This window comes from Enoplosus armatus, chromosome 4 (genome assembly GCF_043641665.1).
Source record: "Enoplosus armatus isolate fEnoArm2 chromosome 4, fEnoArm2.hap1, whole genome shotgun sequence".
Classification (NCBI taxonomy): Eukaryota; Metazoa; Chordata; class Actinopteri; order Centrarchiformes; family Enoplosidae; genus Enoplosus; species Enoplosus armatus.
Window position 1 is genome coordinate 12,090,106 of NC_092183.1, and position 227,626 is coordinate 12,317,731.

Below are 227,626 nucleotides of genomic sequence, written 5' to 3' on the forward strand. Positions count from 1 at the left end.
TCAGTATCCAAAACAAACACACCTCGCATCATTTAATTTACTCAGTCAGCCTTTTTTTTACTGAGGAACAAGAAACCTCTTTCACAGGTTTGCAGAGTTTACACCATAAACACGAGACATAAAGAGACATAAAGAGACATAAACCCATTTCAAAACAAACCGTTTGCGTAAATCTTGTTTCATCTGAGAAAATCCACAATTCACTGCTCTGTTACAGCAGCACAATCGTGTCACCATTACAAATTGAGAGCATATTTGTCCATTTCACTGACATGCTTTCATACAGTGTTTCATGCCAATGGTAACCTCAGAGTTTCTTCCTGTCTTTAGAATCAAGCACTGTGAATGTGACCAGATGTGGTTTGTGCTAATCGCTGCATAATGGCTACAGAGTTGCATGATGTCTTCATTAGGATTAATTTTTCAGCATTTAAAGTGATTTGTTATGTTTTATCTGCTGTGATATATACCATAAGCTGTGTTCTACCCACACAACTCTTTGAACTTGTGTGTGTGTGTGTGTGTGTGTGTGTGTGTGTGTGTGTGTGTGTGTGTGTGTTTGGGTCTTGATTAGCCAGCCTTTTGCTCAACCATCTGCTGTAGATCATGGCTTTGACTGCCACTACACATGTTAGGACACACTGAGTAACCGCCAAAACCTTTTACAAAAAACATCCACTCTTTATTCTCTCATGACAATATCAAGTCCTGGTTCGGCTTGTTGTCTTTGTGATCTGAAACACAGACGGACGTCCTGGTGGCTCGGAGCCAAGGTACACAACACACACGCATATCGTGGGTTTGCAACCGACTCATCTCCTTTGTTGCTCGTCACCTCTGTCGTTCCTATTTGACTTCACTAAAACAGGAAAGCCATAGAATAAAACAAAGGGACTGGGCAAGAGAGAAACCATCAGTGTAGAGGCTAGAGCAATATTTAACGAAACAAAGCAAGATAAAACAGAGCGGAGGCGAGCAGGTCTGTCCGACAGACTGGAACCCATCTGGACCTGATCTTCTCTGCGGCACCACAGCTCTGCTCCACATGCTGCCTTTGATATGACTCCGCTCACAGCTGGACTTGATAAAACTGGAGGTTTTGTGGTACGTAGGCTCATGTGTGTGTGTGCTTGTCTGTATGTGTGCGTTTATATGTGTTTGCAAGTTTTTATGTGTGGGTTTTCGCCTCACACTGTGTCACTTCCACATCGTCTACACATCGTCCCCCCCCCCCCCCCCCCACACACACACCTACCCAAACACACACACACAGTCGCACATGTTTTCCATTTAGGTTTTAATTTCCCCCCTTCTCCCCTTTTCCTTTCGTCTGTTTAAACAGCCGGCAAGCTGCCTGTAAAAGCCCTGATCTGTTTACATGATGGGCTGCCTGGTGCTAGGCTGTTTAATGCACAGTCATAAATTATACAAGAACTCGGCAAACTGGGAATGAACACCATACTGCGGTTTCAACAAATGCCAAAAACCTGTTTCACATAGCTTGGATCCGAGACACCCTCGGACTATAGAATAAGTGGATTCTTTGCAATTTTTTTCCCACAGATAACAGGAAAGTCCTTTCAGTCGCAATGAAGTAAAAATCCCCCACATTTAATATACAGATTTAGCAATAAATTAACCATATATAATTGATTTTTCCTCTATAATGTAATTAAAATCTAAAGCACATTCCTTTTACTTCCTGGAAAACAAGCTCTTGTCTGTGCACACTTCACAGCGCTCTAGTCACTACATGAAATACTACCATTGCAGATTATACGTTAATCAATTAATCACTTTCTATGTTTGTTATCAGCCCAGCACACAAACTATTAAACAGTCTTTCAAAGCATTAGAGGCTGTTTTACATGGAAATACTATGAATTATTCATATAATTATATGATACACAATCAAAATGCTGATTCCTTCACACCTTATCTTGACCTTTTAGCAGAGTTGTCCCTTCAGGGATCAAGAGAGGAAACTGGGACTAAATTAGCCAGGGGTCAAACCAGAACCTGCAGTGCAAAGAAAAAGCATGGCTGATAATGAGGGAAAAGCACTGACTGTGAATAAAGTAAAGCGTTATAAAAGCACAACAGATATCGTTAACAATAGCTGAGGATTTGTACATATTTTGACCTACATGAATGTGAAACAAACACCTAAAACATGTCATTACAATGTCTCCATGACAGTCAGCAGAACCAGTTTCTATCTGCTTTCGATATAATTTGCATTCCACATTTACATACAGAAGGTGTTTCCTCTTTTGGTAGCATGAATAAACTGATGACCGTGTCCAGCCTTTCACATATGTTATCTGCATCATCTGTGATGCTTCAGTTTTAGTCAGCGATCACAACATCACTCTCTTAAGGCTTGAAATCAGAGGCTGTGGGGATGATGTCATCTGAAGACCAACGCCGAGCATGGGAGACTCTGTGCTGTGATTTACTGAAGGTATGGGAGGAGATTTAGTGCAAAAGGTTCATACCTGTAGGCAGTACAATAAAATCCAGCAAGGTTGCAGTGAGTTCACGGCCACTGAAGTTGCACTGTGTAATGCCAAAATGGTTAAATGTCTAAATGGCTAGATAGTATATGACAATACTCAAGGAGGACTAGAAAAAGGTTGGCTGATATGCACATGAGCTTAGAGAACATTAGCACTGACACGATCTGATCACACAAAGATCCCCTCCAGACATGCTACAAAATATTTAATAATACTTTAATAAATGTATTGAATATATATTTAGAGGTTATATTTGAGCTTTAGGACACGTCAACTGAAATGGCCACAAGAGCAAAGTGAAGCAAGGAAAGCAAATACACTTGGTCTTTTCGCATCATCAGTCCTCACTGGCAACAGTTTGTGTTGACACTACAGATTAGTGCCTTTGTCCCCCTGCATGGTTCTGATCTTTGGGTGGTTGCCGATCCTGCCAAATATTGAAATGTGAAGTGGGTCCTTCATGAATAGGTAACAGATTCAGACCTACAGGACAGCACCCTCCTTCCAATGTTGAAATATATATTACATCCTTTGCTCCTCTTCCCCTCCTCTCACGAAGAATCTCAGTCCAAATGGGGCTCAAGAAGACTGGATTTGAACACAAAGGGACTCAAATTCTTCCAAAGAGGAAACAAACCAGCGCCCCCAACTCCCTCAACCAAAATACAGAGAAAGTGGCAGACAGGCAATGTTGATGGTATTCAAATTATGTCCTTGGTTGTCCATTAAAAACAGAAGAGTCAAAACAAAACAAAAAGGCTCCATGGGACAGCTCGGCCAGAACCCTCGCTCAAATCATCTGCTGTTGACACACACACACACACACACACACACACACACACACCATCTCATGACCGTGAATACACTCTTTAACATCCTCTCTTGACACACATGCACAACCACACATACATACACACTCATTCAGACTAACCAAACTAACCAAATGCGCATATACACACATTCAAATAGCGCACGGCCCAACAAAACACATATGTTTGCATATAAGCTCACACACACAAAGACAGACACACATCACACCAACGCTCTTCTTGTGGTAAGTGGGACGAGAGTGGGATCACTCCATTTGTCGTCCCACACAAAGCTGCTTGTTCAGTCATTATCTGGGAGAGCCTCTTCTCTCCTCTACAGGAAAGATGACCGGGTCACAGCTAAAATAGCCTCTTCTCCCTCATGTCACTCCTCTCTCGCTCTCTCTCTACCACTCTCTCGCTCCCTCCTCTTTTATAAACAAAGCTCAATCATTTGTTTTAGCCACTAAAATCAGAAAGAAATGGGACATTTGCAAACCAAATGAGGCCTATATGGCAGGTTCTTGTACCCCATCCAAAGCAGAGGCTAATTGTGTGCTTCTCCACTCTAAACAAATGACTGGGAGAGAGAGAGGGAGGGAGTGAGAGACTTCTGAAGTGAATGAAGGGATGGGCTATTTGTTAAGGAAATCAGGAGGCCAGTGAGCTCATGTGCAATTATCTATTTGCCTGGTGACTGTTGCTGTCTGATCACCAAAGCAGAACACTAAAGTGTCACTGAGAACGTTTCAGAAACACACAGCGTGGAAACACACACTTTATATACCAGGACCTCCTGGAATACTTTCCCTTAGTGGACCTATATACTCTAACTATGTAAGCCATTAATGGTTACCTTGAAGTCTTAATCCTATAATCGTGTCGTACTCACTGCACAGGCCATAGTCTGAGTCAATAAAATGTGCTGCCAGCCTGACCTCAGGTAGACTTTCACTGCACTTTGAGCTACGTAACGTCACTATTCATTGAAGGTCCTCTGTACAGGATGCTGTGTTGATGTAAGAAATAATTAAAATGTTTGCCTTACTGAATCGAAATTTTGAATATTATGTTAAAAATTCTCTGTATTATTATTTGTATTGTATTTTTTTTATTCTCAGCTCCCAGGAAATACATAAGTTGGTACTCAGTTTAAAACATCAACCTTTCCATTGACTGCACTGATCAAAGTATAAATGAGAGTAGTAATAACACTGACATAAGACTGAACCTTTTCACCGTAAGTAAAACATATGAACATTTTATATTGTTTCTGTATCTGTGCAGTGACTATTTGTTTTACAAGTAAAATGTGTGAATATTATCCTCTAGTCATGGTCCTTTCATGACTGTTCGCTATATCTTATTACTGTTAGCCTCTTAAAACTCTACTTAAAAACTCTACTTTAAGTAAATTGCTAAATAAATAATTAAAGCGCAGAGAAAGCACCAACAGGAAACCCTGATCTTTTGCTTTGCTCATAAAAAGTAGTTTAAATAGCTTTCACTCTCTTATTTACATATCTTGCTATTTTGGGGGGCAAGGAAATGTGATGTTACACTGTGTTGCATTCTTGGGCAAGTAGCCATATTTGAAAGGCTTATTCATGAGTGATGTGCGATCGGTCCACAGCTAACTGACTTATCTTGATGTGTGACAAACTGCTGCCTGGTGATGTAGTATCAGAAGATCTTTGTTTGGAGAGAAAGTTCTGAGGTGAGTTGAGGACTAATGTGTGCTGAGGTGAAGAAGAGGCTCTACATGGTGGATGCAGATGATGTGTAAATAGTAAATGTAGTAAATACGACAAACTGAACAGCTGATATCCAAATGTGACAGCGCCCAGCAGATGCTTCCCTGTGTGGGTAAGGAGGTGACAGTCTTTTTGTTGTTGCTTGCTGTGCCAAAGTGTTGGTTAGAGAACTGAGAATGCATTGAACCAAAAATGTTAACGATTACCTCTTTTTGTAGGAACTTGTGGAAATGTAACTTGACACCCGCCATTGTCTCAGGTTCTGCTTTTAATTCCATTTCCACACTCGGGGGAGAAGTTCTATGACTTAATTATGTCCGAGCTCACTAGGGCTTCTGGTGCATACAGGTGGTGCTAGAAGTGCACTGAATGCGGAGCAAATTACCATTTTAAAACACCATTCTACTTCTGAATCTGAAATGACTAAACAAAAAAACAAAAAAACAAGAACTTTGTTCAGGTTGTGGAAAGTCTCAAGCTATGGGTTCTTCCTCGGGAATCCACTATATATTCACACATCTGTGCTTATGTGGGTGTTACCTGTATCTAATTACCATCATATGAGCATCATTTAAATAACAGGTGGACATACAATGACATACTGCCCAAATAATCAAAAGAGCATGTCTGTTATTCTTTTTAACTCAAAAAGAAAAGGTACACATTCAGGTACTAAGTCAGACCAAAATACTCTGGAAGACACAGTACAGGATTTCTGTTTTTGTCCAGTTTTGGCTGTGAATGCAGCAAATAGCTGAACATTATGATTATATTACAGGACAATCTGATTGGTTGAGCTCAGGGAGGTAACGGAGGGGGAAGGTCAAGACAAGTGTTAACAAAAACAGAAGAACGACAAAATGGGATCAAACATGCACGCACACACACAAATGTGTAGTTGCACATGCACACCACTGTGATTAACAGTACCACCCACTGAATAACACCTGTGTGTGTGTGTGTGTGTGAGTGTGTGAGTGTTCGTGAGAGCTGGGAAAAAGGTCACGGCTGGTCACAGTCAGGAGTCTCTCATATGGACTGGATCAGCCGCTGCAGAGGTCAGAGGTCACAGGGTCAGGGGTTGAGCTCTCTGAGCCAATCACAGGTCAGCGTGGAGCTGAGGGGCTTTCCATGTGAAGTGAGCAGTGCTTAAATGGGATAAGTGGAGCACAGAAAACCCTGAGCCTGCTTTACAACCCATTTTCAACCACCTCACCAATCTTGACGTGGTCACTTTTACCACAGCTTCAATTTCAATTCAATTTTATTTATATAGTGCCAAATCACAAGAAAAGTCATCTCATGACACTTTACAAAATAGAGCAGGTCTAGACCGACTCTTTATAATGTTAATGACAGCTGCTGTTTGTCAGTCACTTAGTATTTCATCAGGTAATTAGCTGGTCGGGTTTTTTGGGATCTTTATACTTCTAGTTACACAAAAATACATGACTACAAGTCCAGGACGAGTGGTGTAAGTCACTCATTTGTCATTATTCTGGCTGTAACTGTGACTTGCACATGCTCGCCAGTTAAAGTTGTGGTTCATGGTGGTTCATGATTGTTATGTGGGAGGTATTTAGTCCTGATTTTAAAGGAAGTTTGGGGTTCCCTCACTGACCTACTGACAGTGCCCACTGAAACAAACAACATACAGTCTGCTTGGATTGTATTACAGTGAAATATGGAAGTTACAGTCAAAGAATCCCATCAATAAAGGCAAAGGCTAGAAATTACACCGATAGCGGAGGTTTTGAATCATTACCTCTTAACTGAATCTCTCTGCCATACTGAACTGTAACCAAAGCTGAAACAGATAGATTGTGTCAGTCATTGTGTTTTCTTAGCAGCTACGGGCCTCCACAAATACATATACAATTTTGTAATAACTGTAAAAAAATGCATTTCAATACATACAAACAATTTTCTTGTGAAAGAAGTCACTTTAAATATTATCTAAATAAAAGCCATTGAATTACAGTAAATAGCATATGCTACCTCTGGATGTTTATGTGTTGTGTCTATCTTTAGCTGTAGTATAATCACCAGTATTGTTTTGTTTTTACGTCTGTTTGGCTTTGCTGTAATTGTGATTGCACTTCCTTCTTATTTCGTCTTTCTAGAGATACATCAGCAAAAGCATCTTGATGCTGCCATGAGACCTTGAAACGTATTGCAATTCAAAGTAGTTGCTAGTCCAAGCCTTTCTGTGTTCTCTTTGCCTCTTAGTGTCTGTATCTGTGCACAAACTGAGCATATTCAAATATTTTTCCACTTTTCTGTACAACGGTTTCTCTTTCTATGTGCACTGCTGACCTTTTTGGGAACCCTTACTTTCAACTGTTTCTGTCTGGATTTGTGTGCTTGGGTGATAACATACTATTCTTTATTACTACAAATCAGGATTTCCCCTGGCAAGTTTCCCTTCTTTGCATGGAAATACTATTCACACTAAGACCAATATCATCTTTTGAAGTGACGTAACTGGTTCCATTGAAGTTGGGGCTTTGGGTTTTTTCCCTGGACTCCCATCTGTATGAGTTATCTCTGTGGCGCATCTTATAGTCTGAATGTAGATGAAAACAACAACAAACTGCTTGAACATGTAGTGAGCAACAGATGAGTACCAGAAATAGATTTTTCAATTTTTTTCTTTTAAGAGAAGTGGAACACAAAGTGAGTTCAAGTCCTACTAAATAAATGTGCACACTGTATTATATTACATAGACAGAGCAAAGAGGAAGAGAGAGAGATTTGAGTTGATTTGCCATGACACTTGTTAGGAAGGTTCAAGGCAGCTACTAAGAAAGACTGTACTTGTGTTTCTGTGTGTGTGTTCGTTCGTTTTTGCATCTGCGTACATGTGCGTGCCCGTGTGTGTGTGTGTGTGTGTGTGCACGCGCAGATCTTCAACCCTGCTCCTGCTGAGCCCACGTTACTTTGATTGACAGGTGAGACTTGCCTTCACTCACCGCACTGCCCGCCCAGCGCGCCTCCACAATAGCAGCTCCTTGCTACACCGTGATTGGCCAGAATCCGCGTAGCTCAACCAGGTCAACAGACTCGAGGCAGTTTCCAGCACGGCTATTGGTCAGTTGTATAATCTACATTAGTATCCCCACGTGGAGCGGCGGCTCTGATTGGTTCGCGGCCGTCTTGTGGGCCGGGCTACAGTTTCGGTTAGTTGGGGAGCGTGAAACCGCGTGAGAAAGTTGCCATTGAGGTAAAACGGAGCTAGACAGTGGACAGTCGCCGCCGCTGCTGGGAGTTGTTGCTATCAAAACTAACAACGTATTTCCTCGTTTTTTTTGTCGTGAAATCTATTTTGGACGCAGGTTTGCATCCAAACTGAGCGGGGAAGTAAATATTTCAGTTTTTGTTGACCGTTCAACCGCCAACTAGCGACCGCGGCGAGTCAAGTGGGAACTCTTCAATGCAATTAACTTGTGTGGATTTGTTTCTGATGCTCTGACTGAGAGACGACAGTTTGCGGCTGCCTGTTGGGGGTCTACTGGCTTGAATGTGTTCTTGTTTGTTTGTTTGGCCGTCTATCTGTACTCGGAATACATCGGATCCTACACAAAACAAACGCTGGAGTGATTGAGGTGGCTCCAGCCTTTTGATTTCTCACCTGGTTCTTACCCTCCTCCTCCCCCCTTAGCCCTCCTCGCTGCCTCCAGCTAATGAGCAGTTTCCCGTGTTTTTCCGGTTGATTTACGGCCGCGCTGCCGGTGGAGCGGAGGAGAGGCAACCGCCGAAAGACAGCGAGAGACACAGAGGAGCAGGGATTCACATTAAACGGTCGGTGAACTCGGAGGGAACGGCGGAGCGGTCGGTTTTGTTTGAAATTAACGACAGTTGGTCCTAATAACAACGGCGGATGGATCCGTCTCCGTGATCTGGAGCGCCCCACATCCTTGCTGTGCCCTCGTTTGATCCCTCGAAACGGTTGCATCCTCCCGGAGATAACAATGTTTCCCCAGGGGCGACACCCGGTAAGACTCTTCCCTTCCTGCTTTAACAGTTGTTCACCTGGTTGGAACCGGGTGTCCACAGCCAGGGAGATAACATTACCTCTTTGTCTGACCCGCGCCTCTTGTCTTAGTTTTAACTGCCTCAGGCTAAGCACGTGTAAATCAAGCTCTTTCTTCTTGTTAATTGGGCTCTGCATCTGCCCCGAGAAGCAGAGTGAGATTGATAATATTGTTTGTTTAATAACGGCTGATAATTAAAAGATGTTGACATTATATGTGAGCCTGGAGAGGAATCATATGCGTATTGTAGATCACATAAAGAGGCACTATGATCTTAATAATCCTCTGTGTGTGTGTGTGTGTGTGTGTGTGTGTGTGTGTCAGACGCCCCACCAGGCTCCAGGCCAACCCTTCAAGTTCACCATCCCAGAGTCACTGGACCGCATCAAGGAGGAGTTCCAGTTTCTTCAGGCACAGTACCACAGGTGGATAATACAAACACACACATTCACATGGACGGTCTCCTCCGTCTTTATGGGCTGCACGGTGGCCAATTTTCTCATTGTCATCTGCCCTCTAACACTAAACCTCACCCTAACCACAGTCATCCCCCTTACCATAATGAACAAAACCCCAGCCCTGGCCTCATACTAACCCATAAACCTGGATTAGGTTCACATACACACACACACACACACACACATGCAGCAGACCCAAGCATCAGTGTTAGTGCTTACACTGCGGTAGGTCTAAGTCTTGGTGATGGGTGAGAGCCAGAGGGTGGCGTGTGGGCTCAGGGTTTCATAAATCACTCCTTATTTTCCCTCTGTGTGTGTAGTGTGTGTTGGGGATAGACTGCCTGAGTATGTGTGCAGTTGTGTTTTTCTTTGCTTTGTGTGTATGTACATTTACTTACGTGTGTTGTCTGGGAGGGTTGGCCTCAACAGGTGAAAGCTACTGACCTACAAACTGGCTGCTTTGTAATACACATCCTGATTCATGCATACAAAGAGCAGGGTTAAACCAAACATCCTACAGCCAGCAGACACTGGTTCTCCATAGTTCGACAGGAAGTATCATCTCTTCCATTTCACTGTCTTTCTCTTGAAAACCAGCTCTGTGCCCTGCACTGTTTGTCTCTGCATTTGTCAGTGCTTTAATCAGTGAGCAAAGGGAAAGAGGGATCAGAGGAGACTTGAACCTGTCTACTAAGTTGTATGCTTTACCATGGTTAATTATCTATTATAGGAAAACAGCTGGAGGACTGTTTATTTTTAGTTTGAGTTGACATTTTTAGACAAAAGAGAGACAGTCACATCTGTTTATGTCCAACATACTTGCTTATATTCATTGACCAGCAATGACAGTTGTTTATAGAGGAAAACTAAGGTTAAAACATCTAAATAATGTGTGGGAAACTGAGGTGTTAGGTTACACCAACAGGCTTGGGTTGATACAATTTTAACTTGATACGTTCTAAGTTTCTCTTTAAGTAAATGGTGTATTGTTGTGTTTTTCAGTCTTAAGCTGGAGTGTGAGAAGCTGGCCAGTGAAAAGACCGAGATGCAGAGACACTATGTCATGGTGAGATCCGTGTGATACTCAATTCATTTGCCCCACAACATTACACATCACACGGTGAGACTTTTGCCTTGCTCAAGTGTCCTTGAGGAAGTCCCTACCAGCTCCATGTGTTTCTGGAGCTGAACTTTCCAAATCTTTCCAAAGGCTGAGAAGTGAAAAATCTTATTTGAAGATTAAGTAAATGCTGTCTGAATGAAGGGAAGAGGCACAGTAATAAAAATTTTAAAAAGCACAGCAACATGAAATAACACCTGTTTTTATTGTGCACAGAGTGTCAGGTTAGACTGTGTTATGACGGCAATTTGTGAGTAGGCAGATTTTTCATTTTGATTTAACTGAGCTCCAGTATTACAGCCAACCCAACATTTTACTAGGTTGAATGGACAAGGTTCTGCATTGATCTCTTCTTCTTTAACAGCCACGTGAATTAATGTGCAACAAAGTGAGGTCAAAGGAGGCTTAGTATGTGTCTAATGCCTTCAGTCTGACACAGAAACAAACACAAAGTAGAAAGGAATGCTATTCTGAATTGTTTGCGAACATACTTGTAGTGACACTCCTGCATAGGTAAAAAAAAAACAGCATTTGATTTGGATGCTCTGTCTTTTTTAAAAGTAGTTTGATTGCTCTGTGAGAATGTTACTCTGTTCTCAAAAGATCTGCATGCCTGGTTGTTCCAATAAAATGCCCTCATCTTTAAGATCGCACAAATTATTTTATCTGTTTATTTCAAATATTCAGAATTGTTTCCACTAATCTAATCATGTGACTCTGTCCTCTTTAGTACTATGAGATGTCTTATGGTCTCAACATCGAAATGCACAAACAGGTATGGATGCTAATCTGTCTACGCTGCGTCTTCCTGTTTGTCTCTCTTTCCCTCCCTCTCTCTCATGGCAGGGTTTTGATGTATTTGGTGTGCGTGCCTGTTGACGTGTCCTTGTGTGTGCGCAAATGCATTTGTGCGTTCATTCATTTGTGTGTGTGTGTGTGTGTTTTTTTTTTTTACTGTATATGTGTGTGTGTGTGGATGTGTGTTTATTCGTGATCGATGGGGCTCTGTCTCCATTTCCCCAGTTAGGGCCGGCCGCCTGAGCCCAGAGGCAGGATGAATGGCTCTGTAGATTGATTGGTGCTGTCTAGGGGAGCGGCCTGCTTTATTACATTAGAGGGGCAGGGCTGGGGAGGGCAGAGGAATCGATCACGGTGAGGCCGGCAGAGGAGAAGACAGTTGGAGCTCTCCCTTTTTAGAAGCAGGGAGGCAAAAACACACCAACACGCTTTAGTATGGCAGACGCCCAAGTATGCAAACACGAAATACAGAAAGGACACTTACCTCCTGTAATGTAAGGTGAGGACATTCATGTACAGCCATAAGTAATGGATGTCAAATATGTTTATGCATGAGTACACACACAGACTCATTGAAAGGCAAACATACTGTGTAGACACATGGAAGAGGAGGGGAAACTCTCACTCTCTTTCTCATGCACACAAACACACATTTCCCCACAGGAGCGGTGCATGGCTCGGAGCGTTTACCAGTAATTACCACAGCTATCGACCAGTCAGACCAGAGGAAATTGGAGGTGGATTGGCTTGGCTGCTTCACTGAGGAGTGGGGATGCTTCTCTGACTCTCTCACACTCCTTCCCATTAGTTTTTTTTTCCTCATGTTCTCCTTCTCCTGTGTTATTCTCCCCATTTTATACCCCAAGTTCTCTCCCTTTCTTTCTGCCTTCCTCAGTCTCCATTTGAAAGTGTGGGATCTCTTCTTCCTTGTGCTACACCCCCACCCTCGTTTCTTTTTTTCCTCGGCTCCTCTTTCGTTTTATGTCCATGTGAAGCTGCTGTTCTTTCATTGTGAGGGAGATGCATCTCTTCCTATTGTCCACACACACACATAAACACACACACACACACACACACACACACTAAAGCTCCAGGGGAGGTCATTAGCTTGGGGCTGCAGTTGTCAGAGCAACAAGCTTCTGTGAGCGGGGGATATGGGGGATACAGAAACAACCCACCTCCTGCTGGGGAGGTGTGTGTGTGTGTGTGTGTGTGTGTGTGTGTGTGTGTGTGTGTGTGTGTGTGTGTGTGTGTGTGTGTGTGTGTGTGTGTGTGTGTGTGTGTGTGTGTGTGTGTGTGTGTGTGTGTGTGTGTGTGTGTGTGTGTGTGTGGCAATAATGCTCCAATTATATGTGTAATGGGAAGCATGTTCTCTGTTAGCACATTGTGTGTGTACACTTGCATGTTCTCTCTGTATCCTCAACTTGTTTACCCGCTCTCTGTTACATGAATATCAACGTGGATGATGTAATTCTTTGGAGCTGATGTGAAAAATTACCTTTTATTTCCTCCAATGTTCTCGAGCCACGATTTGTAATGATGCCTCACTTAGGGATTGCAGCTTCAGATATTTGTGACCTCGTCTGCTTGATCCTCGTTAGTTTTGTCAGTTAGCTTAGTTAGATTAGCTGACCTGATACTAGTTGGTCAGACTATTCTCAAACGACCTAGTCAGTGAGCCTTTATACAAGGCTAATTATAGGCTTACAACTCAAGATTCTGAGAATGGATGTGCAGGTATAGTCTAGCCTGACATAGCTCTTTATTTAGAGCTTTCTAGGCAGTCGATAAGTTGGACATTATGAGATTGAGTTACAGCAGGCGGAAGTCAGCAACTCACAAGCCAGCCAGGGTGCAAGTGTCTACAGGGCTGAAAGTATGTTTAGGTCCCTCATTCTAATTCATTGTAGAAATGCTGTAGTAATGGTGCATCAGGATCAAAGCAGTTAATTACAAACATCAGACTAACCAACAGCCTGTTGTGTGGCTCAATATAGAAATGTAGCTCTCCATAATAAGCACTGTAAATCAGATCTGCAATTGTCCATTGATAGCTCTTCACATTGTGCAGATGGTATAGTCCCAAATGTACCCAGATGTGTAAATGAGAATTTTAAGCTTTTCACATGATCAAATTCTTATTATACATGTTGTGTTGCACATCATGTGCACTCACACATGCACTTATAAATGACAAATAGAACTACGAGCGCTCTGAAGGCTGGTAACTCCTTTTGATTCCATATTCTCTTTGATTCTGGATAAAGAGTCAATTATTTATAGTGTTTAGTGTTCGTAGGGTTAAACTGTTCCATGTTTACTTGCATGTATTCGGTACTTCTATCTTTACTTACTTTTACTTAGCATATTTACTTAACCACCTTATTTACATTCTTGTGGGTAGTGTCATTTGTAATGTGAATCTTGGGGAAATATTTTTAGTTTCAGTCATACTCCAAGTTACATTATAGGTGAAGCAGTTCTTGTTTATTTCAAGACTCATTCTGAATAGGGTATTACTTTATTTAGCTCAGCCAAGTACATAATTGGCTGAACTGTGTCAGGGTCAGTTATTTGGCGAGCTGAGCTGTGTGACAGACAGGTCCGGTGAGAGCAAGTATGCTACAGCTAAAGAGGGCGTCTCCAGGAATTATCAAACCCATTGAATAATACATAATGCTAGCAGCATGGCTTAGGGATGGCAATGTCTGTTGGCCCGCCACGAGGTTGACATTTTTAGTTAAATATCTCAACAACTATGGGATGACTTGTCATGAAATTTGGTACACACATTCATATCCCCCTCAGGATGAATGATAATAACTTTGATCTGACCCTGACTTTTCATCTACCATCATCATCAGGTCAAACATGTAATACCTGCATTCTCACCATCCTCGGCTGTAAGTCATGTTTACTGCTAATTCGCAAATGTTAGCATGCTAACACGCTAAACTAAGATGTGTTAGCATTTATCTCACAGTACCATTGTGCCTATGTCCAGCATCAGGGAGCTGCTAGCATGGCTGTAGACTCTTAGTCTTCTTGACCTTTTAATGGAAAAGGAATGTATGCCTCGAAAGTCTCTTGGAAAGAGGAAGTACTTTGTGTTCTGGCCTTGTTCACTGAGTTTCCATAAGCCCAATTGTCGTTCATTTTCAACACATAATAATGAAAATCCTCTGTTTCCTAAGTTTTCACATGACAACAACAACAACAACAACAACAACAACACATAGGCCTTTGAAGCTTTCACATCCAGTGTGTGTGTCTATGTATCTATTTATGTGGGATGTGTGTGTCTGGTTTGGCCATTACTACGTTTCATGGCTCCTCCAGTTCCCTCTTCACCCTGGCCTTCTTCGTATCAATTTGATTGGATGATATGTAATATGAGTCCCCTTATCTGATTTGGTGCCACTGTGGGGGTATCTGGTTTCAGCCAATTGTTGCCACCTCCGGGGGTTTGGGGGGCAGGCGGATGTGTTGGCATGGATACTGGGGGAGAGCAAATGAAGTTAGTAGCTGATGAGATTATGTTGAAGTGCTGATGGGAAGAGGGACAAGAGGATGGAGAGAGAGAGCAAAAGAAATACAATGGGCGAAGAGAGAAACTTGAGCTCAAGCTGATGATTAGACAGGAATATCTCATTGTACAGTGTGTGTGTGTTAGTGATGCTGAAAATGGCACACACTGGAATTGTGTGTAGAGGGAAGTGGGTGTATATCATAGAGTAGGGGTTTCAGTGTGTTTGTGTGTGTGTGCTTGTATTACTTTATTGGTGTTCCTGAACAGCTGTCTTTTCTAAATGAATGTAATTATGTTATTAACAATTAAGTCTCGTTCTGTCGCTTCCTCCATCAGACTGAGATTGCCAAGAGACTAAACACCATCTGTGCACAAGTCATTCCGTTCCTCTCACAGGAGGTAAGCATGTGTGACTTTGCGCTACAGACTGTTTTTTTTATGCCATTTATACACTCTGGTTGTCTCTGCTAGCTTTACTGATAAATTAGCCTTTTACTCTTGGTCTGTAGCAACATTGTGTTTGTCTGTGTCTTTTGCAGCATCAGCAGCAGGTGGTCCAAGCTGTGGAGCGAGCCAAACAGGTGACCATGGCAGAGCTCAATGCGGTCATCGGGGTACGTGGACTGCCAGGGCTTCCACCTACAGTGTGTATTCCTCTACTTACTCTTTACTTAAATCAAGTGTATCTGCATGTCTGTGTGTACTCTAGTTCCGTCTTTTCATAAATCAAATTTCTTCTTTAAGAAAGAACAGTAGGGCTGGTGTTGCTGAATGTGAAAGAGCACATGTCATAGTAGTTACACTAGCATAGCAGTATAACTATGATAGTTTAAATGTGAGAGTCACCCAAGTAACTCAAAGTAATTCTTTAAGCAAACAGATTTTGCCAGATTTCAATCTTCTTCTTCACCTGCACAAATAAGTTTACATTGATTTTACACTGTAGGCATATAGCTGACATTGTGTTTTAAAGGAAATGCAATTATTGTAATTCCTTGATCACCAGGTAATCTCAAAGTCACAGGGATATATGTAGAGTATATGAAAGAGTTGGTAGGAAAATGAAAAGAATAAAAAATAAATTAAATAAAATTAAACCCAAGGACACAGAGTTTGTCTTTTTTATGGACAATGGGTCTATAAATAAAATGGATTAATTGATTGATTTTTAGAACTGAACTTTTTCTTGGTGAACGAGAAGAGAATAGAGGATACGAATCAGTTGGGAGAAGTGTGATGAGAGGTGCTGTTTATTGAAAAGATGTCGTCAGCCTATGATGAATGATGGGGCATGACCAGCTATTCAGACTTGAGCTGAAAAGGGATTGGCATGGTGACTGTGAAAGGAAGTTACAGAAACATAAACTTTTTGCCTGCGGATTTGCTGTGATGTTTAGGAAAAAAAGAGACAGAGTCGAGCTGTTGGTGGTGACTTTTTGGGTGGGATAGGAGGTAGTTGAGAATACTTTTCTTTATAGGAGCCATAGGGGCTTGACTGGCGGGTGGAGAGGCCAGGGGGTTGAGTCGAAGGGGAATGTGCGAAGGGGGGGGGGTTCTTCATAGCTTTAGCTTAGCAAAGAGTGGACAGTGGGTTTGGAGAGATATATGTGAGGTGGGCTTGTTAGTTGGCGTGGACTGATGGGGGTCTGTGTGTATGTGATGGGGGGGAGAGGTGGATTTGGCAGTTGCTGTTTGAGTCTTAATTGCAGGATTTCAGTGTTTGTAAAAGGGGGGTCACGGCTTTGCCCTTACACTCCCCTCTTCCCCTCTCCTCCCGTCTCCCACGCCAGCCTGTCATTCACCCCGTTTGTGAGTTAAATGAGTGTAATGAAGCATGTTGCCCCAACCTCCACACACACACACACACACACACACACACACACACACACACACACACACACACACACACACACACACAGAGAGGACATAGACATACATGCACACACACCAGCTCACACTAACGTCCCACGACAAACCGGGCTCCCCTTGCCTCTACCAATACTTCCCCTCCATTTACTCCCATCAGGGGTCCTGTTTGTGTATCCATGTGTATGTGTTTTTGCATCTGTTTGTGTGTGCGTCTGGGTGTAGCAGAGCGTGCATTTCTGTTATCCCCAGAAAACAACAGGCAGGGGTAGGATGGTTGAGTGAGGGGTGTGTGCGCCTGCCTTGTTTATCTAGACTCTGTGTATGCATGTTAGTGTGATCAAGTGTGACGTGTGGGTGTGTTTATGTTTGATTGTTTGGCAGGCGAGCCAACTTGGGAAATTGTGTGTGTGTGTGTGTGTGTGTGTACAGGCATGCATGGGGGTTGAGGCTAAAAGACTGTTTCGTTGTTTTGCTTTCATTCATCGGGGCACGATGCAGAGAGTGAAGGATTGATAGAGAGGAAAGGAGAAGGCGGGGGCTCAGGAGAGGGGGAGTGGGTTAGTCAATTAGGTGAGATAAAAGTCGGTTTGACCTTCAGCACTCCTTCCACCCCTGCCGAGTCGCCTCCTGTGCCCCCCTTCTCCTCTCCTCTCTCTCCTTCCTCCTCCCCTCCCGGTGGCGAATCAGTGAGCTTGGATTCCCGCGGCTACTGTCTGAGGAGGCAATAATGATGTTTTGGAACACAAAGGCATTTCACGCTCAGACGAGCGCCTGATTTGGTGTGAAAGAGAGAGCAGGGCTGCCAGCCAAACTCTCTCTCCCTCTCTCTCTGACCCTCCTCTCTCCTTCTCTCCTCCCCTCTCTCCTCAGCCGCCTCACTCCCTCACAAGACCTGACAGTGCAGGCAGCAGCTGGGGCTCTCTGCTCCCCCCCTCCACTTCTCCGTCATTCCTCCTTTTCCTCCCTGCCCCCCCCCCCCCCCCCCCCCCCTCTTCAACCACCACATCCTCAGGCTCTGGGCTGTGATCCCAGCTGTCAGTATTGTTCAGTGTTTGACCCCAGAGGGAGGAGGGTGTGTGTGAGGCGGTGTGTAGGGGGAGAGGATGTATTCACCGCCTTGTCGACTGCAGCAGCTTGTTGAGGTGGTGTAAACCCAGACACTGAAGAAACTGTCCCATCTGTTGAAAACTTCAATAGGGTCCGAAATCTCTATTGATTAGGTCACAGAGTGGTATTGATTTTTACCTATAGATTGCTCAGACACTTGACTTTTTGATGTCAGGCTTCAATGTTTTGCACATTTAATAATTCAGCATTTTTTCCATCATCCGTGAATGTGCCTTGTCTCTTCTCTCAACTCAACTTACCACCTCTTTCTCTTTCTGTCTTATCTCTCTGTCTAAGCAGCAGCATCTATCCCATAACCACAGTGGTGCCCCTGTGCCGCTCACCCCTCACCCTGCTGGCCTCCACCCCTCTCAGCTGGGTGGTTCTGCTGGTCTCCTGGCTCTGTCAGGAGCACTTGGAGCAATTCCTCCCCATCTGATGGGAAAAGAGGTTGGTGATAAAAAGCCCCACCTATCTGGACCAGACTCGCACCCTGCAGGACCCGAGCATCTGAGAGGTGAACAAACACACCCTCCAACACAGAAACTTGAAATGGAAAGAGGAATTGTTATCTATCAGTCAGCTGGTCCCAAAGTTTGTAACAGAATTACAACATTTTCAAATACAAGCCAATATCCATATCATTCAATGTGCAGGCTTTTTTTCTGAAAGATACTGATATTTATTGTCTCTGTGTTCATTATTTTTACCCCCTTTTTATTAAAATGTTGACCAAAATAATTTGGGCTGCTTCTGAGTCAGTTTTCGGTTGTTATTTATAAATACAATTAAACGTTGACTAACTAATTTTCCTTCCTTTCTTATTCTTTTTTGTTTTTCTCTGCTAAACACCCAACCCTATGACCTCAACCACATGTACGCATTTCCAATGGAAATAGAGCGAGAGCCCGGCACAGTAAGTACTTCCTCTTTCTGCAGCAATGTTTACTGTTCTGACAAACCACTGAAGTTTATTTTCTTGTCTCTCTTAAAGGGATAGTTTGGTTTTGGGGATTTTGACTTTGTTCTTAGATGCAGTTTGACTTTAGCTCAGCAGTGAGATTAGTCCATCTCGGCTCAGTCGATAGACGTCTTTGGGATCAGTAAACTCTACTCAATCTGAAGGAAAAACACATTTAAACTGTCTGCTCGAAGTAATCTCCATTTAGTTTACATATAGCAGTGATCTAATTGTTTGGATTTGCACAGTAAATTATCTACTGCTGGTTATGTAGGATAAACCGTTAAACAAGACGTAAAAAAGCAAAATATCCTAAGGTCATCTTGGACCAACCATTCAATTATCTCACGTGACAATACAGTGTGAGTAACAGTTACATCACATTATTCCTAAATCACATGAAAACCAAGACTTGGTACTTAAAGTTCCAGGTAAACTGCAGCTGCTGCTGAGACAGGCCACTTTTTTCATTTTAATAGTTTTACTTTTGTTATCCCACTTTGTGCTGCTGCTGTGACCCAATATCCCCTCAGGAATAAATGAAGTTCCCTTCACCATGTCATTATGCATAAAAGCACCTAGCTGTTTTTTTTAAACCTCTGTTTCACACCCAAATATCTTTCATCCTTAAGTTGTATATTTTTGACTGTCAGTTTCAAAGTGTGTGTGTGTGTGTTTATGTGTGTTTGGGGATCTCTTGGGTAGAGCTTTGGCCTGGCTGTTTAGTTCTGCTCTAGATCTGCTCTGAACTGTTGGGTTTCTTTTCTGCTCCAAATGAGCTTTTTAGCATGGTCACACGCACACACACTCGCGCGCACTCACACACACACCCTCCTCGAGCCTAGCCTGCATTGTTGTGCCTATTTAACACCTCAGTGAGCAGATTACCCCCCCCCCCCCGCCCCTGATCCCGCGCTTAAAGACTCTCATTGTGTTTAATATCACCACCACTGAGAGGGGAGGGCTTGGGAAAGGGAGGGGAGGGGGGCAGCAGTCATATGACACTGAGCTTGTGTGTGTGTGTGTGTGTGTGAGAGAGAGAGAGAGAGAGAGAGAGAGAGAGAGACCATGCTAAAAGCGAACAGGGGAGAGACGGAGGGGGGAAATTGCTTATGTTTTGCGGGTCAGTGCTCCTGTGCTCAGCTCACTAAAACCTTTCAATAAAGGGGGAGGAGGTGGGTGGAAGGGAGGGTGGAAGAGGGGAAGGCGTGAAGGAAGGGGCCTTTGGCAGAATACAGATTTTCACCCCTCTCCTTCCCTCCCTCGTCTCTTGTCACCCTTTCTTCTCCTCCACACTCTCACACCCTCCCTCCATCCTCTCTGTCCTCTAATCTCCTCCCCTCCCTTTTCCCCTTTTTCTCACCCTCCTTCCCCCTCCTCCTCTCTTAGCTATTCCTCCTTCATTTACCCTTTCCCCCCTCAAAGCCCAAGCGCTGGCTCGCTAGATGTGTGCGCGCGCATGTGTGTTTGTGTATGTTGGATGCACATTTCATTGACAGACTGAGACTATAATGGACTCAACATGAAGCTTTAATCCATTAACAATAGGATCCGTTGGTCAGGAGGCCAGAGGGGGGCAGCTGTGTGTGTGCGTGCATGCAACTGCCTGTGTGTGTGTTTAGTCTTGGGACACAGAGGGACACACAAGTGTTATTCTAGTAACACACACACACACACACACACACACACAGTCTGTTACACACTTGATAATACACACAGGCTTTTACAGTCAATTACACATTGCGCACACACACACACATACTACAGCCAGTGCAGCTTGTCAGAGCCAGGAGAGGGAGCACTGATAGATTTTGAGAGCCACTTAATGTAATCATCAACTTCAGAGGCGTGTGTTTGTGTGCGTGGCTTTGGTCAAGTGAGAAAAGAGGTTGCTGTTTAAGTGTTACTGCTGCTTAATTCATGCTTCTGTGAACTATTAACCTATTTGCAAGTAAGAGTCTGTTTTTCTAACCTGCTCTACACATAGCTGAATAGCTGTTGTAATTAGTGGTAGATGGATCAGACGGTTTAGAGAGCTCATGCAGAATGTACAAACCTGAACTGTAAATGGCAAAACTGTCTGACCTCTGCAAATCCTTTTTCTTGTATTTTTTTTCTCCTTCTTCTTTGTCCTCTAAACTCTCCTTTCTCCTCTTTTCTATTTTCTTTCTACGCTATCTCTCTTCCCTCTGCTCTCCTTATCCCACTGTGTTCTATCCTTCTACTCCTCCCCTCTGCTTTCATCTGCAGAGTAACTCATTGCTGCCAGAAAGTCTTAGGAACTCCGATAAGAGACGCAACGGACCAGAGTTTTCAAATGACACTAAGAAACGCAAGGTGGATGACAAGGACTCCAGCCACTATGTAAGAAATGGTTCTCCTGACTGTGTGTTTGTTTGTGCATGCTTAAGATAGAAAAAATTATTTACAATTTGCACATGCATTTTTTTTTTTATGTCTGTATAGATGTATCATAGTCGCACATCGAATGCTAAGAGTGATGTTTCACTTTGATATTTATTTCCACTTTAATATTACATATTCACTTGTAACAGCCTGTTTTTCAGCTAATCAAAGGACTAGGACATTTGTGACACTCTTCTGTTGAAGAAAATTGCCAGAGGGAAGTGCAGAATATTTACTGGTGTGCTCACTGATTGTCTTTCTTTGCAGGATAGCGATGGGGAGAAAAGTGATGATAATTTAGTGGTGGATGTCTCGAATGAGGTCAGTATGTTTTTATATTTTTTATTGTTTGTTAATAGTTGTGATGATTGTGGTTGTTTCCTGTGGGATGAATGCACTTCCTTTTTAAAATGAACTACAATAAACTCACAGTTGTGAATCTTCTATCCAGGAAAATGTTAACTTTTGTGCAGTAGTTTAGCTCTCAGGTAGTTAATTGAATCCTTGTCCTTCCACCAGGATCCTGCCTCCCCTCGTGGCACGCCTCTCCCCTCCCCTAGAGAAAATGGCCTGGATAAAGCACGTCTTCTCAAGAAAGACCCCTGCAGTCCAGCCTCTACTGCATCATCAGCCAGCTCCTCCTCCCTCAAGTCCAAAGAGATGTCAATGGTAGGGATGGACAAGACAAAATTGTTTCAGTTTTATTGTCGGATGGTAGGTGAATACATACGTCAGCAGTTACGTATTTCTAAAGTGTCTCTCTCTCTCTGGAGCAGCGAGACAAGGCAGGTACACCGGGGCTAAAGTCAAGCACACCCACACCAAGAGGTGACTCCACCCCTGGTCCGAGCTCGACTCCTGGAATCCGGCCCAGTCTATCAAAACCCCCCTCCATGGAGATACCGCATCCACCCAGTAAGTCCAGTATAAACATTTGTAAATAAATTATATGATGGCTTGTGTTTTTGGATGCTATGTTTTGCTAGAGGGCAATGAGTGTGCTTTCTAAATTGCCTCCAGCAAATTTCATCCTCACAATTAAGGGTGAAATGGTAAATGGATAAATGATGTAGGACTTTTTGCTTGTTGCTGTAAGTCTTCATCACTAATATTTCGTGACACACCTTCACTTTGGAATCAACTCATAAATGTGCAGAGTCTGCTTCATATGAAAGATACATCAGATTGCCAGCAGTCTCAGTTTGCTTATACTAAACTTAACTTTGCATCACAGCAAAAAAAATAATTCTAATCAAGGGTTACTTGTAATGTCAGATGATTGTGTGGTAATGATACGTCCGTAGGATCAAGGCTTGCATTCTTGGATATTTTTGGTATTTTGAACTTGAATGCTCTCTTAGTTACCAGCTTTTCATGTGTCGTACTCTCTACCTCTCTTCCTCAGCTGCAGGTTTGCGGACCCCCCTGGCTGTACCAGGCCCATACCCTGGTGCGTTTGGTATGTTGCCCCACGCTGCGGGGATGAACGGAGAGCTGGCTGGTGCTGCTGGGGCTGCAGCCTATGCTGCCGGACTGCACAACATGTCACCTCAGATGAGTGTTGCTGCTGCGGCCGCTGTGGCTGCGTATGGCCGTTCACCCATGGTGAGTGGAAAAGGTTGACTTATGTGACATTTCATATCCATGTGTGTCCATCTGTTGTTTTGTTGTTTGATTTTTTCACATTTTATTTGATGCAATATCGAATCACAGTGCATGTAATTAGACGTTTTTGACCCTGATCAACAGAAATCTCGAAGTGGAAAGTGAAAAAAATCTCTACAAAAGTATCAAAACTGAGTGTAAATATGAAACACAAAATTATTCATTACACAAGTGTTCACCTCCTTCAAGACGATAATTATGAGATTCTCATTCCAGCCTCGACTCTGTGTAGATTAAATCAGATTTGTACATCTGGACGCTTCAGTTTTTATCCCATTCTTCTTTGTAAAACCTCTCAAGCTCTGTGAAGTTGCACAGTGTATGTTAGTGAACAGAATACAGTGAATTTTCAAGTCATGCCTCCTTCTGCTGCCAACAGTGGCTTCTTCTTTGCCGTTCTCCCTGAAGCACACGGGCAACTGTGCAACTGCGCACAACTCAGCCATGACACCCTGTAACCTGCTCCAGGCAGATTTGCAGCTGTACTATAGTATATTCTTTCCATTGTTTATGTTTGACCTTGCGCTACTCCGAGGAAATATTCAGCGAGTTGGAGATTTTCTTCCCCTGATTTGTAATTTTCAGTAACAGTAGATTGATTACTCTTTTGTCTTCATAATGAAGCTTTTGCCAGGAAAGTGACAGTAACGGTTGCACCAGTTGCACCTTCCAGAAATCAAAATTAAAATCACTTGTCAGGTCTTGATTAGACATGTGATCTCCTTACAACTTATTAAGGAACTTCTGAAAACAGTTGGCTGCAACAGTTAGTTCTTACATCAATCGTAAGTCATTTATTTTACATTTTATTTATTTTAGATCTATTTGTAGAATTTTTACTTCTTTTTTTCTGTTGATCAGTGTTGGAAGAGTCATAATTACATCCACCGTATCATCAGTGTTTTTAAAAGATCAGGAAGTGAAGTGGTGTGAATACTTTTCATAAGCACTGTATATCTTATATTGCAAAGTGTCAGTAGTTGCACAGCTGTATTTCTCTTGTCTGTCTGATAGTATTTATACAGTGGGTATGTTGGTGTGCGTCACGTTCAATCACCTCACCACTCTTGTCTGTATTTGCATAGGGTTCATTACACTGTTTAAATAGGTTTAGTAGACTCACAGCTGTGTCTGGGCAACACTTGATAGAAACTCAGGTTGTGTACTCACCAGCTCCGTGTGTGTATGTGTGTATGTGTTGGACTGGGGATAGCACAAGTACTGACAGCTCTGCCTCTGTGTGTTTGCTGACTCTTAAACTTGTCATTCAGATGCAGAGGGTGGGTGTGTGTGTGTGCTCGAGAGCGTCTTGTTTGCTTTGTGCTCATGAATGTTTGTTTTCTGTTCCACAGGTTAGTATTGACCTGTATGCATTTTGCCAATGCCCATGGGTGTGTGTTTGCACTGTGCTCATGAAATGTCTGTGTTCTCTCCTCAAGGTTGGTTTTGACCCTCATCCTCACATGCGAGTTCCTGGAATGCCTCCCAGTCTGACAGGAATCCCTGGCGGCAAACCGTAAGTGTGTTTGCAGCTGCGTATATGTGAATTGCCCTGTGGAACATCTGAACTCCTGGTCCTGAACTCCCCTAGAAATAATGACACTTTTCTCCTCTAATGTTTACCTCTTTAATGTTTAATCTCCCCTCGTCCTCCTTTCTATCTTCAGTGCGTATTCTTTTCACGTGGCGGCCGACGGACAGATGCAGCCGGTGCCGTTCCCCCCGGATGCTTTGGTGGGCCCAGGGATTCCTCGCCACGCCCGTCAGATCAACACATTGAACCATGGAGAGGTGGTGTGCGCCGTTACCATCAGTAACCCCACCCGACACGTTTACACAGGAGGGAAGGGTTGCGTCAAAGTCTGGGACATTAGTCACCCAGGAAACAAAAGCCCAGTGTCGCAGCTTGACTGTCTGGTGAGTGAGGTGGTGGGGTGGGTAACAACAGTGACTGAGAGAGGTGTGTGTTGTTATTTAGGTGTTTATAGAAACTATTAAAACTAGAATTTCTGCAGTCATGAGTTTAGAAAAATATTTGTGTGCTATTAGGCACATAGAAATCGATGTTTCCATGTATACAAAATATACTACTGTATGTATTGAAAACTTTAATTATATTTTTTTGTGCCTGCCACATCAGAACAGAGACAACTACATCCGCTCCTGTCGTCTCCTCCCTGACGGTCGGACACTGATTGTGGGAGGTGAGGCGAGCACGCTGTCAATCTGGGATTTGGCCACGCCCACTCCCAGGATTAAGGCGGAGTTAACATCTTCAGCACCAGCATGTTACGCTCTGGCCATCAGCCCGGACTCCAAAGTCTGCTTCTCTTGCTGCAGCGATGGAAACATCGCAGTCTGGGATTTACACAACCAGACGCTCGTTAGGTAAGAGACACCTTGTTGTTTGTTAGAACATGGAGAGTTTGCTTATTTTCAGAGTCATTCTTTGCAGAAGATTAGTACAAATAAATGTATGGTTCAGGTGAATTTTAAGGGCATCTACAATTACTGCCTGGCTTCTCTAACCACCTGTCAAGCACAGTATTGGTCTTCCTTAATGAGCAGGCTCTCAGCCCTGCCTGATTTAACTTTTTTATGATTACAAGTTGTAGCACCAAGAGGCAGAATATTTGACAATAGTACAACAAGAGTGGCTGCTGATGAGAAATACTGTAAGCCCTTCACATTTGGTAGTCTGATGCATACCAACTGCCTGGGCAACCTGATGCCTGGTGTGTCTTTGTTTAAACATTTCTGTCTTTATTTAACTCAGAATGTATGTGTGTATCCTGCAGGCAGTTCCAGGGCCACACAGATGGAGCCAGCTGTATTGACATCTCAAACGATGGCACCAAGCTGTGGACCGGAGGCCTCGATAACACTGTCCGCTCCTGGGATCTGAGAGAGGGACGGCAGCTGCAGCAGCATGACTTTACATCACAGGTACACACTCGTATCAACAAACAGTGTTTCATCGTCTGACCTTGAAAAACGTTTTTTTTAAATAATTTTTTCAAAACGTTTGTATTAAATGTAGTATCCCCAGTTAGACTGAATTCAATTTTAACACCTGGTCAAATGCTAATACAACCCAAGTAATATTTCCTGTCTCTTCTGTGCAGATCTTCTCTCTCGGATACTGTCCGACAGGAGAGTGGCTCGCTGTGGGAATGGAGAGCAGCAACGTTGAGGTCCTTCATGTCACCAAGCCTGACAAATACCAGCTTCATCTACACGAGAGCTGTGTACTCTCCCTGCAGTTTGCCTACTGTGGTAAGCAACTGTGGCTGTCTTGATCTGTCTATTTAGTCCTCTTTTCACTCATTTTTCTCAGCTTATTTTGTAGTCTGTCTTGTTCATTTAGTGATTTGTTTTGAGGGACAGATAGAACTGTATAGAGGCAGACAGGGAACAAGGGAAGAGAGAGGGGTATGACATGCAACACAGGTCCTTGGTCCTTAAATTTTACCTTTTTTAAATTGGTTTTGTCTGTCAATGATGTAATTGTCTACCTTTTTGTTTTACCCTGAGATTGCTCATTGTATGTGTGTGTTTCTCTACCCAGGTAAATGGTTTGTGAGCACAGGGAAGGATAACTTACTGAATGCATGGAGGACACCATATGGAGCCAGCATATTCCAGGTTGGGACAACATATCACTGCAATCTTTATATAATATATTAACAGATAATATATAAAACAGCTCCCTCTGAAGTTGCTGCTTCAGCTTTAACAGGGCAAACTACATTTCCACCAACACTGCATTGCATCCATGACTCAATGCCATGAAATTGCCATGATGTTGTCCTCAAAAAGAGAATTATCTACTGTCCATTTACAATTACAGAGTTAAGACTTGAAAGTTCCAAACATGCCTGCTGTTGCAGTGAAATATTGCTTGTAATGTGGTAACACATCCTGTCTCATGTGCTGCATCAGCATGTTTCTCTGTTATGATAGCATCTGCATCTTATTAACCATTCAGCAATATTGATTGGATTGAGAGCACCAGACGGAACTGTATTTTCTAAGAACTTTCAAGTACTGTATCCCACACACAGAAGCTAGGTTTCATTGTTTCATTGGAAATTGTTGTGACTGATTTCATATTCTAAATCTCTGTCTTTCGCTTCAGTCTAAAGAATCATCCTCGGTGCTAAGCTGTGACATATCTGTGGACGACAAGTACATCGTCACCGGTTCAGGGGACAAGAAGGCCACCGTTTACGAGGTCATCTACTAAAAATATGGAAAGAAGGCAAGAACATTTGTTCCTTCCCACACACCTGATATGTTTCTACAAATGTTCACGTAGAGCCAGAAATCGCAGACGAGAGTGACCTTGACGGCACCTTCTTTTTTTCTGTTACATCTGCTGAGGAGACACAGGAAGGAGACAGACATTTTACATGCACACATCTATTGTGTCTGTGTACATGATGGGAATTAACTGGAGCAGCTTGATGTTAATGGAATGAGAGGAACTGTTTGGATCTTGTCTCTACTGTTTTCTGCTACGGACTGCACTGGGATCAGCTACAGGGACCAGATATTGACTGAACCAAAGGGGGGTACTGCATTGTTTTGACTGGCACCAGCTCTTCTGAAGAACACTGTACTGAAGATCAGATTTTAAAACACACTTGATTCAGTGTCACGACCAGGGGCAGAGACCCTAGAAGGAACGCTCAACCCAGATGGTTGAATATATAAACAAGCAGCAAATGGAAAATGTGGACATAAAGTGACAAAATAATGGAGAGACGAAGGAGGAGAAGCAACATTTTGCAGACGGTGAATGCTGAACATAGTGCTTTGTATTTTGTTCCAGACATACATTGCTCACAGCGTGTTGGTCTCTCAGCTGTGACTCTCTGACCTTAGAACCTCAGCTTGCTGTTCTGATACGCCTACACTGTCTGAAAAGTACCTTTTCTGTCTTAACAGTAAGTCCTATCCTCACTAACTGCACTGTAGTGGTAGCTGTCCACCTCCACGCTTAGTACACACTCACAATGACAGTTTTAAACATACTGAAGGCCACGTTGACTTGTCTAGCATCACACTGTTGATTTCTGGGATGGGTCAGGTGGATCCTCAAAGCATTTCTGTACTTTGGAGAAAAATTAGCTTACCAAACCAAATAAGCGTCCAGAACAGGAGAATATACTTTAAATGTTGTTACAGAAGGCTTAACTCTGGTTGTTTTTTGCCTGCTTGAAAGACCAATTAGTGGAAACCTGAAGGGAAAAAAGTTTCAGAGATTGAATTAATCCTCAAATTCCATTGATCTTCCCTCTCTAGTGTACCTGTTTCAACAGATTATTTCCCTACTTATATTTTTTCACATAGCTGTACTCCACAAGCAACATAAGCCTTCATACTGGAATTTCTTTTAACTTTTTAGCCCTTACGCTCTATACTTGAGCCGCAGTGTACATGCACATGTTGATGGGGTTTCTATTAGCAGGATGAGCCCCACGTTTACTCACACTGTCGCTGAATTGTCCTGAAAACATTTCAGAGACTCAGTATTGATAATTGGTCAGCTGGATAGAGCTTCAGATTTACAAATAGCCTTCTCGATATGGTCTTGTTGAAATTAAGACATCATCCCTGCTGTCAATTTTAATGCAATTAATTTGCTAGTGATCTCTTTTACAATAAATTCATTGGTGGAGGTCATAATGATTTAAAATGGTCTCAAATTTGAAATAAAAAAAACAACCCTTTGGTTACCATCTTTACTGTTGTAAATGCACCCGACCCTGCCTTTATCACTCTTTGAAACACATAATGTCTTACTGTATGGAAGATTAATCACGCCTCATAAACAGGGACTGACTATACTTCTAAAAAGATCACCTTGACAAGTAAATTAACTTTGTGTTCAAACACGTGAAAAGTCCCTCCTACCATATTCACGAAACAAACGCCATCTTTAAAAACAGAATTGCCTTTTATTTTTTTAAAACAAAACAAAAAAACACTGTTGCTTGTTTCTGCTAATATTCTTGAATGTGGGACATTTGGGAAATTGCCTCGAAAAGAACAACTGTGTAAAGTTGTCTTTTCACTTGACAAAGAAGATTCAAAGACTAAGACTACAAGCAAGATTAAATTATTTGTCAAGATAGTCTTATAGAGAAGGTAGAGAAGGCGCTGTTGTATTTCAGCTTCAGGAAGGAATCCGTCAGTTTCAGCCATTTTAAACTCATTATTTTCATGACCTTGTGCTTAGTTTTTTTTTTTTTTTTTAAATCTATTTTTGTTTGTTGAATGTTTGTAAAAATGTATATATCTGTTTTCGTTTTTTTCTTACAGGACATGCTTTAGAAATAACAAACTGTTTTTGTACGTCTTTTACATGAAAAAGAAACGTCTAATCAGGAGAAATACTAAATGGTCTTAATGCTAGCTAATCTAAAATGATTGAAATATCTAGACAATAAATGTTTTTTTTGTAACTGGAGTGGTCTTTGACTTTCTGGAACACATTAGGACCTCACTGATGAAGTGTTTTGGATCCATTATAGATAATTGCAATGGAAGCTCAGAGTTTAGAGAATTACCCTTTTAAACAGACGGCAGTTTAGATTCCAGATTTGTAAATAAAACTTTAAACGTGAAAGTTAACCATCACCTAATCCATCCTTATGGTTTAGTATATTTTACTGAAACTCTGAACTGCTTAGTGACCAGCAGAGGATAATGGTTGCCCTCATCTAGCTTGGTGTGGATAAAGCATTGAAATATAAACTACTTATTACAGTGTAAAATCATCATACATCACAGTGTCAATGTTTTTGCACTGACATCTTTGGTACATTATTGATATTTTCAATTAAACCCCAAATCAGAAAAATGTTAAGTCAACTGGGGTTCATTACTTATTTATGTGTGTTGATGGAGTAAAGATTAGTGAAACAACTTGCAATATAATGGAAACATCAGTGCTTTTTTTTTTTTAATTTTTATCAAGCAACATTAATTTCTGGCTTGCTTGTATTTGTTTGGGTTTCCGTTTGCTTCTTCACACAGCTCTTCTCCAGTACACCATGCTTTATTTACTGCTGGAAAAGAGTTTTAGAGTTGCACTGAAGCTGACACAGGTCTGCAACTCACTGTGTGTGCAGAAATTCCTTTGGTTTCTTTCCAAAGATGTATATAGACATGTCCCTGACTCATGTTTGCTTTTTAAAATGTCAACAGCCTCCATCATTGTGAAGGTGATTTTGGTGTGAGTATGGGGTGCTGGCACAAACTGAAGTGAGTCAGACTAAAAATGTTCCCACAACATTATGTAAGTCATTTAGTCACATCCTGCAAGTTCAAACGTCAAAAGATGAAACAAAATAGAGTCTGCTTTAGTTGGGTTAACAGCATCCAGTAAAGATTCAGTAAGGCCTGAAAATTGACCTGAATGTGATCAAGTCTTTGTAGGTTTTAAAGCGAGTGTGACTCCACTTGACACAGCAAGCAACATGACTGAATGATTTCAGCTTGAAAGGCTCCAGCTGCACGTGCTGCTATAATATTGTCTTAATGAATTAACTTAGCCAGACAGCAAGTCTGCCTGTATATTATCAAGCATAATGTTTTTATTCTTGCAGTTTTTCAAATAAAATAGTGTCTGTAATCAACTTTTTGCAACTGACATGAAAAAAGAAATCTCATTAGTTGGTCAGATGAGGACGAGATAGATGGTCGTGTTTTCTCAGCATACGAGCCTGATTACCTTCCACGAATTGGTTGTTTCCTGGTACCTGATTACATACATGATTGTTAGTAACTACATGTTGCATGTATTGTAAATTAATCAGGTTTAACTCGGAAATTGGATATAACACTTTAATATGTGACAACTTGTTTCACCTGCAAATGCCAATCTTAACAACTGCTGGTGTTGCAGTTGATAATTGCCAAAGGGAGACAGTATAACACATTAATCCAGCGATGTTCTTCTCAATTACTTTCCCTACTGCGGTGTCATCAATACACATGTGCACGCTCAAGCACGGAAGAACCCGGCTGAAGGTATACGTGGCAATCCGGTTCCTCCAGCAGAACTTTCGCTATGTCAGTTGGGTTTTTAAACTAAAAAAGGAAACCTGGTTTTGCATTGACGCTGACTTCTCTACACTGCATCTTTGCTTATCCTGTGGAAACACATGGCCTTGTCTACATTGTTTTCCTGCTTTCTCTTCACTGCTTTTAGGTTCAGCTCCAGCCTCTTGTGGTCCTGAATAGCATTAAGTGGGTAAAGGCGAAGAATGAAGAAGCTGGGTGGCCCACTCAACCAACCGAGGACGCTTCAGTCTGCTGAAAAGAGAAGTTACCAGTGTGCAGTGTTTGTGTGGATTTTCTTTAGCCTATGTAGTATTGATATGGAGGTATAGATAGTTGCAGAACAGAGCAGCTGTTCAAATCAACTGTGTGTTAAATAACCAAGTCCAATCCCCTGCTTAATACTAACACCCACAACAAACAGACTAGCTCTCTCTCTCTCTCCCCTGATGTAAACTGTAAATCTGATTAATTACTGTGAATATATAATTCTCTGTCTATCCCCGGCTCTCATACACAGACACTCATACTCACACATACACACACACACACACACACACACACACACACACACACCGTTGTACAGTATGAGGTGATTATGTGGCAATTACAACAGTCACAGTGACAAAATGAAAGCTGATCCTTGGAGAAAAAATGGAGAAAATGTCACTCCAAGTTTCCAGTCTATCCAGAGATTTCTGAGCTCTGAATCACAGCGTTCTCTTTTGATCATCACCGCTGCTGCCTCTCTCCGATACACAGACGGATTATTCCCCCTAAATCTCCCAAATCCCTAATCCTATTTATCTCAACGCCACACAAAAAAGGTGCTCTCTTCCCACTGCTCAGCTTATGTGTACAGTACGGATGTGAGTATACTTGTATTTCAACATTTATGAGGGCCAGTTCAGGACATGAGATGGTGACATTTCAGGCAGTGCTCACTTTGAAAATGCTCTGTTTTAGGTTTCAAGGCTAAATTTCAATGTAGAGGTAGTTGGGGATCCAGACACATACAGAAATACGAATGACTGTGTGTGTAAATGTCTGTTTCATCAAATTTTCATTCATTGTTATTAGTTTAATTTGTTCCAAATGTTCTTCCTCAAGGCTGCCTGAGTCTGGGACAACCTAAATATTAAAGACGGACATAAATAAAATACTGTGAAACAGCCATAAGTGGAAATTAATAATGCATGTTCAGGTGAAGTATCTTATCTTTATGTTGTTTTCAAGCTGAATTACTCGATTTTTTGGGCACTTGGGGCAGCAGAACAAACTGTAAACACATAATATACAATATAAAGTAATGGCAGACATCCAGCAGACATTATCATTCATTTGGAGTTGTGTTTCTGGCCACCTGGTCCAATATCCACTCTCTTTTAGCTCTGTTTTTGGTCTCTACCAACTCCTGAGTGAAATATTTGGCTGCTAAATGCTCCACTTCAGCAGCTAGTTGCTAACTGCGTCTGTGTCGTTTGATGCTGGGCCGATAGTGTGCAGTCTTTTTTGCTGAAAACAGCCGCCTGCTGAGGAGGAAAACAACCATAATAAGAGCAGAGTGAACCAAAACCGTAAAGTTATGGACTGGAAACTCGAAACAACCAAAAAGCTGCTAAAAAAATCCATAGAGATGAGAAGAACTGCGCCGGGTTACAATTCTCTGTGCGACACATTGTACATTACATGATCCTCGTTGATGAATGACAGTATACCATCTATAACATGTTGTGATACTAATACTTGTTGATTGCATTTTGCTTGTTTATTCAACCGTGAGAGGTGTCATACAGTTTTTCATCAATCAGAATGAAAATCAGGCTTGACCATCACTGTAATGCTGTTTAATTTTTCTTCACTGAGTTTGTGGACATAGACAGTAGGAACAGTAGAAGGAAGACAAGCTACAATACACCCAGATTAAATTGAATTCACACAAATACGAGCAGGGGATAATGAGAGTGCAGCTGCTGCCAGCATGAATAAAACCAGGCCTTTAAAACCATTACATCCTGTTATGCTGTCATCAACATCCTCCTCCTCCTCCGTCTCTACCTTTCTCTTCTCCTTCCCCGCAATCTCATTTGTGTTTCCCTCCTCCCTCTCTTCTACCTTCTTCCATAGCCTTCCTCTACCAAGATGTTTCTTCTTTTTCTTATTTCTTTTCTCTTTTTGTCCCTCCAGGCCCCGCACTCCCTCCTTCCCTCATCTTTCTCTTTGTTTTCCACAAGTACCTGGTTATCTCTTATTTGGTAAACCAATTTTCTCTCTTCTCCTCTCAGGAAATATACTCCCTTTTCCTCTCCTCCATCTCCCTTGAGCTTATTTGCCTTTTTCCTCACGTTTTTTTTTTTTTTGCCCCAACCTCCCCAGGTAGCCCACTGTGCTTTGCACCTGTGTGTGTGTGTGTGTGTGTGTGTGTGTGTGTGTGTGTGTGTGTGTGTGTGTGCTAATGAGCTTAGAGCTGTCTCCCTCCCAAGGTGAGGTGCCATGCTGAGGTGATCAGCACTGCTGGAGCTGCAGGTATCAACCACAAACACCTGCCAGGTTGAGCACTACCACACACACACACACACACACACACACACACACACACACACACAGTAATTTCCTCTCCCTCTCACTCACATGCACACACACATACAAAAGAAGAAAATCATTTCCTCTCTCCGTCCTTACACATATAAATGCAGAATAAATCTTTACTTTCCTCTCTCACATACAAACAGTATAAAAACACACACACACATTAAATACACTATGTTTTTTCTCTCTTTCTCTCATACACACACGCAGCTGACTGCTGCACAAGGGCGATAGCACAACTCCTGTCCTGTCAACACGCAGGATAATCAGCTGCTGGGGATTGTGGGTAAGCTGTAATAATCCCTTGCATGGAATATGGAAAGCATCAGAGAGTTATTCAATAGGACAGAGATAAAGGTGTGTGTGCGTGTGTGTGTGTCTCTGTGTGAGTGACGCTTTTCCATCTTTAATATGCATCTTCACCTGAAGCTGACTGCCAGTTGGAAAAACACACATCAGTCCACACCAGCAGCTAAACATCAGCCCAGCCCCCTTCTAGAGAACCTGCAGCTGTTTGAAATGCTCCCTGCCAGAGCTGCTAAGTCTTAATTAAGAACTACATCCTGAACAAGCTTCATTTAGTCAGAGAAACACCAGAGAGTACTGCATCATATTTACCTGTCAAGAGGCAAACTCTTTCCAGAACAGAGCCTCCAACTCACGTCTTCATCAACGTGGTGTCATGGCGTTACAGTCAAATTAGGATGTAGTTAATGGGAAATCTGCGCGCTGTCATGTTCTGTACGTGACTGCAGCAGTTTGTCCCCTTTTGATCTGTCAAAGGTTCAAAGAGTTATTTTGTCGAAACGTATTCTTTATAGTGAAGAAGTTTTTCTATTATAGTCATTGCTGATAATGGCTTTCCACAGGCTTGTGGGTTTCTCAGTGTTCAATGATTCTAGGTAGAGCTTCGTCTCTCTGTCAAGCAGCCTTTTGGAACCATCGTTTCTGAAAAATGATCCCATTTTTCCGTGGAGTATCATACAGCTAGTTCTTCGTGAGTACAATAACAATCCAAGAGGATTCAGGTGAAACTGTACTGGAGTATTTGTCATTTTAGCAACCATCTGCAACTCTCTAACTCACATTTGGTATATATACTGTATACATGAGATGTACTCCTATCCAAAGGTTCCCTGCATTGTAAATAAACCTGGTCGGTATGAATGTGCTCACCTTTCGCACCAGTATCCCAGTATTGTACAGTGAAGTCTTAGTTTTAACACCTAAACTATTAATATGAACTTGTATTCCTGTTAGATTAAAAACAGAGCGGTGTGTCTGAAAACTGCTCTGCAATTTTCTGATCAATTCCACCACAACTGGGCGAGAGAGTGTTTGAAGTCGTGCTGACTCACAAAGACAAGCTCAGTTTACAATATACTGACATTCATATTTACTGTGGTTTTCAGTGCCTGATTAAGGTTAAATAATCAGAATATCTCTTCCATTCAAACTAACATTATAACTAACATGAGTCATGGCTTGGAGGTGAGGTGTGTGTTTACATAAACAGCTTTTTGAAGAAGTTCTCATCTAGGATATCTGCTGATATTCACAGCATGTAAACACACTTCTTCTTCAGTCTGTACTTTCAATATTTTTCTAATTTATATGTGTATACTGAAATCCCATTTTGTCCTAGTACATTAACTTTATCCACTGTTTATTTTGTGTTTATCTTACAGCATCTACCATCACAAATTCCTTCAATAATCGTGATTTATGAGTCCAAACTGAGCTTGTTTTTTTTTTTGTGAGTCAGCACGACTTCAAACACTTTCTCGCCCAGTTGCGGTGGAATTGATCAGAAAATTGGCGAGCAGTTTTCAGACTGTTTTACAAAAGGACTGAAAACTCATCATCCTATTGATCCCCGAATAGATAGCCATAAACTAGGGTCTGCTGATCAGAGACATTGATTACCTATACCATGAATCACTCCAACTGATGCCGACCGCAAACGATTGAACACAAGCTTTTCTTTCTTTGACTGTCTCACTTTTGATCCCTAATGCTACATTTATCGTCCTCAATTAGATTGAAAAAAAGAGGAATTAGAAACTTTCTCATCAATCATCAGGATGCAAAGGAAATTAAAACTCCTATGTTACCCTCTGGGTCATGCTAATCCCCGCTCTTTATTCTTTTAGCCTTGGCTCTGCGACTACGCACACACACAGAGGGCAACACACAAAATGTTCCATAATTACGCCGGAGGAAATAGCTAACAGCGGATACAGATCCTAAACGGTGTGGGTCCTCCCCAGGGTCCGGATTTTCAAGGGTTTTAATCAGTTAAATATGTGCGTGGCTACGTGGCTAATCTGCTGGTTAATCTCACTAACACTTTTTATGGGATTGCTCGCTGCGGCAAGGATTACCGCACCACAGATCACAACCTGATTTCCATAATCCTCTTCTTCTGATAAAACTCTGTTTGTCCCCCATCCCATCCTTTTGTCAGACTGTGAAACATCACCCATTTATTTCATTGATTTTTGGGTGTAGTTACTCTGAAGGCATTATTCTTCAGACTAACTCAGTGTCTCACTCTCACAATCAAATGGAAATCAAACACAAGCACTGTAGACGAAATGCTCATCACCTTATCTTAATTATTATATATATATATAAGAATGGAAGCTCAACCCCATACTGTAATTACTTTCTGTCATTTTTGGATTTCTTCTCTGTCAGCATAAATGTGCATAAAAGAATTTGCATCATGAAGTGAAGAAAATGTGTTTTAAGTTATTGAACAAATACAGTCACTGACTAATATCTGCCTTTTTTGATGAAATCACCTTGTATGTTTTTCATTTCTCAACTGATTTCTGACTTTGTTAATACTTTAGCTCACCTCTGTCACCCTGCTGTGTGATGTTAATTGAAACGTGAGTGATTCTTAGATCCCTCTGAGTCGATCTAACAGGAAGTCTGTACTGACATGACCAAACCGAATCCTCCTCACCGTGATGATAAACTAATGTACACTTGATTTAACCAAGGTTTAACGAAAAAATGTATTTATGTGAAAAATATCTGACCCAAAGTTATCTGAAGTTAAAAATAGGTGTGACACCAATTTTACATTTATTGACCAACATATAAATTCATCCATCACTTTTTAACCCCACTAGCGTGATGGAACGTCGGCCAGTCGGTCCACCACTTTGGTCCAAAGTGAAATACGTCAACAACTATTGATTGGATTGCCCGGAACTTTGATACAGATACAGGTCAAAGTTTTCACTTACTTTGTGCAGTGAAATACCTCCACATCTACAAGATGGATAGCCACAAAACTTTGCAGTTATTCACGGTTTCTATACAATGAATCCGACAAAGCCTGATCTGGTCTGATCAGCCTCAGCTATAGTTTGTGTCAAATGCGAATTAGCAAATGTTCGCATGCAAACACGCTAATCTAAAATTGCCATCATGAACAACATACCTGCTAAATGTCAGCATAGCATTGTCAGTGTGAGCATGTTAGCACGCTGACATTAATGTGTTAGTGTGACATTAGTGTTAACATTTCATCAGCTTAAGTACAGCCTCGCAGAGCCATTAGCACGGCTGTAGACTCTCAATCTTGTTTGGACATAACTGGTTTTACTTAAGTCGTTTTTATAGTGAGGGATGCACAAAAGCATTCATCTAATCTTGCCGAAGGTGACACAGTTTTCCAAACCGATGTCTGTGTGAAACCCAAATGAAACTTGTGTTGAGCTGGATGTGTTGGAGAGCGGTTTAGACCTGAAATGGTGGTTTTCTTTACACTCAACATTCAGTGTTGAACAGCTGATTTAAGGGGGATTTATTATGTTTTAAGCTGTATGTTGTAAACTGTGTTTAGTATCACATCTGGTCATCATGATGCTGACTATAAGGATGGTACTGAATGTGAGAATAATCACGATAAACACATGTAAACTTCCAGTTAGTCTCCTTGAAAACAGCATTTAGTATGTTTGTCTGTGTGTACATGTGTGTCTGTGCAACATATTTGTCAGTGTGATTTTTTTTTATTTATCTCTTGCTGTCTCTCTCCACTAGCCTCCATTTTCTGCTCCGAGGGTCCGGAGAATCCCCTCATGCGGAGAGAAGCTATGATAAAGTAAGCAGAAGAGAAGTGGGGGAGGGAGGGAGAGGAAGAGAGGGAAAAGGAGGAGGAGGGGGGGGGGGGGGATAAGGACGTTGCAGACAGAGGAAGACTGAGAATTAGGCTGGGAGTTGAATATGATCAGGGGAGGAGAGACAGAAGAAAGGCTATCAGGGGGAGGAGAACGAGAGGAGTGGGGAGGAAAGAGGGGAGGGAGCGCAGACGTTCAGCGGTGATGGCGGTGGAAATGGGGCTTTAACTGTATTACACTCTGGCAGCTCCATCTCCATCACTTTGTGGGTAAGCGTGTAAGCTCATGTGTTTACTTGAAGACCCTGTGTGTGTGTGTGTGTGTGTGTAAATGTGTGTGTTAGTATCACACCCAGGGGGCCTTTACTCTGTCAGTGCTCAGCAATAATCAGCCTCTATCTCTCTCCTGATCCATCTCCACCTCTACGTCTCCCCTGCCACCATCACTCCCCTCGCTCCCCTCCTCCCTGTGCTCTCTCCTCTGTTTTTCACTCTCCCTCACACCCACTCCTCCCACTTCACACACACACACACATACACAGATAGTGTAGATTAATGTGTGTGTCTGTGTGTGTGTGAATCGATTCAGCCTCTGCCCTTTCTAAGCACTCTACAAGCACCATTGGCCTCTCACTCTCCACTGAGCAGCATCTGTTTCACACTCCACTACTGCTGTATGCCATATCACTCCATCTCTCCCTCTCTCTGGACTTGTATGTCTCTCTGTCCTTGTCCGTCCTCTCTCTTTTGTCTTTTAGTGTTTCCTTTATTCTCACAGATTCTCACACTCTGTTTTGCAAATTCAGTTTCTTTCAAGCCCTCTCCCTCGCTCTGTTTTCTCCAACCCCCCATGCTCCGTATTGATTAATGCTCAGTCGGACTGAGTGAAAAATATTAAGGGTTTACAGTATATCGATAATAGGGGCTTAACTGTACTGTAGGTTTTGATGGCTTCCTGGTGGGATCCTGGATTTAAAAAGCCTAATTGGTCAATGGCTTATGGTCCTACGACTGACTAATCTAGTCTATATCGCCAGATGGGAAAGGTTTCCGTTAGATGTCAACACAGTAAACATGTCATGTCACCTGCAACACTGTTGATTTTTTCAGGATTAAAACAGATCTTTCCCTCACTTTAACCAAATGCTGAGTGCCTAAACATTACCACAAAAAAGTTTAACCTTGCTTTAGTTGCTTTGAGCGTATTTTGTTGTTGAGTGGATGTTGTAGGGAAAGCAAATGAATTACGTCTTCAATATATATTTAGAAGATCCACTCACAAAGGAACTTTATTGTCTTCGGTGGCTTCTCCACATAATGTTAAAACAACACAGGACAATGATGAGGACAAACAGCAGGGACACAATATCAACAAACAACATGATTTAAAAAACATAAATATAGACAAAAAAACATAACATAATCCCAGTTGCATCAAACGTACTTTCTAGGACACAGAGTTCGAAAATACATGTTCATCAGCAGTTCAAATTCATGACAAATAACATATTTAACTGTGTAAAACACAATACTTTGCCAAATTCATGCCACTTTCCTAGCTGTTAAAGTAATATATATGCATCTCTCCATCTGTCTGTTTTTCTGGATCATGGTGGCAGCAGGATAAGGCTGAATTCACACCGCGCTGATTAGTCACTACGTGAGTATAAATACTGACCAGAGATCCCAACTTGAAGATCGATACAACGCTGAGCAACTGCATGGCAGTTAACGTCTTTGTCATCACGCGGCGATCAGTCTCTCTTCCGTCTCGTCAGTAAATAGCTACTTTTGCGCTTTATGCTACAATGCTACATGGTAAACAAGGTTCTTCTTCCTGTGGGCGTCTTCTGGTCTGATTGCCAGCTTACGTGATTGGCCACCACAGCGTGACGATGTGCTTCTCCAAAAATTGGATCTGTTTAAACTTTTTGCCGCTGTTTTTTTTTCGGGCATTCCCTGTGGTCCCCACAGCTGCAGCTTAAATACACTACCCATATTCAAATGAATGGGAGGACTGGCATTTTCACAGCAATACCTGATTTGGTGTGAATTCAGCCAAGCAAGGAAGTCATAAAGTTGGTATTATACTTGTGTGTATAATAGTATATACATACATATAACAGTCTGGCCATTAATTCCTCCAATTGTCTAACAGCGTCGTAATTTACCAATTGATATCGGCATCTTAACACTAGATGGATGTGTTGAACATTATTAGGCCATTTTGTGCTTTAATTATGCACCCCATTTTAAAGAGTGATGATGGTAGGCCACTAGCTTATTATGGGCTACTATGGGTTTATGGGCCCAATCTAGCATTTATGACAGAAATAAATTCACTTCAGTAGATTTGCTGCGATCAATGGATTTGCTCGCAGAGCCAAAATACATTTGTTCAGTGCTTTCATGTGGAATTCGATTTGGTAAACTTGGTAAAGACGACATGCAGATGTGCACTGAGCAGTTGCAAACTGTCTTGATCGTGCCGACCTTTGAGAGGTCAAAATGGAGGAAGCACAGAACAGTGTGTCCATTTTTCCATGAAGAAAACCAGCCACAACCATCAGTAGCTACTGCATGGCCTGCAAGTGGCCTCCAAACCTTCAGCACCACTTCTTTCACACTAACACGTGAATACATCTTGCTGAACCAGTTTTGGTGTTACCTCTTCCTGGGGGATCTTGAGGTATTCCCAGTGAAGCCAGCACAATCACGTCATTGGCAAAAAGTCATGCAGTCGTAACCAGAATGGACACCCTTCACTCCTCAACTGCTCAACGAAATTTAAATATCCATGTTTGCAGTTATGTTAAAGGAAATATTTCTACACAGTAAGGAGGATTAGCCTCTGTTAGGCCACTGCAAGCACTGAATGTAAATGAATGCAGATAACGGTGGCTGCAGTGTTTGTTCTTTTGGTAACATATATATCGTGAAAACCGAAAGGCCTCTGTTTTGTTATCATGGTGCTGTCAGGTAGCACTGACTCTGAATAAAGGCAGTTAGTGTGCATCTCTAATTTCCCAGGGAGAGACCGCAAGACGGGCTGTGACTCACAGCTCAGAGAGGAGATAATTACTGTTTCCTCCTCACCTCTCTTCCTCTCTCCTCTCCACCCCATCCATCCCTCCCTCGACTTTCTCTTGTTTTTTTGGGGTTTTTTTCTATCTCGCTGCTCTTCCTCTCCAGCTGAGTGATTACCCCTCATTAAAAATCAGAATAAAACATTGTTAGCACAGATCGTTAGGGCGCTCTCTCCCGCCTCTCTCTCACCCGCTACTCCGTCGTTAGCACTCAGCGCCGGCACTAAACGAGCGGCCTTTGAGGAATGTTATTCTAATTCCAATTAGCTCTTCAGGCTTGGAGGGAAGCCAAGTCGCAGAGAAAAAACACTAAAGCTACGGGCACGCGCGCACCAATGAGAAGCAAATAAGGGCATACACACAGAAGAACAAGCACACACACACACAAGGGTTACATGCATAAGTACACTGAAGTGACGTGCACGCTCATTTTCAAGAGACCAAACACACACACACACACACACACACTCAAGCGACACACACTGAATACTCTGAGAATAGCAGCAGCTAATGGCTTTGGCAGCACTCTCACAGGGACCTGAAGAGCAATTAGGCTCCAAACTACACATTGTAAATCCCCTCTGATTACTGTGTGTGTGTGTGTCTGTGTGTGTATGTGTGTGTTAAGCGCTGTTTATCTGCCACCAATTACCTCGCCCTGCCACAAGAGACGCACACTGGATAAATGGAATCTAAAAACACACACGCACACACACACACACACGCACGCACACACACACGCTTGTTCAGTGCATGCACTCAGGTAAATGTGCACAGTCATACAGTGAACAGGACACACACACACACACACACACACACGCACACGAATACACACTCATAGCTGTCTTATCAGTTTATGTTGGTGTGACTGGGGGATTTAGTCACATGACCTGCAAGACAGGAGCAGCCAGGCGCCAAAACTAATTTCCACCTTCAAAGACTCCCTTATCTCCTCAGACGCCGTGTGTATATGTGTGTGTGTGTCTGCATATTTGTGTGTGTGAGGGAGTGTGTGTGTGTGTGTGTGTGTGTGTGGTTGATGATCTGATGTCCTCTGACAGAAAGACTCGCAGCAAATCATGTATCACTGTCTCATCTGCATCAACCAGGGACACACACACACACACGCACACACACACACACACACACATACACTCACACACGCACAGAAAGCAAGCAAGATAGAGAGAGACAGACAGATAGATGGACAGATCAAGAGAAAAGACACATACACACAGCAGTGCAGGGGGACGTGGAGACAGTAAGAGCGAGGGAATAGCAGATAGGCCAAGTGAAGGATGTGAAGCATGGAAAGAGATGAATTTAAAGAGGGAGGGAGACACAAAGAAGAGCCGCGTCTGATTCAGTGTCATATTTCTTTTAAACAACAGATAAAAACCTTCGGCCCCCACAAAGCCAAAGTTCAGGGAGATACAGAGACGAAAAGACAACAATCTGTATTCCAACAGCTCGCGTTTCACGGGAGGCTTCTGGGGAAGCAACTCTCATCCGACCTGTGAGGCAAAATATCAAAGGTGAGCCCGGGCAGAAAACAACCAGCTGGAAAAACACCACACCTGGAGGTGCAAGGTTTCCAAGCGACAGCAGCAGTGGTGGTGTGTTGTATATTTCATGGTGCTCTTTTGAAGTTACTACATTTTTCCACCAGCTCTTCAAAGGTCGAGACTGCAACTGCGTTTCATCATCCCACCCCACACCCTCCCCGCACACCATGACTTTCTCCATCTCCTCACCACTCTCACTGATGTTTCACTCATGTTGTATTCTCTCTGTTCGCCCACACCCCCCTTCTCTTTTTCTGGCTCTTTCTCTGTCAGCTGTGGTTTCTCTCAAATCAAATGAAAATCTGAATGAAATCAATTGAAATCAAATCATATTTAAGGCTCGGTGACGGATCTGCGATGGCACAAAGAGAGCAGAGACAGAGAGGCGAGAGAAGAAGGGTACTCGCCTTCCTGACCTACATGATAAACCACAAATCAAGACAGAGATCAGAGGGGGATGTAGTGTCAGTGTGTGTGGGTTTAAAGGCGAGAAGAAGACTATGTGCTATGTGCTTTACACGTGTGTATTATATATATATAAAACACAAGTGTTCACTTAAATCTGGGGATTTACATACCTGTATGTAAATCCTCAGGTTTAAGTGAACACTTGTGTTTCCTGGATTCATTATTTCCACTCTAATTGTCTACAAGGAATGAAAATATCTGTATAATGTAAAATAATTGCAAATGAGCTCACTGATTATCAGGTGAGTCAGAGTGACGACTGTATCATTAGCTGTAATTGCCCTGCTAATGATACACACAAATTCAGACAGGGGGTGAGTGTGTGTCCATATACTGTATGAGTGCAGGATATTCTTCATATGTGTGTGTGACCCATTTGTCCATGTGTGTCCTTGTGTGTGTGTGTGTGTGTGTGTGTCTACATTGCTGTGTGCGATTTGTTGTCCACATCATATCCATTAGCATCCTCCTGACCTGGAGCCGTTCCAGCCAATCAGATTTTAGTGTGCTGTCAGCAGGTGTCGTCAGCTCGCTGTGAGATTTATCAAAGTGACGGAGCGCACCGCACAGCACGACAACAGCATTTATCTCTCTCTCTCGCTCGCTCTCTATTCTCTCTCCCTCTGCGCCACACACACACACACACACAAACACACACACACACATACACACACACATGCACACACACACACACACACACACACACACACACACACACCAGAGCACCACATGAGAATCACATCAGCATCACTTTATTTACTGCAGAAGCAGAGGATGCTCATGCTGAAGAAGAGAAATACTGACAAGTCCTGTGCTGCAGTGATCTTCGAACATACAGACTCACAATATGAGGCCAACAACATAATAAGAAGAAGAAGAGGAGGAGGAAAAAATATGAGAAAGAAATAAACGACAACAAGAAGAAAGAATATAGCTCAAAAAATTATGAAAAACAAGAAACACAGAAACAAGAAAATGGTTGAGCAAAATAAGTAACTAATATTAGCAGTACTAGTAATATTTTAAGACAAATGAAGACATACAGAATATCATCAGTAATGGTGATAACATAAAGAAGGGAAAACACTGCAAGTTAAAAGACTAGTTGAAAGCTAACTGATTTAAAGGATACTTCAGTTAATTACAACTCGTATCTTTCATAGTTTTGCTCATCGTTCTTGTCTATAATAATAATAATAATAATAATAATAATAATAATACGACAAGTCAGACTATCGGAACTGTGGTAGGTAAACCCCAAGATTAGCCACATTTATTTGTAAAAGAAAATAAAGGCAAACAATAAAAATGTACTGATTCAACCACAAACCACCATACGTGTCTCAAAATAAGCTCATTCGACCAAAACACTGGCAACAAACTCACTCATCCATTGTGACTTATAACACACTGACCTAAAACACACTAACTACCGGGAGCATTACATAAATGAAGAACTTTTATCTTTGAAGTTTGAATGTTTTTTCACATCAGTATTTCATTATAGAATAAGAATACTACATTTTCACTTTATTGACTGTTCTAAAGTATATGTAACAAGAATTAATCAGAATTTTTTTTATATATTTGCATATAGTAATTTACTTTTGAAAAAAAAAAAGTTAAAATTCCTGAAATTCCAGGGCTACAATACTGTAATACATACAAAAAACCCATCAACATGTAAAGTAGGAGAAGTGTCTCCACACCCTGCATGTATGGCATCCAATAAGAACACCTGGTCATGTGGATGGGGGTCATAAACTTTCCACCTCCACGCAGAGAAAAATTTTAGGAAGGGGGACTATGGAGGCAGGAACAATACTGACATCCAGTTTTGATCAATGTATGTTAACAATCGAAAAAGACTGTAATGCTCTGATTACATTAAACCTCATAATTCCAATATATTCAATTAAATACAATATAATTTTACGATATAAATGCATAGATGCTTCCTGCTATTGTGCTCAATCTAATACATCACATTCACTAAATACAACCTCTGACTGTATCTTTGACATTTAAATGGCTTCAAACTGCTTTTTTTTAGGTTGATTGCTTACAAAACGCTCTCACATTGTAAGATTTTCCCCTCAGGACAGTCCTCACACACCACACACCATGCCACCCATGACCTTTGACCTTTCACTGTGCAACGACCCCTTCATGATGATGTACAGCAAGCTCATCATCTCCATGGTAACATGAACTAGTTGCACAGAGCAGCGCCATGGGGGAGTGTGTGCACGTGAGTGTGTGCATGTTTCTGTGTGTGTGTGGGGTCAATCAGTGAAGGAGGAGGGGACTTGATACACACACACACACACACACACACACACACACACACACACACACACACACACACACACACTCTAATAGGGCTCTCCATCTGTCTATGTAAATCAATCCTGACCTTTGCTGAACTCTGGCTGTGCAGTTTGACAGTTAATCACTTGATAAGTGTGTGTGTGTGTCTCTGTGTGTGTGTAAGCTATTGTTTCTTGTTTGGTGTAATTGAGTACAGAAAAACAGCAGGCCACCAAACCATCAGACAAAGTGGAAGTAGCGCAATGTGTGTGTGTGTGTGTGAGATGACGGTCAGATGTTGATATTTTCTGACCTTGGTGGTGAATCAGACGAGTGATGTCTGTCTGTCTGTGTGAAAAGCTGAGAGGAGAATGATGGACAGATTATGTTTGTTTGTGAAAGCATCTTCATGTATGAATAATACATACACAGTATTGTTACATGGGTTACAGCGTACAGCTCATTTCATGCAGAGTTGTTGTCTGCGTGTCTGTCTGTCTATCAGGAACCATGTTTGTGTTGTTTAGATTAATTCTGGTTTTGCATAAACCAAAGAGAGTATAAGGTCATATTGAGTTTCACCCTAAAGAATGAACAAATGACCAGAGACTAATTTAGCACAGTGACTATCTTTATGTGCCGTGATTCACATGTTTGTAAAATGTGTTTCTTGTACACTGGAAAAGGAGAAAAAATAAAAACAAATCAGTAACTTATATTAACAGTTTTAGGTGAGGAAGTGGATAGAAGAAGCACTAAAGGATAGGCTGGTAATGTTCTGTGTATTTGTAATTGTCAATAAGTCCCATAAAAACACCACAACCGACAGTAAATTCTGATAACAAGTATTGCCTGTGTATCCAAAGCCTGATGTAGCTCATTCCTCCGTGACTAGACCTCCTTTGGTGTCCAAAAACTATGAAAACCCATCAATGAGCACATCATTGCCCTGGGTGACATGTTACCGAGTAGTCCATCAAATGTGTATTAATACACAGCTGGAAATAGTCCCAAACAGACACTTAATTGTGTTTTACTAACGTTTGCTAAAAACTACAGTGCCCAGCTGTTTGAGGAAATGAAAGGGCCATTTTTTAAAAACGAAAGTATATATTTGTAAAGACTAAAGTGTGAGCTCGAGTCTGAGTGCCAGATACAGTGAAGAGAAGCCGGAAAGCATTGAGATAGAGGACTAAGGCATTGTTGGTTTTGTAAGCAATAAGAAAAAATATAGGATAAAGCTACAGTGTCACCTCTACTTCTGTTTACCTTCAGCAAAGTAAAAGTATTTGTGATCAACTAGACGGCAGTTGCTCTAAACATAATCTAGGTTACATTCCTGTGTGGACAACGTGTCGATATCGGCTTCTCTCGTGTGTGACGAGTCTGGTCAATATGTCGATACAGTTTCTAGACGAGATCTCTATATTGTTGTGTGGGCTCGGAGGGTCATTATGTCAGTGGGTGTGCAGACACACACACACATACACACACACACACACACACACATACGGATGTCAATGGACTGCCAGTGGATTTGATAGATTAATGTAAATACTCAGTGAAGACTCAGATAAACCACACAGAATCAGATTTTTAGAGGTTAAAATGTCATTCTTAAATTGCAGTGGGAATACAGCGTCAGACAGGAATAAGGATGTCTAGTCTCTGAAGGGGATTCAGTTTATAGAGAGGGACTCTGTGGACACCGACTGCAGCTGGAGCTTATTGACAAGACATCAACAAAACACTGTTTAGACACTGTAAGAATACAGCTGGGCAACCCCCGCCGTCAGCCCGTCAGACACTATCAAATCGACTTTGAATCTTACCAGCAAAGACATTCAAATATACTGCATGTGGTTTTGAATGAAACTACTAGTGGAGTCAAGTTGTAATACACAGAGATATACACTCACACACACACACACACACACACACACACACACACGCACACACACACACTCACACACACAAATGTTCCCAGATTAACCTAATCAAGCTAATCTGTCAGATTAACACACATTATAAAATGGCCACTAATCCCCGCCCGTCCTTCTACAGAGCCAACTGAGCGGTCATTGAGATAAACACAGCAGCAGCATCTCTGCTGTCGTTAGACTGAATCACACGTCACACGAAGAAAAACATTTGTCTGTTTGTCGGCCTCAGAGGTGTGAGCACAGGGACGAGTGTGGCCATCTGTCTCTTAGGTTAGATTTCTACAGAAACTATTGTATTTATTTGAATTAAATAAGAAAATAAAATAAAAATAATACTGAAATGCAGTGCAAGAAAAAAGTGGCCTTTTTTCTGATTCTGCAAACTTGTCCATTTAGACAGATTTCAGTCCCAACAGAGTCCAGTTGAGTCCACAGACTCTTTGGCAAGTTCAACATTATAAAATCAAGACATCTAAAAATTTTATAATAAGGTGTATATTTGGAGTTGTTTTCCCAGGAAATGTCATGCGCTTAAAATGCAGTAACTTTAAATTTTAACTTGCCGGCACAATGGCATTTGAACAATCAAACATATTTTACATAAATTATATATAAATTCTAATAATGAGAGACCATTAATGCATATGTGTGACATAACAGCATTAAATACTATTTATAAAGCAACAGGACGACATATCACACGCACAGTACAACAAGCCAGTCTTGTATTATAGGAGGCTGCTGCCATCTTGCCTGCAGAAGTGGAATAGCACACAGTGTTGTTAACAACCAACTGTATTAACATGAACTGTAAACATTTTTAAAATTAGAACTATTTACAGTAAAGCTGTGCACCTAGAGCACAAAATATGAAAAATAAAAAACATTTTTTCCAAGATCAAAATATTAAAATCAGTGCCACAAAAATGTGCTGTGACACTAAATCTATTTGTTTGGAAACCAAGACAGTAACATACAAGATCACACACACACACACACACACACACACACACACACACACACACACACACACACACAGTATGAGGCAGATTGATGAGATGGTTTATGTCTTTGATGACTTTGTCAAAACCAGACATGACAAACAATATGACAGATGTCAGTCAGGTGCACCAGATTCTGTGTGTGTGTGCGTGTTCGGGGTGGCTGTGTGTGTGCGCACTTGTGTGTGTCTGACGTGAAGGCGGATTTGGACAGACAGTGTGCCGTCCCAGATGTCATCAGAGTGACCAGTGGTCCCGTTTTCTGACCTCTGACCTTTCCAGATGGCTCTCTCCATCAGCGACCCCTCCCAGGAACACAGTGTGTGTGTGTGTGTGTGTGTGTGTGTGTGTGTGTGCGTGTGTGAGTTTGAAAGACTGACTGATGAGGTTTGAAGGATGTGCCACGAGGGTTTAAATTAATTTAAGCTGATCTGATTTCAAAGCGTCTGTGTTTTTAGCAAAGGTTTGGGAAAATGTAGGATGAAGGACTCCATCTGACACGTCCTCAGAATACTTCTTCCCTCCAATTGTTCAAATAATTTGAGTATAAAATATAAAAGCTTCAAAATGATGCCTGATGGAGCTGATGCCACTCCACTTTCAAATAAAAACATACAGTAATGGGACTGTGTGCATTAACTGCATTACTGTAATCAGGCTGCAGCGATCAAACTTGTATTTTACAGTAAATGAAGCGTAAAACTTTGCTTTTGTGATGCACAATTAACTTTATCCACTCACAACAGTGTGTGTGAGCAGACTAAAGGATGCTTCTTTGAAATATTTTTTATACCAAAACTAGTTTTGAACTGAAACTTAAACCCGAACAGAAAAAAATAACATTACTGATGAATCAGAGTTACCATGTGACCATGTTTATATTTCTTCCTGCTTGAAGCATCTTCAGATGACATATTTGCTTTTGGAAAGAATTGTTCATTTTCACAAAACTGCACAGAGTAATTTGTGGGAATCTTTAGGTTTTGTGGTTTTCTATGTTTTCTGAACCTGCAGATGCAAAACAGCAAAGAGAAGCTGCTCTCTCTCCTTGACACTAATATATTCATTACTGTCATTAACCTTTCTGCTACACAGTCCCCTTATCTAATTATCCCCCTGTTACCACAGAACATACACACACACACACACACACACACACTCAGCTGCTACTCCCTGCACACCCCATCCCCACCTCCGCTACCCCACATGTTGTTTGACAAATGAGTGGTCTCGCCTCATCAAGCACATGACAATGTAAACAGATGGGAGGTGGAGACAGGGACCCGTGCCAGTTCTAAACACACAAACACACACACACACACACACACACACAAACACAGACACACACACACACACACGCACGCTAAAATCCCTAACATATGTCGCAGTTATTCAAACAGCTATGCTCAGACGCTCTGGGAGTATGGCTCACAGGAGGGTCTTTTAGAGCAGCAACCAAGGAGAAATTATCTGATTTATTGATTCGCCTCCTCCTTTGTGCCTTTATAATGGGGGTGCAGATTGCTTGAGTATGAGCAACAGACAGACAGACAGACAGACAGACAGATAGATACCACCAGTGGTGGTAAGTTACCAAGTACATTTACTCAAGTACTGTACTTAAAGGGGAACTCCACTGATTCTGTGTGAAGCCTGATAAATCTCAGTTGGGGCTGAAGCCTACAAGTTTGAAAATGAAAACAGTCTGTGGGTGTTGCGGCTAGCGGCTCGAGGCTACATTAGCCGCTACTAACATAACACACCCAAATCCAACTGAACTGTGGGTGGTCGAGTTGCATTATGGGTAATGTAGGTTCCAGGTTTTGACACGGAAGAAGAATGCGGGAATAAAAAAGACAATATATCTGATTCTGCTGAATTGATTTTTATCCTCTTTTTTTAGTAGTACAATGCTAAAACGGAGGAGTACTCAATTTTGAGGTACTTTACTTGATTTTACTTTACTATTTTCATTTTTTGCTACTTTATACCTCTATTTGACTACATTTCAGAGTGTAATTTTGCACTTTTTGTTTGCACACTACACACTACACTCAGGTTTTGTCCACATCCAGATTTCATGTACTGCTTGAATGCTCATAGGTGCTGATGACAGACTGCTATACTGGAATGATCAAGAAAAATACAGCACAGCCTCGGCCAAGTTTGAGGTCATTATGGCCAAAAGAATCTATGACAGTTTATAAAGTAATATAGTTATTATTCAGCTCCTTGCGGCCCTTTAGCAAATATTCTGAGGCCTGTAACTGGTCCACAACCCGGGTGTTGGGAACCTCTGGCGTATACGATTGGTATACAACATTATGTACATTATATAAAGTAGGTAAAATGTTCTCTATCTTAACAGGCTTCAACATTAAAATGCTGCACTTGTGTTAATGTATCAGTAATAATAATCCCACAATATATTACAGTATTAGTGTATGCAGCATATAATAATCTAACACTTTGACAGGAGCAATTCAGCATAATGTGCGCTTTTACTTTTGATACTTTAAGTACATTTTGATGATAAGAAATGTAGATATCAAAGTATGTAAGTATCAAAGTAAGTATCAAAAATGACTGCACTATAGAAGTGTTACAAATGTTCGTATAAAATGTTCTGAATAAATCGTTAAATAAAGATCAAATATTTTATATGGATGAGCTGACAATCACACTGTATTTTTATTGATTTATAACACAGACACCTTAGTTGCAAAGACAGTGAAAAGAAATAAATAATTTCAATGCTACATGCACATTTAGATAACTGGTGGTTCTGGTGGAGCTTTTACTGTTTTATTATATCATTTGTTTGGAAATTCAACAAATGAAGTTTGGAAAAGTCACATCCTGTATCCTAGGGACAAAAATAAAGGCTTTGCTTCTCTTTTATGCTTACCTAATCTTCATTTATTATTTTCTCATACCAGATAATAAAATGACAGTAGTTGTTTAGAGCGTTCATGCAAATTGAAAATGATCTGCTGTATGTTCAGCTCCAAAAATATAAATTCAATAACACAAAGTCATCCTCAGTGGGAAGTACAACGAAAAGAAAAGTAACACTGTGGGGTAATATAATAAAGACGGTGGGTTGTGACATGAACATAAAGTCTCATATCATCACGTATTGCACCATCATATGAACAAAGACGAGGCGGAGTTCTCCCATAATTCTCAGTGTTTAGATGTCGGCAATCGATGCCGTTCACTTGCAGTAAAGTTTTACATTCTAGGTGGAGCAAACAACAAACATCTTTTTGCTTTCAGGCCAACAACGTGCTGCAGATGTCATTTCAAACCAGCACTTACACTGATCAGCTCAGAAGTAATGATATAACTGCCACAGTTAATTGCACAACCAGATAAGAATCTATTCTTATTTATCTTATTTTCTCACCATAACAAAAATAACTCTCTATCACATGCATTTGTCAGCGTCACATACTTAATGGCCTCTCCGTCGGTCAGGGTTGATTCATCCTATGGGTCTGCCCCTCTGGGACAGCGTCTCTTGTGACGTTCAAATCCTTTTCACACATTTTACTTCACTTTCACAGCTGTCTTTCTTCACAACATGGCAGTGTCAGTCTGGGCAAACTGTACAAATCATATCAAATATATGGAGGGAACTAATGCAAATATATATAATAGCATAACAAAAAATTGACATAACTTTCACATGGCAAGACGTTTACACAAACTTTCTCAAATTCATAAAATACAGAACAGAGAGACTTAAAGCTGTGGCTGAAATGCAGCTCAATACATAATGTTTAAATAACCTGGAATAACAAAAGACATCTGAGCTGATGTGAAGTTGTGGATATTCTGCTTGATCCAGTGTTTGCTCATTTAATATGATAAATTGTTTTGGTTATTCACGATCATCATTTGTTCCCGTTGCTGTACTTCTGCAGAAGTGAAGGTTTCTGCATGTGTAGTCCTTCTTCCACCTGTGTTGAGTTCACATTAAGTCAGTCCTCCAGATGTGGCGGTCCGGCTCTGGTGAATTTGATCAGGTGCAGCAGGAGAAGTTTGGTTTTCTCCTGGGAGCATCTAAGTCGGGCAGCGACTGATAGTGACTTTTTTCATCAAAAGCAGCCTGTTTTGTTACCTGCCTGTGGGGAGGAAAGAAAAGAGGAACAGGTGGAACAAGAAATTCAGGGAAGAAAAACTCACAATAAAACATTTTTACAGCGTTATCATATCTAAGAGTAGCTGCCAATCGCTTGTCCTCACGGATCAACCAGTTTCATTACAGCTAATAGTGTTCAGCAGTATACAGGCCTCAATCAGACTAATGAGTGCTTGAGGAGAACTTGTCATGAGACTGAAGGCATGTGTTTGTTCATGTCATGTCAGTCCAAATAGACAAGCTTCTTGCAATTTCCAATGAACAAACATTTGTATTTTGAGACCCATTTAAAGTTTCCCTGTGGAGTTTTCGACCTCTAGTAGCTCTATGCATTTTTTACATTATTACACTGATCAACGGGTGGCGGTAACACTTCATCAATGTTATGAGGAAAGAAATGCAATTTGTTAGACCTCAAGGATACATACAGTGCATTTTGAGTGAGTAACACTGAACGTAAACATAACTTTTGTTTATTGACAAGAGAACTCCACAGGGCACCTTTAACACCCGTGTTAGTTTTCCTTTGCAGCAACCTTTTTGGTCTTACTTTTACACACCAGAGGGTAGCAAAGGTCACAATTAAGAGCTTTTTCTTTACTTTTCTTTTACTTTTTACTTAGTATTTCCTGTTCAAACCGTATAAAAGTTGGTCCTGATTCTTTTTTCTAGAATTATTTAGCTTGTAAAACAAAAATTCAACCCTAGTGTTTGTCAAGTGAAATGTGTCATGCAAGGTTAAACTTATAACAGAATAATAGGCTCCTCAGTGTTTTCATTGTCTGACTTATAAAGATAATTTGTCTTGGAAATAGACTCAAACATACACAATTTTGTAAAGATTAAACCTTCGACTGCTGCTTTTGTGCTGCTCTTTCAGCTGAAAGAAACAGTCGTATCTCACCTGGCCAGGTGCAGCACAGCCTCCAGAGTGTTGGAGCCATCTTTGGCACTCGTTTCACAGAACAATGTGTTGTATGTCTGTTGGGTGAAGACAGGAAATCATTATTTTTTGTTGACTGCTAGTCAAAACCCTACACCAAGGGACAAGTTAAGGGTTATGACTTGGATTAATATTTGGATTAAACCAGGATGAGTTAGGTGTAGATATGTAGCAGTTGTGCCACATGTCCCCACAAGTATAGTAAGATGAGTAGGTGTTTATTTGTCGTTACCATGGCCAGTTTTTCTCCATAGCTGGTAGGAACACAGTTAACTCCATCTTGTCTAAGATCACTCTTATTACCCACGAGCATGATGGGAATATCCTCCTGGGACACATCCTGCCAAACAAAACAACAACAACAAAAAAGCTAAAAACACAAACAAATGAAATGGAAAAATAAATAATGTAGAGTACCTCAATATTGTAAACTGCTCTATTGTTGTAGATACAGTACAGTGGTGATTACAGAATTTATGTTCCATTAAATTTTGTTTTTTAAATAAAAAAACAAAACAACTATTCAAGACTGAAACAACTGGTTTGACACTAAGCACCACAGTGTGTGCATCGGTGGTTGAAGAAGTAAGAAGTAAGTTTTGTATTAATAATCTAAATCTGCAAAGTAAGTAAATTTATCAAATAAATGTAGTGGAGAAAAAGTACAATATAAAGATGTATAAAGTAGCATAAACAAGAAATACTCACGTAAAGTACAAGTACCTCAGAACTGTACTTAAGTACAGTACTTGAGTAAATGTACTTAGTTACATTCCACCACTGGTGTACATATTACATTATATCAGACAACACATGACAGGATGTTACGAGCCACATACGGCATGCATACATAAAAAGTCACAGAAATGTCAACATGCCCATAGTTTAACAGCAGGACACTTACAACACTTACATATCTGCCGCATGTAAAAAAGAGAGAAACAAGTACTTAGTTTGATAATCAAATGAACACGTGACAACACTTTTACTTACTTAATAATAACACAAGTGCTGCCAGTACACATTTCCATCACAGAAAAGCAGATGGATTTCATCTTTGCTATTTTCTGCTGAAGACTTTTTTGCTAACTACTGTAACACAAACAGTGTCAGGCAGAGACATTCTAGCAGAGGAGAGCAGCATGTTACCTCAATCATGTCCACCCACTCTCTAACATTAAGGAAGCTCTTCTCACAGGTGACGTCATACAACAGCAACACACCGTCCGCCCGGCGGAAATAAGACTTTGCAATGCTGCGAAACCTGAGATGAGAAAATGGTTCAAGACACACACACACATATATAACCTATCCTTTATTTACTAACAATGTGTTTGTTGTGATAGGATAAATACAGTATGTCAGCACTGTTGTATGTGAATATTCATTTTATTTTTTAGGAACCCCACACATGTAATAATATGCTTTATTTACATAAAAATATCTCAAAATGAATAGTTGAAAACAAACAAATAAAACAATAATATTTTTAGTTCATCTCACACCTACAAACACCAACACACACCTCTCTTGTCCTGCAGTGTCCCATAGTTGTAGTAAAACAGGCTCTCCATCCACGATTAGTGTCTTCATCTGGAAATCCACTCCTGAACACACAAAGGAGGCACAACCAACATGTCACATGTCTACTAAACTGGGGAAAAAAAAGAAACAGACACATTTTACTTGACATTATTAAGTAGCGGCAGCCTTGCACAGACTAACAGAATATCTACTGTAGCTATGACTTCATGACACCATGTGCAGAAATCAATCATTAATCACTCCGCTGACACTTCCTCTAAGCATTTAGCTTATCCCACTCACCCAGCGTAGCGCTGGAGTTTAATTTGAATTCATTCTTGCAGAGGCGAAGCAGGAAGCTGGACTTTCCCACAGCTGCATCTCCAGCCAACACGATCCTGTAGGCCTTCTCTGAGGTCATGTAGCCCAGGTCAGCGCTGTCCTTGTCCTCCTTCTGGAGAGGGGACAGAGGGGACAGAGTGAGAATAAGGGAGAGTGAGGCTCTCGTGCTGCACTTATAAGCTGACTGTATTTACATTCTGAACATTTACTTCATGTTAAATATATTTTGTCCCCAGCATCAACCAATTTGCAGTTGCTGCTTTTCTTATTTGTATTTCTGTCCATCATCAGCTCTGTTCAGCGATGGAGATGAGTCTATGTCCATGTCTCAGTGCAGGTCAGGAAATGTAATAAAATACATAAAACAAACTCTAAAGCCCCACTGGCAGAAGCTTGAGATTACAATGTACACAATATAAAACTGCTTCAATAAGCAAACCTTAATAAAGCCTCCGACAACCAGTCAAGTTGCAGTTTACATCCATGTCTGTCCAGACTCATATATGTAGTGGATACTTGGAAGGATTTGAATAAAAAGGTATAAAGTGTATCTTTAGATGATTCCAGTGTTGTACTTGATTATTATGTAAAGATGGAGTATAGCTACACAAATTGTGGTGCTTTTCCTGGCACTTTTATATGCAAAGCCCCTCTATGAGCTGTAAGCTCACTTAGCTCGGCACGCTCCAATATGTTGTTTGCAGTCACGTGATTCAGATGACGCTCGAAATTCCGAGGCGAGAAGTTATAATAGTATAGTATAGTAGTATAAAACGTAGTGCGTAACAGAGTCCCAAAATCCAAAAAACGTACTGTTGACTGGGATTAATCTTCATCCTCTTGAATATCTTAGCCATTCATTTTCAAAATACATGCTGGAAAGTTTGACATGATGGTAGCTCAAAACAACAGGTGTGAAAGTCACTCAAATCACTGGGAATAATCTTCTAATGACCATGAATATCAATACCAATCGAGATATTTAGCTCTGGAACAACATGTTGGAAACAACAATCCATGAGGGTTCTTCCTCCGCCTGTCTTTCTATCTCCCTTTCTCAGCCAGGTTGTGGTGGCAGAACACATGCCTCCTATCTTGCATTGGAAAACCTCTCTCTTATCTTCCGTCTCTCTCTTACCTTAACACTGATGGCACTGAGGGCTTTTCGTGTAGTTGGGGGTTTGGTCACACTAATGGATTCAGCTGGCTTCCAGTCCAAAACTGAGCTGCTGTCCGACCCGAATGCTGATTCACCGTCTTGTGTCTCTGCTGGCTGTGATGTAGACACACAGTAGCAGACATTATAACACTTGCTGATACAGTGTACCACTCAGACACAGAATTCACATGTTATCACTACCACGTCTTTGCAACATTACAACAACGATTAGCCAGTCAGCGCCACGGACGGGACTAAGGCCGTTGCCAAGCTGTTGTCAAGCGTTCAGGCGGATATGTTGGTCTCTCGTGATTGGTTAGGGAAAATAGAATCCCTCACCCCCACGGAAATCGGTTAGAGTGGCGGCGAAGTCCGATTGGAGATAAAAACGTAGTGGAACGAGTTGGCAAGTCTGTCTGATGTCAGGCAGAATGACATTCAGCCTCAGCTGTACTTTGTGTTTTGTGCTACTTGGCAAATGTTAGCATGCTAACATGCTAAACTAAGATGGTGAACATGGGAAACATTATACCCGATAAACATGAGTATGTTAGCATTATCTTTGTGTCATGTTGCCATGATGACATTACAGAGCCGTTGACGTGACTCTAGACTCGTGGTCTTAGTAAAACACAAACGGATAGACGGCCACGACGTGTCTATGTGCTTGACTTTCTTATCATCTCACCTCGGTATCAGAGTTTTCTCCCATCATGCTATCGTTGTTGTCATCTTGCCCTTTCTTCTCCTTCCTCTCTTCCTCTTCTTCTTGACCTTTGACCTCCTTGTCGGAGTCGTAACCTCCATGTGAGCCTCTGAGTGTCGACAGGCCGCTGTCCATGTAGATCTCAGGCAGGCTGTCCTCCTCGCACTCACTGCTGTCTCTGCGCCTCAGGCCTGGGTCACACATGGCCAAGGCCAGCGTGTCACAGCTGGGCCGGCGGCTGTACAGAGGGCACTCATCCATACGCTGGGAGAACCTGAGGAAGAGGTCAGGAAATAATCCATGACATAAAACACAACGGTCCTTTCAGAAAAATTACAAAGAACCCTACCCCCGGTGGTATTTAGCCACTCAAATAGTTTTGTTTTCATGTGCCTGGGTTTTGAGATATCTGTCTCTGAGAGCTCTGCCGAGGTCGTCATGGGTTCAAATGCAGCCGTGGACCTTTGCTGTATATCAACCCCACCTCTATACACACACTTCCTGTCTGACTCCTCCCTGTATGCTGTTGAATAAAGACTAAAATGTCCCAAAATAAATAAAACAAAACAAAAACATCTGAGTGGCTAGATACCACTAGGTAGTAAGAAAAAATATTTTCTCATAATTTGGGTGAACTGGCCCACATTTTTCTACATGCTTTCAAGGGAAAACAGTGTTATATTTCTAGTGCACCTGTACTCATAAATGTAGAAGATACAGCCTTGTGTAATATTTAGGCCAATGCTAAAATACTGTGGCCATAATAGGGAGAATTCACCATTAAAAGCTGTTATCCCTCACTTCAACTTCCACCTCTTATTAAGATGTCAGACTGTATATGCAATAAGTGGATTGCGAATCTTCCTTCTTCGTCACACTGAGACAAACCCTTTGTCCTTAGACACGACAGTATTATGTGGTTCAACTTCTCAGTGCGTCAGCTTCGACAGCACCTTGAATAAATATCTCACAGCACATTCAACATTGACTTTACTACTGTGTAAATACGCAGTTATGTGTTCTTAGAAAAAAAACAAACTTTAATTCCAAGCTAAAGCATCTTGATTTGATGTTTGTCAGTGTACTTAAGCAAAATCCCTTTTGCACTGTAGATGCAAACGACTCAAACCTGATAAACCTGGTCTGAAATAAAAAACCCTAAAGCTGCTAACCAGTTAATTATCCTAAAACGTCTGTTTAACCTTAAACTTCTGTCCTTGATGCAACAGAAAATAATAAAAGCTCAACAATCCAGACTCTGCTTTACCCTGGTGAGTTTCCCAAATGAAGAATTAAAATGCTTGAGGAATAAGAAGATAATATCATTTATAATTTATACTGACGCGCTCTTACACCAGTGGACCTTCTGTCTTACCTATCCATCAATGCATATGGCGATGTGTAGCAGATGCTTTTACTTCTGTTTCTGTTCTTTATGTCTCCTGGTGAGCCCCCGTTAGACTGTAACACACAACAATTAAAAATTAGTTTTCCATTGTTTGTAATTGTTTTGTAACACAACACACAGTTTCCAGCCAAGTAACTCTTAATGTTACTTCTTAACATCTGTTGTCCCAATGAATTTACATGACATAAACGGGTTTAGGCATCAGAATATCAAGTTTTTTCTGTCTTACTGTAGAAAAGTGAAAAATCCATCCCCAAATTTACAATCAGCAGAGAGAACTGCAAAAAAACTTAACAAATATGATACTGCGACGTATTAGATGAAATAAAAAAAGATTATAAAACTCAAACTGAATATTTATATAAAGACGCAGCAGAATTATATGAGTTTATATGGAGTCCAGCAACACAATGGATGAAATAACTTCAGCCTCTTGCATTTTGGAACGTGAACTTGGTTTGAATTTTATTATTTTTGATTAACTGTGCAGCTTTACCCTGGTGATCCTCTCCAGAGCGGCCCTCAGGCCATCGTTGCTGTCATGGAGCTTCCTGTTGGCTGTCCTATCCACACACACAGAAAAATAATTTTTATTATATTTTTTTATTTTCTAATATATTTCTTTATCCTTTTTAAATATAAGAGCTTTCTGAGAACAGTAAGATCTCTTTCCATCTCTGGTAGAAAACCTCTTACTGCAGAATCTCGATCTGGCTCTCCAGGACGTCTCGCTCATCAGAGAATTGTTTCATGAGCTCCTCATCTCTGCAGCAAAACACAATAATTAACAAAGTTATTGGTTATTAAGACTATTTTTTGGGCATTTGCCTTCAATGTATAGAAACAGATGAAAGAGACAGGACAGGGGGGAGAGAGAGAAGATCCACCGGGTGAGCTACAGGGCGCCCCATCAATATGAATATTAACCAAAAGAACAATCAAAGTAACCTGAATTAATGTGAAAATCTGTTTTTAGTGTCTCAAAGGACATCCTGCACCTAACATGAACTACACATCCACCATGAGGATGAAATTTACAATTATTAAATCATGCTGTCTTTGAAAACTGACAATAAATAGGATGAGAGATATTTCCGTGCCTCTGTGTCCCAGTTAATGTCAGTAAAACCAGAAAAATGTTCACCGCAGATTAACTGATTCACATAAAGACATTAGAGACACAGCAGTGTAAACACCATCACTGAGAGGCAGAGCGTTGTCCTGCCTGTGGCCCTGTTGCTTCTGTTGCCAAGCAACACTTCTGAAGAAGTTACTGTGTGTGTGAAGTCACTCCAGGATATCCTGTTTCAGCTGTGACAAAAGGAAAACACCCCCCGGGAACAAACGCATCATCAGTCAGAGTCTTTCTCTCTCTGTCCCTCAGCAAAATGTCTCAACAGTGAAATCTATGTAATATGTAATGGAGAGCAGGGTGCAAATATCATATCATTCTCAAGTTCACATTGTGATTCTACAAGTGAGGTGAGAAAAAGGTGAATAAAACCTGATCTGCAACTCAGTAATTCTAGGTTTATACTCTCAGAGTTTACACTGAAAGCGATGAGTGTGTGTGTGTGTGTGTGGAGAGAGGGAGATTATGTGTGTCTTATGTAACAATCCCTTTTCCTTCTCACTGTGAAAAAAACAAAAAAGACAGCAAAAACAGTTTGAAACTCAACTCAATGCACCATGAGTCAAGATAAATACAGTCAAATGACCCAAAACTGAACTGAATAATTATATAAAGACACAAAAGAGCAAACTATAATAAATTTACTGTTCAGAGCTGATGCTTTGATCCGTTAGTTCCGTCTTCAGCGAGTCCATCTCACTGCGCAGACAGGCCACTTTGGTCTGAGACTTCATCACCTCCTGTTTTAACCGCTGGTTCTCCTGCAGAAAGGAACAGGGAAGAATGTGTGTGTGTGTTATAAACAAGAAATGACAGAAACATTATGTTATAGGTGAGTGTATTCAGTCTCACCAGCGTTAGCTCGTTGATCTTCTTCCTCAAAGCCGGGCTCTCGTCTTTCACAGTGATGTTCTTGTACTTTTCTTCTATCTGATGGACATGTTCACATATTTAGGATTATTTGCCTTTCAGGTAGACCTCAATCAGATTGTACTCACACTGTAGTTTTAAAAGCTGCATAAACTGTTCACACACACACACACACACACACACACACACACACTCATGGTAACTTTGAAGTATTAATCAGTGGAGTCCAGCTGACATTTGTGTTTTCATGAGGTCAAAAGAATAAATTAGTCCTGGTTCAGCTTCTTGTGAATGCAGTCAGTGTTGTACGTGAAGTATTCAATTTTCCACTGTGAAGCAGAACCGTGTTTTTCCCAAACATGTACAGTACAGTTTCTAAAAAGGTCAAATGCGAGCTTCTCTCCGGCAGTGCACTCCTTGTTATTAAGCCCACTTCATTGAGATAACACAACTGTATTTTTTTGACATGTTTGGTCTTTAAGACTGACCGACAGGGTTGATGGTGTGTTATAGTGAAAATAGGGTGCAGTCAAAGAGGTGAAAAATGTACCATCTGCATCCTCTGGATCTTACACTGCAGCTCACACACTTCATTTTCATAACCTCCTCGTAACTCATTGAGTGCGGCCTCTGTTCGCTTCTTCTCCTGCACAAAGACACGCACAAACACAAAAACATACAATTAAAAAAATCTAATAATTACTTGCATCAAGAAAACAGTCCGTCTGTAATATTATTTTATGAGTGTGTGAGTGTGTTCGCTCTCCCTACAGTTATGTCATTTCGGTGACACATTAATCTGTGCTATTTTTAAACAGGTTTTGAGCCGTGGGTGGAGGCCGCTGGGGGATCGATAAGTGTATCAGACACTGATAGTAAAAACCTCTCTTAAAGGTGTCAGAACACGACTGTGTGCCGTGTGGGAGAATTCAGACGAGTGCCCTCTAAGACAAAACAAACAGTAGCTCTGGAGTGAGCTGAGTCAGTGAAGCACACTTACATAAGTTTATACACACACACACACACACACACACAGTGATAAGATAAGTTTATGTTCCCGTGCAAGTTTTAAAGAAACATCAGGACCAAAGATACAATTAAATAAATCATATGATCTTACGCCTGATCCAGCAAGTGACCTGTACCGTTCTGTCATCGTGTCAGTCGTTTTTACTTTTCATTTTATGTCATGGAAAGCTAAATATTGTTATCAAGTCTTATCATTTCAAGTAATGTTTAATGTGTTTCACCAGATTCCGGGAAATATCTTCAGCTTTCATAAACTCACAGTCCAGTAGTTTGTAATTCATGTAAAAGATTATAACTCATAGATCACTCAGTTAAAAAAAAACATGTCATCTTTCACTGCAAACAGGTTAAACAATAATTTAGAGTTCAGGTCAGCTACAAGTTGCTGGCACATTATCTGGAGCCACAGTGGAGGTATGTCAGCAAACTTGAATTCTTCATAGATCATAATTTTCATCCACACATCACCCACCCTTATCATCACAAAATATATACAGCCTTATCGTTTTAAACACCGGGGCTCCAGCACCTCTATCTATCTATCTATCTATCTATCTATCTATCTATCTATCTATCTATCTATCTATCTATCTATCTATCTATCTACTGTTTCATATCTGGGATCCACAGAGTTGTGAAATCCAGTGGATCAGCAGGCGTGTCTGAGTCTGGATCAGTAATCTGATATTCGGCCGCGTGCGTGTGTTTGACATGAGGGAGGGGCTGAACAAATGCTCCCTGCTTATCGCTTAGCCTACACAAACTCCAGGGAAACAAAAACCTGGAATATTAAAACAAGATCAAAAAGTCATGTTTCTGTGTTTTAGGGGGTCTGAGTTTGGCTCACCTGCTCTCGTGTCTTTCTCTCAGCAGCGTGAATGCGTTGGTCCATCTCCTCCTCCATTTCACTCAGCTGCATTGATGCTTGGTCCTGCGCTCTGCAAGACAATAACATGATCATTTCACTCCAGAAACCTCCATCCATCCATTATCTACTGTATACCTACAAATAATATAGCTGTGGAAAGCTGCAGTTTGGTTTTATAAATATCAGATCACTGTCTGCCAAAGCCTGACTGATACATTATTCTTCTGCATAAACTGGATATGACTGGTTTAAATTGGCTGTACCAATGCCCATGTTGCTCAGGCTACTAAATGAGGTGGTCTATTTTCAATGTAACCTTCAGTCTTGATATTAAATTCAACTTATTTGAAGCTCTTGTATTAAAACCACACTGGTTTTATATTATACCACACTGCAACACTACATACACTTACCTGTACTATGCTTTCATATACCCATACATATTCATACTGTTCATGCGTTTATATCTTAGTGTATTCATATCTAGCCCTTACTGTTCATTTTATTTTTTACCTCTACACATACGTACATTACTCAGCAAAATCTGAAACCTCCCTGTTGACATTAGACAGTGTGACTCTGTTGGGGCCTTTATATCCAAACTTCATCTTCATCGTCATCTTTTTGCCTTCAGGCCTTGTTCTTTTGGTCTCAGTCTCAATGAATCCATTAAGCCTGGTACATATCGTCCATGCTGAAGAGTGAACAGTGCTGAACACTGTAAACTGTCTGAAAACCACTGCATCTCTGTAATCCTCTGTTTGTTTGTGTCCCACAAGCAAAGCTGTGTGACTTCCTCTCTCTCTCTCTCTCTCTCTCTCTCTCTCTCTAGTTTCTCCTTCTTCTCTCTTTTCAGTCTTTAAAGACTCAGGAGTCTTTGACCATCTGCCATCCTGGGACCTCTCTCTCTCTCTCTCCCTTGGCTGCCTCTCTCCAGATGTTTCGGCTCTGGATCTTCGTCCTCCAGTAGATTCAGCCTCTCTTCTCTCTCTGTGTGTCTCTGTTTCCTTCTCCTACCTGTGTGAATGGTGTGCTTGAGTTTTGTCTCTTGTGTGTTTGTGTAGTCTGTCCTCTTCCAGTTGATCAACGTCCTCCTGGATCCATTTTTCATATCTGTTACAATCTATTTAACTTTGTCTTCATGATTTTCACTACTGTAATTTCAGGTCTATTACACACAACATCTATCACATGTCTGTCCGTCCGTCCTCTGTTGCTGTTCCTGAGATTTCCTCCATTTTTCGCCTGTTACAGTTTTTTGGGGGAGTTTTTCTTTATCAGAATTGAGGGTCTAAGGACAGAGGGTGCCTAATGTTGTACATACTGTAAAGCCCCCTGAGACGAATTGGTTATTTGTGATATTGGGCTAAATAAATAAATAAAACTGAATTATTTACAGTAGAAAATATTACTCCACAATCATGTTTCACATTAATATCAGATGAAAATATTAATTTAACTTAATTTGATGCAAGTAAGTGTCTATACGTGTGTGTGTGTGTGTGTGTGTGTGTGTGTGTGTGTTTCTCACCGTTTGATGGCGAGGGCCAGGTTCTCCATCTCTGAGTTCTGCTGTTTGATCTCTTTGGTGAAGTTCATGATTACTTTCTCAAGCTGAGGTATCAGTCTGGGCTCAGTCAGACTGATGTTCTGGTACAACGTAGCTGCTTGTTCATTCCTGGAAGATAATCAGGATTTGGCATCAGCTTTGTTCCCCAACAAGACTTTAGGACTTTAAGTTTAAGAATCCTGTTTCACACAGAACCTGAAATTATCATCAGTCAACTGTGAGTAAAAAATGCCTTTTTTGCTTTCTTTCTGAGATTTAGATGAGCAGATTGACATCACTCTCATGTCTGCCTATTCAATATGAAACTACAATCAGCAGCCGGCTAGCCTAGCTTAGCACAAAGACAGGAAACAGGAGGAAACAGCTAGCCTGGCTCTGTCCAAAGGTAACAGAATCCACCTACCAGCACCTCTAAAGCTCAGTAACTAACATTATATCTTGTTTGTTTAAAGTGACAATTTGACGTTGGGGTTATGTGCTGGACTACTTCTTGGCCGGGCACAGTTGCCAGGCAACCGTCAGATACTCAAAGAAGTTACTGGTCCCAGTCAACAAATAGTAAATATAGTAAAACTGAAAGAGAGACATGGCCAGCTGTTTCCCCCTGTATCCAGTCTTTATGCTAAGTTAAGCTAACCGACTGCTGGCTGTAGCTCTAACTAAACTAACTAAATTTCTCCCTTAAAACCAAGTGAAAATTAAAACCTTGCCCAAGAAGATTAATAAACAATGAAAGCGAAAAACAAAACAAAGAAAAAAGTAAATAGTGGTCTGATTAGCTGACATACACATTACATACACTTTGTCTCACTGTGTTTGCCAGTGACTCAGCATACCTACATTGCAGCATGCACAGCTCCCCGACAAAACTAAACAGAAACCAGATCAGAAGAATGTGTCTGCGTGTAATTTAACTCCAATATGTGCAGCCTAATCACACAGTTTATCCCGTGTATGTCGTTCTGAAGTCATTATAATTTATCAGTGACAAAGCGTCCTGCGTCACAGCACAACGAAGAAAGTGGGTCATGTACAGTAGGTCTACAGTGTGTGTGTGTGTGTGTGTGTGTTTGCCTTCTGACAGGGCGGACTGGCTGTAATGCTAAAGCATATTGACACTGCAGCCTGTCAGTCAATAACTCACAGTGACACACAGCTCGCTGCAGTGTCACACAATGTCACAGTCAAACTGATCATAACAGAAACACACAAACAAACGTCATACATGAAGACATAAAGTTGCACATAGAAACTGTTGTTAGGTTGTAATTGATCATTGATTGACCATGTGTTTGTAGAAAACATCTCTCCTCAAGAGAAAATACATTATGTAGATATTATGTAGACAGAAAAAGCTGCCAGATGCCAAATGCAAATGTCTTATTTGGGTTATTCATCACAGGATTAGAAAACTGAAGTCTCAAAGAAATTGCACAGAAACAACATTAAATGACCCAAACATTGCAAATAACCCTGTTTGTTTGTTTGTTTTTCTGTGTTTGTTATTTCTATTTACTTCACGTATCTCCCCTGTATGCACGTGCTCCTCATCAGTGCCTGTCTACTATCATAAAGCCAGGATAGAGAAATACATAAAATGGATAGGTAGCACTTATTCACCTTAACACACTCAAGCCCGAAGCATATGGAGATCAGAATTCAGACCTCTGAAACAGCTGCACGATGAGGGTGAATAAATTGTGCCAATATCAGTCATCCAGGTTACAGGATAGAATATCTGGAATTATTAAGTCAAAACCTACTGGACTTGGAATTAAGCTTTTCGGACAGGAAGCGAAACATCTTTAAGAAATCTATTGCAAGTCAAGGTGCTTTTGACTTGGCACTTTATCTTAATGCAGAGGAGCCGTCTTCTAGTGCACATCTCATTTTTTTTGTCACCGTCTCAGTCAGCTGAGAGATTCATAGACTCATTACATCATCCTCAGTCAGCAATACAATTATAAATAGGAATGTTATTGATTTGTATGGCTCTTGGTGTCTCTATCTCATATTTACACAGAATATTCTTTCATCCCCTGAAAAACAGACACAGTGTGAAGAAGTGAGCAGCGTGCTATATTTTCCAAATTGTTGTATCTCAGCTGACTGCTGTAACTGCTTGAGATAAGAGAGTATTTAGCAGATGGCACCACTGTGACAATCAATGTCTCAATGCCACCGCACAGCAGCATGAGGACGAGTCCCATGCCAAGCCTGGGGCCACACACACACACACACACACACACACACACACATACACACACACACACGTATACTATTAAAACACACACACACATAGCCTACAAAAAATATGTATAATTTGACCATTTTTGCACATTCTCACTTGACCAAATGTTAAGAAAATGCGAGCTGCCTGTCAAAAGTTAGGGCAGTTTTAAGAAATGTAATTTTAAGTTGAATAAAATTTAAAATCAGACAGGAATGACGCGATACTTTCTTATCATAAGTGAATAAAATGATAGATTAGATAGACATCAAAATGTATTGCACTGTATTCTACTTGTAATCTTGACAGTTAATATGTCCTTCCATATAAAGTTTCAGGAGGCATCAAAGGGGCCAAGCCTTAACTCTCAACAGAGAAAACTCCAAGTGACGAGAATCTTTATAGAGAAAATTCTGTCAGACTTATGTTTCATGTTAAAAACGTACAGTGCAAGACAAATATGTTTTGTGGTGCAGACAATAATATGCAAAATGTTTGTAGGCATGCATAGGTACCGATAAGCAATAATAGGCCTACGTTGTTCAAAGGTACAAGAAAGGAAGAGGGTTACATTTTCAAAATAGTGTCAGTTTAGAAAATGAATTCCCACTGAGTTTAAGACAAGTCATGACAAAAACAACCTCTGTGGTTGTTCAAAAAACCTATTTCTCGTTGGTTTTCAAATATCTTCTCTTTCACACAGCAAACAATTTAATACGGAAACAAAAACATCACATCCGGATTCACAAAGAAACCAATAGCTATAGTAATGGGTCAAGAAATAATGCACAATGATGCAGGATCAATTCCTTTCAGTCATACCCCAGTACATCAGTGGAGCAGACTGACGTGATACTGACCCCAGTGCTGCATAATTATCAACGTTATATGAGAGACGGGGCTGGACATTAACTGACAATGTTAACCGTTAATTTCCTTCAGCTTTAGTTCAATGTGGGTCCACTTCAGTCTCTGTAGAAACACGTGAGAAATGTCTTTTCTACTGACAAACATAATCATAATATATATAATATTTAAAGCTCAGAAGGAGAACATGGTGAGGTCTGCAAAATAAACATACACAGTACGTCTTCAGTCATCGAATCTCAGTGGAATCATGCTGTGATTAAATGATTATTTCTACTATTAAACTACAATTAAAAACTAATAAAAAGTGTTTCATTATTTTCATTAACATGGGTGCACTAGCTGTTACAGAGTTTGACCCCTCACTGTTTTTGGATTTCTCTTTTCCTGTTAGTAATGCCTCTTGTAATATATTATGTGTGAATTTCCCTGTGGGGATCTTTACGCACACTGCGCTCACTGTTGAACACACTCATATCATCTCAAACATTTCCATATTTTAAGGACATCTGTGCAGCACCACCTCCCTGGCTGCCGGGCCGACAGGTGTGCGCTCTCACCTGGGGATGAACTTGGCCTGCTCGCCCATTCTCCTCTCGAAGTTCTCCCAGGCGGCGGACAGCTCTCCTCCGTCCGACTCCATGACCTCTCCGTAGCGGTCGTGGAAGCCGCTGATGAACTCCTGCAGGGTGACGGTTCCGTCCTGGTCGACGTCCAGCCGGTTAAATATCCGGTCGGCCTCTTCCGCGGACACCTGCAGCTCCGCGCAGATGGTGAGGAACTCGTTTCTCTCGATCTGCCCGGAGTTGTCCACGTCGTAGGCGTGAAAGAGCGTGCGCAGCCGCTCCCGCTCCTCTGCGCTCATTCCCTTGATGGAGGGAAGTGGCTGGCTGGGAAAAAAAGAAGGCGTTTCAGTAAATTGAGGTGACCACCGAGACGAGCAAAACCAGAAACCCGACAGAAGTGCCAGTTTTATTCTCGGGCCACCAGAGTATAGCTCCAAACTTCCAGACCTGTCCGCTCTTATCCGAACATTTCGACAGCTGTTATGCGTTCACAAAAAAAAATCGAGTTAATCCATTTTAAACGATTTAAACGCTCAATAAATCAAACGCGGACACTTCTGCTCCTGTGCTGTCTTCATCAAATAACTCTCCGGTTTGTTGCAGCCGGTTGGACGGACAGAGAAGCCGCTGTGTCTGACTCCGGTAACGCGCCAGCCATCAGTACCTGTGTGCAGTGTGTGTATCTGTGTGTGTGTGTGTGTGTGTGTGCAGGTGTGTGTGTTCACTCCTCTCTCTCACCTCAACAATAGAGGTCTGGGCTTCAGGCCAAAAGAAAGTGCTTTCATTGTGGTGAAAGGCTAATAGCCTGTAATGTAGTTGAATAAACTTTATAAATGATAGAGGCAGAGATCATGAACATGTTTAATCACCCCAAAAAAATTAGGACTTAAGTTTTTGTTTTAATGGAGTATTTACTTGAGCTCAAAAATAACAAAAACAAAATGAAAACTTAAACTTATATAACTTACCTGCATAAACCTGCTCTCTGTTTAATCCTGGGATCCTGCATGAATTTGGCAATGAGCCATTAATGTTTTCCCACATTTCTTTTCTTACTGGCATATAAAGTCCTGATCCTGAGCGTGATCTCTCAGAGGGTCAAATCTGTCACTCCACTCTCTCACATACCTTTTGTTTTCAACAGGTGCTGGTATACCTCAACAATCTGTTAATTACATTAATGTACATATTATATTAACCTCCTAAGACCTGGCATCCACATGCGTGGGTTATACCATAATACTTAATTCTGCTTATATGGAAATTAAAAATTGTCCCTGTATGTGGAACCACATCATGTCAGCAGATGATGCTTAGTTTTTATACTTATCAGGTCCCAATAAGCCCAAATAGCAAAGAGAAATTAAGATAGAGCTTGGGTCTTAGGAGGTTAAGTAATAACATCAAGGAAAATGGCAGAGCTGGATTCACTGATTTAGAGGCCCCAGGGCAAAACTGGGCCCTCGTGCTGCCCACTTAGTTTGTGCTAAATATCAGCTGATAAATAAAGGTATCAAAATTAGGTTCTGACACAGGGCCTCAAGATTATACAAAGGTCACCTAAAGGCCCATTCCTTCTAAGTTTATATTAAATCAATTAATTAAACCACCACAAACTAATTGCCACACAAGGAACCTTGAGCCTGTCATACGCTACAATATGTGACAGCTGTATTATCTGTTAAAAAAAAGCGTGGCACCACACAAAGTTGAAACAGCTTTTGGAGAAACACAACCCGATGCTCTCACAACGCTGCGCTAATCGCCCCAACGCCTGATTTGGTCTCAATGCATGATGAAGGTAGGTTAGGGTTTGTAGTTTTGTACAGTGTTTAATTAAATCCTGGTAAAAGTTTGTTTTTCAGTATTTTGCTCAGGGTTTTCCTATATTTCCCCACACACTGTAAAAACTGTATTTTGATCTAATTCAAGAAAACTAAGAAAATTTCGGCAACATTTTCCAACCATGTTTGATAAGTTTAGTGGACGTCTTGGTACAGCAGAGACAATTTAAGGATTGTTTAAACATGTGAACACATTAAACCAACTTCTGAGACATATTATTTATGATTAGCACGTTAGCACACTAGGGTGCTAATCGTGAATAACGCATTGGCATTGTCATAGGAACTTTGGATTTAAGCGGATTTGTGGAGTTTTATGAACTCAACTCCATTTTAGTACAGAAAACTGAAATCTTGACACTTTTTCATTTGATGTGACTTAAATAAACAAACAATATGATAATTAAGTCATTTATTTATTTTAATTTAATGTAGGTAGTATGAACTGCACCAGTGAAGGGTCTTTTTACAATGTAAATATGTACAAATATGTACAAATTACAGTCTATTGTTAACAACAAGAGATGGAATAAATTCCACAGTTTCTGTCAGATCCAGGTCACTTTTTCATTTCACTCTGTAAGTTTGGTTTCAGCCTTTTTACATCTTAATTTCAGAGTTCAAATTTCACTTAAATCATAAGAACAGCAAAAGAAAACCCCTCCCTTCAGGCCAGTACAAGTCTGTGAAAGGTTACACATTATTCATTTCACCGTTCACAGTACATTTTCTATACCTGGATATGATATCTCACCTGGATGTGAGCTGTTCTTTTTTTGCTCTCTTGTCCTCTGATTCACTGTCATCCTCTTCCTCCTGGTGTTGTTCTTTGAAGCCACTGATGAACTCCTCTAAGGTCACCGTGCCGTCTTTGTCGATGTCCAGGCGGTTGAATATCCTGTCTATTTCTTGGGATGGGACATGGAGCTCCTGACAAATAGTCGAGAACTCATTCTTTTCAATCCGCCCTGAATTATCCACATCGTAGGCGTGAAAGAGTGAACTCAGGCGGTTTTGTTCTTCCTCACTCATGCCCCTTGTTGATGCCATAGCTTTGCTTTTGATGTTAATGTGGCCGTAGAGGAAAGAGTCTTACAGACAAACAACAAATACAAGTGCCATAAAAACAGCCAGAGTCTGCTGAAGTTTAACTGTACAGCAAAGTCAAATAGTTTAACATTTCCTTTTGGTGAGAATCAGGGATGGTTGGGGGCCAGCTGTTAGGTGGGAGCAAGTAAAACATTTAGCTCCATGTTGGAAATAATCCCATCGCTGAAAGAGGAAAGACTGCAGCTCCAGGATTAGTCTCAAACCTTCTGTACCTCACTTTTATACCCTCCCTCCTCCTCCTCTTTCATCTTTTGACCGTACGTGTGACAGTACGTGTACACTCCTGACAAAAACTTCTTTAGGAACCTTCAGAGACGGTGTTGCAAATGCTGTTAAAACCATGACTGGCATCAAAGTGGAAGAATCCCTCCAGGCAAGCCAAAAAGAGGGAACAGTGTGCAGAGTGGCCAGGATCATATTTGATACTTTTCCTCAATTGTATTTGCATAGTTTGCCATCCACTGTGTATGCTAATGTTTCTGTTTTATATCATTTAATGTTAGTGTTAGAGTTCACCATACTCAAAGGGGCATGTATGGGAAGGCATCTTGAAAGTATGTCTTGTTTTATTCTAGCAGTAAAAGATGATCTGTTGAGGAAGTGTGTCTTTTTCTCATAGAAATACGGGGATAACCAATCAGCCGAGGTAAAGATAGCAAGTTAATGAGCCTGATCAAAACTAGAGAAACTCAAATAACCCATTTCAAAGATTCCACCACAGCTGGATTATGTTGAGATTAAACACTTGATGCCCTGCAGGGAATAGAGCGTCAGGATGGTTATGGCACATCTGAAAACCATCTCCAAACACACACAGTCAAACCCATACAGGTTCTTTTAAAAGCATTTTATTCATCTCTGAACATAGTCCTCCTTGAGACCCAGCAGACCTCATATAGCCCATTACTGCAATATCACATAAATAAATGCAATGAAAGTAAAAATGCTACGATATGTGGATGATCTACTGTTACTCAGTGTTGCTCTTCGACACGTCGTGTATATCTGTCCAGTTGTGTGCAGATGTTTGCAGAGGGTGAACTTCCACAGCAGTGTTCGCTTCTCTGATCTCTCTCTCAGTGGGGAGGTGGGCACAGCCGTAGAGATGGAGCACCTTCAACCTAAAAAGAGAGAGAAACATGGAAACAAGTTATCACACAGTTAGATGTTCGATGTTGGTAGTAGGTGCTAGACTTTTTTTATTCTGGTGTATCATTCTCATAACTACACCACTAGCAGCTGATCTCATCCAAACAGTTGCTGATTGTATTCATGGTTGGCATCATAACATGGAGGTAGGGCCGGCTATATTATATCTTATGAAAGCCCCACGGAGTTTAATGGCAAAAATGTGAAATAAAGGCAGAGAAATACTGACTTTGTATTTTCTGGAAAGATAAACATTTATTTGTGCCCACGTGTGTGTGTTTACCTCTTGCAGCGTCTGCAGAGCTTCAGTATGTTCTCTAAGGGGATGTGGCAGAAACTGAGTTTGACAGTATGGAGGTGTCCGCTGCAGTAATTTGCCAGTAGAGTAACCCTGTGTCAAACACACATCATTTTTTCTGTAACTTACTATAACATGTTACTCATCATGTTACATAGCTGATATCTATATATATGGGGACAACACTACACACACAGCTTAAGTGTGTTGTTATAGTAGATGGGGTCCATTCAAAAGGAATGGTATATCTTGGACAGTATGACATATCACACACAGTCCCAAACACAGAGAAACATACAGCTCAAGTTGTTGTGTGACGTATTGTACCCTCTGCTTCCCGTGCCAGTGGAGCTGAGATCCAGCTGCTGAAGTCTTCTGCATCCCAAAGCCAGAAACCGAACCCCTGCATCTGTGACTGCCTTACAGCCACTCACATCCAGGGATCTGACACACAAACACATTTATAACTGTCAAGATGTCAAGACCACATTAGTCCAGACTACCAACCAGAACTGGACATACATGAGTCTAACCTTTTTTTGTGATTTCCTGCAGTACACACTACTTCTGTTGGTACAAACCCTAAAAGTTAACCATGAACTTTAGGGTTGAGACCTGCTCTTATAAGTCGGGATAAGGTTAGATTAAAGTTAGGGCACTTCTCAAGGGAATTAATGTAAGTCTATACAGTTGTGTGGTAGTGTGTGTGTGTGTGTGTACCTGATACAAGGTGTGTATTTGCTGATGCTGTGCAGGGTCAGGTCAGTGACTCCAGGACAGGAACTGAAGGTCAAACTCTGAAGTTTGACACAGTTCTGAAGCAAAGTGTCCACTGCGGCATCAGTGACCTGATGCAGTAAAAAAGGATGCAGAGAGGCTGTTTAAATCTCCAGGTTCATCAAGACTTTGAATCTTAAAATTCAGAGAGAGCATTTCTTGATCATACAAAACTTTGAATTTAACATTTCTGGAATTTTGAGTCACAAAATGAGAAACTCACCGCCTGTAGTCCAGTGAGATTTAGTGAAATGAGACATTTGAGCTGTGATGTCATCACCGTGAGACTGTGTGCGTTGACTTTCGGCACCTGTCCGATGTTGAGATGCTGGAGGCCAGGACACATCTAAAACACAGAAACTGAAAAACTGTACATACCGTAAAACATATTGTGTTTTATAGACATTGAAAAAATATAAAGACATGATGAAAAAGCATATTACAAAGCATATTCGCATGCTGAAGCATGTTTGAGACATATTTTCAACATTTCTTTTGAAATTTTAACAGTTAAATTTTAAGCAGTTAAACAAGATAAATTGTGTTTGGTTACTTTTCAAAATAAAGTACCTCATATACTCTCTGTAGACAAGATGCAGTGATGAACTGACAGCCAAAAACCTCCAATCTGCACAGACTAATGTGGGAACACGCTCACACAAACAGGAACAAACATTATATCTGGATGGATTATCCACTAAAAAGTGCAAAAGGTGAAAATGCAAATGTGACTGTCACATTCACTTCTGGAGGTGAACAAAGACACGTTCTAGCCTGAACGAATACAGCCTCACAACCAAACCTCCTCAGTATATTGAGCTACATCTTCTGCTGTACATCGACAGCTGAAGAGGACAACTTCCCCTAATGTTAAGACAGTTATGTACTAATTATGTACCAAGTACGGGGAAATTGCCATGTTGGAAGTGGGAATCATCATTGCCAAATGGAGCAAAAACACAAGTCGTCAGGTCACAAATTTGGATTTTAAAGGTATGAAATATGAATCAGATTTAATTCTGGCTGAACAAAGAGACACTTGACTAAATGTAGATGCAACATGATGAAATCATATCAGTCACATCAAACAACTTGGTGTTAAAGGGACAATAGTCACACAGAGGCATCCACATGTATAAATACATTATGAACAACAATTTATTCAAAGTCAAAGACAGGAAAACACACCCATACAGTATACACACATGCAACTGCTTCGCCTATATAAGCTGTGGTAACTTTATATTTTACAGTACATAAATAAATATAGACATACTGACCTTTCTTTGTGCCTCATGACGAGTTTCATCAGTGGGTCATCAGTGACATGACAGCCGTTCAGGACAACAGATTTTAGTTGCAACCTACAAGATAAATGAAAGATCAATACTGAATAACATCCGTCCATCCTGCCGTTATTTTATTACCTGTCCACCTGTTATTGTATTTCTGTGTGATCAAGTTTACCAGTGAAATGTGTGTGTGTGTGTGTGTGTGTGTGTGTGTGTGTGTGTGTGTGTGTGTGTGTGTGTGTGTGTGTGTGTGTGTGTGTGAAACTGACCCTGCGCAGCAGTCACTCAGAGCTTTCACTCCTGTGTCTGTTGCTCCACTCCAGCTCACATCCACGCTGGTCACATGATGACACAGCTGCCCAATCAGAGGCAGCATCTGGTCACCATGGAGACCAGGACCAGTACAACTTGTGACCTTGAGTTCCTGTAATTAACAAATGACAGGATAGATATGATGTGGGTTACAGAGTACAATTGTCCAGCCAGTACTAATATTACTTTTCTCAGAATAAAGGATGTAGCAGTGGTGAGTTACTGTTGGCTTCAGTAACACGTTGTGTACTGTACTTTCATATGTGTTGTTGACATGGACAGCAGGCAGATGGATTCAGGATGTGAGGTCAATAAATTCACAGTGTCAATAGAAAGAAGAATGACAGAAGTTTCACTTTAAACCTCTTTTGCTTTTTGCCTTCCAAGTGGAAGAATTTCTTTTTACATAACACACAGACAGCACAGTGGCTTATTGATCAGGAGGACGCTGTAACATCATGTGATGGCAAACATCCAAAAGCTTTCACCACACTTCTCTGAGCTCTCAATAAAGCACCCCACAATAAAGACATCTCTTGGCTCGACTCGATGAGTTCCGATTTACTGTTTTACCTCCAGAAAGTTTCTACACAGACTGAAAAACACCTCCAGCCACCAGGAGGTGAGAGACAGGCCACTGCAGCTGTACAGACACAGACTGCGAGGACGACGTCTGCCCACACAAAGCAACCACCGCTCCGTCAGGTTGGAGTTTTCAATCCTCAGATCTTTCCCTTCAGAAAGAGAAAGATTTAGTTTTCAGTATGTCAACTTGTTTTGGTGATTCAAAACTGACCTACAGTGTGTGTGTGTGTGTGCAGATATGAGAGCATGTGATGGTGCAGGTCTGGGTTATCTTACTGTATGTTTGTCCAGGGAGTGGTACAGTACACCACTTACATCATGAGAACACACCATGTGCCGTGACACACACACATACACACACACACACACACACACACACACACACACACACACTACTTGGAAACGTTCAGGACATCCCACTCACCCATGTCATTGACTCCAGTGTTTAACCTGAACCTTGATGCAAAAGGCTGCTTAACACTAACTATGACCAAAACATGCAATCTTTATTTTCAGGTGAGAAGTGTTTACAGTGACGCCGGCCGACTCACAGAGTGTGTGATCGGTGGCCAGTGTGTGGAGGCGGCTGCAGACCTGCACCACTCTGCACAGATCACTGTGAGGCAGCAGAGACAGGATGGACAGCCACACCTCATCAGGCAGACTCAACCAGCGGCCACAAACAGGGACACCTGCTGGCTGACAGGCATAACAACAACAACAACACATTATGACTCTCAAACCAAACAGATAGAAAGCCAAAGCATTCTCTTAATTACAAATGACGTGGGCTTTTAAAGCATTTGATAAATGTGTGTTAATAATAATATTAATAATATTATGAACAAAGAGCAGAAGTAAAGATTTCTTACGCTGTGTTTGCACTCAGATTGTTCACATTGACATCCACCTATAAAGGTAAACAAAGAGTTTTAAATTGATATTCTATTAGGGTAAAAAAGTTAGTTTTTTTGGGTTAAAATGGAAAGAAATTAAACATTGTTGGACGTTACTTATGTCTTACTAAACTTTTACTGTTGCATGACTTTACTAAATAAATAGTTACGTAATCAGTTTAATTTAAAAGCCCCTCCTCTATCAACCTTTTATTTTTGTCTACGGTGCTTTTCATTAATTAACCACTACAATCTGAAGCATAACTTCACCCTATAACCTCAACCTTTTTCTAACGTCAACTGAAAACAAAGTTTTAACTTTTAAAATAAATAGTCAACCTTGTGAGGCCTTGTGTCTCTGTACAGGAGATGAGTCCGTGTAATGAGACCGTCGGAACATATTTTTGTCTCAATATCATTGAGTAACACAAGTACGCACACAGAAACCTTTTTTAACTCCCATGAAAATCCCATTTATCTTATGACTTGCTGCTTGAATGATGCCCGATAAAGTGTGAAATTGATTTCAAACAAAGACTTCTCATAAGGAACAGAAGTAAATCTGTGTTATGGGGCACCACAAGTGTAAACCCATTAAAATGAAGCCATTCATATGACTTGTTGCCGACTTTGCTTTTTGTAGCGTTTCCTGTGTTTGTAGGTAATATTCTCAGCATGTCATTTTGGTGTTGAACTCACTCTGAGCTGGTGACGTTGGTCCGGGGTCATCATGAAGAGGTATGTGTGTCCCTGTAGGTGGCAGACATTTGTGTTTGTCTCTATAGGCTGAAGTAGGTTTCACTTTGTCCTCTGGTGTGTGTCTTTTTGTGTGTTTGATTACTCCTGATGACTGAGCTCTGCAGGAGACACAGGGGGAGGTTCAGCCTGACACAATAGTATAGTACGGTACATTAAGAAAACCTTTCATCAGACACCGGTTGTAGAGCTGATTTGAAAGAGCCATGCTTTCGATATTAGATATACTAGATGCACTAATTTTGTCCATCAGGAAGTACATTCACTCCCCTAAAAGTACATGTGTTGCTAAGTTATGTTGCTTTTTATCAAATTGTGGATCCATGTTTGCAAAGAAACTAAAGACTAAAAAGCAGAGCATTGCTGAATGGGTGATGATAAATGAGGAGTTTATCTGTTACCTTTGCAAAATTTCTTTATTGGTCGAAGAAGACCGGGAGACACTTGACTTTTCACAGAGTCTCACTGAAACTTTTTTCTTTGGACCTTTGACACGACTCCAACAACCCTTTACGCCCATATTACGTCCGGTTCTCTTTGGAAACAAACCTGAACACAGACAAAGACAGAGGCAAATCACACAAGGACACACATAGAGAGAAACACATGCAGTATATTCATGCACACACACATATACAAATCATCATCATCATTTATTTATTTATTTATTTATTGTATCACCTATTTGGCCACTGTGTGAAGAGTAAACTAAAATTAAATTGCTGAGAACAAAATAGTACGCAAACCTAAAACTTGCCCTGGACCAATTCCCAACCTTTTTACCTAAAGTCCCTCTGTCCTCGTCACATGCCGCATAAGTCAATGATTTGTCAATAATTTCACCCAAGAGGGATTTTCCCTCTAAGATGGTTTCATTTTACAAAAGAATGCAAAAGATTAGAGAAAACACTGAAAAAATATATAAATTTGTCGAGCAAAAGTATGTTTTGTCTTCATTTCTGTCCTTTTAATCAGATTTATTTTGTGATCCCTTGGAGGGCACCTGACACCCAGGTTGGGAACCACAACTCTAGACAGTAATGGCTGACGCTGGTACAACATTTAACTGCTGTCATATGTGATATTCAGTACCTGGGTTAGCGGTGAGTGCAGGACTCTCCACAGCGGGAACATTATCACCAGGTGCAGTCCTCAGGTGCTCCATAGGCGTGTTAATGACGTTATCGGTTGAAGTTAAGCTCCCTGCAGTTCCTTTAATCAATTCACCACATTTGTTTCTGTCAAGGTCCAAAGGTGTGCTGCTGGTAACCGTGTTTCTCTGACAAACAGGTCTACTCTCAGCACAAATGGCTGCAGATGTTTCCTTCACAGTCAAATTGTCACAACGTTTGGTCCGTACATGTTCAGTAAGTGTTTTATTTCTATTGTATTTAGATTTATTAATGACATCTGAACTCCTCTCCTTTATGATTTCTGCAGCTGTAACCCTTTTGCTTCCTACTTTATTAAGACGTTTTTTAATCTCAGGATTTGTGGTGGAAGAGTTAAACTCAAAGCAAGATGAAGGCAGGACAGGTGCTTCAATTTCTTCAGATGTCTTTCTCTCAGGTGACTCTGTGAAGCATCTCGGTTCGATATGTCGGCTTTGTCTTACTCTGAAGGGATGCAGTTGATCCACATAAAGCTGGTACTGCTCATACACAGTCAAAGTTGGTGGTATTTTCAAATGACAGCTAGTCTTCTCCATGTGTCCCTGTGTCCTCTCAGGCTCACTGTTGCTTGTCTTATTCTTTGAGAACACCGCAAACACTGAGCTAGATTCTTGTTCTTCATTTACCTTCCCCTTCCTTTTGCCCATCCTAGCATCCTCTGTTTTCTTCTTCACAACTTCCGTCTTTGTTCCCACCTTCCCCTCCTCAACCTTTCCTTTGCTCTGCACCATCTGATGTCCTGATTTGTCTCTTTCTGACTGAGCACCAGCTGTTTTATAACTCAGTTTCAACCCCATGCTCCTCTTGTGACGTATATCGCTCCAGCATGATGTGGATTCTTTGATCAAGCATATTGCGCCGTCTGATGCAAGCGCTTGATTTGTGTTTCTGTCTGATAAGTTGGTGCGTTGTCTTTGATTGGATACAAACAGCCTGCTTGTTCTGCAGTTGTTGTCTTGGCTATGAGTTTGTTTATCGGTGGCATCCTGTAGCTCCATACATTTCATATTTTCAGGAATTTCTCTGCACTCAGGCCGAGTTACCTCACCTCTCCCCGGGGTAAAGGAGAAGGGGATGCAGGGATCGTCTGGAAAAGGAGGTTTATATGCACAGGGGTGGTTATTTGATTCACTGTTCTCATAATTTAATGGTTCAAGTTGCCAAACCTTCTCTACACCAGACACCCCATTACGACCTGCAGTACAGGAGACAGGATGATGGTATTTATCTGCAGATGGATGCTTATTTGCAGGTGATTCTTCCTGTGTTTCCCTCGGCTCGTCATTAGCTGATATCAAGCTGTCAGCTCTGCAGAATTCCTGGTCTGACCCACTGCTGAGGAAAGTGTGAGCCCAGTCCAACACGTACCTCAACTTCTGCTGCTCACTGAAGAAAGAGTCACTGAGAAGACGAAGCTCCTGGTTGATGATCTGCCTACAATTCCCAGAGTCCTCTAGGAGTTCAGACGCAGCACCTCCTGCTCTTGTGATAGGATGTGTCTCCATAGTTGGATTTGCTGTTTGAAAAGTCATCTGTGGCTCATGTTTTTTAGATTCATCCATTGTCATACATTCATGGTATTTAGCCTGTCGGTATACACCTTTTATTTAAGGTCTGAATTGTGAAGCAGGGTTATTTTCTGTCTCCTCGCGACATCACACAGCCTTCATGCATTCTCTTGTTGAAGGAAAGTCATTTATTGTTACGTCAAATGTGTTGTTTTCCTTCCAGGACATTGATGATCAGACTGTACACACTTTAATGTCTTAAAGTGACAACACTGTCCTGTTGAAACAGAAGAAGCAAAACCAAAATCCATTTACATTTGATGCACTACACAAAAATAATCATCATGCAAAAAATATTAAACACCTGTTGTATCAAACATACCTCTTCCTGCTTATGTAAATGTTCTCTCTATGTTTGAGAAGTGATTTTGTCCACTGAAACCAGAAAACAGCAGCTACACTAGAGTCACTCTTACCACAAAGGTCCTCTCGTTTATTTATTGCAGCACAATCCTTCTTGTAGAGTTGGTATAGTAGAGCTTACTTGAGACCTTTGGATGAAGACGTTTTCTACTTGAATCTGGACTAGTCTTGTCTACTACATTCCACTTCTGATAGTAAAGGTTTGAACACTCGTCGTATCCCAGAAATCTTGTGTTGCTCACACAAACATCACCATAGTGACGCCAACACAAAGTGCAATCTGACTTTAACACCACATGAGGGAGACAAAGCTTTGAGAAAGTTCTGGGAAAATGTCTTGAATCTCAGGTTCATACTTCAATGTGTGCTGACAGGATGGTTCCTTAGAAATACAATTTCTATAAATTCAGGGATTGAGATTTCTTTTCTGTCTCAGAGATTAAAGCCAAACCTTTAACATGTTTAAAAATACACAATAAACAAACTGTCATAAAATAATCCACACATTAGGCGCCATATTTCAATATATATTCATTAGGGAGCTTTATTGTGGCAGTATTAACATATAAAACAATCCATGTTTTCTTTTATAACATACAAACATTCAAAATGTTCACTTCACAAAGTTCATAAGGCTTGGTTGTCCCAGAAGAGAGGGGGTCATTACTTAGGGATTTTTTTTTGTCTTTTTTCTGATTAATTGTTTAAATTAAATCTCCCAGAGTTTCTTATTAAAAGAGACTGAATGACAAAACAAACAAAAACAAAAAAAGAAACAATCTGACTAACCAATAAAACAACAAAACAATCAGTTTGACTAACAATCAAAAACAACAAAGTGACCGTGCAAGAGATTCTGCTACTGTACATGCCCACACAACACTGAAATAATATACAACAGCTTATTTTTTCTCTTATACCATGTGATGTCCAATAGTTTTGCATATAGTAGACCTGAGTTCAAATATTTAAAATCTTAAATTAATTAATTAAAAGCAGTATTTGTGTATTAGGTTTTGAATTCCATGTGTTGGTTGTCTGTGAAGCATTTTCTGTTATATTGTTGTTTTATTTTTACTGATACTTAAAAAGGCAGGAAATTAAATTTAAGGTTTGTAAATACTTGACTCATGTCAGGAACTTCTGAATTTGTATTAAGTAATACCTCAGATATGACATCAACTGGTGTGTGTGATCTCGATGATGTTTTTTTTAATCACAGTTTTATGTAAGTACAGGCAACAAAAGTTGTACTCTCGGTCCGTCTATATGCTGTTTGTAAAACACAGGAACTCAAGTTCAGTAGCTCAAAACAAGAGCTAAATGTCAAAGGGGTGAAATTCCCTTTTAAACTCATGAAGGCTGCTAAACTGATAAATGAGCTACACACTAATATAATGCTACAGTGTCATATGGGACCAAACATCTGTTTTATCACAGAACCGAAAGGCCTTTTGTTGTTTGCAATGAGTTGAGGTGTTTTATTCTCCATTTGCTCAGTTCAGTGTTTTTTTAAACATCTTAAAAACTGAACATCTAAACAATTAATGTTTCTGAATTCAATCGTTCAGTCAATAGCATGCTCTGTTAGCAATGAGGTTAGGTGTTAGCGTTAGCGCTTAGCGTCTGGGTTTAATGGCTTACACACACACACACACAGAAAAAGCACAACGAAGCTAACTAGTCAAATATTTTAGAGCAGCTCTTTAAGAGATTGTAAAATGATCTTTTCCGAGCAGCCATCAAGAACTTTAACTTTTTGTATTGAGTAAAAATTTAACTGAGACAAAAATCCTGTTTTGTTTTGGGATCAACAGAATTAGCAACCACATGTATTCAGTCTCGTCAAGTCAAGTCAATGATTAAAATTAAGCACACTGCGTGACGTGTTTTGGTTTTTAAATGTTTAAATGTGGTTTTTAAACTGCTCCGATAACCAATGTCTAATTTCAATTGAGTGAAAAAAAGCCTTTTAATGTCTCAAACTCTTTATCTTTTTCCTCCTCTTGGTAAAAACACAGAGAACATGCATTCATCTAAGATGGTCAAGACAGCCAAGCCTATATCTAGATTGCTTTACACAGACAAGACACGCAGAGGGAAGAAAGAAAGGAAATCTTTACCCAGATTGGGGTTTTTTGCCACAACTATAAACACAGTATTTACAGATGAGGTCATGCAATTTGCATTGAGAGGTCAGCAAAAAGGAGGCGAGTGAGAGACACCCCGGGTTAGTTAGAGGAGGATGAAGCACAGAAATAAAGGACAAACTACGTCTGTACAGCTGTGTACATGAAGCCTATACAATCTTTTTTTATTCTAAATCTACAGCGAATCATTTTGGTGCACGTTCACACTGGAGGAGCAACAGCTACACATGAAGACGGGATGATAATTCATGATGATATCCCCCCTCCTGTTAGTTCTCATGGGATGATGGTGATCATTTAGCAGTGCATACAGATTCAGCTTCATCCACTACAGTGAAGCTGTTTTTTTTTTTTATCTCAGAGTCTGTGATGTTAAATGCAAACGTTGTCATCATAGTGGTTTGGCCCTTCGCTTGGTTTCAGCATCGAAACTCAGTGCATGTGCTGTAGTAGGAAAATAAATGCTTTGTCCCGAATAAGCGTGTCTCTGTTCTGTTACTGCATATTTTCTATATGCATAAAGCTCGTCAATGCATAAAGTCTACAGAGTTACATGACAAAACAGCTGGTAATATGAGGCAGCGACATTTGATCGGTTATAATGAGAGGGCTTTGATGGTGGTGTGCACCGCAGGAGGCCTCTGTAGCAGCCAAAGAGTACGGAGAGTGATCTCTGAAAATAAACTTTAAAGCATTAGTTCAGTTCTTTATATGAGCCAAAATACTGTGTGAGAGCTTTGATAGAGAGACTGGCCAATCTAGACTCCATGTTGCTACTGCTTGTTGGATAGCAGTGGACCAAATATGGAGGTTCAGCTATGATGGCCAAACTGCGGTAACTAGCTCTCAACAGTAAAGACTTTTAGGGTAATATTTCTATTAAAATGACATGGATGCATATGTGGTAGAGTGAAATGAGGCTACAACATCACACACAGTCTGCAGCCATGTTTATGCCTAGCTACAGACTTGGTATAAATACATACAGTGTTTGAATATTCATAATAGCATAAGAGCAAGACATGTATGAATGTTATGGATAAACTATATGGTGGATGCTGTGATTAAATGCATTTTTTTTTGTATTTCTTTTTCGACACATAATTGTATTTTGAACATAAACTGCTAATGCCCTTTCCTGAGAAGTTGATCCAAACCATTTTTTAACTAAAACATCTGTTTTCATTTGATCTGAAGTCATTTCTCATCGCTGTCCCTCTCTATGACTGACAGGCAGCGTCTGTATGATGAACAATCACGTGGCGATGGATGTCAGCTTCCAAAAAGTGACTGATGTGTTTCTCATCAAGGCTACAGGAGTCTGATTCAGTCTTCTGATTTCTGATTTCTGATTTCTGATTTCTTTGGCCCAACCATGAGTCAGGTCATAAGGTTACGTCTCGGTTTCTTTTTATACTGTGATCTCAACTCTCAACTGTAACGTCTATCCTGTATTACAAAGACCGACACATTTTGACGCTCCTTTGAACTCCTAGCATAAAGTCACAATCTGCAATTAATTCCTTGTACCAAATTTGACAGATTTTTAAATCAGTTTTCAAGGTTTCAATCTTGATATTATTTCTTTTTGACTCCATGACTCCAGACTTTTTGGTAACTACCAGCCATATCAGCAGTGAGTGTCCATCATGAACACGGCTTTATATCTCCTCAAACCAGAATCACATTCTTCAGAGTTCACTTTTAAACATCTTCCCCATTTTCAGCTCCTGATAACGCTGTCTTGTTGGTCACTGAAATTAGAAAATAATACTGTCACATACTCTGTTTAAAGGTATAAACAGTTGCAGTCATTTAAGTGATAAACACAGGACGCTGAACATGATGTTATCACAGATTCTCTTAGAAATGGCTACAAATCATTTCTAATTTGATTTGGTGACTAAACTGCTGATCTGCTTCCTGTAAGTTAAATACCTGCAACTGTTCTCCTGCCATGTTCGTTCAGTCCGATCAACATCTTCTACACCAGAAAACCACCTGTATGAGAGATTTAAACGCAACACGTGTCCCATCACCTGCAGTATAGTTGGAGTATACACACCTGTTCCTCTGGGCTTTTTTGCGTGTACCGTCCTATCACTTCAAATCCCACTAAAACATATACAGAGCTCCCCCAAAACTAGCACACCATCGACTAACAAATGAACCACCTGTAAGTCCAAAGTCACCGTTTACAGCATTACACTACTATTCCCTATTCCTTTTTCTCATATGCCTACACCTTTTGTCCCTTTAGCCTTTCTTTATAGGTTTTATGTTAAAACTCTCTTTAAACACACTGACAGATGCACTGGTAGCCTCAATCAGTGAGCTACCAAAACAACAACAAAACACACATCGTCACAAACAGACTAAAGTTTCTCTCCTGCCGCCCTCCTGTTGTCCCAAAATGACATCACATAATCTGAAACAGCTGTAATCTGTGGTCTGTGTAAAAGATTTGTGCTATAGCCTCTGTAGGAAAAACCCAGGGTGCTACCGAGTCAACAAATGCTGACGGTAGTCTTAAAAAATATCTTCAATTTCTCAACACCCATCACCCCGATAAATTTGCTTTTTTTTTGTTATCTTTTGTAAACTCTTAATTTCAAAATAAGCTCAAAGTAGATCCTCTGACTGAAAAATTCCTGAAAGATCTGGATCACATAAAAATGTACAAAACGTTAAAAACAACTTATTTAAGATTGGTATTAATTATCAATATTTCTCTTGTTTTTTTAAATATATATAATGTACCTCTGACTGTGGCTATTGTTGCGTTCAGTGACAAATCAATCTCTTTCTATGCCCACCCACTCCGTCATGACTGACAGGCTCTGTGACCAATCAGGTGCTCTGCTCTGAGGGCGAGAACCAATCAGGGTGGTTGGTGATATTTACCAAAGAGTCATTGCTTCAGCTCGTCAGCATCAGGAGTGAACAGACCTTTACAACTTCTATTAAAACCAAACCAACCACTTCTTTTCTGAATCTTTATGTGACTTTTTCTCCCGCCCTCTTATTTTCATGAATCTCTCCCTTCCACAGGCTCTTCCTCGAGCACTTAACAGTACCTCTTGTCCTCTTTCTTTTCAGTTCATCACTGCCAAAGTGTCTATCTTAACAAGTGATTGAATCCTATTATTAAAATCGTATTTCTCTCTTTTACTTCAAGACAGTAAACTGTGCTGCCAAAGAGGTGAAACAAATCTACTTGTTTGGGTGTAATTCAGTCAGAAATAATGTTATAATGAGGCGACCTCCATCTGAGGCCCCTTTTTAATAAAACATCCTTCTACAGTTTTGTGATCCATTGCACCTGCTCATAAAATAAACTGGGGAAATTGTTTCATCCCATTGGCAGCCTGGTTCTTTTGTCTCAAGAGGCACCTGTTGTTAAGACTTACAAGATTTAATTACATGTTAAGACAGACATTTGGACATATTTGACTCCTCACTCTCTCCCTTTCCTTCTCCTTCTCCTCCTCTTCAGTCAGACCAGAGGTTCTCCATGGCCATGCTGATCCTACACAGGATCCAGCGCCGAAGCGGGCAGTAATACTCGTAGTGAAACTGCTCAAACTCCGGCGTCTGGCGGATCTCGTGGAGGAACGACACGTCGATGTCTGACTCCAGCAGTAGCAGCAGTGTGGGCACAGTGACGAGCAGGACGCCCATTACCACGGCAACGAAGCGGGCCACGCTCAACACACATGCGTTGACTCTCTCATTGGACGACAGCAGACGCAGGCTGCTGGTCAGGACTCCACCCATCCGACTTCTCGCAGCCAGTCGGGTGCGTTCGTAGGCCCGGTCTCGCTCCCTCTCGGCCTCCAGCTGGGCCTGGATGTCGGGGTCGGCGTGGAGCTCCCTCAGCAGCCTGGCGGGACTCTGGACCGGAGAGGAGAAGAGCAAGTCGACACCTCCCTGACTGTCGTCCACTGGGGTGGGTAGCATGCTGGCACAGGGGCTGGAAAGGAGAGGGAAGATATCCAAATACATTTAGAAAACACACATTATCATAATATATACAAAGTAGGAATGAAAAAGGGGAAGAAGGAACAGTCTGCTGCACTTCTGTTAGTGACTGTCAATGTTATCTACCAGCTACCACCATCTACAAATTTTGAGGAGTTGTAAGCTTTCCACTTTCCCTTTCAATCTACGTTGTGTATTGACAGCACTAGCTAGTGATTTGTAGTTATTATAGCATTATGTATATCATTATGTACATCCAGCAGATACAGAGCAACATTAGCAATTCATTAATTTATTCAGAGTCATGTTTCTGTTCACCTGACAAATGTAAATCCAATATTCACTTTCCTTTTAGCTCTGGTTTTGGTCTCCACAAACTGAGAGAAATAGCTGTCTCTTAGGCTGCTAAATGTTCACTAGCTAGTTGCTGAGTTTTGTCTTCGTCTGTCTGGGTTTTCACAGAAAACAGCTGTCTGCCGTGGCCAGAAAACGATGCTATGAGAGCTGTTGAACCAAAGCAGTAAAGTTGTGAAAAAAGTTGGAAAGTCAAAACAATGAGCTGAAAGAGGCCATGAAACAAAATTCTTTATCATAGCTGCTTTGAATAATTTGTTAGGAAACTCTGTGGACCTGTAGACAAGCTCAGAAATGGTGAGCGGGCCGCTGGCGTCGTCGTCTTCCTCCTCTTCATCTTCAGCTTTGGGCAACTGAGGTCGGACATTGGAGGTTTCCATGGAAACACGAGGAGGCTGCAGGTCGTTGCCCAAAGCAGAGTTTCCTCCCTCAGTACTCTGTTGGTCTGTGTCTGTAGGTGCGGCTGAAGGTTTGAGAGGAGACAAGGGGACAGAATCCTTCACGGCAACAACACCTGGTGAGGGAAAGAGACAGAAGAAACATGTTTTATATTACATTGTGTACTGGGTTTAAAGATAACTGCCATTAGCGTGAGAATATATAGATATGAGAAGGCAAAATACAGTGAAACAGCATCATGACAAGTCAGACTGAAGAGCAAAACATTTCACACAAATGGGATATTATGTCATATTTATACATGTTGTAAAGGTTAGAAAAATGTAATTTCTATTCAAGAAAAATAACATTTGGTTATGTGCCATTAGTAATAATCTTTCTACATATTCCATACTACATACTAATACTGTAGTATAATGTATACATTAGGCGCTAATGCTGATAAAAAATGACCAAACTGCCACATTGATTTTTTCTTTTTAAACAGGATGCTAAATTGTGCAGTTTGAGCTAAATCATGTCAATTTAACTGTGACTTTGTAATATATACAGCTATTTTCAAAATATAAAACCATACAAATATCAAGCAAATGTTATTTTCACAAGAAAAAAAGACTATATTTATTTTTTCTGAGCTGTTGACAGAGCTGCCGCACCTTTATCAACTATCACCTGACCTTTTCTGAGTAGTCTCTTAATGTCTGTTGTATGTTGTCACATACACAAAACACAGCTATTTAGTATGCAACTGGGACAAGGGGCCACTCTCAGCTGTAGCTTTTTATGCTGCAGTTGAACACATGAGCCACATGATGGCGTTCCTGTATTTCTTACGGACAAAGCGCTCTCTGATATCACCCATAATACAGACATGTGAAATAAAAAAAAGTCTAATATGAATAAAATATCAATAAATATCCAACTGTGCTTCAACCTTGAAAATGAGAGGGCAGTTACACTATTAGAGTGGCTATATATAAAAGTGTTCTCATCTGCTTGGCTCTAAGCGTGTCGCAGCTTTAAGTCATTGCATTTGGCCTACGGATGCTGGCAGGGGACATTAACCCTGTGAGTGTTGAGTAATATACTTCAGGCTGTGAGGAACTTCAGGATCCTGTTTGAACTGTCATAATGTTCAAGCATGCTGATTTCAATACATAGCTCAATTAAAATAAAATCATGAAAATACTGCTGCAGTGTAACAGACCTTCCTGCTGATGTGACGTAGCCTGAGTGGAGAGTGTGTGTGTGTGTGTGATGGACTTCACTCTGAGGTGTTGACATAGTGATGAGTTTCTCAGACATTACTGATGCCTCGGTTCACATGATGAATGTGTATGTGTGTGTATATGTATATATATATTTATGTATATGTGTACGTGTGAAAACAAGCCCAGCTGTCTTCCTGTGATGGATTAAGTAGGAGTTGGGAGGGAAATGTCCGATGACATATGACTCAGCTAGTCAACACTTCATCTCGTGATCACACACAAACGCACACACACAAACACACACACACACACTGCTAGACATAGAAATTGCAAATATTCAGTATGCAGTATGTTTCATTGCATAATACTAAATCAGCATGAGCTAAAAGAGTCGAACCACAACCACAGTTAATGGCCATCAAACATTAACAAGTAGTCTGTTAGTTCACTGTACATGGCTAACACAGAAACGTTGAAATATCAAAGAAAGCACAACACCACAAACCTCACAATGCCAGAGAAACTTGAGGCCAAACTGACTAATCAGTTACCATGCCAACGGATTCAAATACGAACTGAAAGAAATTAAAGAAGGACAGAGAAGGGGAGTGGAAAACCTGAGGAGCGAGTGGTGACAGGTACCATGGAAACAGAGTCAGCAAAAAGGCAACGAGTGGCTGAACTCAGAGAGGAGAGGGGCATTAAACTTGAAAACAGGGAAGCAGGAGAAAAATGAAAGGAGCCAAACAACACAGACGTGAAGAAGCTGGAAGCAAAGTGATGAAAATAGACATAAATATTCAACATTTGACCATTACTGGTTGCGGCTTGAGTAAAACATTGCATCAGACTCGGCCAGTAATAGCCTGAATTTATCATAATTCATCTTCTCACAGATGCACAGTTGCACACCACACATAGGGCAAGACCGAACTGTAATAGAATACAGATTTATTATACGGAAAAAATATGAATCAATGGGGATTTTCACAGTTGGGTCTCAGGTCCTCCTCAAAATGATGGACCCATGCTTAAAGTAGCTGTATTAAAAATCGCTCACGCTCATATTCACACCAATTTAGAGTCGCCAATTAACCTAAAAACATTACTTTAGAAGTAAACATTGGTGAATTTTATGGACATGAATGAAACCAATTTACGATGAAGCAAGCAACCATCGCGCTTGTAGTTTTTAAAATGTTGATTAACTTTGTTAAAATCACAAAGGTTTCAATTTCTTATAGGAACTGCTGTAGCCTAGTGGATGGAGATTTGTCTGAGAATATGGAAAGAAAACTCCAGAAACTCGCTTTTTTTTCAGAAAGACCAATGAAAGAAATACAAATGTAAAAAGAAACACCAATAAGAGAACGCATGGAGTTGCAGAAGCAAGTGGAACAGAGGCTAATCCGTACATGACACCACGACTTTGGCTCTCTGTAATCATAATGTAAAAAAGCAAAACATTTAAAGAAGTCCTCCTTCCCTTTCCACATTCACCTCACCAGATGATTATTCAGAAACTCCACTCTTGGAAAAGGTTTTATTCTATTTTTAAAAGAAGTAAGAAATCCTGAGCTCTGACTTTCAATTTAACACACAACACAGTTACTCTGCAGTTTTCCCATTTATAACACTGTCTGCTTTCTGTCCTGTTAGCTCAGATACAAGCTTCTCCTTAGATGTGGTGATTCACACTACAAGACGCTAGATTCCTGCGTGGCCAGCAAACACACACACACACACACACACACACACACACACACACACACACAAGCAAACACACACTCATGCTCACTCAACAGGGTTTTCCCTGTTATGTAAGTGTAGACAGACCTATTTATCTTTGTCATGCAACCTCATCATCGACAACCAAACACACAAAGTATATTTATCTGTACAACTGTACATGTGAGTGAGAACAGAGCCATCTTTTACAGTACTGTGTGTTTACGCAGCTCTTCTCAATTTGATTGATTTCTCAGCTCCTGCTACTGAAGCAACACACAAGAAGTTTTAAATCTTTTTAAGTACTTTTTAACAGCTGTTAGAAACAGTACTGTATTACATGTTAAGAATGTTTGTTAAATGCTAAAATGTAAAAGTTCACAGTAACTGCAGACTTTCTCCTCTCATGCACACTTACTCTGCACAGTTTCAAGTGAAAGAGAATGATGAGCTGTAAAGACTCCTAAACCTGATGAAGATTCAGTGTCAGTGTTCAGTATCAAGGACACTTCAGTAGGGTGGAGGTATGCCGACAGGGGTACCGTGAGGCCAGTAAGTGAGTGTCTTAATGTCTACATGTTCCTAATTTACACAGAATCCACAGAGTGTCATTACACATCTTCAAATTATAACTGATATTAAATAAAAACAAGGAGATAATTAAGAAAAATCATTATTAATACTTTTATAAAAACTTTTGTTAAATCTTGATAAAGAAATAAGGCTTTCTTTTTGCTAATTTACCTTTGCATTTATGAAGTTACTCAAAGTTGGTTTTGAATTCAAGAAACTTTTTCATCTCATAGTCTTATAAAACTTAAACAGAAATAAAATCATGAAAATAATATTCAAGCAGCTCTCTTCTGTGGCTCCATTCACAAATCTACCATCCAAATGTTCAAAATGTCTTCCTGAATCATTCAGCCTGCTGTTTTACAACAAATCTGTCTGCCAGAGTGGATTATATGTAGTTACTTCAACACACATTATGTTTGTGAATGCTGCATACTACTCTCTCTCTCTTTCACACACACACACACACACATACACACACATTAAAGAGATCTCTTGAGAGTCTCAGGATATTTGATAGATTACACTTACAGTTTGCACCACGCGGTTGCCACAACAAACCTGGCAACCCAACTACTGGGCTAAACTAGCTCATACATTTACAGCACGTTTCTTGATACTGATTTAAATGTAGAAATACATGTTTAAAGCTGCATCATACAGGGATGATTGAAAGGCCAATACTCCAGTTTTCAAAAGATGGGAAACTGAATGCAACTAAACTTTAAGAAACTGCAAAACAAAAGATGCACCACACTAAACTTGTATGTGTCTTGATGTCAATCTGACGCATGTTTCTGTTTCTGCCACCCAGTCTTACTCTGTTCCAGCGTATTTCTCGGAAGTCCAGTATTGATTTCGGCGATGCGTCCTCCATGTCCCACCAGCCGCACATAAACATCCCGGGCCGTGTGATTGGCTATACGTAGATGCAGGCTTCGTCGTGTTGTTATCTTCACCTGGCACCTCAAGGCCTCAGCCACTACTATCGAGGACGCCCGCTCATCTGCAGGCTCCCCTGGGTGGAATACTTCAAGAGGCCCGGCCTGTCCCTCCTCCATTCCCTCACCCTCCAGCCTCTCTGGGGTCATGTCCAGCCCGAGTCCCCCTGCCCTGCCCTGGCTCCCGCAGCTCAGGGTGTCGCCTACGTGGGTTCGGTCGCTCACCCCCAACTCCAAACTGCTCTGCATGAGGCCGCCTCCAACATCACTGCTGTTTCTGTGCTCGAGGACCTCCATTGTTCAGTCTGATGACAAACCTCAAACACAGCTGTCGACTGCCCGACTGACCAGGCTGCCAGCTGAGCTCTGAGGCTGGGATGGGCACGCACACACACACACACACACACACCTATACTGAGAGAGATGGTGAGAGACATGCACCAGACACATTCTCTCTCTCTGATACACAGACATGGCGGGTCCTCCTGTGAATGTCAGCGATGTTAACAAAGAGTGGAGGGGCATTAGAGGAGGATCAGGCCCAAAGCTGCAGTTTCTATATATAACCAGGTGGTCCTGGCTGCAGAGGGGCAGCTAATCTAACTCTGATTACACAGGGGCAGGCCTGACCCAGGGTGGGATGGGGATCACTTTCTTTTCCTCTCTGCAAGACTTCTTTATCTCTGTCTTTATATCCGACATTTTGTATTTCTGTTTCACTCCACAGTAAATATGTTACACTCCAACACTGACAGACAGAGAGAGACATTCGCTCAAACACACACAAACACACATCCCTCCAAGCTAATTTTTGATTACAGACAGGCAAGTGTGGACTGTGTGGGGACATTAATAAGCATTAATATGAAATGAACTGTACAGTGGTTGGCTTGAGGATAAAAGAAGACTTGTTGCATGACTCTCAGGATCCCATGTGTTGTGTTAAGTGATGACAGGAGCGTGGATGAAGCCTCAAATGTGAGACATGAATATGGAGTCTAATCCCTATGAAACATCCATGAGTGATAGCCCTAGCCAAAATATGACCAGTGTGTGTGTGTGTGTGTGTGTGAGAGTGGATTTTGGTAGATAAGAAGGGGGACAGGCTGTACAAACAGAACAAGGTCAGCACTGACCTTGGGTCAGCTTCCTGTTTCCCCTCTAATGGCTGAGATTAGTGCTCTGAATATAGACGGTGATCCTAGACCATCTCGAGGACACTTTATCCCAAAGTCCTTGCAGTAGCCTTCTTAAAAGAGTCAGCATTTGACTGTTTAAAGGTGGGGATATACTTAAAATTATAGTTTGGACGACGTCGTCATAGAAAAGGCACAATCATTCAAATGGGGAATCATTTTCTTGAAGGCATTCATGGTTTTGCACTCGGTAGTACACACAAAAAGTGACAGAAGCACTTGTGTGAGAAATGAAAAGAGAGAAGTTCAGACCCTGTTTACATTATCATCTCTACACCTGGAACAAGTGCTTCCCCCTTCCTCCTGGAATTTCTGTAACTTATCGGATGGTGGTTCCCGGCCTTAACCTCACTTCCCCTGAAGTCTTCTAAAATTGTACTCTTTGAGAAGTAATATGTTAGTATCTTTTCAGAGCAATATGTTGTTCTCTGTTTTAAATAACTTCAAGATTCAGTCTACTGATAAGTGTTAGACAGTGGCCTGAGACCAAATATGGTCATCTGCCTTGTCATCTTCTAAATCTGGGTAATTCTGGGTTGACATAGGGCCTTTGACTGTTCTGGGTGAAATCCAAAACATTTTCATCAATGGCTCATTATCAACCCCCCACTGTAGCATGGTTTATTAAATGATAAACAACCAAAATGTTTTCTATTATATTGAGTATCATACAGCACAGACTAGCAGGAACTGCAGCAGGAAACGAAGCATTCTCAAATCGAATTTCTTGTCATTGCTCAGCCTGTATCCTGTCAGTGGTGCGTGAGGTCCTTGATTTGATGACTACCTCCCTGCCCCTCCCAAACTAACCAAGTGAGACAGACGAGATGCTTACTGCTGCAGCTCTTTGACCCTGAGCCAAGAAGTATTGATTTTCCTCTAAATGGGATGAGGGGAGACGGGAGAAAGACAGAGAGAGAGGAGGAGAGAGAGGAGGAGAGAGGCAGGTGGCGTAAATTCTGTCAGAAGAGGCGTGAGAGAGAGAAGAAATCTATCAGCAGTTTGAAGAGAGTGATGGCACAACAGCGTGATTGTACTGTACATGTGTGAAGGCCTAAAGAGCATGGCTCGGGTCAATGTGTGAAAATGAAGGAAGTAAGGAGGGAGGGAGGAAGGAGGGAGGGTGGGGTGTAAAAGATGAAGGAAAGGAGTTAGGTAATATGAGAGGAAGGGCTCAATGTCTGTGAAAGACAAAGGGTCGTGTCCTGTAATATGTGGATAGATGGATGGATGAAAGAAAAGAAAAGATACATCACAACAACAATAACTCAGTAGTATGGACAGGCTCTTTGCAAGGTAATTAAGTCCAACACTTTTATACTTTCAGATGGTTTTACAGACTAAAATCTCTTCAAACTGTGTCTAGCTGCCAAAATCCAAATGATAGAAACTGGATTGAGTTGATAAAAACGTTTACACACTCATCTGCACTCACTGCAATAGGCTTTACAAGCAACATTGATTTGTGCTGGTTGGACATTGGTGTTTTGATTTTTTGGGTAAACATTAATTTAGTTATATTCTCCTTTAAAGAAACGCAGAACATCAGCCAAAGATAAGGCAGTAAACATCAGTGCTCTGTGCTCTGTGACGTCCCTCCCTCTCTTTCCCTGCAGCTGGTGTGGTTGGTTTAGGAAATGGTCTGCACCTGAGTAGCTTGGGCCTTAAGGTACGGTCACATTACATTTACATTCAACAAAGTTTCCCCCGCACTCTGCCCTTCTCAAGTTTCAAGTGTATCAGTGTTTCTGTTTAATGAAGGTGAACTCTGACCTGTGAGCAGCTGGAGATCACACCGAAACAGGAAGCACATGCTTAAATTTCAATAGAAGTGAATGAGAGACGGAGCAAATGTTCGTAGGATGGAAGTTTTTCTAATAACATCTGACTTCCCTCTTACCTCTGAAACCAAACCTACGCCCTTGTCATTCTCTCTACCAGACACACACACTCACATGTATTTACATAACTTTCTTGCCTTTTCCTCCACCTCTCTTATATCCCATTTCTTTATTTGGTTTAACATATCTTCTGCCATGTGACCTTCCATTTGTCTTACATTTACCCTCACTTTCTCCTGTTATGCTGTGGCACACACGGCATGACCGGAGCTGGTGGCGTTCATCCTTCCTAACCTTTGTTCATTCTCCTCAGCCCTGGAGTCCATTTTCTCCTCTCTCTTATTCTCTCCATCTCTTTTAACTCCTCTCTGTCCGCCCTGGCTCTCATATTGTCTTGTGTAACCTTAGCCTGTGCTCTTCCCTAACAACAAGATTTATGCTTTAATCAGATAATAGGTCGCAGTGGAGAGTGTCGGGAATAATAACGGAGAGAAAAGGCGACAGAGAAAAACGCTAATATGGAAAAAATGTCAAGAGGGAAACATTAAATCCCACAGCGTCCTGCGGAAAAGGCCTTAAAATACCAACTACTCTGTGCTGCTTCAGTGGATTTTCTCCTGAGCAATGCTGCTCTGCTCGGCACATCACCTCATAAGGGGAAAGAAAACAGACCCTACTCTTCTACCCTCTCATGGGGAGAGAACTGATCCCAGTTCAGCCTTGAGCCAGTGTCAACAGGCCAGCTGATAAAAGGCTTAGCTGAAAAATCCTTCAGCAACCACTATCATTATACACCTCACCACTATGGCTACATACTGCTACATCATTTCTAAATACTGTCCTAAAATATTTCCTAGAAAGTACTATAGTTCTAATAATAGGGTAAATAGACAGTGTTTCATTAATTGATTCTAATAAATTGCTTGCTTAACCTAGAGTCTTTTAGTCAGCTGCAAACAACATGAAAACGTGTAAAATGTGTCTCTTGGTAAGCATACACTTCAACATAAATAGGGAATAACGTTTCCAATAATACATTTATAATGAATTAATATTTATTTGGGTTTAAATTAAGCTTTTCTTTTACAGAAAATCTTATTTTCACTATAAATTGTACTAAATTACATACTTCATTAATGATAACACTAGCTGGGTCTATCGCTCTGTTTCTGTGAGGTCACAAAGTGTATCTTCCTCTGTAAAACACACACAAAGTCAGACACATGGACACACACAGGCATGGTGGTAAACTCCCGGAGGATCATGGGAAGGGTATTTTTAGCATGCTGTGATTGGTGTCTCCAGGGAGACAAGACTGATGGAGGGATGGGAGCATCAGCTGCTCAATTAACGCTTTCTGTCTGAGGGTTCTGCATGTGCTTCTTCCTACACAAGGGAGACCCCATGTGACTTTCCAGAGGTCTGTGGCAGGAGGTCATGTGTGTGTGTGTGTGTGTGTGTGTGTGTGTGTGTGTGTGTGTGTGTGTGTAAGTAACATCCTACCATTGTCTGTAGCCGTCTCTTCGTATTCGTTGGTGGAGGGCAGTGCAGGTACCAGCGGCTCCATGTTCATGATGAGGTTTTTATGGCTCAGAGAGTTAAAACTTCGACTCTGACCAAACTGGGCTCTGAAAAACACAATCATCAACTACACGGACTGCTTTGTGCGTTACGTTCAGATGTGTGTTGTCTTGCATAATGAAAGCATGTCTGCTCCAGATGTGGCTCTAATTTATCTTTTTTTGCACATTTTGAGCTCCATAAATGGATGATAATTTGATTTTTCCATGTGATATCCCTCGGTAGAAGGATATTGTATATATATTATGTAAATAAGCAAGCAATAACTTTTAATAACTGTTTTCTCACTGTGCGCAGGTGATTTGTCACTTACCTGCGCACCTCTGGAGGCTCTCTCTGAATCTTAGAGCTGGCTTCTATCACCTCCTTGGCCACTCTTCCGCTAACCAAAGAAAAAAGACAAAGAGGTGCAACTGCTGTAAAAATACTTTCATCTATCTCTATCTTTCTATGTTGCATTTTTGCTCTGAATTATAAATAGCTTTGCAAAATAAAACAATGATTTACAACAGCGGCAAAATTATTATTATAAGCATAGATTTAGACATGGGACTCGAAGAGCGGCAAGTAACATTTACAGGTCATCACTGTGCATAAAAGCAAGTCTATAAAAGGCTTAATCACTTCTCGTTTTAATTGAACACTCCTCAAACTCCTCAGGCTTCAGTCAGGCTCATATTGAGTTAAAAAGACCTTGATATCAGTTTTTAAATTGGAATCAAGAGTCTGACTGATAAGACGACATCTGAAGAGAAACATATGTCATGTTTTTATCTGTGTTTTTCAGTTATTCCTCATATTCAGTGCTGTTTCTGTGCTGCTGAGCAGTCAGTTTCCTGCCGGCAGGGTCAGCTGCTCCATTAGTCTGATTGTTGGGCGACTGGAGCTTCTGGACTCTGACCACTCTGTTTCCAGCCAGCAGGCTCCACCATCCCCCCCATCAGCCTATTGCTATAGAGATTGATGGTTAGGTCGTAAATTAGAGGGAGAAATTAAACATCTGGGGTGGTTCTCATCCACAAGGGATATCAGTACTGCGTGCTGGCAAAAGTGGGCATACAGTATACTGGAAAATGCTGTATAGATGAACAGTAGTCGGCTGGTCCAACACAAGTTTGATGAAGATCTGACCTGCTCTGCTTTATGAAAATTGCTTTCGTTTGTAGACCACAAATATCTTTTCTGTGTGCATTTGCAGAAATGACCAATTCCCACATTTCCCATATAACTCCACCATATGCTATTATTCATCGTTGAGCCCTTAAGCCAAACTGCTTTAGCTAGCTGATGAAATGGAGCGGACTGAAGTGTAAGCCTGGTAAAGAGCTTTGTCTGAGAGGAGAATCGGGGCTAACATGGCTTCAATAACAGACTTATGAAGAGGCTTTCCTGTGATATTAGAGTCAGTAAATCACAGAGACCAACGCCAAACTGGATGTAGGTGCTCATGTACAAAGAGGAGAGGCACCATGCTGATGGGCTGAAAGTAAATCAGCATGTGTGGTATGTCAGTTTCTCAGGTTAGTGCAAGTTCACTATCATTCACGAGTCACTGTAGTTAATTTTAGTCGTACTCACTCACTGGCTGAAACCAATGATTTTATCGACAGTAAAAGTATAATTGCAAAGTAGAGTGATGGAGTAGTAGAGTGATGACCTGCCAATGAACCGTGGGTGATTTTGCATTTTAAAATCTCTGAAGTGGTTGAATCGGACCGTCTTTCTGCATAACTTCTCTCCCATGTGGTTCCATTTTTTGTCTCTGTTTTCCAACTCTCTTCACACATATAGATCCCGCTCTCGTCCTTTACCACATATGACACATCTTTTACTGTCTGTCACTGTATTGTCTGTAAAAGAAAATACTCACTCTTAGGAAAACTAACTTGAAAACTGTCTCACCTGTATCTGAACCTGCTGCCTTTGAAGAAGATGTTACTGCTGGAAACTGTCTTTATCTGACTTGACTTTGCACACCTGTCAGAGGGAGGGAGGAAGAAAGACAAAGAACTTCATTATTACAAAGCCTCTGCGGCACAAACAACTCATTCTTCTAAAAACATTTTCATGGCTTTTTGTTTCGTGACTGTAACATTAACCCTTACCGCAACACATCTACCATATTCTTTCAGGTAATGTACCAACAGGGAGTGAGTTACTGTGTTACACAAACTAGCCTCTTAGTAAGCAGAAGAGGAAGGTGTTTCAAGGTGTATCAAGTTGCTGCTGTAGGTCAAACCTTCATGTTTCGTTCAGGATCATTTATCATGCAAAACCAAACTCCAGAGCAGCAGAGATGGTGCGAGAGTACAGACACACACCTCTGCTCTGCTTAGTGTGTGTGAGAGAGACAGACGGTCTCAAAGCTCCGCTTGGGTGCCATTTACAAACTCAATTCACTCTGATTTGATTAAGCTGCTCTGATGCTTGTCTGACATCCGAGATGACATCCACTCCCTCTCTGTCTGCCTCTCAGAGGCACATGAGCTGCTGTCATTAAGAAATCAGAATCCAGAGTTATACAGGCTTCGGCCAGAAAGCTTTCATAACTTTATAACCTTGTCTTCCTTTTGAAAGCTTTCTTACATGTAATTTAAACAAGATGGCACAAGACCTGTGGAAGAACTGGCACATTGTAGCAGCAAATAAAATAGTGTACAGTAAATATAGCAAAGACAAATCATATGGAAATATTTCAAAACTAAAACATGTTTTAAGTGAACAGTACTGCCTGCAGTAAAGAGGGAAAGGTGGACCTTCAGAGGAAGGTCACCATGAAGAAATCAAAAAGCAGCCTCTCAGCCCCGCTCCACATCTTCCTCACTCTTCCTCCGTTGCAGTTTGTTTTAACCTGGGTGGGTGTTCTCTCTCTTCATTATCTCAATCTTCCTTTGGACTCACATGAGCTCCTTTTTAAATGCATATATTTAAGGATTTAAAGTCCATTTGTACTCCAGAGTGTTCTGCTTGTCTGCGTGGGATCTGTTGCGTCCACAGATTTCCTGATCTGTCAGTTAACAAAACAATCTCACCACAACGTCCACTCAAGGTCCACGCTGTTCTAGAGCTTTTGTTTCTATCACACAATCTTCTTCAGCAGGTGGAGCTGCCCTGCTGTCTCTGGATTTTCACATGAACACTTTAGGGACCTCCTGTTGGTAAGGCTGCAGCTAAAGATTATTTTCATTATTGATTCATTGGTCTATAAAACTGTGTAGTAAACTGTGAAAAGCTTCCCAACGTCCAAGGTGACATCATCAAATGTCTTGTTTTGTCTGACCAACAATCAAAAGCCCAAAGATATTCAGTACAAATGAAATCTGCAAATTTTCACATTTATGAAGCTGGAACTAGGTCATGTTTAGCATTTTTGCTTGAAAATTTACTTAAACGATTAATTGATTATCAGAATTGTTGCAGATTGCGGATTGAGATCAAGTTCATTCTTGACAGCTTTGACAAAACAATATATCAGTGATCTGTCACGTTGTGATGTGATCTCTCAGGGTGTTTAAAGGAGAAAGAGGAATAGTTCAAGTCTTGTGAAACTGTTGAGATGTTTTGAGCAACTCAGAACACAAGGAGTACGATCACATCTCTGACAACTTCCTCTGCTGTCGTGTGACTATCAAGTGCAATAAATTGCTTTGCTGATATTCCCACTGAACCTTGACTGAGGCAGAGAGCTCATTCATTTTAGTTTGCTAGCAACCTTGCATTCACCATGACCACAGACAAAAGTGGAGTTTGGTTTCCATTCTCTCTCTTTTGCCTTCACCCCAAGCTTGTTTCCATTCCCGACACGCCGGCAGTGTCAATAGTCAGTCAATATTCAGAGCGACGACCTCGGAGCGATCAGCTGCTCCACAGTGAAGGACAACGGCATATTGTAGCAGAGAGAGAGGCAGGAAAATAAGCTGAAAATAGTGATAATGTGCTGAAAGACCTAAGTGGAACATAAAGGAAAGCTAATATTAGCCACTAAAAATAGATTTGATTTAAATATGTTTAAAAACTGCTGCAACAGTTACCAACTAGATCAGTGCCATCTCGGTTAAATATTTATTATACATGATAAATATACAGTATGTTCCTCATGTTAAGCTCAACACTCCTTTTGGGAATGGTAAGTATCTTATTAGCTTTTTTACCAACAAATATTAACTAATCATTTTGTGGTGGAAGGGACATTTTGGGATGAAATAACGTGGTACAGTCTCAAGTGTCTCTGAGTTCAAGAGCAGCTCAATACATTTCCTGGACGTGTGTGTGTGTGTCTGTGTATGTGTGTGACGCACTTGTAAAAGGCTTGGTTCTCCACCCCGCACTTCCATAAGTGCTTACACGCTGCAGGGGTCGAAGTGTGAAATGTCAACACCAGTTTCTTCTGCACAGAAAAGGACAAAGACAGAGAGAGAGATGAGGATCAGAAATGAGATTACCAAAAGACGTGTGAATGAGGGCAGAAGAAGTGCTGAACACGATGAGAGGGAGCTGTGCAAAATGCTGACCCACAGACACAAAGCTGTAAGCTTAGCAAGATGTAAGACAGATATAGTGATTTGCCCATAGCGTTCAGCAGTTAAAAGGGCTTGTAGCTTGCAGAACATGGGTCTTTATGGACTAGGAGGAGTGATCTATTCCTGTAAATGTCTAGTTTTCAGTCCTGTGTGTCTGGTAATATGAGATCCCAGATCAATGCTGCTCTACAACACAGGGAGAGGGTGAGCGAGAGACGCTGGGAAGAAACACTGAGATCAATAACATGGGAGTGAGTTACTGTAAAACAGTAACAACCATGGTTCGCCACACATTTTTTTTTTTTTTTAAAGGAAAAAATTGGGATGTGGAAACCTCCAGAAAACAGTTTACTGCCGTGCTCTGATCCAGTTTGCTTCCTTTCCTACAGTCAGCTATGTTGCTCAACACCCTCAGTGTCACACATCACTTATATTAGGTATGTCGTTGTGATTTACACACATGTGCTGCAGTGGCCATGTGTGTGTGAAAGCACCAGAACTGCATGTTAAAATATTACTAACAAATGGTCCCACTTTGGCTGACATGCAAAAGGGCTTTTAAAGCATGACATGACATTTTCTGATGCTGATTTAACTCTGAAAAGATACATTTACATAACTAAAGTATTACACATCTTATGTTTCCAATACCTCATTCAATGGGATACACTAATTTGCAAGCTACTTTTCAACTGCTATCCCCTCGTGTAATGTTAAGCCCATTTGAATTAACATACCATTAACATTTATGTCTAGGCTGGGGCACCAATAGGTAACTAAAGAATATGATAAAAGGACATTTTACATTACAGTGTTGCAGTAATAAAGCATGAAAAGTTGCCATCAGCTCAAAGTGGGACAGTTAAGTTAATGTGTTCCAGGTGAAATAACAGAGGTGAGGGCAAAGAGTGAAATCATGCTGTGACCTGTCACACACAACACAGACAACGATTCAAATCCTTATCCTTAGATATGATGTAAATATATACAGTATACACACACATACACACACACACACACACACACACACACACACACACACACATATAAGGACACAGTCAAAATGAAGACATAAACAACTTTCTGATGTTAAATACATGACATGGACAGAGTTATAGATTATGCATCATAATCTATAGTTACTACTGACATGAAGCTTATTCTGAGAATGAGGCTATGGGGAATAGTTGCACAGGACAGGGATACTGACTGAAATTTTAACCATAGAACTGATTCTTTTTATTGACACAGACTCAAAATAACTGCGTGAACACATGAGCTTAAAACAACTTTTGTGTGAAATGATGCAACACAAAACAACACTGAACAAATAATGAGCACAGTAAAAGATGAAAAAGGCTCCTCCAGTCATAACGTGAGGTGAGAGCAGGACCGTGGGGAGAGGCATCAAATTGAGGATTTAAGTACGACATGTGTTTTGTGCTGCTATTGTTACTTGCATTTACTCACCAGTGATGACTATGTTTACACACAGAGAGAAGAGACAGAAACACAAAGATAAAACTGCATCTTCAGCCGCACATGAGTTGCCAAACAGACAAACAGGCAGACAGACTGACAAGTTAAGCAGAGATGGGAGAGCTGGTCTGAGCTTCTGTAATGAAGAGAATACTTATGAGACTGATTGATTGGCTGATTGGTAGATTAAAGACCAACCTGGCTTTATTATTAAGTATTTCTAAGGCACCTCTGACTGAATCAATATGGGTTAATATGTGAGTGGTAGTGTGCTGTCTTTCTTGCGAAATAAAGGTGATATGCACAAATATATATGAGGCATAATGCACCAAAATTACTGCTCAGAATCTACCACAGCTCTGGACTGGATGACAAACATCGAGCGTACAGATGAAACATGTGTCCCAAATGCAAGAAACCTGCTCTAGTTGTAATTTAACACAACGTTTGAAGTCAGTAGATACCGTCTGTGTCAGTTTCAAGCAGAAACGTCATTTCATTTATATTTGTCAGAGATGCTTCTAACATGGGTGTAGTGGAGGAGTCTCATATTTGGGCCACAGTCGACACACAATGTGAGTGAGGAGGTTATTCGTAACACACCCACCATCCTGTTACAGTGAATCCTGCCTGTTAAGGAGATCTGAAACAGCGACACACACACATATACAGTGTGTGTGATGGTGGACAGGATTACATAGACAAACAATACAGTTTCATAGCACATTTATCTGATGTAACCATTACGCTGATGAAGAAAGGGGAAAAGGATTGGAAGGAGGAAAGAGAGGAAAGGATGAAGAGTACACTTGGAGATCAAAAACAGTCACTAACACAAAACTGTGCATCTATGTCAGAGTTATGGTCTTTTTTCCAGAAGCACTGAACTCCACAAATGTTAGAGGTTGGGATCTAACAGGTCAGCATGATGATGACGACTCTGGTTCTACACAATTCATCATCATGATGGAGGAAACTACGCAGCACGTTTTATTCTTCATTTTTACCTCTTTAGATAAGAGAAAGTGCGTGCAGGAGGACACTGCTCTCACCTCTTTCTGAATCCCGATGACGTAAAAGGTTTTCCCTTCGAACTTCAGCTTGCTAACATCAGTCCTGCAAAGAACCATGATGTTATAACTTGACATGACCAGGGTTAAAGATAAATGATAACAACAAAAGTGAGTGAGTTCAGTGTTGATGATACTGAGGGAAATTTCTATTCTAAGGTCACAAAAATAACCAAAATTCTTAAAAATACGATTTGGCAAAGCTGTGGTCATGTCCTTTCAGCCATAACATACACTACTGTAAACATTGAGTTTTACCATTTAAGTTTGCTTACATTTGCAATTATTAACAGTGGTGGAATATAACTAAGTACATCTACTCAAGTACTGTACTTAAGTACAATTTTGGGGTGCTTGTACATTACTTAACTTCCACTTTATGCTATTTATACTTCAGTGAGGTAAATATTGTTATTTTTACTCCTACTGTATTTGCTAGTTGAATTTCATCAAAGCATATAATCATCTTACAATAAAACATTATGCTTTGTTATAGATTAAACTACCCACGAGCACATAAAGTAGTTAGGAATAGTGCCACCTTGACCTGCTGCAATATTAAATGCCCACAAACATCAATGCATCAGTAACAAAACATTTACAACAGTACAACACTCTAAAAGAGGTCTCTCTGCATAATGAGTACTTTTACTTTTGATATGTAAAGTACATTTTGCTGTTAATTCTTATGTACTTTTACTGTGAATGCAGAGGTATTGCTTCTTTTACTTAAGTAAAGGATCTAAATACTTTTCCCACCACTGCCTATTAACAATAGATGCTAAAAACTGTATATTTTTAGTTTCTACTACATGGTGTACTAGTGTACTTTATCAGTTTACATCAACAGTTGCAACAACAGTTAAAACGTCACCAGAGGCGGCAACATGTTCACCAAAATCCTGCAGGACATTCATCAAATTATTGAAGCAAGATAATCTCATAATGAGGTTTCATTGAGTTTAACTTCGAATATATGTTAAAAGTAATATTTGAAGGTATTTTCTGATGAATCATATGTGGCTACACATTTAATTTCCATGCTCACAGGAAGGATTAGGAACAAATTTGTACCATTTGAGGAGGTGGATCCTCTTGTTTCCCTGGAAGACCACAAAACCTGTGGCTGTGAACCCGAGAAAGGCTGTGGAGCCTGTGAAGTCCTGCAAACACACACACATGCAGAGTGAGAGGCAGCACACAGCGTTATGGGATACAGGTGGATTAACAGCGGGGAGGCAAGTGGGCCATCAATAATCTCCATGGTAATGGCACCTACACAAAATCACTTGTTTGTTTCAAACTTCATCACCCCAATTTGCAGAAACTGGCATCAAGAACAAAGCACAGAAAACACAGAACAGGTAGACGCAGTTTGATATAGTGAAGCGAAATGAAACCAATATCAACTCCAGAGTAGGAGCACAATATGTTCCTGACACTCTCCCACATCGTTGTTTATCAGCTGTACACCTCCTTTCCTCTGCTGGTGAGCCCCTCAGTATCTCTCTGTAAATCACTCACTGTGTCTCCCCACATTTTCTTGCTTACTTTCTCTGATTCTGGATCTTCACAGATCTGCAAGAGCATGATTCTTCAGTCCCTGCAATAACAGCCATTTCCAGCAAACCAAATTAAAAACAGCCCCACTGACAAGAGTGGAGCAGATAAAGGAGATCCTCTCCAATAGACGGAATTTAAATATCTTGTTAATCTGAAGGGGAGGGTGTCCCTATTTCACACTCTGACTGGGCGGAGGATGAACGTAGAGGAGGAATGAAAAGCGAGTTGGAATATATTGCTTTTCTTTATCAGATTCAGTCTGTTCCATCTATCACGACAGTAGACGAGAGAAACACCAAGAAATAAGTACAAGCAGCACTTATATCACAGTAGAAACTCAAATGAACCACAATACTAACAGTAGATCTTCACTATGAAGATTTCCAGTGTTAACAGTATAAAGATGGAGTCTATGACAATCAATAAGAATATTGATTCCTGAAAGTGATGGTTTCTGTGCAGATCATAATGTTGCCAGAGGTGCAAATGTAAACTAGCGACCTCTCTGACCTAACTGACTGACCTGTCAAGTTATTCATGTGTATAGTCATCCGTTTAATATGCAAATGAAGGGTAAACAAGCGAAGAGGACGGGTGAGTGTATGTGAGTAATTGGCACAGTCACTCTTTCCACTGAAGCCAGAATTTGTACTTCCACACAACTGCATGAGCAATTTGGTGAATATTTACACTCGTAAATAAATGGTTGCAACTGAAATAAGCTAACATAAAGTTTACAGAAAAGGTAACTTCTTATTTAAGACATGACAGAGTTTCATACTGAACATTTACTGTAATAAACTGTAATAATAACTGTTAAGCCTGGCCATACCCAGAAGTTTCACTATCACATGATGAGAGCAACGGCCCCAATGACATTGTCCATTAATAAATGTGTTAAATGTTGGACCATCTGTGTGGAAATTATCTTATACAAGCCATTATGTTTAAAGGCATTATGTATGTATACTTTATAATACATGCTGTATATACAGAGAGAAGGACAGTGAACAATCTGTGACAAAGGTGCAGTGTATATATACACACTGCATGTATATATGTATGTGTGTGTGTGTGTGTATATATATATATATATCTAACACAGTGAGATATTTTTCTGTAAATTATGATCAACAAATTGCAACAATAATTTGGTTAAATTACTGAGGTGTCGATAAATGTGCCAACACTGTGAAAGAGATTTGCATGACTGATCGCAGGAACATTGCCAACATCAACAACACCAGGCCTCACAGCCCGACTTAATGAAAGTCTACATTCCCCATGTTACCTTGCATGGGTGAGGGTCAACTCCATACGTTTCGAGGCTGTGAGCCCTTTGGAGCATGCTCAACTCTGCTAATGCAGCACACTGGCCCCTGAAAGGGAAGAAAGCAGGAGAGGTGTTAGTGTATGTCACATTTCACACATTTTAGCTTCAAAAACGTCAGTTTTTCTGCAAGTTCCTCTTATCAAAAGTCATTGCATTTGGCCCAGTTTTTGATAATCTGTTAACATTTAGCAGAAACAGACAAATTACCAGAGGCCAAGTGTTGAGCGGGAGTGTTAAAGCTGTACTCGCTCATTAGTCTAAGTGCTGCAAAGTCAAGAAACTGAGTGATGTACGCTGCTACTCACCCTGATGCCAGACAAATAAATCAACATTAAAATTGCACACACATACATCTGTCTACATGCACATAGAGGAAAATGCAAAATCCATCAAAGAACTGCTTGACTATGAATATACAACTCAGAGAAACACACACACCCCACCCCATTTGTAAACCACCTGAAGTGTCTTTCTTCGGCTCAGTAGTAATCTACATGCTGTTAATCCTGTCTGTCGGACCCATCCGGGCAGACAGAGGGCACTTAGCATCATCTGCCTCTGCGCTGTGGGAAATGAGGGATTTGTCTTTGATGTTCTATAATCGCTGTAAGTGTGACGGTCACAAACCTAACAACATCATTCATGAGCTGCAGCGATGATAACACAAACAGCCCCAGGGAGGGGTTTATGTATACACTCACACGTTTATATATATATATATATATATATATATATATATCTCATGTGATCTTATGATTTAAGAACATATTCTGTGCAGAGTACAGAGTAAGATTAAGAATGGGACATCAATTTCAACCTTTTTTTAATCTTCTTCCCTTTCATCTTTATATGAAATATTGTATTTTATTCCACAGCCAATTGCCAGTGTTTATAAGTATTTATCGTGTCTGAGCAGTTTTCCTCCGATCACATGCAGAAGAATGAGGATACACAGCAGATAAACAAGAGGATCTCATTTATCAGGTTTAGCTCATATTTTTTGTAAAAATTGTAATTCTGAAAATCCTGTAACAAGCAAGGTGTCCAAAACAAGCTTGACATAAATAATTCATGCTCGCTCCTCTGCAAATTAATTTCAGTTTGTATTTACTTTCGACTGAATCTAAACTGACATATCCTCTGCAATGCAATAAACCACAAATCTATGGGTATCATCCAATTTTGTCTGTAGCCAGACCAACAGAAAGCACTTTATTGTCTGCAGAGTAGAAAATTGTCTCCACAGCATGTTTTGAAAACCACAGATCACAGGCGTGAGCATCCACGCCTGTCACCAAAATCAAACAGTAAACTGAGAAGATGCAGCTCCCGACAACAAACAACTCCACCACCACACACACACACACACACACACACACACACACACACACACACACACACACTCTTTTACCTGAGCTCATTCTTATGTATTTCTATAATCTTCCTCTCGAGTTTGAGGGATTGTTTAGGGAACAGCTTGAAGTCTCTGATGTAGTCTGATGGGTGCTCCTCTGGGTCGTAGTCCCCGAGCTCAGCTGGAGACAGATGATGACATCAGTGTGACAAGGTCTAAAGAACAGGTTAAACAGTATTGTATATGTGTTGTGTATATTTTCAAGCAATAGCAATTCAAAATACTATACTATATAATACTATATAATTGCAGTCCATTTACCATTTAACATTTTGGCAAATGCACTTATTTGCTTTGTGGTGATGCCACTCTGATGTCTGTACAGTAAATATGAAGCTGGAGCCAGCAGCCGGTTAGCTTAGCTTAGCATAAAGACTGGAAACAGAGGGAAACAGCTAGCATGGCTGTGTCCAGGTAACAAAACCAGACCACATACCAGACCCTCTAAAGCTCACTAACTATGTTATATTTCGTCTAATGCGTACAAAAACTGAAGTGTAAAAATTACAATTTCCTGTTTTACGTGGGGTCATATGACTATTTCTTGCTTGGGGGCAGTAACTTCCTGGAGTCTCTACTGGCTGCCTGGCAACTGCCTAGAGCCAGAAAATAGTGTAAAATGGTGGATTGTCATTTTTAATCTTTGTTTTTTGTACGGATTACACAAAGGAGATATATAATATTATATTAATTAGTGAGCTTTAGGGAGGATTTTGTTACCTTTGGATGGAGGCAGGCTAGTTCTACTAGACAATAATTTCTCTTTTAAATCTGTTCTTAATTAGCAGTCATAATAAAGGTTAAATCAAATACTTGCCTGGAGTTTAATTAAACAGTAATCCTCAACCCATTCTCCAGCTCTATAATCAACACCCTGACAAAGTGGGACAGGGACCTGCCCTCGTTAATCAGAGCAGCCAATGATACGCTGCAGACACACTCTGGGTCGAGATAACGCAGCCAGTCACACTCTGCTCTCTGGGGATATGAGCCAATCAGAGAGTTCAGCGATTTGTGTATCAGGGTTCCTTTATATGATACAGCTCGGCTAATTCCACTCTTAATCCTTATTAAAGAAAGTGGCTCCGCACTGTGATTCAACATTGAAATGTTACTGCTAATTAGTTGAAGAAAAAAAATCTTTCTTATTCCTTTTCCCAGCGGTCCATATACATCCTGCTGTGTTTTAAAATGTAGGATTGCCAGTCTGACGACTTGAAATGCAGCCAGTTAATGAGGCAGAGACCAGACAAATGGAGCGATTGCTTTGACTGCCAGAGTTGGTTTGATGCAGCCGCTTGCATTACACGTAGCTCTTCCTTCAGACTTAGCCTAGTCATGACATAGCTAGGAGTTAACTAAGTGGAGATTTGACTTTACAGTAACTGGCAGTTGTAACTGTTGTGAAGCTAACTGACCCAACAGACAAAGCTAACATTAGCTTGCTCAAACTGTTATTTTTGGCAGTTATGTTACAGCTTGTGATGCTACAGTGACTTCCTGTTTAGATAGTGTTAGTTGATTGCTTTTGACTGGATGGGACTACAGATGTTTCCAAAGCAAGTCTTTACTAGCTGAGACATTGCTTCAATTTCAGTGGTCCAACATAAATATACACGTACATACACATTTTTATATACAATCTACTTTTGCAATCCAATCCTGATCTGTAACTGATGTGACATCTGAAGTCAGCCATATTTCCCTGGTGTTGTTTATAAAAAAAAATGCCATGCTTAGATTGTCTGAGTAGCATCAAGAGGACAGAAATAGAGGAGGAAGTAGTATTTTTATCCGTTTCCATTCAGAATCAAAGACTACTGCAATCTACAAGTCTACTGCCTCTGAAAATGTCTCCATCTGCATCTTTGCTCTGTAAAAGCATTTGAAGAGACAATTTCAGCACTGAAATTAATCAGGCCATGTGCAGCAACTCTCCATAGTGGTGTAGAAATGTCTGTCATGACTCTTCTAATATGTTGGAAAAGAGATTTACAGTAAGAAAGCTTGTAATCATTATACAACACACAGAGCAATAAACCAGACTGAAACAGAAATAAGGAGCCATCACCCGTGTCATGTTTACATTAACACTGTAAACTGCACAATTTTGTTCAGGGTAGTGAAACTGCAGCAAAAAGTATAAATATATGATATGAAAACCTGCTCATATCCATGTGTAAATCTTACAAATAAAATATAATATTTGCCAGCTGTAACATGCTAAATCACCAGTAGGTTCACTTTCATTAGGTCTGTACCAAATCCACTGGTTGCCACCAGGCCTCACCCTGTACGATGCAGGCTCCCAGATATGCAGCTTCAGCAAAAGGACAGAGGAGACGACCATGGTAGATATCCCTCTTCAGCTGGAGGTACAGGAGATACCTGCACACACAGACACACAGAGTTAAGAAGACAGAAAAAATAAATTAAACATGCTATACATTTGTTGCTCAAGTTTATTTAGTCTACAGTAAGGTAGCGTACGGCTGCAATACTGCAGAAATACGTCGACAAATATCATGTGGATGTGCGTCATGGGTTATCCTTACTGCAAGAGTGCAGTTAGTCTTTATTTTTGTAAAATGAGCCTTAATTACGTGCCGTTAGATACAGTAAACTAACACATTATAAATGAGAATCAATACTCTCATCATCAGATGGTTAAAGGTAAAATGTATAAAACCAACACAGCCTCTTGATTTTCATAATGATGTAGCTGTGTTGCTATGGCAATTTAAGAGAGCATTGCTATAGAAGCAACTAGCATACAGCAGCGACTGGTACTGTAGTTACTATGGAAACGGCTTCAATGGAGGCAAGTTTAGCCATGCTGCTGACATGCTGATTTGTCTCGTGTTACCTGGGAGACGAGGAGTGACAGTGGTGCTGAATCTATAGGGACACGTGTTGCCATGGATACAGATGAGTTTTCCAGAGGAGACGAAAAACACCAGAGTCAACTGACTCATTAAACTTGTTTTCTAACTCAAGTGAAAGAAGCGGCAGAAGGAAAGCATGAAAGATTGAATGGAGCGAAAAGCCTGCTGCTGTAGCTAAATAGTTTTATTTATAGAGTCGGTCTGTAGCCGCATGGAGGTTCTTCAAATTGGCCTAAAAAACACATCTGTCTATATTTACATGACCTTCTCAGTTGTGTTTAATTTTGTCCATCTCCATTTTCTTCTTCTCGTCTTCTATTTCCTTCCCTGAACTCTTGTCTCGATGTTATAGTCACAGTATCTTTTACAGTCTTCTTGTTTTATGTAACAGGAAGTTCAGTCTGTCCTTCATCTTTAATTCCTCTGTGTTATAATCAATGAATACAGTATATATAGAATCAGCTACAAATTGCTGAGTCTCATAGAAATGTATTCCAACTACCTCTAATTTGACCCCTTTTCTGTCCCCACTCCTTACTTAGAAAAAACACTTTATTTTTCACTCTAATCTTCTTTTCTCCCCCTCTCTCCCTCTGTCTCTTCTTCTCCCACTGCATGAGGTTTAATTTGTGTAGGTCAGCAGTGCTTTGACTGTACAATATGGGATCACCGAGCAGTTCACATCCATGCAGAACACTTTTACAGCTGAGCTAATGGTTTACCAAAAGAGAAACTCTAATTTCGTTCTTTAATATCTGCTCATGGAAACTACAGTGGTGGTTAATGTTAGGGAAAGATTGTGGTTATGGTCACTAAAAAAGGTAAACATTATTTGTAAGTCAGTGATATAACTTGAACTACAACCTCCTGCATGAAAGTCAAACCGCCTCAACCTTCTACCATCTCTTTTTGATATTTGGAAAAAATGGCAGACTTCTAATACAATCCTGCAAACTGGAGCACATGCAGCATGCACACATTTGCATAATAGTTTTGGGATTTTGATGATGGGAAAAAAGATCCCTCCCAAAAAGACTCTCTCATTGGATTTCATCACTGACTGCAGTTCCTTCTGATCTTTCCAAACTCAGCTCGACTTTAACTTCTATGTCCCCTCCAAACTCATCAGCAGACTGACAGTGTAATGGTGCTCCTCGAGGACTCTGAGATGAGGTTGTTTTTTACTTTCAGACAAGCTAATATACAGAAATGGATACAAGGACTAAATACAAATACAGTTTCAAATTGTTCAAATGCAAGGGGGGGGGGGGGGGGGGGCGATAAGTAAAAAATCTAGAGAGACATAAAAGAGGAGAATTTATGAGTTTTTATGACATTGACGATGCGCAAAAACACCTTTAAGTAATAAAAGTTGGAGAGGACAGGGAGAGATGCCAATATGAGATGAGAGATGTGGAGAGACACCTGAGGGAGGAGAGCGAGCTGTGATTACGGGGAGGAAGAAGGACGACAGAGAGAGACCAACAGACGGGAGGGAGGAGACACCTGAGGGATGAAATTATGGAGCGATGGAGTGGAGAGATCTGAAAAGGATGGAAGAGAGAGAGAGGGAGCAAGATGGAGACGCAGCGATGGAGGAAGGGAAGAGAGAAATGGTGATGGTTAGAGAGAGAGGCAGAGGTGGTGAGACATTACAGCTCAGATGGGACGGAGAACACGAAAACAGAGTCCCTGCTGAGTGAGCATCTCTAATTATCACTGTGTGTGTGTGTGTGTGTGTGTGTGTGTGTGTGTGTGTGTGTGTGTGTGTGTGTGTTTTGGGGGGAGGAGGCAGAGGGGGTCATTATAAAGTTTGTATAAACTTCCAGATATTCCACAAGTTGAAGTATAGCAAAGTTATTAAAACAGAAATTATTTTTCTTAAAGGAATCTATCAAACAATGGTTGTTTTAATAAAGTGATCACAAAGTAGCCTATTACTGAAAAAACGTGTGCTGTAATACTCATTATACACTGGAAAACTAAATTGTTGGATGGATAAAAAATTGGTTAGATTTTTCTATAGCTTATTCACAAGTTGCCAAAGTCGTTACCATCTGAGTGTCAAACACAACAACATTTAGCACCTGCTGGGTACATTAATGTGGGAAAAATAAATAAAAACAATACTTAGAAAAGACAGCAGAAAAAGAGCTGCTGTCCAATCAATTGCACAAGCAGATTGAAAAATATTGTATTTCTGAATTTATTTAGAAACAATCTATTTGACAAAGGCTTAAGAAAGAGAAGCAACTAGATCCCGGCTAATTGGTGAAATTAGACAATCAGAAACGTGGAGGCAAAACTTGGATATTATGTGTCAGGGATATTATATTTTTTTAATGACAACAACACACTACTGTGTTTCAGATGACTACAGGAGTCTCTCCTGTGGCTGTCACCAACATACATATTATTTTTGTTCTTTCAACATACTGTAGGCATGGGATAGTGTTAGCAAACCAACCGCTATCAACCACTCTCTTAACCATTCCTTTTGAGCTACTATGAAGCTATTGAAGTTTGGTTAAGATACTAGTTTATATAAATGTAATAAAGCTGCTCTAAAACAAGGGACACTTTCTCTGTCGCTCCCTTCTTACTCGAGCATTCATAAACCATCCACCGTGTGCTTTTACCTGGTGAGCTCCTCCTTGATTTTCATCGGCTCGTTGGGATAAAACTTGACCCGGAAGCACATCGTGTACGGCTGCTGAGCTGCTGAAGACAAGAGAGACACGAGCGTGAGAAGAAAGTTTAGAAGAGAGAAGAAATTGGGGAGAGCGAGGAGACTTCAAGGAGAGAGCGGGAACAGAAATGCAGAAGTGAAACGAGAGAGGAAGATGAGAGAAAAATCAGAGAAAAAATATAAAAGAAAACTAGATGTTTTTAACGAGGAGAGGAAAAATGAGAAAGGGGATGAACGAGTGAGTCCAAGAGAGAAGGGGAGCAGAGCAATGAGGATTATGTAAAACTGTAGAGAAAAAGAAGTTAGAGACAAAAGAGAAATCTGATGATGGTATGTCTCTAATACCGATTAGTCATTTGATAATTAGTAATATCAGTAATTACTCATCACACACACACACACACACACACACACACACACAAAGTGCCTCACTTGAACTGTGATCTGTTTCTTTTCCTTTGATCTGAGTCCTAAAGCATTTCATTTATAACTGTGTGTGTGTGTGTGTGTGTGTGTGTGTGTGTGTGTGTGTAGTTGCTGTGAGAGAGAATTTGAGCTCAGATGGTACTTACGTATGCACAGTAACATACATACACACACTTATGTAGGTGCACATACACACACACACAGTCAATGATTGGCTGTGGGGCTCGGATCAAACGACAGCAACACTTAAACTCCCTCCTGGAGTCTCTCAGATCTCACAAAATATCATAAAAACACAGTCATGCACACACATGCTAACATTCAAAGTTTACTCATTGAAGTTACCAAATTTGCATGATGTACTGACATACACATCGACCCACATCAGTAGCAACTACTATAAACCAATTCATTATGGATTCTCAGATTAGGCGATAAGTAGAGAAATCATATGAATGTAAAAGTACTAAAATCAATACCCTTCATTCTGATTATGGTTTATATCATGATTTACATTATATAGAGATGTTCTTTCAAATGTCTACTATGACCTTTGTTTTACAGGAGACCGCTGTTTGCATGTGATCTCTCCCAACTTTAACCAAGTCATTTTTGTGACGAAAGTACTTTGTAACGGTCATTTCTTACAGTTTTAGAAGACACTGACAAACAACGTAGCGCTGCTGAAAGGGACGTCAGATTCATATTACAGGTGACAAACAGCGTAGTTTGTTGTTTAGTTTGGAGAGCTTGTTGGATTTTGTTGGATCTTAAGGTTAAAACATTTTCATGTTTTAATGTCATATTTTCATGTTTTAACCGCAAATGGTCATTTTCTATGTGGAATGAAATAGAAATTGGGACGAGACAGAAGTGCTGGTATTTTTTCATCTCTTCAGGAGCAACATCTTGGATTCAGATGACTGAATTTCAGATAGAGCAATTTGTGTCTAAATTTTTTAAGGTCATTGTTATTCACTTGGAGTGCATCCTTTTTAGTGGGAACAAGTATATTCAACTACACAATAAAAATATTGATAATACAAGAAGGAGATGCTAAAATATCATCTGATGAAGGCAATGACTCTGATGTGGGCATCAAGCACAAACGTAGCCAAAGAGACAGGGAAGAGAAAAAGGACGTGGCAGCAGAAGAAGAAGAGGAAGAAATCATCTAACATGGGACCATAAATCTTTACAGAGTGCCCTCGCCACTCTGTCTTTAATGGCAGGATCCTCTGCGGTATTATCCAGCTATGAAAAACAGCACACATCTACATAATACATGCTGAGCAATATGAAAGACGCAATCCTCCCACTCGCTTCCAAAGAATTTGAGCTGTTTTTTTGCTCAGGCTTAAGGGACCAAGATGCTTTTTTTTTTTTTTTTCTAAATAGGTTTTAGAGAAAGTGAATTGGCACAATAGCGTGCGCACGGACACACTCGTACAAATGTGACGCACATGTGCGTAAACTGAGACGCACATAGAGAAAATAAAACACAAGCCACACATCCTAATTTGAGAGTAAATCCTGCCACGGGGAGAACTGATGTGTCAGTACGACTCAGATCTATCCGACACTCGTCCTCCATCCCTCTCTCATCTCTTTTTCTTTCTCTCGCTCTCTGTCAGCCTCTCTCATCTCAAACTGTCTCTCCAATCTCTTCTTTTCTCCTTCTTTTCTCCCATAATCTGACTTCTTTCTTTAGCTACATTATCTATCACTGTCTCCTCTCCCTTCTGAATTAGCCCCCCACACATTTCCTCTTAATCACTCTTTTCCCCCTCCTGCTCTCTTCCTCCATCTCTCACTCTAATTTTCACTGATCCCCCCCCGTCCTCTCGCACATGTTCTGATGAAGCAGAATGCGCCGCTAATAGCTCCTTTATTAATTTAAAGCGGTACAGAAAGAACAGGACAGTCATTAAAAGGGGGGCGAACTTCAGACACGCTTTTTGCTGATCACACAGGTAATTGGCAAAATGTAGACGAACGTCACGCTGGGAAATTCTGCAGCATCAGTTTCATCAGAAGTTCGATAGAAGAATTTCTTTTCCAACTATCTAAAATCACGAGCAATAAACATCAGGATCTGGCATCAGCCCATTAGAATGAAAGACCAAGGGAACTTTTCTAGACTAGATAGAAATAACAATGTGAAAGAAGAGGTAGAGGAGGCGGACGCCAAGGTGCATTTGTTTGTCTCCTAAATCCCTGTGAAAGCAAATGTGTTTAAATTTTTTACGAAGCAAAAGCAGAATTATCTTCCCTTGTTCCTTCCGTTACTCCTTTCCAGGAAGGAAATAAAACATTTGCCTCTAGAATAAAGTCTCACTATTCACTGCAATGTGACTTTACATTGGCATTTTTAAAACTATAAAAGTATTATAATGTTGCATTTCTTGTGTCACAGTCAAATGTTGGTTGGTTTCTTATTGATTGACAGTGGAGGAACATAATTAAATACATTTACTCAAGTACTGTACTTAAGTACAGTTACTCTAGTTACTCTATACTTTTACTCCGCTACATTTTGGATGCCAATATTGTATTTTTTTACTCCACTAAATTTATTTGACAGTTACTACTTACTTTTCAGGTTCAGATAATCAACTAATAAATGATCATGTATTATTATAGATTAAGCCACTATAGTAGTAAAACTATAGTAAAAACTATATTAGTGATGCTGACACTTATATTATAATTCATTCTGCATGAGTGCTTTTACTTTAGGGTTTTTAAGTATTTTTTTATGATAATATTTTGAACTATGTACTTCTCCTTAAGTAAAAATTGTGAGTGGCATTGCTACTTTGTCTCAGGTAAAAGTTCCATGAAACTTGTTTCAGGTTAACCTGCACATCCACTGAAGGCAGCCTATTTACATGTTTGACAATTGAGTTCTGTTGTGCTCTCCTGCCGTGTCTGTGTATTTTACTTTGTGTGTTAGTTTATTTCCTTTCTGGGACCACTTGTCCCTCTAGCAGTTTGTTGTGCTCCTGAGAAACTCTGATCTTGTCACTTTGTCTGCCTTTATTTTGTCTCTGTTTGTCTCCCTGTGGTGTTTCTATGAAAAGACGCTGTCCGACATTGTCAGGCTCTGTCACTGCTCGTGGCAAATGGTAATGTGAGCCATGTGTCCAGGGGATACAAAGGGTAGTAAGGTCTTAAAACTTGTACATGAGTGAAGACAAGTTCCTAAATACTATTTGTCCATTATGAAAAATAAATGTATTTACAGTTTATTTTTTTTATTTTTTTACCACACATAATGAATTTTTCATGCAATAGGTTCCATGCTGATATCTGATCTTTTATTTTTTGAATATCCAGTGGCTTTACTGTTGCATGACCTTGTGTGTGTCAGAGTCCCTGTGGTGTTGTCTGTTTATTGTAAAGCTTGACCCCCTCACACTGAAACAGCTCTCGGGAGACAACTTCAGGCCTGCATGCAAGGCGCCAGTAAACACACACACACACACACACACACACATATACACACAAGAATGTGCACACACCCACATGCATTTCACCCTCTGCTCATTGCTGTGTACGTGCACACTGATGCTGAACACACAGAAAAACAGAAAGCGAGCAGAAGCGACACTTACACTTCATCTGCCTCACCACAGGCTTATTGGGCTCCAGCCAGTGCTGAGAGAGACAGAGACAGAGACAGAGAGAGAGAGAGACACCGAGAGAGAGACAGAGAGAGACAGAGAGAGAAAGAGAGAGGGAGAGAGAGAGAGAGAGAGAGAGAGAGACACACACACACACACACACACACACACACACACACAGAGAGAGACAGAGAGAGAGACAGAGAGAGAGACACACAGAGAGAGAGAGAGAGAGAGAGAGACACACACACACAGAGAGAGAAAGACAGAGAGAGAGAGAGAGAGAGACACACAGAGAGAGAGAGAGAGAGAGAGAGAGACACACACACAGAGAGAAAGACAGAGAGAGAGAGAGAGAGACACACACACACACACACACACACAGAGAGACAGAGAGAGAAACACAGAGAGAGAGAGAGACGGGGGGAGACGAATGTTACTCTTAAATAAGAAAACTGACTTTTAGAGCAGATCCAAAGAGCTTTTTCCAAATAAAAAATCTCTTAAAATCTTTAATGAATAATTGAATGACAACTTGATATAACTTCAGTGCATTAAAAACAAATTTAAAATCACATCAGAAAGTTACAAGTATCCAATGCATCATTGGATATATTTCAGTTTTCCATAGATTGTCATTAAAAGATCAATACACTGTATAAAGAGCTTATTATTCTGACCCTGCTGGATGGACTTGACATTTGTGCTTAAATGAGCAACACCTGAAAAAAGTTTTTTTTGTAACGCCCTACACACCTGGAAGCTTCCCAGTGCCACAGTCTGACCTGTTTGCCACTGAGCAGCTCTACTGCAACAGTTGGGGGTTAAGGGCCTCCATTAAGGGACCTTCCTGCACCCCCGAGTATACATGAATTTTGATCCCTCACACTGTTAAATGCATCCAGGACAGGTCATTATTTTTACTGAAAATTTGAAGGAAAGCAACTTATTTGCCCTCTCTTTGGCAGATTTGGACCAGATCTATTACAACATAAACTGGGTGTAACAACTGCACCCATCCAAAGAGTAATTAATTTGACTGACTTCAGGACTTTCATTGTATTGTCAGGTTTTCTTTACTGCACTCTATTGTTCCCAGCCTTTTGTGCTGTAACACCTCTTGCTGATATTTGTTCTTACTCCCTCCTCAGTTCGTATTTAAATGTAGCTAGATGCTTTTAAATACGAACGGAGCTTCTGTTGAGACAATGCATCTGGTCTCTTCTGTGTGTGGGCTGTCTGAAATATGGAGACTGATCTTGTTATTATTTGTCACTTGAACTTGTAGTATAATGTCCAACAATAACGTTTTGGCCATGCTGACTCAGAGGAGCCGTTTCCTGTTAGTAGGTGTGATCATCAGTTTCTTTATTTTTGTTCTTCTGCTGTGATGATGTGCAGCCATATAATACTTTTTGATGTGGTAAAATTTGCATGAACTATAAATATAAAAATGAGTAGATTCAGAAGCAAAACAGCACTGAGGGATAATACTTTTGATATTTCTTTTCACTGCAATATCTTATGAAAACATCAATGCAAACAAACCTCAAGTTACAATCATGAGACTTGAGACTCCAGTGCTGAAACAATTAGTATTATGATTGATTAGTCAATCAACAGAAAATGAATTGTCAACATTTTGGATAACCCGTTCATTAACTGTTAAATTAAGCCAACAATTGCTTCTTAAATGTGAGGATTTGCTCTTTTTCTCTATTTTATATCATTTTAAACTGCATATGTTTACGTTTTGGACTGTTAGATGGACGAAACAAGCAATTTTGCAGACATAAGTCTGCAAAATTGTAATAGGCATTTTCACTTTTTAGACACATTTTATAGACTAAACAACTAAACCATTAAAAAAAAAGATTGACAGATAATGAAAATAGTTAGCTGTAGCCCTACTGCTTTTGGTTGTTCTGCGCGTGTGTGTGATAGTTACCCTCTGTTTCTCGGGGTCCACATATCGAATACCAAAGTAGTCTTTCTCTAGTAGGTTGTAGTGGTTGCACACATGGTCCAACAGGAACTGGCCTTTGGTGTCTCTCTGTAAAGACATAAAACACATTAAATCCCGGAAGATATTTTATGATCAGTCAGCATCCGGTACTTTCATCTAAGCAATCTTTCCATCCATGCTGATAAATCCCATAAACCTCCCAGCTGCATCTGATACCAGCTGCACCACTGCGCCATAATCACAGCAAACAATCCTCTCTTGGGTAATATTTCAGGGATGCACACGTAGCTTTAAAAAAATGTTAATAGAAAGACATATGTCAGCAACTGCTAGGTCTCTTGGTGACGATATACTGTATCTGGTGTGGCCATATTCCAGCCTCCTAACATGCCAGTAAACACAGTCCATATGCAGTTCATAAACACAGTGCAGACACAGAGAGATCAATAATCCCCCTGCATTTATTACCTGCTCCTCAGTCAATATCTACTCATCACATACAGACACACACACACAGATTCTCATGCTACAGTGTATGTAGCTAAGCACAAAACAACACTTTCAGATGTATGTAAGGTGTAAACATACATGTACACACATACACAACATATATATTTTATATATATATATATATATATATATATTGACTAAGGCAATATTCTTAGATTGCCATTTTGTCATATTACATGCATCACAGATCCCCTCAAGTATTGTGATTATGTGTGTGTGCATGTGTGCATGTGTGTGTGTGTCCTATAACTGCTCTATAACCTGCTGACGGGGGTGGATTCTGTGCTCACTTAAGCAGGACTGATTGATTCAGAGGGAAATCGTCTGTTTGCCCTTGTTGTGATTTACTCGCCACTGGAGACACACATAAACATCACACACCAACGCACACACACACACGCACACACACTCACACACACATACACACAGAGAAAGCCACAGCCCTCTCTTTGGCCACGTCTTGTCAGTAAAACGTGTAAAACTGCCAATCAACACTAATCAGTCAGGATGCCATCAAATCACGAGACGTCTCCGGGGCAACTGATCACTTCTTTAATGTTTTCAGCTGCACTAACAAAGTCTTATCATAGCTGTTTCGTCCCATACACACTTTAAACAAGAGGCACCTGTCCTGATTGCCTTTACTGACTGTGAAGCATTTTACACATTTCTGTTGTACTCCTGGTGCGCCATGTTTTCTGCTAACAGCGTCTCACTTCCCTCTAGTTTGAATTGAAGACGATTGAGAATATAGAAGAAACAAGTCCCCCATCCCTGTTTTTTTCTCTTTTGTCAAATGGCTGCCACATCAGCAGTGGTTGGTATGTTTCGGTCTTCCTCAGCAAACATTAGCTTAAGTCATTAGCTTTGTTCGCTAATTCTGTGCAGACATTTGCAGCTGATACGCAGCATCGGGTAAGTGATTGACAGCAGCTGACTGTGCAGTTGAATGATCGTAGCAGAAGGACACTTCCAGCACTCACTCAGTCTGTGCAGGCAGTTTGTCAAACCAATGGCCTTGAAACTCAGTATGTTCAGGCCCAATACTCATCTCCAAGAAAGTTCAGCATTTACAGTAAAAGAGCACCTCGTTCAGTTAAAGCAAAACTCATCAGAAACATGTCTGCTATTTCTTTTCAGTCCAATTTTCCGTCACCTCTGCTTCACCATATTGTCAATGTTCCTTTCATTCACAAATTCCCACGTCAGCATATCTGGCCAATCATCTCTCTGCCAGCTTTCCTTGAGCCAATTGGTCCCTCATTGAAATCCTGTCATCATGTCTTTCTGACCTGCTACTGTGCAACACACATGTCCCCAATCACCACCATGATCTTCAGATCTGAGAGTTTCTATCTTCCACCAGCTGGCTTTCCTCCACCACCAGCAGCGTCTAGACTTCCTGTCCTCTCCATAGGCCCATTAAACATTGCTTTCGCCAATTAGGCTTCAAGTCAATGGAGCCTAATTGTCAAATTCTTTCTCAGTTGCCAACCTCAATAAATATTGTTATTTACTTCCTATTGATCTCTCCATATTGAAATTAGATCTGAGGTTGTGCCTTTATTTCTCCAGTCTCTCTCATCTGCAAACCAACCGTTTCTCCGTTGTGTTGAATATTACATGTGTCCTCTGATGGTAGAAAGGTAGAAAGATCTTAAAAATGACTTCCCTTTGAGGCAGTGGTGCAGTGATTTTGTACAAATAGTATATACCTATTCTGAAATCAGCACCTTCGATGACCCATTCAGTTGCTGACTGCAGCCTGTGTGTCAGAACACGTAATCTTGTGCATGTGTTGTGTTTGGTAAACATTGCAATCTCTCACCAAGAAAAGCTTTTAAATAAATTTCTTGGTGAGTCATGCTCCATTTCTCAGTAAACAATCTGTTATGTGCGGTAATTGCAGTATACAGTAGCTGTTGACAGAAAGGCCACAAAGCAAGATATTTGTCACAGCATCAACTCAAAAATAGTAAAAATAGAAACAGCACAGTGAGTAGAAATAGCAGTATGTTGCACACTGATCAAAGCAGAGCAAACATCATGTCAGTAAATGCATCATAAAGGACACACTTTTGTAAAGCAGCCAACAATTTCAGGTCAATGCAACAAACAATGAAGTAGAATTAAAAATAAATCAAGTACATTGTACACAATACACAGAAGGAGTTCATATATAGGCTAACCACACAAACACACTACACCGCACACATTATCATATCAATATTTAATTAATCCCCCCATTCCCAGTTGTTAGTTACCTTTTGGTAAAAATGCATTCAGCCACTGTGGAGTTATCAATGTCTAAAGTCAAGAAAACTCTCTAGCTCGCAAATTTGATTACTCATTTCAACTAACTTGCCCAACCCTTTACACAAAAACATCAACAGCACAGTTAGGTGGATGTCCCCTGTGACTTTTGTTGCATCACCACGGCAACAATCAGCTGTCAGTGATCTCTGAGACAGCAAGTCCCAATTGGCTGGTTCAGGTTTACTGTTACATCACTGTGACACTAGTGTAAGCTGTAAATCAAGTGTGTGTCCCTGTGGGTGTAGCTGTGATTGTCTGCGTCTCCATGCTGGCCTGCCTGTGGCGTGTGTGTGTGTGTGTGTGTGTGTGTGTGTGTGTGTGAGTAAGGTAAAAAGTCACTATCTGTCTGTGTAAGCTACATGTCTCCATCAGCATTTGTGTGTGTTTGTGTTTGTCTGTCTACATCTCTTTAGGATTTTCGGCTGATCCGTGACAACAGTGTTACTAAGCTATTAAATCTGTAGAGCAAACAGACACACACACACACACACACACACACACATACACACACACGCACACCAAGGGAGGAGAATAATAGAAGAAACAGAACGAAAACAGCCACGCTGCGAGCTGTTTCTAGCCTGATCATCAAACGACACCTATCTTCTGTCTGCTTCTCAGGGCAGACGCTCGTCAGGAGAAGAGAGGCGGACTGACGCCAAGAGAGAAGAGAGAGAAACACACCAGACAGAGACTGAACCAGGGCCAAACACGCCGAGAGGCTGAAGAGAGGGTAGGCAAAGACAGAGCTAAAAAAAGAGTGAATAAAAAGAGAGATTGACTAAGACGAGCAAGGAAGAGAGATATAAAGAGTCTATGTCATGTCCAACAAGGGCTGAATACATATTTTATATATCCAAAGGCTGGGCATTAAAAATTAACCCGGTCATCCTGTCTCTACATGATCTCACCTAATGACGGCAAAGTGCTCTTCTCTCTGCTTCGCTTGAACACACAGACACATACACACACTTTCAATACAGCCCCAGTGTGGAGCGCACTCAGTTTAGCAGAAGCAAAGTGCACTTTGACGTGTATGTTCAAGCGTGTCTATCCGTCCTCTACCATTTTTTTCTCGATAAAGCAACTTCCTTAGAGCCGGCCGAGATGTCCAGAAGCAGACCAAGCAAACAAAAACTGGAAGGAAAAAATAGAAAACCATCAGCATACTGAGTATAAAAACACACAAACAATCAATTATTTATTCCTACATGTATTGTAAATTCACGAAAACATCGGTTAGACTTGACTAGACTGAAATCAAGTTTTGACCTCCACAGTGAACAATGCCATAATAACTGTGGACTGATAAAACCCTGTTCAACCGAAAAGTCTTTAGACAGTTAGCTCTGTTTTTAAGGTATTTCCAGAATCCAAAACCTGCAATAACTGATTTTTTTTTTACCACTTGGGAGCAGCGCAAACACAACATGTACATATTATCATCTACTTTTTCATTCATTTGAAGTTGTGTTTTGATCGTATCCACCTGCCGAATACAAGTCCAATATTCATTCTCTTTTAGCTCTGTTTTTGGTCTCCTGAGGGAAACATCTGGCTCTTTAGCTGCTAAATGCTACACTATGTTCACCAGCTAGTCGCTAACTGTGTCTGTTTGGTGTTTTCACTGAAAACAGCTGCCTGCTGTGGCTGAAAACAAACGGTTGTTTGTTGCAAATTCGTTGTATATAAATGTTATTTCTAGGAGACAGGTTTGTGTGCACGTTTTCATGAGTTTGTGTCCAATCCCATCTTTACATTAACTTTTATACATTCACACTGCCTCCTCTGCATTGACATATCTCCTTGCTTGTTTTGTACGATACAAGAAAAATACAGATGGATTATTGTGTGTGAAAATATAAAATCGTGGGAAATGATGAAGGAAAATAAAGAATACATATAACTGATAATAAAACTTTAAATGTACATTATGTTATTTCCAATTTTCATCTTCATTTCAATATTTTTTTATCATGCAGCTGAAAAAAATTTTTTTTTGTCCAAATGAACTGAAGAGTCTTTTGCAAACACCTGCAAAACTGAGGTAGGTCTTGTTTAACAAGCGTCTGGGATTTATCTTTCAGAAAAACAGATGCCTGAATGCAATGATACGAGACGTGACACGAATGCAATGATACGGGACATGACACAAGAGGAACAACTGGGGCTGGATCAAACCGAAATACGGTAGTTGTCCACTGATATGAAAAATGCTAAAAGTTACCAGTAAAAATAAACAGTATATGTTACAGAGAGAAGGTGCTATTCTTTATTCTGAATTAGATGTTTAGATTAATAGATGAAATACATAGCCACATTAACACACCTATTAGTTGCAGTTTAAAGCAGGTGAATCATTTGCTCTAATCATGACTCTGTGACCACTACAAGTCAAGCACTAGGACCCTGGGTGCCCTGGCCCAGTTAAACACTGCTTGTTGTTTAATTAATATGCATGCCAGCTCAATTATGACTGGTCCTTATCGACTTGAGTGCGATTCATTTCATGACACGGCATACCTAATTGGCTGAGCTGAAATGCTGTGAGGAGAAAGAGCGTTAAATTCCTGCGATCCCTGTGTGGAAGAACCAACACACACTCCTTATCTGCACACACACATGGAGGGAGTGAAGGAGAGGAGACATAGAGAAAGAGTGGTGGGACTTTAAAGATGATGATATGCCCCTCGTTACCTCCATGCAAACCAATTTGAAAGCCTAGTGGCTGCCTTTAAGACAAATGCTACGCTAAGTCATGGCGTTTCTCTGTTGTCACGGCAGCTACTCTTCAGCGAAATAGAGAGTTAAGACACTAGTGGACCAATTTGCCAATTTATTTATCAATTAAGATGAGTGTGTAAACAGGCTTTTGTTTATGTGACAACAATATCCTAACAGTGCCAATATTTATAAAGCCAGTGTGTGTTTACCACCCAAAACTCAAGAGGCTTGACCAGGATACAACAGAGACAAATCAAGGTGCTGGACGTGGGGTGTGGGAAAAGCAATGCAGAGGATCAAAGTAGAAGATAAGACCTGAGTTAAAACCTCTTCTCTTTCTATTTCTCAGGAGAAACACATCTTTCTCCATTCGTTATCTTTCTATTGCCTCAAAATCCAGTCTTCCCTTCATGTTTAGAAAAATCATCCTTTTCCACGCTGTCTAAATCATAAACAAATATTGTGTATTGGCTTGTTCCAGCTTTTCATTGAAGTTTGTATGTTTACTCTGAGAGAAAATGAACTCTAAATTAAAGACTCTCCATCACTTTATGGCTGCACCATTCCAGCAAATGGAAATATTCTAGATGTATGTGTCTAGATGCATTTGGTAGCTTTGGAAACTTTGGGACTCTACTACAATGTTTGGCTGCACAGCATGACTTTGTAATGACTCACCAGTGGGTCAGTTGGATTTTATTTTTTGCTATTTTAATGATTAGACTGCTTGAAAAAAAAGTAGGGAAAGCCGATAGTAATATCTTAAAACAGATTTTATAAGTAAGCTACAGAGGAAGGACGCAAATGCAAATTATCCTCTGACACTACGCTGGCTACAAGATTGGAAGAGAGAAGCAGAGGATCAAACACTTGTAGTCGGGGAGCCGAATTATTGAACGCATCCAACTTGGAGGAGAGAAACCTTTGGGAAGAGATGCTTGACCTCACCACCAGCAGCCCTCTCTGTAACAGCCTCCCTTCATCACACCACTCATCAGTAAACGTTTGATTAGTAAATCCAGCTGTCTTTGTTTTATACCTGACAGGAAGAAATTGAGAGGAGCAGTGTGAAGAGACGAGGCATGAGGTGATATATCAGAATGAAACCCACACAGCTCCAGTGTAGTATTGATCTCATGAGAGGTTCAACCTCTTCAACCGCTGACCCACAACGGTAATGGACTCTTGCCTGGAGCTACAGACATGCCATATGGATGGTCTTACTTCCTGTATCATCGGTGTACCATAGCCAGAAAAACAGAGTAAATATTCCTTTATCTAATAATTGTTCATAACTTTGGTTTATGACCAAATACCTGCAAAACTAATGACATTCTCATCATCCTCAGCTGTGTTTTGTGTTTTTGTGATAATGTTAGCATGATAACATGCTAAACTAAGGTGATGAAAATTGTAAAAATTATACCTGCTAAACATCAGCATAGCATTGTCAACGTGAGCATGTTAGTGTGCTGAAGTTAGCATTTAGTTCAAAGCACCACTGAACCGCCTAAGTGTCGCCTCACAGAGCCGCCTCACAGAGCCGCCATCATGGCTGTAGATTCTTTGTCTTCTTTAACTTTAATATTCCCTCATTCTTCTTCACTGGTGATTTTTGTATTTTCTTATTCTTGTTTTAAGTCTATTTTGTTGTTCTTGTGCCTGTTACTGTCCTGCCTCTTTGATATTGTGTGCACATTGTTTTAAAATACGAAACACTTTTGTTTTAAAAAGTGCTCAAAGTGCTTCAAGTGATCAGTACTCATTGCCTCAGTAAATGTTGTCTATCATCAACATTTTGTGATTACATGGGTAAACAGATGAACACTAATCTACTACTTTAAATCATTTTATTTATAAGAATACTTAAATAATTTATATATCAGACCTATAATCCTTCCGGTCTCTGTGAGCTGCACTCATAACGGTGGCTCTGACCTTGTCCCGGTGTGGAAGGAGAATTACCTTATCATCACCTGCAATGCTGCAGAGAAGCTCACATGCACACATATAAAGGCATGCACACATGAACACACGATATAAAACATGTCATGTGCATTCAGGGCTGGCTACACAGCCTAATAAGCTCAGAGGTAGAGCCATAAATTATCAATACATGGAGCCGAACCAGTTTTTATTATGATGGAACTTCATCACTCTCGCTCTGTGAACAGCTGGACACTTACTCACAGGATGGCCGGAGAGAGGACGTGTGATGATGATGATGATGATGATGATGATGATGGCATGACTGTAGCCACAACACTGCTGTTATGAGTGTGTATGCACACGGTGGGTGCACTGAAGCAGCTGTCTTATCTTTGCACTGCAGGATGTTCAAAATTTTGTGGCAGATAAACAAACAATCCATGACAGAAAAAAAGAGAGGGCGAGTTTGAACCTGCAAGTTAATGAGAGATGTGAAAGATCTGTTTGTTTGCTTATTTGCATGTTTTTTGCACAAATTAGTTTGACACACTAATCTGCCACCACCACAGTAAGATGCAAGAAGCAATTATCTGTACATCCTACAGGAAAAAAGGTTAACACATATGTACACTAACACAAACACAAAGAACACTCTGTACTCTATATAACGTTGCGCTTCACAGGTGGCGTCACACACCTACAGACTTCTCTTTATCTACTTATGCTCTAAATGTTTAAATAAAGATATGAATGCAGATGTGGTTGAAGTGGTGTTTGAATTACAGAAAAGAGGTTGTGGCCTGCTTTGGTTCAATCAGCCTTTGCAAAATTAGAAAAATGTGCTAGAAAGCTTATACATCTTATACTGTTATTATCTACATGAAAATACAAGCAGGACTGTGTCGATTGTTACTGTTTGTTGTTTTCTTGTTTCCTTTTTAATATATGTACCCAGGACTCCCTGGAGGGCACTATTGATACTGAATTAAGTAAACTGAATTGAATGTAACTGCGTCAAACTTGTTACTTTCAGTTCACCGGCTTGGCTGTTTTGAACAGACTTTATTGACATGAGAAACTGGGACAGAAGCAACCCAAAAAGCTGATTAACAATTCTCAATACCAGAGTATGGACAGTGTCTCCAACCACATGTTCCAGATGTTGTGTTGCACATCATTCCACCACCAAGATAAAATAATTTATTGATTAAAAAAAGGCTTCCAAGACTTAAGGAAACAATCCCTGACTTTACCCTCTGTTCTTATCTCTATATTACATGGTCACTTCTTGGTATGAAATTAGTTTTTACAGATGAACCATCAACCATGTTTCAAACTAACCCCAACCTGAAAATAACTTTCTTTCCTCCACTATTTTTTTTCCTAAAATGTCTTAATTCTAAAAAAGTGTGATGAAATGAGGGCAGTAAATGCAAACCTCTTGACTCACATAACATGATTTCAGATGTCTTTCTAACAAATGAACATGTATTTGAGCTGATAAACTAGGTCATTAGTCAAACTAACTCATTTTAATTATGTGTATGCAGCGGTTATCACTCACCGTGGGGACAGCGAATAAGGAGTCCATCCTTCAAAGGAATGATCAGATGCTGACATATCCTTGAGTAAGGCAATGAATATCAATCAGCTCTGTGTTTGACCTCTGACCTTTGACCTACCTTAGTCTTTCTCCCTCTTACTGTCTCTTTTCTGGTGTTTATTTTTTGACTATTTCTCCTCTTTTCAGCTTCCCACCTCTTTGTAGATTTTCTTTGCTATCAGCAATTAGTCTGATTTTACACTTCCCCCTTTCCTGGATTACCCTTCCCTCTTTTTCTCCACCTTGTCTTCCTTTTTCAAAATGCACCCATGTCTGCCAGTTTCATTTCAAATCTGTTTCATGTTTTAATCTGCTTAATCTGTTTTTCCCGCAGCCGCTCCACCTCGTTTCCACTCCTACTCCTTCCTACACCCTGTTGATTTGTCGCCGTCATCCTCACAGCTCATGTAATGTGACCAATCATGTCATCCTATATTTTGTCTTATCAACCATCTCTCTTTCTTTCCCCATCACCCATTTCTTTTGATGTCTCCCTTCTATCACGCCGCCTCATCTTTCTCTGCTTCCTCTCAGTTGTGAGCACAAGTCAGAAAAGGATTATTTCTCTTTAGTCATCATCGGAGGAGCATCAAAGAGGCGCCGGCAAGCGGGATAAGAATAGAAAACTGATGCTATTTATAACTTGTTCCAAAGAATGCCTACCAGCCGAAACAATTGCACTCCCTCAGCATCGCTAATAGACACACACACACACACACACACAGCCAGCCAGCCACAAGGAAGCTAGTAAATAAAAGGCCAGCACCACCTCAGCTACACACACAGACACACTCCTCTCTTGACCGAGTAGAAGGCAGATGCAGTGAAAAACAATACCAGCATCCATATGCATCTTTAAATAGACTGTCCTAGTCATGTATTGATAAGGTGACTCCCACAAGAATAGAAACAGAGCAATCAGCAGGATAATTTTTCAAGCTTTCAAAAGTTCAAGTTATGGCAAGCTATTTCTGGGGCCATGCAGTAATTTCTCGCTAAGTACGGTGAATTAATGTCCGTAATTGCAGAACTCTGGCTCAGTGGCGACTTTTAAATCTTTTATGCAAGTGAGCCCTGGTTACCCCACCCTCCAAACACACATGTATGAGCACACATACACACGCTGGTGGTGTAGCGCATCGCTGACAGCTGACTGATGTTGGCCTCATGAAGAACAGTGATCTCCCTTAATTATGCATGATGTGTCACAGAGAAGGAGGAGGGAGAAAGCGAGAGATAGAGAGGAGGGAGGGAGGGAGGAAGACATAGATGAGAGATGGAAAGTGAGAAAAGGTGGTCAGAGGAGTACATATGAAGCTGAAAGTGGAGCAGAGAATAAGTGGGATGAAAAGGAGGAGCTGGAGAGAGCTCGGAGGAGACAAGAGAGGGAAAGAAGAGAAGGACAGATTGGAGGATGAGAAGAAAAAGGGTGCATGATGAAAGAAAGCAAAGGAGGTCCCTGTGTTTTGATCTTGACGTGTCTCTCCTGCAGCAGGTCTGACTTTAACATTACCGATGAACATGAGAGCAGCAGGCTGCACACGTTCAAACCCCCGGGCTGTAGACACACATACAAAACACACACACAGCCACATACCCACATACTCTGTACCTGCCGTATATTCTGCTGTCAAGCTATTCTTAGTGTCACAGTAAACAACTTGAAAACAATTATGCTCTGCTGTAGGCTGCCGTCGTGTCTCGTGACCCAGAACCCGAAATCTTTTCAAAAACAACGTTGTCCATCTAAATGAGAATAAATTGATAGAGGAAACACATGCAGCTCTACATGATGGACAAACATATATGCATACACACTCATTACACACTCCATGACATTTTCTTAACCTCTCCTCTCCTCTTGACATTACCGTAATATAAATCATAGCCTTACTATATTTTCATACTTTTTAAACACTTCTTATCTTTTGGAAAAATTTGTCTTTTTTTCATCTTGTATTTCTTTCATATCTTGTCCCTTTCATGTCTTATACAAAGCAGATTGAATGGCATTGCTGTTGAAAGATGTCATACAGCTAAACTTGCCTTCCCTTTATTTTTTGCACTTGCAGTAATGAGACATGTGTTACGCAATGACCATTCCAGTCATAAATATTCATCCATTTTCTAGGCAAAATTGCAGAGTCTATTACCTTCAAATATTCACACTTATTGTGGCTTTTCAAGACATTTTAAAGTCTTCTTTTAATCTGGATAATCCATGCAGTGCCAAACACTGTGCCCAAGGGGAACCTGGCTAATGCACCCATGTTTTATGCAAAGTCAAGAGCTGACGCCTTAGAGGAATTGAAGGAAATAAGGGCATTGCACACTCACGTTAAGCTAACTATTCAGTTGTGACACATTTGCTCACAAGCACAATTTGAGAACAATTTTATCACACGGTTTTTATGATGCCATTAAATCTAGTGCTTTCTTTGGCAGCTCATCCTGACCTACATGTTCAGCACAATGGAGAGAGGCAGAACGCTCAAAATAAGAAGGACAGACAGCGACAATGTGGGAGAGAAAAAAAAAAAGCAGATAAAGTAAGAGATGGAAGTCTCCTCTGAGTGGAAAGAGGAGAAGTGCTGTTGTTAGCATGAGGAGCACAGGATGTCATGAAATATGTAGGAAGGAGCAGCTCAGCACCGGAACACAAAGCCATTAAAGAAAGCCCCGGAAAAATGCAGTCAGCTAGAAATATAAATGTCCATTTCCTTATCGTGCATAGACACACAGCTACAAGCACATACACACTTTCACAATCTTGGACCTGAAAAGCCACACTCTAATGTTCTTTGACGTGTACACAGAGTTTAACACACTTCTGTGCTCTCAAAGACACGAGCACGCAGGTATACATGCATGTGCAACACAAAGAAACAGTCACAACTTCTTTCTGCCTCTCTCTCAGTGCATTTCATGGTGTTTTGTAAATCATTGATTGGGTACAGAAGACCAGTGAGACAGTTAGTTTGACATGCAGCAAGCATTTTCGATCTTTCGGGGTCAGACAACAGGGCCGAGGGAGCTGACGACTTCTTCTGAAGGCGGCTCAGGATGAGACGATATGCTGCTCTGAGCTGCGTTCACTCACTACGCTCTCCACGCCGTTCAACTCACAGGGTTGTCAACAAGCTGGTGCTGCTTTGAAGGAGTTGGCACAATGCTGACGGTGTAACAGACTATAATTTAGTAGAATAGAATAGTGCATGCTGTTTAGCATTGCACATATTTTTTTTCTGCACTGTCCTTTACTAAACTTGTGCTCTATAATTATGAGTCATAATTTGGCAGATTCACAGGATTTTGCTTTTACCTCTCTGGCAGCAGCTGCAGCTCAGGGCTGTTTGTGCAAACAGAGGAAACTTATATTTTCCTTTGTTCAGGAGGCCCACAAAAGTTTCAATAGTTAAAGCCTACTATCCATTTACTGGGTCCAACGATCAGGTTTTATTCCTTTTATGACAGTTTCTCAGTTGACTTGACTTCAGTTTTAAAGTGGTGGTTTGTGCATCAGTTCCTTGTTGGCTAAAGTTAACCCCTGCCTTACAGATCCAAGGTCAGAAACACTGACCCACAGTTAATGTTACCAGCTATAAGCCAAGCTAAATTATCAGAAACCGCAGAGGCCTTCCAACAGAGCTGCAGTTCTGGGAAGGTAACAACACAAAAGCCACTCAAAGCGGATAAATGATGAAGAGAAAACACCAGTTATAAAGCTGTAGGCTGTAACTCACAGATCAACTCTTTTGCTCAAACTTTAATCCCACTGACTGTGAAATTTAGCAGACAAAAGTCACACCTTCATCAACCTGCTTTTACCTAACTTTTTTCCCCCTGATAGCATTTTGGTATAGTAGTTAGAAATACCTCCTCCTGCTTGTGCCTTGGGTGTAGTTACTCTTTAATCAATAAAGGTACAGGACTGTGAATATCTCCGTCATTTTGAAAGAAAGAAAAGATTGTAAATTAGTTGCAGATCTCTCATGTTCCTCATATTGTCTCAGACTTCAAAGGCTGTTTGAACTGACAGCTCAGATTTTTGACACTGATGAGTTTTTCTGAGTAGTTTTGAGTAAATCACTGTCTCCCAGTAAAGACCTTGTATTTCCAAATAGGTTGCTTTACAAGAATTTATAAGAATACATTGGTTTTAGTTTGACACTGCAGCTGCTTATCAACTGAGGGCTATGCAGGAGTGAGTTTCTTGGCTGTCTGGCAGCACTTGAAGACAGTTGGGTGGAAACAAAATGTATCATCAACACTATAGGCACTCCACAGAAGTGAAACTGTCTACATCTACACACACATACACACAGCTTCACATGACTGATTGCCATCAATAACTCAAACAGCAGTCCTCTCTGCTCTCATCATCATCATCATCATCATCACCACCACACCCATGGAGCTCCATCATTTCCTCTGCTATGGATCAAACTTCATCCTAACTTCTCTCCATGTGGGTCACATCTTGCCTGGACCCCAACACACACATGCACTGGTCAGTATTTATGAGGTATGCTTTTTTCCGCCTCTTCATGTAATCTCTTACAGGCAGAATGGAGCAAAGCATGCAACCTCCAGTAAATCACAGCAGCATGGAAACTAGAAGAACAACACGTTCAAATGGTCTTTGTTGTACAAAAATGACGATATTATCAGAATAATGATACATACATATAATGTTTGTTACAGCCTTAAATAGAGACTAGCTTTAATTAACCCATATTAGCCTCTGCTGCGTCCACGTGATATTTACAGAGGACAATACATGAGGTGGATGAGGCTTTCGTCTACCTGGATGCTGCAGGAGATCTCAGAGTCGTCCAGTAACCGGATCGTGCAGAGGACCTCCTGGTCCAAGGAGCGGATGCTGGGGCTGCGAAACCGGAGCATTTTCATCCTCCTGTCGGTTCTGTTTCAGCTCCTCATGTCAGCGGATCCACGGGCAGACCAGACGCACACGTACATACACTGAGGACTCGCGCATACACACGCATACATGTATGCGCCTTCCAATCGGGGCTTGTCACCCGTTGTGACGCCCTTGGGAATGAATGGGTGGATGGAGAGATGGATGGATGGGTGGATAAGAGAATGGATGGATGCGACAGAGCGGGAGGGAGGAGAGTTTGCATCCGTCTCCTGCCTGCCCACTGATGAAGCTACAGAAGGGAGGATGGCTCTCTCTCTCTCTCTCTCTCTCTCTCTCTCTCTCTTTAGCTCACCCCCACTTTTTTCTCCCTTTCCAAATTCCAACATGAACCTTCACATTGATCCCACGTGTATGTGTGGTGTCAGATTTGCCACCTGGTGAATGTAAATCACCCGCCTTGTGGAGTTTGAAATATAGCCTATATCCTGTCATGCTTTCATAATTCAGGGGGAAAAAATCATATTCACTCACTCAAGGCCAAGTTTTTAAGGTGTATTTTATATAACAATTGTGCAAAAATGTACAGATTCCCAGGTACACATAACAGTCATAGGCTATAGCTGGAAGGACGTCTTAAACTTGTGAATTATTTGTGTAAATGTCTGTGTTTACTATGAGATTTTGAGAAATATATCATATTATTACTAATTATTTCACAAGGTGATCAAACCTGTGATCAGAAACACAAACAGCCGTGCTCCAAACTCATTTTAACTGCGAGATTATTTTATTTTCATCAATACTGACGTCAAAAACAATATAGCCGCAACCTAATCTGAACGTGTTACAGAACGAGCAAAATGTAGCCTACGTCCTTCGTGCGTCATCACGTACTATAACAAAACAATCTGCAGCCATGTTACTAGCAAACTCTGGGACCGGCGGTGCAAGTCGCTTAAATAGGATATTGTGTTCGTGGGATTTTATCGTTTCTTGTATACAAGAGAGACTTCACGAGTGTTTCGTGAGGTTAAATCTTTTTTTTTTAGGCTACACCTGTGCAGGCTTTACGTATTAATTAACGACTGTATGAGTCCCAGCAGCTACGGAAGCACCACCGGTACATTTTAGCGGTAGGTTACATCCCATGGCCACTGGTATTATTTCTACATATCTCTATTTTAGAGGTGTTCACATATGTCAGATTTGTTGACCATGCCGACAAGTTTATGCCAGCAGTTATGAAGTTGTTCTTTTAAATCCATGTCAGGACAGGACCTGAGTTGAGGTGTCTGAGGATCCACAGACAGGATGATCTACATCATAATGGGAGTCTCAGGCTGTGGAAAGTATGTATACTGTCTGTTGATAATGTGTCTAAACTACAGCATGTCTCTGACAGGAAAGTATTGGCTTAAAGCAATAGATCAGATTCATGTTTTTTGTTATTATTGTACTTTTATCAATTTTGCCTGTTATATTTTGCTCCTTTTTTATACAGAAGTACGTTAGGGGCATTCCTATCGGAAAAGGTATTTGGATCCACCCTCCCTACACACACACAAACACACGTCCATCATGTTTCTGCACACAGTATGACAACAATTAAGTGCATATGTATGTGTGTGTTTCCACTCATCAGCTGGGCTGGCCCCTGCATGAAGGGGATGACTTCCACCCACAGGAGAACATTGAGAAGATGGCTCGTGGTGAACCACTCACAGACCAGGTCAGCCCAGGCGTGTGTGTGTGTGTGTGTGTCTGTCCTGGAGGTGTCTTGTCAGCTCAAATTCAATTTCAATCATTTACAGAGTGAGCCATTTCTCTGCTGTCATGAGTAAATCGTTGTCTCAGACTTGTAGCCACAGAAAACTCTACAAGTTTCTGGAGGAGGCTTCACTAGAGCCGGCAGTGAAAGCAGCAGGGAGGCCCACAGCCCACAGTCCTACAATTCAGTAGAGGAATTTATTTTCTGTTTGTTCAACATTTATCTTTTCCCTGCCCATGCTGACTTTCAGAATAAAGGGATACCTCCAAACAATTGACTGGCTCCCTGCCAAAGTTGAGTTTACAAGCTTACAAGCAGAGCAACCTCTGCCAACATTTGGCAGCAGTTTGCTGGTAGCGGTGTTTGGTGGCTCATGATAACCTCCCACTCAGAAATCTGCTTTGAACGGCGGGGAGAATCATCCTAAATTTGGGATTACTGTCAGACTGTGGCAAAAAATGTGGCTTTCACGCCTGTGATAGAGTTGGCAGAACCAAACAGGACATGAGAGAGTGTGATTCCTCTCATTCCAGTTCAGCTCTTCATATTAAAGTCACTGCAGTGTGAAAAAAAACGTGACTCCAGTTCAGTTGTAACCAAATTAGGACGGATTCTATTTCTGATTGCAGTGTAATCAAAGATGTGTTTGGGCTGCCTGATCTCTGTTTGATTCCCTGAATGGATCTTTCAAAGACACTTTGATTTATGTCCTTTAAACAAAATATTGGCAGTGTGAGTTCTGACTTGGAATAATCAGATCCACTATAAACACTTCACAGCTTCTGCTGCATTATGCTCACTGCAACTATGAGTTTTTACATTTACACGTCTCTACATAAGTTTAAGAATATTTTTGGTGAATTTATAAAACAACCTGCAGTTTGATGACGCAGTCTGTCTTGTGATGCTCTGTGATGCACGGCTTGGCTCTCTGATGGCTGATGATATGCTGAAAATTAGAAGTGCATGTGATTGGATTTACTTACAGTTGTATTAAAGGGCAAAGTCAGAATCTGTGTTCGTGCTAGTGACCCCAAAAGTGAGGCAGTGCCTTCTGTTGCTTTCCTGGGCAGCCAAGATGCTCAAAGCTGTAAACCCCTGAAACCAACGAAATAATTTTCCTTCTATAATTTATATTCTTATGATAACAATGTATCAAACCAGTTATTGCAGGTTTAAGTTAACTTTAGTTAATGGAAAGGAATTAAAAAGCAAGTAAAAAATATAGATCACAAAGATTAAAAACATTTCCTAACAAGGACAACTGTTGCTGTATACAACGATTAAATAAATCTAGCACATAACCAGTTATGTTGTTTGTCTCTTCAGGACAGATTGCCTTGGCTTCTCAAACTACATGAAGTCATTAAGAGGTGAGAATAAACAAACCTTTTATACACGGATTATTATGCACATGCACACGTGCACTGAAAACACAACATACTTTTATGATGACAGAAATGGAGAAGAGGAAAGGGTTTAGAGAGGGAGAGGGAGTTGAAGAGCGGAGCAGCGAGGTAAGGATGTGCAGGCGTGAAATTGTCGAAAAAAGATCAAAAATATCAAAAGATGGTTTTGAAAATTGAGATGAAAACCAGAGAGGGAGGAGAGGGAGTTTGTGAGAGTAAAGACAGATTAAGTGAGTGAGAGTGTAGAGAAGAGGTGAGGGAGAACTGAAAAGTATGCCATCTCTTTCTTAAAACGTCTACAGCAACATCAAAGACTTCTCTTCCTTCACTCTTCCACACTCAGTCACACTTATTTTTCCCCCATCAGCTTGTCCTTGTATCCCTTCTTTTCTCTTCACCTCCTCCTTCTCTTTGTGACCAGAGTTCACTCTGTTTTTAATTTCATCCACTCGACATTTCAGTGTACAGCTCGGCAGTTATTACTAATTAATTCCTACCCTCACTAACTATGTGCATGTGTGTGTCTTTCCGTCCCAGAGAAAGGTGTTCAGGCTCGAATGCTCTTGTGGCGTGCTCCGCCCTGAAGCACCTGTACAGACAGATCCTGCTCTATGGCTCCAAAGCCCTCGCTCCCTCTTCCGCTCCAGACCAAGATATCCCGCCTCCCACCTCTCCTGATGTCTTTTTTCTCTTCCTACATGGTGACTATGATCTCCTTTACCAGAGGATGGTGGCCCGGAACGGACATTACATGAGAGAACACCTGCTGCGTTCCCAGTTTGATGTTTTAGAGCCGCCGTTGGATGAGGAGAATGTGTTGCCACTGGACATCAGGAGGAGCATCGCTGATATGGCCAAGGAGGTCGAGAAGCACGTCAAGTCGTCACCAATGCCTTAACCACTGCAGCAGATCAGAAGAGATCTTCATCATCATCATCATCATGTTCTCAAGCGTGTTCAGTTTTTAGCCATGCTAGTGGTGTGGTTCTTGGGATGGTCCACCACTTTGGTCCAGACAGAAAAATCAAAGTCCCTACAGGATAAATTCTAATGACTTCCTTGATCCTCTGACTTTTCCTCTAGCGCCACCTGCACGTTACGTCTTAGCTTGTGAAATATCTCAGTATCAACAAAATGTTGTATAGACATTCATGGCTCCCAGACGATGAGTTCACTGACTTTGGTGATTCTCTGACTTTTCCTCTAGCGCCACCCTGAGGTTGACATTTGTGCTTTTAAGTGAAATATCTCAAACCACTGCATGGATTGCTGTAAAATGTGGTACAGACATACATACCAGCAATTAATGGATTATCAAAATAGATACCCATTCATTTTCTGTCGGATCATTTCAGCCCTGCAGGGAACCCATTCATATTTCAGAAAATAATGCTTTTTTCTTAATCCTTGAAAAGTTAAAATAAAAGTTTGTATAATTAAAGTTCAGCTTGGTTTAGAGGACACCATTGACTGGTGGACAGCAGAGTCCCAGGCCTGTGGAAACACATACTGTAAATGTTTCTGTAGCTAACGGTGATGATTTACCACTTTCTTGAAAAATTCTACTTCATTTAACACAATTTTTTGTTTCAGAAGACTCCAGATGATCTTTCTGTTTTATCTCATCTGCTCTTGAATAGATTTTTATAAATCTAAGCTGCTCTGCTGGAGTTTCTGACAACTCAACATCAGTAGGCTATATGGATTAGTTTAGTTGCAAGCTACTGCAAATCCTGTTTTTGTATCATTTGATCTGTCAAACCACCTTTCACGCACTGACATCACCTGCCAAATGCACCAACAAATCTTAAAGTAAAATCTTCACAGTGAACGATTAAAGGGATTTAGATTTAACACCTCACTGCTACATGCTGCTGTGAGGCAGGTTTAGCTCCTACGACAATAGGTTGTTGCCATACTCGAGGTCAGATCAGGTCAAGACTTTGTGATCACTGTTTCCTGATCGGTAAGCATCTTCAGAAGACACACACACACACACACACACACACACACACACACACACACACACACAGGTGACCATGACCACGACATCCCCACACTCTCAAACGCACACCTCCACTCAGCACTGGAGAGCTGTTTTTGTGGTGTGACTCATCTCCAAACCTCAACCCGAATATTTTAGGAGCTTCTAATCCAGAAAAAACCCCTTGGCTACTCTCATATCTCACACATCCAGACGACCAGGTGCGCGCGCACACACACACACACACACACACACACACACAGCACTGGAGATTAAAACCCCCTCAGTCTGGCAGCAACAGACAAACACACACACACACACAGGTTGTCAAGTGGATCACATACACACATATCTGATGTCGGAGTACGTTGTGTGCGTCAGTTAATCCACTAGGTCTCTGAGAGCGAGGACACAAAAGCAGGAATGGAAAACAGAGTGCAACTGTCACACACACACACAAACAACCTATTATGCACTTTGATAGTCATGATTTACACTAAAGATAAATAACATGAGAGTAATAAAAAATCTAATTACAACTTTCACTGTTAAAACAGCCCCAGTTGAGATCTGTCACAGACATGGAAATAAAATATTTTGTGCCTGCATAAATCCAGCTGTACAAACCAAAATAGTTGATATTACTGAGGAGGTTAAGTGTAACTGCCCTCTAGTGTTCGTAGTTGAGATGTAGTAGTTCAGGAAATAGTATGGTAAAATGCCTCGTTAAAAAAGTCTGATTTTAATCACTAATAACTAATTTTGATGAGTAGAGGATTTTTTGTATAAAAATAGTTACACTTTAGATATAAATAAATTACTGTTTTGTATCAATCAAAGATGGCAGACCAGTTTGTGTTTTGTCTTTATTGATGGCTTTATTTAATACAGCATTATGTGTTTTCAGCTTCTCAAATGTTTGCTTTTTTAAATGCTTAGCTATATTTAATATGATTGTAAATTGAACATCTTTTGAACAAAATAAGCATCTTGACTTTGGGAAGTTGTGATATTATATTCCCCTATTACATTTTATAGACTAAAATGATGAATATATTAATCATAAAATAAAAACAATCAACAGATTCATTGATTACTGTTGAATTAACTGTACTGTTAAACCTACTGCAGAACTACTGTTGACATTACAATGACCACAGAGGAACATATGCAGGACAGAATTCATGTGAAATGAGAAACAGTGCATACATTATTAAAAAAAAACATACTGACTGACTCAAAAAGTAAATAACAGAACAGCATTCAACACTTTTACATCAGATCCACAAGTCAGCTGGATGAAGTGTGTTACTCAGTCAGTTTAATGAAGGGATACAAAATGCATCTGCTCCTTATGGCACAAAAACACTGTGGTATGGTGTATTTACTGGAGCTAGGTTGAACATATCCTCCTAAGACCCGGCAATTCATTTTTGTCCTCTGTAGGGGACATGACTCTGAGACCTCTAAGTCAAGCATAATTTATAGAATCTATCTGAATCATACTGTCCCTTTTAAGAGGACACTATGGGCTCTCATTTGATGGCCCAGTTGTGGGGGTGGGGCCAACACAGCACATGCACTGTCTTTTCAAAATGGCAGGAATTTCAACTTCCACATTTTATGCCAACAAGAGAGGTAAATCATCAATTTTTTCCAGATATCATGTTTCTGTTGCTAAAAATCAAGTTGTTTCTTAAAAATAAAAGTCTTGGCTTCCATTTAGTAAGATTTTTAAAAAGTCACAGTAATTTTAACCCTTTCATAACACAACTTTTATTCAATGTCCTTTGTAGAGGACATCAGGACTTACTAACCTCCATTTGTAATACATCAAGGAGCAGAGGGCAAAGTGAGGTAGAGAGGATTTTGTTAAGAATTGTGGAAGGAGATTCTGATTTAGAGCTGCCTAAAGATGAGGTAAAGGAGGGCCAGAGAGAGGAGGAAGATGAAAGCTCAGAGGAGGATACTGCAGCTGTTGAGGAGCCTGAGCCCAAGCCAGGGAAAAGTGATGATACACATTGTGTGTTATGGATCAGGAGCAATGTGTAAGCTAGGGTTTTGAAGTTTATTGCTATTACAGTGTGTAGAAAGGGAAATGAGAGCAGTTTTTGTTCACACTGTTGATCTCACACACACACACACACACACACACACACACACACGCACACAGTACACAATCAGTTAAAAACTTGACTTGGGAAATTATTGACCCTGTTGATTTACATATTTAATAATACATCTGCTAAAAGTGCATTAAATTTATACCTCTCCTTTCTTTATCACTTAAGTTTCAACCCTGTTGTCGAAGAGGGTTAGGGTTAGGGTTAGATTTGTGTTCAAATGTTTATTGTGCGAAGCACCAGTAAGGATATTCCAGTAACTACTTGCACTTAGCCAAATATATTTTTGTTTTAGCATCATGTTTAACTAACCCTGTTTGGTAGATTGAAGAGTTTGAATGTCAGAATTTCATTTACTTTAATGTTCACGACATGAAAATAATTTTTAAAAGAAATCCACTCAAAAATGAATTCAGTATCATAGAATTACATCATTACATTCTGTATGAAGCAAGTCCCGATGTCCACTACAAGGGACAGTCAATAAAAAATCAATAAACAATATTTTTGAAAAAAAAATTGTTGCAACATGTTTCTTTAAACCACAATACTTAAATTATCATAAAAAAATCAAAAAAGCAAAACCTTTTTTTCTCCGGGTCTCAGGAGGATATTACTAGTCAGGGTTTCTAACAGACTCACTAATGTAAAGTAAATCCTCATAGTCATCATCAGCATGGGTTGTGTTGTAAGTTCCAAAAGGGTTAAAATACTTTTTTCTCAGTTTTGGACTCGAGTCCATGCTTTCATGCCTGATAGTGTTGAGAAGATTAACCGTGAAAATCAGAGTTTCTGTGCCTGTGTGAGATAAACGTTGACGTTCAAGCTCTCACTTTTTTGGCTTTGCGCAAAGTCAACCTCTCCATTTTAAATACATCTTTTGGAGCCAAGTCTACCTTTGGAGTCAAACTTTATAATTATCTGGTGTGTCTGATTTTCGCAGCCTGTGGTGGACAAGACACAAGAGCAGCGAGGGAGAGTGGAAACAGCACACAACAGATTGCGCTCTGGGTTCAATCTGCTGACTGAGATGGAGAGTGTGAATCCTCTGCATGCTTCCAGGACATCTGACTGTCTCTGGGTGTTACAAGCTTTCATTACTGTCCAGGTGGCAAGATGAATAGAGGCCTGAGCTTCATGGCGTTTCACAGAGATTAATAATACATGACCTGCCTTTGAATATACATGCAATTGCTACAAGTCTACATAAGCGAGGTAGATTGAAGTACCTGCACGGACCTGCACCGGTGCGTGTCACTGACAGATTGAAAGTGATTGTGTTATTTTGTTTCTACCCTAATATTAACCAAAGTGTGCACCCTGGTAGGACAAAACCCTGCTATTGTGTATGTCTACGTTTTCTCAGTTCTCACTTCATAAAATGTAGGTCAAGTCAATTTTTACATGGATTTTTATAACCCAATATCACAGATCACAGATTTGCCTCAAGGGGCTTTAGAATCTGCACAGCATACAGCACCCTCCGTCCTTAGACCCTCGATTTGGATAAGAAATATAATTTACTACTGCAGACAGAGACTAGTATGGGAAAGTAAGGAATTAATATAAGTATGTCTTAGAATGTACAGTAATATAAATATGGCTTTTTGTAAAACACTTTGTAATCATTGATAATGATAGTTTATTCTTATTATTATGTTTGAGTGAAGGTTCTCATATCAACACCCTATGTCATTTTTTTAGGTTTTTCAGAAAACACAAAAAGCTGAACCAAATATTGAATATATGATATTTATTAATAATTTCACTCAAAAAGGTTATGACAATAGATGACTATTGACATACTAATAACAATGTCAATTATGTAACAAAAGAGGAATAAATGACTTAGGCAAATTTTTGAACATGCCTTTGTGACTTAAGCAATTTTAAACCTTCAACTCTGATGACTCATATTATGTTCAAGTGAGATTTTCATTAAATAAAAACACAAAAGTAAAGAGGACCCTTTGTAATTTTTTAGTTATACACATAATTTCTAGCTGTTAGATTATAATGTGGTATTCAAATCTTTCTTAATTAGATCATGTAATGTGGAAAAAATGAGACAAAAACTATAGATGAAATATTGTTTGAAAAGAGTTCACAGAAAGCCTATCACTTGTAACAACCACAGATTCTGGAGCCTTTCCACTCTTTGCTAAATGCTAGCTTCATGGATTTAGCTATTTTGCTGACTAAAATGCTGACTAAAAAGACTGAATAAAAAGACTAAATAACTATGCAATATTTATAGCCTAGCCTATATTATAGTAAACCTCATCACTTACTAATAGGGGACGAGCCCTGAATCATGGAAATAACTTCAGTGGCTAGGTAGATTTTCATTCTTCTTGAAGCAGCCGCCATCTTGAAAAGCTTGTAAAATTGCCTAAGTCACATTGTCTTTTGACTTCACACTCTTGACACTCAGGTCATTATACTACAGGGGTACACTCGCATGATCTGTTCAACTGAGGATGCAGGCGATTTTACCAGAGATGGCTAGCATCGTGAGGAGATGATTTAGGCAAAAAAATAATTTTTGTCAAAAAATGACTTGGGCCATTATTTTAGGAAGGTGATGATATGTAAATGTCAGTACATATGCATTCATTTATGTATGGATATGTGCACAGATCAACATCTTTGTGTGTGTGTCACAGACTGAGCAGGTGTTGTACAGCAGTGGTGAGGTCTCCTCCTGTGCTGATGAGGGCCTGAAGGTTCGCCTGTCTGTCTCCGAAGCCCATTGAGCTCAGCTGCTCCAGCTCCTCCTGGAACTCAGCCTCCTCATCATGGACCTGACAGGACATGACAGGAGAGTTATTTAATGTCTGACTTATTACAATATCATGATCAAGAAGAATTAGTACACAGGTTTTGAGCCTCTGAGAGTGAAAACGTGTTTTGTGTCTCTCCTAATCTGTCCTTCACTCTTAATTAATACATAAGAAAAATGAAACAAACAGATGCAGATGCATGCACAAATGCATGTAGGACCCATCAGTAGAAACACTGACTGAAATTTGTTTTTTGATTTATTTTATTTACTGGTGATATTTCAAATTCAGGCGCAGTTCAGATCAATTACAGAAGCAGACAGCAAGGTTATAAGGAAACATGGAGATACCCTATAATTGCTGTTCGCCAGTGCCTGTAGCATCTGTTGTACAAACTGCTGCTGCTGCTGCTCTGTCACCGTGGCAACCCCAGGACCACTTCCTGATTGGCTGTTAAGGACAGAGTCAGACGCTAGCTCAGGGGCAGCATTAACACTTGCTCCAATGTTTCCGAGTCCAGCCCTGCAAGACAGACATGTGGTGGTACTTTGCATAAAAGTAACCCAGAAACTAAACCATCTTGTGAGTACTCTTCGGGATGAGGTGCAGTATGTGTGTATTTATACTCACGTAGGTATCAGTGCAGGAGCCTCTGCAGCCAGAGTCTGTAGGGCCTGTTGGATCTGTAGTAGAGCCTCCATGGCTCTGGGGTTCAACATGGCCGACAGCAGCTCTGGACTCTGCATCTATATATGTATCATTGACCATTAATAATTCAAATATTAATCATAAACAATAAGCATGTTGGTCCTGTGAATGATGCATGTATCATACACAAGCCTTTTTTTCCCATTCTCCCCATTTTCTACTAGATGCTAGATTCTAGTTGCAAGAAGTGAGACTGTTTAACAGTGAGGAGAGTAAACTAACCTGTTGCAGGAAGAGAGGGATCTGCTGTCTCATCTGCTGCTGCAGCTGAGGATTTCCTGAGAACAAAGGGTGGCTCAGCAGCAACTGAAACAGTATGAAAATGAGAGCCGTATGGGCTGTAAGACCTGAGTAGGATTTGTGTGGAGAGATTATGGGATATGTTAACAAGAAGTGGGGTTGGAGGGGGCATTGTAGCTTGATTCCACACCTCTGAATAGACGCCTATATGATTCAGATACTCATAAATAACATAACCTAAAGGAAGGAGTAAATGCTATGCAGTTGTCAAGTGAAAACAGGCAATCCTCCCATAAATTGTGCATGCGTCACCTGTGCAGCCAGCTCAGGGTTCTGGCTGAGGCAGTTCAGGAGACTGTTGACATACGGCCCAGACAGCAGGCTCTCCATCAGTCCTGGACTGGCTGTGATCTCCTCCAGCAGCGACTGCATGCCTGAGGAGAGAGGGAGGAGGCCACAGATACAAGATGAAGGAAAGCAAGTGTATATGTGTAGTTATAGTTCAGCTAATTGCCTGTTTCTTGGTTTGTTTGGGGGGACATGGCAGAGAGCACCAACATCTTTAATATAACTTACATCAAAGGACAGAAATGGGTAAAAAACTGAAAAAGCCTGAGAAAGCATACGTTTGCATGACTGTAGGTTTGCCAGATTACTTATGGGCATGAATTTCTACATTTTCTCTCAGTTCTAGTTAAACTGTGTGGATTTGTGTTTTTGTGCCTGCAGTGCTCTGAGGGTTTGGATCAGCTCTGGGCGGGGCGGTCACTTCTCTGAGAGGATCTGTGAAGTGAGCGGAGAGGGGTGGAGTTTCGGATGATGTAGTCACCACCGGGGGCACTTCTATCTGGATCTGAAGGAGAGTAGAGACACCACAAACAACAGATTAAAAAACTATTAGTTTGACATTATCTGAACCAATAGTTCATGAAAACAAACCTGTACCTGTGATGATTTGAGACTTTTTGTGTCCGTCTTCTGAAGGCCACCAGAATCACCAGTGATGGTGTCTGGGTTGTCCTGGTCTGGCTGCACGTTGTCTAATGCTCTGTCTTCATTGTTCATCACTTCCTCTATCATGTCAGGGTTCCTGATGAGCTCCAGCACCTGGAAAGGGAAGGAAGAGCAAGAAGATATTGAACACATGGGTGGGAGAAAAGAGTCAAGGATGGAGCAACTATGTTCAAGTCACAGTGAAATGAAAAATCATGATTAATTAATTAATTCCTATCACACACAAAACCTAATCCTAAAGCAAATTAAAAGACATGTTGAAATGACATATTTTTATTAATTTCATGTATCCTTTTATTATAGAATAGTAGTAACTTAGTACAGTGGTGCTTTCTTTAATTTACGCAGTATAATGGTGGCACACGTGACAGTGCTTTGGCACACTAAATCACACAACAAATCTGTGCCTCACACACACCCTTTTTATCCCCACCTGTGTGATGACATCCGCGTTGTTAAGCACATCTCCCACTTCTGGGTTTGTCTGCAGGAGCTGCTGAATTTGGGGGTTAGACAGAATGAGCTGTCTGGTTAGTTGAGGGCTGGAGTTGGAGAGGGTGCTCTGCACGAAGGGGCTGCCCAGGACACGACGCATCATCTCTGGGTCTGCCAGCAGCTGGCTCTCCATCTGCCGCTGGAGTGCAGGGAAGAAGCCACGCCCGCTGTTTGTTAGGCCAAGACTGTCCAGACCTTCCACTGTGGAAACAAGATCAGATCAGAAGAACAGGATTATGTAAGCCCAGATAGAGAGGATAGGAAAAGTAAAACTGGAAACACAAATGCACAAATGTGATGTGAAAAGGCAGAAAATAATTGGAGGTGAGGGGAGTTCCTGTGTGAAGCAGTTCTTACCCAGGCAGAAGGGAGAGGTGGGAGATGGTGTGAAGTTATCAGGGTCAGGATCGAGGACAGCAGTGAGCTCTGACTGGACCACTTCTGAAGCTGGATCACTGGTGGGTGTAGCAGACGAATGCTGAGGCCTGAGAAGGATGGACTGAATCTGAATACAGGGTTCCAGTACTGTGCTAAAAGAAACTGTGTATGCATGTGTAGTGGGAGGTTTGGGGCTCAAGTCAAATGAACTGTATAAACTACTTTATATAAGCTATTTCATCTGCTGGGTATCTTGTGAATCTATAATATGACATTATAATTTATTTGTTGACTATATTTTGTATTCTTTATCTGAATCTGCAAAGTAGCTAGTAAATTAAGTTATCACATACATGTAGTAGTAGTGGAGTAAAAAGTACAATACTTCCCTCTGAATTGTAGTGAGTGCAAGTTATTGAGTGGAAATACTCAAATAAAGTACAAGTCAACTCAAAATTGTACTTAAGTACAGTACTTGAGTAAGTGTGCTTGGTTACTTCCCAGCACTGGTCCTCAGAGTCCTCCTTGACATCCATACTGAATGAAGAATACTAAAACACAGTTTACTATTCCTAGATACATAATGTACATTACTGTAAAGGAGGATATATAGTCTCTGGTGGCTGCTTGTGTCTGATGACCACAGGAGATCATGCATGTTTCTGTGTACCTCTGGATCATGCAGAGGCTCACTGAGCCATCCTGTGCTTTAAGGTGACTCAGGAGTTCTGACTCTTTGAGGATCCGGCCGGAGTGGATCAGCACCAGCCGCTCAGCCGGGACCCTCAGGCGCTCTGCTAGACCCCATTGCAGCTATACACACACACACACACACACACACACACACACACAGAGAGAGAGAGAGAGAGAGAGAGGGAGAGAGACACACACACACACAGAGAGAGAGAGAGAGAGAGAGAGAGAGAGAGAGAGAGAGAGAGAGAGAGAGAGAGACACACACACACACACACACACACACACAAACATCACACTTTGGCTTTGTTTTTCGCATTAGGCCACAGTTTAGGAGCGAATCGAGCCATTTATACGCGCACAGCAGGAGTTTAGACCCAAACCTCTCCTGACCTGTCTGACGGTGCAGCCTCCTCTAACGGTGAACTCTTTGCTCTCCGTGAGACTTTTAACGGCAACCTGGATCGTCTCAGCCCTCTGACGATCACTCGGTGCATCCTTCACCGCGCCTGACATCTCAGTCCTGTCCGGCCTGACGATGATGAAGATGAGCGGACCTGGAGAGAGAGAGGCGCGCGCGGGCCCGGGGCGGAGGTGCGTGTCTGTCCCGATGACTCGGCAGAAAGTTGTGTGGCTGAGTGCCAGCTCTGACCCGACTGCGCAGGATGGTGTAGACACAAAGCCTACACCTTATCTTCGTTCTTTCCTTTTATAATGTGCAGTTCTTCACATGGGTGCCACTGGAGCGGTCGGATTGAATTATTTCATGCCTAATAGTTATGTAACCAGAGCCAACTTAAAGATATAGTACACCGCAAATCAGTTAGGATCATCGGCAGTTCTAAAACTATACTAAACTATACTACTACTACTTAATCCTTCCAGATTAAAGAAGACGTATTTTTACAGCCTCAAAAAACAGAACAAAAACATATTATCCAAATGTCTCCAAAGTGGCTGCACCGTGGGTTCAAAAGTCAAACATTATCATCTCTGTCCATCACTGGACGTAAGACGCGACTTGTTTGTATTTCAAACCTCAGAGAAGTTTCCCATGACAAGATGTTGAGGGCTGAGATTAAGTATTAAGAGTCATCTTTTAAATCTTTTCTTAAAACTTTTATTAGAGAGCTCATCCCGACTTTACTTGAGTTTTTATTCCCTTTCAATTATCCGTTTCTGTTCTTAAATCTTTATTCGTCTACATTACTGGAATTGGTTTTGATCCGTTTTATCATAAAATCGAATTATTGAATAATTTGCACATGTTTTATTTGCTGCCTTGTTTTAAGAATTTGGGGTTTAAAAAGTGCTCTATAAATTATTATTATTATTACCAAAGTTTGTGGTGTGTATGGGAGCACTTTACCTTTGCAGAAATACAGCTTGGGCCTGTATAGTTGCATTTTGCATTTCAGACACATTTTCAAAGGTCTTGACAAAGCAAAAAGTGAAGAATTGAAAAAAAAAAAATCACTGAGAAAGTATTTTATTTACTTAACAGTGAGAAAGAAAAAAACAAAAACATACATTTCACATCTGTCATTAAAACCCCTCAGTCAGATCAGGCACACAGCCTTCAACAGTAATATAGATGCAGTGGCACACTTGTTCCTGCAGAGGGCAGCACTGTGTGCCAAGCCACCACTTCAACACAAACTTAGTCAATCATGTTTAAAAACGTCAGTAATTCTTGTTTGCTGTGTAATACATCCTGTTATGTCAGGAGTGTATTCTCTCTGTGTGTGATTATGGGGGCATGCATTATATAATGACATGGAATCCGAGCTAAAAAAAAAAAACAAAATAAGGAAAGAGAACCCTGATTGTGATCAGTAGTGTTTTTCTTCATTTGTTCAGGTGTTGATTTCATTTTGCGTTTAAGGTGTTTTCCCCTTTGAATCCTTCATAGATCCGTTTCTGAGCCTTTCTTCCCTTTCTTGTTTCCCTGTCAACCAAGGCCAGAAAGTGTACAATTATTAGTATGACAAAGTATTGAATTCAATTCAAGTTAAAATAACAAAAAACAAGGTGGAAAAAGTTTTACTAAACTAAACCATGAAAACAGACAATGAAATTCTTTGCAGCATTATTAAAACGTAAAAAAGAGAAAAGTTATCCGAACTGAAACTAGGCTTACTTCTACCCTGACCTCAGCTGGGTATAGCAATACAATGCATTGTACTCTTTTATCACTGTACTTCTGTGCTGTGGTTACTTAGTTCTCTCTCTGCACCTGACTTACCGGCTGCTTTTGCGCTGGTCTACAGACAGGGAAAGAAGGAACATGCATGCAAGTGCACAAACCCACGAGAACATCAGCTAATACACAATCACACCCACACACAATGGATCATGGCTTCTCAGTGATTTTTTTTAAACTCTCACCTGATGTTTTGGTTGTTCTAACTGCAGACCTTTGACTTTAGACCTTTCTTGTTCGAGGGCGGCGTGAAGTAATGTTACCTAAATAAATAAGAAATATATTATTCAAAAGCCCATAACTGTACGAATATCTCACACACCCGTGTTCCTCGCTCAGAATCTTTATCTCACTGTAACACACCTGTGATGACAGCTCTTCTTTTATGTGTAGTAGCTCTTCTACATGTAGAAGGATTTCTGCTTTATCTTTCACTGAAGGGGAGAAGTTAGAAACATCAGACAGGTCATATAAAATCTAAAAAAGAGGACGGCTATCTAGTGTAATGTTGGTGACATTCAACTCACTCTCTCCCTGTTGGAGCATCTTAAGCAGCTGGGAATTTCTTGCTTTCACCTCTTTGTATTTCACCTGAAGAGTTGAGAGGCAAGAAGAAAAATTTTTCTTTGCTGTTTTTAAAGAGTTGGCCACAATGGAAAGGTGAGGAGAAGTGGATCATGCTACAGGTGTGGTTTAAGAAGTTTGTTAAGACACGTTGATACATTTCTTCACTCGTCACTATTGGAGTCCATTGTAACCAGAGAGATGAAACTAAATGCTTTTAAGCCACATTTCAAGTTCACAGGGAAATAGAGTTTGATACTCAACAGTCCTCTGTGCTTTCTTTCTCACCACCTCATCCCTTCCTTGCAGACTCCCATATTCTCATGTACGGATTTTTTTCAGTAAATCATCAGTGCTTGAATTCTTATTTTTCCTCGACAGTGTCACTTTAAAACAAAGCTCAAGTTATTTGTTTATCAGTTAAAAAAGCTGTAGCATACAAGAGCAAATGGACTGCCCTGATCCTCTGACAACAGATTTAAGTCTTCTTAGGTTTTACTTACAAATATGGTCATAATTGCATATTAAGTGTGAGTCATGGACACTCTGTACTCTACGTCTTGTTGAGAAAAATGAGTAAATATATATATATATTTGTATATAATATAACAAATAGATATTTCTTGAAATTATTATTTTCCAGTGAATTTATAGAATGATGGGGTAACTGCTTACGACTCCTGACCTCCCACTGTGAGATGGTCTTCTTTAGCTTTTCGATTTCCTGGTCTTTCTTCTCCAGCTCGTACTTCAGCTGCTCTGCTCGGGGGTCCTAAGGGTAAGGACAGGGAGAAAAGAGCAAGTCAGGAAAAAATTATACTTTCCAACTAACTAACTAACTAACTAATTTGGCTAAGTAAGGAAAAACAAACTTCACTTGGGTGATTTATTCAGTCACTGGAAAATGCAGAGACACAGCTGTATGGACAGACTAACAGATGTAAACGTTAGGTGTGAAATGGCGAGGACAAAAAGTGCAAAACATTTTTAGGAAAAAGGCCAAACATTCACAGTACAATAAATCTATCAATCTTGTCCCAAATTTCCAATAAGTCACAGTTTGTTCTCAGCACACTAGACAGATGACTATTGATAAGATCGAGGATGTGAACTTTTACAAAATGATAAAAACTTAATCTGAAAATCGGTCTAGAAATGAAAAACAAAAACCTAAACTTCTGAGGTGAAAAGGAAATTGACCTTTGACTGTAGAATTTTGTAGAATTGTAACATGTATTGCCAATATGTTCCCTTTCTGTTAAAAAAGTTCATGTTCGTGTACTGTAGATAACGAAGGCATAATATACAGACAGCTGGACGAATGTTTGCTCATTTATTTGTTTACTCACCGATTCATGTTCTGTGGAGGTGTTGACTTCTTGTCCATGGCTGTTAGTGTACTGCTCACGTCTCTTCTCTTGTTGGATAATCCGACTGACGTCATCTTCGAGCTTGTTGAAAAAACGCTCCTCCTGCCCGACTGCCAATGTTACGTTAGCTGCTCTGGCATCCTGGATGGGAATGAGGTCAGTGTTTCAACAGGGGACATTTAACCCCAAATAAAACCCTGTGCACATTATTTACCGGTAATTAAAATATTCATTCTACATTTATATACAATAGGGATAAATTACATTCTGCATAGTGTGTTGCATTGATTTGACAACAGTACAGATTTACCATTGGGGTTAAGAAAGGAAAAAGATGCTTCGCTCACCTCTTTCTCTTGTTTCTTATGTTCTGCAAAGAGACAAAGTACATCGACATAAATATTACTCTGGGAGCCTGTTGAGCTACGGACGGAAGCACACAAGATCCTAATTCAATGGCTTTTGAAACGGATCAATACGTTTCTCTCACCTGCACTGCCTTCAGCCTGGAAGTCCTGCAGTGAAACTGTCTTTTTGTCTTTTGCCTGCTGATTCTTCTTTTTGTCTTTCTTCCCCCCGCTCTCTTTTCCTCCTTGTGACTTTGGCGAGGAGGCGTTTGTGCTGTTGTGCTGAGTGAAAGCAGATCGTTTTACTTTAACTTATAATCAAGGTTATCACAATAGACATATACTAGTTTTAAACATTCAGGATTATGAAACCTTTAATGGTGTAGTCTTTTCTGAAGTACTGGAGTGGGCAGTACAATAAACATTAGCTCTGTTTGCAAACAAAGTCTGGTGATCTTCCTCCAAATCCAGGTGACCAGGGTGGTACTTGCTGCTATCAGCTGACTGCACCAGACAACAACAACATCTGCTAACATAAATGACTTATTTCACTTTCCCTAATTGGTCACACTCTATGTCTTGCCTTGACTGAGGCATCAGAGTATAAATGCCTAAAAACCACATTACAACTTCTGCTGAATTGTTGATCATCTTAAGTGCTTCTTCCCTGAAGACCCCAGGGGCTGTCTTTGGCTCAGCAGCATCAGCCAATTATTTGTTTACTTCCCGAATCCTGTTACCTTCAGGGAACATCGCATGAACAGGTGGAGAATCAGGCCAAACATACAGTAGGCTACAATAAAATGGAAGAAAAAAACTATTCAGTCGAGGCTGACGATCAACTGATTTGTGTAAGACTACGGATCTTTACATGGGTGCCACTGGAGCGGTCTGATTCAATTATTTCATGCCTAATAGTTATCTAACCAGAACCAACTTAAAGATATAGTACCCGACCTCAAATTTGCCTTTCCAAGAGATGTGTATTAGTGTGTATTGGCAATGTACCTGTTTGTTTTGTTCAAACTCCAGTTTACTTAGAATCAAGGCCTTTTCCAAGTCGGCCTCATACAGCTCAGTGGTCATCTGCAGAGGGAGGAAGACGGCAGAAGAGAAAGAACACTCACTTGAGACACATAGTTGGTTTTGTCTGTAAGGTCAGACATGAACAGCTGGAAATGCGGTTACATCAGAGAAAGACAATATATACATGTAACAAAACAAGATTTGGTGTACCCTTACCTCCTCCAACAAGTTTTCAGTAAGAAAAGAGGTGACACGTCTAGTAATTGTATCTAAAATCGGTTAATCAGTTCTAAGAATACCCTGCCTCTGGCTCAGTCCTGTACTGCTGACCCCTGAACAGCTCTACTAAAGTAGCTGGAAGTAATGTGGCTTCCCGAAGGGCAAGTCAGTTATCAAGAGAACATTATCTACAGTATGGCTCACCAGCTCACACATTTGTTATGTGGTTGTTATTCTCTCTTACCTGCTCATCCCTCTGCTTCCACTGCTGCCACCCCTCTGAAGGCATATTGTGGTCCCCTGATGCAGGACTGAGAAGTTCACCAGCTATTCCTGACAGCGTCATACAGGGAGGCGGGGCACAAGACTTCTGAGGAATCTTCTTGAAGGCCAGATTACGTAACTGACAAGAAGAGAGATTTGAGATTGAGACTCTTGATATGACAATTATTGTGACTATTACAAACGACTACAATGTTCTATTGTTAGCTATTGAAGCCGTCAGCATGTGTGCGCATGAACAGTAGCCATTTTAAGTCTTAAAATTTTTAGGCGATCTGATAAGATCTACATCTGATGAGGGTGACTTTGATCCTGTTCTCTGGAACAAACTGCCTGATGACCTGAGATCTGTCACAACTGTGTCCACTTTCAAAAACACACTGAAAACGGTTCTTTTTTTTGTCAAGCTTATGGTTAGTTATTATTTGTGGCTTCTGGCTGTGGGGTGGATGTGGGTGCCTTACAGTGTTTGAGTGGGTTACTGGGTCTTTGCACATGCATTTTCTTAATTATTTGGTTTATAAAGTGTCATAAAAATGTGAAGAAATCCAAGGTGGCCTCCTGAATGCCATGATTTTTCAGACCAACAGTCCAAAGAATATTTACTTCACAATTACATAAAACAAGAAAAGCAAACATGAAACCAGAGAATATTTGACATTTCAAAAAATTACTTACACAATTAATTGACGTAATAGCTGCCAGCTTTTCCGTTGAACAACTTATCAACTTATTGACTATCAACTCTACATTTTAATGTAAAGCACATTGATTTGACCTGTTATGAAATGTGATACATAAATAAAATTGCCTTGGCTTGCTGAGGGCCCATTTGATTATCTGACTGACAAATGATGTATTCACATTTTTAGAAATGCAAATAGGTACTTTCTTTCCTCTATTTAATATCATAGGTTAAATATTATGGGTATTGCTAGTGTTGTTTTAGCTTTGTAAGCAGGACAACGTTTTGTGGTGTTTCTTATCAAGCAATAAAAATCCTCAATGGAAAAAACGCTGGTGACATGCTTAATTTGAATTGTGCCAACACTTGCTTTAAACAGCTGAGAGCAGAACAAAGATCACAATCTGTTCCTTCATAAAGCTACCTGGCACAACCCTCTGCAGTTTCAGTTAAGGGGAAGCGAAACAAAAGAGGAGCACAATCACGATTCATGTCTGTCACAAAACGGAGGCCATGTATGCAGCCTAATAACAAAGATATGTAAGACAGAGGGTCGTGAGATGCTTCTTTCACTCACCTCATTTGCCTCAGTCTGCTGCTGCTCCTTCTTCTTCTTTTTCTTGTCTTTCTTCTTGTCGTTGCACTGAGCCCCTTTCCCCCCGGCTGCTCCTGCCTTTCCTTGTCGGGGCTTCCCAGTACCACCTTTGGTGATGGTCTTGCCCCCATCAGAGCCGTCGGAGTCCGAATCCGAGTCGATCTGGAGCAGGGCGAAGCGGGAGGCGGTGGTGGGGACGGTGATCATTGCAGACGATGCCATTGCGAAAATGAAAACTGACTGATGACAAAAAGGAAATAAACAACAATACAGTTAGGATAACTTAAAGCCGGTCATAAAACAACGATTAGCTTCTAGTCGCAACCTCTTTTCAAATAAAAAACATCCCCATATCTTGGCCAAGACCTTTATTTAAAGCAACAGATTGCACGGTTAGTATCTCTAACCAAAACAGACAGTCGTGATGATAAATGTAACAATGTGATTTGAACTGTAGCGTTGCTAACTGTCTGGTGACGGACTCAGCTAGCATTACATAGCAGCAAGTTGTTAGCTAGCGTTAACTGTACAACGCTTAGCCGGTTTTGTTAGCTTCTAAACAAGTGCAAAAGTAGCGATGTATGACAGTCAAAAACACATTAACGGACACGCGTTGGTCTTTTCGTCTTAATACACTCGCTGACTTGTTTTGAAGAGGCAGTACTCACAAGAAAAGTTGCTAAAGAAGACTTTCACCTGTTCGTGAAGGTACTGTCGGTTACCGTTGGTTTGCTACCAGCGACTGCCTGAGTACAACAGCCCGGTGGGGCCAAAAAGGATAACGGCTAGGAATGCGATGGGTGACTCTCTAAGGTGCCTGCTAGTAACACAGAAAATGAAACTTTTGTTCCTTGTTTATCGGTTATCCGATCTATTTTGTATAAAGTGTGTATTGTGTGTTATATGTATACTGTTTTCTGACAGAATCGATGATTTTAAAGCAGATCATTGATTATCCTCTATTAATTCAGACCTAATACTCACTAGAGTTTGCTCAGTTGTCAGGGTGATATCTCAGTTGTCATGCCTTCTGTCAGGACATGTCATATATGTCATTACAATTGGCCTATCACCATGATAACTTAGCAAACTCCATCTTCTGAAGCAGACTGTGTGACTATGAACCCTCTGGAAAAGCTATTAAGTGGCCCTTAAACTAGAGCTAATCTTGTGGCTCTATCATGCAGAAGGGCCCTGTGTCAAAATCATGTTATATCAAACATTATATTCCTTAATAAACTTATGTTTACTAAAATTAACACAAACAGACTTACCTATGAAGGCTAAATACTATTTCTAATTTGGTCAATGACAGAATCATAGTACACTTATCCCCAAACCATGGCTCCATGGGTTAATCTGTTCACGGGTTAGGGGTGAGGGGATGGAATGAGTCCACACAATGAAGGCAAAACAGTGAGATATGTATATTAGTAAGTTTAATACATTTCACTGTTATAAGAGTCACCCATATAAGAGATAATTTAAACAACAAATCAATATATAACTAACAATACATAGTGCACACAGATAGAAAAAGTTACTACCAAGCTTTATATTACTGTTGTAGTGCAGAAAACTTTATCTACTCACCATTTTAAGTGCTAAACAATGTTGAAAATGAAAGGTGAAAGACAAAACACTTCACGAGGCACTATTTGATTTCACAACAACAGGTTGACGAACATGTTTTCCCTAAATTATTGTATTGTTTAAACTTATAGTGTTTGTAAAGGGGGAGAATCAATTTAGTGGATGCAGTTGGTGATTACCCAAAAGTGAGCTACTGTTTTACTGTTTTAAAGTTTGTATCTAGGACAAGAGCTTGAATCTTAAGATCCCCAAATAATTTCGGCAAACAAAACATGGAATGTCTAGTGATGTATTTGGTGTGGCAAGAGCTGAGACAAAAGTCTGTAATCACAAAATGGGAAGTTTCACTCATTTTTTAGTGTAAAAACACTGTAAAGTCATTGTAAATGTCTCTCTATACGTCATGTATCAGTTGTCATGACAACACTGGCCTTTCTTTGTTTCTTCTCTTGTTGAATGGCAAAACTCCACAACATTCAGCATAGCTGGGATCTAAATAGGAAGACAGGGCTATAACAAGAGACTGAACTGATTCACTGTAAAGACATTTCAACATTAACCAAAAAAAAAAAACTGAGAACAAACTGTTCAATTTAACACACATTCTTCTCATTCTTTAGTATATTGTGAATATGGACATACATTAAATATTGACCAGTATTTTGATTTTGTGAAGTAATTTAATGTGCTTATAGGTACTTCTCACTGACCTCAAAGCCCTATAAAGTCCTTAAATTAAGTATTTTCAGGCAAACAATACATGACCATCTTCACAAGATACTTTCACATTTTCCTTTGTTTACTAGCACCCAACAGGAATCTCATATACAAACTGCTGCCACCAAGTGACTTGTAGGTGCTATGATCTACCTAAAGCCACTGAATAGATCCGCAAATGATGCATCCTCATCTGTCAGTGTTTCTGGTCACTTCTATGGAATCCTCTAGTATTGACTCTGTACTGGTATCTACAACAGACTGGCGTCTCATCGTGGCAGAGCCACAGACCCGCAGGTCAGCTGGAGAGATCTGTCTAAGCTCTCTGCGACACAAACGTACTGATGTCATCTCTAAACTTTCCCCAGAGTGACCAGCCACTCTTTCACTGCCCCTCTGGGACTGTGTGTGTATCTGGTTGGATTCGGGCATTTTTGTCTTTCTGCGTGTTTGGAGGTCAGACGATGAGGAGAGACGGGGGGTCTGGTGTGTCTTCATATGAGAATCGCTTTGTGTCTTTTTGTCTGTTTGCTCAGTGTGTATCTTTGTGTATGTTGTTGCAATATGTGTCCTCGTCTGTGCCTCTTCAGTGTGCGTCTGGGGTTCGTTTGCACTTCCATGTATCTGCATATTGTGTGTTTGTCTGTGCTGCTGTGTGTGTGAGGGCTGATCGACAGGGTGTAGGGCATCACCCAGAAGCTCCTTGAGTTTCTTTTTAAGCTGCCGGCTGGAGCTTTTGTAGAAAAACAGCTCTTTCTCTAGATGCTGCAGTCTGTCTTGGAAAGCCTGCTGTGCCTCTCCTGAACCACCCTCTAAACACACACAAGCAAAAGGGGAGAAGTAAATGAAACTGCAATATTCATGAAACGATTTCTGTACAAATATTATGGAGAGGGATTTGCCAACAAAATATTTCAGGTATAAACGATTTGGTCCAGGCTGACCTAATGTCCTCACCTTTAAGTTTCTGCAGCAGTAGCTGGATGTTGTTCTGGTGATCTCGGTGCTGCTGAGTGAGCCTGCGGTCTGCATCCAGGGCCAGGCGCTGCATGGCGACCTCCAACTCCCCCAGAACCACCTCTTGCTCTCCAGCATGAAGCTCCAGCTCTTCGAAACGCAAACGCAAATGGCGTTCCGCCTCACGAAGACAAACAACCTGGAGAGGTTGATACATGTTATTACATGATATAATTAAAAGAATTTGGCTGAATCGTGTACCTTTGAGAAAAATCAAGGACAGAGCAAAACAGGTGGGAGGGAGTTTATCATGGTATAGTATAACATGGTGCAAACAAACCTCCTGGAGAGAAGCTGATAATAAGTTTATAATGTTATGAAGACGTATCAGCTGGAAAGATACAGGACACAGCGGGGAGCATTAGGGGAGCAGACAGAGGGAGGAGGTTCAATTTAATTAGCATCACAGAAATAGTGCAGCTGCATTTCTGACTCACAGAAAAACATCAGCTGGAGAGAGACGCAAGGGATGGTAAATAACAGAGGAAAAGAAAAGGAGAAACAAATCTTCAGCTGGAACAGAAAGAGAAGGAGTCAGCATTCAGGTCCTGTCTGACCATGTTAGAATCCACTTTTTACAAATTAATAAACATCTTTTTAGCAAAGGGAAACAGATATACAGCATTCAGGCACTGGTAAAGAAAATAGAATGGAGAGCATGTAGGTTTTGTATGTAGAGCTGAATGTTGCCTATATCCACAGGTCTGCATTTCATCTGACCTTGTTGAAATATTTGACAAGCAGCTCCGAGGCCTCAGGTGGTGAGAGCTCCTTCAGCTTCCTGATGACATCACAGAGTTGGGCGGGCTCAGTGCTGTGGGACTGATGTGAAGAGGAGTCTGTGATTAACAGCCTCTTCTGTTTGTCCTGGATGGAGTGGTTTTTAAACTCCAGAGCTGCATCCAGAGCTTCAATAGCTTCCTCTAGCTGGAGCAGGGAATGTTCCTCCTACACGAAGACACACACCAAAGGGCACAAAAGAAAAAAGATGCACACTGATGAACCAGAAAATGCACCATGAAATAAAGTCTAATGATAGGACAGTTGTGCAATACATCATACACACATACAGTGTTGCCTTTTTCCTGACCTCCACAGTGAGCACTCTGTTGTCCTTCAGCTGGGAGTCCAGAACGTCTCTCCTCTTTTTAAGCGTGTCTCTCTCTTTCTCCAGTTCCTCTATGGTGACTCCTCTAGTCTGCCTCACACTGCTGCTGCTCTGCAGCTGCTCCTCCAGAGACTCCAACTGCACCGACACGCGCAGCAGTTCCTGACTCAGAGCCTGAAAAGTCATTGATAAAAAAATCGTCCAGATTCCAGCTCCAGTAATACATGCTAAGTGTCACTGATAAACAGACAATATTAGCGAAACCATTGACAGGGGCACCACCACATGTGTATGTTCACACATATACAGACTGACCTGACTGGAGCGCAGCATCTTGATCTCTAGTTTGTTTTTCTGTTGCAGACAGGCCTCCCTGCGCAGGAGCACCTCCTCTCTCCTCCTCAGGTCCTCTTCCAGCTCCCGCAGCTCTGCTCTCTTCTGAAGCACCCACTCCTCCTTCTCCTCCAGCCAACTACTGTCGAGGAGCTACAGCGAGGACAAGGAGTGAGGAAGGTGAGGAGGGAAAAAGGGAGCAAAGAGGGGGGATGAGTAAAGGAGGAGGGAGATGACAATTGAGAAGAAAAGAGGACAATGACAAAGACAAGTAGAAATAGTAACAATGGAATGAGAGGATGTATACAAAAGAAACTGTCAAAATGGCTATTTTGGGAGGAGAAAAAGCAAAACAAACGTTTTAAGAATTTATACTGCTTCCATATTTAGCATTATGTCACCTTTTCCTTTGACTCTTCCTGCTGATTGCTTTTGTACACAGTCAAATCTCCTGCCCTTTGCTCCTATAAACAAAAACACGAATCCTGTTAACTCAAATGAGTCATTAATGTTTTACCCATGCTGTGTCAGCGGTTACATTTTTGCAGTTTTGTATTTCCCACAGAGTCCAGTGTTAGACATTACTGGGTTCATTTTTAAAAGTCTGTTCAACTAACCCCATTTTGGTCAAGTTCTTTGTTGTTATAACTGGTCTCTCTCTGCTGCTGGAGGCTGCTCTGAAGCTGTGCTCTCCGTAGTCTCATGTGCTGTAGGCTGTGGTACACCTCTGCCTGGACCTGCTGGCTCTGCATGGACAGTCTTGCCAACACGTCGGCTTCTCTGCTATCACCACCACGCCTGCCATGCATGTCCACTGCTTGGGTCTCCTTGTCTGTCAGGTAAAAACACACATTTAGAGATGCAAATATTGCTCAAAAGAGATAATACATATAAATACATTGTCAACGGTTTGACACTATTATGTTATGATTCACTGGTGTTGTGCAGTTGTTGCCTGGAGCGTCAGTACAAAAGCCATTTTGATCTAAATAAGAATTAGCCTGCCCATGATAAACAGTACAGGATTCTAATCAAAACAGGTTTTGAAGAGATTTCAAAATCTGTACTTTCTCCTTTTTCCTCCATCACCGTGACCTTGGTTCAGAGGGAGGCCTCAAGCTGCAACAGTGTTGTTATTTCCAAATCTGAAAAACTGTAGGCTGGTAGTGTATTGCTACTGTATCATCAAAATAACACTTTGTCTTTCTCTCTGCTACTGCTGTCGTCCTTGAATTGCTAACTTCACTCAGCAGAAGCCTCTGGAAGCTGCAGGAATGTTTTGACCAACCTCGGCACACACAAACACAAAACTCCTCACACTTGCTTTGATATACAAACAAATCAAAGATTTCTATTGTTCTTGACTCGGTTCTTCAAACTACAAACCAACAGACACAGGAATACAGTACACAGTATGTAATTATATGAACGCACCAGTTTTGTCAAGCTCTTTGATGAGCTCCTCTTTCATGCGCATGTTGACTGACAGATCTTGGATCCTTCTCTGAGTAACACTGGCTCTTAGCCTCTCCTTCCTCATATGGCTTTGGTTGTCCTTGGTCCCTGAGAAGAAAAAGCAACTGACAATATGAAAAGGAAACAACTTGTTGGACATAACTCAGGAAAGCATGCCTCTATCAATACAAAAAGGACAAAGAAATAAAAGACAAAATAAAGTCAAATACATGTAAAGTATACCTGTGGCTCGCTGACACTGTTGAACTAATAGCTTTCCATTAGATGTTTGGTCTAGTCCAGAGTTTTTCTCTTTCAGAGTTGATCTCTTCTGCCGGCTGGTCCACGTTCGGTTTAAAGAACGCCTGGAGTAACAACACAGTATTTGATTATGCAGATCATTTGAGATTAACTCTCTGCTGTAGGAAAAAGATTTTCAGAATGAAAGATTATTGATGTGTAAAACTTAGGGTAAAGCACTTTTTGTATTTCTGTGGCTCAACATATGTTAAAGCCTGGCAACATGACCAATCACATCAGCTCCTTTCATCTATGCTCCCTGCCACATGTCCACAATATGCCCCCAAGGATGTCACATCTCCTATATAGAATTTGCACTGCTAACTACATTGTATATACCATGTGTAATGCATTGGACTTAAATACTGCAGGCTGCAGATGGAGACATTATTATCATTATCAAAATAAAACAGTATTTTTGCTGTCATTTAAATGTTTCTACTGCTTGGCAAATGTATAAAAAGCATAACATTCGGGGTTTCTTTGAGTCTACTTGAGTGCACCAACTAAAGTGACAAGTGCGTTGTTGAACTCGTCTGAACAGGCAGGTGGCTGACAGCACAAAATGCAGTCATCCTTGACACCAAAATTGTAGTGTGTCATTGGATTGCCACTGACACACCCCCTACTGTGCCTCTCTTCCCACGTTGGTGCATGCAGGGTCGCCGCTATACAAAGTGGGAGCAGGTGAGGAATAGCTGTTACCTCACCTGAAGAAAATGTCACTTTACTTGAGGAAAGCCAATCCTTGCAATACACATCTTGATAAAGGTTTTCATTTATTTCAACATTAATTAATAATTGAATGCTTTTTTGTGAAACACTTTTTTGTTGCAACATGTTAACAAAAACTTAACTCACAGACTATTGGCTGAAATTGTATTCAATGTAATAAATCACTGGTGGCTTGACAAAGAAGGAACCAGTAGGCTGTTACACAGACTCTCACCTAAATCCCATTCTGTCCACTAAGATGTCATCCTCCTCCTTCTCTTGATCCCTGTCTTTGCTCTCTGCCTGTTCCTTTATGAATGGACAGTACACCTCATCCTTTTCCTCAATCTCAGCCAGCAGGAGATGACCGCGCATCTTAAAGGCTGCCATCACCCTCTCCAGTGAATAGGCTGGGGGACTGGAGTGAATCTACAAACACACATGCATTCGGACAGAAATATGCACAGCCATGAACAACAGAGCGTGTGGATGCACACATGAATGTATGCAGCAACATCGCTTTGTCCTATGAAAATCAAAGTCACGAACAACAAGTCGAGTGCAACCGGTACAACAGATACATACACAATTACACACACACACAGAACAAAACAGTGCAGCTACCTACCCTCCTGGGAGGCTCGTGTCCACAACTGTGTCTTATCAGAGGGACACTGTGGGGTCTGTTTCCTGAGTTCCCATGAGCACCTGCTTCCACTGTCACCGCTGAAGTTGCGCCCCTAAAGGTCATGAGGTCGCTGCGAAGACGATTGATGAGGATTTGCTGGTCCACAAGTTGTTCAGTCTGAAAACATTCACAAAAAATGTGAACACAGACACACATTTAAACAACCAATGAAAAACCAGCATAGCTGTCATTAAATTCTAGGACAGTTTTATTTGCAGATAAACTACAATGCTGAAGGTGTCTACTGTATTACAGAGCTGCACTCCTCACCTGTATACGAGTACGTTCCTTTTCTTCCTCTAAGGCCTGCAGGTGGGTTTTGCTCTGTTGAAGAAGCTTCTCTACTTCTTTTTGGACCTGTCTCAGCTCTGCATCCTTCTGCTCTAATAGCTCTTCCTCTGTGCTGAGAGCTTCCTGAGAGACAGAGAGAAAACAGCTTTATTGTCCCTGTAACTAACTCCTTCCAGTGTGTCGAAGGCTTTTGATAGCATGCTGGACATCCATTGCCCTATTAAAATAGAACCCAAGTGTTATATGACCCTAAGGGATAATATACAACATATAATATATAACATCTTTTTACTCTGAACAAAAGCAAACCTACAGCAGGGATGTCAATTCCCTTAGATTATGGACCAATTCCCATCAACTGTTGCATAAAACAAAGATCTTTAATGGCAATCTGATCTCACTTGTTATCATTACCTTACATTTGTTGAGTTCTTCTCTGAGCTTTAATATGGTAACATGGTGAGCTTGTTCACCACCCCCCTCTAAACACTCCTTATCATCAGCTTTATGTGAGTGATTGACAGCTGTCAGTCTCGCCTGCCAATCCTGCAGTCGCTGCCTGAAAGAGGGACTTGGTGTGGGGTCAGGGATATCTGCAAGCAGGGCTGCAGCTTCCTGTGCCAGGAGGCGGTACTGTGGTGGTTCCTCTTGGTTCACCTTCTTATCTGGATCAGATATGCTCATCTGACTGGCCTGTTTGAAGCTGTCCCCCTCTTCAGCTCTTCCACCTGACCTCTCCCTTGTCATCTCCATCTCTCTCTCCTTCTCTTTCAGTAGCTCTCTCAGTGTCTGTACTTCATACTCAAGCTCGCCCAGTCGAGCCTCACCAGGGTCCCAGGTTGTAGGACATGATTTAACCTCTGTGTGTGTAGATATCGCTCCAGGACGGTTACGGATGTGACGGGCCTTGGACGCAAACTGCATGACACTCAGAGTCTCAGCTACACTGTGGTGGGAGGGGCTCACGCATGCCACCATCAGTGTGTGGGCGGTGCCTCCCAGTGAATCACGGAGGAGACGGGTGATCTTGGCATCACGGTACGGTATATGTGCACTGTTGCAGCTGTTACCACGGCGATTTCGGCCAGGGTCAGAGAGGGCACGGATGACATTGCCCAGCGCAAGCAGGCCTGTGTTGATATGGACAGACTCCTTGAGCCGAGTCCCAGTGTTTCCAGTTTTGCCAGCACGCTCCGAGCCTGCTAGGTCAACCAGACAGAGTTTGGAAGAGCGAACGGATTTTAAGGAGGAGGTGTTGGTGTTGCAACACTGGATAAATTGAAGGGTGAAGATGGTGTGAGAGCGACTGGAGAGCTCGTTCATCCCTGTGGTGCCAGTGTGGCGCAGGGCATTGCCCGTCTCCAGAACGCTTAATAGCTCCTCTGCTGAGGTGACAATCACCTCTTTGGCTCCCACCACCACTGAAAACACAAAACCACACAATTATCTAAAATGCTTTTACACTGAGCTGGAATATTATTTCCCCAGTGGACAGTAATCCAATGTACATCATAGTGTCTGATCTCATTGTATTACCATGACTTCCTCATCCTCTCTGAAATAATGGCCCTCATTCTTTAAATGAGAACGCTACTGATTTTACACATTAAGACCTGTTTACTAATCATGGGAAGATCTACACGGCCCGTGATTTTGACCGATTACATATAATGTCTTCCACAGCTCTAGTTATGGCCCCAGGGTTATCTCTTTTTTTGGAGACTGAAACTCTAAAAAAGAAAGCCTGTCTTATAAAGTGGGGGGCATGGAGTTTGAAAGACGTTGGGATTAACAAAGTTAGGAGGGGCTAACAAAAAGACAGGTGCAAGATGGGAGGTATAGGATCCAGTGTGTTTGGAACTTAATATTAAGGACTAAAAGCCACAACATGTTGACCAATTAATCTTTAAATCTGTCTCTTGCAAGTCCTCCACTTTATGGAAGTGCAGTACTGATTCGTTGGAGTGCACTTTTAAAACTGTCCCTACATCACTAATGAAGAAAGGAGCACCAGTGGCATGAATGGACAACTCTGTGATGCAATGAATGTAGGTTTGTAATTTAGTATGATTGGTGTAAACAAATAGCTGGAGAGTGGGTACATACACAATCTACATGAAACATATTTAGTCACATTTGCTTGCCAGTCAAAAGTACCTTTTACTTACCAGTGTTTCCCCTTTCATCCTCTCTGATATGAAGCTCTTTGTGAATGGTGTGCAGCTCCAGCAGGTCTCGCAGTTCCTCCCTGTACAGCTCCATATATGAGACCCGCACTGTGGCTTCCACACCATCACTCTTCTTCCACCTCTCCCCCAGCAACAAGAACACATCCTGGGCCACTCGGTCAATAATTCCTCCCTCTTCATCTGAGACAGGTTCGGGAGGGAAGAGACACAGTTATAAAGTACATGTAGCAAAGACCGGATAGGGAAACATTAGAGGACACCTTTGGGGTCAAATCCCTAGTCCATCTGTAAACAGAGTCAAAAAATGGAGCTCCCATCTGTCATTTTCCCATACAGTCTAACTATTCGGTGCATCTCTGTTCTCTCCTAAACCCCCCTCTGGATGTTTCTAGCCTCATTTGTGGGATGAAAACTGCCACCTGTGCTCTGTACAACTTACCCAGGTTCCCCCCTCCGAGTGTGTATGTCTTCCCTGATCCTGTTTGTCCATAACAGAAGACGGTGGCATTGTAGCCGTCGACCAGGGACTCCACCAGGGGCTGGACGCAGGACCCGTACACCTCATCCTGGCTGTCTGTCGGTCCAAACGCGTGGTCGAAGGAGAAGAGTCGGTCTGAGCCGAGCATCACCTGTGCGGAGTCCGGCACCACCCGCACACACACCTGGTGGTTGTGGAGGACTTCTTTAGGAAGCAGGGGACGGATACGGAGCGCCACCCGGACACACACCTCGCTCATTGTACTGATTATTATCGCTAGTGTAGCTACTTGTAACTTAATGGCGTTTCACTTTCATCCCAGCACCTCACGGCTGAGTTGTGGTGAAAGTTCTTTTTTGAGCTCTTACACTTGTTGGATACGAAATAAACATGCGCCAATGATTTACATTTTACCAAAACAAACCGTCTGATATTGGCCTTGTGTGTGTAGCTACGTGGTCGTTACTTTGCGTGTTAACTTAGTCCCATCGCCCGTTTGTTGTCGCTCCTCGGTTGCCCGGGGAACGGCCGCCGCGGTGCCGCAGCAGCAGAGGAGCAGGAGAGGCGTTCAAGAGTGTCCATGGAGGGCGGACCGAGTGGTACGTGAAGGCAACAGCGCCATCATGTGAGTATTCTTCTTCTTTTATTATTTTCTCCATAACATTATGGTATATACGCACAACTTATGTACAAACAAAACTGATCATACCAGGGATACAGTCCATGATACCAGGAATATAACGTTAGAGTATTATAAAACAATAGAGAAAAATAAATAAATAAAACACAAAAATAAATGGCAATAAAAAAAAAATATTATTTCTATAAAGGTCATTTAGATAAAATTTCTATTAAAATACAATTCTGTTAACATGAAAATGATGAAAAAAGATTCTTCTCTATACTGCCTCTTCTCCTGCATTTTCTTCCTCTTCCCCTCCTCTTCGCCTGGACGCCTCCACATAATGAGTTATAGAATATTTTTCTAATTGCACTTAACAATTTGAGAAAATGTATTTTCCAACCATTTAAGATAAACTAGCCTCACATTCCAGCTGCTTTTAGCTCAAATATATATGTTGTTTTTTCCTACTTAACATTGAAGTTGTATTTGTGATAACTGTCATGAACCACACAGATGAACATGGATTAAACAAATTTATTTAATCACGTAACTTAAAACACATGTATTAATTATGTTCAAATGTGAGTTATACTAGATTTATTGCAGTATAAATCTCTTCAAAAATTAGAAGATTTCCTTTAGGAGTTGCCCTGTAGACATCTTGCTTTAAGGGAAGCAGTGGATCACTGCCGCTGATGTGTCCATCATTTTATGTTCACACATATGGTCACATGCTCTCCACATGAACAACAATACAAATTTTAATTGACAGCAAATGAACAACAGTGCTTCTTCTTCTTCTTCCACATAGACCAACAAGCTACATTAAAGCTTGACACCTGTTTCCATTACAGAAGCCCATTTGTACGTATATCTGGCACGGAGACATGCTTGGCTTTACCCCAGGGAGAGGCACCGGTGCCAAGGCTGCACACTGAGAAGCGCAGCCTACTGTATGTAATGCTGCCAGCGTTCGTCAGTAGTAAATACAGCGTGTGTGGTGTATGGGAATGTGGGCCATCTCTTTGTGGTGCTTCTTGGCATAAGGCCACAGGTAGAAGTCGATAATGGTGGAATTGATGCTGCAGGTCTGTCCGTCTCTCTCCTGCATCAGCTTGCAGAGACGGTCTCTGATCAGCTCCACAGACCAAATCGAACAACCTCGGATCTCGACCTCTCTCCTGTCCCCTGAACTCAGCAGCTCGCCTGAGAGAGATGGGAGACAAAAGCATAACACACACACAGAGCGATTGTAGCTTAGTGATTTTAAATGATTCATCTATTAATGACCAGAGAAACAGACGCGCACACACACTCCTGTCTCACCGTTCTTCAGCGTCTCCATCAGTGCGTCAGAGTATCGTAGTGCTCCGGGGTAGACGAGCGCCTGAGGGACCCTGTAGTCTGCGAACATGGTGAGCCAGTCCATATCAATGATGTCTCCCTCTCCTCTGGCCTCCATGACGCCCCAGAAATCTGCCACCAGGATCTGAGCTCTCTTGTAGAACGAGATTCTCTTCCCCTGGAACAAACAGGGGAGCCGCTCTACACTCCATCATCTGTTTATTTGTTCTTAAGCCACTGCTGTTTATTACTAGACAGACGTTCTTACACAAAGATAATATAATGGCAACAATGCACATGCAAAGAGTATCATTTGCTCCTTCACTGTATAATATGAAGAGAGAGACATTATAAATCTTGCCACACTGTATTTGGCCAGGAGATGGAACTCTCACATCACATTTTATGTTAAGTTCTCCAAATGCAAACGTTTATCTCAGATCACATACACTTCCTGTATGCTTCCAAGATGTTTTATACATTTTGTATATTCTTATCAGACTATGAATTCAAAGTGTCTACACAATTGTACAGTAAACCCATTGTACATTCAATGAATTCTGGAGAAAAACTGCAGCAAGCAATAGCTTCGACTTTGTAAAATTAAAAAGATAAAACCTCAAAGCTTGTTTTTTGTTTTCAATGTTGTGGAAGATACAATTTGACATTCATAAATGGACACCTATCCAACCAGAAATTCTGATTATTTTAGTGTCTGTGATGTTGTAAATGTTTCAATCATTCTATGTCTTGTCTGTGACAAAATAAAACCTAAAACTCGAGCAGTAAAAATATAAAAACGTCAAGAAGGGCTTTGTGGGAAAGTTTCTCTGGCAAACATGACCTTTAATCCACAAACCTCCAAACATGAAACATTCCACAGTTTTAAGACTCAGCCCTCGTTAACTCTAACCTCATACGTAGCTTCGTCCCTGTAGGAAGGGATCTTCTCCACGATGAGTTCCACCATCTTACGGGCGTCGTTCCCGGCTTGGCTGATAAAACTCCGGAAGCTTCCGCCGTGTTCCAGCAGCACGCGGCCGCCTTCAGTCAGCACCTTGTTAGAAAGATCCAGCATGTGATGTGTTCAGATTTAACTTTTATGATGAGTAGGGGGTTAAGAGCTGCATGCTTTCAATTTCCAGTTATCAGAAACGGAAATACAGTTCAGCTACACTGTCCTGATATTTATATGAGCTCTAATATCAGTTTTTCATAGTTAATATGAAAATAAATGCAGAGAGGTGGTAAAAAATCAAAAAATCAATCTAATCTGTCAAGGGACATGGTATATAAAGTGGGTTTCATGTAGTATTATGACTTAAATAACGTGTCCGACTTGTACACAGCTGCCACATAAATGTGACACAACAGAGAACAATTTAATCAGACACTTAATGTACTATGTAGGGATGTAACAGTACACTGGTTTTCAATTCGGTGTACCTTCTTTGTTCAGAGTCTATTGCTTAGAGATGAGATGTTACATCCTGTATTTCTCACCACATCTATTTGTCTTTAAATTGAAAAGCACTGGTTTTGTTTTATGCAACATAAGTGCTGTGACTGCTGTCTAGATTGGTTCACACAGAAGTCGAAGTCAGTGTCAAATAGTGCGCTTTTGTAAAGTTTTTAAACAAAGTAAAAACACGTTAGCAAATGTTATCAATTGTGATACCAATGTAAAATTATTGAAGCAACAACATGAGGATGTTTGGACCTGGTGGCGCTCCTGAAGCATGGGCATGGGTGTTTTATTGTCTGATCGAAGGACATGTCCCAACTGCTCCACACTCATCTGAGAGAAGTACTTCGGATCAGTGATGGGTATACCTGTGGACAGTGGTGCAAGACATATTAAGTAGTTAAGTAAAAGTAGAAATACCAAAGTGTAAAAATACTCTCTTACAAGTTAAATTCCTGAGTGCAAAATTTGACTCAAGTAAAAGTATAATAATATCAGCAGAATGTACTTCAAGTGTCACAAGTAAAAGTATTAATTGTGCAGAATGGCTCCTTTCAGAGTGTTATATTATTTTACTATAACATGCAAGAGCATTTTAATGTTGTACTTTACCCATGTGGAGCCAATTTTAGGTACTTTATATCTAAAATTCAAGAGAAGCAGCTCGAAGGATTATCTTTAGACAGGAACTACTAGACAATGGATGACAAAGGGGACACTCAAGGCTACTGTTATGAAGTTATATTAGTTATTATAGAAGTTATTATAGCGTGCTCAAAATACATAATTTGTTCTGATCTCACACTGTCGACTCTTGAATTTCACACACTGAGGCAAAGCTAACTGTGCTTTTCTGAGAGAATCTCTTGTAATTATAAAGGCCAAAGCGACCACACATTGAGAGCACTATTCCATATGAGACATAATTGATTCATATCCGTAGTCATTCACACTAATTATGAATGATGCACAGGCGCATGCAGAGCTACAAGCAATTTCCCAGCAGTCCAAGTTCAAGTAAAGGGCACGTACACAATAATTGCTAATGGCAGTGCACAACAAACACACATAGAACAGAGGAACAAAAAGAGACATCAGAAAGGGCTCAAATATACATATTTTTCTCCAGAGATGAAGTTGCTAGCAAAAAGGACAAATCTATAAAAAAGGCAAAGATGTCATGTAACACTGTTAGAGCATGGCCTTACCTTGACATGACATTTCTATTTCTATCACCCAGATTTTTTCTTTTGTCGTTTTTTAGTAGAATCTGGTTCATTTTCTGCATAAATTTGATGAATCCTTCAAAATTGTTGCCCACCAAATGTAAATAACAGCTATAAGGCATCACCTCAACTTTGCACCTGAGAAAGGAGGTCAGCTAAATCAATGTACTATTAAACAAAACGATACTTTATTTTTCACCTACTTGTAACACCTCTTCAATCGAGCAAAAAACTAAACTCCATATGTGCTCTCACCTTCCTCCACGGCCCTGGTGATGGCAGCACACAGGGTCATGTATCCTGTGTACGTCGTCCCTTTATAAGTCACCTCACACTGTTGGGTTTCTTTCTCTGGCCAAAAGGAGAAGTTCATTGTGTCTACCACAAACACCCAGTTCGAGGCCTGTAATGTTGACAAACACAAATTATCAAGAGTGCAGAAAAAAAAGCCCAGAAACCGGACAGTTTGAGGCAGTTACTGTAGTAAAAACACAATGGATAAAAAGGTTTCTTCACTTTGAAGGCTACATTTTGTGGAGAAATATTTCTCAGTGTTGCACCATGGGGTGCTGACTTGACTAAATCATTTCCTGAAGTCCAAGTAAACATCTGGTAACTTGAAACTGTCTTGTTCCAGACATCTGAATCATCATCCACATCTCCGATTTGTTCAGCGATTCAAATAGTATAACTGAAGTGAAATGAAATGCAGTGGTGGAAGAAGTATTCAGTAAACTTCACTTGAGTAAAAGTAGCAATACCTCAGTGTTAAAATACTCCATTACATGAAAACGTCCTGAATTCAAAATCTTACTTAAGCAAAAGTACAGTATGTAAAGTACTCATTATGCAGTGTTATATTTTTTATAATATATTCTATTATTCAGTTTTTATCTTACAATTAACAATTTACTGACAAATACATGTAAGCAATGCATTTTAATGTTGTACTTCGTCATAGTGGAGCCAATTTTAGATACTTTATATACTACTGGGTAGATTATAGTACTGCATCATGTCATATCGGCATATCATGTTTTTAATGCAAAATCTTAAATCACCAAAGGGACTAGTACCCACAGCTGTCAGATAAATGTACAATATTTCTCCCTGAAGTGTAGTAGAGTAGAAGTATGAAGTAGCATAAAATGGAAACACTAAAGTACCTCAAATTTGTAGTTAACTGCAGTACTTGAGTAAATGTAGTTAGTTACTTTCCACCACTGATGAAATGGCAGTTCTGTCAAATTATCAGGCTGTATTACTTCCCAAAATGTATAACATTGTTTAAAAATACAATTTTTCACCACTGAATATAAGTGTCATGTTAACTGTCATAAGCATCAGATGATTATGTAATGATTGATTACGTGATAATCTCAACGTCTCAATCCATCTGAACTTTCACTCTAGTGCATATCATTAGCAGGGTTGAAGATATGAATTCTGGGACATCTTGTAATTCATGTGTATATCTCACTGGGATTTATGTGTGTGGCCTCTATTAATGCAGTATTGCTGTTGCTACTGAACAACATTGTACCAACTACTCATGTATACATATAAAAATAATCTATTTCTCTGGGTGGCTTCGGCTGTTGACAGACTCCCCTGGTCAGAGGTGGGTGCTGGAGCCAATGGATTTGCTATCTTCCAGCCACTGGCCGTCAGAACGTCGCTTTGTTGAAGGTTGTAGAGCATCTCTGCCACCTTCTGCACTCCTTCCTCCTCCACGAACACATCCCGGCTCCGCTCTGCTATGAACTGCCCAGACTCACGGGGAAGCAGAGCTGGCTCCATGAAAGACACTGGAGAACATGTGCGTTTATGATTATTAAGCAGGTATTTGATTAATCTAAGGAGATAACTGTGAAAACACATTAAAACACATTCATGTTAGCAAGTTTGCAAATAAACCTTGACAAGTCTAGATTATAATTAGACATAATATGGACAGGGGGCAGTGCCCTTTTCATACATACATCTCTGGGGAAGTGTCATTATAAAGATTATCTCCCATCTTTATCAGATAGCCTAGTTCACAATGAAGATACTTAATCAAGATGGGAAAGACATAACAAAGCAGGAACATTTATTTCAAAAAAGAAAAGCACGAGTTTACAAAGTAAGTCTATCAGTTTTGCAAAAATCAGCATTCCTTCTGCAGTGTTTTTGGGGTTGGGCCTCACTCTCATCTCATGTAGACACTGTATAACTAGAAGTAGAGTGCACAAACATAAAAGCCTTGCACACAGGAACCCCATTATAAAAACCAAAAGAACTAAATGATATCGTTCTCTGTCTACCTCTAAAAGCTGCCTCGTCTTTTCCATCTATGTGAAGTGTCCAATGGCTGTGTGTTGACGATGTGTTCAGAGTCACGATTTATACTCCACTCACGGAGCTCAGTTGAGAGTCTACGAACTTTGTCACCATTAATACGGACACTGCTGAGCTCTCACGTCGTGGCTCGACAATGCAGGTTTTTCCTCACAATCTTCCTGCTCAGCAACAATTTACTTAATGATTCGTACGCAAAAGGACGTTTTACGTAACTTACCGATGAACGCAAAAGGACTGTATATAGCAAGCTCGTGTTGTGTCGTGTCTCTGTCAGAGCCATGTAAAGACAAGAGAGTCCACGGAAACGCAAAGGATTGCTGTCACGTGATTCACGCAGGCTCAGATAGCGTCATCAAGCTCTTGGCGGGTCATTTCAATGCGTTATAGTGATGTTCGATACCACTGATTTCCTTTCCGATCCAATACTGAGTAAAATTCATCGGCGATACCGATACCGATACCGATATTTTATGCGACTACACCTAATATGTCTTTTAAATCTAAAAAAAGTAGTGTATTTCAAATCATAGCTTCCTTAAGAATACAAGGCAGCCTCATTTACAATATAGTCGCACTAATACAACAATAGAAAAACCAGAGGACACAATCATACAAAATATGTGAAAATGGTGTTTCGAACTCTGAAAAAAAAGAAAAATAGTACAATTATAAAAACATTAAAATAAATTCTTGCTTAATTATTAAGAACTACTATAAAGATGAAAATACTGAACATGTAAATAACAGCATCCAACATTGACACTATTGTTCCCTCATTCACAGGTTTTTGTTTTGTGTCCACAGACTGTGACTGACTGAGAGCACGGAGCAGAGTGCCGCTGCACTTACGCATGACACACTTACTCATGCGGAAGAAAAAGTAGTCCCACCAACCGCGTGTCACTTAGACAACATCTCAATAGTTTAGTTACTTTTCAACGCGTTCCTGTTAAGGATATACCTTACCTCAAATGACTTAAGTATCAAAAGTATCGATATTTTGATTTGAGAATCGATTTTAGAGCATAAAGATCCGGTATCGGAGGTATCGATATTTCAGGATCGATCCGCACATCACTAATGCGTTAATACAGAGAGACGGAACTGCGAGTTTTGGTAATTAGTCGTCAATAAATGCATCGATTTACAATATTTATATAGCACACCTACATGTGTATGTAGTTACATCAATGTGTATTTTAAAAGAATAAAATCCGCTAATATTTTTGAGGATTAGTGTGAAGTTACTGTGAGTTACCTGTCTGGTTGACTTATTTTAGGCTAACGTTGCCTTGGTTAAAGAGCCTGTGGCTGTTGTTTATTGCTTTTACTTATTTTTTTGTTTGTTTTATTATGTTCTTCAACTTGTATAGTAGTCAAGAGTAATCACATCCTAATGTTTATTTACATATTTAGAGGGAGGGGAAGGGAAGGAATGATTCAAAATTCAGATTAGATACATTTTGTACCAGTTTTTGAATTCATGGTGGTTTCAGTAATCCTATGGTAACTGAGGGCCTAAGTAAGGGTTAGTATGACTTATACAATCATGACTTTCAGATACATCAGAAGGAGACCCACAGGTGACTATCAATAATGTTCATCTGACTAGGTCAACGGACTAAGTGTGTTGTCTTAAGAAATCCATTACAAATACACGGCTCTGGTTTCTATTTACGTTTCCACTACCTAGTTTCCAGCTGTTGACCAATGAGAGCGTCCTTCACAGACTGATAAACCAATCATGAGAAACCAGGAGAGGAAACTGAAACCCAATACTGATTCTGTTATAAATATGCAGAAATAATTAACCCTTATACAAATGATATTGTATATGTTCTGGGCCAGATGAAGCCCCTGAGGTGTGGGTCATGAAATGCATCCAGTAACCATCAAGTGAACATGAACTAAGTGTAAGTTAATCGAACACCTATGGAGTAAGTGAACAAGATTATGTTTCCATAAGTCATGATAGGATTAATCAATGGGTTGATCAAAAGAAAACAAATCAGCAACAATTTCTATAACCAATTGATTGACTATCGAATCAAAAATGCCAAACATTTGCTGATTCCACCTTCTTTAATGTGACAATTTGATGCTTTTCTTTGTCTTATGATAGTAAATGTAATATTTTTGGACAGAACAATTTGCAGGTGTCAGCTTGGGCTTTTTTTTTAATTTTAATTTTTTACTATTTTCTGTAATTTTATTCTATACATCACTTAGTCCACATGAAAATATTTGATAGTCATAGCTTTAAATCTAACATACATGAAATGGACTGCTAAAACAGTCACACATAACCTTTCATGCCAAATGCCATCAGTGCACAGAAAACTGATCCAGCTGCAAGAAATGTTCAATAAGCAAACTCATTAAAAATGCAAATTGGTTCAGTAAAAAGTGGCACCATCTTTATTCATTTTACAATTTGACAATGTGAAGTCTAGAACATGGAGAGCAAACAAGTGTAGAGAACAGGAAATTGCAGGAACAAAATAGATAAGTTCAATATCATTTGTCAAATCTCCAATAAAATGTCAAAACAAATATCTAGCTACATGTTTCCATTTGTGAAGAGTTGCTCAAATTATTCATATTTATTTCACCACACAACTATCATGGATATTCTTACAAATTAGTCAGACTGTCCTGTATCTGGTGTGTACAAGAGTCCCAACTTAAACATCCAAAAATCCATTCTGAAGGGTAAAATGTCCCACATTTCTAAAAAGAAAAAAACAAAAACATACATGGTTCAATATGAAAAGAAACATAAGCTTACATTCTGCATGTTGCACAGAGTAGTAATGTGGTACAACTGTGTGTGAAGGGACCGATATAGACAACAGAAAGCACACCAACCCACACACGCTGACATGCTCGCACACACGTACACACACAGGACAGATTTAAACTGGACACACAAACATACACATACAAGTCATAAAAAAACAAACCCATCAAAAATAAAGGTTATGTTTATTTTTGTCTGTCAGGAGACTGAAGAATATTTTGATAGATGTGAGTGTTAGAAAACAAAAAGCAAAGTGTATCTGATAAACTAATTGACTACACTCTTAAAAATGTAGAACATCTACATTTTCTTTTATGCACAGGAATGTTGGACATTTATTTCATTAAAAAATACAAAAATAAAATTAAAAAAGACACCCACAACCAGAATAATAGTCTGAAGGGGATATGTTGGACAGGGGCAGAAAGGTTGAGGGGACTGGGAGGGGGGAGGGGGAGGGGGGGGGGATCTGAGTCTGCTTCAATCTGAGTCTCCTGGGTCTACAGCAAATGACCAGAGTACTGCTTCACACTGAAATAAAAAGAGTGGAAAAATAAATAAAATACACAAGAAGAAAAATGCAATTCACAAGTCGATGACAGTGTAAATATATAGCTGTGGGAGGATGAAGTCTTGGGAGGAAAAGGATGGGGAGGCAGAGTGGGAAGGGAGACAGACAGTGAGTAAGAAAGACAGGCAGAGAGGAAGACGGGGAAGAGGTGAAATAAGTGGCGAGAGGAAGAGGAGGAGGAGGAGGAGGAGGGGGAAAAAGAGGGGTGTGGTTAGTCCTTGTGTCCAAGCAGGTGCAGCACACTGAAGGGGGAGGAGAGGAAGGAAGAGGGAGGCAGGGTTAGTTACCATGGCAACACTACACTACTCATGAGACAGCGGCGGCAGGTCTACGGCTGTATTAGCATTCGGGCTAAGCTCGGATAGCATCAACAAGGAAGTAGTGTGTATTATACGTGCCTACTGGTTGCCAAGGGAGACAGAAGAGGAGGAGCCCGTGCTATTTGGCAGACTGTGATTTGTTGTCGGTTGATCTAACTAAAAACAACAAAATCACTAGTCTTCCACACAGCAGCAGCCAGGGGAAGAATCAATCCACTCCCTGCTTCACAGTGAAACGGCTTAGATGGCAAATAGACATTCTGTTTTGTTTTGTTTTTTCTTCTTCCAAATCATATTCAATGGACAAATGTGACAGTCAAAGAAACATGTCAATCACATTGACCCTTTCAAAAAAAAATGTTATGCAATAGGTACAACTATTGAGTTTGTCTACTCCGTCACAGCCATTTCATGCAAGAGGAAGGTTTGAACTAGTTGCAGGTTGCATGGGGAAGAAAGGAAGGGGTTAGTGAAGAAGAGACAGCAGGCAACAGAAATGCATAACCCAAGAAAGTGGGTTAACTAGTATTAGGAGGCAATTTCAGAATAACACATTTATACATTTATAATCTTAACGAAATCTATAATCTTATTATTTGAAGTAGTATTTGTAGCTCCTTTTAGCTTGCATGAGTTTACAAGACTGCACTTTCTAAGATGGGTTGCATCAACAAACTTTTTATGATGTAACCCAAGTTCAGGCCCACAAAACCATTTCATAGAGGTTTTCAAAGGGTTCCTCTCTAAGAAGACAAGCTAGCAGGCTTGATAAGAGAATTTGATGGGATAAATGGTTGAACTACAACTAGGGTGCTGAATCAAGAATGTCTACATCTAAAAAGACGGAAGTCAGTGCAATGCAATGAGGCTGTGTCAGAACTTGCCTGTTCTGTAGAAGGTACTGGGCGTTCTGGATCTGATCCTGGGTGCCAGTAATGGTGATGATTCGGTCCTCAGAACCTTCCAGAGGCTCATCGATCTTGATGGAAGCTCCGGACTCGTGGCGGATCTGTTTGATCCGCTGGCCTCCCTTACCAATGATGGAGCCAGCCAGCTGTCGGTGGGATACCGAGAAAAGAATGTGAGGGGTGGGGAAGAAAGAAAACAAGCATGCGGAGAAACATTTTAGGTACAGGGAATAAATGTGCAGAGCTTACAAAAATTTGGAACACAAAGGAGGAGACTATAACACAAAACCAGAGTTAAGCATAAAATATAGTTTAATATAATTTTATGTTTTAACACAATGTGTAAATGATGAATAGTACTTCTCAAATGATTTTTGTTAATTACACTGAAATACTACCATGACCTTGTCTAGTGTGGGTGCATATGGAAAAAGTCAGTGTGTGGGAGACAACTTGACTTATTGGTCCCTACAGCTGGAATACTGTAGCAGTCACTTAGTTGCTGCACAAATAATGGAAAATGATACGCACACATGACGAAATGTCACTTATACAAGGATAATGAGAGAGTGCAGATGACATGATCACATGTGGAGATGCAGTTTTTTTTTATTAGTCTGACTGAATGATATTTATGAAATGGGTGTAGTGGGTCAGGTAGACTGATCTTTCTTTGGTGTGCCAGTTTGTATGTTAAGTTGCTGTCCTTTACTCACATCTTTAGGGATCGTCACTTGTGTGGTGATGACAGGGCCGCCCATGTCATTATAGGAGCCACGTCCACCTGATGGCAAGAGGGAGGGGACACGTGAAGACCAAAGCAGACAAGCAGGGAAAGAGGAACGTAGAAACAGAGGGAAAGTAACCAGAGCACTAAAAATCGATGCTTAGCTGATAACATTATCACACATGTCTTAGCAAATTTTTCTAATCGTACTGATCGATGAAAAAGTGTAGACTCACCTGACTGGTAGCTATCCCAGGAAGAACTGTTGTCTGAGCAGGAGAGAAAGCAAGAAAGAAGACTTAATGTGATAAACATTAAGTTAATTCTGTGACATTTATTCAAATTACCCATCTCAATACTAAACTCAAACACATGACTGGTCATAGATTTTCAAAAGATGTTTTGAAGAAAACTGTTGAATGATATAAAATTAGCTCTGCATGCCATCTTTAACATTTGTTGTAAACAGAGATTCTTCAAATAAAATGTCATTCCACTACAGTTTCAATAAAAAACACAATTCATTTGCAAACCAAAAGCCAAGAAACCTTAATGTGAGCTGCAATGTCATTCTGGCCAGGTTGCACTGTACGGATTGTCACGTTGTCTATGAACATTATATTCAGACAAAACGCTTGACACTACAATATATGTGGAAAAGAACATGGCGACCTGCACATTAAGACACATTGATGGCCTTGAAACCACATCCATCTAATGACAGAAAAAACACAAGGCTTAATACTTACCATATCCTCCTCCGCTCTGCAGAAAACAAACAGAAAGACAAACAGATTACATACAGTACAGCCGATTCCCTTCATCTTTCTACAGATCTCAGATGAATGGACGGAGGATTGTAAGCACAAATGTATGGCTGATGCAGCAGCCTCGTCCATGGAGTAGACTCAACTAAAAGCCACCCAGTTTTCATCCATAAGCCAGACTCCTCCTCCTTCCCTCCCTCCATCCCCCCTTCCCGTCTCTCCTTGCATCTCCATCAGCCCCCATTTTCACCTGCTATTCAGCTGCTGCTGTCACCAGGGCAACAGGCAATTCAAAAAGCTGTTGCTGAGCAACGGCAGGCAGTATCCTGCCAGCTCTCAGAGAGGGAGAGAGAGCGAGGGAGAGAGAGACCTTCCAGTCTGTCAACAAAGCGTTATTATTGCCTAGCAACCAACCATGGCCACCCCCACCCTCCCCACCCCCAACATCCTCCCTCTCTTTGCAGGAAAAACAGGCTGGCCGTGAAAAGTACACAGTAAGAGGGCAATTATAGCTGATTATTATGGGGTGTCTCCGGCTGTGGTGATTATGGTCATTTGGTGGGAAGACTTACACCATGCCAAAACTAGCTTGGATGCATAGCCAGGGCTCAGATGAGTGTGTGCACACGCATCTGCACGAGTGACCAGCTATGGTTGTATTGTCAATAAACCACCATTATCATTACAACACAATGGACAACCACAGCATATTGTCTACTGCTAGGACCAACCAGTGAGCTTGCCTGAGGGCACTGGCGCCAAATGACATGCTAGAACCAGAGCTGCATGCGTTTAGCAAAGGGTCACTAACCATGTTATCGCTATAGCGATCCGGTCTGCCTCTTCTGTCACTGGTGATGAAAGAGTGTCATGGAGGGAGGGAAATGGGAGGTAGGTGGGGTGGGGTGGGGGGGGGGGGGGGGCAGAGAAAGACGGAGAGAGAGATGTGGGTGGGGGTGGAAAGAAATAGAAAATGCTTACAAAAAAAATGCTTGACAACATTCCAAAGGAAATTTCTGGTCTAGGTCAAACTGCACACACACGCTGAGCAAGATTACAGTATAAACACATTTCCTCTCAGCCATCTTCCCACACAGTAACAGGAACAGCTCTGACAGTGTTATAGTGAGATAAGTGACAGGTGGTGGTGATGATGATCAGAGCCAAGGGCTGCGGCTGCTGCTGCTGCCTGCCCCCCCCCCCCCCCCCCCCCCCACCCAGAACTGAGCTCAAATAAAGGAATTAGCTGAAGAGATGTGTTTGGATTTATTTGGTAATGTTACTGTCATGTCAAACTGTAACCTCCACATAACTTCATATCACTTGTTGCTTTTTCTTGACAGTGTCTCTCTGTAGCCATGTTGTATTATACATTGGTGTCATTAGCTAGGATGACGCTAATTAAGAAAAATAGTAGAAATCAAGCCATCATCATCAAGTGCCTTACAAGGATGCTCACACATTATCTGGATGTGGACAGCTGACACTAAACCAAGGCCAGGTCGTGATAGCATTAGTTTTTGGGGAATGCACATTTTAGAATTTTAGTTTGACACCTCAAAAGATCTTACTCATCCGTTATTTTTTCAGAGGGCTGCATGAAACTGAACTTAAAAAAAGGGCAGAAATGTATACATCTGTGTATGTTGCATTCATGTGCAACTATATATATTAGAAAAATGCTTGTGAAAGCATGGCGTTGTGCAGGGGACTCAAGTGACGAATGTCAGGTTCACATCAGCACATGACCTTCATACACACCACCACAAATACTTTCTCTCAACCTGGGAAATGTTGGGAGTGAATAGCACATTGGTTGGGTTATTATTACACAGGAAAAGGGAGGCCATACAACATTACTGCACTTCCCGACAAAGCACTCCAGATAACTTAAATGTGAATGGGGATCAGGGTAAGGGATGTATGCAGGGTGTTAATAAGGCAGTAGTTAGTATTGAGTTAAGGATATGATGGGAAGAAGAAGTGGATAACCAGTCATATAAAACTGCAACAATAAAAGTAGTGAGACAGGGAAATATGGGACAAGTAGGAATATCTCAACCTTATAACTTTATTTTATCATGGCCAATTTGTGAATGGAAATAATGCTGAACACCTGTCAGCACTAGTAAATGACTTATTCCTCATGAAGACCAAATGGTAAAATGCTACTCTAGAGGAAAAACCACCCAATGGTATTAATGAGGAATCTTTGCTTCAGTGAATTACAATAACAGAATATCTACCTTTATTGTGGCAAGTGCAAGTAAAACGTAAACAAATATCAGAATGTCAAAGTATCCCTGTTACGATAGGTTAGAAGGTTTAGGCAAAGGTTTGGGTACAGAAACTTACTTTGACCTGTCATCTGAGCCACGGTACGAGTCATAGTAACGATCATCTCTGTGGGCAAGATGGAGATGGGGAAAAAAATTCACACACAAACACACCCGGACATACACTGATGAGCACATACAATTAATGGAATGATAACCATGAATACAAATACTTCCAGAGGGGTGCACAATGTGACTGGATTACATGCACAATACTGGACTCAATTTATCCTATGAATTGGACAATGTAAAGCAAGACTGGTGAATCTGTGAACCAAATGCACCTGAATGGAAAATAAGCACCTGAAGAGGGATTAAGCTTTGTATATGTAGAAGGGGAAAAAAGCAAGTGCTCTAGAAGAGGAACTCTAGCACTGAACAGAGCTTAGCATGTCTAAAATATCGAACACTTAAAACTCAAGAGGTTAACAGGAGTAAAAGGACTCTCAACTTCAAACTAAGTGCGATCATGCAGTCATTTGGCACTGTAGTGTTCAGAAAAACAAAGAAATAGGATTTTATCTGTATTGGGCATGGACAACATGCCCATTGTAATGTAACTTATGTTTTTAGAAAAGAAAAGTTAAACACAAACTCAATTAAGTGGCAACGCCTTGTGACAGGACTCCTGTTTGTGTAAGAGTAAAAGAAAAAGCAAAGCAGGAGAGTGAAAGAGAAAAGAGCAGCAGACTGTACACATCATTTATGTTCACATCTTACCCTCCTCTATGTGGGTGTCCCATGGGCATGTTGCGTCCACGGCCACTCCCCCTGCCAACCCTACTTGGGTGGGGTGGAGGAGGACCTCTGCGGGGGCTCATCTCATCATAATCCCGGCGGGAGGGAGGCATGGGACCCCGTCCCCCTCTGCTAGAGGGCATTCGGTCAAACCCACGGTCGCCACCGCTGGACCTGCCCCCACGCATGGGGAACCCACCCATGAGCCTTCGACCGCCTGCCCTCTCCTCAAACATCACAGTGAAACCACCGTATTCATACGTTTCGTCGTAGAAGTTTGGGTCGTAGGGCTGTGCGCGGCCTTTAATGGGAGCCTAAAAAAGGAGGACAGAGGGAGATATAGTGACCTACTCAAGGGAATTTGTAATGCATAGCTTACAAGAATACTAAATATTACTAAAAGGGCATTAAATGTTCTGCTGCACCTCCAACAGAATCAGCTGGAGCATGACATGCTTGTTTTGAGGAAACACACTAAGCTACATTTTAAATGTCCAACCATCAAGGTATCTTCAAATCAGAAATGGCTTCGATACATTGCAGTTCTTTAGTATGTATCAGACTTGACAAATCACAAAAAAAATGGCCTCTCAACTACTGTAAAAGATACTTACTTCGGCGATCAGCTCTAGCATAGTCTTGATACACTCCACTACCCTCTCTGTTTTACCGCCGACCAGCACCACCCGGTCTGTCGACTGAGGACAGCACTCTTGAAACAGCTTGATGCTGGTCTTTGTGTTCTGGAGATGCATAGGCACAGGCACACATGAGGATCACAGGAAAAGATAAAGCAGCTGATTCTACGGTAGAAACTAAGCATTTCACACATCAAATCACAACTATGTTATCTTTGAGGTACATTAAGTATTCCAGGACATAAAAGACTGAGCCACAAGAAAAGTTAAGATATCAATTCAACAAACACAAACAATATAAAACAACAGATTAACAAGAGAACTTAATATCCTGTGAGGGTACTTCCAGCTAGGTTTAATCCAGTCATTTCAAGGAGTTTAGTCCCTGGTATCCACATACCTCTCGGAGCTCCTTGATCTTAGCTCCCTTCACTCCAATGATCGAGCCAGCCAGGCTCTGGTGGATCAGCAGACGCAGCTCACAATCAAAATCCATGCCATTGTACTGCTGGTACTGACGAGGACATTTAGCATGTTAATGCTATGATACAATCAATTTAGTTCTCTGACAGACTCAAACTACTACAAGACTTGTTTCTTCTAATTGGCAAATGAGCTTAGAAAGGACAGACATATTACCATACTTCATATAATGGGTATTAGACACTCTTATGGTGACTGAGAAAATGAGGAAAAACTGAATTGTTTTTAATTTCAGTTTGAACATTCTTATAGCAACATTTTTTCTACCAATTAATTGCAGATACAGGCATGTGGCAACAGTGTTATACACACCCTCAAAACAGACCGTTTGAACCAGTCCAGTTAGTTTATCTAAACTACAGCAAGCACAGTCAATTTAATTTGAACTAAAGACCATCTCACATCAACACAATGGACATTTACAATAGATAGTTTGGTGATAACTTAACATTCACCATTGTTTTCACTTCCAAATAAAATACTTTTGTTCACTGGGTTGACAATGACTTGACAAAAAGAGAAAGAAAATAAGTTCAGCAGGCCCTCACCTCTTCCAGTGTTGGGATAATTTTCAGCAGGATTTCTCCAACTGTCTCGATGTCTGCACTGATGCTCAGGATGCTTCATATTTCACCCACCAATGACAAGGCAGAACACAGCCACGCAGAGAGGGTGGGGTTGGGGGAGCCAGCAAGGCATCCCAGGAAGGAAGGAACAACATTTCAGATCAGAGAATTCATTTGCCATAGATTAACAGTCACACCACATTTAACCAACTCACTACTGAGACTAAAACAGCTAAATGTTGAGGCCCAGTGTTTTCTAAACTTTTCATGGTAGGTCATTGATAATTCAACACTGTAACTGGAAAAAAGCCGGTACCCAAACAATGCAATGAAAAGAAAACAGTCTTTTGTCCAGAGAAAGGAAGAAAAGAGACAAAATAAAAAAGGGACCCAAAGAAAAGTGACTGCATTTGGTGACCACTGAAGGGGCAAGACGGGGGGGGGGGGTGAAGCCTGAGGAGGATCTGGCAGGAATAAGCACCAATGGTGCCAGAGAGGACTCTAAAGTCCTAAAGCATAGTTTGGTGGATGCACACCACAAAGACCCCAAATAAGGTGCCCAACACAACTTTGAAAGACCAGGGAAGACCAAGAGAACAAATTATTTTTCTCTCCCATTTTTATCGTGTGCGTCCCGTCTTTAAAAAATTGGCTTGGACAGCTATTTTGATGCTTCATTTGGCCAAAAAATTGTAAATTAAATTTTGTTGTCTGCACCCACCTAGTGACATAATAAAATAAAACACAATGAATTTACTGATCGAAAGAACTTAAGCACAGTTTGTACATGGAAAGTATGGTAGACAGCTGAGAAAGAGTAAAAGAGCATGGAATACATGGAAAATTAAGTTTGCCACCACTGGAGTTGATGCTTAAGGGGATGGAGGAAGCGATAAACATAAAACCAAAGAATGCAGAGATGAGTGGGACAGAGAGAGATTATCTATACTTTCAATAGCTCCAGCAGTCAATAACCAAGTTCAGATGAAGCAGAAGACAGGAAAGGAAGAACACACACACACACACACAAACACTTGAATCCTAGCTTGCCTTTTGCGTTCCCGAATGGATGGACAATCTGAGTTTATCATTATAATGAGGGCATCACAAGGAAAGAATGGGATGGTGCGAGAAGCAGGTGAGCTTATGAAACTAACGAAAAAACAAGAACACCAGTATATCCACTCTGGGGAGAGGGGGGGGGGGGTGAAAACGCGAAAGATAAAGAGGCGAAAGATAAAAAGGACAGATAATCATCAATGAAAATTAAAAAGGAAAAAAAAAACACGAACACATTGCACAGACTATAGCAAAGATTTAAAAAGACAGTGGCAGACTGTGAAAAAACCCTGACAACACCAGCCTAAGTTTCAATGTTGACGTGACTTTAAAAATGGCATATAAAAGGATGTTGACATGGCTTTTACAGGCTCAACAGGCAGATTTGGACATGAACGCATTTAGGCATTTTGACTCAGGCTAAAATACTGTGAGAACAGGTAGGTTAAAATACAGTGACTTGACAGAGGCAGGATGACTATTTATTATTCATCTCTTCTTGTTTGTTTGACCTGTAGTCAGGCAGTGAGAGGGAGGAGCTTAGGGACATACCGCTCAGGCCCACTGCTGTCTGGGACTGACACACTGGCATTGTACTGGGCGTGGAATGGGCAGGGGCCAGGGCCAGGGCCATTCGAGCACAGATGTCAATCAAGTAAGGCGCCCATTTAGGGACAGGGCACGATTATGGACAGGGCCAACCAGGGTGTCAGGTGGGCGGGCGCAGGAGGGGCCATCCAGAACATGGGCAACAGAGGAGGAAGTGGGCAAAAAAGTCAACAGTAAAATAATAAACAAGGGAGAGGGAAGAGGGAAGAGGAATACATTTTTAATATACAGGATCTACACTGTTCAAACGTGACTTTAATTTGATTCTCTCAGAGATTGGTTTGTCAAAGAGAGAAAAAGGAGACATTGGAAAATGGGTAATGGCATATTAAGAACATGAAGCGTTCAATGTTGGGGAATAGACCAGAGACAGTGAGAAAGAGGGGGAGAACAAATTGTGGAGGGCTAGAGAAAGAGGCAATAACAATGAATGAATTACGAATTGGCCAGGTTGCCTTAACACACAAACAAAATGTTAGCTGGTGCTGCAGGTGACCTCATGAACACCGCACTGTGCCCATAAATTTAAATTAACAAGAGCATCAGCGTTGCCACAACAGCATTGTTACAATTAATTATCAATATGGAGAAATAAATGGACATGAAATTGGACTTTTGTGCCGAGGGCCAGTTTAGCTGAGACAATCACATGATGTTCATGTGAAAAGAAAATAATAAAACCAACCCAAAAGGGGTTTGTCAGAAGATCTCATGAACAGAGGGCTAATATCAACACAGGCATCAGCTAACTACATTCCTTGTTTACACGGAAGAAAATATTGCCAAATACCAAAATATGTTTTTAATTTATCCAGGGTAAATGTTTGTAAAATAAAAATAAATAACTGCTGTCCTATAGAGGAGGCTGGGTAGTTTTGAGAGGCTGGACACCAGTGGAGGGAAAAATAAAGAATACAAAATAAAAATTCTAGACAAAATAAAAATGCTGGGTGTTTGAAATAGATGTACTCACGTCTGTACGAAGGGCTTTGATGTTTTTGCCAGCCTTCCCAATTACAGCTCCTGCATTCTGAGAATACAGAGAACACTTACAAAAACTGAAAACATAATGAGATAAAAAATAGATGAGAAAATGAGAACTATGTTACTGTAATTAATAGACAAGGTGTGAAAGACTATTAACGTCACGAAAACCACAATGACTGTATGAATACCCCTAATAAAGGGTGGAATTGAATTATTCAAAAGGCAGAGATGTGATCAGGGCAACAAAAAGAAATCCATAAAAAATGGAGGGAGAACAAGAAATCAGCAGTCTTACAGAAGGGGTGCACAAAAGAAAGACAAAAATACGAATTATCACCTAAGGGTTCAACATGAAACATGAAATGAAAGGGGAGTTGATTTACTTTGCTCTGCAGGAGGATGCGAAGCTCAACCATCTCGTCCGAGTTCCTGGAGCGCTTGAATGATTTCTGCTCATCTGCATCCTCAGCAGGGCGCTTACCTGGCATAAGGAGATAAAAAACACACACTGACAACCAAGCTGCATACACAAGCTTCCACAAGATAAAATTAAATAATCACAAAGACCACAGAAAGCAGTGAAGCACAGAATCACAAGACTTCAAACTCTGTTTACATATAAGATAAATCTACACAAATTACTGTGTGCAAAACTAGGAAAGACAAAGTTTTTTTTTATGCTTTGGGGAGTAGGCCAGTGAATATGTATGGCTAACATCCGTAATAGTTGCGCACACATTTTCGGACATCAACCTCTAAGAAGAACACCAAATGAAATATTTTAAATAATGCATAACTTGCACTAATTTCCAGAATCAGAGTTGTAAGTAAACTGCTACAACAACACTGCCCTTGCTATCCTTTCATTACATAACAGACATTTACGATGTAGACAGATATGTCAAACCTGCCAATGTAAAGAAGCTGTGTTTTATACCGTTAGTCTCTGTGTTGCTGAATGAAGTATCTTCTTGCTGTTCGATTTCTGTCTCCATGGTCTTCTGATGGTGGAAGAGATGGGGTGGGCACCTCGGTCCAGGGAACAGGCAGCAGCAGCAGCAGGGAGAGAGAAGCACGAAACTGGCCCCTGTGAGCTGTGGTAGTCTGTCAGCATTGTAAGGGGGGGGGGGGGTGGTTAGACAATTCAAACTGCGTGTTCGAGATCCGGCTATTCAAGAACCAGGGATGACATGGCGAGAAAGACGAGAGGAAAAACTGGCAGAAAACCGGCACTCACCGATATTTATCACAGGGACAAGGGCGTGTTGATAGGCGGAACTAAATAAGCAAGGACCAAACAGCAGCTGCGACCTGTCTGGGAGGGAGAGGCTAGTTGAAATACATAAATGTAATATGAAAAAGACTCAGTTATAGCAAAGTTTGAAACGCACCATTTATGATCACATACATTTTATTTCATCCCTGTGTTTGAATCGCTAGGACTGATACCCAACTATCAATACAGGCCAATTAGGCTTATGATCTATCCAGCCAGTATTAAAGACCATCATTATTTGACGGGACACAGTTTTCATTATAATTAGTTATCATATTACATCATTAATAGGAGTGTTTGGGTGGAGAGCGAAGCAGGCATTTTTCAATGTTTCGGAGTGAAGGACAATCAAGAGATGAGTTAATCAGCCTGTCACCTAATAATATTAGCGTTAGATACCGACACATTAATACTTTCTATTTTGACCGGCAAACAACACGGCGAAGTCTCAGTTTCGAGCAATGTAACATAACAGTTTAGTAACTGATGTCAGAAATTAAGTAGTTAACCATAACTTGGCTCCACTGAAAGCTAACTTAACGACCTTTAGCTAAGCTACATCGTTAACTGTGGGAAATGTTAGCTACCGGGTAGCTAACTAGCCTGGAGGGAAATGCGTTAGCTACGAGCTTTGTCGTGTAGATTTTAATTAGCAGTTTCATCAAATGTCGATCGTACTCTTTTAAAACACATACTACTTGCATAGGAGACAAGGCATTGCAACGTGTCACTGATCTAACACAAGGGGGTTGATAAAACGTTACCAATCGATCAATACAAAGACCACCCCGAGCCACTCAAGCTAGCGGCTAGCTAATTTCGCCATGTTGCCATAATTTCGGTTGAGCACAAGGGGAGCTAGCCAGGCCAGCTAATTAGGCAGCTTTGCACCAGACAGAAGTAAGTAACTAAGTGACTGTAAAGACATTTCTTTTTATAGTACATGTGCACTTGAACTGCTTTAGGCTCAATGTGGCACAGAAAAGGGTGGAAATATCGTCAAAACACAAACCTGCAGTGCAACACCTCGCTCGTCCCCCTTCCGTCTCTACCGAACCTGGAAATGTACAAGTTGAGCTAAAGTGTGTTGATTGGTTGAACAGAAAGCAAATCAAACAAGCGAGAGTCCCAATTGGCTAGAAGCGAATTCAATCACAAGCGTAGAGGCGTTTCCAAAGCGATACGATAAGCCCTTTTTCCGGGTGCAGTTACGTCTCAGTTTGCTGTCGCTGTTCAAGTTATTCTTGTTTATAAGGATTAGCCTGCAAGGCTAATGTTAATTTGTGTCTTTGTAAGAACTTGTGGAGGCATACTTGTTAGGTTTCAGAACTGCTGTTGTATGTAAGAGCTTCCATGGTCATATTGTATGGACACAAAGCTAAGGTACTGTAGCATCAACATTGCTAAATAAGTTAACGTTAGTCAGCTTTGGCGCCTTGGCTTCTTTTCACATCAGTTCGTATAAGAGGCTGCTTCCATGCTTCTCAGGTAACCTGTATAACAACACTTACCTGAACACATTTTTTCAGTTTTTATAAATCCGTTGCATGCTTTCCCTGCCTGCATTTCTCACTCAATCTATCTTTCTCTCTCCATAGTGCCCAGACGTCACCATATGCAGAGGCACAGGGCTTATTCGTGCTGATATGACCACAGAAAACAAAACAAAGTAATTCTCCTTTGAACTTGTATCGTAATAATTTAATCTCTCCTGCCGATAAATCTCCACACGATTTGTTGTCAAGTGGGTCTGGAGATACAGAGAGAAGATGACCCCTTAACCTAGAAACTCCCTTTAAGCCCTCAGGGATTTCAGGGTGCTGTACCATGAATTAAATAAGAAGTAACATTTGAACCACTACTTTTATACTACACCTGCACCACTTAATTTGCTTATTCAAAACTTTTTTCCTGAATTATTGGTGGACACCGTAATTTACTAAATATATTATTGCTAATGTAATTAATAATTATTGAGAAATGCTATTGAATATGAATGACTGAACTCAGTTATCAATTACTTGGCGGCATCATCTTAAAAAAACAACTACAGGACGCTAGAGTTGTGTGCCTTTATATAATAGCAGATATCAGTGGTGAAAATAGCAGGAACTGGCCTAAATCATATACACAAAGGAAGAGGATGGCCCCTGAGATCCAGGCAGTGGTACGTACTACACAAGCCTGGCTGCAGTCATCCTGGCATGTCCAGGTGCCCTTTGCCTGGCTGGAAGCCTGCGTGGAGTGGCTGCAGGAAGAGGCAGGAGGAGCAGGTCATCTGTCACAGCAGCAAATCAACCAACAGGTATGCAGGATGTCCGACTGTCTTAACTGTGCAGCTTCAGAATCAGAATCAGAATTACTTTATTGATCCCGGGGGGGGGGATTGTACAGTACTGGTGCTCCCATTCAAGAGTAGAAAGTAGCAAAAATTTAGAACTAAAAGTATGTACAAAATATGAAAATAAGAAATAGAAAATAAAAAATATACACATTTACAATATTTAAGTAAAGAATTAAAGTACAAAATATATACAATAACAATGTGTATGTATGTATATATATACATGAATTGCACTGGTGAATTATTGTACAGATAATTGTAATTTTTAAGTCAGTAACAGTCAGTAGTGCACAGTTCAAGTGTAAATATAAATATAGAATAAATAATGAGGTAGTAGTTGTTGACAGAGGGGAAATTAGTCCAGAATCTGTCTGTTTCCTCTGAGTGTCGGACACTCAGAGGGAGGAGTCGAACAGTTTGATGGCCACAGGCAGGAATGATTTCCTGTGGCGCTCAGTTGTACATTTGGGAGGAATGAGTCTCCCACTGAAGGTGCTCTTTTGCCTGACCAGTACGTCATGGAGAGGATGTGAGATATTGTGCAAGATGACCCTCTGGCCTTGCGGATCAGTTTATTGAGTCTGTTGGAGTCCGCCACCCTCAGCCTGCTGCGCCAGCATGCTACAGCATAGAGGATAGCACTAGCCACCACAGACTCATAAAACATCCTCAGCATAGTCCGGCAGATGTTGAAGGACCTCAGCCGCCTCAGAAAATAGAGATGGCACTGGCCCTTCTTGTAGAGTGTTCACCGCCCAGTCCAGTTTATTGTCTATGTGGACTCCCAGGTACTTGTAATCCTCTACAATGTCCACACTGACCCCCTGGATGGAAACAGGGGTCATCGGCACCTTGGTCCTCCTCAAATCCACAGTCAGCTCTTTTGTCTTTGTCACATTGAGCTGTAGATGGTTCTGCTCGCACCATGTGACAAAGTTGTCCACAGCAGCCCTGTACTCATCCTCATCACCCTTACTGATACATCCAACTATTGCTGAGTCATCAGAAAACTTCTGAAGATGGCAGGTCTCTGTGCAGTAGCTGAAGTCTGTGGTGAAGATGGTGAAGAGGAAGGGAGAGAGGACAGTCCCCTGTGGGGCCCCGGTGTTGCTGACCACTCTGTCTGACACAGTGTTGTAAGCGCACACACTGTGGTCTGCCAGTCAGGTAGAGGGGGGCATCCACCTGCATCTCCGTCAGCTTCTCACCCAGTAGAGCCGGACGGATGGTGTTGAACACACTGGAGAAGTCAAAAAACATGACTCTCACAGTGCTCGCCGGCTTATCCAGGTGGGCGTAGACGCGGTTGAGCAGGTAGATGATGGCGTCCTCAACTCCAAGTTGGGGCTGATAGGCGACTGAAGGGGGTGTGGCTTGACCATGGGCCGGAGCTGCTCCAGGACGAGTTTCTCCAGGGTCTTCATGATGTGGGAGGTCAGTGCCACGGGTCTGTAGTCCTTGGAGCTACTGGGATGCGGCGTCTTCGGCACAGGAACGAGGCAGGACGTCTTAATACAAAATGATCACAGTCTAGAGTTTGCTCAGCTGTCACGGAGATAGCTCACTTACTATCATGTGACTTTAGTACAAACTTGGGTCGTGTGATCCAAGATGGACTCTGGCATAGGATGTGAATGTCCTCCTTGATCTTTCTCCTTCCATCCAATGACTCCTGGTTGATGACCTCTGACCCCTTCCCAGTTGATGTGATTGGTTTGGTCTGGTGTTTACAGACAGCTGAGGTGTGTTTCCAGTGTTCATTCGGTCTCTTGTCCAGGGTCCTTGGCCTTTCACCTACATAGTGTTCCCCAGAGCTGTGTAGAGCTGAAACAATTAGTCGATTAGGCTAATTAAATAAAGATATATGAATCTGATATTCAAGCAAAAATGTCAAACATTTGCTAATTTCAGATTCTCAAATGTGAGAATTTGCTGCTTTTCTTTGTTTTAAAATCATGTTTGAATTAATATATTTGATTTTCAGACTGTTAGTTGGACAAAATAAGACATTTGCAGATGTCACCTTGGGATGATGTGATGGGCATTTTTTACTTTTTTTAAATATGAATTTTATAGACTAAACAGTTAATCACAAATATAATCAACAGATAAATAATGAAAATAACTGTACAGCTTTTGCATTTGGTGTTGTGGTGTATGTCCCACTCAAGAGGGAGTAACCCAGCTTGTGCTAGATAGCTTGATAGCAGGAAAAGGAAAACTGTGTAAACCGCACAAATGCATCCTGCAAGTGTCAGCTCTACCAGCTGCTTGCGGTGTCATGAGGGGTATGTTTTCCTGCATTTACGCATCATTTGTACACCACAGTGTACCTAAATATTGTTGCCGAACAGCTGTGTCCCTCCATGGCCAAAGTCTATCTTTTTTTCAAGTGGATACTTGAGGAGGATAATGCTTCATTTCTCAAGGCACATATGGTTCCAGGAACATGACAGTTCATTCAAGTGGCCCACGTAGTCACGAGCTCGTAACCCAGGAGAGCACTTTTTTGCCGTTTTTAGCTCTGTGATGTTTTTTAGCTCTTTGCTGAATCATTTCTTTGAAGAATTAAAACCTTTCTAATGAATCTAAACCAGAGCTAAATGCGGCTCGTGTTGGTCTAATGAGGTTCCTTCTTTTAGTGTATCATAATTTCATGGCCATTTATTTCATGGAAGTGAAAAGTGGAAAATCCAGCCAAATAACTATAATACAGAATGTAGTAGAAAATAATGTGCCTCGCTACATGACGTGAAATTGTAGGTGCTGGACCAATGGCTGTTGACAGACCTGAGGGACCTGGACTACCCTGTTCTCCCTGAAGGGCTCACTCAGGCCCAGAAGACTGAACTCAGCGGCACCATCTGTGTTCAGGTACAGGCTTGTTGATCACATATTTCATGTATATACATGTTATATATTTAATCTCATGTTTATTAGTAGACGTTATGTTACGGACGATGCCCATTGATCAGTAGAAAATTATAAATTAGCCAGAGTTGGCCTAGAAGGCTAATTTTGGCCAACCTAAAAAAAGCCTTATCAAAAACTAAGATGTATAAACAGCAAACAGCATGCAGAGGACAATATATGTACCTATAGCAGAACACAGGCAAGAAGGAGGAGAAAAAAAGACCAATATCACACATGACAACAACACACATGAGCAAAATCATATAACAGTAGAAAACAAAAAGCAGTCCACATTGAGCTGAGGAAGTATCAGTGTTCCTACTGCATTTGCGTAATGTTATAAATGTTATTTATAATGCTCTTATTGTAGTTTGTTTGTACATTGTTTTTGCTGTGTTAGATCTTAAAAATATTTGGTTCAAGGCAATTTGTGCTTAATAACGTAGCAGTCCAGATATTTCCTATTCACTCATACACTATCATGATTGGTGTGTTCTTTGTTTACAGATTATAGTCCAGTAAACCAGTGATACACAAAGTAGACAAAATCACACAGCAAGGTGTTGCAGCAAAAATAAGGCTGTTTTTCAATTCAAGGAAAAAAGATGATTGGATTACAGTTAGAAGCCGTATTATAACAGCACCGCTGGATTTCAGTTTTCCTTTAGATGGAAAATGGAAACCCAGCTGGAAACCCTGTGTCATTAAATGTTAGTTGGTTCCAAATATACAATGATGGGAGCCTCAAGATGCACGTTCAGCTCACAAATAAGACAAGCAAGAGATTCTCATGCACAGTATTGTATATCCAATATAAGGTGTGTGGCTCACTGGATATTTAAGAAGAGAATATGCGGGGAGACGGCAACATAATCAAAGCTCCCTCTCTGTTTTAGGTTGACTCATTACTGGACATCAGTCAGCCTGCGTATGGTCAGCTGCAGCAGTGGAGGGGCACAGACTGTGCCAACGACGATGTGTCTGCGGTCACACAGACCACCCAGAGGCCCTGGGAAGCCAGACCAACCCGTATGCTACTGTTGCAGGTCAGAGGCGTTTATGAAACAAAGTGGATGAAAAAAAAATCTCCTTTGAGTTTCTGAAATGAACTCCCCAGTGGACCTAACAGTTGCATTAACCTTAACAGACAGCGACAGAATATGTGATATAAGTCATCTGCCTCTCAACTAAGACAACCTGATTGTTGTGTCAAAAGGTAATCAAGAAACACAAAGGTCATTTTAAAAAACATGAAATTACGAGTAATTACCTTTAATTATTATGTTTGTGTATTTTTGAACTAGTGGCTTTTGCTTCAACACCCATAAAGCTTTGTGAGTGTGTCTTAGCACTTCACACTCGATTTTTCCTACCATTTATTCTCTCTCAGCAAACAACAGTGAAATGGTTTGTAGCACTTCACAGCTTATTGCTTGACTAAAGGTTCCTGTAAGGTTTCCTTAAGGGATCTAAATCTAGTAGAAAAGTCTACATGTCAAGGATGGAGCTGTATTATTATTATTATTATTATTATTATTATTATTATTAATAAAACATTTGTGATCTGGAAGCAAAATTATGTTACAGCACTTTTTGGCATTATTCATGAACTATTCTTGCCTGCAGTGTATTTGACATTATACAGCGTCACACTATTCACCAGTGCGTACAATTATATTCAATCAACTGTCCAACCTTAATCTACGAGTAGGTTTTTGTTTTATTTTTTTAAAGATTTTTTTGGAGGGCATTTTTTAAAAACCTTTTTATTAGACAGCAGCAGTGAAGAGGCAGACAGGAAAATGGGGGAGAGAGGAGGGTATGGCATGCAACAAAGGTCTCCGGTTGTGGCTGTGTGGTGTGAGCTATAACCATTTGGCTTCGGAGGCACTCCACGACCGGGCTTTATCTGTGTGTGTGTTTGGTTGGATAGAGTAACGAAGACTTCTGCTTCTATTCCTGACCGAATCAGAATGGACAGGTACAATCAGTGAGAACATATGAAAGAGTAAATTGCTGGGATATAAGGCGCAGACTGTAATTTTCACCTTAAGTAATACACTTGTCACTGCTCTATGGTTTCTCAAGAATAGTGCTGGTGTTGCTTAGAAACGTTGCAATGGCTTTCATTTTTCTTTTTTTTTTTTAATACTGTTTCTCAGACCATTTTGACCAAGTTCCACAATTCTAGGAGTCACGGGATGCAAAGACTCAGCAGCACTGGAATCACTGCCAAGTAAAGCAGATATGTTCAGATAAGCTTTGACCAGCTTTGCATTTTGAAAAGTCCAGGCCAGCCAGTGCATATAATGAAACCAGCAGTACAGTTTTGGGAAGTTGCAGCTACAGTGTGACTATACAGAATTACAGCAGCTGCATGTCTGAGGCAAAAATGCATACAACTGTTTTCTTGTCCGTTTGTTTTAAGCTAAGAGAAACAAGGTTGGGGCAGCAATACAGTTGTATTTTATTATTTTTAAATTTATATTTTGAAAATGTAAATCTTTAATTCCCATGTTCAGTTGTTCCTGGTCTAATACACACTGTCTCTGCTGTACAGGTGACAGATGGAGTCCAGAGCTTGGAAGCCATGGAGTATCAGTCTATCCCTGCACTCAGCACGGCTCTCAGGTTAACAATTGATCTGTGAAACACTTAACTGCACTGTGGTGTCTTTTTGCTGCTACCGATGTAAAACGAAGAACCATGACTTTCTACAATTTATTTCTATTACTATTTTTTTCTTTCTTTCTCTATTTTAAAATGAAATGTGTGTGTGTGTTTAAGCAAATTTTACAGAGGGAAACAGAGGCACTGCTGTTAGTTATTAGATATTAGTTAATTACGAAAACACTCATTTTTTGTCCCATATTTTGAAATAAATGAAACTATATGATTAAATGGGATCGTGGACTTCTATAACCTTCAGGCCTGGTGTGAAGCTGCAGTTGCAAGGGCAGATGGTTTGCAGACTTGGGGTGCTTCTGTTAGGGCCGTCCAACATCAAGGTCCTGGGTGGTGAGGTGGAGGACCTGGTGGACAGGAATAACAAGGTAAACAGTCAAAAACATATTTAAACTAATACATGTTTTGTTACAAATTGGGTATGAGCACTATTTGGAACTTTTGATTAATTTTTCTGATATATATATATATATATATATATATGTAAGATTAAACCTAGTTATTATGGCCATTTTTTTATAGCTAAAGACATAATCCCAGCTGTTCTCATACAGCTGTGTATATCATGCAACGATTTATATAGATCCAATGTTGTACTTCTGTACTACTCTGACAGGGCAGGGTGCTTTGTCGGACGCTGGGACTTCCTGAGGAGCAGCAGCAGCAGCAGGAGGCGGAGGAGGCCCCACCAGCACCACTACAAGGTATATTCATTCAGTTTGGCGTAAATGTGATTAGAAATATAGATTTTCTATGAAATATGGCCTGTAAAATGAAATGTAAATGGATGCCTAATGTTGCTTGCTTTATTCTTTATGTTATTTGATTAATTTTGATTTGTTATGCCTCTTTAGTACCTCTTTTTGTTTTTTCTTCAGGTAACCAGGAAGTGGAGGACCTGGAGCTAGATGATGCAGAGTTGTTGGCCAGTCTGGAGGCCCGGGAGGAGATGGGAAGGGTTCAGGTCGGGCCTGTTCAAGACAGTGGCTATGGGACACTCAGTGAGACCTCCACTCAGAGAAGCTCCTCTGTCAGGAGTCTTGTCTCGACAGCCTCATCCAGGTGGGTGGTTAACAATGTGATGTCTTGACATTTTGATGCTGGAACTCCTCAGTTTTCACCGTCTGGCAAATATACCTTGGCATTTTGAATTTCAGCGTAATGTTTGTCTTCAGAACAAAAGCATTTATTGTTCAGCTACTTCAGTAAGCATTTAGCACTTTCATTCTACAGCCTATGGACAAATTTATTTTATATAATGTTTTTGTGATTGTTGCTGTCTTAATATTTTCTCCCTGTCCTACAGTCAGGTTGTTCATCTGCAGCCAGTGACAACCATCAGATATGTTGAGGGATGTTAATGATGCAATGTTTTCAACAGATACTGACTGAAGTGGGTGTTATAACTTCTCATTGAGGGAAAATAACTCAAATGTCACATCTAAGTCGATTTCAGTTTAAGTGTACTGACCACCAATTTCCTGCACAGTCAGAGACAAATGAGAATAAATTGCTTCATAATTTGATTGTTTTGATTTGAAGGACAAAGGCAGATCGCTAATTATGATATAAAACACAAAGCAAGATGGTGTCAAGTTATTGTAAATTTACCAACTTCAGGCTGTTATCAAAGTTAAGACGTTTAAGTGATTTCTTTGTCCCCTTGTTTCTGCAGAGTTGGAGTTTTTGCTTTTTTTGCTGACACTTGGGACATGGGCTGTAAAACCATGTTTGAATTATGTCTTATTAGCATGCAGCATTACCTCTGGCACAATGAGCCCATCAACCCTGTTAAAAACACTTGCTGGTTTAAAGCTATATTAACTCAGTCCAACATTATTGGCTGTCTCTTGCAGAAGTGAAGCCTCTGTCCACTCTCACAGAAGTGGTTTGGCTCAGAGCAACAGAGGTGGTTCAGTCGAAGGTCGTCGCTACAGTAACGAACAAGAGGATTCTGACCTCTTTGACCTCTTAACTTCTGATGACTTGACTCAACAAGCGGTCCCAGATCACAACATGGCAGAGGAAGACTTTCCAGATGAGGACTTTGACGATCTTCCCCTGGATGAGTTGGACGGTGTGATTTTTCAGGAAAGTACAAATGTTACTGAGAGCAGTCACAGAAGCACGCCACAGAACAACAGCAGGATAACAGGAAATCCTAGCAATTCCAGATCCACCATACAGAATAGAGACTGTCAAGGCCATACTAGAGGAGCTACAGGGCAATTCTTCTCCCCAGCAGCTTCAGAGCCATCACATGAAATAGAATATGTTACAAATGACGGGAGTGATTTCATGGATGAAGATATGGACTGCTTTCCTGAAGAGGTAGAAACTCACAGAGTGCAAAGTGGGAGGACTGTAGGGCTCCCTGTTCAACAAGGACCTAGTAGAGACAGAGAGAGCACTACCAACAAAACAGAAGCTTCAGGCCTCAGTTGTAGACTTACCGCCAAATCATCAAGGACACCTCAGGGGCCAAGTTACACCTCAAGCACTGCGGAATTTGATAGACTATCTGCTAAAAAAGGTCCACAGAGTGAAAGTTCAGTCCCTGCTCTCACTCTTACCTCTCCACCTTTTACATATTTGTGCCTGCTGGCAGAGATGATGTCCAAACCACACAAACACACCACAGAGATCCGTGTCAAAGCTTTCATTGTGACTCTTTTGGGGAAACTGAGCAGCAACAGCGGCCTTTGGCGCGTCTACGCTACGATTTCTGATGGAACTGGTTACCTGGATGTAGAGCTGTCCGATGAGGTTTTGACGGGTCTGCTGGGCTTCTCGGTGGCGGAGAAGGGGGCTCTGAAGCGTGACCCAGCCCGGAGAGGTGAACTGGACACTGGGATGAGGAGATGTCAGGAAGAGCTGGTGGACATGTGCTGTGTTATGACCATCGTGGTCAAACCGGAGGGCGGAAAAACTGTTGTGACCAAGGCAGACCCTGTCAGTGAGAAAGCAGTCCAGGAGCTGGAGCAGAGGATTAGAGACAGGAGAAAATAAACACAGGAGAGGTTGAGGGGAAGTGGGCGATAATGAGAAAATTACAGGCAGCGGAGAAATATATTGCCCTTAAGCAGAGATGAAAAATTGCCAACAAAACTGAAATAAAACTAAAAATACAACATTGCACATCGCATTGCCTTGCAAATTTTCCCTTATGTAATGAAACTAAGGTATTTTTTTTAGGATTGGTGATCAACCTGTCCCTCTGCTTCAGATTTGGAGAGCAGAATGTGTGAACTGGATGTCTGATGATCAGCAAGCAGTGTGTTGCAATGCATCCCATCTGCTATATGTGAATGTGGCATTCTGTCATTTGTCATTGGAAGATTTCATTCATCTATTCTACATCACTCCCAAGCAAAGTAAACTGATTCCACATGTATCTATACTGTATATTAATGATTGGTTATCAGCATATTAGTCCAAACAATCCAGAGTCAAGCATCCCAAATTGCATGTAACATTTAAAACTGTGTGAAGAGGAGAGTGAAGCATGTGAGATGAGAGATGAGGATTGGTGGGAAATAATAAATCCTATTCTGATTGAATTGCTAGCCTTTGCATTCATTCAGTACATCCATTACTTCTGACTGAAAAATGATTGAATATCCAAGGGCCACGTCTTCAATAAACTCCCCCAAAGAAGAATGAGAGGAAAGACCAAGAGATAGATCTTCGATTATTTCTGTTCATTATAGAGCCTCATCTATGTTTTTGTCATTGATGAATACATATAGCACAAATTCAATGTTTTGCCTGTATTTACTGTATATTGAAATAGAATTATTACTGAAGGTTTTATAATTTTCTTTCACACTCTTATAACTAATAAAAAATGCGTGAAGTAAGTGCTCTTTGCAAATTTTACCTTTCCATTTGTCCTCGTCAAATGAGTATTGTATTCCTCAAGATTAGATGAATAACCATGCAAACTTGAATGCTGCACTGGTGCACTGTGTTTCATTTGGTTGTTAATAGTTTTCTTAAATGCACCTTTGGGATGTGCACTGTTTAAGCATGCATAATAGTAATTAAAAAGTAGCCCTGCAGTGTTATCTGGTCTTGTAGCTTTGTAGAGGTGTCAGAAATCTCTCTTTAAAAGGAAACATCTCAACAATTTCTGCCACACAAATTAATTTGTGTCTTGTCTCTACCATCATACAGCATAATTAGGGGGCAGTTTCTTCACTTCAGTGTCTTCATTGTGAAAATTAGCTAAACACAGGCTCAAATAGATACCACAGAGACTGTATGTTAGTACATATGTGTGCTCACATTTGTGTGTCTCATGCAGGAGGGCACATGTATGTATGTTATTTTCTTATGCCACTGTGTGCACTTCCATTCAGGTGGCTTGACTCAGATCATTAAGAGCTAATCAGGTTGAACATCTAAATCAGGACCCTGCTATGCATGTCGATAGCCTGTTATGTGCTAATGAGGCTAGATGCTACGGAGGGGCGGGGGAGGAGAGGGAGAGAAGCAACCCATAGGGAGATACTGTACAAGAGGAATGAATATTGGGTGATAGAGTAAATGAAATGAGAGTGCTGTCGTAGTATAACTGATGATTAGGCTGACAGGTGGCTGTATGGTGAGTAGCTGTGTATAAAATCATATGACATGAAAAACGTTTCTATTTCATGTTCAACAGGTGCGCATGTAGTCTGATTGAAATGTAGGAAAGATAAGAAAGAAGGATGAAGAATGAAGAGGAGGGAATTAGAGAAAATATTACATGGGAAATAAGAGTCCACATATGAGTGTACTAATATTATATGAAAGTACTGTTATACTTATAGAGTTATTATTATTAATGTTATTAATTTAAGTTTCTTCAGCACAAATTGTGTGGTGTTGAATGACAAACATGTTAGCTGTATATGATGGTTTGCTGATCTATGATGTAGGCCTGTTAAAAGATTAAACAAGGTTTTGACTAAAGGAAAGACAGAAAAAAACAATTATAATAAGTAAACCAAGACTTAAATAAAATCAAAAGGGTTGTACTGCATTTGCTGATGAAAATCATGTGGTATGGCCAAAAGCCGCACAACAACAGCGACTAACTAACTGGACCATGAGATTATACAGTTTTCTCTACTCCTGTTTCCAACGTCAAGGATTAACGTTGATGCTTAAAGCGCTCAGACAAACTCCATCTGCTGATGAAGATCACGCAATATGATCAAAAGCTCAAGAATAGCTACTAAATGGACCTTGAGGTGAGATTTTGTCAAAGCTTTCTTTGAAGGGATTTTTAGGATTAATAAACAATTGAATGTCAGATGAAGTCAAGTAATATATTACATGACAATACAGTGTACATTTACTCCAGTAGTGTACAATTTATTATTACATTTCCGATGGAAATATTTTACTTTTTTTTTTATTTCTGCATTTATTTGACAGCTTTAGTTTTCACATTTAAGACACATCAGCTTATAAAATATGTATTTTGTGAGATTTAACTACCAACAGTGCGTAAATATATAGTAGTTTAAATAAACCCCACCTCGAACATCTATAACATTTAAATGCTGCTTAAATGGTAATATTCTGTAAAATTTAGATATATTTTGCTGATAACACTCTTCTAATTCTAAGTAAAATGTTCAATGCCGGATGTTTTACTGTAACAGTACTTTCTTAATACATTTTATTTAAGCGAAGGATCTGAATACTTCTTCCACCACTGCTGATAAACATCAATAAAGCCCCTTAGTTCCAGGCAGTAAATTGGACGGAGGTTGGCAGGGAACTAATACGGTAAGAGGACACAAACCAAACATTTACAGCAGGAATTTTTTTCTCAGAGATCTCATATGAAGCTTATGACCTTCATCATTTCCTCATAAATGTATTACATGTGCAACGTGGGTGTGGGGTTCATTGAAAGGATGGACTGCACAGTCTTGTGAGGAAATTACAATTTTTGAGTCTTTAAAAGTTTGTCATTCAGCAGCACATGATAAATGTTATTCAGCAGCATGAGAAAGTGCTCGACTGCCCTAATAGCTTTCCATTTGCAATATTATTTCCTCGATGTTAGTCTTCCACTTCTGTCTCAGTCCAGGGCGGCAGCAGGAGAAAAAATACGCTTTTTCATTCCCCTGTGAGTTAGGATGTACCTTTCCAAATTGCAGATAGCAGGCGAGTGGAGGAGGCTGAGACAGGAGGGACAGAGCGCACACACACACACACACACACACACACACACACACACACACACGAGAGAGCACTGTGCTAATTTCTCTAATGCTCATATACAGCTGCACTGTACCTCTTTGGTCATTACAAATATCAATGTAAAAAGTACATGAGCAGTCCTAATACCCCTCCTGCTGCTGCAGCTGTAATTTTCTTTGCCCTATTACATTTAGTAATGAAAAATCCACTTAGACAGCTCAACCTCTCTTTTAGGGCTCCATCAAAATGAGCAAATGGTTTCTCTTCATGGCAAAAACATACCTCTACCGTGTGTGTGTGTGTGTGTGTGTGTGTGTGTGTGCATGCCCGCTGAGGCTTGAGGATGGGAATCATTAAAGGAATAGAAAATTATGAGGAACTTGGACTTAGGAAACAATAAAGTACCTCCCTACTTTGTTTTGGCTCATCTGGATGGATGGAGGGTTGGATGCTTATTATGGTTTAAAAAGGAATGAAGAAAGGACAAATCTTCTGCTCATATTAAAGTTTTCAGGTGGTTTTGTCTTAACTGACACTGTCATGGGTGCAGTATATTGAAGCCCATTAAAACAGCAACATCTCACTATATAGATTTACTATGGAAAAATACATATTATATTTATTTTGGAATTTTGTTCTATAAAAAGCACATTAGGAAGGGATCTTTTAAGGGCCAGAATGAACAGGAGGAATGATTATGATTGTGATCTCAATGTTCTTACAGGCAGACTTGAAAAATTGTGAACATATCCTCTAAACAATTGTCACCTCATTGTCAATTCTAAATCAATTTGCCAATGTACTCTGGTCAGATGGAGCCTATGAAGTACTCTAAATGAGGAGCAGCATGAATAGTCTAAAACAGATACTGCACACTTTTGCAATTGGTCAATTTCCAACCATTCCAAGACAACAAATTATAGATAAGACATATTGCTGAATATATTTTAACAGTCAACCAATGTTGAACACATGGAAAATTCAGAAACAAAGCCGTCAGACACAATGTATGAAGGGTAAGATATAAGAAAGACCGTAATGGTTTTGAAGATCTAATCTTGCAATTAAGGAGAAACAATTAATCTGGTCTTTGACCTCTTACTGATGACTCAGGTGAATGATGGTTAATAGACTTAATGGGAAAACCTATTAAAGCTCAGTGAGGCAACTCTGAAAGAGTGCAGACAAACGATTGACAGGCCCACATTACAGCTGGCCTCTCTCTACATTCTGCTCTCATACGACCAAGTCATTACTACCATTTGAATACGAGCAGGATGCACTTGAGAAGCAGGACTTAAAAGAAAAGAAAGCAAAGGTACCATATAAAGAGACGAATGAATGATTTTGCTGTGACAAGGAAAAGAATGGATTGCTCCCCCCACTTGTCCTTTCTTTCTCCACAGAGACGAGGAAGCCTGACAAGCTGGCCATTAGGAAGGTAATTTGACAAGCTGTGCCGAGTGCTTTCGCTGCACCCTTACACCTCTTGAACATCATGAAGCCTTGTTCTGTACCCCTAGTTAATATTAAGAGAGCACGCAGGCTGGAAAAGACTACAGACAAACAGGCAAATGACAGAAAGTGTATCAAACGTATGTTGTGTTCAGGTCATGGCTCCTTTGAACTCAGTGGAGCTCAGAGGAGTGAGTCAGTCAATCAGATGCCAGCCAGCTGTTCAGGGTTTTACATACTGTCCCCCCTGAAGTCCTGTTATGTTTTATTCATAAAGGAGATTACTGCAGTTGATCTTTTGGGTGATCTGGTCACATTTTTAGGTGAAGGCATCACAGTCGTATATGTCGTTAGGGTGTTCATTTACGAGTGTGTGCACCTGTTTGTGTGTGTGTGTGTGAGTTAATGCCGGCAGGAATTAACTCACTCAAGGCAGGATATGAAATGAAAGGTCACCGCCAGGAAACCATTGGGACAAGAAGGGAATTAAGGGGAAATGAGATCCACCAGAAGAGATTAGGAGGTATGCGGGTTAAAGAGGGACAGAAAGAGAAAATACTCTGATTGGGGAGCTTCTACACAGAAAAGAGAACTACAAAAAGGTCATGTTTCAGCTCGTGTCTGAGAGGATAGTTAAGTGTGTTTTGCTTGTGTTTGCATTGACAGGACAGGCAGAGAAGTAAAGGTTGAAGTGACAGACCTCTCATCAGCGTGAATCCAAATGACACACCATCTCAGGACTGTTACACACACACACACACACACACACCCAGAGATGGAAAGAAAGGCTGTCTGGCAACTGCCTGTGTTGTTGTCGTAGTGATTGGCATACAGGAAAAAAACTCTAGTTGTCTTGAAAGAAACGACAGTATTCACTTGTGAAGACTGTAGGAACACACAACCCACCATCCAGCCTTTGCTCTTATGGTATCGTCTTTTTATTCTCTGCATTCATCTCCTCTTCACCCTCCAGTGTCTCTTTCTCCTTTTATAGACTCCATTCTCCTCAAGTCTCCCTGTTAGTCTATTAAAACTGATGCTCTGTACATTTCCTGCCATTTTCACTGACGGGAAATATCATAATGATAGTGTATTTTGTGTTCCTCCACGTTGTTTTAATTGTGGAGAAAACGGACAGAATTGCATTCTTTTTGACACGAAGAAAGGATTTATTTTATTATATCTGTAAGCAAACTACTATAGTGTAATTTGTCGTTGTGTGACATGTTGTGTTGTGTCCTTGCCAGGTTATTATCTGTATAGAGAGTAAATGACTCTCATCCGCCATGTTAGCAAACACCAGAATAAGATCATCTAAAAATAACATTGTCCAAATACATTCACAGATGATTTGCTCCTCACTGATTTCTCTCATGTTATTCCCCACATGTTGCACCACCATTTACTTACGTAGTTTCTGAGAAAGTAAATGAACTTTGATGAGGCTTATGAAATTACATTGGTGATCTAATGTGTCTTATTACACATGTTTCTACTGAAGATCCTTTTACATTCTCCTTCATTAGACTTTAGACTTAGACTTAGACATTACAGATATTTCATAAATTCAAATTCGTGTCACTGGTTTTCTCATCTGAAAGGGAATAAAGTAGTGTTGTGAAACATGTTCACTATAACCTTATTTGTTATTCAGTTATCTAAAAATGCTGTTTCTATGTTTTCTGGATATTACCAGGTGAATGTTTCTCTGTGAATATTCTGTTGTTTTCACACACAAATCTTGTGCATCATGCAGGATAATAAACATTACATTTACATCCCGTGTTTTGATAATTCTTATAGCTTAGTATCGTCGTCAGTTAAGACCTCTGTCTGTGGCTGTAGTTTTGGATACATCACTGCTAAAACATGGAGTTTATGCTGAACTGAAACTCCTTTCTTCAATCGGGTGGATTTGTCCTCTTCATTTGGTCTCTTGAAGTCCCCCTCAACTCAAGAATATGTTTTTCTTATTGTTGCTTCACTTGGATGTTTGACCTTGATTATGATTAACACTAGAAAGCTGAACTTTCATCTGCTGAAGGAGGAAAGTTTCTATGTGCTCACTTTAAACCTGAGTTTAAGGGCACCCTGATAGCCAAATGGTTACCATGCCAGATACTAAAGTCTCCAGTTTGATTCCATTTGTGGACCTTTGTTGCACGTCAAGAATTTAAAAACATATCAGACGCCGATTATTATTCAAAGCAGAGTATTGGAGGTGATCTTTAAGATAAACAGTCATGTCATGAACATATGCCTTTGAGTATGTGAAGCTGACAGAAGTAGCTAATATCTATTAAGGAACAGCTATAATTCTATTGTAGAGAGCCTGAACTTAACTTATAGCACATTTATAGTTTGGGAGCAGAAACTCAAAGCCAGGCCGAATATCCCATGTGGACCCATTTACACTAATACTAAATACAGATTCTCACAGGGCATGGCTTTGTTGTAACAGGGGTGTTGTTGCTATGCCAATATGTTTCTATTTTATAGTGAGTGCATGAAAAAGTGTTTTCCACACTGGTCTCTCCGGCTCTTTAAATTATGGGCTCATTCTTTGGCAACAGTAGGGTGCTAATGCTGCCGTTTTGTGTGTGTGTGTGTCTAGCTTTTTTCATCTCAGTTCTTTTCCTGAAACAGGGTTTATGGGAACATCATGTTTGTATTTACTCTCTCTCTCTCTCTCTCTCTCTCTCTCTCTCACACACACACACACACACACACACACACACACACAAAGCTAAATAAGCTATAGCACTTGGGGAAGAAATTATACAAACAATCAAAATTAGTCATTCATTTATGCACACTCACACACATGAGAAACAAGTCTTGGATGTCTATGGGGACATTATCAAGTCTTATTAATGGACCTGATCAGAAATGGTCCAGCTGGCTGCTAACTGTTGCTCGTCCATTAGAATGCATTATCACACTCTTGCAAATGTCTTGCCTTGTAACCATGTTTGTTTTTCTATTGACGCCGATGCTGTCTAATTACATTTTATTGAGTTCACCATAATGTTAAAAAATTCAAATCTTGCATCTAATGGATCATTTATTCAATTTTAACATTAGTAGTGGATTAAGAGTAGTGGTCAGGCAATTTCATTTCCTTTAAATCAACAGCAAACAAGGCGGATGTTAAAGTAAATATTTGTGGTTAATCGTTTCTGCTTGGTGGTTGGTGGCAGTTTTTCTAAATGTTTCAAACATGTGTTCAGTCTCAGTTTGCACAATCCTGGGCAAAAATGAAACGTCTTGAGATGGGCGCAAACACATCAAAAAGTATCTTGTTCACAAATGCTTGCTCATCAAATGTATCAAAATAAAAGAAACAAACAAAATACTGGTATGAGACAATGAATATAATTAAATTACAAGTAATTTGTAATTTGACAATAGAAAAATACATTCTATACAAACTGCTATTATCATATTTTAGGCATTTAGTAGTGAATAATTATTAACCTGACCATCCCCTGGCATAGGAAACACTGTTAAATGTTGTCCTTATCCTCAAGAGGACTGCAAGCTATTTCCTTGATAACTATAAAATGCCTAAATGTAAAATTAATTTTGTCCTCAGTTACAGAAGCTTCCCATATGATGGTGACCAACTCCAGGCTGCCTGAGTGTGTCTGTGATGTTAGCTGGTATGCTAACATTACTAACTAGTAAGTTAGTATATTTGCCAGTTCTAGAGCACACGTTTGCATGTTAGTGTCATTCAGTGAGCTTGCCTTAGCAAGCAATATCTGATCACATTTTGATTACATACCACATTTGCACCAAACACCAAAGCAGCTTCTTTCCTCAATCTACTGGTCACAACACAAATGAAATACTGTAGTCCACAATGAGCGCGTTGCGATACCCGACAGGGACATGCTATGTCATTCACTTGCATTTAGACTGTGATTTAGCTAATTGTTGTACAGTTTTTTTTCTACAGTTTAAACCTGGGGATAAAAATGTGTTTTATTTGAGAATAAAATTATATATGAAATAATGTATTTTAAGTATTTCAAATACACAAATACCAGCTCTTACAGCTCAGCTGTTACAACATAAATCTTATTTTTTCTGTCCACCAAAGTACAAATGACTAAATACTCAAAAGTAATTAAATATGTATTTTGAATACATTTGATTGAAATACTGCCCATTTCTGGCGTCATGCATCAACACCGTCTGCTCTCATAGATGAATGCTCTGTCTTTTGGGATTGCAAACCTATAATAATTGTAAACAGATGTAACTTTGCAGTCTCTATATTCATTTGCAGTCCTTTTATCTTCTTGCAGCCCCTTAACATTGCCTCCTCATCCTCATGTTGAAACCTTCTGCTTTCAAGCTACTCAATTCAGTCATCTGTTACTGAAGAAAACTGAGATGCCTCTCACTCTGAAATCCAAACTGACAGTGGATGAGGGGAAAAAGGAGTGAAGAGGAGAATGAGGAAGGGGGAGGGAGGAAATTATAAGGCGCTATAACAAGGATGGACAGAGGGGAGAGGCTGAGGGATGGAGGAGAGGTGTTTGCTGACAGGAGAGATGAGGAGAGAAGTCTTAATTGTACTATGAATATATTGTCATCTATTTCTCTTATTTTTGTCCTCACACAATATATAAGTGAAGGTGCAACTGATTGGTTGTTTGAAGAAAATAGAAGAAGTAGAATTTGCTTACTTGTAGTTTAATTCAATCTATGAAAAGAGTAGTGCCTGCACATCAACTCCAAACCCTAAATTTATTTAAATAGACAATGTTTTGATATCAGGGGCCAGTTTCACTAAGAATTTGACTATGGCTTAGACAGATTTTAGATATACTAAATTCATCTGTTTGTCATGATTTCTGGTTAAATAAAGAACTAAAAGAAATAAAAAACCTGGCTTTTTCACGTTTCCATACAGCTTTGCAATACTTCAAAATGCATATAAAAATATGTTTATAGAAACACGACTATTGTTTGTTACCATGGACACGAGGCTCTTAGTTCAGAGTTAGCCTGGGGGTTGGGTGGCCAACCTTTTATGCTTAAAACGAATCAGTTTGGATTTTTGTGAAACAATCTAACTTACATAAGATTAATCTATGAGCAAAATTAAGACTGGCCCAACACTAAAGACCCACCACTACATAAGGTATATATAATATATACAGCATAGATATATATATATATATTAATATACTGAAAGGCTCTATGATGTCGGGTGTAGCTGACCATCCAAAAAGCAAGGGGTGAACCAAAGGGGCAAACATCTCCAAATAATTAACAATTTAGTAAGTATATAAAAAATTTCTCAATTGTATAAAATAGTTAGATGAAAGGAAACGTTAAAATATTGTAGTTGAAAAAAAATTGAAAACAATTTCTATTCTACTATTAACATACCCAAACAAACTGTCGACACTATGAACAGCTATTGATAGGAAGCTATACCAAACACACACACACAGTCATGTTACAGTCACTTCAGATTGACTTACATTAATTTCCGGAAGACTTACCCTAACCCTCACTATAACCGCTACCTGCCAAACCTAAACCTAACCTTAAACCAATGATTTACATTATGGGGACTTGCGTTTTGTCCCCAAAAGTAAGGTGAGTCCTTGTCTTTTTCGTCTTCGTTTTCAGACCACCATCTGGAAGGAATAGATGTTACTTTACTGCGGCTGATTATAAAGATTACAAGTGTCCACTGCTCTGAAACAACAGAGAAGATGCCTGATTTAATGCAGCATTTACTGCTATAGAAAAGCAATGACCATGTAATGTCTATTCTTTTTCCAGAAGACAGTGCTGACCACCATGATTGTACTTTTCTCATTTGTTGTTCTTTCAGCTGTGAATTCTTGTTCTCAAGTTCTCTTGTTCTCTTTCTCAAGTAACTTATCATTATTTATAGGCTTATAGGTAAATAAACTACATAAACTACTCTTTATGTATGGATTCAACTTAGTTTTTACCAAAGACATAAAAAATAAATAAACTGGTAACACTGTTTTGTAACTGAAAAAAACAACCTTTCAAAGTAGCTCTCTTCTTCACTGAACCTCATTTTACAGTTTTACATTTAAGAGTCTACATGCATAGTCATTACCTGGTCATTCAGATTGCTCTCAGTGCAGCTCATATTTAGATAATGATTCCAGGCCAATCCAATGAAATCTGCATTGGCCCTTAAGGAGGGCCTGATGCACAGTTTAGCTTACAGCTAAGATACACCTCCTCGTCGCAAGAAGGTCCTAATGCATCCTCAAGGGCCCTCCACCTGCTCTCTGCTGCCTCGGTCACCATGGAGATTTGTCTAATTCAGAAAACGATAGGGTTAAATAAGTACACATTCAAAAGAGCATGAACAACAGCAAAACATGAAAACACTTGTTGGATGCCTGGAACAACGGACAACATGAAGTAGAGGGACTAGACATGGTGCTTTGATATGCTTTTAAAACTCACATCCTTCCCCTCCTCCACTAAAAAAAAAGAGAGAAAAGGTTGGAGCCATCTTTTAGTAGTTTGTGGAGAGACATTAAATGGGATCTGAATTGATGGAAAGATGGACAGAAGAGCTGGTGGAGGGATGGTACGAATATAAAGGCTGAATAGAATTAAAAAATTAAACCACACTTGATATTCTTCGGGCCCCCGAGGCCATTAGGGGAGCGGCATGCTCTCCAAATTAGAGTAATGAGGAGTTTGGTACCCAGCTAGCTACATGAAAAAAGGGCAGAAGAAAGGAGGGGAGTATTGGATCAAGACAGAAAACACATGATTCTTTGAATGAGAGGGGGAGAGGGCAAGAATCACCAGATTTCAATCACAAATATCTAATTGCCTCTATAGGTTCAGGGACAGTCCTCTGATGAGTTTGTGTGCAGAATACATTTGAAACACTCAGGCACAGGGGGGTAAACAGAGCAGGGAGAGGTGGGGGTGGGCTGTCAATGATAAGAGGAAGAAGGAAGCAAGAGATTGAAAGAAAGAAAGAGAGAGGGAGAGAGAGAGAAATGTGAATCACACGCTGCTGCTTTGATCCCAGCATGTGTCCATCTCTGTCCCAGCCAGACCCCCCGCCTGGCCTCCAGGGAATTCATCAGTGTGTGTGTGTGACTGACAGAGAAAGAGCGTGCATTGGTCATCAAGCGTGTGCGCATCGTTGTGTGTTTTCATGTGCTTGTGTGTGTGTGTGACTGTGTGAGCCCTCCCAGCAGGGGTGAAAGCACATGGGATGAAGGGCACATGTGGCTAAACACACATTTAGTCATAAAACAGTCGCTCGGCACAGGTTTTTCTCAGAACCTGCCACAAACGTGTGTTGTTGAAGGCATTAGCTGTCAGAACAAGAAACACTCTCGACTCCTGAATCTCCAGCACTGCCGAATGCAACTTGATCTTAACGATTAAATGGGCACCGTTCTCACTTCTGCCCGGCCTGGAAAAGATGGTCTTTAGAGTCAGATCAGCCAGAGTGAAAGACTTCATGCCGAGCTAATTCAAAGAAGAGCTGTCCAAGACAAACAATGTGCAGCATCAGATATTTAATGGGGCCGACATAATGTCGGTGTTTCGCAGATTCTCCTTTTTTTTAATCACAATGTCTTGATTTGTTCAACATGTTCACAAAACACTAACATCTAATTCACATTCCCACTCTGACGGACGCACAAATAAGGAGCTCACTGTTGTGATGTCAGCAGAGATAGCTTGCTCATTTGCCCTCTGTGGTATATATACAAATATTCATTACACAAGATGTTTCAGACAATTCTTAATCACATTACATTGATATAGTTACTGCGCAGGACTTCAAGGGACAGCTTGACATTTGGGGAAATAGACTTATTCGCTCTCTCGCTCAGAGTTGGATGAGAAGATTGTTACCACTCTAATGTCTCTACACTAAATATGAACCAAAGCCAGCAGCTGGTTAGCTTAGCTAAAATTTGCTAAAAATTAGCTCTACCTGAACCAACTACATCAGTAAAATGGTTCTTTTACATTAACGCATGAGTAATAATGATCTAATGATATAATATATAATAGTATGACAAAGGATTTCCTGCATTGAGGACTTGTACCAATACTTGAAGTACATTTTCACGATGATACAAAGTATTTTTACTTAAGTAACATTTTCAATGCAGGACTTTTACTTCTAACGGAGTATATTTACAGTGTGGTATTAGTACTTTTACTGGTAAAGGGTATAAATACTTCTTCCACCACTGAACATATTAATTCATCAATTCAATCATTTTTTGATCAGTGTAGTGAAAAAACCCCAGATTTAAATTCTATTTGTTGTTTAAATTATCTATCCAGCATATCAAGAAAAAACCTGATGAGAAATTCTTGATGAAAACAGTAGTATGTGTACAGGTGCAGACACCGTACAGTATGAATTTCTGGAAAGGACACATTGCATCACTCTGAGATGATTTTCGTGGCCCAGGTTTTGCACAGTTTACTGGATTTAAAACAAAATACTTCTAACATACTGTAATCTCTACATCCTTTAATTTCCATGTCCACACATAATGTTGTTATATCTTTGTTATTACACTGTTATGTTTTTGTAATTATTTTCATATATAAGGACATGAAAAGGACAAATTGCAACCCTCCAAGATGATCCCATGCCCAAGGTTTTACAGGTTAGTGGATTTAAAACAAAACACTTGTAAAACTGTGTAACCTCTGTGTATGTTTCTGTATAAATTATGTTAATTTGCATGATCACTACTTTTGTGGGTAATTTTCTGATGAGAAACATGCCTCTCCACTGTTCACCACAATTAATGAACCGGAGCGTCTGTTCGTCTGCACACATTTGTCAGGGATTCTCCTGTTTAATTTCTCACTCTGCACAAAGACACGTCCATGTAATTATGTGTCAACGAGCAATTAAAGCATCAATTAAAGTTTGTTAAGCAGAGAGCATATCATGAACAGTGATTAGGCACAACAGTCACATAAATGTTTGTGTAGCTTGATGAGATTGTCAATAAGCTGATTATCTATCTATCTATCTATCTATCTATCTATCTATCTATCTATCTATCTATCTATCTATCTATCTATCTATCTATCTATCTATCTATCTATCTATCTATCTATCTATCTATCACCTCCACTGATTATGTCACTTCTTCTCTCCATATTCAGCCTTCCTGAACCTTTTGCCATCTCTGTCTTTTTCTAATCATCATTCTAAGTGTGTCTTTGAATCCGTCCAAACTCCAGTTTCAATCAGTCTGTTTCCTAGCGTTCCTCGATCCACCTCCATATGCATCCTTCATCAGCGGCCTCCCTCCTTCCCCTCTGTTCCTCTTCCTTTGTGTGCTCTTTGGAGTGCTGGTGGATGACAACTTCATCTCCATCATTCAGTTTCTCTCTCCTCCTCTTCATCCCCCTCTCCTTCAGTTGAAGTGGTGCTACATGACAATCCAATATCCACCAGTCTCATCCACCTAATACTATGTTTTTTCTATATCTCTGTGTTTCTTAATTTTACTCCATCTATTCGCCTTTCTCTTTCCTTCCATCCTCGTATCTACCTCCATCCTGCCGCAGTAAAAGCAACATTAAAGTGTAATATTAACATGGAGATATGATTTCACTATCAGTGTGTGTACTATCCTAACGCAAACCTTTAATACGTTAAATTAGAACTTTAGTGGAAACTTTTTAGTGAGACTATTATTTATTAGATTTGCAAATACCCACAATATAACACAATATGTATACCCCAAAGACAAAACAATAATAAAAAAAAATCACATTTAATGTGTACAAACAGTACATTTCAAACACATTTACAGATCTTCCTCCAGGTTCTTTTTTTTTTTTTGATCAGATCTTTAATTCATTTTCTGTAAGGTAAATTTACTTCATGCTTTCAGATAATTATTCCAAGATTACAAGTTTCAAAAGATAAATATAAACTACATATATCAGGTGATTAATGCAACCTATTTTCCCAGAATTAGATATTAGTGTGAACGTTGTTTGTCCATTATAACAGCTTTTTTTAAATGTTTTTTTTTGGTTTGCTCTTGAGATCTGTGCTTATTTAAGTAACGATTTAACATTTAGAGTAGAAAGGCATATTCAGTGGTACTGTTTTACTGTAACGTTCAGCCAAATGATTTGATGCCAGTTTTCTTTTTTTATACAGTTCTTTTTTTATGCTTATTTAAAAGGAATAGTGCACAACTAATAAAAACAAATCTTTGTAAATGTGTCAGTGTTGGCCAGACAGATGGTTTTCTCCTGCCTTCCAGACACAAATAAAAACAGAACATCTGTCACCAGTATTTCTTTACAGTAAACACAGTCCAGCTTCATCGGGCGAAATGTGCAAGAGCAAATGCGTATTATCAAGGCAAATTTTCACACATCATTTTCTTATTATGTTGTTATAATGTTGTCACTGTGTTATGTTGTAGCAGAAAAATCCCAGTCTAAACTTTTTTAGTTGCTCTCCTCACACACATGGAGAGACGCTCAAGTCATCCTGACTCCTCAACATTCCCAGACATGATGTTTGCTTTTCCCTCCTGACCTAACAGCTCCAAAAACATTTCTTTCTTTCTTTTTCTTCATGTTGATGACAAACATGAAAATGAAAATGAGCTCACTGTGATTTTTTTTTTTTTATTCTATGGGGAACACGTGGTAACACAGAGCCTAAAAATGTCCTATGTGACAGCGTCTGATGGCTGAGTCTAATGTTCCCTCTCTGTGGGTGTGTGAAATTCACACATGTGAACGCACCTCCTGCCCGTCGAGAAGGCAGCCATCTGACCTTTAGCTTGTGGCGGATTTAATGAAGAGACTGTTATTTCCCATCTCTGTGACTGCAATCTTGTCTCACACATGCAGATGTTGAAAGTGCACACCCTTGATACCCTTCTCTCTGTCCGGTGGGTGGTTTGAGTATATAATTTCTGTCAATATTAATGAGCCAGTTCCTTGGACAATCGGCCTGCCAGTCAAGCCAGTTTGACTGACTGGTCCATGGTGGCCCGATGAATCCGACATGCTCTCTGGTGTGTATTGCCGAATGGGAAAAAGAAGACACCAGTGACATCCAGTGGCTAAGTAATACACTGCTTGTACTTTCAGGCAAGGCTATCAAATATGTAGTGACTGATATTTTGCTGGTTTTCTCTTTTTGTCTTGGGAATTATTCTGAAGCAGCTTTTGTACCATGTGATGTTAAAACTTTGCATTGTGTACTCAAGTAAAGTACAATAGTACAGTACTTGAGTGAATGTACTTAGTTACTTTCCACCATTGTAAAAAAAAAACTGCTGAGAACTGAATGAGTAAGAGTTGTCACTTCTCAGTTACTGACTGGATGGTCAAATGAGATGTTAGTTTGTGTCAACCGCACATGGAAATGAGTTTTGTGTGTGATTATCCGAGCCCTTTGTGCAGACGTATAATTACAGAAAATGTCCTACGTGTGCATGTCTCACATGAGAAACATACAGATAAACGAAATACATACAGTTGCCATACTATATGTATCATATGTACACATATACATTCATGCTTTTTCATGTACAATATACCTGCATACGTATATTTACAAACACATGTACATGCCTGCATATATATGCATTTGTTTGATACACACACATACATAAATACATACATTCAGGTCAGTGGGGTACACTATAGAATTAATTTAGATATAAATAAATTATAATTTTGTATATCCATGGTGCAGACAATCCACGCTGCACAGACTTCAATTGATGTGAATGTCTTTTCACAAATAAAAAAATAATAATTCAAGTCTTAAAACATTCATGTTAACCTGTCTTTCCCTTGTGCCCATTTCCGGCAGATAAGAAGTTAGAGCTTCTTTAAAGGAAATCTACCACCTTCTTAGGGCATTCAACTGAGAAAAAATTAATAATGCTCAGCTCATTATCACAGATGGACCAGGAACAGTTTATTGAGTTCAGGTACTTAGATTACATTTGAGACTGGCTCTTTTTTTTCATATTACTTTTTTATCCTTCGCCTTATTTCACTGCCTCCCTTGTACTGTGTTCCTTTATATTTTCCATTTATGATTTATTTATTCATTTGTTGATGTGTCTGATCACTGTGCTTTTTGTTTTTCTCACTGGTGATACACATATTTTCCATAAATGAGACATAATAATTTTTTTTTTAGTACAACTTTATTGAAAATGCAGCATACATTAAAGATAAAAAAAAATCATTCAGTGATTCAAAGCACCAAGCTGCAGTTGAAGTGTGTGGGAGGTGTGAGTGTGCAGCAGTGCTGCAGACTGCTCTGACTGAATCCTTCTCCTGTCGTCACGTTCCACGACTCGTACACAGTCACACTGCAAATAAAACACACACTGAATCATAGTATCTCTCTTCTCCATCAGTTGTGTTAATTCTAAAAAGCTGTGTCCGTGATGTATTTATAGCTGCACAGAGATATCAAGAAATATCCCTGCAGCTGGTTGAATGATGCTGAGTAAATACACAACAGAACAGCAAACATATGATAACTGGGAAACAGTTTTTCCAAACATACAAACACAAGAAGGGTACAAACATCAACTTGTTACACACAGGTACAGACATATACACACACCTGTTGTATAGTTGTGTGCAGCAGGTGACCAGTTGTGAGCTGCTGGTTACACTGGTATTGCTGAACCCTGTGTTCAGGAGATGTGGGCACTGAAGGTCATGGATGTACAGCATACCTAGAAAATCCACAGTGCAACGTCATCATAAAAATCCTAAAAACAGTTGAGCGACGGGATATTTATTGTGTACATCTAATACACAACTTATACATCCTTTTCATTACTTGGATCATTGAGAGCATTGCTCTCACAATCATCTCAGCATGTATTTAGATATGAAATAGAGCTAACAGACATAGAAATTAGAATTAGTGTATTATGTAGAAGTGTAATTTACCTTTAACATATATGTTGCAGTTATTCACACTTGAAATATAGAAATGTATATTATAGAAGTAGTAAAATTGGAAACAAAAATCACATTTTAAAATCTATACATTTTTATGTACTGTATACATTACTGTAATAATTTAAAAATATATATGGCCATGACTATATATGGTCAGTATATTTTGTAATACGTTATTGAAGTAAAATGACAACATATTGCACGCATCGCAAAATGTATGAGGAGTCATTGAATATTTTCTTATATATTTATATGGTAACACTTCACAATAGTCACAAAATCCTGAGTAGTTACCAACGAATGAGTAAAGAACAAGTCAGGACCTAACTGCTAATCAAAGCTGTATTATTAATATGACTTATGGGTGTGAATATTCATATTAACCTGCTCTAAATATTGTGATTTAAAGTGTTATCTGAGAATCTCACTTAAAATGCAGTAGTTATCTCTCAGTTTCAAAGAATGAGGCCCTTATTATTTCATTATTTAATAATATGTAAATTATAAGGAAATATTTTTTTCTGAATGAAATTCAGTTGCTGCTTTTGAACCAACAGCAGCAGTTGAGAGTTCTGGATAACCTGCAAAATGTCCCTGAAAGAGACACAAAACGACTACCAAGTGACCCAAAATGATTACAAAGTTACGCAAAACCACTACTGACAATACAGACGCATTGTCCTGCTCCTATGTAGGAGGGTAAGGGGCCTTTTACTGTACATAGCTGAGCCCAGAGGCCCATTGTCTCAAAATACGTCCATGGATATTGGTGTCAGACCTACATTAGATATTAAATGTATATATATAAAATAATGTTATAAACTGGCTATAAATGACCATTTAATTTTATGTTTCTGCAAGGTGCAATCAGGATGAGAAACCCACTGTTTGAGTGAGGCCTAACTTGTACATACACTATGTGGATAAATGACAGATAGAGGCAAAGAAGAGTAAAGAGGCACCTGCAATACAAGCTGTCATAAAACAGGAGACGCTGCCTGCAATCAGAGATCTGAGGCCACAACTGGAGATGTCAGTCCGTCTATCTGGAGCCATGGCCGCTGGAAACATGCAAACACAACTTTAACAGCAACACGTACACAACAACAATATTCAGACAACAAACAGCAACAAGAGAAACCACCACAACATTGTATCAACGGGCTACTTTTTGTTTGGCATTTTCTTTTGCTTGCAACTGTATAATCAACATTTTCCACAGTTATTTCAGCCCTTTTAAGAGTTAATTCTTGTGGATTTTTTGTGCTACAAAGAGATTTCCTTTCAAAGGGCATTTATTGAGGACGGCCTATTCATTCCACGTGTCAAGGGCATTGAAAATGATGAATGTTGAACTTGTAACTGAATAATCTAATCTGTAAATAAGTGTATTTATTTCATGTAGCCAAAATTGCCACACTGGAGTCTTTTTCTTTCATAGTTACTTTGCAGTTCTTGATCCCTCGTTTCACATTTCTTTGGTTTTGGTTTTGGTTTTGAATCATCCGGGGAGGCTTTTGTTAAGCATACAAAGTCTTTTTCAGTGCCAATCCTGCTTTTGACATATGCAAAACCACGCACATTCAAACTTGACATCTGATATGTGATATGTTGACAGTTGTTATGAGTGCATTCATTAAGGTTTGGAAATTTGCTGATGTTTTGTGAGTTTGAGTATCAGGGCCGGATATCTGAGTTTCCTTTTGTTTCCCAGGATATAAGGCAGCCACAGGCAAAATGAAACAGACTCAACTTTTCATTTAGCCCACACACTGTAACTTGCTTAAATGTAACAGATGGATTCCTCACCACTTCCTCCCACTCCTGACAGCCAAAAAAAACAACTTTGAGTTTTCATCCTGAACATTTCTACAGAGTGGCAGGGAATGTATCTAGTGCTATGTGCTTTGTTTCAAGCCCTTTTTGTTTTTTACATTTGGGACAATTACGTGCTGAATTTAAATAATGTTTACTCAATCAGGGATACTTTTCACAACTAAAATGTTGCAGCATACAACACCAGCCAGCAACTTTCTGTTCCTTAATTTTCCTGTTTGTCTGTTGGTGTTGCTGCTCAGCCTTGAGGTGGCACTCACACAGCGCTCCAACCGACATCCCCAGGGAAGCAAAGTTGGAAAATCCACACAAAGCGTAGGTTGCAATGGTTTCAGAGTGGACCTGAAGGAGGAAACCGAATGAAGAGAAAAAATTATCCCAACAGACTTCGACTTTGAGGCCTGCATACAATATGCTTGGATCACTACATATTTTTGGGATGGATATCCCAAAACTTCTTCAAGTAAATTATAAAAACAACTGCGTGGTAACATACCACCAGGAGAGAGTGGGAAAATACATCTTTTGAAGTTTCGAAAGTTTCTGTTTAGTGTTTTTTACCAAGTTTGAAACATGCATTGTTTACATCCACGTTTACTTGTTTCTCACAGCCACTTGTAGATCAGTGGAACACTGTCAAATCATGGGCAGGAAATTGATTTGGGTCACACGCATTTACATGCGAGTACATGTGTACGAATGTATGTACACAAGAACCAACAAAATGAGACCTGATCTTAACAGCATTGCTCCATAGTGCTATTAGTGCTCCAAAATGCCACAAACTACCTTTAATGGATCTCTAAGCTAATATTTAAATTTGAATGTAAAGACAATAGAAAAACAATTATAATATTGAACTTAAGCGCCGTTCCACAATGGTTTATATCTCCCACTGACCCAGCAATGACTGATGGTTACCACTAAATGATGCTCACTTATTGAACCAATTAGTCTTCTACACATTTGTGCTAAAACTGTTAAAATAGATAAATAAATAAATAAAAATGACTGACAATTTGAACAAAAACAAGAATGAATATGATATGATGACGATATAGATATGATGCATGAGACTCACAGAAATGTACTGCTTTATGTTGTCCACATATTCTGGCCCTCCTGCTTTCCGCCTCTTAATCAACTCTGACAACTTCTGATAGGCCACAAACTCATTGATAAATGTCTTTACGCCAATCAGCTCAGCAACAATGAAACTGTCCTCCCAGGAAACACCCAGCATGAAGGAGAGAGGCATGAACACATAAGAGCAGATAAGCTGTAGGAGAGACAGGAAGAAGCAATGGAAGTGTGAGTACATATACTGTATATGGGTCGATGTTTGAATATATTTACAGTAAGTACATGTTAGAAAGTTGATGTGCAAGTGTTTGAGTGTCAGGTCATGGCCATCACCGAGAAGCTGAGCTGCGGACAGTCCAACATCCCGCCCAGCCAGGAGAGAGCGGCATCAAAAAAGGCCAACAGTGCCAGGAAGGCAATGAGGTTGACAATAATGTTGGCCACTAAGCCCACAGCACAAGATGCACCTTGGGATGCCGCCTCCAACACGTTCTTACTCTCTCTAAGGGACACAGGCAACATTTGAATGTTTATATATTAATCAATCCCCTGAACAGCATCTTATCAAAATAACAGAGCGGTATCAGCATACTGGTGTTGATGACATTTGAAATAATGTGGTTGGTGCTGTAGTTCTGTAGATCATCATGTTCAACGTAGGTTGTTGGAGACCTGGATTTAAATAGACAATATTTGGGTCCTGCTCAGATCTTTGTCAGGTCATGTTTTTACACATTTTTAAACAGTTTGACCGATTGAAATGTGAAATAAATTTGCGGTTTGGAGTCAGCGTGCAGCCGTTACCTACATGTGATGTGCATATGAACACCTACAATTCACTTTATGTATTGCTTGCAAAATATAATAAGCAATAGCAGTTATTTCTGTTCGTAAAAATAACTTAACTTGAAGTGCATTTTAAGTTTATGTACAATGTTCTATTTTATCAAAAACTATTTTACACAATTGTGACACCATCACACTGTGTGACCACAAAAGCAGTGAAAGCCACAGTTGTTTTCTCAGTGTGTTTGCCTGATCACTGATGAGAGATATTATCCATAAATATAAATTCTTTGTGTCTTACAATATTAGAACTTCTGTGGAGATAAAAAAGCTGCTGTCTCCATGATCTATAGCATAACATTTGTAATGAAGACCGGTTTGTTCGAGCATGATGTCAATTCATTGAGTTATTTTTGGTAAGCTTTGTAATCACTCTGAACTGTAATAGTAATAAGGTATACAAGCTCTCAGATATAACCAAGGGCAGATAGGAGGAGAGGATTAAGATGTAGAGGGATGAATGAACAGATTTAGGGATTGATCAAAAGATGAATGGTATTCAAGGAAGGATAACAGATGCTTAAATAAAACAGATGACCTTCAACATTTCTGACACAGTTTGTTTTGTGTGTGTATGTGTATTTATTCTGTCCTCTCCTACCCATGGTCCATTTTGAAGTCATGACTGGCTGTTATACGTGGGGTCTCTGTTTCAGGCCAGAACATCTTGGCGATGGCCAGGGAGGCTGGAGCGGACATCACTGATGCTGTTAACAAGTGTGCTGCCTCAATCTCAAAAGAGAGCCACATAAATTTAGTGGTTAATCATTTACGTCCTGACAGAGCTGTGAAACTCCTATGTGCACTTTCAGGTATGTGTCAAGGTCAATCAAGAGCTTGTTAAGTTTTGAAGTTGACACTAAATAACCCCCTCAAGTCCTTTGACCAGGATTGAAAAATGTTCAGGTTATATTTTAAATAGTGTTCCTAGAGTGGTTGTCTTCTATATCGTCCTAGTTGTTATTCCTATAACTTTGGCATCTTATAAATGTGTTCCTGCTTCAAGTTGTGCTTTGGTTGTCACAAAGGTAATTGTGGGTTGGTTTAGGAACTCACACTGAACAGGTAAATCACTGGCATTCCCAACCTGGCACTGAAATGGTTATTAAAAGAGGGAATCTTGATCATTTTAAACAACTTAATTCTTTGATATTTGTTAAAATCCATTCTTTTAACTATAGAATTAATAGTGATAACCACAGTGCCCCCCACCCCCCGCCCACACCTTCCCCTGCATCTGCCTCCTCACCCCAAAGGAGATAAAGGCTCCCAAAATGGTACCAGAGATGCTGGCAAAACCTCCTGTCATCACAGCATGGATCTCAGAGCGAGTTAGCTCACTGATGTATGGACGAATCAAGAGAGGTGAGTCTGTCTGAAAGAGGGAGATAAGGACAAAGGCTGGGTTCATTTGGAACTAGTGGATTTATGGATTAATTAAATTATTTAAACAGTTGTTTACCTGTCCCAAGAATATGTTTCCAGCTGCAGCCATCGATTCTGCGGGAGATGTCCCCATGGTAACCTGCATTATGAATCCAATCTGGGGAAAATAACTGAACTGTAGAAAATTATAATATAAAAAAAGACAAAACAAAATAGAAAAAACAATCCTCATTGTGTCATAATGCGAATTTCCAATTTCTTTGAGCAATCATTGTTTGTCTTGTATTCCTGAAACTGTATTTCTTATATGAAAGGTGCTTTAAAAATAAACGGTTTGAAATAATTGATTTGGCTTCAGATATTTCTCTGCCCATGCACTTCCTCACCTTGCAAATGAGCCAGGGCATGAAGCCAATGTAGTAGAGGATGGAGATGACAGCGCTTAAAAAAACCAATATAGGCATCACCTGGAGAGAGTCCACAATCACAGTCATCATCACCATCATCATCATCCTTAGTATACTTGAGTATGTACATGCACGTTAGTGTCCTGATTTTGAGTCTCTATCCTGGTTACATTGTGTATGTGGGGGCTCCTTTTTTGCATGTATACTTCCTGGTAAGTTGTTTCCAGTTTTTCAGACTTTCACTTTCATTTTGGCGAGTCGATAATCATTACATTTTCAATGATCATATTTTTTGCTACAACTACAACTACTACTACTGTAGCTTGATAAACTTATCCAGGTTTCTGATACCAGGTTATGATGTTTACATGCCAAAACACAACCTTGATAGTCCAGAAACCCAATCATGACTGGGTACTAATGTCAGTGTTTTTATTCTTGTCACTGTTATCATTGTACTGCTGCCTCATTCATGTGTGTGTATGAGTGTGTGCATCATACTGGTGTGTGTCATACCTTGAAGACAAATAAGTGGTCTGTGTAACTGGCACCAAACACAAACTTAGACCCAACATCTGTGAATGACATAAAAGTCTGTATGGAGGAGATTTTGAATTGTTAGCAACAGAAACAGAACATTTTGATACAGTTTATTGTATCTCTTCCATGTAACATATAAACCTCCAATCATCTGCTCTCCCAAATCCCAAAATTTAACAAATGCTTTTATGCTGGCAGAGTTGGAGAAAACAAAATGACACATGGAAAAAAGGAAATAAGGAAACGAAACAAGGAATCAAGGAAACAAAAGAAGGAAAGAAGGAATGGAAACAAAAAGAAACAAAGAATCAAGGAAAGAAACAAAGGAAACAAGGAAGACGAAACAAGTAAACAAGTAAACAAGTAAACAAAAGAAGGACAAACAACTGAAAACATATACTGTATGTTTGTGTTTGTGTGTGCGTACGTCTGTATGTACCTCTGCTTGTTTTCCAAGCCATTGCAGTGCACCTAAGCCGAATGTGGTCCTGAGGATCAGCAGACCAAAGACAAACTGTAGCCCAATCCCGCATAGCAAAGTTTGCCAAGACCACTGCAACACACAATACGTACATATGTGATCAAAAATTCATTTGTCGGACTCTGTGTGTGTGTGTGTCTGCATCTCTTACCCTGAATTGGTGTTTGGAGAAGAGCAGCATTAAGAAGATTAAGAGCAGCAAACCAAAGAAAGACACAAGCTGTCTGGTCCCTCGCTGGGCTGTGTCCAGTGCCAGCCAGCACACCACGGCCACCAGCAGTAACACGTATATTATCCTGGAGAGAGAGAGACAGAGAGAGAGGGAGGGAGGTGGAGGAAGGCAGAGAGATGGACAGAGACAGACAGTCTCTACATCTGTGACGTCTCACACATTGGCAAAAAGCAGGCAAGTATGTTGCAAAGAAGTTACAAGAGGACAAAGAGAGTATTCCCTCTCTTTCATAAGAAAACTTTTCCATTTAACTGGTGCATTGATTAGGAGAGGATTAGACTGTGTAGATAGTTACTCAGTCAACAACAATTTTAAGATGATGCCAGTTAGCAGATGACTTATAGCAGCTTTTGCAGGCTTTTCCTGTATTAACTCTTGAGTCAAGGAGATTAGACCATTCATATCAACCAGTGTTTATAAAGTTGTGTTTAGTTGGAAGTGAGCGATTTATAAGGAGAGCAATAAAACCCCCAAAGGGCTACAAAGAGACAGAGTCCCAAAGACATTTACCCCTTTCTTTTACTTAACCCTTTCTTTTACTCTCATTCATACTTTAACCTTCATGGACTGATTTTTTGGTCACTTGGAGGCAACAGATACAAGCCGTAAACACAATACTGACATATAATCACCTTGATATGGTGAATGTGTTAGGAAACAAATATCTATTTACACATCCAGCAGACATGGATTTTTTGGCCACCAGACAAATCTAAGTCAGATATTCTCTCTCTGGTTTTGGTCTCCACCAGCTCCTGAGGGAAATGTCTGGCTCTTTAATTGCCAAATGCTCAAATTTGTTCACCAGCTAGTTGCTAACTTTGTCTACAGTTTGGCACTGGGCAAGTAGCATACAGAATATCTTATACAGAGTGTTTTGCCGATGTGGCTGAAAATGACGCTGTGAGAGCGGTGAGAGCGAACCAAAAGTTGCCGGCTGAAAAATGAAAACAATGAGCTGAAAGATACAAATATTTGTCAGGTGATAATTCTCTCTGGGTTCATCATTACCACTGACCCCTTTCACATATAATTAGCCATAAAAGCCTATATTAATATAAATTTATTGATAGCTGCTTTAAAATACTTTTTCTTGCTTATGCAAATTAAACTTCAAATTTTTTTTTATCCCAAAGGTAATTTGGTTTGCTGACAGACATTAACTATGTAGGTCGCAGCGACAATCCATAGGCAAAGACATAAAAGCAGTATAAAACAACAAACATATTTATAAAAAAATAAATAAGAATGAAAGTATAGAAAATACATATACCGATCAAAAATATAAAACAACAACAGATCAAGCCAAAGAAAGAACCCCATGGCTTACATCTGTTACATTCTTGTTATAACATTTGCCAGAGTCTATAGTGTGTCTCTGCTTCACCTTTCTACTGAGGTAACTGCCACTAAAGTGCCCTTGAGCTAGAGCAATTACCTTACTTTATGTGCACTGTAGCACACAGCAGTTCTTCTTACACTTTGCCATCAACTGCTCTTGTTTCCTTTATCCTGCCCTGTTTGAATCCAGTGCTCATGAATTTCCTCAGTCCGAGGACATTGTTGTTGCCAGGAGACAGAGAAACCCTCAATCTGAACTATCTAGCACATTATATTCAGTACATTAGTTACAGCTACTAATAAGGATTTTTAGTACCCTAACTCTACAGTGGCTTGGTAGATCATTTTACCAGTGTCATTACGGTGAAAAGACCAGTAAGCCTCCCTCCTTCCTTTGATAAGGAAGATGCACACCAGAGTAGGAAAACTGAAACAAGATTTGAACGAGGTCTCATTTCTCACCATCTGATCCAAAACCAGTTTCTGCTGAGAAGGTCTCTGATAGGATAGAGCTCCTCCCACACCCGGTCGCCATAGCGTTCCATCATCCAATCCCAGACCAGGAAGAATACGGTTACCAGGGTGATGACCAGCAGCACGACAGCCCGGCGGAAGTTCAGGACACATGCCGCTATCACTATGGCAACGAAACCTGAAACAAATTTAGCATTGATATGAATTAGATATTCCACTGTGCTGCCATCGTTTTACACCTCTTTTATTTAAATACTTCTAATCGTTTCATTAATTTACTGCTTTAAATCCTCCAGTTAAAAAAATGTACACAGAGAACCACACAGCTGAAAACTAAACCTCAAAAGACAAATCTGACTTATCAGTGACTCTATACAAGTTCTCCACCACATACTGATGATGGCGCTTTGAAAATGTAAAACAAATAAAACAGTTTCATTTTTCATCCATAAATCTATCTGACATTTTGTGAACAGTTAAAATGATTGTTTCACATTTCAAACTCCTTCATCCTGTTATTTTTTGTTTCTAATGATCAAATTAACTTAAATGACTTACAAATACTGAATTCAACTGAACTGAATTGAAACAGGAATACAACTCTTCTGCACGATTTTCATTGCGGTTTATACTATTTTCATGAACAGCATATTATATTAGCCTGAGAATGATGCAATTCATATGTAGTATTTATAGGATTACCCAGAAGGTACGGGGTTAGCAGTTGAGCAATCCAAAACAATTTCATATTGAGAGGTCTAAAAGTTGGTAGGATGAAACTCAACTGCAAAATCAACTATGAGTCATCACAAATACTGAAAATCAACAGAACTTCTTTTGGATATGCAGGTTTATGCCAAAACATTAGTTTTGATGGGATGTGTTATGTTGAGTAAAATTGCAGAACAGTGGGAACTGTAGATATGTTGTTTGATTTAATTCTTAGAATAAATTAATCTATGAAGTAACATGAAGTAACGTTTTTTGAAAACCAGACATATCTCTAAAATAATTACTGAAAAGGACAAAAGGGTAATTATTAGACAGACTTAAGAGCAACACAACAACAAGTTGTATAAGTCATACTCTGCAGTATTTTCTGTTATTATCTTTGGATCAATACAGTATCACAATACCACTAATTGTTTTCTTAGAATTGCTCTAGGAGATAGAAAATGCATTCAGAAGTAATTGTGTGTTTGAGTGTGTGTGCACACTCTTGTGTCGGTGTAGTCTGGACAGTACCACGTCACTCATACACATATTCCACATGCGTTCTTATGAGCCATGGCTTGATTTTTCCATTAACAATCTTATCAAATTGTGAAGTAAATCGCCCTAAATAGAAAAAAATGTTCTCTCTCTATTTTTCTCTGTCTGTTCTACACACACACACACACACACACACACACACACACACACATGCGCACACATACAGACATGCTCATGTCAATATGCTCCATGTAGGTCCAAAAAACAGCCTTCATGCAGACTGAAAGACTGGAAATTGATTTTTCAGTATACGTAGATGTGGAAATTTAATCCTATGTGACTGAAAAATCAAAAGTACCAAACAAAGAAAATCATTTGTACGGAACAGTGGAAACAGGCTGATAAAACCTCAACATTAATGAGAGACTCTTTCATGCTGCAAATGTAAGAAATAAGTTTCACTCTAATACTCAGACTCATTGTTAGTGGAAGCCCTCAGACAGAGACCTGCAACCCATTTAGGGTCCCGAGTTACACTTTAAAAGATGATAACAAAGATACTTTACCTGCTGCTAAAACCAGGTGTATAATCAGGCGGATCTGGTCTTTGTGCTCTGCCAAGTATCCCTGGAATGCCTCCATTTTGTTCTCTAGCAAGCTAGGCACACAAAAGGGAGAAAGATAAGGACAGAGGACCTAAATGTTACATCAGAGGGACAAGAGAAATGCTGGTGATGTAGAAGAAACTGGCAAAAACACAACCTTTTGTTCCGTTGGTCTGTTTTTTTGTGTGCATCGTCTGCAACTTCACAAGCGCTGTCCGCATCAATGTGTATTTGATCCTGTTCCTGTCACACACACAGATACACATGGCTTGAGGATAAATAATACTAAGAACAAGCTTACACATGGTTGCTTGCACAGTGACACATATTTACTCAGAGCCTTAATGCAAACTGGTGACATGAAGGAGAGCTGTCTGTGTCTCTGCAAGTACAGGTGTGTGTCGGATTGAAGATCTAAAACAGCCTACTTATCCTCCTGAGACAACAACAGAACACCAAACCGTACCATACAAACACCTTGTGCAGCTGAGAGACACTGCGTTTTAACCATTTTTAGAAAAACTAATTGTTGTAATTCCCAAAACTATTTCAGTCATAAAAATCTCTCAGTATAAAGTTGGTAGCCTGAAATTTGCTTAATTAGCCAAGCAAACAGTCAGATTCAGTAAAGATCAGCAGAGAGCCGGCTTTCCCCCCATTAAATTACCTTTAGTGTGCTGTTGTAACAGACTGCAGGGCTTCTGAAATGTTTCCAATCCTTTAAAACTTATTCAAGAATAGCTTGAGAAACAAGTCTACACTGTTTTCAAATATTTAGCTTACCTCTGGCTCAAAGGCCTTGTTGTCTTTTCCCCTTTTTTGACTCTTCTTCTCTTTTCTGTTCAGCTCCATTATCTTGTTGTTCACGTACGTTCAAACACTGGCCAGACTTGCTGGGAGTCTTTTTTTAAGCACACCTGTCCTGTCCTTTCCCCCTCCCATTCTCCCTCCTCCCGTGACTCTCTCTCTCTGTCTCCCTATATCTTTTTTTTTCTTTCTTTCTTTGTTTCTGGACACACATGCAAACACACACACTAATGATTATGGTCTCTGTTTGGCAGACCGATGTCTTGTCTTGTCTCTTTTATTATTTTATTCTTTTAGTAATTTTTTCCTGTTGTCCCCAGGCGTGAAAGAACTGTCTGTTCATGCATAATGTCCCAGTGTTTGCAATAGTTGATATTGTCAATAGTATCACTATATGGATGTAGCTTGTGCAAATGACACACTGTAGTCTCATATTTCTTAAGTATCCCAGCAGCCACTAGAGAGCACTAGTGTATAATTTCTCGAGACCACAATGCACATAGCTGGTATGTTGAGGTTAGAATAGGTTCATGTAAGTCCACATGATTATATTTTTATATATTGGGTGACACACTGGGGACTCTCATGCAAAGCTATTCTGTTCTTTGCACACATATGGTAAACAGTGAATTATCAAAACAAAACAAATAAGTAAGCTAATATTAACAACATATTACCTCCAATTATAGTACAATACAACCATGGTAATGAGCAGCCATCCACAAAGATTACTGTAATTTGACTTGCTTGCGTATAAAAGCTTAAAATCCTGAAACAGCGGGAAATAACTTATATCACTTCATTTCAAATGCAAAAGGAAATCATCTGTATTGCATTAGTTACGCAGGATTTCCAAAACCTTCTTCTCATGGGATTGGGGTAACAGTTCAGAAAGGTGAGTATCAATCCGTCATTTTTTAAATGCAAACAAATCTAACTCTTCTTTTCACTAATGACACATGGGCCCAACTGAAGACGACTATGACCACCTGATGTAGCCAATGTTAAAACCATTAATCAAGCCGAAGCTGAGAACTTTGACTTAGACTGAGGTTTGTTGATCCATGCATCATGTGCCAAAACCTCTCCCTGTTAGTAAAGGGAGAAAAACACAGCACACTGAATAAGCTAGTGTGATGTTTTCGGCTTATACTCAGTGTGTCTAGTGTCCCAATCATGACCCTTTCTCTCTGTTACTCATAGCTTTGTGAGGGGTGAGGCAGGACATAAGCCCCTTTATGTATTTTAGGGGCCCACATGAATAAATCATAAAACGATTCAATAAATGTTTGGGCTTGAAAAAAACAAGCCCAAATGATCTGTGTGAAAAATCACAACACAGTGACTTTGCCAGGTAAAAGAAGGTGACTGTGATGACATAATATTTGCTATACAATAGCATGTGAACAATATGTGATTGTGATGCAAAAATATGTGATTGCTCAAAACAATGTTGTATTATCATAACTTTGCCAAATCTGGCTTTGGAACTGTTGGTCAACCGTCACCTTGGGCTTTGGGAACTTTTTATGGGCATTTTCCACAAACATCTAACATAATATGTATTAATAGATTAATTGAAAATAATTGATAATTGCAGCTCAAATGTGATGCCACAGCAGATGACTATAATACCCAAATAAGTGATTG

At 40.5% G+C, this 227,626-nt stretch overlaps 12 protein-coding genes across 13 annotated transcripts; 3 read left to right on the forward strand and 9 right to left on the reverse strand.

The window, feature by feature from the left end:
- The first annotated feature begins 9,041 nt into the window (after positions 1-9,041).
- On the forward strand, positions 9,042-27,275 carry LOC139284521 (transducin-like enhancer protein 1). Its single transcript, XM_070904820.1, has 20 exons — positions 9,042-9,077; positions 9,441-9,541; positions 10,577-10,640; positions 11,425-11,469; positions 15,358-15,420; positions 15,561-15,635; positions 18,295-18,514; positions 18,897-18,913; positions 21,209-21,322; positions 21,632-21,685; positions 21,884-22,033; positions 22,141-22,288; positions 22,776-22,969; positions 24,469-24,545; positions 24,697-24,946; positions 25,170-25,417; positions 25,828-25,975; positions 26,155-26,305; positions 26,598-26,674; positions 27,168-27,275. The coding sequence occupies exons 1-20, from the start codon at positions 9,054-9,056 to the stop codon at positions 27,273-27,275; spliced, it is 2,328 nt and encodes a 775-aa protein (XP_070760921.1). The 5' UTR covers positions 9,042-9,053.
- Positions 27,276-52,226: 24,951 nt separating this feature from the next.
- Positions 52,227-70,454, reverse strand: rasef (RAS and EF-hand domain containing). The gene is made up of 18 exons (XM_070904885.1): positions 70,159-70,454; positions 67,555-67,884; positions 63,859-64,005; positions 62,307-62,397; positions 60,981-61,076; positions 60,413-60,490; positions 60,206-60,321; positions 59,125-59,193; positions 58,925-58,991; positions 58,396-58,481; positions 57,003-57,294; positions 56,294-56,428; positions 55,117-55,267; positions 54,815-54,896; positions 54,439-54,553; positions 53,522-53,629; positions 53,251-53,327; positions 52,227-52,329 (listed from the first exon to the last, which is right to left on the reverse strand). The coding sequence occupies exons 1-18, from the start codon at positions 70,452-70,454 to the stop codon at positions 52,227-52,229; spliced, it is 2,439 nt and encodes an 812-aa protein (XP_070760986.1).
- A 1,030-nt stretch (positions 70,455-71,484) lies between these two features.
- LOC139283782 (F-box/LRR-repeat protein 2-like) lies at positions 71,485-79,256 on the reverse strand. The gene is made up of 13 exons (XM_070903820.1): positions 79,085-79,256; positions 78,800-78,946; positions 77,046-77,128; positions 75,479-75,626; positions 74,916-75,076; positions 74,300-74,454; positions 74,019-74,102; positions 73,309-73,375; positions 72,962-73,084; positions 72,682-72,809; positions 72,289-72,405; positions 71,947-72,054; positions 71,485-71,635 (listed from the first exon to the last, which is right to left on the reverse strand). Exons 1-13 carry the CDS (start codon positions 79,254-79,256, stop codon positions 71,485-71,487), a joined length of 1,644 nt encoding a protein of 547 aa, XP_070759921.1.
- Positions 79,257-85,324: 6,068 nt separating this feature from the next.
- On the reverse strand, positions 85,325-132,601 carry frmd3 (FERM domain containing 3). Its single transcript, XM_070904198.1, has 17 exons — positions 132,497-132,601; positions 118,591-118,695; positions 116,634-116,676; positions 112,541-112,622; positions 109,307-109,404; positions 107,014-107,137; positions 105,561-105,648; positions 103,781-103,869; positions 102,689-102,752; positions 102,244-102,279; positions 101,628-101,636; positions 99,936-100,024; positions 97,540-97,614; positions 95,951-96,019; positions 95,560-95,684; positions 86,444-86,681; positions 85,325-85,805 (listed from the first exon to the last, which is right to left on the reverse strand). Exons 1-17 carry the CDS (start codon positions 132,599-132,601, stop codon positions 85,325-85,327), a joined length of 1,920 nt encoding a protein of 639 aa, XP_070760299.1.
- A 1,285-nt stretch (positions 132,602-133,886) lies between these two features.
- On the forward strand, positions 133,887-136,650 carry LOC139284717 (probable gluconokinase). Its single transcript, XM_070905076.1, has 5 exons — positions 133,887-133,924; positions 134,077-134,107; positions 134,218-134,304; positions 135,673-135,716; positions 136,290-136,650. The coding sequence occupies exons 1-5, from the start codon at positions 133,887-133,889 to the stop codon at positions 136,648-136,650; spliced, it is 561 nt and encodes a 186-aa protein (XP_070761177.1).
- A 5,869-nt stretch (positions 136,651-142,519) lies between these two features.
- Positions 142,520-146,686, reverse strand: LOC139284761 (ubiquilin-1-like). Its single transcript, XM_070905134.1, has 11 exons — positions 146,564-146,686; positions 146,148-146,290; positions 145,457-145,584; positions 145,038-145,300; positions 144,536-144,697; positions 144,314-144,443; positions 143,903-144,024; positions 143,573-143,656; positions 143,273-143,388; positions 142,993-143,164; positions 142,520-142,663 (listed from the first exon to the last, which is right to left on the reverse strand). Exons 1-11 carry the CDS (start codon positions 146,684-146,686, stop codon positions 142,520-142,522), a joined length of 1,587 nt encoding a protein of 528 aa, XP_070761235.1.
- Positions 146,687-147,643: 957 nt separating this feature from the next.
- Positions 147,644-154,189, reverse strand: gkap1 (G kinase anchoring protein 1). The gene is made up of 12 exons (XM_070904357.1): positions 154,130-154,189; positions 153,444-153,701; positions 152,144-152,302; positions 151,663-151,740; positions 150,798-150,936; positions 150,655-150,677; positions 150,287-150,448; positions 149,623-149,709; positions 148,901-148,964; positions 148,737-148,807; positions 148,559-148,636; positions 147,644-148,118 (listed from the first exon to the last, which is right to left on the reverse strand). Exons 2-12 carry the CDS (start codon positions 153,681-153,683, stop codon positions 148,077-148,079), a joined length of 1,143 nt encoding a protein of 380 aa, XP_070760458.1. The 5' UTR covers positions 153,684-153,701; positions 154,130-154,189; the 3' UTR covers positions 147,644-148,076.
- A 1,771-nt stretch (positions 154,190-155,960) lies between these two features.
- Positions 155,961-164,603, reverse strand: LOC139284551 (kinesin-like protein KIF27). Its single transcript, XM_070904856.1, has 15 exons — positions 164,306-164,603; positions 163,846-164,046; positions 162,092-163,098; positions 161,657-161,800; positions 161,327-161,503; positions 160,934-161,127; positions 159,928-160,049; positions 159,664-159,792; positions 158,847-159,061; positions 158,631-158,693; positions 158,212-158,382; positions 157,879-158,070; positions 157,509-157,736; positions 156,729-156,927; positions 155,961-156,583 (listed from the first exon to the last, which is right to left on the reverse strand). Exons 1-15 carry the CDS (start codon positions 164,601-164,603, stop codon positions 155,961-155,963), a joined length of 3,963 nt encoding a protein of 1,320 aa, XP_070760957.1.
- A 917-nt stretch (positions 164,604-165,520) lies between these two features.
- qng1 (Q-nucleotide N-glycosylase 1) lies at positions 165,521-171,639 on the reverse strand. 2 transcript variants are annotated; one of them, XM_070904587.1, is made up of 7 exons: positions 171,565-171,639; positions 170,595-170,812; positions 169,260-169,407; positions 168,034-168,146; positions 167,227-167,370; positions 166,296-166,491; positions 165,521-166,175 (listed from the first exon to the last, which is right to left on the reverse strand). In XM_070904587.1, exons 2-7 carry the CDS (start codon positions 170,802-170,804, stop codon positions 165,946-165,948), a joined length of 1,041 nt encoding a protein of 346 aa, XP_070760688.1. In that variant the 5' UTR covers positions 170,805-170,812; positions 171,565-171,639; the 3' UTR covers positions 165,521-165,945. The 2 variants fall into 2 exon arrangements, with proteins under 2 accessions (XP_070760688.1, XP_070760689.1); XM_070904588.1 differs by lacking the exons at positions 170,595-170,812; positions 171,565-171,639 and having other exon boundaries at positions 167,992-168,146; positions 169,260-169,404.
- Positions 171,640-173,742: 2,103 nt separating this feature from the next.
- Positions 173,743-187,195, reverse strand: hnrnpk (heterogeneous nuclear ribonucleoprotein K). Its single transcript, XM_070903933.1, has 17 exons — positions 187,145-187,195; positions 186,094-186,171; positions 185,794-185,960; positions 185,240-185,337; positions 184,843-184,899; positions 183,813-183,856; positions 182,184-182,256; positions 181,553-181,666; positions 181,129-181,257; positions 180,497-180,828; positions 179,796-179,843; positions 178,252-178,291; positions 177,423-177,438; positions 176,910-176,942; positions 176,663-176,730; positions 175,923-176,092; positions 173,743-174,678 (listed from the first exon to the last, which is right to left on the reverse strand). Exons 3-17 carry the CDS (start codon positions 185,849-185,851, stop codon positions 174,648-174,650), a joined length of 1,311 nt encoding a protein of 436 aa, XP_070760034.1. The 5' UTR covers positions 185,852-185,960; positions 186,094-186,171; positions 187,145-187,195; the 3' UTR covers positions 173,743-174,647.
- A 1,080-nt stretch (positions 187,196-188,275) lies between these two features.
- rmi1 (RMI1, RecQ mediated genome instability 1, homolog (S. cerevisiae)) lies at positions 188,276-197,634 on the forward strand. Its single transcript, XM_070904654.1, has 8 exons — positions 188,276-188,437; positions 191,240-191,350; positions 192,286-192,435; positions 193,950-194,020; positions 194,319-194,442; positions 194,691-194,778; positions 194,953-195,136; positions 195,931-197,634. Exons 1-8 carry the CDS (start codon positions 188,276-188,278, stop codon positions 197,081-197,083), a joined length of 2,043 nt encoding a protein of 680 aa, XP_070760755.1. The 3' UTR covers positions 197,084-197,634.
- A 16,367-nt stretch (positions 197,635-214,001) lies between these two features.
- On the reverse strand, positions 214,002-226,042 carry LOC139283783 (solute carrier family 28 member 3-like; the record flags this gene model as incomplete). The annotated part of the gene is made up of 17 exons (XM_070903821.1): positions 214,002-214,119; positions 214,380-214,494; positions 215,689-215,787; positions 216,823-216,904; positions 217,644-217,841; positions 217,979-218,147; positions 219,093-219,223; positions 219,741-219,866; positions 219,954-220,034; positions 220,264-220,344; positions 220,801-220,878; positions 221,264-221,377; positions 221,457-221,601; positions 223,341-223,530; positions 225,131-225,222; positions 225,327-225,412; positions 225,953-226,042. Coding segments are annotated over 17 exons (1,995 nt in total), but the record flags the coding sequence as incomplete, so codon positions are not given.
- Positions 226,043-227,626: the final 1,584 nt, after the last annotated feature.

Excerpts from the sequence above, each read along its gene's own strand:
- LOC139284521 (XM_070904820.1), top strand. The coding sequence starts at position 9,054 with ATGTTTCCCCAGGGGCGACACCCG. Across the intron at positions 25,418-25,827 it reads CACAACCAGACGCTCGTTAG|GCAGTTCCAGGGCCACACAG; the intron begins GTAAGAGACACC and ends TGTATCCTGCAG. Across the intron at positions 26,306-26,597 it reads CCTGCAGTTTGCCTACTGTG|GTAAATGGTTTGTGAGCACA; the intron begins GTAAGCAACTGT and ends TTCTCTACCCAG.
- rasef (XM_070904885.1), bottom strand. The coding sequence starts at position 70,454 with ATGGCATCAACAAGGGGCATGAGTGAGGAAGAACAAAACCGCCTGAGT. Across the intron at positions 64,006-67,554 it reads CAGGCCAAGTTCATCCCCAG|GAATGAACAAGCAGCTACGT; the intron begins GTGAGAGCGCAC and ends ATTATCTTCCAG. Across the intron at positions 53,630-54,438 it reads AGTGGGTGGACATGATTGAG|GATGTGTCCCAGGAGGATAT; the intron begins GTAACATGCTGC and ends TTTGTTTGGCAG.
- LOC139283782 (XM_070903820.1), bottom strand. The coding sequence starts at position 79,256 with ATGGAGACACATCCTATCACAAGAGCAGGAGGTGCTGCGTCTGAACTC. Across the intron at positions 78,947-79,084 it reads GGCTCACACTTTCCTCAGCA|GTCGTAATGGGGTGTCTGGT; the intron begins GTGGGTCAGACC and ends CCTGTACTGCAG. Across the intron at positions 74,455-74,915 it reads TGTGTAGAAACTTTCTGGAG|GAACTCAAGGTCACAAGTTG; the intron begins GTAAAACAGTAA and ends TGTTAATTACAG.
- frmd3 (XM_070904198.1), bottom strand. The coding sequence starts at position 132,601 with ATGAAAATGCTCCGGTTTCGCAGCCCCAGCATCCGCTCCTTGGACCAG. Across the intron at positions 102,753-103,780 it reads AGGATCCACCTCCTCAAATG|GACTGATGTTAGCAAGCTGA; the intron begins GTACAAATTTGT and ends GGTTCTTTGCAG. Across the intron at positions 102,280-102,688 it reads TCATCGGGATTCAGAAAGAG|ATCTCCTTAACAGGCAGGAT; the intron begins GTGAGAGCAGTG and ends TCGCTGTTTCAG.
- LOC139284717 (XM_070905076.1), top strand. The coding sequence starts at position 133,887 with ATGATCTACATCATAATGGGAGTCTCAGGCTGTGGAAA. Across the intron at positions 134,108-134,217 it reads GGGCATTCCTATCGGAAAAG|CTGGGCTGGCCCCTGCATGA; the intron begins GTATTTGGATCC and ends TCCACTCATCAG. Across the intron at positions 135,717-136,289 it reads CTACATGAAGTCATTAAGAG|AGAAAGGTGTTCAGGCTCGA; the intron begins GTGAGAATAAAC and ends TTTCCGTCCCAG.
- LOC139284761 (XM_070905134.1), bottom strand. The coding sequence starts at position 146,686 with ATGTCAGGCGCGGTGAAGGATGCACCGAGTGATCGTCAGAGGGCTGAG. Across the intron at positions 144,444-144,535 it reads AAAGTCTCAAATCATCACAG|ATCCAGATAGAAGTGCCCCC; the intron begins GTACAGGTTTGT and ends ACTCTCCTTCAG. Across the intron at positions 143,165-143,272 it reads GCTCCTGCACTGATACCTAC|GGCTGGACTCGGAAACATTG; the intron begins GTGAGTATAAAT and ends TCTGTCTTGCAG.
- gkap1 (XM_070904357.1), bottom strand. The coding sequence starts at position 153,683 with ATGGCATCGTCTGCAATGATCACCGTCCCCACCACCGCCTCCCGCTTC. Across the intron at positions 150,937-151,662 it reads AGTTTGAACAAAACAAACAG|CACAACAGCACAAACGCCTC; the intron begins GTACATTGCCAA and ends GCTTTCACTCAG. Across the intron at positions 148,637-148,736 it reads AAGAAGAGCTGTCATCACAG|GTAACATTACTTCACGCCGC; the intron begins GTGTGTTACAGT and ends TTATTTATTTAG.
- LOC139284551 (XM_070904856.1), bottom strand. The coding sequence starts at position 164,603 with ATGAGCGAGGTGTGTGTCCGGGTGGCGCTCCGTATCCGTCCCCTGCTT. Across the intron at positions 161,128-161,326 it reads GACACGAGCCTCCCAGGAGG|ATTCACTCCAGTCCCCCAGC; the intron begins GTAGGTAGCTGC and ends GTGTGTTTGTAG. Across the intron at positions 159,793-159,927 it reads ACAGTGTCAGCGAGCCACAG|GGACCAAGGACAACCAAAGC; the intron begins GTATACTTTACA and ends TTTTCTTCTCAG.
- qng1 (XM_070904587.1), bottom strand. The coding sequence starts at position 170,804 with ATGGAGCCAGCTCTGCTTCCCCGTGAGTCTGGGCAGTTCATAGCAGAG. Across the intron at positions 166,492-167,226 it reads GGGACGAAGCTACGTATGAG|GGGAAGAGAATCTCGTTCTA; the intron begins GTTAGAGTTAAC and ends TGTTTGTTCCAG. Across the intron at positions 166,176-166,295 it reads GATGGAGACGCTGAAGAACG|GCGAGCTGCTGAGTTCAGGG; the intron begins GTGAGACAGGAG and ends CATCTCTCTCAG.
- hnrnpk (XM_070903933.1), bottom strand. The coding sequence starts at position 185,851 with ATGGAGACAGAAATCGAACAGCAAGAAGATACTTCATTCAGCAACACA. Across the intron at positions 181,258-181,552 it reads AGATCAAGGAGCTCCGAGAG|AACACAAAGACCAGCATCAA; the intron begins GTATGTGGATAC and ends ATGCATCTCCAG. Across the intron at positions 174,679-175,922 it reads CAGTACCTTCTACAGAACAG|TGTGAAGCAGTACTCTGGTC; the intron begins GCAAGTTCTGAC and ends TTTTTATTTCAG.
- rmi1 (XM_070904654.1), top strand. The coding sequence starts at position 188,276 with ATGGCCCCTGAGATCCAGGCAGTGGTACGTACTACACAAGCCTGGCTG. Across the intron at positions 194,443-194,690 it reads TGGTGGACAGGAATAACAAG|GGCAGGGTGCTTTGTCGGAC; the intron begins GTAAACAGTCAA and ends CTACTCTGACAG. Across the intron at positions 195,137-195,930 it reads GTCTCGACAGCCTCATCCAG|AAGTGAAGCCTCTGTCCACT; the intron begins GTGGGTGGTTAA and ends TGTCTCTTGCAG.